The sequence below is a fragment of the Pleurodeles waltl genome, chromosome 1_1 (genome assembly GCF_031143425.1).
Source record: "Pleurodeles waltl isolate 20211129_DDA chromosome 1_1, aPleWal1.hap1.20221129, whole genome shotgun sequence".
Classification (NCBI taxonomy): Eukaryota; Metazoa; Chordata; class Amphibia; order Caudata; family Salamandridae; genus Pleurodeles; species Pleurodeles waltl.
The window spans coordinates 175737773-176026130 of record NC_090436.1 but is presented as its reverse complement, the minus strand read 5'-3'; the positions used below and the strand labels follow the sequence as shown (position 1 = coordinate 176026130).

The 288358-nt window shown below is 47.0% G+C and overlaps 1 long non-coding RNA gene across 1 annotated transcript; it reads left to right on the top strand.

Annotated features, from left to right (window-relative positions):
- Positions 1-65314: 65314 nt before the first annotated feature.
- LOC138300695 (uncharacterized) lies at positions 65315-205603 on the top strand. Its single transcript, XR_011205040.1, has 6 exons — positions 65315-65456; positions 75258-75331; positions 169516-169590; positions 198009-198095; positions 203251-203281; positions 204707-205603. It is a non-coding gene; the product is annotated as an uncharacterized lncRNA (long non-coding RNA).
- Positions 205604-288358: the final 82755 nt, after the last annotated feature.

Genomic DNA, 288358 nt, shown 5'->3' with positions numbered 1-288358 from the left:
ACTCCTGCAGAGTACATAGGGGCCCATTGTATTCAACGGCATGCCCCCATTTAACACCTTAAAAGTGCCCAAAAAATGGCACAATTTTTTTGGCCCCCCTAACAGGGGAACGCCCCCTTTGCATACATTATGCCTAACGCAGGCATAATGTAGCGCAAAGGATTACAGAGTGGTGCAATGCGTGCATTGTGGCACTTTGTAATTATGGTTATATCGATTTTGGGCTTCCAACTCCACATTAGAGTAAACAATTACAGGAATGTGGAGTTAGAATGGTGCTAGGGGCTCTCAAATTTGCCACAACGTTTTTCTCCTCATTATGCCTCCCATAGGGAGGCATAAGCTTTCGACACATTCCTAGGTTTTCACATCCTTGTACATTTGGGAATGTGTCAAAATCCGTGGGTGTTGCGTGGGAACACCCACCGCAATGCCCATAATTGCCTCTTTGACACAGAGTAAGGCAACACAGCGACTTGGACTGCGTTGCCTTTTTCCATTTCTACAAGGAAATAAAAAGCCATGCAAAGCAGCTTTGCGTGGCCTTGTAGATATGGGTCTGCAGCTTGTGCCGCCTGTGCGTCACAAAAAGTGATTACCAGAGTCAGTGATTAGGTAAAGTGATGGGTGTGAGTGTAAATAAGTGCAAGAGAGTGTGAGTAGACGTGTGAGCAAATGCTTGCGTACAATTGTGTGAAAAAGAAAGTGGAAGTGATTAGGTGAAATGGTGAGCATGTCAGATAGTGGGCATGATGGAGCTAGAAAGAGTGAGCAACAAGCAAAGAATCTCAGGGAGTCATTAAGAAAATATCTGAGCTACTAAACAAGTGAGCATGGGAGTCAGGATTTTTGAGACAGTGTGCAAGGGACTGGGCTATATTGCAAAAATAAGTGAGCGAGAGACAGTGGCAGATAGAAGGGGTTAACAGCATGAAAGAGTTAACATCTGAAGACAGAGAGAGAGTGTAAGGAAGGTCATTAAGTTAAGGGAGCCACATTAGTATTTAAAGAGAGACAGACTGTAAGAGACTTATAGAATTAGAAAGGTAGAAAGATAAAGACAAGTATTGTATACACAGTAAGTGATAGGAGCTCTGTCGGACAGGTACTGATGGGGTAGGCATATGACTGACATCTGTTATGTAAAGATCACCTTACAGCTTTGCCACCTGCAGGTTCAGTAAATGGATGTCATACATTATACGCTGCACTGTTGGGCAGGCATTCTACTGCACCATGATGGAATGACCACCAAAAGAACCAGAAGCATGTTCTGTAAGAACATTAAATGATCTACGTAGCAGCCTCACAGAAATTCAGATTGACATATTCTGTGGCCTTTAATGTTGATTGGTGTTGGACTTGGCCCTTTCTGCAGGGTCATCTCCAGACTTTTTGCATTCACCCTTCTGTCTTCTGAACCAGTTTTTGTTGGCTTTTAGGACTATGCTCACTTTACCACAGCTAACCAGTGCTAACGTGCTTGTGCTCTCCTCTGAAAACATGGTAAGATTGACTTATACCCAATTGGCACAATTAATTTACTTATAAGCGCCTAGTACAGTGGAACCGCAGGTACTAAGGGCCTGTAAAATAAATGCTACCAGTGGGCCTGCGGCACCGCTTGTGCCAACCACTTAAGTAGCCATTTAAACATTACTCAGGCATGCCATTGCAGACCTGAGTAAACAAACTTTTTGCCAGACCCAAACCTCACTTTTTAACACTTATAAGTCACACATAGGGTAGGCTCTGGACAGCCCAGAGAGCAGGCTCCAGTATATTTAAAATGTTGGACATATACCTTTTTTAGTTTTACATGTCTTGCTAGTGAAAAACGCCTAAATTTGTTTTTCACTACTGCAAGGCCTGCCTCTACCATAGGTTAACATTGGAGTTACTGTACTACATTTAATAAGCTGTAACTTCCAATTAAGAGCAGGTTGACAGGTTGAGTTTGGTGTTTAATGTCTAGTGAATTGCAATTAAAAGCCCTCTTTAATGGTAAAGTAGGATTTTGATCACAATTCTGAAAATGCCACTTTTGAAATGTTGACATTTTCTTGTCCTAACCGTGTTGTGTCTGCAGCCTGTTTTTGGGTCCATGACCAGGTGTTGCTGCCAGTTAGTCTTTATGTATTGCTCCCAGACACTGGGAAGATAGGTGTCGGCAGAATGGGCCACTCTGATTTAACGAGGGGGAGGAGCGACACCTACCACACTTGCACATCACAAAGGCTCTGCCTGAGCACTTTCATAAAGGACTTGCCACTGGTCTATTATGACCCCAGACAGGCTGGGGCCAGGACAGGGAGGCAAAGGATGCCTGATGACACCTCCGGGGGGTGGAAACCTCTAGAAGCTTCCTCCACTTCAAAGTGGGCACCAGGTATGAATATTGGACCTCAGACCCCAGCTCTTCAGTACACTTCTGGACCTGTGGACTCTGCCACGAAGATGGACTGCTGGACTGCTGAAATGACCGCCACTCTGTTAGACTACTGCTTCGAGGGACTGCATCCCTGCTGTGCTGTCCTGCTGCCCTATTGGCTGGGTGAGAAGGAATAGACCAGCATTTGTGTACACAGGCCCCCAGAGTTTCTCCAAGTGCTAATTCGCTGGCCTTCTGATCAGAAGCCTCAGGGACATAACAGGCTTCCAACAACCTTGAACCCAGCACCTGGACTCTGCCATCTGGAAGTCCTGCCCTCCTAAGTAGCGCCAACCCAACCCTGGACCCCTGGAAGTGGTCCAAAAGATGTTCTGCCAAGCTCAGCTGTGGTCTCCATCGTAACCTATGCAAAGCCATGCCACACAGCTGCCAGCCACTTCGGAATCAACGACGAGCAATGAAAAGCCCCGCAAAGCCTTGATGGTCAGCTGCCAGCTCCATCAAAATTGGTGCAAAGTGACTCAAAGCCCCACCAGCTACTCTACATAGCTCTCTGGGAACCGACGCAAAGCCTCGTTGCAGAGCTTCATGGGAAGTAAAGCTGGACGACGTGAAGTTCTGCAAAGCAACTTTGCGCAGATCGCACATCAGTATTTGAGGTACTGCGTTCAGCAGGCCTAAGTAGGTCCCTGTATCCAGCCCATGCTCCATCATGGTCGGCCTGAACTTGTGACTTTTTCCCAGTCTGGCCGAACGAGATAACCAGAGTTGGCACTTTTGTGCTTTTTGGCGCTATTTTCACTGAAATCTTTAAACTTCCATATCTCTGATTCTACTGTTTGGATTTTTGTCATTTTGGTCTTGATTTATTTATTAAAATGTGCTATATTTTCCTATGTTGGTGATAGATTCTTCTTTTTGTTGTGTTTTCACTTTATTACCATTTGAAGTGATGCATACTTTACACACTGCTTTTAGGTAAACCTGACTGCTTCTGTGCCAAGCTGCCAGAGTGTGCCTCACCCTGACAAGCATTGTGGTTCCTGCTTGAGTAGGGCTCCCCAACCCCCACAACCAGTAATCCAATTTCTCACAATTGGCATATTTTCCTAACACATACTATGGTGGAAATATCTCCATAGTCATGTATGTAAGTGTAGGGAATTATATTATTAGTTGTGCAACATGTGAGGCCTGCGCAAGTAGTAGTTCCACAATTTCCCCTTACTGGGAACTAAGGGGCATATTTATACTCCGTTTGCGCCGAATTTGCGTCGTTTTTTTCGACGCAAATTCGACGCAAAACTAACTCCATATTTATACTTTGGCGTTAGACGCGTCTAGCGCCAAAGTATGAGGAATGAGCGTAATTTTTTTGCGTGAACGCCTTCCTTGCGTTAATGAGATGCAAGGTAGGCGTTCCCGTCTAAAAAAATGACTGCGACGCAAATGCGTCGTATTTATACTCCCGGGCAAAAATCACGCCCGGGAGTGGGCGGGGCAAAAAACCCCGCATTTGCGCCTCTTTTTAACGCCTGGGTCAGGGCAGGCGTTAAGGGACCTGTGGGCTCAAAATGAGCCCACAGCTGCCCTCCCATGCCCCCAGGGACCACCCCTGCCACCCTTGCCCACCCCAGGAGGACACCCAAGGATGGAGGGACCCATCCCAGGGACATTCAGGTAAGTTCAGGTAAGTATAATTTTTTTTATTTTTTTTATTTTTTTTTGGCATAGGGGGGCCTGATTTGTGCCCCCCTACATGCCACAATTCCCAATGACCATGCCCAGGGGACATAAGTCCCCTGGGCATGGCCATTGGGCAAGGGGGCATGACTCCTGTCTTTACTAAGACAGGAGTCATGTAAATGGCGTCTGGGCGTCGTTAAAAATGGCGCAAATCGGGTGGAGGCGATTTTTTTGCCTCTACCTGACTTGCCCCATTTTAAGACGCCCTAACGCCATTTTCCCCAACGCCGGCGCTGCCTGGTGTACGTGTTTTTTTCCACGCACACCAGGCAGCGCCGGTCTGCTAGCGCCGGCTAACGGCATTCAATAAATACGGCGCCCGCATGGCGCTTCAGAATGGCGTTAGCCGGCGCTAATCTTTTTGGCGCAAAACTGCGATAACGCAGTTTTGCGTCAAAAAGTATAAATATGGCCCTAAGAAACTCATTGTAGTGCTTCGCTCTATCAGGATAGCTAAGTCCAAGGCCTACTCAGGAGAGGTGGTGTGAAATAGTAATGACTATTCGCAGGCACTCAATAATAACACTCAGTGAATGATTGTCCAGTCAGTTCTTTTTCTTTAGAAAAAGGAAAAGCGCATTTATTACACACACACTACTAAATACTACGCATTCATTTATAAATATATACAGTCCATCCACGCGCTGCCATCTTCCTTCTTCCTTCCATCTTCCTTCTTTGTTGCTGCTGCCCACAAGATGAGTACTGTCCATTTGACTCTTTTGTGAATACTTTTGGGCCTCATTACCCCCACCTCCGTCCTCTTCTCCCCTTCCCCTCTCTTTCTAGGTAGATTTATTTAGATGTCTCTTTCTATTTTCCCCTTATATTTTGTGTAGCCATTTTAGCTGTAGCTCCATGCACATTATTTTAACACACTAGGCCGCTGTGCACCCTAACCTAGATATATTTTATTTGGTTTTATTTTATTGTTACAAGAGACACATTTACGGTCTTGTTTTATTTTCTGTTTATCTGACTGTTTTTTGCCTAGGCCTGCACTCTGTCCTCAAACAAGACATTCTTGCTCACTCTGTGCTTCGTCCAAGGCTACAGCACGGTACATTGCCGGTTAACGTGGTAGAAGTTTAGTGTCCAACATTCTTAGAAAATACACATCCTTAGGTAGAGACATTTTCTCAGAACATCAACTGTTTTATTATAAAAACACATCCCTGTACCCTACACGTTAGAGGGAGATTCCAGCCAGAGAACCACGACTGTATGCTGATTGCCGAATGCTTCGCTACAGATGCTAACGCAGACCGCAGGCCTTTGCTCAGGTATGGGGGATGATGTCTTCCCAAAGGAACCTGAAGGGCAGAATTAGAGCTTAACGTGCTGTGCTCTATCATAGCCTAGGTAGGAGTTAGTCTATCAACCATAGTGACAATATGATAGCGTTATTTCTATGCTCCACTCTCCTCGTCACAATTTTAATACTGTCATGCTGTGTCTTCCTGGTAAATGCAGCACATGCTTTGCTATCTAAGATGCAGTTGTTTTATTAAAATCATTATTGAAACATATACTGCCTCTGTTTGTCATTTTATATATGAGACTAAGGTAACTGAGAGAAACGGATGAGACATGAGTGACCACTACTTCCCTGAGAAACCAATTATGTCATGCGCTCGGCTGCCCAGTCATCCCTGCCCTTGGGTGGAGATGAGGCACTTCTAGTTGGCCGGAGCAAGCCCCGGATTGGAGCGACAGGTGTCACCTGCAGTGGGTCAGACTTAGGCCCTCATTACAACCCTGGCAGTCGATGTTAAAGCAGCGGTAATACCGCCAACAGGCTGGCGGAAAAAAAAAATGGAATCACGACCATGGCGGAAACCGCCAACATAGACAGCCACTTTAACACTCCGACCGCCACGGTGGTAGAAACAAACACCCCGGCGGTCACCGCCAACAGATAAGTGGAACACAAGGTTCCGCCCACTGTATTACAACACGCCTATCCACCACCTTTTCCGGGCCGGTACCAACGACATCAAAAGCACGGTGGAAACAGGACTTGGAAGGGAAACCACTCACCTTTCAACACTTTACGAACAACCAGGACACCATGGAGCCCGAACTACAGGTGCTGCCCATGGTGGTCTACCTACTCTTGTATCAGGAGCAGCAAAGACGCCGGCGACGACCACGGTGAGTACTGCACCTAGCACACGGGAGCGGGGGAGTGAAAATAGAGTGACACACATACACGCAACACCCCCACCCCCACCCTCACCCACAACACCATACACACAAATACATGCAGCAACATTACATATACACCCCGTCACCCCCTGGAAGAACGCAAGGACAAAAGGAAATGATTGTAACAAGTGTAATCAATTAAATATCAGATAGGCCAAACTCAAAAATCAGTATATACAAATATGTACACCAACTACACAATTTCGGATATTAATTAAATCATTGTCCGTGGATCAGTGTCCCAAAATGCATGGGTGAAGCCCACACAAGATACCTGACTCGAAACGGAGAGAACACTGCAGGTGCATCAGATGGAAAATAAACAGGCACCTCAGGGGTAGGGGGAGGGGGCACCTCAACTGGATGAACGGACGATGCCACTGCTCCACGAGGGGGCTCCATGCCCAATGAATGGTCCTGGGGAGTGCAAAGCCCCAATCTCTCAAGTCTCTCCAGTGGGTGGTTTGCCCACTGCTTTATCCTGGGGAGTGCAAAGCCACAGTCTCTCAAGTCTCTCCAGTTGGTAGTTTGCCCGCTGCTTTATCCTGGGGAGTGCAAAGCCACGGTCTCTCAAGTCTCTCCAGTGGGTGGTTTGCCCACTGCTTTATCCTGGGGAGTGCAAAGCCACAGTCTCTCAAGTGGATGCCTTTCTCCACTGGTTCTGGAGGGGGCTTTGTGCCCAGAGTGCTTCATCCTGCCAAGGACTGAGGTAGTGGATGCCTTTCTCCACTGGTTCTGGAGGGGGCTTTGTGCCCAGAGTGCTTCATCCTGCCAGGTACTGAGGTAGTGGATGTGAATCTCCACTGGTTCTGGAGGGGGCTTGGTGCCCAGAGTGCTTTACATGCAGTGTGGCAGGTCCCATTCCCTCACCTGGGTGTATGTGCCACGAGATTGCCTGGGAACAGGTAGAATGATACTCCATGGAGGCAGAGACACACTCCACCCTGCTGCGACTTCGCCTGCCACCTGCTGGTACAAACAGTGCTGGGAGTCATGCCTCATGTACGCTGGGCAGGGTCCAGGATGCCTCCTGCAGCCTCGGACGGCTGCCCACTGGGGATGATTGTCATGTCAGCTGTGGTGGCACTGTCTGAGCACTTTGTGGGGCTGGTGGCGGTGGTTGCGGTGGTGTCTGTGGCGGAGGTGCTGGCGGTGGTGCATGTGTCTGCACCTGTTGAGGGACACACCAGGACGTCTCCTGCAGCCTCGGACGGCTGCCCACTGGGGATGATGCTGGGGACTATTGGTGAGGCAGCAGACGTGCAGGTGTCGGTGCTGGTGGCGGTGCAGGTGGCGGTGTCCACCGCTGTACAGGTTGGTGTTGTGGTTGACAGAAGGGGTGACTCTGGTCCCTCAGCCGGAGCCTCTGTGCCCTGTCCTGACCTGCTCTTCGACTTGTGTCCCTTCCCTACATTTGAAGTCACTGCTGGTGCCTTGCCACTGTCCCCTTTTGGCTTGGAGGAGCCCTTGCTTGCTGGTAGGTGCGGCTTCTCCCTCTGGCATGTGGGCACCTTCTTCATCTTGGCAGGTGGTGGAATGGCCTGCTCCTTGGCCTCACTAGGTTGCACACTGGCAGCCTGATGGGTGGCGCCCGCGATGTGACCGGACATGCTGAGACCACTGTGCTGGAGGATTTGGTGGCTGAGGTGCTGGGCTAGGACCTGGACAGCCTGGCCCTAGGGGAAGGACGGGGGGAAGGTGTAGGGAAGAGGTCAATGTTAGCCAGGAAACGTTTCTTAGACACACTGGGACGGGAAGATGGAGGGGGTTTGGGAGTGGAGGAAGAGGTAGTGGTTGTAGTAGGTGTACGTTTGCTGAATTTGGGTGAGGACACAGGGGATGTGTGAATGGTAGTGGGGGTGGTGAGTGCAAGTGAGCGTTGTGTGGTGATGGGCGTGCTGGTGATGGAGGTAGTGGGTGAGGATGTAGTGCATGCAGGTGTGAGTGGAGACGAGACAGGGAGGGAGGAGGAGGACGTGGAGGGGGGGACATAGTGGAGGCAGTGGATGTTGGTGCGTCTGCATGGGGATGGTGCTTGTGTGAGTGCCTGTGGGATGTGTGGTGCTTATGTTTTCCATGTCCACTCTTGTGTGTTGATGAGTGTGCATGCTGGTCAGATGGTGTGCTTGGGATAGGCTGAGGTACAGGGGATTGGGTCTGGGTGGAGGAAGTTGAAGGGTTGAGGCTGGACACAGGGACAATGGCTGCCATCAGTGCTGAGGCAAGAGCCTGAAATGCTCTCTGGTGGGCCACCTGGCCAGAATGAATGCCCTCCAGGTATGCATTTGTTTGCTGCAAATGCCTCTCAACACCCTGATTGGCATTCAAAATGGTAGATTGCCCAACAGTGAGGGATCTCAGGAGGTCAATAGCCTCCTCACTGAGGGCAGCAGGGCTGACTGGGGCAGGGGCTGAGGTGCCTGGGGCAAAGGAGATACCCACCCTCCTGAGAGAGCGGGCACGGGAAACTCGATGAGGGGCTGCTGGGGGGGCGGTGCTGGTAGGGGGGGTTGCGGCTGTACCTGTTGATGGGGTGGGCACAGAGGTGCCTGCCACCGCAAGGGAGCTCCCATCAGAAGAGGAGTCGCTGTCGCTGGTGTCTGCTCCTGCCCCCGTCGCGGAGTTCCCCTCGCCCTCCGTCCCACTGGTGCCTTCTGACTCCGTTACTGCCCCCTCCAGGGCCATGTGGGATGCAGCTCCCTCCTGCTCCGGTGCCACTGCTCCTCCACCAGATGATGCTAATGCACGCAAGGACAGGGTGACAAAACAAAATGGAGGGGAAGACAGAAGAGACCCATGGTCAATGCATGCAACACCACTACCGTTGGCGGACACAACACACAGGGAGCAGCCCTATGCACTAAGCCATGCACTGACAGGGCAGGGGAAAAGCCCATGCCCATGGGAGACTCTGCCTATACCCATTTGATGCACATCTGGAAGCCATAGGAGCCTGACTAGGTGTAAAGGGCAAATACCACCTTTGGGGTTGGACAGGGAATGAGGCTGCAAATCAATGGATCTACCTTTGCGCGTCTGCCCTGGCCTAGGGGAACCCACAGCCCACCTCCTCCACCCAGACACCTTGTAATGCGCGCAGAGTCAGCTGAATGAGAGTGTACTCACCCCCTTGTCGCTGCTGTGATGCCCTCAAGCGCCCATCCAACTCCGGATATGCCACCGCCAGGATCCGGTACATCAGCGGGGTCATGGTGTGACGAGCACCCCTTCCGCGTTGGGAGGCCATCCCCAGCTGGGCCTCCACCGTCTTCTTGGTCCAGCGGCGCAGGTCCTCAAATCTTTTCCGGCAGTGGGTGCTCCGTCTATGGTAGACCCCCAGGGTCCGCACTTCCTTGGCGATTGCACGCCAAATCCCCTTCTTCTGGTGGGCGCTGACCTAGAGGAAAAGTGAAGTTATAATGGATGTTACTCTCCTGTACAGTTCTTCTCACACATTGCCCAAAAACCTCCCACCCTGCCCCAGACATACATACACACACCATCCTCACATGCTGGCCTGTCCCCCCTGTCTCCTCCATCCACGACACTCCATACAATCATGTGCCATCCACCATGCACACAGTTTACTCACCTGTTTGTCTGGAGGACTGTACAGTTGCGTGTACTGGGGGAGGACCCCATGCACCAGTTTCGCCAACTCCTCCACAGTGAAGGCAGGGGCCCTTTCCCCAGACACTGTAGCCATTGTCGCTTCCAGACACAGGACACAGCAGCATTTGCAGTGTAGGTCTTCTCCTGTTGAAGGTCAGGTATCAAGTGAGGGAACAGATCTAAAATGGCGGTCACGCATGTGGCGGTGCGTACCGTCACTGCCGGCGTACATCATCATTGGCTCCTCGAACCCATAGGGCCCAATGATAACCAATGCTGGATTACGCCGTGGTCTTCGACCGCCTACCGCGACGGTGTACAACGACAGCGCAGTTACATAATTTCCCCTTGTCCCACCTTACAGGTCAGGCAGCTACCATTTCAGGGGGGCACATGGCAGGCCAAATAACTGCGTCACACCTATTTAGGCCAGGAATACCGACAAAGGCACATAGAGAAATGTTAACGTTAGTGCTAAACAGCCTTGTGAAACCTATGTGTTGTATGACCCTCTGCTCACCGTTCTCCTCCATAGGGCATGTCTGCTGGGGCAGGTAATGAGATGGCGGCATCCTCCGGTGTACACTTACAGACTTGATCGTGCAACAATCCAGGAACTGTGTGCCCAGTTGGAGCCTGACCTGATGTCAGCTATCCGCCATCCCACAGGAATCCCCCCTCTAGTGCAGCTCCTGTCAGTACTCTATTTCCTGGCCAGTGGGTCTTTTCAAACAACAGTATCCATGGCATCAGGGATGTCCCAGACAATGTTCTCTAACGTGTTGTCCAGAGTGTTATCTGCCCTGCTGAAACATATGCGCAGTTACATTGTTTTCCCTCAGGTGGATGATTTGCCCACAGTGAAAGGTGACTTCTATGCCCTGGGACATATCCCCAACATCATTGGTGCCATTGATGGGACACATGTGGCATTTGTCCCCCCCGCAGGAATGAACAGGTGTACCGAAACCGGAAAAGCTACCATTCGATGAATGTGCAGATGGTGTGTTTGGCAGACCAGTACATCTCCCATGTGAATGCCAAGTATCCTGGCTCAGCGCATGACGCTTACATTTTGAGGAATAGCAGCATCCCTTATGTGATGGGGCAACTCCAGAGGCACCGTGTGTGGCTAATAGGTGAGCCTAAAGTCCCCATGCAGTTTCATTAGCTGTCTGGGTATGGGAGATTCCCTAATGTTTGGAGGATGTCTAACTGTTGTCCCTCGATATTTGCAGGTGACTCTGGTTACCCCAACCTGTCATGGCTACTGACCCCAGTGAGGAATCCCAGAACAATGGCAGGGGAACGCTACAATGAAGCACATTGGCGAACTAGGAGGATAATAGAGCACACCTTCGGCCTCCTGAAGGGCAGATTCCGGTGCCTTCATCTGACAGGTGGCTCCCTATACTACTCACCGAAGAAAGTGTGCCAGATCATTGTGGCCTTCTATATGTTGCACAACCTGGCTTTGAGACGCCAGGTGCCTTTTCTGCAGGAGGATGGGCCTGATGGTGGTCTTGTGGCAGCTGTGGAGCCTGTGGACAGTGAAGAAGAGGAGGCAGAAGAAGATGTACACAACCAAAACAACATCATCATGCAATACTTCCAGTGAGACACAGGTAAGAGGATGGAACTGCTTCCCACATCTCATACTATTGAAGGACCTAGCATTAGTCTGCCTTTTTCACTCTGTGTATGGACCCTGACTTGTCACTTTGGCTTTCCATTTCACAGATCTGGGTCCCAATGTGTGCCCTCTGCTATGTTTACTCCTGGCCTACAGCTGAGTAACATTGGTATGTGAACAAGTACATTGACATTTCTATATTTCAGAGATGTTGCAATTACACATTTGTGAAAGCACAGACTGACTCCAGATTGTTTGGTGATTCAAGGGTGTTTATTTCAGTGCTAATAAGTGGAGGGGGGTGTTCAGTGGGCTGGGGTGATGGTGGAGGAATGTCCATGGTAGAGTCCAGTCTCTTGGTCTCACAGGTGCATTGTCCAATGGGGTATAGGAAGGGGAGTAATGGCAGTTTAAGGTGGACAGGGTGACAAAGTGGGACAGAAGGGTGACATTCAGGAGGGTTTTATTTCCTGGCAGGGGTCTTGGCAATGTTCTCTGTCTTGTTCCTGGATCGAAGGGACTGTTTGCAGGGTGTTCTCCTTCCCTTCTGCAGGGGGTGGGGTGCTGGTGGCCTGTTGGTCCTGTGGCGGTGCCTCCTGTCCACTTGTGCTGGCGGAGGTGGAGGGCTGTTCATCGTCCAGGCTAGTGTCAGGGGCCCGTTTGTGTCCCACTGTGTCCCTCATGGTGTTGACAAGGTCTGCCAGCACCCCTGCAATGGTGACCAGGGTGGTCTTAATGGACTTCAAGTCCTCCCTGATCCCCAGGTAGTGTTCCTCCTGCAGCTGCTGGGTCTCCTGAAACTTGGCCAGTACCGCGCCCATGGTCTCCTGGGAATGGTGGTATGCTCCCATGATGTTTGAGAGTGCCTTGTGGAGAGTGGGTTCCCTGGGCCTGTCCTCCCCCTGTCGCACACCAGTACTCCCACCTTCCCTGTTATCCTGTGCCTCTGTCCCCTGAACCATGTGCCCACTGCCACTGACCCCAGGTCCCTGATTGTCTTGGGTTGGTGGGTTTGCCTGGGTTCCCTGTAGTGGTGGACACACTGCTGATTGACGTGTCCTGGGGACAGAGGGATGGGCTCGCTGGGTGGGTGCTGTGCTGGTGTTTCCTGAGTGGGGAGGGTCTGTGGTGGCTAGTGACAGTGGCAGGGCAACCGACTGTCCACAGGTCCCTGATGGGCCGGGCTGGTCATCTTGATCCAGGTGTGCAGAGCTGCTGTCATCACTGTGGGCCTCTTCTGTGGGGGGACTGGATATGTCTGGCACCTCCTGTCCGGTGACGTTGGGTATGGGTCCTGTTGGGGTGTAAATGCATAGTTTTAGTATCTGTGTGTGCCATCTTGTGCATTGGGTGAGGTACCCTCTACTCCTGTGCTTGCATAATTGTGTTTGCCCTTTTGTGATAGTTGGTTTGGGGTCTGTGTGGGTATCTCTACTGAACATGCTGTGGTGACGGTGGTCCATGCATAGGTGTTGCATACAGGGCCTTGGTGTTGAGATGTGTGGGTTGTGATAGTGGGACATATGTGAGATGATGGAGTGATGGGAGTGAGGGTAAGGGTGGGGGTATATGATGGCATGCAGGTGGGGTGTGGGGGATATGGTAATAAAGATATGACTTACCAGAGTCCAGTCCTCCTGCTACTCCTGCGAGACCCTAAGGATGCAGCATTGCCAAGACTTGCACCTCCCATGTTGTTAGTTGTGGGGGAGGAGATGGGTGTCCACCGCCAGTCCTCTGTACAGCAATCTGGTGTCTTGAAACCACGGAATGCACCTTCCCCCGTAGGTCGTTCCACCTCTTCCTGATGTCATCCTGTGTTCTTGGAAGCTGTCGCACTGCGTTGACCCTGTCGACGATTCTCTGCCATAGCTCCATCTTCCTACCAATGGAGGTGTGCTGCATCTGTGATCCGAAAAGCTGTGGCTCTACCCGGATGATTTCCTCCACCATGACCCTGAGCTCCTCCTCTGAAAACCTGGGGTGTCTTTGAGGTGCCATGATGTGGGTGATGTGTGAGGTGCTGTCTGTTGTGATGTGTGGGGGGATGTGTTGGTGTGTGTTGTTTGAGGTGCGTGGATGTTGTATGGGTGATGGTGTTGTGTGCCAGTGGATGCTGGTGTTGTGTTTGCTAATCTCTCTCTCTGTGCTTCTCCAAAATATTCGTTGTAAGGGTTTGTGGGTAATGTGGGTGTGTGTTTTATAGTGTTGTGGCTGTGTGGGTGTGGTGTGTGTGTATGTGTATCAGGTGTGTGTATTTTGAATTGTCCAATGTATTTGTGTTTTTTAAATGTGTGTGTATTTTGAGCGCGGCATGTGTACCATCAATGGATTACTGCGGTTGTAATAGTGTGGGCGTATTCTTGTTGGCGTGACGATGTAGGTTTTGGTATCGCCAGTTTATCACTGACCTTTGGTGTGGCGGACTTGTGTGGGTGTCTGTATTGTGGCGGATTCCGAGATGTGGGTCGTAATACCTGTAGTGGAATTCCGCCGCTGCAACGGTATGTTGGCGGTCTTCAGCACGGCAGAAAGCGGGATTTACTGCCAGGGTTGTAATGAGGGCCTTAGTCTCCCACACCGTGGGCGATTCTGCCGCTCAAAATCCAGTAGTCTCAGTAGAATAATGAGAGCCTACGCGACAATATTAATAGCCTTTCTCTGTTCATCCCATATTTTCTTGCGCCTAATTTTTAATAATTCTTGTGCATGCTTTGTATTGTTGTGATGCCAGTTTTCCAATCATTCCTCTGTGCGACTTAGAATCACAACTTGTACATGATTTTAATCATACTTTTACCAATCTGACGGTTGAGATTTTCCACTTGATTTAAATCGTGGCCCGAGCCCAGTGCTCTCACTGTAGCACGGGGCGCGCTGTCTCTTCTATGACCACACACCTCGCTGACTTCGGCGGCTTAAGCTCTCTTGCGCTGAAGGCTACTTTGTTCAGATCCCAGCCTGAGAGCAGCGTTTTCTCTAAAATGTGGGGCGCACTGTTTCTCCCATGACTGCGCGCCCTCTGACTCAAATTCCCCTATGCTGAAGGCCGGGCCAACATGCACCACAGCGGGTGCCCTCCCGACCCTCTCACATCTCAACTCGGGCTCCCGACCAGCTCTTGTACTAGCATAAAATTTAAGAAAAGTACCTTGACGAGCACAATGTTTACGTTGAACGCCATTTTTGGATGTTAGGATGCTTCCTATACTTTTCAGTGAGGCAGGTATTGTATTCAGTTGGCACAGTCCCATTTAAACTGCTACAGTATTCTGGCATTTGTAGTTAATTTCAACCCCAACTGACTCACTCATAACATTATACGGCTGGCTCTTTTCTCCCCTTGCTTGACCTGGCGGACTCATAACATTACATTGCTGGCCTTCCCTTGTTTGACCTTTACTTAGCATTACCTTCCTATTATTTTCCGTTTTGAGAACATACCTGAGGCACAGAGAAAGGATGCAATTGAGGAGCAATTAGAGGGCATGATGAATAAGGTGCTTGAAAGGCTAATGGGATTGCTTGATGACACTATTGATAATAAATTGGAAGAAATTGGAAAGATAATGTTTTAAAAAAATTGAGCAACCTGAGGGCTGCGAGTGGGTAGTTAAGACCAAATGAAAAAGAGCCTCTGTTGATACACCAGCTATAAAGGCAAAAACGTCAAAAGCTACAGGCCATGATACTGCACACAAAACTGGCGCTGACAGGACTAGTGCCTCGGGCACTACAGTCGGGCAGAAAAAAGGCCCATAGTTTCCCATTTCAAATGATAGTAGTGTGGCTTCTGAGCCTGCGATTGATCTCTCTTACTCTTCTGATTTTGAGTCTGATCACAAGGTTATAGAAGTCACCAGAAAGGGAACGTCATACGAGGCATCTGTGGCCTGGGGATCAAAAATAGGCATTGCCGATCCGCTGGGTGATGATACGTTTAATCCACTCCTCATTAAGCTCACAAGAGAGATTCCCAGAGAGATCGTTTCAGATCTGAGTGCCCCCACCTTTGCCTCCCAGATAAAGTTGCAATGACCCCGAAATTGGATGCTAAAATGGCATTTATTAGCAAAAACAGCAAGGGTCCTAGAAAAGGACTTGACAAATGCCTGAAATCTTGCCAAGATAGGCTATTGAACCTTATTGGCCCCTTGGCTAAAATGTTCAAGAGGGCCAAGGAGGCCTAACTCAATGAGACATCAGTGGTTCCCAAGGAATTGCGTCAGTGGATCCAAAGGGCTGTCTGGCCCTCATTTGGGTGGAGGGCAACGGAAGCACCGCCAACAGGCTGGCGGTGCTTCCAGGGCTATTCTGACCGCGGCGGTAAAGCCGCGGTCAGAAAAGGGGAACCGGCGGTTTGCGCCGCCATGGGGATTCCGACCCCCTTCCCGCCAGCCTGTTCCTGGCTGTAAAACCCGCCAGGAACAGGATGGCGGGAACGGGTGTTGTGGGGCTCCTGGGGGCCCCTGCACTGCCCATGCCACTGGCATGGGCAGTGCAGGGGCCCCCTAACAGGGCCCCACCATGATTTTCACTGTCTGCTATGCAGACAGTGAAAATCGCGACGGGTGCTACTGCACCCGTCGCACCCCTGCAACTCCGCCGGCTCCATTCGGAGCCGGCTTCCTCGTTGCAGGGGCTTTCCCGCTGGGCCGGCGGGTGATCTTCTGGAGATCGCCCGCCGGCCCAGCGGGAAAGTCAAAATGACCCCCGCGGTCTTTGGGCGGTTTCCGCCCGGTGGGCGGGGCCCGCCGCCCGCCGGACTCGGAATGAGCCCCTCTGTCTCTTAGGAAATGCAAACACTGTGCTCTCTAATGAGAGAAGGAAAAACATCCTCCTCAGGATCAATCCCAAATTAATAGATCTAGCTAGCAAGGAAGGAGGCCCTTCTGCACAGGGATATCTCTTTGGAGATTACTTGATTAAAGATATGGTCAAGTATGTAAGCGTCTTCAGCTCCATTCAAAAGTCACATAGGGACATTAAAAAGGTATTCGAGGATAGGGTTTTTGGCTGGGCCGCGAGAATGAGGGGGCGGTTCCTCAGCCGAGGCCAAGCTTCATCCAGACCCTTCCTGGGATGTGGCAACCAGTTCGCCCAGACAAGCTTTGGGTTCCACCAGGGCTTCTATCCCCAGAGACAAAGGGGGTCATTACAACATTGGCGGTAAAAGCCGCTTACCGCCGTGCAGAAGACCGCCAATACACCGCCGCGGCAGTGGAATTCTGCCACAGCTATTATGACCCACATCTCGGAATCCGCCGAAATTCAGACACCCACACAACTCCGACACACTAAAGGTCAGTGGAAAACTGGCGAAAACAAAACCTCCACCTCCACGCCAACAGAAACACGCCAATGCTATGACCCACGAATCCATGCGGCGGTCTTTCAATCGCGGTATTCCATTGGCGGTACACACCGCCGCGGTCAAAATACACACACATCTCCAAAACACCACCACATTGGACAATTCAAAATACACACACCTGATACACATACAAAAAACACTCTCACAAACCCAACACAATATAAAACACACACCCACATCACCCACAAACCCCTACGACCAAAAATTTGAGACGAAGGCCAGAGAGACAGAGAGCACAGCAACTGAGAACCCCACCACACAGAGGCACACAACACCATCACCCATACAACAATACACGCACAATACACCACACACCACTACACATTACCACACACATCAACACTGACACCACCCCACACATCACCCAAACCACCCCATGTCACGCCAAAGACACCCCCGGTTTTCCGAGGAGGAGCTCAGGGTCATGGTGGAGGAAATCCTACGGGTAGAGCCACAGCTATTTGGCTCACAGGTGCAGCACACATCCATAGCCAGGAAGATGGAGCTATGGCGCAGAATAGTCAACAGGGTCAACGCAGTGGGACAGCATCCAAGAAATCGGGAGGACATCAGGAAGAGGTGGAATGACCTATGGGGGAAGGTGCGTTCAGTGGTCTCCAGGCACAACATCGCGGTACAGCGGACTGGCGGCGGACCCCCACCTCCTCCCCCACAACTAACAACATGGGAGGAGCAAGTCTTGACCATCATGCATCCAGAGGGCCTCGGAGGAGTCGGTAGAGGAATGGACACTGGTAAGTCAAATCTTAACTATCGTATCCCCCACCCTACCTGCATGCTATCACACACCCCCACCCTCACCCCCTCCCATATCACTCCAACTTCTCACTAGTGTACTAATAAGACAAACCACACATCCCAACACCAAGCCCTGCATGACACAACTAAGCATGGTCACCCATCACCAAAGCATGCTCACTGCACATACCCAGAACAACCCCCTAACCATCATCACACAAACCCACACACAGGAATGCTTGCACGGGGGTACACAAACACCCACCCATAGCACACCATTACACACACAGATGCAATAATCATGCTCTTATATCCCTGCAGGACCACTAAGGAATGTCACCACACAGGAGGGTCCAGACATCTCCACTCCACCCACAGAAGAGGCCCACAGTGACGACAGCAGCTCTGCCCTACTGGATCCTCATGACCAGCCCGGACCATTGTGGGCCTCGGGACAGTCGGTTCCCCTTGCACAGGCACAGCCCAACACTGACCTTCCACCCTCTGGTAACACCAGCACAGCACCCACCCAGCGGGCCCATACCTCCGTACCCAGGACACGTCAATCAGCAGTGTGTCCACCACTACAGGGAACCCAGGATAACCCACCACCCCAACAACAACAGGGACCTTGGGGCAGTGGTAGTGGGCACACAGTCCAGGGGACGAAGGCACAGGAACACAGGGGAACTGGGAGGGCTGCTGTGCGACAGGGGGCGGACAGGCCAAGGGAACCCACTCTCCACGAGGCCCTCTCCTCCATCATGGGAGCATACCACCACTCCCAGGAGACAAAGGCGACGGTCCTTGCCAAGTTTCAGGAGACCCAGCGCCTGCAGGAGGAGCAGTATTTGGGGTTCAGGGAGGAGCTCAGGATCATCAGCTCTGCCCTGGGCACCATCGTAGGGGTGCTGAAGGACATACAGCAGACCATGAGGGACACCGTGGCACTCCAAGGGGCCCCTGACACTAGCCTGGACAATGAACTGCCCACCACCTCCACCGGCGATAGTGGACAGGACGCCCCGCCACAGGACCACAACAGCAGAACCCCACCCCCTGCAGATGGACAACCACCACGCAAGAGGGCCCTGAGATCCAGGAACAGGACAGAGCAAGATGGCAAGACCCCCGCCAGGAAATGAGACCACCCTGATTGTCCCCCCACTGTCCCACTTTGTTACCCTGTCCATACTTAAACTGCCCCAGCTCCACTTCCTATGCCCAGATGGGCAGTGCACCTGTGTGACCAATGGACTGGACTCTGCCATGGACATTCCTCTACCGTCCCCCATCACCATTTTCCAACCCCCCTCCATTTTTGAGAATTTAAATAAACACCCTTGAACCACAAAACAATCTGGAGTCAGTCTGTGATTTGGTAAATTTGTATTATCAATGACAGTGTCAAAATGCGTTCTCTATTGTTAAGCCAACATACCTATGTCACACATCACAAGTCCTTGAAGGATGCAAGCAGATGACACACGTTGGTAACCACACCTGTGAAACCGTAATGGAAAGGTACAACTCAGTGACCAAATACTGCTATTAAATGACAGACAGGATAGAGGTAGAAGTGTGAAAGTGAATGTCATGGTAAAAAAAATGATCTCACCTGTGTGTCACTGGAAATATTGCTGTACGACTGACTCCCTGTTGTCTATGTCTTCTTCCTCAGCTTCCTCCTCATCACTGTCCACAGGCTCCACAGCTGCCACAACACCGCCATCTGGACCATCCTCCTGCAGAAAAGGCACCTGGCGTCGCAAAGCAAGATTGTGAAGCATCGAGCAGGCGATGATGATCTGGCACACCTTCTTCGGTGAGTAGAATAGGGAACCACCTGTCATATGGAGGCACCTGAACCTGGCCTTCAGTAGGCCGAAGGTGCGTTCGATCACCCTCCTAGTCCGCCCATGGGCCTCATTGTAGCGTTCCTCTGCCCTGGTCCTGGGATTCCTCACTGGGGTCAATAGCCAGGACAGGTTGGGGTAACCAGAGTCCCCTAATAGCAACACACGGTGCCTCTGGAGTTTACCCATCATATAAGGGATGCTGCTATTCCGCAGGATGTAGGCATCATGCACAGAGCCAGGGAACATAGCATTTACCTGGGAGATGTACTGGTCTGCCAAACAGACAATCTGTACATTCATCGAATGATAACTCTTCCGGTTCCTGTACACCTGTTCACTCCTGTGGGGGGGGACCAGAGCTACATGGGTCCCATCAATAGCACCTATGATGTTGGGGATATGTCCAAGGGCATAGAAGTCACCTTTCACTGTGGGCAAATCCTCCACCTCAGGGAAAACGATGTAGCTCCTTACGTATTTCAGCAGGGCAGACAACACTCTGGACAACACGTTGGAAAATGTAGGCTGGGACATCACTGATGCCATGGTCACTGTTGTCTGAAAAGACCCACTAGCAAGGAAATGGAGCACTGACAGCACCTGCACATCAGGGGGGATTCCTGTGGGATGGCGGATTAGTGACATCAGGTCTGTCGCCCACTGGGTACATAGTTCCTGGATAGTGGCACGGTCAAACCTGTAGGTGACGATTAAATGTCGCTCCTCCATTGTCAACAGGTCCACCAGCGGTCGGTACACCGGAGGATTCCACCATCTTCTCAAACGTCCCAGCTGACGGTGCCTAGGAAGGACAACAGCGACCACAGAGTCAACAAATTCCCAGGTATGTACCCAAAGATACACAGAACACGACACCAAATACAAAACCGTTCCTGTATGTGTGTTGAGTGTAGGCCTAGCTATGTGTGACGCAGTAGTAAATGAAGCCATGTAGGCCCCTGAAATTGCGGCTGCCGGACCTCTAAACTGGGACAATGGGAATGTGAGGTCACTGCGCTGGCGTTGTACCCCGTCACGGTAGGTGGTGGTAGACCGCGGCGCAATGCTGCATTGGTTAACATTGGACCCTATGGGTCCCAGGAGCCAATGACGAAGTGCGCCGGTGGTGATGATACGCACCGCCACGGACATCACCGCTGCGGACGTGACCACCATTTTCTATCTGTTCAATCACTCGATACCTGATCTTCGACAGGAGAGGACCTACACTGCAAGTGCTGCTGTGACCTCGGTCTGGAAGAGACAATGGCTGCTGCGTGTGGGGAAAGGGCCCCTGCCTTCACTGCTCAGGAGTTGGAGAAGCTAGTAGACGGGGTCCCCCCCCAGTACATGCTACTCTACGGTCCTCCAGACCAACAGGTAAGTACACAGGGAGCACGTTGTTTGGGCTATGCCTGGGTGGAGAGTGCTGGATGTCAGTAGGAAGGGGGCAGAGTTCAGGGAAGATGAATGCATGTGCCACAATGCAAGGGTAGAGATAGGGGCCACTCACATCGGCGGTGCAGATGGTAATGACTTCTCTTCTTCCCTTGTGCATGTCATGTAGGTCAGCGCCCACCAGAAGAAGGACATTTGGCGTGCCATCGCCATGGACGTCCGGACCCTGGGGGTCCACCAGAGACGGGGCACCCACTGCCGGAAAAGATCGGAGGACATTCGCCTCTGGAGCAAGAAGATGGCGGAAGCTCAGCTGGGGATGGCCTCCCAACGTGGGAGGGGTGCCCGTCGCACCATGACCCCCCTGATGTTCAGGATCCTGGCGGTGGCCTACCCGGAGTTGGATGGGCGCTTGATGGCATCACAGCAGACACAAGGGGGTGAGTACACTCTCATTCTGCGGACTTTGTGCACAGTGGAGGGGTCTGGGTGGGGGAGGAGGGCTGTGGGTTTCCCTAGGCCAGGGCGAGTTCCGTAGGCTAGGCACCTCCGTAATGCAGGCCATGTGGCACTCCACCCCACCTCTGTAGAGTGCCAAGTACAGTTATAGATGCCCCTGTGGCATCTATGTGTGCAGATGTCCACCATAGCCATGTAGGCCATATCCCAGCAATTGCATCTGTAGAGGCCAAGAGCACGGCATAGTGCAGGGGGCTGCTGTGTCTGTATTGTCCGCCAACGGTAGCGGTAAGCCATGCACTCAACCTGTTTTTCTTCTGTCGTCCCCCCCCTTTTTGTGCTTTCCCTGTTCTTGTGTGCATCAGCATCATCAGGCGGAGGTACAGTGGCACCGGGGCACGAGGGAGCTGCATCCCACATGGCCATGGAGGGCCACACCATGGACTCAGAATGCACCAGTGGGACGGAGGGCGAGGGGAGCTACACGTCGGTCACCGGATCACCAACCAGCGACACGGACTCGTCCGCCGATGGGAGCTCCCTTGTGGTGGCGGCACCATCTGTGCCCCTCACTTCTACAGGTACAGCCGCCACCTCCCCTACCAGCACCGCCCTCCCAGCAGCCCCTCAGCGTTCGCCCGTGCCCGCTCACCCAGGAGAGTGGTCATCACCTTCGCCCCAGGCACCTCAGGCCCTGCCCCTGTCACCCCTGCTGCCCTCAGTGAGGAGGCCATTGACCTCCTCAGGTCACTCACTGTTGGGCAGCCTACCATTGTGAATGCCATCCAGGATGTAGAAAGGGAGTTGCAACACAGTAATGCATTCCTGGAGGGCATTCATTCTGGTCAGGCTGCCCTTCATCAAACCCTGCAATCTCTGGCCTCAGCACTGATGGCAGCCATTGTCCCTGTCTCTAGCCTCCCCCTTCCAACTTCCTCCACCCAGACCCAATCCCCTGTACCCCAGCCTGTCCCAAGCACACCATCAGACAAGCATGCATACACCTCAACACCCAAAAGTAGCTCAGGCAAACATAGGCACCACACAACCCACAGGCACTCACACAAGCATCACCCACATGCAGACACAACAACACCCACTGCCTCCACTGTGTCCCCCTCCCAGTATCGTCTATACTCTCACCTGCATGCACTACATCTACAGGCACTAGGACTCGCACCAGAACACCCAGCACCACACCCCGCTCACCTGCACTCACCACCCCCACTCCCATTTACACGTCCCCTGAGTCCTCTCCCACTGTGTCTGTGATGCCCCCTCCCAAAGTACACAAACGCGGGCACCCACACACCCAACATCCATCCACCTCACGACAGCCTCCAGTACCTGCACCTGCACCCAAAACACCTAAAGTGACACCTCCTACAACCACCTCCTCTTCCTCCACTCCCAGACCCCCTCCAGCTACCCATCCCAGTGTTCGTCAGAAACTGTCCCACTGCAACGTTGACCTCTTTGCCCCCGCCCCCACCCTTCCAATTCATCAGTCCCGTCGTAGCGCCTCAGCCAAAAAGACTCCAGTACCAGTGGTGCGTGTTACAAGTGTGTGGAGTGCACCGGCCACCAGGGCAGGCAGTGTGACAGGGAGCCAAGGCACTGCCAGCCCACCCCCTGTAAAGCATCTCAAGTTGGAAAGTGGGCGACGGGACAGAGTGAAGACTCCTGGAGGCAAAACTACTCACAAGGGTCCCAGGGGGATTGCAGGGTCAGCTGTGACTCCTCCAAAGGTGGGGAAGTGCCAGAAGAAGTCTGCACAGGCTGGTGTGCGCAGCACGGCAGAGAAGGGCGGCATCCTTCCCGGCGGCCGGGACACCATCGCCAGCACCGTCGTCACTGGTCAGGAGACCACCGCCACCGCCGGAGTCATTGCCCAGGAGGGCACAAGTATCGTCACTGGTCAGGAGACCACCGCCACCGCCGGAGTCATTGCCCAGGAGGGCACAAGTATCGTCACTGGTCAGGAGACCACCGCCGGAGTCATTACCCAGGAGGGCACAAGTATCGTCACTGGTCAGGAGACCACCGCCGGAGTCATTGCCCAGGAGGGCCCCGGCTGCCACAGCCCCGCTGGGCAATGAGGGACCGTCATGCCACACACCAATGCACAGCCCAGAGACCGCCATGGCAAAGCACCGCTGAACAGGGCAGAGCACCGCTGAACAGCCCAGAGACCGCCATGGCAAAGCACCGCTGATCAGGGCAGAGCACCGCTGAACAGGCCAGAGACCGCCATGGCAAAGCACCGCTGAACAGGGCAGAGCACCGCTGAACAGGCCAGAGACCTCCATGGCAAAGCACTGCTGAACAGGCCAGAGACCGCCATGGCAAAGCACCGCTGAACAGGCCAGAGACCGCCATGGCAAAGCACCTCTGAACAGGGCAGAGACCGCCATGGCAAAGCACCGCTGAACAGGGCAGAGCACCGCTGCAGAAGGAAAAGACCGCCACATCAAGCATCGTTATCCCATGTACAGCTGGGACAGTGACGGGACAGGAACTGTCACGGGAGCCTAATCCAGTCTAGGCACCATTCCCCCTCCAGAACCAGTGGAGAGATCCATCCACTACCTCTGTCCTGCAAACAGGATGAAGCACTCTGGGCTTCATCCTGTCCCCCTGTCCTCCTCCAGAACCAGTGGAGGCTGTTATCCACTTGAGAGACTGTGGCTTTGCACTCCCCAGGATGGAACAGTGGGCAAGCCACCCACTGTAGAGACTTGAGAGACTGTGGCTTTGCACTCCCCAGGATTGAACAGTGGGCAAGCCACCCACTGTAGAGACTTGAGAGACTGTGGCTTTGCACTCCCCAGGATTGAACAGTGGGCAAGCCACCCACTGTAGAGACTTGAGAGACTGTGGCTTTGCACTCCCCAGGATTGAACAGTGGGCAAGCCACCCACTGTAGAGACTTGAGAGACTACATCAATGGGCATGGAGCCCCGTCGTGGATGTGGCGTGGTGCTGTAATCCGGCTGAGGTGCCCCCCCTTCCCCCTGAGGTGCCTGTTGTATTTCGATCTGATGCCCCGGCAGTGTTCTCTCCGTTTGTGGAGACGTATCTTGTGTGGGCCTCGCCCATGCATTTTTGGACCAGTGGTGCACGGACATTGATATGTGCATATCTGCACTACTTCTCGTAATGTATATACTTTTGAATGTGTTTATATCTATCTGTATAAATTTGGTACATGTATTTTGATACATTACAATGTTTGAACTGATTTTGTTTTGTCTTAGCATTCTTCCGTTTGGAAATGCTTTGGTGTGTGTGTTATAATGTGCAAGGGTGGGGGTGGGGGTGTTGTGTGTGTGTCCCCCTGACTTTTGCCTCCCCTATGTCGTAGGTGCAGTACTCACCGTTGTCTTCGCCGCCGCAGGCGCTTGTGTTCGTAGATGAGTAGGAAGACAAGGGCAGGTAGGATTTGTAATTCCGGCTCCATGGTGTCCTCCTTCCTCATGGGATGTGTTCAGGTGAGCGTTTTCCCATTGCAAAAGCAGTTTCCGCCGTGTTTTTATCCACGGTGAATCCACCCCGGAAAAGGTGGTGGATTGGCGGGTTGTAATACTGTGGGCGGTACATTGTCTTCCGCCTGTCTGTTGGCGGTGACCGCCGTGCTGCTTGTCTGTACCACCGTGGCGGGCGGTGTGCTAAAGTGGCTGTCTTTGTTGGCGGTTTCCGCCATGGTCATAATTCCCTTTTTTTGTCCGCCGGCCTGTTTGCGGTATTACCGCAGCTTTAACACCGACCGCCAGGGTTGTAATGACCACCAAAGTCTTTTCAGAGGAGATTGAAAGCAAAGAGGTTTTTACGCATGTAAGAGCTTCCACAGACCTTTTACATACCCCTCCAAAGGTTGGAGGCTATTTGGCCCAATTTTGTGGAAATTGGAAACTGCTGACACAGGACACCTGGGTTTTAGATACCGTCAAGGGATACAAGCTGGAGTTTATAGCTTTCCCAGTCCAGTTGAAGACACCTCAAAAGATAGATTTTTCGGAACAAGACTTGAAGTTGGTCACAAAGGAGGTAGAGGATTTACTGGCCAAAGGGGCTGTTCTGGAGGTATCAAACACAGGATTCATCAGCAATATTTTCTTGGTCGAAAAGAAGGACAAAGTTACGCAGCCAGTAATAAATTTGAGAGAGCTTAACAAGTAGGTGGCCTATCACACTTCAAAATGGAGGGGATTTACCTATTGAGGGACGTTTGGAGGAAAGGGGGCTGGTTAACAAGATTAGATCTCAAAGACACATATTTAACAATTCCAATTTGGCCTCTTCATCCAAACTTTCTTCAGTTCACCTGGAAGGGCAAACTTTGGGAATTTTGCAGTTTACTGTTCGGCCTCTTCTCAGCACCTTGGTGCTTCACAAAATAATAGGTCAGTCCAGAGACGTAGTCCATCCATCTACTAGAGGATCTGGGGTTGGTTATAAACCAAAATAAATTTTGCCTGATCCCATCTCAGAAGGTGCAGTTTCTAGGCTTTGTGGTAGACACCGTTCAGGTAGAACTCAAGCTTCTTAGAGAGAAGTTAAGGAAACTCAGCTGGGAGTAAAGGAGGGTATTAGCAAGGAAGGAAATTCCATTAAGGTTTTTTGCAATGGATCCTGGGTCTGTTATCTTCCACAATTCAGGCAATATTTCTGGGTCCTTTATACTACCAGGCTCTTCAAAGACTCAAAATGAAATGTTTAGGAACCAATCGGTCGTACTCCCAAATGTTGTCCGTAGACCAGGTATCAAGGGAAGAGCTATTGAGGTGGCTCAAGAATGCAGAAGCATGGAATGGCAGGGCCATTTTTGGACACCAACCAGAATTAATAATGGAGTCAGATGCCAGTTTAGAAGGATGGGTAGCGAGATGTGTGAACTCATCTTCCGGGGGACATTGGTCAGATCAAGAGAGAAACTTACACATCAACTGCTTAGAATTGTTGGCAGGTTGTTTTACAATTTGTTGCTTTACCAAAGACATGATGAGACATTTTGTGATGTTGTATATGGACAATTTAGCAGCAGTTAGATACGTCAACAGGATGGGTGACTCTTGTTCAAAGGGTCTTGCAGATTTAGCGAAACATTTTTGGAGGTACTGTTTGAGCAAGGGAATTTCTGTTGTAGCGGAACATATTCCTGGGCTAAACAATGGTGTAGCAGACTGGTTTTCCCAAAACTTTAAAGATTCTAGAAGTTGGAGGCTGAACAGGAAGGTATTCTTGAGTGTTCAAGAGAGATGGGGTCCCTTCAGGGTGGACCTCTTTGTGGACAGACTGAACACACAACTGATGAGGTTCTTCAGTTGGAGGCCAGACCCTCAGGCTTCCGGGGTGGATGCCTTCCTCCAGGATAGGAAGCACTTGGCACCCTAAGCTTTCCTTTAATTTTCCATGCTTCCAAGAACCCTATTGCATGTTTGCATATCCAGGGAAATTAATGTAGTGATAACACCCATCTGGAGGGCAGAGGCCTGGTTTCCAGTCAACTTGGAGATGACTGTGTACTTCCCTATCCTAATACCGACATCCAGGGATGTAATCTTGGGTCCAGGAGGGGAATTTCATCCTCTCGTAGAACAGCGCCTTCTGGTTCTGATGGCCTGGAGGATTTCTGTAGACAATGGGAAATCCCGGGGCTTTCGGCAGATGCTTTCCGACTCATATCAGAGTTGTGGGTACCTGGGACGAGGGAAGCTTATCAATTGGCCTAGAAGAAATGGGTATATTGGTGTGTTTGATGGAATTACAGTTTGTTTCAAGTGATCTAGTGCATGTGATTAACTATCTATGAGAATTGTTTGCCTCAGGTCTGTCTTACAGGACAGTCAATGTTTACAGATTGGCTATAGCGGATGGTCATTGTTTGGCGGATGGCGTATCTGTTGGCATGAATTTACTGACTAGAAAAATCATGCAGAGTATGTGTCTCTTGAACCTGCCTACTGCAAAATACACTTCCTTATGGGATGTTAGGGATGTCTTACAAGTCCTGACAGGATGAGGTGGGAACTCTAACTTATCATTAAAACGTATTTCTTACAAACTAACAGTTTTACTTTGCCTGGTGTCATTTAGACAGACCTTGGATGTAAGGGCTTTGATGTCACTAGCAAGGTCTACCAGCCTCAGGGAGTCTGTTTGTATGTTAAAAGAAGAACACAAACTCTATCAACCTCAATTTTCTACCTTTACTTTGATTCAAATTAAAGACTTTGCATTGTGCAATGCTTCAAAGAGTATGAGAGAAGAACTGCTTGTTTGAGACATAATGTGGTGCAGTTGTTGATTTCAAATATGTGGCTGTTTCTTGGGAGGTCCTTTGCAGGATATCCTTAGAGCTGCGGATTGGACTAACAAAAGTATGTTTAAAAGTTGTTTAGACCTGTTGCAAATGCAATTGATAACGTGTTAACAACACTTTAAACTTGCATAATGTTCATCTCCGTGTCATGACATGAAATGGAGATTTTTCTCAGCCAGGTGGGCAGAAAATCTGGATTTTATTATTGACACGGAGACTAAGATTATCCCACCTCTTTAATACCCTACCTAATGAACTAGGGTAATGGAATGGAATTTTGTCTGAGTTTTAACTTCTTCTTGTAGATTAAGGACGTCTCTGTTTCGGGATTTCGGTAGGGAAGCCTTCGTTGTTGAAGATTAGTTATCTGTTGAAGTTATCTTGTTTGCAGTGCTGAAGAAGGAAGATGGCAGTTCATGGATGGACTTTATACCTTACTTGAATGTTATTAAAGTTCTAAATTCCTTCAATTGTTGCTGCTGTGAGCGGGCAATAAAGGGGTTTTGCATAATTATAGCCTCTGTGTCATTAATAAAATCCAAATGTTATGCCTCCCAGGTTGTGAAAAATCTACATTATTGTCAATAAACAGTCACTGTCAGCAGAAATGACTAACAAAGTATTAAATTTAAACATAACATGTGTCCATGTCTTTTTTTATATATTTTCAGGCCACACAAAATGCAGCCATGGACCCCGCCCCTAGAGAGAGTTGCACTCTAGGTGTGTTCTTTATGGGAAACGCCATTACAACACAGACATTACCTCACAATGCCTTTATCACGCATCATTTACCATGCATTGCCTTTACAACACAATACCCTTAACATGCATGCCTTTATCACGCATATACCTTACACATGCATGCCTTTACAATGCAAGGTATGTATACTTAAGGTAAGTATGTGTGTATGTATGTGTGTGTATATGTGTGTATACATTTATATATATGAGTGTGTGTGGATGTATAAATAAGGTTTGGGTCGGTAAGGCTATTGGATGGTTAGGGTGTAGGTATGCACATAAGGTGGTAAGGTTGTTTTTAGGGTTTAGGGAGGTGTAAGGGTATAATGCGGTAAGGGTATTTTTAGGGCTGGGTAAGAGCACAGGGGGATAAGGGTGTTTTTAGGGTTTAGGGGTGGGTAAGGATATAGGGTAGTAAGGGCAGTTTAGGGTTTACGGGTGGATAGAGGTAAAGAGTGGTAATGGTATTTTTAGGATTGAGAATAGGTAAAGGGTGGTAAGGGTGTTTTTAGGGTTTAGGGGTGGGTAAGGATATAGGGCCAGATGTAGGAAGCCAAAAAATTGAGAGTCGGAAATTGCAAGTCATCGCGACTCGCAATTTACGACTCACAAAATGGTATCCAACAAGAAAAAGCGACTTCATTTTGCGACTCGCAAATGAAGTCGCACCGCAGATTGCGAGTCTGCTGTTAGCGAGGTCGCTTTTTGTGACCTCGCTAAAAACGGACTCGCAAATTGCGAGTGGGTGTCGCAAATTGCGACTGTGCCGCAAATTGCATGCAGGTGCAGCAAAACAGTTTGAAAAACACTTCCTGGCTCTTGCTGATGACATCAGAGCCAGGATGTCATTAGGTACACCTGGGAGGAGGGAGGACCACACCCTTTTCCAACTGCTGAGCAACCACCTGGAGGAACAGCAGCAACAATGGAAGACTCAGGCAGTGCAGGCAGGAAGAGAAAATGTAAGTTCTCTGAAAAGGAACTTGAGGTGCTGACAGAGGAATGCTGCCAGCACCATGACCAGCTGTTTGGAAGGGCTGCCCTGAGTGTTCCAGACACGGAGAAGAGGAGAATCTGGCAAGACATCCAGGAGAGGGTCAACGCCATAGGGGTGAGCCACCGAAGTATAGATGAAATAAAAAAACAGTGGTATGACCTGCGCTCCAGGACAAAGGAGAGGGTGGCAGAGCGCCTCAGGGAGATGAGGGGCACAGGAGGAGGCCCATCCACTGTCCCACCACCCACAGTCATGGAGGAACTGGTGGAACAGACCCTTGAGCCTGAGGCACTTGCAGGAATGGGAGTACTGGACACGTCAGCGCCAGGACCATCTAAAAGTGAGTACCATGAAACATGCATGTACACCCATAAATGCTATACCCCCACCCACTCAGTACACAGCAGCATGCACAACCAAACTAGCTCCATTCCATCTTGCAACCACCAGAATGGTGCATTATGGGCAATGTAGTACAGTAGTCAGCTTATAGGCAAATGTTTATTAGGAGGCATACAACAGATGTTAGATACTGACAGTGTGTTCCCTATGTCCCACAGGTCTCCCACAAGACACCCCCACCAGCCACACCGTCCAGGGTGCAGAAAGCAGCCAACAGGCAGCGCAGGAGTCTGAAGCAGGCACTACAGGGCCCAGCACCAAACCACCACAGTTCCCTCCAGCTGAACAAATGGACATGGTGGAAATAGTCACAGCACCTGGTCCCAGCCACAGTGTCAGACAGCAGGACCCTGAAGCACCACCCCGTCGCAGACTCCATGTCCAAGCAGTGTCCCAGGAGGATGTAGTTGACTCATCCATATCTGCAGCTGAGGCAGCCCTCATATCTGGTCAGCGCCTGCAAACAAGGCAGATGAGAATCATTTCTGGGGCAATGCAACGGATGGAACATAATTTCACCAATGGGCTGGCACAAGTGAACACACAGTTCACACGTTTGAGCGATAATGTCAGTGACCTTGCCCTCTCCATACGCCAACTGGTGACAGAACTAGTGTCAGAGAGACAGAGTGCAAGGCGCCGCGAGCGGCAACTGGTACACAGATTGGACTGCATGGCTGCATCCATCGTCCGTCTCGCAGTCAACACCACAAGGCTGTCACGCCGTACTGTGAGCTTGCAGGTGGACTTGGGCCACTTTGTAGGGTATGTGGCTCGGGGACTGGGTCACATTAGCCACGCTGTGGACATGCTGGAGGCTCGACAGGTGGCTAGGGGCATGGCACAGACACCTCAGGATAGTGAGAAGGGGTCCACCATCAGCAGCGCATCTGCCACAGACACACGTGTCTTGAGGAGTGGCAGTGCACGTCAGGGGGTCTGCTGACACACCTAGCACTAGCCATGCTGGGCGTCCCAGGCGGAGGTGTTAGGCCCATGCACTGCAGGACACATGAGGCACATGAAGTGAATGTGCCCTCATTGCAGGTGGACATTTACAGCCCCTTAACAAACGTTCAGTTCTTCACTTATTAGAGTCTCGTATTAAAAAGTATTGTTTGATCCACTTCACTACTGGGTTATTCAAGATGGCTGAAATATACTGTCTATCCAAATCCAGCTGTTGCTTTTTAAGCTTCAGTCTGGTTTGTTCCACCCTCAACTTATTGAGTTCCCTCTCTAACATTCTGTCATCAGGGTTGGTGGGAGGGACATTCTTAGATACAGAGGTATGATGGGAATGAACAGAAGGAGACCTGTCCCTTACAGAAGCCACCCTAACAGCTTGGTTAACAGAAACATTACTACCAGTATGGTGAGAATAAATGCTTTTGCTATGATGTGAGACAACACTATTTGTATGGTGTGGCTCATCATCATTACCAACTATGCTAGACTGTCTAGTAATGGGCAGGCTAGGAAGTTTCTTTCCTGAATCTTTTCCTGGGGGAGTCCCTGAATCAGATTGAGAACTATTAGGTACTTTTTCAACAGATGAGGCACCTATGGCCTTATCCTGTTCTCTAAGCATGTTAAGTAACAGTTCCAAGGAAGGATTCTTCCCTACACTCAAACCTCTCTCTATACAGAGACTCCTTGCTCTTTTCCAGCTAAGGTTGTCATATGCAAGTTTGGACAGATCAACATTTTGGCCTGTGCCAGACATTTTTAGAGAGAGTTAAAGTGATAGTAAAAGAAAAAAAAGTTTGTCAGAGCTTTTAGAAAGACAGAGAAAAAAACTTTTAAAACTTTTTAGAACTTTTTAGAAAGTTAGAAGTACTTTTCAGCACTTAGAAAAGAGTGAAAAGAGGAAATGCAAAACTTTTTGGCTATGTGTATATACACTGACCTTGTTTTGTATATTTTTCTCTTATGAAAAGTACAATGACAAGAGTGGTAAGTAGTCTCAAAGCACTTATCCCACCACTGCACAACCAATGTAGGAGGCTGGACTGGCTTGTAGTGAGTACCAAGGGGTACTTGCACCTTGCACCAGGCCCAGTTATCCCTTATTAGTGTATAGGGTGTCTAGCAGCTTAGGCTGATAGATAATGGTAGCTTAGCAGAGCAGCTTAGGCTGAACTAGGAGACGTGTGAAGCTACTACAGTACCACTCAGTGTCATATGCACAATATCATAATAAAACACAATACACAGTTATACTAAAAATAAAGGTACTTTATTTTTATGACAATATGCCAAAGTATCTTAGAGTGTACCCTCAGTGAGAGGATAGGAAATATACACAAGATATATATACACAATAGCAAAAATATGCAGTATAGTCTTAGAAAACAGTGCAAACAATGTATAGTTACAATAGGATGCAATGGGGAAACATAGGGATAGGGGCAACACAAACCATATACTCCAAAAGTGGAATGCGGACCACGAATGGACCCCAAACCTATGTGACCTTGTAGAGGGTCGCTGGGACTATTAGAAAATAGTGAGAGTTAGAAAAATAACCCTCCCCAAGACCCTGAAAAGTGAGTGCAAAGTGCACTAAAGTTCCCCTAAGGACAAAGTAGTCGTGTTAGAGGAATAATGCAGGAAAGACACAAACCAGCAGTGCAGCAACTGTGGATTTCCAATCTAGGGTACCTGTGGAACAAGGGGACCAAGTCCAAAAGTCACAAGCAAGTCGGAGATGGGCAGATGCCCAGGAAATGCCAGCTGCGGGTGCAAAGAAGCTTCTACTGGACAGAAGAAGCTGAGGTTTCTGCAGGAACGAAAAGGGCTAGAGACTTCCCCTTTGGTGGATGGATCCCTCTCGCCTTGGAGAGTCGTGCAGAAGTGTTTTCCCGCCGAAAGGACGCCAACAAGCTTTGCTAGTTGCAAATCGTGCGTTTGGTGTTTTTGGACGCTGCTGGGGCCCAGGAGGGACCAGGAGGTCGCAAATTGGACCTGAAGAGAGAGGGGACGTCGAGCAAGACAAAGAGCCCTCACTGAAGCAGGTAGCACCCGGAGAAGTGCCAGAAACAGGCACTACGAGGATGCGTGAAACGGTGCTCGCCGAAGTTGCACAAAGGAGTCCCACGTCGCCGGAGACCAACTTAGAAAGTCGTGCAATGCAAGTTAGAGTGCCGTGGACCCAGGCTTGGCTGTGCACAAAGGATTTCCGCCGGAAGTGCACAGGGGCCGGAGTAGCTGCAAAGTCGCGGTTCCCAGCAATGCAGCCCAGCGAGGTGAGGCAAGGACTTACCTCCACCAAACTTGGACTGAAGAGTCACTGGACTGTGGGGGTCACTTGGACAGAGTCGCTGGATTCGAGGGACCTCGCTCGTCGTGCTGAGAGGAGACCCAAGGGACCGGTAATGCAGCTTTTTGGTGCCTGCGGTTGCAGGGGGAAGATTCCGTCGACCCACGGGAGATTTCTTCGGAGCTTCTGGTGCAGAGAGGAGGCAGGCTACCCCCACAGCATGCACAAGCAGGAAAACAGTCGAGAAGGCGGCAGGATCAGCGTTACAGAGTTGCAGTAGTCGTCTTTGCTACTATGTTGCAGGTTTGCAGGCTTCCAGCGCGGTCAGCAGTCGATTCCTTATCAGAAGGTGAAGAGAGAGATGCAGAGGAACTCGGATGAGCTCTTGCATTCGTTATCTGAAGTTTCCCCAGAGACAGAGACCCTAAATAGCCAGAAAAGAGGGTTTGGCTACCTAGGAGAGAGGATAGGCTACTAACACCTGAAGGAGCCTATCAGCAGGAGTCTCTGATGTCACCTGGTGGCACTGGCCACTCAGAGCAGTCCAGTGTGCCAGCAGCACCTCTGTTTCCAAGATGGCAGAGGTCTGGAGCACACTGGAGGAGCTCTGGGCACCTCCCAGGGGAGTGGTCACTCCCCTTTCCTTTGTCCAGTTTCGCGCCAGAGCAGGGCTAAGGGGTCCCCTGAACCGGTGTAGACTGGCTTATGCAGAATTGGGCACCTCTGTGCCCAACAAAGCATTTCCAGAGGCTGGGGGAGGCTACTCCTCCCCTGCCTTCACACCATTTTCCAAAGGGAGAGGGTGTCACACCCTCTCTCAGAGGAAGTTCTTTGTTCTGCCATCCTGGGCCAGGCCTGGCTGGACCCCAGGAGGGCAGATGCCTGTCTGAGGGGTTGGCAGCAGCAGCAGCTGCAGTGAAACCCCAGGAAGGGCAGTTTGGCAGTACCAGGGTCTGTGCTACAGACCACTGGGATCATGGGATTGTGCCAACTATGCCAGGATGGCATAGGGGGGCAATTCCATGATCATAGACATGTTACATGGCCATATTCGGAGTTACCATTGTGAAGCTACATATAGGTAGTGACCTATATGTAGTGCACGCGTGTAATGGTGTCCCCGCACTCACAAAGTTCAGGAAATTGGCTCTGAACAATGTGGGGGCACCTTGGCTAGTGCCAGGGTGCCCTCACACTAAGTAACTTTGCACCTAACCTTTACCAGGTAAAGGTTAGACATATAGGTGACTTATAAATTACTTAAGTGCAGTGTAAAATGGCTGTGAAATAACGTGGACGTTATTTCACTCAGGCTGCAGTGGCAGGCCTGTGTAAGAATTGTCAGAGCTCCCTATGGGTGGCAAAAGAAATGCTGCAGCCCATAGGGATCTCCTGGAACCCCAATACCCTGGGTACCTCAGTACCATATACTAGGGAATTATAAGGGTGTTCCAGTAAGCCAATGTAAATTGGTAAAATTGGTCACTAGCCTGTCAGTGACAATTTGAAATAAATGAGAGAGCATAACCACTGAGGTTCTGGTTAGCAGAGCCTCAGTGAGACAGTTAGGCACCACACAGGGAACACATACATATAGGCCACAAACTTATGAGCACTGGGGTCCTGACTAGCAGGGTCCCAGTGACACATAACAAACATACTGAAAACATAGGGTTTTCACTATGAGCACTGGGCCCTGGCTAGCAGGATCCCAGTGAGACAGTGAAAACACCCTGACATACACTCACAAACAGGCCAAAAGTGGGGGTAACAAGGCTAGAAAGAGACTACTTTCTCACAGTGACATAAGTGTGTGTGGTGACAGTTACCACGTACCTTCCAAAGTATTGGTTTGCAATGTGGTCCGGTCTCTGTCTGCCTTGATTTGCAATGCTTCTATCCCCAGGATGGCGATGTGGTAGCTCTTGCTCGTCATCCTCCGAATCTGGGTCTTCAGGGGTGAGATGTAGCCCATGTCTGGTGGCAATGTTGTGCAGTATAGCGCATGCGCCAACTATCTTGAATGCTGTTATTGGGGCATACTGGAGCGCACCTCCACTTCTGTGGAGGCATCGGAATCTCGCCTTTAACAGTCCAAAGGTCCTCTCCATGACATTTCTGGTGCTCCTATGTGCACTGTTATATCACCTCTCATTTTCATTGCTGGGTGTTAGGTACGGGGTAAGTATCCATGGTCTTAGCGCATATGCACTGTCACCTGTTTGGCAAAAATGAACAATGTTAGCAGGGCATGGATGGTTTCTACAGTGACCTGTGTGTATGTCTTCAGGGTGTCTGCAGCAATACCTAATAGATATCCATCTCCAAACTCCCCACGTTCTAGGCGTTGGTGTATCCCACTGTGCCTGAAAATGTAGGAGTCATGTGTACTCCCTGGAAATTTGGCTACCATGTCAGTGATGACATAATGTGCGTCACATACCACCTGGATGTTCAGTGAGTGGGTACACTTCCGATTGCGGAACAGATATTCCAGATTTGCAGGAGGGAATATTTGTATATGTGTCCCGTCTACACACCCTATTACATGGGGGAAGTTGGCAATTCTGTAGAATTCCAACTTGGTGCTGTTGATTTCTGCCTCATTCCTGGGTAGGTATATGTATCTGGACATGTGTGTGAGTATGGCATCTAAGAAACATCTGAAGAACCGTGAGAGTGCACTTTGAGATACCCGACCTGCCACTGCAATGACCCCCTGATAGCTACCCGAGGCCAAGAGGTGCAGTGAGCATAGCACTTGCACATGTGTGGGGATGGCGCTGCCGCGCACAGTCTGTTGTTGAAGCTGCAGATTGAGTAGATCTATTAATTCTAATATTGCTGCACTGCTGAGTCTGTATTTATCATATATCTCCTCCTCAGTTTGTTGGAAAAGTGTCTGCCTGGTTCTGTATATCCTCTCCTGTCTCTGGCTCCTCCTCCTCCTCTGCTGGGCGGGGTGGACTCTCCTCCTCCTTGCTATCAAATATATTTCAGCCATCTTGAATAACCCAGATGCCTTCTGGGTCTCCTTTTATACTTTGGTTATGGTTACCACCTGCTCTGAGTTAGTAGTCTAGTCGCAATTTGCGAGTGCCTTTTTAATATGGTTTGCGACTCGCAAATTGCGTCTTCTTATTTGTGAGTCGCACAATGGGGTCGCAGAATTTGCGAGTCGTTAATGGCTCACGTCGCAATTTGCGATTCGGAAATGGGGTTTTGGCATCCCATTTCCGATTTTGCGGGGTCGCAAATTGCGATTTGGGCCATTTGCGACTCGCAAATCTTTGCTACATCTGGCCCATAGAGTGGTAAGGTTAAAAAAGGGGAAATAAAAATATTTTTTTTAAAACATAACTATATATATATATATATATATGTGTGTGTGTGTGTGTGTATACTTATATATAGATAGATATATTCACTAGGGACATTATAGTGAGGTTCAGATTTTACACACAAAAACATAGAAATGTAGCAGTTAAGTCAAGAAACTATAACTCGTATCCTAAGGTAACTATAATTCGCACCCTTGGCGAGGGCGACCTATAGTTACCTTAGGACACGAGTTATAGTTTCTTGAGATAACTATAACTGCTAATGGTTTTGTGTGTGCAAAATCTGACCTAACTATAACGTCCCTGTAACCTTTGGTTTTTAGTGAATTTTTAAGGTTTTTTTAATTCTACTTCCAAACTATAACATCCCTGCACCCTTTGTTTTTTCAGTCAATTTCTTCTTTTTTAATGCTGTTTCCAAACAAAAACGTCCTGATGGGATAGTCTCACCCCAGTGAGACCACCTGTACACGAGGGAAGTGAGAGTAGAGACCATTAGATATTTAAGCGCCTCCTTCACTGCGCTAGCCTCGCTGGCCCCAAAGCTGCGCAGCTCTTGTATATACAGTTCGGCGCCGTGATGTATAAACATATATATTTTCCTCGAGCAAGTTATTTTGCTGATTAAATGCAATTTTTACAATGAGGCTGGTTAGTTCTATTTTCCCCACAGCGACCATATTTATCAAAATGTGAACGGCTGTGTAAGACCTAGGCCAGCACAGTTCAAGCAGTCAGTGGTTTGAGGGGACGTCTGACGTGACTCTGTCGCAGGTTTTGTTGTTAAATTGAGATGATGTGTTTATGCCACGGGCCTGACGACTCCTGTGATTGAGACCGTGGTTCTGGTGCGGAAGCCACCAATTTTGGTTTTGAAGCATAACATTTTGATGACTTCAATGGAACATTGTACCACCTGGAAGGATGCTATGAGGGGAATGAGAAAGGGGATTAATGTGCAGTGTTAAAACTGAAACAAATCTGTTTGTGACAAGTTTCATGAAATCCATTTACATTATAAAAAGAGAGAATTGTTAAGACTGTACGCTGTGGTTTGAAATGGCCTCTGATTGAGAGAGTGCTAGTATGAGACCTCAGATCAGAGGGATGGTATGGCACCCAGTGGCTGATTTGTAAATAAAAACGTGCCTGTGCTCAGAGCTTTCCTCTGAAACTCGCAGCCGCTGCAATTTTATGTGAAAGCACAAAATCCTAAAGCAGGATAATCCTAAAGCCATCCCTGGCCTCTTCGATCCATTTACAGCCACCCCCTGCCCCTTCAGCTCACTCTTGCAGCTTTCTGCTTTCACCCTTTGAGACAGTTTTCTGTCTTTCTCTTCCTATGTATCTCCCATTAGTGTCTTTTGCTCGCAGTAAATGCCTGCTGCAGAAAATAAAATAAGTGCCTGCCCCCAAAAATAAGTGTCCCCCACCCGGCAACCACTGGCTCAAATTAAGCACTGATGGCACCTCAAGGTCTGAGAGTCAGACCAGTGAGATTGCACTGCAGTGTGTGAGCCTCACAGCATGAGGCCTTGTCCCTCAGTGTTTCACCATCTCTATGAGTGAGTTGTGAGGTTTTTCTCAATCCACTGGCCTCAATCGAATGAGTGTTGTACTGGGAGAGAGAGGCAGCTATATTTGTTCACACAAGGGCATATAAATCTTGAGGTTCTATTTTTAAATGATTTGCACTCACAAGTGTATCAATGTATAAATGCCCCAATTGACAGAAACTAGATTGATTTGCTGGGTGTGTTGTAAGCATGAAATGAGCTTTAACGTCCCTTGTGATTTGTTAGGGTGATTGTCGAGGAGATGTTTGAGACAGACACTGTGGTTTGCTGTCAAATTCACCACTTTTTGCCTTTTTAGAAGTACCATTCAGAGGATTTCCATCAACAATTGTACCACCTGGAGATGTCAAGGACCAAAAAGGCCAGCTGCACTGCTATGGAGGGTCCCGCGGAGAGCAGACATGGTCTAGTCTCTCCACAGGATCATTCAGAACAGGAGATGACGTACGGGGACAGGAATGGGCATAGGGTGCGTGGGGGAGGGAGTACAGGGTTGGTTTAAATAGGGGGTGGAAAAGGGAGATCAGCCTCTTCCGTGCCAGCCTGAACGCATGGAGGGAAGTCTTTGGCCGGTCCCCGGGGAACGTTAGGTAGGTTCTAGTTACTTTGGCTACATAGCCCAAGGACAGGATGCAGCCGTGGTGCAGGCCACGCTTCACCTTATTGGCGAAGCCGGCCACGACGATTTACTCAGGCCTGGCGTCCTGGACCAGGCCTGGGTTTGGATGTCGCGCCCTGTGCACACGGCGTCCGGTGGTGTGGCGGCTGCGATCACAGCCTGTATGTCGCCTGAGCAGGCAAAAAAGCGGTGCTCGGCTGGGGGGAGAGGACGCGGAGCATCCGCCCCCGGCTAATATAAACGTTACGAGCCCTGCGGGGCCTAACGCGGGCCTGGTGGAGGGAGGGGGGGCGGATCTCCTGAAGGAGCCATCGTTATGGCTCCAGATTTGGCAGCCACCCATACCCAGATGATGGTGTAGGGCCCAGTACCCATGCATCTGAGGGGCCAGGTGGGGCCGCTGTTTCTAAGAAAGGGGCGGGCCATGGCAGCAAGGCCCATAAGGTGTTGCAGGTGTCTAGTGTGGGCACAGTGCAGGGGGAAGGTGGCCAGGGCCAGGTGGGGCCCCTGGGGGCCAAGGCAGGGCCCCATACATTAGATGTACAAGGGAGATTTCCAAGCCTGGAAGCACCTCAGGGCTGGTCCTCTGTGGACATTGAGGCCAGGATACGCAAACAACGAAGAGCAGTGGTGGAGACAGAGGAGAGGTGGGCCCAGTTGTGCAGGGACAGGGAAGTGGCTTTGGAGAGGGGGTGGCAGCCAAAAAGGAAGGTGGGGAGTCAGAGGATGGCACATAGCACATCACCACGGGAGGAGATAGGAAGTTGGCTATGGGTCCCCAAGGAGAGAGAGGGCAGGCAAGAGGCTAATGCGGCTGAGGGGTCCCCCGGCGGAGCGGGCATGAGTGGCGCACACGGCCATGAGAGGTGCAGAGAGTACAAGCCAGCAAAGGGGGCTGGCAGTAGGAAGGTGACACCAACAGGGCGCAACACAGCCTCGGGACGTTGGTCTGAAGTACTAGAGGGGTCTTCGGCGGCCTTCTCTACATAGCGGGACCGTGCTTGCAGCAGAGGTGGTAGGCGCCATGCGGGACAGGAACAGGACGAATGGAGTGTGGTAATGGACGAGAGAGGTTGAGGACGAGTGTGCTATGGACGACGAGATGGTTGTGGAATTGGGTTATGAGGAAGAGTCGGATGAATGGGAGGAAAGAGAGATTCGCAAAGGCGAGGTGAGCAAGGTGACAGGGAGGGAAAAGGGGCGCAGGAGCGGCGCAACACCCTCTTCTAATTCTGTTTTACAGGTGACAACGGTGGATGGAGCGTCGCAAGGGGTGGCACACAAGGAAGAGCGAGGGCTTCAGGTCCCGGCAGCGGCACACTGGGCCGTGCCCGAGTTCAAGGTAAAGGCGATTGGTGGTCGGTATATGGTGATGGGCAGGCTACGGCTGTGTTAAAAATGCACAAGTCCTTTGGGGCAGGTGATCATTCTATTCACAATGCACCGGTGTCTAGTGCGACACAGGTAGGGGATGGTAAGATATTCACCATATCGGAATCTGCTGGTATCAGCGAAAGTGCAAGCACAATGCTGCAGGAAAGGATGGGGAAGATAAAGTGAATGGGCATAAGAAGAGGCTTCCATACATGGGTTTGGCAATGCCCTTGGGTTCGCATGTGGTGGATAAGACAAAGGCTCAGATTTGGAACCATGAGTATGTCGATGTTTTCAAACTATTGTACAGGGACATACAAGCGATGGAAGGGTCAAAAGAGGAGGAATGGGAGTTAGCTAGGCGATAATTGGACTTCTGCTTTTCTAATATATGCTAATATATTGTGAGAAGTCCCTGACAGGGTCATCACACTCTTCAAATATATGGACATCATTAGGAAGGCTCAGATGCATTTTGAGGTTTTTGCCTGGCTCAATTATGATGAGAAGTTTTGGGAAAGTGTTAGTGTGAATCCAGACAAGCCTTGGGGGGATGTGGACTCCGAGCTTTGGATGCAGTGGATGGCTTCCTCACAGTCGACGGCCTCAACTCATACTGCAAGTGGTCTTCTGGTAATTTATAAGCCCTTTCAGTCCCGCCTCGGTAGGGGCGGAGATGGGACAGCGACCTCAGGTTCCAACCTTAGGGACATGTTGGAATTTCAATGAAAGCTTCTGTTCCAGACAACCATGCAAATTCAAGCACGAGTGCTCTAAATAAGGGGGGAAGCACCCGGTCACTCAATGTTTTTCCCTCAATAGCTCAGCGGAACAGTGGAGGGTGACTAGGGGTAGAGGGATGCAAAGTGCTCCTGCGCCAAAGGGCGCCTATGCCAATTAAGCTAGCGGTATTGAGGCCCTGGCTTCACATGTACCCTGGGGACATGGCGAACAAGCTGGAATGGGGTTTTCTGGAAGGGTTTCGAATAGGTTACCAAGGTCCGAGACACAGGAGATGGGAAGACAATTTGCGGTCTACCAAGGACATGCCACAGGTGATAGCGGACAAAATGAGAAAGGAAGTCGCTGAAGGTAGAATTGCGGGCCCCTCTTTTGATTGGCCTGTGGATGAGTTGATGATCTCCCCTCTGGGTGTAGTCCCAAAGAAAGCGGCAGGGGAGTTTTGTCTCATTCATCATTTGTCATGGCCAAAGGGAGCGTCAGTGAATGATTTTATTGCTCCCTAAGATACACGGGTGGTTTATGCGACCGTTGACGATGGCATTCGGCTTGTTCGGGGATGTGGGAAAGGGTCCCAGTTAGCAAAATGTGACACCAAGGCAGCTTTCAGGCTTTTGCCCATTTACCCGGAGGATTTTGGGTTGTCGGGTATGCAGATGGATGGGGCGATTTTCGTTGACAGAGTCCTCCCGAGGGGATGCACCATTTCCTGTGCACTTTTTGAGATGTTTAGCACCTTCCTGCTGTGGATTTTTGTGAAAGTGTGCGGACATTGGGAGGTGACTCATTATCTGGATGATTTCTTGTTCGTGGGAAAGTGGGCTTGGATGGTTGTGGACGGGCTTTAGCATGTTTTGAGAGATTGGCGGGGGAAATGGGTGTTCCATTGGCCCCTGAGAAGACTGAAGGGCCAAGTTGTGTATTGACTTTTATAGGAATTGAGCTGGACACGGTTAGCCTGGTAGCTCGTTTGCCAAGTGGGAAGGTTGCGGAGATCTTGGAATTTTTGAGTCAAGTGCGAGCATTGCATAAGATTGAACTACGCAAGGCACAGCAGTTGTTGGGCTACCTTCATTTTTCATGCAGGGTCATAAAAGGAGGCAGGACTTTTTGCAGATGTCTTGGCCTTGCCATGGCAGGTGCTTCCCTTCCTCATCACAGGATTCGAGTGTCGATGGGCTTGAGGGAGGATGTCACAGTGTGGGAAACTTTTTTGATGCAATTCAATGGGCTCTCCATGATGTTTTGGGAAGAGGATACATTGTCTCGGATGCTGCGGGAGCTACTGGTTTTGGTCTCTTTTGAGATGGAAGGTGGTGTGCGGAACAGTGGCCCGCACGTTGGTTGCAACAAGGCAGGAGCATTGCTTTTTTGGATTTTTTTCTGCTGTTAGTGGCCTTGTCGGTGTGGGGGGACGAACTGGCTAACAGGACGGTGGTGTTCCACGTGGACAATATGACAGTGGTGGACCTAGTGAACAGGCAAAGGGCAAAAGATGTGAGAGTGTCGCGCCTCTTGAGATATTTCATGCTCAGATGTTTATCACTGGATGTAGTATTTATAGCTGTGCTCATTCAGGGAGTAAATAATGCTATTGCAGATTCCCTGTCTCGTTCACAGTGGCACAGTTTTCGCAGTTTGGCACCAGCAGCAGAACGACACAAGACGGAGGTCCCGGCCGACATTTGGGAATGGGAGGCGTGAGGATCATAAAACTGGTAGAGATTTCGCTGGCTGAATCCACCTGAAAAAATGATCAGCTGGCATGGTTGGAGTTTCAGAGCTTTGAAAATTTTTAAAGGAATTTTTGGGTGCAGAATGAGTCAGCGCTGCAATCTCGTACGTTTTGTCTTGTTCTTAATCAGTAAGGGTTTGTCGCCTGCAACAATTGGGTGCAAGTTGGCAGGAGTTTCGTTTAAGGGAAGTTGTTTTTTGGTTGGGACGCAGCTAAGGACAATATCCTAGGGAGAATGTTAAAAGGGGGGAGTAGGACCAGGGTGTGTGTAGGGAAAGAGGCAAGAGAACCCATCACATTTGAATTATTGTTGGAGCTGTTGCATATTTTGCCGGTGTGTTGTTCTGATGCACATGAGCTGGCGTTGTTTCGCTTGTGCATGGTGTGGATGTTTTTTTGGGCTTTCTGCGTCTCAGAGCTTTTGGGAATGGGGAATGCAGTAGGAGTGAGAGCAGCTGATGTTTGTTTGAGCGGGGAACGTTTGGGCTTCTGGCTGCGGAAGTCTAAAACTGGCCAGATGGGACGGGGTAAGTGGGTTTGGTTTGAGACAGGGAGGAATTCAGCGGCGTGTCCAGTGAGGGAGTGGTGTTTCTTTCAAGCACAGATGCATAGGGGTATAGATGCAGTCTTTAGGCATGCCAAGGGTGAGAAGGTGACGGCTTTTCAATTGTTGGCGGTGTTGTGGACAGCGCTGCATCGGGTAGGAAGAAGGGCACAGTCCTATTGGACACATTCTTTCTGGATAGACGCAGCTACTGTGGCTGCTCAATTGAGTTGGGACTGGGCTCAGATACAGAGGATCAGCAGGTGGTGGTCTAGATGCTGCGAGCGATATGTGCGACCCTGAGTTCGGGTGGGGGGGGGAAACACAATGATCATTATTGCAAGTGTTTTGTTTGCAAGTCCAGTTGACATTTATTATTCTTGCAGGTTGCGCAGAGTGCCCCAGGAGTGGGAAAATGGTCACTTGGATGGTGGGCCACTCATTTGTACATTGTGCGGTGAAGTATGCCGAGCGGCAGATCTGTGGACGATCTTTGGGACTTCCGAGTTGCCAACATGAAGTGGTATGGTGTGGGAAAAGCGGCATGAGATGAGGTAACCTACTTCCTTTTGTAACATCCATCACACCAAGCTGGGGTTGCCCGGATCTGCAGAAATTGCACCTGAGGGAAAATGATTTGGTAAGGCTTTCTGGGCTCACCTTACTGCAACATATGCAACGGGATTTGGAGCTGATTGGGCAGAAGATGCACGGTACTAGAATAGTATGGGCGGAGTTTGTACCCAGAAGGAAGTGGTCAGGGGCAGTCAAGCATGGGGCTATTGACAGGGCTCTGAGGAAGCTCAAAAGGGCAATGAGGATCTTTTGCTGGACACACAGTATTAAAGTATTGAGACAGGAAGAAATTATAGAAGGGGAACCCGGTCTTTTTTGGGCGATGGTGTACAGCTTTCAGAGCTGGGTAATGCATACTATCTGGTGGAACTGCGCCTGATCATGGTGGATTGTTTGGGGAAAAGATGTGTCTCAAAGAAACAGTATGAGGTTGCAATGTTGCAGTTGGTTTGCGGGTGGGGCAGCATAACGCCTAATGGGTTTGTGCTGTGTGGCAGTAGATGGGGGAGGGTGGAGAGTCAGATGCGGGCCTGGCCACCCTTCCAGGGGGAGAAAGAAGCAGTTGAAGGATGATAGCGTGGGGGATGCCCGAAGCAAGCAGGGGATGAAAGGAAATGGGGAAGGTGTAGGTGAATTAAAGTGGAAGATGAGTGAACAGAGGCATAGTGAAAGAATGAAGGGGAAGAGGAATGGAGAGAAGTTCAAAGAGTTGGGGGTTGTTAAAGTTAACAGTTTGAATTTCAGTATATATAATGTTATGTATGACATGCAATCCTGTCCTAAATAAATGGCCCTTTGCACTAAGTAACCAGTGTGTCAGTGAATGTGTCCCAAAACACATCTACGATTCACGCCGGTATCCACGCTTGACCGAAAAAAACTGTGTGATCTTGGTTATATCACCGTTCACATATGTGATTCATTTGTAGGCACTCAGAAACATACAAACTGGTGCAGCCCTGGGTGTGATGTGACATCCGCGTTCGTCCTGCCCATGGGCATAGGGCCAGGGGTGAGGATGCAGAGCCGGAGAGATTATCCTGGGGTAAACAGAGGCACGGATGGGGATACCCACACCCAAGGCTCTTCTCCCTTGTGCCCAGCCCAGACTCAGCTGGTGTAGCAGACCCAGCTTCGCTGTTAATATTCTGGGGTTATGACTGTACTGCTTACAAGATGTCTCCAGTTATTTACACTGCTCAACCAAGCCTTACATTTCAGAATAGCACCATGACACTCCCTATTTGCCTGTGCTCACGTAGATAACTGTCTGTGAGTGTGTGGCATATGGGTTGATGTCCAGAAAAATGGCTACTGTTTAGATATCTCTTTAGATTTGGGATGCCCCCAGGCACCTGGCCCACACACTTGGGGTCTACTAAAAATAAGCATGGGAAACTGTGCTTGTTTTTTTTTTTTAAATGTTCCTTCAGATCCGTGAATCCTCAGTGGATTCCCAGCAAAATTAAAGATAAAAAAGTTTTTGGCCCCCAGTGGGATCCCGTGAGACCTCACCACTATACCCAGGGGTTCGGGGTATTCCAACCCTGCCTCCTTCTGTTTTTGTTTTGCAATGTTTCTTGTGATACAACCAAGTCAACTCCCAAGATGGTTGCCACCACTTCCTTGTTGTGGTGGGAGCCAATCAGATCTAATTTTGAGATTTGTCGGATTCCCGGGCCCACTGCTTCCTTAGTTTTCCATCAATCTTTTTTCTTTAACTCCAAAACTACTGAACCAAGTTACACCAAATCACAAAAGGGATCTTTCTGGACCACGATCCTAGCTTTCTGCCAAATGTGGTGTAATTCTGTTCAGCAGGTGGGGCTGTAGTAGTATCTAAAATCCCTATGGGAAATTGCTTGGGGAAAATGTGGTTTTGGACTCCCCTTCTTTTTCTCGGTCCTTGCTTGATGAATCACCCCAAAACTTTCAAGATAGCAGCTGAAGTGAGTGGCAAACTAGTTTTGAAAAATTTGTGAAGTTTTGTCAAACTGCGCCAAAGTTATTAGCAAAACAAAAAAATGCTTTTCCTATGAAAACTACCAATAGGTATGCTGCTCACTTGAAGAGCCAGTTCTTGAGATCGTTCTTGAACTGCTTCAGCAAACCAGCCGGTCTGAGGTTGAGTTGGGAGCATGTTCCATGTCTGGGCTGCGAGGTAAAAGAAGGATCTGCTTCCAGCTGTGCTCTTCCTGATTCTAGGGATGGCGGCGATGGAGAGCTGCCTGGTGGGGTTGCAGAAGGTCAGGCGGTGGTTCAGATAGGCCGGTCCAATGTTGAGCAGTGCCTTGTAGGTGTGTGTCAGTAGTTTGTAAGTGATGCGTTTGTCGTCCGGGAGCCAGTGCAGGTCTCTGAGGTAGGCGGGGATGTGGCGGGGAACGTCCAGGATGAGTCTGGCTGCTGCGTTCTGGATTCTCTGTAGTCTTGTTTGAAGCTTCTTTGTGATGCCAGCATAGAGTGTGTTCCTGTAGTCCAGTTTGCTACTGACAAGAGCATGGGTGACCGCCCTTCTTGTCTCAGTGGGGATCCACTTGAATATTTTCTGAAGGAGGCACAGGGTGTGGAAGCATGACAATCAGGTGTTGACTTGACAGGTCATTGAAAGCATGGAGTCCAGGATGATGCCCAGGTTGCTTGCGTGGTCAGTGGGGGCATTTCCTAGGGTGGTTGGCAACCAGGAGTCGCCCCAGATGAAGGGGTGGAGCCGAGTAGGAGGATTTCTGCTCTCATTCCGTTGTGGAAATGTCTTGGCTGTTGATGGGTCGTCAGTCAATGAGAGGATCAGTTGGGTATCTTCGGCATAGGAGACGATGTTCAGTCTGTGCTGTCTGATGATTTTAGTGAGCGGGGCCATGTAGATGTTAAAGAGGGTCGGGCTTAGTGAGGATCCTTGTTGTACTCTGCAGCATGTTTCTTTGGGTGCCGAGGTGAATGATGGGAGTCTGACACTCTGAGTTCTCCCGGTGAGGAAGGATTGAATCCATGCCAGTGCTTTACTGTGGATACCGGTGTTGTGGAGTCTTGTGAAGAGGGTGGAGTGGCAGACTGTTTCGAATACAGCAGGGAGGTCGAGGAGGATGAGGGAGGCTGTGTCTTCGTAGTCCAGTATAGCACAGATGTCATCGGTGGCTTAGAGGAGGGCTGTTTCGGTGCTGTGGTTGCTCCTGAATTCAGACTGGGAGGGGTCTAGGATCTGGTTTGCTTCGAGGAACTCCATGAGTTGCATGTTGATGGCCTTTTCAGTTACCTTGGGTGGGAGGGGGAGCAGAGGTATGGATCTGTAATTCTTTAACTCCCTTGGGTCGGTGGAGGGTTTCTTAGGAATGGGTTGGTCTCTATGTGCTTCCAGTCGGATGGGAAGATGGCGGTCTTGATGGAACGGTTGATAGTCCGGAAGATCTCTGGTGCGATGGTGGTGCTGGCCAGGTTGAAAATGTGATGTGGACATGGGCCTGAGGGTGCCTCTGAGGGATGGAGTTCATGAGTTTCCAGGTGTCTTCTGCAGGGATAAGGACCCAATGGTCTGGTGCGCGAGAGGTCTGTGGTTGTGCTGGTGGGCAGTGGGGGTGGGCTTTGGTTCTTGAATCCTTCATATATGTGCTGGATTTTCCGTTGAAAATAGGTAGCAAGGTTGTTGCATAGGTCTTGAGAGGGGGCGGGATGTCTGAGGTGTCTGTTTCGGGGTTCGTGAATTCCTTTACATTCAAGCTAAAGATGTTGCTGGGAAAAAGACTTCAATGTTCCATCAGGAGATATGTTTAACATTCAAACCACTAGTAAATAAACTGACACACTACCCTGAGGTAGGAGGATTTGAACCTTTAACCTACTGACAGTTCAAGAGCTTTACCAGTAGGCCATAAGTGACTGTGTTGTACTATGCATCACAACATAATTAGAACATTCAAACCAAACAACTTGCTAGTGTGACACTTTGAACTCTTTGTATGGAGAGACAGCTACAATAACAATGTCTCTCTCTCTCTCTCTCTCTCTCTCTCTTGCTTCCTTCCCATTACGGGATGGAAGAGAGAGCGAGAGATAAAGTGACAGTAAAGTGGGGAGAGCCTCAAGGCCCCTGCTGTCCTAGCTGGCTCCCGGCATCCTGCAAGAGCCACAATTGCTCCCACAAGCAGGGAGTTGCTTTAAATAGGGGCTCCCTGCTTGTGGGGGCAATGTTTTCATCTCTTTCCCTGCAAGCATATTTGTGTGTAGTGAAAGAGATGAAAACTCCACTTTCAGCAAGCGGGATCTGTTTGACAGCTTCTGAGGGAACAGAGAAAAATACAATAAACATCACATTTGTTCACATTTGTCCAACATGCACATGAAGCTCCTCATCCTCATTGAGGCCCCCCGGCGTCTTAGATCCAAGAAGAATAATATATTCCGATTCCCTAATCCTAAGGAGCCTCTCCCTGTCCCCTCCACGTGGGTTCCTCTCAATTCTATCAATACCAAAGTATACCAGACAATCGGCATCCCTATTATGCATACTTGACCAGTGTCTCGCCACAGGATATGAAGTTTCATAATTCTTAATGGCCCTGTAATGTTCCAAAATCCTCTTTTTAACAGGGCCAATCATACTGCCGACATACTGTAAACCGCAAGGGCATTGTAATACGTAAATGCAATAGTCCGAGAGACGTAAAATAGCTTTGTTAATAATTTTAGTCTCACCAAAAAGTGTTTTATACATTTTAACATTTTTACTATTCCTACATGCCTTGCATCTACCGCACTTATAAAAACCCCTCTGCTGGTTAAACCAACTAATGGTTCTAATCTCTTGTTGCTGTGGATAGCTGTGAACCAAAATATCTTGCAAAGATTTTGCCTTATGATAGGTAAATTGAGGACAGGGAGATAAAGTTTTCCCAGTAATGGGATCTTTTCTCACCAAATGCCAATGCCTCATCACCATCCTCCTGACCATTGGACTAGCCATGTTATAAGTCGTGATCATCCTTATTTCTGGGATAGAATTACATTTCTTTTCAGTCTTAACCAATAAAGCTTCCTTATTAATGTTGGTTACTTTCTCACAAGCCATTCGTAATACCTTTTCAGGATAACCCCTCGCTTTTAATCTGAGATAACTTCCTGGTTGAATTGTTGGCAGCCAATCAGAGCTGTGAATTTCCCTGCACAAGCTTATCATTATTTGCGAAGTCATCGGGCCAGAGATATACAAATTTGGATTTCTTTAAATTTCTCAAAAACTTCTGAAAAACTACTGAATGGATTTACACAGTAGTAGTTGAAAAGCACAATCTGCATATCAAAAGCTAGCTTTCTGTCAAATTTGGTGTAATTCCCGCCAGTGGTTCACGCTGTAGCCGTGTTCAAAGGTCCTATGGGAATTAACATGGGAAACGCTATTTTTTGCCCCCCATTTTTCTCAGCACCCGCTTGACGGATCACCCAGAAACTTTCTGTGCAGAACAAAAAACACCAGGACACTTTTTGGGGAAAATGTTGTGAAGATTTGTCAAACTGTGCCAAAGATATAGGAAAGTTAAAAAAATGCTTTTTCTATGGAAACATGGTCCTAACTATAACTACTTAGTGGCGACCGCCATAAGATGATATATATATATATATATATATATATATATATATATATATAGAGAGAGAGAGAGAGAGAGAGAGAGAGAGAGATATAGAGAGGGATTGAAAAATCAAAGGTTAAAGATTTGGGTTATACATTATAATTTATCTTTAATAGACAATTGCATGGTTTTATATTGTGGGTGGTTTTGTATAAAACAATTAAGAGAATGTAGGATTTATTTTCATTAAAAAAATTAATTAATTATGTAAATATTTTTCATTTTTTCACATTCTATTTTCATTTAAAAATTAATTAATTATGTAAATATTTTTCATTTTTTTCACATTCTTTTTTTTCAAAGGTATTCTTTTAAATTATAAATGTGCATACATATATGTATTTTTTGTATAGAAAGTTACACTATATTAAACTTTCAAAAATAATTCAACTTTTATTTTGTGTTTAGCTATAGATACTACTATTTATTTTTGTTGTTGATATGTTTGTACTTTACATTACATATGTGTAAAGTTGATATTTTTGATGTTGAAAATATTTAGATATCCATGTTTTTGTAGCACAATATTCTGTTGTCTATATTCAAACATATACTCTGGTACACACCTTTTAGACTTGTCAGCTCTTGGTGTGGTTTTTCCAGTCTTTTTGGCTTCTGACCGATTGTTTTTGATTCTGTGCTGATTTTTGTTTTTCTGGCTTTAGGACTGCTAACCAGTGCTAAAGTTTAAGTGATCGCTGTCTAAATTGTATTGGCGATTGGTTTATCCATGATTGACATATTTGATTTACTAGTAAGTCCCTGGTATAGTGTACCATGTGTGCCCAGGGCCTGTAAATCAAATGCTACTAGTGGCCATGCAGCACTGAATGTGCCAGCCACAGAAGTAGCCCTGTAAACATGTCTCAGACCTGCCCCAACAGTGTCTGTGTGTGCAGTTTTGAACTACCAGTTCGACTTGGCAAGTACTCCCACTTGCCAGATCTAAACCTTCCCTTTTAATACATGTAAGTCACCCCTAAGGTAGGCCCAAAGCAGTCCCATGGGCAGGGTCTGGTGTATTTAAAATGTAGGACATGTACTGGTGTGTTTTACATGTCCTGATAGTAAAATACTGCTTTTCACTACTTCAAGGCCTATCTCTCCCATAGGGTAACAAGGGGATTGCCTGGAACTATCTTTCAAGTGTAATTTCTGATTGGGAGCAGATAGAGAAATGGAGTTTGGGGTCTCTGAACTCACAATTTAAAAATACATCTTTTGTTGAAGTTGTTTTTTAAATTGTAAGTTTGAAAACACCACTTTTACAAAATGGGCATTTCTTGCATAACCATTCTGTGCCTCTTCTTTGTCTGTGGAATAGAAGTCTACGTCAGGATGACACCTGGGCTGTTGTGTGTTTGTGAATTGACTCTAAACAGTCATACAAAAGGAGCTGATGTGTGCCTTGCATATCCTGATGGGTCTTCCTGGGCTAGAGTTGTGGGAGGAACTGACACTTGCACCTGAATAGGACTGTGCCTATCCTTACACAAAGCTGTCTCCAACCCCTTGGAGTGTGTCTGGGGCCAGGGCAGGAGAGGCAGGGTCATGTGCACTTCAAAGGCCTTCCTTTGAAGTTTGCCTACTTCAAGGGCAGAAATGGCTATAAGTACTGAACCTTTGACCCCACAAAATTAGGAATACTTCTGGACTGAGAACCTTCTGCCAGGAAGAAAGCTGGATGCTGTCGGGGAGACTGCCACTGTGCCTGGTGCTTTGTTGTGATGGCCTGCTGCTTGCTGGTTCTGTTCTGGGAGTAAAAGGACTAGACTTTGCTTTCGGCATCCTGCTTCCAAAGGTTCGCCAAGGGCTCAGACTGAGCTTGCCTCTTGTTAGAAGTCTCAGGGACATCAAAGACTTCATTTGCCAGAACTTGGGTTCTTTGCTGACAGCCCTGACTTGTAATGTGGTGCCAAATCCAGTTCCTGGGCCCTTGGGAATGAGTTCTGTTGTAACCAAGAAGAAACAGGCACATTGACTCCAGAGTGACTTCAGAACTGGCGCTGCTGTCTGACTGTGCGCTGCTGCCTGCCCCAGGGGCAGTGGCCCCCGCTGAGTGGAACGATCACGACTGATGCCACGGGCCTGATGCCGCCACTGTGCCTCTGAAGTCCTGCCACAGCATGAGATCTGAGTGCTGTGTCACTGATGTCTGCGACACCCAACTCTGCCATAGCACCTGTGGCCCCAGGTTGTGATCCCGACACTGCGAAGTTGACGTTTCGCTTCTTGATCTGTTTGATTCATCGACCCAGTCGGATCGTAAGGAGCTGACGCCTTGCCACTACACAGCATCACCTCCCCTGCAGCTGTAACAAACCGATGCCTAACCTCCCCTGCCTAGCAGTAAGGAACCAACGCCTCACCTACCCGGTAGCAGTAAGAAACTGATGCCGCACTGGCTCCAGCGACGACTCCTTGCAAAGTTTTTGTTTCCTCGTTTACCAAGGTACTGTACCTGGGGTCCGTGCGTCTCCCGGACTGGCCCGCACTCCCTCACAAGTGGCATTGGACTGTTGGGAATGACTACGTCAAGACGTCGTGATAGTCCCAGTTGGAGCTATTGTGTTTCTAAACGATATACTAAGATTTAGGCCCTCATTATGACATTGGTGGTAAATCACACTTACCGTCATGCTGACTGCTGCCAACAAACCACCGTGGCGGATATCCGCTAACCATATTATGACACACACACCAATCCGTCACTATTCCGACACACACACAAATCAGCCAGCCAAAAGATAAAGATAAAGAGGCGGTAGCAAAACCCACACCATTACGCCAACAGAACAGCGCCCACAACATTATGACCCACGAATCACCACGGCAGACATTCAATGGCAGTAAACTATTGGCGGTACATACCGCTGCACTCAAAACACACACACACTAACAAAACAGCACCACATTGGACAATTCAAACTACACACACCTGGCACCCATACACATAACACACCCACACACCCACACACCTATAAAACACACACCCACATTACCCACAACCCTTTATGAATACTAATCATTGCCACCAGAGAGAGACAGCAAGAGCACACACACAACCAGAGCCACATTCCACCACCACCTATACACCACCCACGCACCTTGCATCACACACCCCAACACATCACCCTACACATTCTCACCCACACCACTCACACTACACCCATGGCACAACAACGACACCCCAGATTCTGAGGAGGAGCTAAGGGTCATAGTGGAGGAAATTATCTTGGTGGAGCCACAGCTATTTGGATCACAGGTGCAGCAGTTATCCATTGCTAGGAAGATGGAGCTATGGCGGAGAATCGTGGTCAGGGTCAACGCCGTGGGACATCAGGAAGAGGTGGAACGACCTACGGGGGAAGGTGTATTCCATTGCAGCAAGACACCAGCTCGCAGTACAGAGGGGTGGACCCTCACCTCCTCCCCCACAACTAACAACATGAGAGGAGCAAGTCTTCATCCTGAGGGCCTGGCAGGAGTAGAAGGTGGACTGGACTCTGGTAATTCAACTCTATACTATTATCACCCCACCTACCTCCATGCCATCACATACCCCACCCTCACCCTCACATCCATCACTCCACCACTTTCCACACACCCCACCATCACAACCCACTCATCCCAATGCCAAGCACTGCATGCACCACCAATGCATGGACACCACGCACAGCCCTGTATGGATACCAATCACTAAAGCATACCCACTAGAGACAATCAGTTAGCCCACCAAATAACAACTCACACAAGGCAAAGTTGCCAGGGCAATAACAACCATAGAGGGAAACACACCCATGCACAATATGTCACTCACAGAAACATTAACACTGCATTTACATCCCTACAGGTATCCCAGCCAATGTCACCGGAGAAGAGGTGCCAGCAACATCCAGCCCCCCCCACAGAAGAGGCCCACAGTGATGACAGCAGCTCTGATCACCTGGATCCTGGATGACCAACCTGGCACATCAGGGACCTTCGGACAGTCGGTCACCCAAGCACAGTCTCACACCACCACAGAGCCTCCCACCTCAGGAAACACCACCACAGCACCCACCCAGCGGGCCCATACGTCTGTCCCCAGGACACGTCAATCAGCAGTGTGTCCACCACTACAGGGCACCCCACAAACCCAAGACAATCAGGGACCTGGGTTCAGTGGCAGTGGGCACACGGTTCAGGGGACAGATGCACAGGACAACAGGGAAGCTGGGAGGACTGCTGTGCGCCAGGGGGAGAACAGGCCCAGGGAACCGACTCTCCAGGAGACACTCACCGCGGTCCTGGGAGCATACCAACATTCCCAGGATACGCTGGGCCAGATCCTGGACACAATGCAGGAGAACATGCAGCTGCAGGAGGGACAGTACCTGGGGATCAGAGAGGGCTTGAAGACCATTAACACCACCCTGGTCTCCATTGCAGGGGTGCTGGCAGACATGGCCAACAGTATGAGGGAGGCAGTGGCACACCAGCAGGCCCCTGACACTAGCCAGACTACTGAACAGCCCTCCACCTCCGCTGCCGCTAGTGGACAGGAGGCCCCGCCACAGGACCAACAGGCCACCAGCACCCCTCCTCCTGCAGAAAGAAAACCACCCCGCAAATGTTCCCTGCGATCCAGGCAGAAGCCAGAGGCTATTGCTAAGACCCCCGCCTGGAAATGAGACTCTCCTGATTGTCACCCTTGTGTCCCACTCTGTCACCCTGTCCACCTTGAACTGCCATTGCTCCCCTTCCTATGCCCCCTTGGGCAATACACCTGTGCCACAAATAGACTGGAACTATACCCTAGACTTTCCTCCATCATCACCCTAACCCAATGCACTTGCTCCCCACTCCTTAGCACTTAAATACATAAATAAACACCCTTTGAAAAATACAAGTATGAAGTATGTCAAATGATTCAAGTGTGTATTTGTTTAACTCGCTTTAAACATTGCAATTCAACTGTACAGTTATGTATACATTGTAAAGACCTGTAGTTGGCTGCAGTGAACACACCAAGAGCAATAGTGGGGCACCAACATCTGCAAAAAGAGATGCCAATGGGTACAGTGAGTGGGCATAGAAGTAGGAATTCACAGCCTGCCAGTGACAATGTCACACATCAAACTGTCGAAGAAATGTGAAATAACACTGTCTTACCTGTGTGTCATTGAAAGTATTGACGAATGACTGCACTTCTGTTGTCCTCATCCTCATCCTCTGCCTCCTCATCGTCACTGTTCACAAGGTCCACTGCTGCCACACGGCCATCTCCAGCATCCTCCTCCTGCAGAAAAGGCAGTCTCAAGGCAAGGTTGTGCAACATGCAGCATGCCACGATTATCTGGCAGACCTTCTTGGGTGAGTAGCACAGGGATCCACCTGTTAGATGGAGGCACCGAAACCTGGCCTTCAGGAGGCCGAAGGTACGTTCAATAATCCTTCTTTTTCACCCATGTGCCTCATTGTAACGTTCCTCAGCCCTTGTCCTGGGATTCCTCACAGGGGTCAGTAGCCATGATAGGTTTGGGAAACCTGAGTCGCCTGCAAATATCGAGGGCCAACTGTTAGCCACACACTAATCCTTATGTCCCACACTATACCCATACACCAACATCCACTGGGTGGGAACCAGGGCTCACCTATTAGCCACACCCTTTGCCTCTAGAGTTGGGCCATCACATTTGGGATGCTTCTATTCCTCAGGATAAAAGCATCATGCACCGAGCTTGGATATTTAGCATTGACATGGGAGATGTACTGGTCCGCCAAGCACACCATCTGCACATTCATAGAGTGATAACTTTTTCGATTTCTGAAGACCTGTTCATTTCGCCAGGGGGGGGGGGGCACAAACGCAATATGGCCATCACATTTGGGATGCTGATATTCCTCAGTATAAAAGCATCATGCACCGAGCTTGGATACTTAGCATTGACATGGGAGATGTACTGGTCTGCCAAGCACACCATCTGCACATTCATAGAGTGATAACTTTTTCATTTCTGAAGACCTTTTCATTTTGCCGGGGGGGGGCACAAACGCAATATGTGTCCCATCAATTGCACTAATGACGTTGGAGATATGTCCCATTGCATAGAAGTCAGCCTTCATTGTGGCCAAATCCTCCACCTGGGGGAAAGCAATGTAGCTGCACATGTGTTTAATCAGGGCACCCAACACTCGGGTCAGCACTATTGAGAACATTAGCTGTGAGATTCCTGCTGCCAAGCCCACTGTCACTTGGAAAGAACCTGTTGCCAAAAAGTGGAGCACTGATAGCACTTTCACAAGAGGGGGGGTCCCAGTGAGGTGATGGATAGCAGATATCAGGTCAGGCTCCAATTGGGCACACAGCTCTGTGATTGTGGCCCTGTCAAGTCTGTAGGTGAGGGTAATGTGCCTGTCCTCCATTGCTGCCTAGTCCACAAGGGGTCTGTACACTCCATCTCCTATTCATCTGCAGCAGTTGCAATCTATGGGTCAAGTGAGTGAGCAGCTGATCATTATCTGAACATTGTAACCACTACAGTACAATCCATATTGTGATTGTTACAATATTTTGGTGGCATATGTACAGAATGTGAAATTGTGAATTGGGACACAGTTAGGATCCATGGCCTGCCCCTCTCCCCATGAAATGGCGTCTACCTGTCCTGTATGGAGGGACAGGCGGAACCGCCGTGCAACTCCTCTACCATTGGGCCCTATGGGGTACAGTGGCCAATTGTGATGTATGCTGGCGGTGACGCTATGCACCGCAGTGGACGTCACTGCCATTTTCTATCTGTTCACTCACTTGCTACCTGCTATGACCTGTCTAGATCCTACCATGGTTCATGTGACTGGAGAAAGGGTTCCTGCCTTCACCTCGGTGGAGTTGGAGAGACTGGTGGATGGGGTCCTACCCCAGTACCGACTGCTGTATGGGCGTCCAGACCAACAGGTGAGTACACTGTGAGTACAATGCATGGGTCATGAATACATGGAGTGCTTTGTGTGAAGGCCTCATGTAGGGGGTAGGTTAGTGGATGGGTCCTGAGTAGGGTGCAGCATGTAGGCTGGGGCATGTCTGTGCTAATGGGGATGGTGAGGGGCATGGTGGGCCATGAGTGTAACAGGCAGGACGGTCTGACTAATACCTTTCCCTGTGTGTATTTCTTCTGCAGGTTAGCGCCCATCAAAAGAAGGGTATATGGCGTGCCATCGCCAAGGACTTGCGGACCCTGGGGGTCTACGTCAGGCGGAGCACCCACCTGAGACACTGGGCATGGAAGATGGTAGAGGCCCAGCTGGGGATGGCCTCCCAATGATGAAGGGGTGGCCCTCGATCCCTGACCCCCACGATGGCCCGCATACTGGCGGTGGCCTATCCAGAGCTGGATGGGCGCTTGGGGGCGTCACAGCATCAGCAAGGGGGTGGGTACAGTGACCTTCATTACTACTTGCGCCTGGTGGGGTGGTATCCGGGTGGGGGATGTGGGCCTTTGGATGCCCCTAGGCCAGGCCTGACATTGCAGAGTAGGTCCCATGTTGGGCAGGGTTCTGATGTGAAAATCCTCCAACCTAGCTAGTAGGCATCCACTACTGGACAGGGGTGTTTGGGTCCCAGGTATGCTGCAGTTGGCGGTATCTGTCCCTACCTATGGCCTGGTGACTAGCATTGTAACTGGTAGTGCATTGCCTAATGCATAGGGCTGTTCCCTGTGTGTGAGTGTGTTGTGTACGCCAACGGTGGTGTTGGTGCCACCATTGACCAAGTGTATCCTTTGTCTCTCCCCCCCTTATTTGTTTTTTCATCCTGTCCTTATGTGTATTAGCGTCATCTGGCGGAGGAGCAGAGGCACCGGAGATGGAGGGAGCTGCATCCCACAGGACCAGGAGGCAGAGTCCAACTACGCACCAGTGGGACGTAGGGCGGGGAGAGCACCACGGCGGAGACAGGAGGGGACAGTTCGGACACGGATACCTCCTCTGACGGAAGATCCCTGGTGGTGGTGGACACCTTTGTGACCACCCCAGCTACAGGTACAGCCGCCACCCCCCATACCAGCACCGCCCTCCCAGCAGCCCCTCAGCAAGTTGCCCATGCCCGCTCACCCAGGAGGGTGGGCATCTCCTTCGTCCCAGGCACCTCGGGCCCTGCCCCAGTTAGTCCTGCTGCCCTTAGTGAGGAGGCTATTGACCTCCTGAGATCCATCTCTGTTGGGCAGTCAACCATTGTGAATGCCATCCAGGGGCTGGCAGCCCAAATGCAACAGTCCAATAAATTTCTGGAGGGTCTAAAAAGAGCAACCAGGGCACTCCAAGATTAGTTATTTTGTGACGGATACTTTAATCCTTAGCGTTGCAGTATGCGAACAAAAATACAAATATACATAGATGTACAAAGTCCATGTAAACAATTGAAAATACGTGAGATCAGTGATAGCCAACACGTGTTTCGTCCTTACGGACTTCTTCAAGGCTTAAAGGTTCTGTAAATTCAGGAAATGCAAAGTTCCAATATGTAGTGAGAGTAGAACCATATCCGGAAGATTGTGATTTATGTGTCCGGATAAGTGAGGGTCCTTCGTGATATCAAGGACCAATAGTACACATCAGGGCATAAGAATACCCCAAAGGGTGAATCCGTAGTATGGGATACACACTCCGTCTGAGGTCTCAGTAGACCAAGTCTGCGAATTGGAGCAGAGATCTCGACAGTCAAAATAATTCACGAGGCCAGTGAGTCGGAGACAGGCCGGGGGAATCCAGGAAACAAGTTGAGACCGAAAATATAGCTGACTTCAGAGCAACTAGAGGGCGTGCCATACTACGGATTCACCCTTTGGGGTATTCTTATGCCCTGATGTGTACTATTGGTCCTTGATATCACGAAGGACCCTCACTTATCCGGACACATAAATCACAATCTTCCGGATATGGTTCTACTCTCACTACATATTGGAACTTTGCATTTCCTGAATTTACAGAACCTTTAAGCCTTGAAGAAGTCCGTAAGGACGAAACACGTGTTGGCTATCACTGATCTCACGTATTTTCAATTGTTTACATGGACTTTGTACATCTATGTATATTTGTATTTTTGTTCGCATACTGCAACGCTAAGGATTAAAGTATCCGTCACAAAATAACTAATCTTGGAGTGCCCTGGTTGCTCTTTTTAGACTCTGCATATTGTTTTATACAGCACTCAACGTAGTCGGTGCTCTGCTACCGCCTATGTGTCTGTGTATTTTCGAAACCCGTGGTGGTTGGGTTTCTGCACCAGGTTGGCACCCAACATATGTTTGTACTCTTGATAATATATTTCTGTATTTACTTTCTGCCAGATGTGCAATGATAAGCATTTAACCACTTCTTCTGAGGAATGTTGACTTATTGCAAATTTCTGGAGGGTATTCACACTGGCTGGGTGGCCCAACAGAGATCAATCCAGGCTCTGGCCTCCTCTCTGATGGCAGCCATTGTCCCTGTTTCCACCCTCCCCCCTCCAACTTCCTCTTCCCAGTCCCATTCCCCTCAACCCCAACCTATCCCAAGCACACAGGCAGACGAGCATGCACACAGGACAACACACAAGAGTGAACATGGCAAACACAAGCACCACACTTCATCCCAGAAGCACTCACACAAACACCATCCAGATGCAGACATACTAACATCCACTGACTCCACTGTGGCCCCCTCCTCCACGTCATCAACCTTCCTCCCAGTTCCATCTACACTCATACTTGCATGTACTACATCCTCATCCACCTCACAACAGCATCCAGCCCATGCACCTGCGCCCAAACACAGCAGACAGACACCTCCCACAACCACTCCCTCTTCCTCCACTCCCAGACCTTCTCCCTCTTCCTGCCCCAATGTCCCTAAGAAGCTTTTTCTCTCCACTGTTGACCTCTTCCCTACCCCTCCTCCCCCATCCTTCACATCAGGCCAGGATGGTCAGAACCCAGGCAAGCACCTCAGCCAACCAGTCCACAGGCACAGTAGTGTCCCCAGCTACTCCAGGTGGGAAAGGATCCCGGCCACCAGCCAGACAGACAGAAAGGGTGCCTGCCCCAAGCGCTTCAAGAAAGGACAAGGAGCCAGCTCCATCTGCAGGAAGGAAGGGCAAGGAGCCAGCTACAGCTGCAGGAAGGAAGGGCAAGGAGCCACCCCTAGCTGCTGCCAAAAGGAGCAAGGAGCCACCCCCAGCTGCTGCCAAAAGGAGCAAGGAACCATCCCCAGCTGCTGCCAAAACGAGCAGGGAGCCATCCCCAGCTGCTGGAAGGAAGGGCAAGGGGCCTGGTGGAGGGAGTCAGTCGGAGCCCCCACCACCAACCATGGAGGTGCAACCGTCCAAGGCTGCAGGGGATGGGCTGGAGCCTCCCCTCACCACCAGCTCTGCCAGCAGCACCCCCACCAGCACCACCACCAGCTCCGCCAGCAGCACTAGTGGGCAGCAGCTGAGGCTGCAGGGGATGGGCTGCAGCCTCCCCCCACTATTACCACCACCAGCTCTGCCAGTAGTACCAGTGGGCAGCCGCCAAGGCTGCAGGGGATGGCTGGAGCCTCCCACCACCACCACTACCACCACCAGCTCCGCCAGCAGCACCAGTGGATAGCACCAGTGGATAGCCGTCCGAGGCTGCAGGGGATGGGCCGGAGCCTCCCCCCACCACTACCAGCGGCAGCACCACTGCCACCACTGAACAGCCATCACCGCTGGCGGACATTCTGTAAAGCTGCCTCCATGGGCTGTTGGGCAGCCTGCCCCTTGTAAATCCTGTGGGTATGACACCCAGCTGAAAGACTGTGAACTTGCACTCCCCAAGATCTGCCTCACAGGGCACGATGCCCCCTCCAGAACCAGTGGAGAAGCCATCCACTCACCCTATCCTCCCCGGGATGAAACTCACTGGGCACGATGCCCCCTCCAGAACCAGTGGAGAAGCCATCCACTTGAGAGACTGTGGCCTTGCACTCCCCAGGTCCAAGCACAGGGCACGATGCCCCCTCCAGAGCCAGTGGGCAAGTCACCCACTTGAGAGACTGTGGCCTTGCACTACCAAGGACAAAGCACAGGGCATGTTGCCCCCTCCAGGACCAGTGGCATTGTTCCATCTGCTGGATGAGGTCCCCCCCCCGTTCCCCTGAGGTGCCTGCCTATTTTCGACCTGATGCCCCTGCAGTGTTCACTCCGTGTTGTTGCAGGAGTGACTTGTGGCCTTGGACTTTGGAATGTGGCCTGTGGCCCACGAACATTGAGGACTGCGTAGTGTCCCTTCATTTGTAAATATGTATATACTTTTTGATTTGGGTGCACATATTTCTACTATATTTATCTTATTACACTCACTTTTATCTATCGGAGTTGTCCTTGCATTATTCCTGAGGGGTACGGGGTAAATATGTTATGTTACCTCATCTGCTTGTGTGTATGATGTTGGGGGTGTTGTGCGTGTGTGTCACTCTCCCCCCGTGTGCTAGGCGGCTGTACTCACCGTGGTCCTCTTCGCCGTTGTTGGTGTTCGTAGTGGAGCAGGACGTAAATCAACATTGGGAATATGTGCAGTTCGGGCTCCATGGCGTCGTAGTTCTTCCCTGAGTCTCCACAGGTGAGTCCTTTAACTTCTGAGCTCAGTTTCTGCCAGGCTTTTGATGTTGTTGGTACCGTCCCGGAAAATGTGGTGGTTTTCTGTGTCTTAATACAGTGGGTGGAACATTGTCTTCCCCCTGGCTGTAGGCGGTTACGGCTGTGGTGCCTGTCGATTCCGCCCTGGGGGGGCGGTGTGTTAAAGTGGCTGTCTGTCTGAGTTGTTTCCGCCATGGTCATAATTTAGCAGTATTTAGCGCCAGACTGTTGGCGGTATTACAGCCACTTTATAACCAACCGCCAGGGCTGCAATGAGGGCCTTAATCTTTGAACATTTGTATCATTACTTGTGTATGTTGGATTTTTATTGTTTTGGTCTTGTTTTACTCAGACAAGCATTGGCTATTTTAATAAACTGGTGTGGAGTACTTTTGTAGTGTTTTCACTGTGTTACTATGTTTGTGTACAAATACTTTACACATTGCCTCTGAGCTAGGCCAGACTGCTTGTGTTAAGCTACCAAGGGGATGATCAGGGGTTATTTTAGCTGCATGACTAGAGTGAGGGTCCCTACTTGGACAGGGTGCAAACCATTGTCACCTAGAGACCCCATTTCTAACAATACCGATAGCCTTTGTAGATAATCACAGATATTTCAAATACTCTTTCATATCCATTTTGCATATGCATTTCTTATGCCAGATAGGGAAGAAGTAGGGGGCATCTTTATAGTTGATTTACACCATTTTAGTGGCATTTATTTTGACACTAAAACGGCGCAAATTTAACTCCATATTTATATTTTTACGCTAGACCTGTCTGGCATCAAAATATAGAAGTTAGCGTCATGTTGTGGATGCGGCAAACTACCTTGCGCTGATTGGATGCAAGGTAGGCGTTCCTGTCCACAATATGACGCTAACCCCCTACCGCCATATTAATACTCCTGTGTAAAAACAATGCGCATGGAGTAGGCGGACCCAAATAATGGCACTAACCCTGCTTAGAACCATTATTTAACATCAGACCAGGCATTAGAGTACCTGTGGACCCATTTCCATGGCCAAACACCATGGAATTGGCCCACAGATGCCCACCCCAAGCCCCAGGAACACCCCCACCCACACCAGAGGGACACCACAGGATGAGGGACCCCACCCTGGGTAAGTATAGGTAAGTACATTATTATTTTCTAATTGATTATACATTTTAAATGTTTTTATTTATTTTACTTTTTATGTGCCACTGGGGGGCCCTTACATGGGGCACCCTGCCTGGCACTGGGTCTTATGGCCTTGACCACGGGACACTGGTCCCCTGTGCCGGCTATTGGGGTGGTGGGCATGACTCCTGTCTTTACTAAGACAGGAGTCTTTGTGGGTGGTAGTGTGTAATTTCTGACCCAGTAGCGCCTTTTTCCCTACCTCCATCCCCCCTGGCTAGCATCTTTTTCTTAGATGCTACCCATTCCTTAGCGCCGTCATGCGTCATACCTTAAATATGGCACACGGATGGCTCGTGCTAAATTAAATGACTCAAAACTGCATTAGCACAGTTTTGCGTCAGTTAGCATAAATATGGGCCTGGGTGTGCAAAATGGCCATAATATCACCAAAGCATGTGCATGTTTCTTGGCTGTGTAAGGAAAGTGGTTTCTTCACAAAGAAAAAAAAATTCCATTAAGAAAAAGGTACTTTTCTACCTTTGAACCAAGGTTATTTTTCACAGGAAGACAATTCAGCTGTTTAGGGTTGGATGTATGCATGGAAATCTATGATTTGATAAGAATTTTTGTGAATTTTCAAATGTATAGCCATAAGGAATGTTAAAGGTGGTACTTCATTTTGCTTTCTAAATAGTTCACTGTGAATAAATCCAGGAGATTTACTGATCTCTCTTAAACACATATTTTTTCTATTCTTCTAGATCTATTTACCTTTTTCCTGAATCAGCCTTCAGTAAATTATCCTGACTATAAAAATGCTTGCATTTATATATCTATAAGCATTTCACTTATATAATGCACGTCACCCACACCTTTGCCAGCAAACTTTGCACTGATCAGCTGTCAGAAGTAACACACTGCAAGAAAAATATAATTTTGCAAAGGTATTTTCTAAGTTTTGTAGATGAGGTACACATGTTTCTTTTAGGTTAGGGAAAAGTCAAGTGGCTGTGTGTAATCCATTCAGGCCTATATTCGTAGAAATTGCGACTACAGAATTCAGTATCCACAAATGTGAAAGTATTTACATGAATTTGGAAGTCAAAGTTATTTGTTACACTGTAAATCTGGTTTGAAGGAACGTTATTACTGAGAATGTTGAACGTTGTTACAGATAATAGTTTTACTACCGCAGGAGTACCATGAACATGGAGCATTGTACATCATGATGTGTGTGGACTGCGTAAAACCAGGTGATAAAAAGAAGGATTTGCAGGGGATGGGGCACACGAACTGCAGAGTGGTCTGAACATGTTTTTAATATATTTTTGCTAAAAAAAAATAAAACCTATGCTCATAGATTTACGTCTACATTTGGGTGTAGATTTATACATTTCTGTAATTCTCAAAGTTTACCCAGATTACTTCTAAGAAACTGCAAAACTCACAGATACTCAGGAGTACTCCTGGCTCACCTTTCGGAATTCCTACTTACAATAACATGAATGGATTTTTGCATGTATAATCTAATTATTCACTTGTAAAATTACCATAGTGTTGCATAATATCACTTTGGTGTGAATCAATTCAGAAGGGTTGTGGGTGGTGCAGGGCGGTATACCCTGGAAATTTTGTGCATGCTTGCAAACTTTTTTTGGCCCAATACAATCCTAAAAAAAGTTTGGAGATTTAATCTAATCGTGGACAAGAGTAAATCCGATTCCCAAATTGGGATGGGAATGGAATTCTACAAACAATTGCTAGGAGTGGAGGTGAAGTTTTTTCTCCGAGAGTAAAAATACTTTATTTTTGGAAAAATAAGACCGAGAAGTTACAAACTGCATTTGCACTCTTATTGGACATTTACGCTTGCTAATTGAATGCAGTGCCCAATATATGTTAAGGGTGTATGCTAATGTAAGTTGAAGTTAAACGTGCAAATGTTTTTATGAGTCACATCACAGGTTTCTAGACTCTGCGGTCATTACCTCAGCTGCACGACAACATCAGTACTAAAAACTGCCATGTGTGAAATTTGGGAAAAAAATTAAATGAAAGGCAAAAAAATATAGATAAAAAGGTGGAGCTTGGTGGTAGGTAGGACCCCCTTTTTTCTTTCAGGTCTGGGAGCAAAATGGATGGCAGAGCAGCCAATCAGTTATTGTAAGAATCCCAATTCAGGCACAGGGGATGGGTGGGTGGGGCGGGGATATAGGTAGCGGGGCATTTAGCAATACTTCTGAGGCTTCACTGATGGAAGAGTGGCTGCTTAGTTGCTGAATGTCCCAGATCCATACATTACTTACTACTCCAGCCCAGGTTTTCTCTTTCCATTCCGATACTTGTAGTCCTGGTTTTATAACAGGTTAAACCAGAAGGCACGTTCCAGAATGCAAAGAAAACAAGCATTTGCAATGCAATGGGTCTCGCGTTTGCTCGAGTTAAAGCTATTAGCGTTGTAAACTCCTAACTGGACTTTTCTTGCCACATAAACTGAAAAGTAAAACAGTTTCACATAAGTGAACCGACTGCCTCCATGAGCGCAAAGTAAAAACACACAAAAGGAAACAGAAGTTTTCTCGCAGTGAAACGTATGGCCAAAAGTGCAATTATTCATGTAAACGGCAAAAGTGCAAATATCAATGTAACAGGGTCGATATCATAGATAGCGCTCGACTAGCACCCAGCGTTATCGTGCTGCCTACGAAATGAAGAGAAAAAGTGGAGCAGAAACCATAGGAAAAACATGGAGCTTTGTATGTTTTCAGAAGTTGGCCTGTGCGCTTGAGGCGGGCTAAACACGGGAAAAGGCATGGCATATGCATGCCTTTCACTAATTAAACGAAGCGAATGTTAAAGGACAATCCCAGAACCAACCAAACTGATAGGCTTGATACGGGCGTGGTTAAAAGACCACAGAGAGATTACACCAGGGACAGAGCGTTTTGCGCTCGACCCTAAAAACACCACCCGAGCAGCTAGTAAAGCATGGCCTCGGAATCATTAGGAGGGGCGGGGGGGCTAAAAGACATATTTTAAAGACACTGCAGTCAAACCAAGCTGAGTGTTTTTTGTCTTTTTCTGGCCTTCAAAACGTCCACATAGGGCTGAACTGAAGCACTGAGCGCATTGTTAAACAATCCGAGCGTCTCCGCGTGCAGCGCGGCCAGCTGTTGCCTTTCTTCACTCCCAGCAGATGTGTGATTTATTTGAAAACCCATGACTGCGCTCTCCATCTCGCGCTCCACGCATCCCTCCCTCCCTCAGGAGGAAACGGATATGCGAATCCCAGAGGCGGCAGGGAGGGAGCGAGCCTCCTCTTCCCAGAAATGTCCCTCGCTCTGATAAATTATAAATTCGGGCAAAAGTGAAAGGCGCGTGCACGAGGAAAACAGCACAGAGCCCCGAAGAAAAATAGGTAATTATAATGCGCTATGAATTATTCCAGGGCCATCGCTCTTTGGAAGGCATAATGGCAGGAAGCCACGAGGTTTTAAATCGGTACATTAAAACAAACAAGGGCGCTTTCCTTCAGATTACACATCACTTTCCTACAGTCCACACAGCAGAAGGGACGGAGGGAAGTAAAAGGCGATCACGGACGATAATGGCCTAATAAGGCTTGGGTAAGAGTGCTTGTGGGAGCAGGCCGCTACCAGCTCAGCACAGCGCTCAGGATACAGAACTGTCTTCAAAGCCCACCGCGCTCTACTCGGAGGCATTACCGCTTAAGTGCTCGTTTAGGACTTCCGCCGAAAATGCAGCCTGCGCTACTCACTTGAGGCATAATTAGGCCTCCGCTGTGGGCGAGATTCACACATTGTGCATCATCCTTAAGGGTGACAAGGAAAAAATGTGTCGTGCCCCGCAGAATGCTTTACGCCGCCATCTCCATTGTGCAAGCGAGAGATCTGGTGCATCCATGGTGGTCACTGCTCTTGCCTATATATTGGTTGGTTGAGCGGTTTGCGCCGTCATCTTCGGAAAAATACATTTGAAAGGATACTCCAATGTCAAATATGTAAGTACTATCTGAGGAATCAAGTGCGTACATCCTAAATATGAAATCATGATTTAAGCATCGCCTTCTAAAAATGTCCATATCTATGTTCTAAATTTGGTCAACAAGTCTTCCCCAAAACAGCTATGGCTACGAAAATGACAGAATTTGCTATAAAAAGGTATTTTATGTATCTTTTGAATTCCAAAAAGCAGGCGGTCATTGTGTGTCACTGCGCATCTTCCAAGGAAGTTGTGCGCACACCATAGGTTCTTCCAGCTCGAGACAACATGGCCACCACTCCACTTTTTATTAATGGACACGTACGCCATGTGTGTGTCACTGGACAGCTCTGTAGGGACATTTTTAGGATTTCGCAGATCCTGGGCAAAATGTGCGGGGCCCCTGTTCATAAGAGCTCTTTAATCCCCTCATTGGCAGGCCATTTACAGTGCATAGGCGCACTGGTCCAAATTCTATATGTGGGTGTATCTTGTATTCCGAGAAAGTGACGTGTGCTTTCTACATTTTAAGACAGCAGCAGCTCATAATTTCTCATATGTGTTGTCCTGTTTTGATCTAAAATAAACTTTTTTATAGATATTGCATGGTGTTGAAGAATATAAACATTTCACTGCAAAATGTCAGACTTCCATACATCACCCACATAAAAAAATAAATTAAAGGCTAGATGGTATTTAAAACAACCCGTTTAAGAATTATTCAAGGTCACCAGTGCAAGATTCCGAAGAGCAGAGTTGACTCTAACAGGAGGACCCCTTAAAGGCTGGGGCCCAGTGTCAGGGCTCACGTTGCCCATGCCTTAAACGTCTCTGCAGCTCTATGGCTGCCTTGTGTAATATCCACACTAACATTTGTATTTCCTTCTTACAAATATTTGAATCAGAGAGGGAGTTAATAAATATTAAGTAGACAAATGTGAATTCGTTTTTTTGCCATGCCAAATAATGTGAATTTCGGTAACGCATTACTGTTTTTTGAACTGTTTATTTTAAAGATAATTTTTCTTATTTTTTTTTTATCAAAGAAACAATAAGGCAGGTCAAATATCACAATTACATCCAGTCCCTGCCGAGAGGGGTAGAAGCGCCAAAAACCACTGCACTACCCCCTTGGTAGTTTAGTGAACTAACTATAACTTGCACCCCAATCATGCTGATCTTTTAACCTTACATATTACGCCATCCAATACATGTCAAACAACGATATCATTATCCTTTTATTTGTATTTACTCCAAAAGACAAGTGAGTTTTGTTTAAAAAAGAGATCATATATGCAATTTCAGTATGTAAATTATATGCATCAATTTTGCCACTTTGCATTTTTTCAGGATATATGGTTTATTTTTGTACTGTTATTTGCGGCGGCTAATTTGCTATGACCTTATAATATTTAATGCCTTGCCTTTAACTACAACTTGGTTCAACTATATGTATATCAGCCTGATTTGAACGAGAGTACAATGTGATGGGTGACTTTTTTAGTCTTTTTACTATGTCCACCATGACGTTTTGTTTATAAGGGAATTGGACAGTCCACAAAAACCGTTTGGTCGAAATGGGTCAGCTAGCTGATTAAAGTTTGCGGAACAAACATTTTGGGAGTGCGGGCTCTTTCTTGTGTTGGATGCAACATAGTTTTCTTTCAAATGTTTAGTGGATCCTGTCCCGCTGCCGAGCACCCCGACTGGTGGACAAGATTGGATGAGCTGAAGGTCATATACAAATATATTACCTACTGGCGATTTCCAGTAGGTAGTTATAGTTAGGACTTACTTTCTATAGAAAAAGCTGTTTTTTGCTTGCCTTTATCTTTGGCGCTGCTTGACAAATCTTCACAAGATTTTCCCCAAAAATTTGATAGTCAAGTGAGCTGCTGTCTAGAACATTTTGGAGTAATCGGTCAAGCGGGGGCCGAGATAAAGGGGGGGGTGAAATTTAGAGCTTTTCCAGTGTTAATTCCAATTAGAAAATTTGAACAGCAGTAGCGCAAAAACCACTGGACGGAATTACACCAAATTTGTCAGAAAAGTAGCTCTTGTTCCAGAAAGAGCCCTTTTTGTTATTTGGTGTAAATCTGTTCAGTAGGTTTTGAGAAATGTAAAGAAATCCTAATTTGTATATGTAGGGATGCAAATGTTTTGCGACCCCTCCTGATCTTTTGCAGAGATCTGATTGGCTGATAACACTTCAACAACAGAAGTGTTTTCAGCTGGCTCCTGCTATGTCCCGGAGGTGCTCACCCCAGAACATAGCAGCTTGCTGTGGCTTGCCTGCACTGCTGCACCCAAGCCACAGGAAACACTCTGCTGTTTGACAGCAGGACTTTTAAAGCAGGTCCGTTGTCAAACAGCAGATCTTTCATCTCTGTCTCCTGCACGCGTGCAGGGGACAGAGATGAAATGGTCCAGTAGGCATGGAGCTGCTGTCAAAGCAGCTCTGTGCTTGCTGAAGCAATGTGTCAGGTAGCCCGTAAGGGCATTTACTTTACATTTTTCAAATAAATATAAATGAATAAATAAAGAAAGAAAGAAAGGAGGGATTGCGGGTTACCCCTTAAGGGCTCCCTCACGGTCCCAGATAGCCTATAAAGCCCATAAAGGCCTTACATTTTTTGCTTAAAAAAACACAACCCCAATATCCCAGTGTGAAAGTTGCTGGACCTTCACACTGAGCTTTGGGGGTTAAAGTCCAGCTGGACTCATTACCATTTTTTTATTTAAAATAATAAATTAATTGTATTTTATTTTAAGTTGAACACAAATATCTAATTCTAACTATATGAGATATTAAAGCCTAAAACAACTCTCTTTCCCTTTCACTTTCTTTCTCTCTTTCTCTCCTTCACTCAATTTCTCCCACACAGACACTTACGCACCCCCTCACACTCACGCACCCACTCACAGACCCACTCACACCCTCATGTACCCACTCACAGACCCCCGCACCCACTCACACCCAGACAGACAGACTGACAGGCACTCTCACCCTAGATAACCCTCTCACATCTGTTCTTACACCCAGAGAGGCCTCAGCCAGATTGCGCTGCGCAGGGCCAAAGGCCCGTGTACAGCATGTGGTTGAGTGGTTAGGGGGAGTCGGCTGCAGGGTCTGGTCTTGGGGACAACCTCCCCTGCGCACGGCTGCAGGCCTGCTTGGGTGCTTTTAGGGGGTTTGCCTCAGGGCCTGGCTGGAGGCCATGCGTGACGCGGTGGTGGTTGGATTAACAATATTTACTATACGATAAAAAGCCATAGAAATTTACTGAAAAAAACAAAGGTTATAGGGACGTTATAGTTAGCAAATAGATTTTAAAAAAACATAGAAATTCACTGAAAAAACAAAGGTTAGAGGGACGTTATAAAAACCAAAGGTTGGAGGGACTGTTGTATTGTTTAAGCATAGCTATTGTAAGGTGTTTCTTTAAGGGTGGATGGAACCCGGCTGTCTCCCAGCAACATGGGGAGTTCTGTAATGTAGGGAGACGGGGAGAAGCGGTTGGTGCGGATGACAGCTGGGCCAGGGTCGCTTTTACGGAATAAACTACCTCTTGTGAAAAGAAGCCCTTACTGTGTGTTCTTCACGATGAAACGTATCACTGGCGACGAGCGGGAGTCAAGTTACGGCAGCCTCCCTTGAACCCATTGGCAATCATTGACTTTTGACCCTGGACCTGGGCAAGGGCGTTGGTCAGCGACATGGCAAACGCAGATGAATATCCGGTGGCAGCAGCGTTGACATTACATTTGATATAGCATTTTGCCACTGTTATTGCAAATACACATTTTCTAAAGGACAGACTGACACCAGATTGTTTTTTAATTTAAGGGTGTTTATTTAAGTGCTCAATAGTGGAGGGTGTTGTAAAATGGTCAGGGGTGATGGTGGAGGAATGTCCATGGCAGAGTCCAGTCTATTAGTCTCACAGGTGCATTGTCCAAAGGGGCATAGGAAGTGGAGCTGGGGCAGTTTAAGTATGGACAGGGTGACAAAGTGGGACAGAAGGATGACAATCAGGATGGTCTCATTTCTTGGAGGGGGTCTTGGCATTGTTCTCTGTCTTTGTCCTGGATCTCAGGGACCGTTTGCGGGGTGGTTCTCCATCTGCAGGGGGTGGGGTGCTGGTGTGGTGGTCCTGTGGCAGTGCCTCCTGTCCACTAGCGCCGGCGGAGGTGGTAGGCAGTTCATCGTCTAGGCTAGTGTCAGGGGCCCCTTGTTGTGCCACAGTGTCCCTCCTGGTGTTGACGAGTTCCTTCAGAACCCCTACAATGGTGCCCAGGGTGGAATTGATGGATTTGAGGTCGTCCCTGAAGCCCAAATACTGTTCCTCCTGCAGCCGCTGGGTCTCCTGAAACTTGGCCAGTACCGTTGCCATCGTCTCCTGGGAATGGTGGTAGGCTCCCATGATGTTGGAGAGGGCCTCGTGGAGAGTGGGTTCCCTGGGCCTGTCCTCCCCCTGTCGCACAGCAGCCCTCCCAATTCCCCTGTGTTCCTGGGCCTCTGTCCCCTGAACCGTGTGCCCACTGCCACTGCCCCCAGGTCCCTGGTGTTGTTGGGGTGGTGGGTTAGCCTGGGTTCCCTGTAGTGGTGGACACACTGCTGATTGACGTGTCCTGGGGACAGAGGTATGGGCCTGCTGGGTGGGTGCTGCGCTGGTGTTTCCAGAGGGGCAAGCTCAATAGCGGCCTGTGCCAGTGTGAGGGGAACCGACTGTCCCGAGGTCCCAGATGGGCCGGGCTGGTCTTCTAGATCCAGTTGGACAGAGCTGCTGTCATCACTGTGGGCCTCTTCTGTGGGTGGAGTGGACATATCTGGACCCTCCTGTCCGGTGATGTTGGGTAGGGGTCCTGCAGGGGTGTAAAGGCATGGTTATTGCATCTGTGTGTGCCATGGTGTGCAATGGGTGGGTGACTGTGTACCCCAGTGCTTGCATTCCTGTGTAGGACATTGTGTGATAATGGTTTAGGGGGGTGTATGGGTATGTGTAGTGGCCATGCATTGGTGATGGGTGTCCATGCTTTGGTGTTACATGCAGGGCTTGAGTTTGGGATGTGTGGTTTGTGATATTGGGACATACGTGAGGAGCTGGAGTGATGGGGGTGCGTGCGAGGGTGGGGGTATGTGATAGCATGCAGGTGGGTGGGGGATGTAATAGTTAAGATTTGACTTACCAGAGTCCACTCCTCCAGCTATGCCTGCGAGGCCCTCAGGATGCAGTATAGCCAAGACCTGCTCCTCCCATGTTGTTAGTTGTGGGGGAGGAGGTGGGGCGCCAGTCCTCTGAACCACGATGTGGTGTCTTGAGACTACGGAACGCACCTTCCCCCGTAGGTCGTTCCACCTCTTCCTGATGTCATCCCTAGTTCTTGGGTGCTGTCCCACTGGGTTGACCCTCTCCACGATTCTTTGCCATAGCGCCATCTTCCTAGCTATGGTGGTGTGCTGCACCTGTGATCCGAATAGCTGTGGTTCTACCAGGATGATTTCCTCCACCATGACCCTGAGCTCCTCCTCAGAGAACCTGGGGTGTCTTTGCGGTGCCATGGGGTGGTGTGGGTGATGTGTGGGGTGGTGTGTGTTGTGATGTGTGGGGTGATATTTAGAGGTGTGTTGTGTGAGGTGCATGGATGTTGTGTGAGTGATGGTGTTGAGTGCCTGTTAGTTTGTAGATGGTGGTGTCTCTCTCTGGCCCTCAGTCGCAATTGTGGTCGTAAGGGTTTGTGGGTGATGTGGGTGTGTGTTTTATATTGTATTGGATGTGTGGGAGTGGTGTGTGTATGTGTATTAGGTGTGTGTATTTGGAATTGTCCAATGTGGTTGTGTTTTGTATATGTGTGTGTATTTTGAGCGCTGCGGTGTGTACGGCCAATGGAATACCGCAGTTGAAAGACCGCCGTGTGGATTCGTGGGTCGTGATGGTGTGGGCGTATTGCTGCTGGCGTGATGGTGGAGGTTTTGTTATCACCAGTTTATCACTGACATTTGGTGTGGTGGACTTGTGTGGGTGTCTGGATTTTGGTGGATTCCGAGCTGTGGGTCATAATGACCGTGGTGGAATTCCGCGGCCGTGGCGGTGTGTTGGTGGTCTTCTGCACGGCGGTAAGCGGCTTTTACCACCAATGTTGTAATGACCCCCTAAGTGTTTTAAATGTAGGAAAATTGGGCATTTTGCAAGTTTGTGCAGGATGGTGGGTAAAAGTAAATTGAAGAAATCTGTAAATACAGTAAAGAGAAATGAAACAAGGGATAGTAGCACAAGTGAAGATGAGCTGGAGGTTTTAGCTGTGGAGGAGGGGGCCACAGTAGTGTGTACTCAACTTGGGATGAAGACTGAAGAATACAACCCCCCTAAGTGTGTCATTGAAATAAATGGGAATCAGACACATATGTGGGCAGACTCGTGTTCACCATTCACATTGATAGACGAACAAGTATGGGGGGGTTTGAAGAATAACAAACTTAAACCTACGGATGTGTTGCCGGAGGGGTATTGTGGAGGTAAACTTCCAATATTAGGTTATTTTGATGCCGAGCTTGCATTTAAGGGCAGGAGAACACAAGGAAAATTATACGTAGTGCGTCAAGGACGATCATTACTCGGATGGAAGAAGCAATGTGCATTGAACGTCGTATTGGATCCTAATCATCCGAAACAAGTGTTATTAACGGAGGGAAGTATGGAAGGAAAGTGGGTGACGACATTTCCCAATTTGTTTAAAGATAAACTGGGTTGCCTCAAAGGCTTTGAACATCAGATCGTTTAAAAAAAGGACGCTGTGCCAAAGGTACACAAAGCACTGGTGGTACCAATGGCACTAAGAAAAAAGTTGAAGGAAGAGCTTCAAAGGTTATGTGCAGAGTGCGTAATTGTCCGAATGGCTGAGTCCAATAATTATAGCAAAGAAACCTGATGGAAGAATTTGCATGTGTGTTGACTTGAGGGATCTAAATGACAATATATTGATAGATCGGTACCCGTTGCCAAGAATAAATGAAATGTTAGCCAGTGTTCGGGAGGGGGAAATATTTCACGACACTTGATTTATCGAATGCTTACCATCAGGTGTGCTTGTCAGAAAAATCCCGACATTTGACGTCTTTCATCACAACAGAGGGGGCGTTCCAATTTGTTAGGATGCCTTTCGGCTTAGCATCCGCCTCTGCAGAGGAAAGCGATTGAAACATTACGCAATGATAAAGACATTATAATAAAGAGATCAGACAGAGGTGGTAATGTAGTGGTACTATCTAGAGAAAAACACATTAAAGAGGGACTAAGACAGTACAGGATAAGAACAATTATGTGACTGCAAGTAGAGATGAAATGAAGGAAGTAAAAAATAAGTTGTTTGAGAAACTGGATGAATGGAAAGACCAGGGACTAATTGAATGGTAAGAATACCAATTCCTTAAGGTCAAATTTCCTAAGATAGCAACAATTTACTTTTTACCAAAAGTACATAAAAACATGAATGATCCTTCGGGTAGACCCATAGTTTCAGCAATAGGGAGTCTCTTTGAAAATATCTCCAAATATGTAGATTTTTTTGCTACGTCCATTTGTGGAAGCATTACCTTCATATATTAAAGATACTAGAGACTTTTTGAGAATTATTGATGGAATTATGTGGGAAGACGACTATCTTTTAATGAGTCTGGATGTTACCAGCTTATATACATGTATACCTCATGACAATGGCATCAAAGCACTAAGACATTTTTTAAGAGCAAGGTCTCTGCCATATCTTTTACATACAGAGATGTTATTGGAAATGGTTTATATGTGTTTAACAAACAATTTCTTTATTTTTGAAAACACCTTGTACCGTCAATGCCAAAGGACTGCGATGGGCACCTGTTTTGCTCCCAGCTCTGCGGGTTTGTACCTGGGCTGGTGGGAAGAACAGGTGGTAAGATATATCAATGGTTTTCAAGAACAGGCAGTTCTCTTGTGAGATATATAGATTATATTTTCTGTATCTTATAAGCAGTAAGGAATCTGCTATCAAATTTGTGACAATTTTGAATGACAATTCTCTAAATTTAAAATTTAGTAGTGAAATACACCACTTGGAGTTAGTATTTTTGGATGTAAAAGTAAGTGTGATAGATGATAAGTTGGAATGCGAGTTATTTAGAAAAGACACGGCTGGTAATAGCCTACTTCACGCTAAGAGCAATCACCCAAGAAACCTGATTCAAAGTATCCCATATGGGGAATTACTAAGGACTCAAAGGAATTGTAGCTTAGATATAACTTTTGAAAAAGAAGCTGATTTTATGATAAAAAGGTTTAGAGAAAGAGGTTATTCGTGCAGCAGTATAGATAAGGCATTGAAGAAAGTTAAGCAAGTTAAAACAGATGATTTATTATTGATCAAACCAAAAATTTACAAATATGATGAATGACAAATGAGATTTATTACAACATATCATAATAAGACATGAGAAATAAAAAGGATGTTTAATAAATTTTGGCCAGTACTGAAAGCGGATGAGAACATAACAATCATAATTAATGATTATCCCACATTTACTTTCAGAAGAATTAGATCTTTACAGGATACATTAAGCCAATGTCTGGTACCAGCGACAGATAAGTCAAAATCTATTCAAGGCTTTTTTATCTGTTGAAAATGCAAGCTTGTAAATATAGGGAGAATTGTAAAGAAATACATTTTCCAGGGACAGGAAGATCGTTCAAAATCAGGAAACATGTAACATGCCATTCAGATTATTGTATATATGCCTTGAAAGGCCCCTGTAATAAATTCTATATAGGGAGCACTATCCATATGACTAAAAAAAAGAGTATTAGAACATATGAGAGCAATAAAAAATGAGGACAAGCCATATCCAATAGCTAGGCAAGAGTATCATGAAAATAATGTAAATAAACTACAATTCATGGTATTGGATAGAATTGTGATGAATATACGAGGTGGAAATAGAACATTAGAGTTAAGAAAACTGGAATCCCGTTTAATTATTGACTGTAATACCATGTTACCTGAAGGATTAAACAAGAATGAATAATTAGCAGTTCATTTGTATTAGAAGGAAAAGCTGTTCTGAGTATAATGCACTTCTTGGAACAGACAATTTAGGATGATGTTCATATTAGATTTTGATGTAGGTTGGTATTGATGTTTTCTAATATGGGGATTTTAATAAATGGTTTTCCTTTTTATTTTATAGAAAGAGATAACAATGGTTGACGCAAAAGCAAAGGAGCTATTATATTATATGAAGGCCATATGGAAGATAAAAAAGTGGGACAGTAATTAATGTTTTCTTTCCATTATTATTTTGTTATTATCTGTATATGCTGTGTATGAATATAAAAAAAGGAGATGTACACGTAATAGGTTTGCTGAAAAACCCACTTGGGTAGTAATTATAGGTATTATTATTATCTTTAGCAATTAGATGGATATTGTAATGAGGATCATATTTTAATTTCAAATGTAAATTGATATTCTAAAGATTATGTGAATATGTTTGTTGTTAAAATTACAAAGCTAAACCATATAAGATAATAGACTGGATAAAAACATGGAAGGATAAAATGGACAGCAAACATAATAGGAAGTGTATATATATATATATATTTATTATAATTTGTATGTACTGAAAATGCAGTCCTCAGGATAAAACAATGGAAGGTAACAGATGGTACATACTCACTGGGTAAATGGGAGAAAAACATGTTTAAAGATGGCCAACGTAAATAATGGTGCTCTGTGTCCATCGTTTATGTTGGTGAAAAGCTTTTGGTGTTAAATAGAAATGGAAATATGGACGTCAGTAACTCGTGAACAAGGGAGCTCTGACTCCCGAAATGCGTCGAGCGGGTGTTTTGTTTTGTTATGTTTTGCCATATTAAATTTTCACAAAGAAGATATTGTGTGACTGAAGCGTTTTCTTGTTGGATCGGGAAATAAAAGGAATATATATATATATATATACATATACTCACTTAAAAAAAATAACAGTTACAAGGACTTTATAGTTAGGTTCTGGTTCGTGCAAAACTATCGAAATTCAGCAGTTATAGTTAGAGTTATGTCAAGTAACTATAACTCGCGGCCTAAGGTAACTGTAACTCGCGCCCTCACCATGCACAGTTTTTTCTTCAATAAGTTAACTTCTAATATTTCATTTGTATTTTTATTGACGTTATAAAAGTTGTCATGAGGGCTGTAATATCTTTGGTAATTAGCAGTGGATGGTGAGCGCGCAAGTTTTAGTTACCTTAGGCCGCATGTTATAGTTACTTCAAATAACTCTAACTATAGCTGCTTAATTTCTATGGTTTTGTATGAGTAAATTCAGAACCTAACTATAACGTCCCTTTAACCTTTGGTTTCTTTAAGTGATTTTTGTAGGGTTTTTTGGAATATATTTCCTAACTATAATGTCCCTATAACCTTTGTTTTTTCAGTGAATTTGTATGTTTTTTTTAAAGTAAAGTCATTTTAATTGCTATATTTTAATCTAACCATCATTGCTCAGGGCCTTGGCCATGCGCGGCCGGGGTTGGTCACAGGGCCTGGCCTGCTGCCAGTCCCTGCAGCCAACCCCCTAACCACCAAACCCCATGCTGTGCATGGCCTTTGGCCATGTGCAGCGGGAGTTGGCAGCAGGGCCTATCTCTCTGGGTGTGAGAATAGGTGTGAGAGGGTGTCTCTGGGTGTGTGAGTGGCTGTGAGAGTGGTTGTTTGGTTGTGATAGTGGTTGTGAGAGGGTCTTTGTGGGTGTGAGAGTGGGCATGAGAGTGTCTCACTGCTTCCAATAGATGAAAGATGCATTCACCTCCACAAAGGATTTCAGATAAATTTCCAATATGGAAATACTTAGTTAGCACACTTGCTTCGCCTTTGCTAAGCCCAGGAGTTAGGATCCTTTGTCCTTTCCAGAAGTGAAGCTTCAACTGGAATAACTGCTGCATTTATTTTTGTAAGTGCTTCCTGTTGAAGTTAATTTATGTGAATGAGCATCATGGCCAGAATGGAAGCATACCTACTCATTTATCCAACAAGAGTCCGCAGTTTTGCACAAAATGTCTAACCAACTGGAACACTTTCTACTGGTTAGGTAGTAGTACTGCATGGTTGGGTTAATGTGCATAGTGCCCCATTCCTCGATTTTGGCCCTGGGGACCTCATTCCCTGGGGTTCAATTCCATGTGGGGGGCCGCCCTGCCCTGCCCCCTCCCCGGCTGATTTCAACTCTGGGGAACTCAACCCCTGGTGTCCGTCCTCAATCCTGGGTGCCCCACAGGGCACCCAGTGTGTGTTGGGGACTGAAGGGGGTGTTTCATGGCCCCACAGTCCCAGCTGGCTCTCTGCCTGCTGCAGGAGCCAGCATTGCTGTCACAGAGAGGGAGCTGCTAAAGATGCAGCTCCCTCTCTGTGAGAGCAATTGTTTCCCATGGGCAGGAAAACAGAGGGAACCTCCGCTTCCAGCAAGCGAGAGCTGTTTGACAGTTCTCGCTTGCTGGAACTGGATTGTTTGCTGTGAGTTGCCAGGAGCTATCAAAGTTCCCGCCAAGTCCAAACAGCTATGCCCCGGGGATGGGCACCTCTGGACATAGCAGGCACTGACCTGGGAGGGGGGGTGGTGACCCCCAGGGCCATTATTGACTCTTTGAGGGGGGCCATGTAGCCCCCTCCAACATTTCACTTAGTCATGGGAAAGTGGTGGTGCCCAGGGCTGGGGGTCCACAACTGACCCTCTTCATTCTTTTTTCTCAAACCCAGGGAGGTGGTGGTCCCCAGGGCTGCGGGTGGGCCACACCCGCATTCTTATTGTGTTTAGCCCCAGGGAGGTGTTGGTCCCCCAGGGCTGATGGGTGGCTGTGTGCACCTCCATTCTTGATCTATTTAGCCCCAGAGAGGTGGGGGGCCCCGGGGCTATAGGGTTGCTGTGTGGCCCCCCACATTTAATTAGACATTTAGTCCAGGGGAAGTGGTGGTCTTCAGGGCTGCGGGGGGCCAGGTGCCCCCCTACGTTCAAAATGTGACATGCCCCCGGGAACTGGTCCACCCGGGAGCTTCACTGAAACAAACGCGGGATCCCGTGCTTATTTTTAAAAAAAATGTTGGCGGATCCACGGATCTGCGGCGTCTTCTGATGAAAATTTTAAAAAATGCTTTTTTGCTCTGGGGTAGGGTATCTCTGGGACCCCAGCACCAGAGCTAATGAGTCAGGGTGTGCCTATCCTGGCCCCCTTTCTTTTTTCCAATCTTTTTTTCTGGGACTCTGCTAAAGCCAAGTCCCAACATGGTTGCCAACACTTCCTTTTTGCAGTGTTGGCAGCCAATCAGATCTCAGTACGAGATCTGAAGGGTTCGCAGAGCCTTCTCGTCCCCATATGTATTGAAATGTGTTTTTTCTTTAATTTCTCAACAACTACTGAATGGATTTACACCAAATAACAAAAAGGGTGCTTCCTGGACCAAGAGCTAATTTTCTGCCAAATTTTGTGTAATTCCGCCCAGTGGTTTGGGATTTATTCCAGTTCAAAATCCCTATTGAAAAATGCATGGGGGAAAAACACCTTTTTGAGACTCCCACTTTTTTCATGGCCCCTGCTTCACGGGTCCAAAGAAAACTTTCCAGACAGCGGATGAAGTCAGCGTTGTAGTTCTTGGGAAAATTTCGGGAAGACTCATCAAACAGCGCCAAAATTATTAGCAAAACAAAAAATGATTTTTTCTATTGAAACTAGGTCCTAACTAAAACTACCTAGTTGCGACCACCACTAGGTAATTAGGTAATATATATATATATATATATATATATATATATATATATATATATATATATATATATGTGTATTTAGAAAGATAGATAGTTTTACTAAAAACACTAAGGTTACATTATAGTTAGATTAGTTGATAAGCCTTTAATTTATCTTAAAAACAGAAATTTGCTGAAAAAGGTGTGCAAAATGAGAGATTGACTTTCTTAACAAAAACAAAAACCACTGAAATGTGTCAGTTATAGTTTAGTGAATTAGCTATAACTTGCAACCCCATCATGCACAGCATATGACCTCACATACAACATCACTCATCACACATTAAATTATATCATTGATGACATCACTCATGACATTTCAGTCATAGCCTCTGACCAGACCCTGGATCCAATCTGCATTAGCACTTGAACTTAGTGCAAGGGCTCCGGCAAGGCTCTGCAACCAACCTTGTGCAAGCGTCCATCCTCCACATAATCTTCTGCCATACATAGAATAATTTTGACATGTGGCTTAGCATGTGGTGAATGTCTGCACCTCTGCACCACCTCTCCACAATCAGCCAAGCCCCCTATGTACAGTCATTGGACGTACACAATGGAGATTTTCTGAAAGACCTTATGTCACACCAAATCCTGCATCCAGCCATGCATCGTGGGGATTTGCAGAGCCTTAACTGTGGCCAGGCTCTGCGCCACCCCTCCATGACCACTTAACACCCTACTTTCTCAGCCTTCAGTCCTTCATAGTAAATGTTGACCAAAGGGTCTATTGTTCAATGATGTTCAGCTGCCAGCTCTCCGCCACCAATCTCCACTGCACCCATCCTTTGGGAGAATACAAGTAAAAGGATAATGATATCCATCAAAAGTGCTCACTTCGGAAATATCTAAATTCTTTGGCACCTTTCAAAAAATATAATCAGTTATTGCATCGACAATGTCATTTGACATGTCAAGGGCAATGTAATATGAAGTTCTAAAGCAGAGCATGATTGGGGTGCAAGTTATAGTTAGCTATCTTTATGCTGAATTTGGTATGATTCCACTCAGTGGTTAGGGTGCTATTCCTGTTCAATATCCCTATGGAAAAATGCATGGGGAAAAGCGTTTTGGGAACCCACTTTTTTTTGGCCACCGCTTGACGGATCACCTCTAAACTTTTCAGACAGATGCTGAAGTGAGCATCATATTTTTTGGGACAATTTCATGAAGATTCATCAAATGGCACCAAAGTTATTAATTATCAAAACAAAAAACTTTTTTTTTAATAGAAACTAGGTCCTAACTATAACTACCTAGCGTCAACCTGAGTTCCCCAGGAATAAGAATGCACTAATGGGCTGTCCCCAGTAAGGCACACCCAGAAAGAAGAATGGCAGTATGGGACATCATACCGGTGGGCCAGTTGCCTACATGCATGACAAGTTTAGACAAGGAGTGCCATCTTCTTTCTGCTCTGAACTGCACTGCACTTGCACCGCTGCACAAACCATCCATCCGAGGCAGCCTCAAGAAGCTGCGCCAGCCTGGATGCAGGCGGCGCAGTAGGTACTAACCTATTCAGAAGATGGGCTATATGTAAAGTTTAAAGAAGTATGAAGACTGCAAGTAGTATGATCTTTAGCACCCCCAGACGTTGGTAAGTTTGGACGAATCGTGTCTATTATGACAAGTCTTGCGTAGAGTGTACACTTCTCTTAGTAGTGGAGTATAACTAATGACAGCTTCACTGTCTGCAATCAGTGAGGTACAGAGGAAACTCTCTCCATAGAGTAAGCACTTTTTACAGTACAATAAAGAGTAATGGCACACATGCGGTATAACAATTCTAAGTAGATCAAAATTAATCTAACACCAGTGAAAGTAATCTACACACTGTATCTATCTGGAAAGGCACCAAAAGTATATGCTTATACAAATTTATTGATCCTATTTAACATTCTGGAATTTACAAAATTATATGCACTGTATATAACCATAAATGTCACTCTATTTCAAAGCCTATATGTGATCATTAGTACATGAGAAAATATACAAAAGAATATACATTTCAATGTCAACTTCATTGTTCATATTCATAATTCCATGATTGATCTAATTAACATAACTGCCTAAACCAAAAACTCCCCACTTGCTCGTTCGTCGTCAACACGTGTTTCATCCGGGGGAGTGCCCCTAGGATTTCCTCAGGACTTTCTTGTCAAATAAAGATCCATCCAATACTTCCTAAAAACAATATTGCCATATGACACAAGTCAGTTACTAATTCTCCTATTCATCCATATCCTAATTGTAAACTTCAAATTGAAAGCCAACCATGTGAGCAGGTGAGAACCATGCAAATATCCGACATCATCATTATAATAAGTGATGTTTCAATGTGTATCTAAAGTGAACACATCATTTTATAAGTGTTACGCCCTCTCATGCTATAAACTATGTAGTGATGCATAGAACAAGTAAGTGCAGCCCCACTCTAATTTAAATTAAGAAGATATTCAATGCCAAAAAGATAGTCCAATTGTAAATAAATAAAATTAATATGAATTGGAATCGAAAACAATTATAAATATGAGTAAGTGCCATGCTCTTCTTTCACTCAGATGGGCCCAATTGTGCTTCATTATAAACCCAACAGAAAGAGGTGTGCCCCCCAGTATATTTAGATTTTACCTTACTAACTCGGTTGTGCCTAATTTCTTTTTTCTTTTAATGCTCCAATGTACCTCTTGATTCTCGAAATAAAATCTGGTAGTATATAGATACGATAAAAGTATACATAAATATTTCAATCGTTAGACATTTCATAACGTATTTGTGATGTCCATGTGATCCCCAAGTAAGCTTACCAATTAACTTGTTAGCTTGAATTAATTCTAGAGCCTGTCTCCGCGTATTTTTTATCGATTCAACCTATTGTGAAAGTTAGCACCAATTAGTTACAAGTCCTGTAAAATTAGATCTATCCATATTGATAGAAAAATCAGAATCCCTATTTACCTGTTGCAGTATCTAGATGTCAGCGAGTACGCTTCCGATTATTTAAACCGAATTTCTATTGTGCGTCCTATTTAAATGCCTCAGACGCTAACGCAAAATAGAAGACGGACTATCGCGAACCTAGCCGTCTCAGCTGTAAACATAAATGATGCACTTCTATCTTGCGACTTCCCCTTCCTAGCTAGTAACAAAAGGATACTAAACATCAAAAACGGACTACATTAACTACAAATAAGTCTAAGAAGGAAAGCAGCCACACGGGTCCAGTCATTATAACCTAATTGGAGCCAGTTCTGATCTCTATAAGCTCTGTGTCTATGTACTTATAATTACCTGTCTCTCATTCTATGTAAATAAAAAAATAAAATCATTTAATTACTTTTATAAATGGTTATCTTATAATAATATACTTATGAAGAATTATGGAACCACATAGGCTGTTTATATCAGACTTTTCTTGAATTAATCAACCCATTAACAATAAATATGTAGTATACACTACAATTATTTAAAAAATGATATTTTACATATCCTTAATCTTATTTGCTTCAATATAGATTCACTCACTGAGACTTTGCTTATTACTTATCACCGAGAAAATACTCAATCTCATGATCTGTATTTAATCCTTGTTCCACCGCTCCTAACTTCATGATCCATAATGATTCCCTTCTTCTTAAGGCCAATTCTCTATTGCCTCCCCGTGGGTTCTTTTCACATTGTTCAAAGCCAAAAAATGTAAAGTCTTTATGTGCCTCTTGCGCTTTACATATCATCATATGCGAGGCTATCGGGTAACGTTCATCTAGTTGCCTAATTGCCCTCCAGTGTTCCGAAATTCTCGTCTTAAGTGGGCGTATCGTACTACCCACATATATTTTCTCACATTTGCAAATAAGCATGTAAACTACGAATTTTGTGTTGCAATCTATGTGTGATTTTATATGTATTTTGCATCCTCTTCTATCAAAAAACTCTTTCTTAGATTGCCATGCCCATTTACATATTGCACATGAACCGCATTTAAAAAAAACACGGTTATGTACATTAAGCCAATTTGCCTTAGTTTCCTCTGGTACATAACTTGGACTTAAAATACTTTGGAGGGTGTTCCCCCTTCTAAACGACACCTCCGGTTTCGTACCTATGTATTTCTTGAGCACCTCATCTTGAGTCAGTATTGGCCAATGTTTTTTCATTATTTTCAATAGTTTCTGAGAAATATCCGTGTAGTCTAAAACAATCCTCACTCTCCGAGCACTGTTCTTCTTGACCTCCTCATTTTTTTGAGTCGTTAGTGACAGTGTCTGTGAACGAGAGGTCTTAAGAGCCTTATTTCGAGATTTAACTATATTGTTATCCGAATAACCTCTAGCTCTAAATCTATGTTCCATGTCCACAATAGTATCATAAAAATCGCAATCCCTACTACAATTTCTTCTCGCTCTGATCATCTCACCCAACGGTACAGCCTCTATTTGGTGTTGAGGGTGTGAGCTTGATGCATGCAATATAGTGTTGCAGGAGGTAATTTTCCGGAAAAGTCTACTTTCTATCCTATTGTTCTCCACAAATAATTCTACATCTAAGAATTCTATTTTGAACTCACTGTATTTATATGTGAATTTGATATTCACATAATTTCCATTAAGATAATGGCAAAAACTCTCCAACGCTACTGCATCCCCTGTCCATAACATAAGACAATCATCAATGTATTGCCCCCAATAGAGGATATATGAGTGCCAATTTGCCGCTTTAGAACCCCACACCCAATTTTCTTCGAACCATCCCATGAACAAATTAGCATACGATGGTGAGAATTTCGAGCCCATCGCTACACCCTGTTTTTGTCTAAACCAGCTTTGTTTAACCAGAAAGTAGTTGTTGTTAAGTATAAGATCAATCATATCCAGCAACATATGTGTATGTTCTAATAGGCTCGCCGATCTCTTGTTTAGAATATATTCTATTTCAATCCCCAATCATGTTGAATGCTAGTGTAAAGAGCTGTCACATCTAGAGTTACCAAAAACATCCCTGGTTCCCATTGGATATCTGACAATAGACTTAGTACATGTTTCGTGTCATTTATGTGTGAAGGTAGATTGTTTACAAATGGTTGTAAAAAACATATCGACAAATTCTGACAACCTCTCAGTAGGTCCTCCTATGCCTGAAACTATCGGTCTCCCCGGTGGAAATTTAGATTGTTTATGAATCTTCGGTAATGTATACAGACACGGATATTTGGGACGAAATACTTGTAGGTACAGAAATTCTTCCTCATTCAGTAAATCCTTATCTTTCCAGTTCCTTAACATTCTATTTATTTTCCCTGTCAGAGCTGATATTGGATTGTACAGAAGCTTTTCATAACAGGCAGTATCATTTAATTGTGTGCTCATTTCCTGCTCATAGTCTGTGCGATTCATTACCACTATATTACCTCCCTTATCCGCTTTTTTAATGGTCAGGTCCACATCTGATTTCAAAGTCTTTAGTGCCTTGTGTTCCTCTTGTCTCAGATTTGATCTCCTCCATTGTCTCATCTTCGTTTCTTCTTTATCCAGATCATCCCAAACTAATCCAAAAAATGTTTCTATATTACTGTCCATGGTTGATTTGGGTACCCAAGTTGATCTTCGTTTCAAACCACTAGCAATATGTTTATCCGGAGAAATACTCAAGTCTTGTAAAATTGAAGACGTGGTTATTGGATCTCCCTCATACAGTAGTCTGTAATTGTCATTAATGTTACAGTGTCATAAACATCCTGAATCGACAATTTGCTCAATGCTCCTGTTCCAATTGAAGCCGTTTCTGTATCTATTACATGTGATTCAAAATGTCTCTTAAGTTTCAATTTTCTTATAAATTTGAATAAATCAATTTTAGATTGACACACATTGCCCTTGACCGATGGACAAAAACCCAGTCCCCTATTCAAAAGTGATAGCATCTCCAAGGAAAGTTGCTTATCAGACAAATTAACCACATTATTCTCAGATTCAATCTTTAAGTCTATGGGCCTGATTCTAACTTTGGAGGACGGTGTTAAACCGTCCCAAAAGTGGCGGATATACCACCTACCGTATTACGAGTCCATTATATCCTATGGAACTCGTAATACGGTAGGTGGTATATCCGCCACTTTTGGGACGGTTTAACACCGTCCTCCAAAGTTAGAATCAGGCCCTATGTCTTTTTGTCCCGTGACCTTGTTTTCATGCCCACATAAGTGTCGCCCTTTACTTCCTCTTTTCCCTCTACGTGTCCTCCTACCCAGTTTCTTTTCTGATTTATCTCCCAATTGCCTTGTTTTATTCTTTTCAATTCTTGTAAAAAACCTACTGCTTGCGAGTCAGATCCTATATGCAAATCTCTAGGTTCAGTATCACTACTGTCTGTCACTAAACTACTTCTAGAGGTGGATGCTGAGTCTGTCAAGTTATTAGATTCTACTGTAGAGGCTGCACTCTTTACCAAGTGGTCATATTTACGCGAAAACGTAAACACTCTCCCATTAAGGTAATCCAGTTCGTCCCTCTTCAATTTCCTGGCTTTTCTTTGCTTAATGTCCTCTTGAAATCTCATTATAACATCATTTAAGATAACTTTTTACAGCGTCCACTTTTCTACTGACATCAACTTCATTTCTAAATGATGGTTTGGTGATTGTGAGGGAGTATCTTGAGGAATGTGCCTTTCTGTGTATACAGATTGAACACTGTGTGCAAGAACGGTTAACCATATATCTGTCTCTGATTGTTAATGTGAACTAGGCTACCCTTGAAGTGTATGGCACGCCCAGATGGAATCATCGTGGCGTGGGACATCATACCAGTGGGCCAGCCACCTATAGGTAAGTGTAGACAAACAGTGCAGTGGCCCGCCATCCTCTTCCTGCTCTGAACTGAACTCGCGTCGGTGTTTATACCACCCACCCAAGGCAGGCTCGAAAAGCTTTGTCAGGCTGGATGCCACCAACGCAGTAGGTAGTAACCTATGTACATGTGCTTGTTTTGCTTCAAACAATGGGGTATCTGTAAAGTTTTCACCACAGTATGGAGGTTGCAGGTTGTATGTGTTAAGTTGAGGACATCACACAGTGAGAGTTGCCTTTATAAGAATAAGTATAGCTTTATTTTATAACGACCCTGGCCTGGCTGTCTCCTACTCCAACCGCCTTTCTTCCAAGCCCCACATTCCAGAATCCCCACTGTTGCTGGGACACTGCCAGAACCCAGATTACACATCACCTTCATAATACAACACATCCCCAATCCTATAATAAATATGTTAACTCTTACTAACAAAACTAAAACCCAAAGCTAAAATATTTTCTTTATACATATTATTCAGATTATACACACAAACTGCACACAAAATCTTTAAGTAACCTCAACGGCTCCTTCACTCTAGCACTGGATCTTCTGTCCACGTTTTTCTCCCTCTCTGAACGTACTCCATCTTCCCTGTCACCTGTCACCTGACCGTACCCCATTCCTTTCCATTCCCTTGAATTCATCCCATTTATTCGCACCTTTTTTCTTTAGCCACTCATTTATTTCCACCTCCGAACACCTCACTATCTTCCTTGCATTCCACCACTTACCATCTGACAACTTGACGCAATTTCCTTTTACGCCTTACACACTCTTCGGTTCCGACAACTTGGATTCCCCTTTCCTTGCCGCGTTACCAACCATCACTCTCACCCATTCGCTCTTCTCATACACCTTTTGTTTTCTTATAATCTTATTGTTGTGTCTTGATACATATTGCTGCTGATACGTCTTTACCCTTTCCCTGACCTGCTCATGATTAACCACTATTTCTTTATGTCTTCCCATCCATGCCGGCACAGCTATAGTGCATGGCCTCCTCCCCTTCAATAGTAAAAATGGAGACTCGCCTGTCACACTATGTGGTGTTGTCCTGTAATTCCACAGCATGTCCCTAATTTGAGACCTCCAAGAGACTTATACAACAAGGCTAGTTGAATATTCTCTCCCAACACTCGATCAAATCTCTTGATCATGCCATTTCCTCTAGGATGGTAAACTGGTATCCTACAATGTTTAATTCCCCACTTCTTGAGGAAACTCATAAATTCACTTGAAGTGAATTGTGGTCCATTGTCACTGACCATTTCTCCTGGACATCCTTCCCTTCTAAATAATTCCTCACAAAATGTAATAACTACTTGCCTTCACCTCCTTCACAAATGCCACTTCAGGCCACTTTGAATAATAGTCCATCATGACTATGGCAAACCTCTCCTGGCAACCCAAATACACAAATGGCCCACATATGTCTATAGCCACCCTTTCCCATGCTCTCGCCGGTATTTCTTGCGAACTAATCGTCGTTTCCGATAACACGTGACTTGTCACTACACGTGCATGCAATGCAATTCTTCACATATCTTTCAACATATTTGTCCATACCTGGCCACCAGAGATCCGCACAAACCTTTTTTTTCATTGCAGACATGCCCCCATGCCCTTCATGCATTAACTTTAACACTCTCTCTCTCAATCTTTCCCGTACCACCAATCTGTCTCCTCTTTTCAGCACTCCATCCATAACTGACAACTCTTCCCATACCTGATTAAAATCAGCATCCATATATTTTTTCTCCATTTTTCCCATCATCTGTAATACTTTTACAATCTTTTTCAGTAACACATCCTCCTGAACAGCAGTTACCCATTCCTCCTGATCTATGGCTCTCCGGGTTTCTGAGATGTCAGCCACCACCCATTCATCCTCAAACAGTTCTTCATCATCATCCACAGGTAGTCTTCACATGCAATCTGCGTTAATGTTCTTTATTCCTGGTACATATTTCATTTTAAATGCATATTCCTGTAGTCTATACATCCATTTTGCTACTCTTGGAGTTGCTTTGCTGGCCCCCTTAGTAGTGAACATGTCTATCAAAGGTTTGTGATCTGTCCTCAATTCAAATTCCGTGCCCCACACATATGTACGAAAATGTTGTACACTCCACCAGCATGCCAATGCCTCCTTTTCTACTGTCAAATATGTTGGCTCCGCTCCCTTCAACGTTCGCAACGCAAACGCCACCACTCTTTCTCTTCCATCATGTCTTTGCAACAATGCCGCTCCCAATCCGTAATTGCTAGCATCTGCTACAATTATCATCTCATCATCTGGATCATATGGTTTTAGTGTGATGGCTTTAACAATAGCTTTCTTAATCACATCAAATGCCTCCTGACACTCCTTGGACCCTTTAAAATGGCATCCCTTCTTCATCAAGTTCCTCAATGCGTGTACCTTTTCTGCAAAATGTTCTACAAACTTCGTGTAATACTCAGCTAAGCCCAAGAATGATCTCAGCTGCTCTTTGTTTTGTGGTGCAGGAGCTTTTGCTATAGCATCTATTAACTTCTGCTTAGGTTTTACACCTTGATGATTCAACGTATGTCCAAGATACTCCACTTCTTCCACGCCGAATTTGCACTTATTTCTGCTAATAGTAAGTCCGGCTTCCTGCAAATTCTTTAATACCTCTGCCAGTATTTCATCATGTGTTTGCTCACTCTTTCCCCATACCAGCACATCATCCTGAAATACCAACGTGTTCCGCACTTTGTTTAGTATTCCTTGCATAACCCTTTGGAATACTGCTGAGGCAGATGCCAAGCCGAAAGGCATCCTCACAAATTGAAATGCTCCCTTCGTTGTGATGAATGACGTCAAATGTTGTGATTCTTCCATCAGGCACACCTGGTGATACGCACTCGATAAATCTAGCGTTGTGAAATACTTCCCTCCTCTCACACTTGCCAACATCTCATGTATTCTTGGCAATGGAAACCGATCAATCAAAATATTGTCATTCATATCCCTCAAGTCCACGCACATGCGGATCCTACCATCAGGTTTCCTTGCTATTACTATTGGACTCAGCCATTCGGACGCTTCTATTGGTTCGATTATACCTTCATCACACAACCTCTGAAGTTCTTCCTTTAATTTACTCCTTAGTGATATTGGTACCACCCGGGCCTTATGTACCTTTGGTACTGCATCCCTTTTCAAAATGATCTGGTGTTCAAAACCCTTGAGACAACCCAGCTTGTCCTTAAACACCTCGGGAAACTTCATCACCCATTTTCTCTCTACACTTTCTTTTGTTAACAACACTTGCTCAGGATGATTCAGATCCAACACCATATTCAATGCATGTTGCTCCCTTCATCCGAGCAATGATCGTCCTTAACTTACTACATATACTTTCGCTCGCGTTTTTCGTTCTTTAAATCCCAGATCTGCTTCAAAATAGACGAAAACAGGTGTTTTACCTCCACCATACCCTTCCGGTGACACGTCAGTGGGTTTAAGTTTGTTGTTTCTCAAATTTCCCCATTCTTGTTCATCAATTAGGGTAAATGGTGAACATGAGTCCGCCCACATGTGTGTCTGTTTCCCGTTCACTTCAATAACACACTTTGGTGGATTGTATTCCTTGGCCCTGTGTCCAAGCTGAGTGCACACCACTGTGGTTCCATCTTCCACAGCCAAAACTTCCAATTCTTCCTCACTAGTACTACTATCCGTTGTTCCATTTCTTTTTACTGTGTTCACCGCCTTTTTGAATTTGTGTTCAACAACCGTCTGGCACACTCTTGCAAAATGCCCAATTTTCCTGCCTTTAAAACACTTATGGGGTCATTACAACATTGGCGGTAAAAGCCGCTTACCGCTGTGCAGAAGACCGCCAACACACCGCCGCGGCCGCGGAATTCTGCCACGGTCATTATGACCCAAAGCCCGGAATCCGCCAAAATCTAGACACCCACACAAGTCCGCCACACCAAAGGTCAGTGATAAACTGGCGATAACAAAACCTCCACCGTCACGCCAACAGGAATATGGCCACACTATCATGACCCACAAATCAACGCGGCGGTCTTTCAACCGCGTTATTCCATTGGCGGTACACACCGCCGCGCTCAAAATACACACACATTTACAAAACACTACTACATTGGACAAATCGAAATACACACACTTGATACACGTACACACACCACTCCCACACACTCAATACAATATAAAACACACACCCACATCACCCACAAACCCCTACTACCACAATTGCGACTGAAGGCCAGAGAGAGACACTACCATCTACAAACTAGCATCCACAGGCACTCAACACCATCACTCACATAACATCCACGCACCTCACACAACACACCTCTAAATATCACCCCACACATCACAACACACACCACTCCACACATCACCCACACCACCCCATGGCACCGCAAAGACACCCCAGGTTCTCTGAGGAGGAGCTCAGGGTCATGGTGGAGGAAATCATCCGGGTAGAGCCACAGCTATTCGGATCACAGGTGCAGCACACCTCCATAGCTAGGAAGATGGAGCTATGGCGAAGAATCGTGGACAGGGTCAACAACCAAGAACTAGGGATGACATCAGGAAGAGGAGGAACGACCTACGCAGGAAGGTGCATTCTGTGGTCTCAAGACACCACATCGCGGTTCAGAGGATTGGCGGCAGACCCTCCCCCACAACTAAAAACATGGGAGGAGCAAGTCTTGGCTATACTGCATCCTGAGGGCCTCGCAGGAGTAGCTGGAGGAATGGACTCTCGTAAATCAAATCTTTACTACTTCATCCCCCACCCAACCTGCATGCCATCACATACCCCCACCCTCGCCCTCACCCCCATCACTCCAACTCCTCACACATGTCCCAATATCACAAACCACACATCCCAAACCCAAGCCCTGCATGCAACACCAAAGCATGGACACCCATCACCAAAGCATGGCCACTGCACATACCCATACACCCCCCTAACCCATCATCACACAAGGTCCTACACAGGAATGCAAGCACTGGGGTACACGGTCACCCACCCATTGCACACCATGGTACACACAGATGCAATAATCATGCTTTTACACCCCTGCAGGACCCCTACCCAATGTCACCGGACAGGAGGGTCCAGATATGTCCACTCCACCCACAGAAGAGGCCCACAGTGATGACAGCAGCTCTGTCCAACTGGATCTAGATGACCAGCCCGGCCTATCTGGGACCTCGGGACAGTCGGTTCCCCTCACAGTGGCACAAGCCAATACAGAGCTTCCCTCCTCCGGAAACACCAGCACAGCACCCACCCAGCGGGCCCATACCTCTGTCCCCAGGACACGTCAAGCAGCAGTGTGTCCACCACTACAGGGAACCCAGGCTAACCCACCACCCCAACAACAACAGGGACCTGGGGGCAGTGGCCGTGGGCACACGGTTCAGGGGACAGAGGCCCCAGAACACAGGGGAACTGGGAGGGCTGCTGTGCAACAGGGGGAGGACAGGCCAAGGGAACCCACTCTCCACGAGGCCCTCTCCAACATCATGGGAGCCTACCACCATTCCCAGGAGACGATGGCAACGGTACTGGCCAAGTTTCAGGAGAGCCAGCGGTTGCAGGAGGGACAGTATTTGGGCTTCAGGCAGGAACTCAAATCCATCAATTCCACCCTGGGCACCATTGTAGGGGTGCTGAAGGAACTCGTGAACACCAGGAGGGACACTGTGGCACAACAAGGGACCACTGACACTAGCCTGGACGATGAACTGCCCACCACCTCCACCAGCGCTAGTGGACAGGAGGCACCGCCACAGGACCACCACACCAGCACCCCACCCCCTGCAGAGGGAGAACCACCCCGCTAATGGTCCCTGAGATCCAGGACAAAGACAGAGAACAATGCCAAGACCCCGCCAAGAAATGAGACCACCCTGATTGTCATCCTTTTGTCCCACCTTGTCACCCTGTCCATCCTTAAACTGCCCCAGCTCCACTTCCTATGCCCCTTTGGACAATGCACCTGTGAGACTAATAGACTGGAATCTGCCATGGACATTCCTCCACCATCACCCCTCACCATTTTACAACCCCCTCCAATATTGAGCCCTTAAATAAACACCCTTAAAGCACAAAACAATCAGGAGTTTGTCTGTGATTTGGAAATAGTGTATTAGCAATTACAGTGGCAAAATGCTCTTTCAAATGTAATGTCAACATACCTATGTCACACAGCTCTAGTCCATGAGGAAACAAAGCAGATGTCACACAGTGGGACCCACATCTGTGAAATCGTAAGGGAAAGTGACAACTCAGTGACCATACACTGGGTGAAAATGACAGACAGTAGAGAGGTAGCAGGCAGTGTTGTCTTCTTACCTGTGTCTCACTGGAAGTATTGCAGGATCACTGTGTTCCTGTTGTCGATGTCCTCTTCTTCTACTTCCTCGTCTTCACTGTCCACAGGGTCCACAGCAGCCACAAGACCTCCATCTGGACCATCCTCCTGCAGAATAGGCACCTGTCGTCGCAAAGCCAAGTTGTGAAGCATACAGAAGGCCACGATGATCTGGCATACCTTCTTAGGTGAGTAGAATAGGGAACCACCTGTCATATGGAGGAACCGGAACCTGGCCTTCAGGAGGCCGAAGGTCCGCTCTATAATCCTCCTAGTTCGCCCATGGGCCTCATTGTAGCATTCCTCTGCTCTTGTCCTGGGAGTCCTCACTGGGGTCAGTAGCCATGACAGGTTGGGGTAACCAGAGTCACCTGCAAATGGCGAGGGACAACTGTTAGACACACACTAACTCATAGGGACATCCACAGACCCAGGCAACTATTCCCACTGTATTTGGTCCATGTCCTCACCTAATAGCCACACCCGGTGCCTCTGGAGTTGCCTCATCACATAAGGGATGCTGCTATTCCGCAGGAGTTAAGCGTCATGCACTGAGCCAGGGAATTTAGCATTAACATGGGAGATGTACTGGTCTGCCAAACACACCATCTGCACATTCATGGAATGGTAACTCTTCCGGTTTCTGTACACCTGTTCACTCCTGCGGGGGTACCAAGGCCACATGTGTCCCATCAATGGCACCTATGATGTTGGGGATATGTCCCAGGGCATAGAAATCACCTTTCACTGTAGGCAAATCCTCCACCTGAGGGAAAACGATGTAGCTCCGCATGTGTTTCAGCAGGGCAGACAACACTCTGGACAACACGTTGGAAAACATAGGCTGGGACATGGGAAAAGACCCACTTGCTAGGAAATGGAGTACTGACAGCACCTGCACTTGAGGGGGGATTCCTGTGGGATGGCGGATAGCTGACATTAGGCCTGGCTCCAACTGGGCACACAGTTCCTGGATTGTGGCACGATCAAGCATGTAGGTGATGATCACATGTCGCTCCTCCATTGTCGACAGGCCCACCAGCGGTCTGTACACCGGAGGATGCCACCATCTCCTCACATGCCCCAGTGGAAGTTGTCTATGGAGGAGAACAGCAAGCAGAGAGTCAACCAACTCTGAGGTACGTAAACACAGCTTACTCTGAAAATATTAGCAAATCGAAATTTGCCTGTATGAGTGTTTAGGCAAGGCTTAGATATGTGTGACGCAGTCCAAAATAATGCCATGTGGGCCCATGAAATGGCGGCTGCCTAACCTGTAAAGTGGGACAGGGGGATATGAGGTAACTGGCGCTGGCGTTGTACACCGTCGCGGTAGGCGGTCGAAGACCGCGGCGCAATCCTGCATTGGTTAACATTGGACCCTATGGGTCCCAGGAGCCAATGACGATGTACACCGGCGGTGACGGTACGCACCGCCGCGGACGTGACCGCCATTTTCTGTCTGTTCAATCACTTGAAACCTGATCTTCGACAGGAGAGGACCTACACTGCAAGTGCTGCTGTGACCTCAGTCTGGAAGAGACAATGGCTCGTGTGTCTGGGGAAAGGGCCCCTGTCTTCAGCACGGAAGAGTTGGAGAAACTCGTGGATGGGGTCCTCCCCCAGTATACACTACTCTACGGTCCTCCAGACAAACAGGTAAGTACACTGTGAGCATGCTGTATGGGCAATGCCTGTGTGGAGTGGGGTGGATGAAAGATGGGGGGGGGTGAGAATGAGGCGTGCATGAAACGATGGTGAGTGCATGTGCGTCATGGCAAGGGTAGGGATGGGAGCCAATGACTGTGACGGTGCAGATGGTAATTACTTCTCTTTTTCCCCTGTACAATTCCTGTCGGTCAGCGCCACCAGAAGAAGGACATTTGGCGTGCCATCGCTAAGGAAGTCCGGACTTTGGGGGTCTACCACAGACGGAGCACCCACTGCCGGAAAAGATGGGAGGACATTCGCCGCTGGAGCAAGAAGACGGCGGAGGCCCAGCTGGGGATGGCCTCCCAACGTGGGAGGGGTGCCCTTCGCACCATGACCTCCCTGATGTTCAGGATCCTGGCGGTGGCATACCCGGAGTTGGATGGGCGCTTGAGGGCATCACAGCAGACACAAGGGGGTGAGTACACTCTCATTCTGCTGATTCAGTGCGCATTGTAGGTGTCTGGGTGGGGGAGGTGGGTTGTGGGTTCCCCTAGGCCAGGGCGAGTTTAGTAGGCAAGGACCCTTCTTAAGGCAGGCCCTGTGGCACCCCACCCCACCTGTGTACAGTGCCAACTACACCTAGTCAAGCTCCTGTGACATCCATATGTGCAGAAATCGGGCATAGCCTTGTAAACCATGTCCCTGGGATTGAATAGTGGACTCCAAGTGCGCGGCGTAGTGCAGGGGGCTTCTGTGTCTGTTGTGTCCGCCAACGGTAGCAGTATTGCATGCACTCAACATGTCTTTCTTCTGTCTTCCCCCACTTTTTGTGGTCTCCCTGTTCTTGTGTGCATTAGCATCATCAGGCGGAGGAGCAGTGGCACCGTAGCAGGAGGGAGCTGCATCTCACATGGCCCTGGAGAGCGACACTACGGAGTCTGAATTCACCAGTGGGACGGAGGGCGAGGGGAGCTCCACGGCGGGGACAGGAGCTGACACCAGCGATACGGACTCCTCCTCTGATGGGAGCTCCCTTGCGGTGGCGGGCCCATCTGTGCCCCCCGCATCTGCAGGATTCAGCCGCCACCCCCCCTGCCAGCACCCCCCTCCCAGCAGCCCCTCAGCGTTTGCCCCGTGCCCGCTCACCCAGGGGGGTGGGCATCACCTTCGCCCCAGTCACCCCTGCTGCCCTCAGTGAGGAGGCCATTGACCTCCTCAGGTCCCTCACTGTTGAGGCAGTTGCAACAAACCAATGCATACCTGGAGGGCATTCACTCTGGTCAGGCAGCCCTTCAGCAAGCTTTTCAGACTCTGGCCTCAGCACTGATGGCAGCCATTGTCCCTGTCTCTAGCCTCCCCCTTCAACTTCCTCCACCCAGACCCACACCCCTGTACCTCAGCCTATCCTAAGCACACCATCAGGCCAGAATGCACACACCTCAACGCACAAGGGAAGCTCTGGCAAACATAAGCACCACACATCTCACAGGCACTCACGCAAGCATCAGACACATACAGACACACCAACATCCACTGCCTTCACTGTGTCCCCCTCCTCCTCGTCTCCCTCCTCCCTCTCTCGTCTCCACTCACACCTGCATGCACTACGTCCATCACCAGCACACCCACCACCACACCCCGCTCACGTGCAGTCACCACCCCCACTACCATTCACACGTCCCTTGTGTCCTCTCCCAGTGTGTCTATAAGGCCACCTCCCAAGGTACACACACGCAGCCACACACCCACCCAACAGCCATCCACCTCACAACAGCCTCCAGCCCATGCACCTTCACCCAAAGTCACCAAACGTCCACCTCCTACAACCACTACCTCTTCCTCCACTCCCAAACCCCCTCCAGCTACCCGTCCCAGTGTTCCTAAGAAACTTTTCCTGTCCAACCTTGACCTCTTTCCCTCACTTCCCCCACCCCTTCAGTCTCCTAGGGCCCGACTCTCCAGGTCCCAACCTAGCACCTCAGCCACAACATCGGCGGGACCAGTGGTGCCAGTAGTGTCCGGATTCTGGAGTGCACCAGGCAGCAGGGCAGCCAGTGTGGCAAGGAACCAGAGCACAGACAGTCCCCCACCTGTCAAGCATAAAAAGTTGGCCAGTGCCCGGCGGGAGAGGGGAAAGAAATCAGCCACCAAAGCCACTCCCAGGGGTACAGTTGGGAGTGTGGAGACAGCTGCGACACCATCCAAGGTGGGGAAGAGGCACAGTAAAACCGGCAAGTCTGGGAAGATCAGCACAGTGGACAAGACCGCTAGCAGCACCGCTGCCCAGGACAAGACCGCCACCAGCCCCGCTGCCAAGGACAAGACTGCCAGCAGCCCCGCTGCCCAGGACCCCGCCGCCAGCAGCACCGCTGCCCAGGACCCTGCTGCCAGCAGCACCGCTGCCCAGGACTCCGCCGCCAGCAGCACCGCTGCCCAGGACAAGACCGACACCAGCCCCGCTGCCCAGGACCCCGCCGCCAGCAGCACCGCTGCCAAGGACAAGACCGCCACCAGCAGCACCGCTGCCCAGGACAAGACCGCCACCAGCCCCACTGCCCAGGACCCCGCCGCCAGCAGCACCGCTGCCCAGGACAAGACCGCCAGCACCACCGCAGGAAAGTGAGTGCCAATGATTACAATGCTACTGAGGCCGCCACGGGCAGGATAAAGCACTCTGGTCACCAAGCCCCCTCCAGAACCAGTGGAGAGTTACATCCACTACCTCTGTCCTTGGCAGGATGAAGCACTGGAGACTGTTATCCACTCGAGAGACTGTGGCTTTGCACTCCCCAGGATTGAACAGTGGGCAACCCACCCACTGTAGAGACTTGAGAGACTGTGGCTTTGCACTCCCCAGGATTGAACAGTGGGCATGGAGCCCCCCGTGGATCTGGTGTCGTGCACTCATCCGGCTGAGGTGCCCCCCTTCCCTTCCCCCTGAGGTGCCTGTTTTATTTCTATCTGATGCCCCAGCAGTGCTCCGTCTTGTTCGGGTATTGAGTGTGGGCCTCGCCCATGCCTTTTGGGCCCAGTGGTCCACGGACTATGATGGTGGAATCCCTTGGACTTGTGTTCTTGGTGTATATAATTGTTTATAGTGTAAATGTATATACTGTATATGTAAATATTTTTTATTTATGTAATTGAATATATTACAATTATTCGACTCATTTCCTTTTGTCCTTGCATTCTTCCAGGGAGGGTTGGGGGGTGTAATGGGTGAGGGTGGGGGTGGGGGTGTTGCGTATTGTGTGTGTGTGTCACTGTTTTTTCCCTCCCCCCTCCTCTGTGTCGTAGGTGCAGTACTCACCGTGGTCTTCGCTGCCGGCGTTCGTGCTCCTGGTAGAGGATCAGGAAGATAAAGGCTGGGAGTATCTGAAGTTCCGGTTCCATGGTGTCCTGGTTCCTCGTGGGGTGTGTAGAGGTGAGCGTTTTCCCTTCCAAGTCCTGTTTCGCCGTGTTTTTGTTCGCGGTGAATCCGCCCTGGAAAAGGTGGCGGATTGGACTGTTGTAATTCTGTGTGCAGTACATTGTCCTCCGCCTGTCTGTTGGCGGTTACCGCCGCGGTGTCGGAGTGTTAAAGTGGCTGTCTATGTTGGCGGTTTCCGCCACGGTCGTAATTCCATTTTTTTTTACCGCCGGCCTGTTGCCGGTTTTACCGCCACTTTTACACCGACCGCCAGGGTTGGAATGACCACCTTAGTGTTTATGGCCGGGCAATTCTTTGCTTCCGCTAAATGTTTATTACTTCCGCACCTAAAGCATTCTTTTCTTTTCCCATGGCTTTCGTCAATTTTATTTGCACTCTTTTTCTTAGGGTACCCCACCTCCCCCACAATATTCTGTTCTTTATTGTCGCTCTGCTTATTGAGTTCTTTGACATATTGAGTTGTGCTTTCCATATGTCTTGCGACTTCTACTGTTCTATCCAAGGTGGGATTTTTTAAACTTAATAACTTCTCCTGTATTTTAGTGTCTTTCAGTCTGTTTATGAACTGGTCCCGGATGATCTCATCATTTAAATCCCTAAATTTGCAAGAAATGGCCAACCTTCGTAGACTATTCACATACTGATCTATTGTCTCATTTGGTTTCTGAGTGCACGAAAAAAACCTGTGTCGCTCCACTACTATGTTTATTTTTTTCCATAATTTTCTTCCAATGCCGTCATGGCACTTTCCGTCATGGCACTTTCATAAACATCCTCCTCTTGATCCGACTCTCCTCCTTGTGTACTTTGTAATGGTAAAGTTTTTAACACTTTCCTTCCTTCTACCCCTAGACAATGTTTTAAAATTGCTAGCTTCCTTTTTTCTACGTACATCTCCCCTCCAATAGCCTCTAAATATGTGACAAAAGCGTCCTTCCAGTCCTCCCAGGTCATGCAGGGTTCTCCTGGAAGTTCTAAAAATGCTGCGGGTGAGAATATAGATCGTACTGCCATTGTCCTCTTTTTAATATAGTTGTACCTCTTTGTTCTGTTTAATTTTGTTTCCAATAGAATTCATTAAGGTCCTGTGTACTTCAATTAAAGTTCACTCGCGTTCAAACTTGGTGAAATGTTTTCCAAATGGTCTTACTGCCAACACAAGTTCGTTCTATGCACCGCTTCTCGTTGCGCTTGAATACCCGGTTGTTTAATTTTGTTGCCGCACACGCGTTGCTAAGCAAACGCGTGCGTCGGCTGATTATTCCTTGTTGCATGCGTGTTGCTAAGCAACCACGGGCGTTGGCCTCTCTTGCGTGTGCCGTCCTCGCGCACACGCGTATTCAATGAAATGCTAATCGCGCTCCAGGCTTCATTCCTCTGTCTCCGTCCTCGCACCGTGGCCACTCCTTTCACGTGCCGCACCACCACCGATGCTGCCTCCACCGGTCCAGGGTCGCTGAACCACTGGCACCACGGCAGGTTGGACTCACCCTCGCCACTGTTAAGTTGAGGACATCACACGTGAGAGTTGCCTTTATAAGAATAAGTATAGCTTTATTGTATAACAACCCTGGCCCGGCTGTCTCCTACTCCAACCGCCTTTCTTCCAAGCCCCACATTCCAGAATCCCCACTGTTGCTGGGAGACTGCCAGAACCCGGATTACACATCACCTTCATCATACAACAGTGTGATCTTTAGCACCTTCAGAACTTGGTTTTTTTAAGCGAATAGTGTCTTTTTGACAATTGTATAGAGTGTACACTACTCTTAGTAGATACTTGTTAATACTCTGTGGTGTATTTCTCATGAGAGGGCATTGATTTTGGAACAGACGTTGAGTATCTTGGGGAACTTGGCTTTCTTTGAACAGTTGTATACAGATTGAAGATCATGTGCAATAAGGGTTTCCCATATATCTGTGGTTAAAAGTTATTGTGAACTAGGCTACCCGTGAAGTGTATGGTACAGGGTAAGTGTTGCACATAATACATGCTTGCTACATCTTGTATCTGTGATGGCATTAATGATGCTTCATATTATTCTGAGCTATTTTGTACTTACTTTCAGGACTTTAATGCCCTACTAGTTTATAGAGTAATGTGTCCAAAAGAAGCTTGGATGATGCCATCAGTGTTGTCATCAATGATGTCATTTGAGATGTCATCAGTGACGTCATAAATGATGTTGTAGAACATGTCATGAGTGATGTAATATGTGAGGTTATGAGCAGTGCATGGCAGGGGCGCAAGTTATAGTTAGGTCTGCTAAGTATAACTGGTGAATTTCTGTGCTTTTTTTAGTTCAAAACGTTAAAGTGGCAAGGGTGCCTGCGTTGGCGTATGGCAGTCCATTGTGCGCCATTGCAGCAGGAAAGGACAGGAATGCGCCATATCTTGTAGATATGATACATTCCTGCCCTTTTCGTTTGACGCATGGCAGCACAGCAAGAAGGCTTGCGGTGCTACACTATATCAAAAGATTGTAAATATGCCCCAAAGAGTTGAATTTCCATCAAGCAAAGGTACTTCCTCTTAATTATATGATGGAAGTGCTCCTTTATTTGGTAGAGATGTCCTCATATTCCTCTGCATCAAGAGTGCCTGCATCAGTGCGGCAGGGAAACAGATCAAAAGTCTACTATCAGCCGCGGGAGCATTTTGAAAGCTACTGCTCACTGGGAGCAGACTGTGTGTTTGCTCCCATTTGGTGGGAGTTTTGAAGATGCTCCCGCTACGTGGGAGCAAACACAAGTTTCACTGCCCGCGCTGGTGCAGGCAGGGAAACTGCTGTGTCAAAGCGTGGGCTCCCTGGGACACAGCATGTGAGCCCGTCCTGGGGGATGGGGTCTCCCGGGCCAGGGAAGGCTCAGGGAGTGCGGCCGCTTCCCCCCTTTTTAAAAATTTAGTGGCCCCAGGGGAAGGGCCCCTCGGGCCCATAGAGTCTCAGGGAGAGCAGTCACACACCCACCTCCCCTTTTTTGGCATTTTGTTCCTCAGGGTGTGCACCCCAGGACCTTGAACAGCCGCCCTCCCCTCAATTATATACAAAGGCCCCAAGGGATGAGTCACCAGAGCCTTTGAAGGTTTGAAGTGGGGGCGGCAGGGCCCTCACCCCTTTTTTTGGAATTTCAGACCCCAAAGTGGCCTTTCTGGAATGTGGTTTTATAATTGGGTTTAAGGGACTCTCGCAAGAGTCTCTCAAACCCAATTATCAATATTTACAAAACGATCTCAACCTAAATTTCTCAAAACCTACTGAAAGGATTTACACCAAATCATAAAAAACACAATCGGCGGACCATGATCTAGCTTCCTGACAAATTTCAGGTAATTATGTTCATCAGTTTTTGGTATGGCCCTGCCTAAAGAAGTCTGTGGAAAATGCATGAGGATTCTGTGTTTTGAGAACCTCCTTTTTTTTGGTTCCCACTCGACTGATCACCCCGAAACTTTACATGCACAAACTAGGCAAAAAACCCTACTTTTTTGGGAAAGTTTTGTGGAGATTTGTCAAACTGTGCCAAAGTTATTAGCATTAAAAAAAATTCCTAAGGATGTATTTGGAGGCACTCCCAGATTGAGTGAACAAGTGATCACTCAGAATCACAACAGTTGGTCCTGTGTAAAGTACATTCAGTGTAAAATGTTCAACTGCACTAATCTCAGCCCAGACTGAATGGCCGCGTCTCTTGGGTATATGCAACCCTCAACTCCTCACCACAGGCACTATCCTTAAGTGTCTTATCATCTCTTTCCCATCTTGCCTTCAATCTGAGAGAGGTTCCAGGGAGTTGTTCATCAGGGATTTATATTTTATGTTTTTCTCATCAGTGGAGTTGACAGAACTCTATATTCCAGAAGGGATTCACCATTGTGTCCCAATGAAACCTCAGAATATTTCGAAAGGGCATTTTAATCTCTAAGTATTTAACAAGTACTTAACAAAATTGAGACTTTGCCTGAGTAAACTCATCACACAGGATTGATGTTCTTTGGTCCCCAGATATTGCAGGGCTTAGCCAACCCTAGAACATCCCATTTGTAGAATTCTGTAAGAATGTATAGATTGCAGAGTATCAGTGCACCGAATCCAAGAGTGGCATATCCAGGCTGAAGGTGAGCACTCCATATCAACCTATTATCTTGGTCAATGTTTTAAGGCTTGTGTCACAGCCTCAAATTATCTGTTCCTCCACTGGATACTCCACCTCTGTAAATGGCCATTAATAGCCTCTAGTTTCCATATTATGTTTGTCTGCTTAAGGGTGAATTCCTGCTGGAGAGCAAAGTCCCAGTTATTCAGAACCACCAACTGAGAGGCCCAGTTATATTTTGTAAGGTAATTCAAAGCTATTTCCCATCATTCACTACTCTACTTATAAAGAGAAAGAGAAATCCCTGCTGCTCCCACAACACATGCTTGTTACCCTCTCCATCTTCTTAAAACATGTGTTGTGTAGCCAGGATGGAGTGTTTTGAAAAATATACAGAAATCTAGGGAAGTCTGCCATCTTACAGAAAGCTGCTCTACCAGGCAGAGAAACTGGAAGTGTCCTCATACATCTGCTATAAACATGGAGTGTTGTCAGATTATTATGTTGTTATGTATGAATGTATTCCTCTCCTTAACAACATATATGCTAAGATAGTGAAAACTTTCCTTGGATACTTGAAGCAGAGAATAAATATCAACGGGTAGTGATCCCTCAAAGTCCAACACTTTCCCCAATGTTGATTAGATTGGTGTGGGAATGGTGCATACAGTACCATGAAAGTACAGCACTTTTTTTATGTGGTTTTGGTTGGAGGGGAATAATAAATGTGTAATTGATATTTATTTTAAATAATCACACATTGGTTTAGTGTCAAAAGGTTTATTTTAGCAATAGTAGCAGATTTCTTGTGTGAATCAATCATTGCATAGTGATACATTTTTCATATATTTTGAATGTATTTTTGAACATTTTTAATAATGTTTTCAAAATAACTTATTGATACAACAAACATTTTCATATGCTTTTTTACATTTGCTATGCATATTTATATTTTGCATCTATTGTCATTTTTTTAGCATATATATTTTTATTTTTGAAATAGCTTAATATTTTTGAAACTTTTATTCAATATTTTTCAAAACCATAGCATATTTTTACCCACAAAACTTCTATCATTTTAACAATGGCATATTTAATTTTCATATGTTAATAAGAGCCATAAATTAATCTGTTTAATCTTCATAGTAATTTTTAATTTGGTGTTTAATACCTACATTTTTCACCCATACAAATTACAATATTGTACATTTTCAACCTAATTTTTAATTTAAGCAAAAGTCAGTATAAGCATTAAGTTATAATTTTCTATTGTTTTCTATTGAGTGTTAGGGCCCGATTGAGGGTCAGATTTACAAGACCCTAGCTCCTCCTTGCACCACACTAGCATCATTTTTTTTTGTATGCTAATGTGGCTCAAGGAGGCAATTTTTGCTGTGCCATATTTACAAAGTGGTACAATGCCTGCATTGCACCACTTTGCGACCCTTGCGCCACATTATGCCTGCATCAGGCATAATGTATGCAAGGGGGTCATTTTGGCATTACGAGGCCCTCAAATATGGCGCTGTGAAATCTACAAGATTTCACTGCACCATTTTTTACGTCATTTTTTATGCCTGCTCAAAACAGGTGTTAAAGTGACGCACCCATTTTAATCAATGGGTCTCCACTTTGCTGCACTAGTGTCAATTTTTTTCATGCTATTGGCCTAACGTGCGCCATGGTGAGCCGTATTGTAAATACGGTGCACCCATGGTGTTGTTAGGTTAGGCAAGGGCGACGCAAGAAAACTGGTGCATCAGCACTGATGCACCAGTTTCTTGTAAATATGCCCCCATGAATTTGGCGGTTGGACCGCCAGACCACCATGTTGGCCATGCTGCGCCTGTGGTCTCTAGCACAGCGTATTATGATGTATCCAGGCAGAACTACCACCCACCAAGCAAAAAAGCAGACCACTGGTGGCACAGCGGTCTTCTATCTAGGCGGTCTGCCCTCCAGTGCCGTCAGCACTGCAGCCAACCACAGAGCGTAATACAAACACACAGTGGTGGCAGGGCAACACCGGCTGGCTCAGTGGCACGAGCTGAGCAATGCAACAGACAAGTGCCCATTGGATGAATTAAAAAACAACACAGCTGACACATTGGCCCAGTGGACACACCTGCAAATCACACTTTAAAACACACCCCTTCCCAGACCACAATCCTGTGCATTTCCACTGGACTACGAAGAAAGCTGACCACCAGTGAATGCTGTAGGCACCACCATGCGCACAAAGGAGGACGTTAGGAAGAGATAGAATGACCTGAGGGGGAAAGTGCATTCCGTGACCTCCAGGCAACAGATGGAGGCCAACAAGACTGGCGGTGGCCCCCCCAGTGTCCCCATTAAGACTCTTTTCCTGGGAGGAGAAGGTCTTGGCCATGAGGGCTTGACAGGAATACCTGGGGGAGTGGAGTCTGGTAAGTTACCACATAACAACTGTTGCAAAACTGCAATGTCCTGCATGCTCACAGCTCAGCATTTTCCACTGTGTTGTTCATGTACTTCACAAACATTCAATGCCCAGAGTATCTGAGATGTAACACTGTCAATGTGCATTGTTGGATCCAACATCACAGCAACCAAGGCCTATCACATGCCATACGTCGAAATGGGGTCTGTAAATCTTTCATTATCAAAAATTCATCCCAAGACTCATAGTATGTCTCAACATGTAAATGTATGCTCAAACCTAAATGCAGTCTGCCTGCAGATATGTAATACTCAATATCTGACTTGTGTGTGAAGTAGAGGGATTGACCTCACTGCAACTCCCAGGAGGCCCTGTGTTTGTAATTCCAACCACCAGCTGAGTGTTCATTTGCCCATATACCCCTGTTTGTTAACTCTCAATTGAAGTGTACTTACCTGGGAGGATACCATTTGTCAAGTGTGGGAAGTAGAGGGAGAGTCCTGACTGCAACTCCCAGGAGGCCCTGTGACTGTAATTCCAGCCACCAGCCCAGTGGTCACTTGCCCAAATCCACCTGTTTGTCAACTTTCAATTGAAGTGTACTCACCTGTGTTTGAGCAATATACAGATTATGCTCAACTCTAAGACGTGCCTGTCTACTTTGTTCCATCTTGACCTGCTATCCCAAGATTAAACTATTGAGGACAGAAATGGCACCTTACCAAGTGTGTACACCAAGTATTCCTAAGGCCTCAAGCTGCATCACCAGATTGGTAGTGGCAACAAACACATTGACACAGCACTGAACACATGATGACTGAAGTTACATATACAACACAGTTCTGTGTTTTCCTGTATCTCACTCAACTAGGCCTCCAAATGGTCAACTACTGGGCCTCTCTCCACTGTGATGGCTTCACTGTTGGTAAGATGTAATTTTCATTCCATCATCCAAAGTGCAGCTGATCTGCACATCTCATGAACCGCTTGAGTCAAATAGTTTAGGGAAGCTTCACACGTCATGTCAGATACTCCAATACCATGGTAACATGGCACAGTAAGGTAGCCTACAACTTGAGAATGTCTAACGTCTCTGCTTACTGTAACACAAAACCCTTGGAGGTAGATGTCACACTTTAACCAGCACCAAATGTACTTCCTTCATTACCAGGTTGAGCTGCCACTGGGCACACGAGGCCACTGAACAGACATCCACTACCCCCCTGGATGAAGCCCTCAGTGATGATGACACTCCTGGACTTGTGGATGTGGAGGATGGTCCTTGCCTATCCGGACACACTGGTCAGATGGCAACAGTGAGTCTCACTCTGCGCACACTTTCCCCTCCTAGCTCTGTTGCATCAACATTCCAGGTAATGATGCGCCCCCCAACCGGTGTACCTCGCACAGTTTCTGCCATCCTGTGCCCCCAGTCCTGGATCCTCTGGTGCAACTTAACACTCCTGACACTGACCGTCCTGGACCCAGTTGGAGAGGGCACCCGGTGCCAAGGGCACAGGCTTGTGGGGGTAGGGTGCATGGGAGGGATGCTCTGGGTCTGCCGAGTGAGGCCACTGGGACTGCTGTTGGCCAGGACACCATAAGCCATGCCTTGGGGGTCTATCAGGAGTCCCAAGGCGTGATGGAGCAGGTTTTGAGTGAACTCTGGGAAATGAAGCAGACTCAGAGAGACATGCACAGGGAGGTGTGAAAAAATGAAGTCCCACTATTCTAACATAGCCTCTCTAACAGGGGTGCTGAGGGACATTCATACAGCCCTGAACAGGACTTTTCCAACCCAATCTTCCCCCTCCTTTGTGTAAAGAACATCAGGCTCATGTACATCAGCACCAGTCACAGGAAGGGAGGCCCTGCCAGAGGCACATCCACCCGCAAGCGGGGACGTCCATGAAAGAATCCAGGAGGTGCGGATGGCAAGACACTCACCACTGCCAGCAATAAACCTCTTCCTTAATGTCCTCCTTTGTTTGTCACACATACAAATGTGGATTGATCCTGAACCACATTCCATTTCCAATGGGAGGAATACTCTGGACTTTGAACTTCCAATGGTGTGGCAGCTACTCCAATGATTTTATTCACCATGACTGACCCCTTCACTTTACATTTTTGTTTATTTCTGTCACAAATATTTTCTGCATGTAGTAGCATTGCAATAAATGTACCCATCACAAACTCATTGTCTGCTGTCTTTTGTCCCACATTTAGCCATGTAGATATGTCAGAGCATGTGAACCATATGATGATGAACCAAGGTACTTGTGCAAGCAGTTCATGTGCACAGTGTCCAGCCCAGGATTACAACCATTCCACACAAACACATAAATACAAGGGCCTTGTCAAATAAGAAATTGTATTACATTGTTCAGCGCATACGCTGTCAATATGTCTGAAACAGCAAAGCATACATGATTGAGTCATACTGGGTAAATGTTCAAATTTACAGCTACAGACCTCCAGACCATGGAAGGAAGGGATTTATCAGACATTGTCCTGTAGAATAGGCAAATATTAAAGTGGTTGATTTCATTAGCTGGAGCCATATCGCCTACCACACAAAAGTAATCAAACATCATATAATGCAAGACTCAGACAGATGACAGTACAACAGTTTCTGATCACAAGGTCATTACAAACCTTCTGCATCTTTGGTATGACACAAAAAAATGTCAGATATGTGCCAGAGGCACTTTGTCCTACAATGATGAAACACATCAACAGCTAAATACAGTTCATACAAAAACAGTGTTTAGCCATGGTCAAGTTAAACTAACATGAATTTGGCTGATGACTATATATTTTCTGACCACAGGATGACACACATTGTTGTACCTGTCCCTTTTGGCAGGTCCATCCCCTGACTTTTGCCTCCTTCCTCCTATTTTACTGACCTCTCGCTGTTGGCTCTAGGTCTCTGAGCACTTTATCACTGCTGATCAGTGCTAAAGTGCGGGTGCTCTCCCTTCTAAAGTTGGAATGATTGGCTTATACCTAATTGGCATATTTAATTCACCTGTAAGTCCCTTGTACTGGTGTTTTGCAGCTTGAGTCCAATCCACGTCTGGGCAGAGTGACATTTGGGCTTTGTGCATACTTTTCAGACAGCCTGTACACAGGGAGGGTGGAGGTGTCACAGAGGTGCATCTGCCTTTTGAATAGCCTTCCTGGGCTGAGAGAAGGCAGAGGCGGGGCACACATGCATCTGTAAACTCTGTGCCCTGGCCTCACACAAAATGGTAGTTTACCCCCAACTGATGTTTGAGCCTATCCTGAAGGAGAAAAGGGCCACTCCCAGAACCAGTAGTAACTGGTTGGAACCCCCTCTCCCCTTCTTTGTAACAACATGGCAAAACTGAGTATAAGTACAGGGGAGTTTTCCTCACAATTTGGAGACACTCTGAACTTACTTGTAACTGGACACAGAAGCCCATATTTATACTCTGTTTGCATCAAATTAGCGTCATGTTTTACGCTAATTCGACGCAAACCTAATTCTATATTTATACTTTAGTGCTAGACTTGTCTAGCGCCAACGTTATGGAGTTAGTGTCATTTCTTTACTGTGAAAACCTACTTTGCGTCAACGCCATGCAAGGTAGGCGTTCCCAGGCAAAAAATGACTCAAAGGCCCTAGCACCTTATTTATACTCCAGTGCAAAAATCACGCACGGGAGGAGGAGGGCCTTAAATAATGGCACTAAGCGTGCTTAGCACCATTATGTAATGCCTGGGTCAGGGCAGGCGTTATGGGACCTGTGGGCTCTTTTCCATGGTCAGAGACTATGGAAACAGCCCACAGGTACCCTTCTCTGCCCCCAGGGACACCCCCACCCACCTGCACCCACACCTGAAGGACACCTAAGGATGGGGGGACCCATCCCAGGTAAGTCCAGGAAAGTATTTTTAATTTTTCTTTAAAGTGCATAGGGGGGACTAACTCGGGCCCTCCCTACATGACACTGTGCCCAATGGCCATGCCCATAAGTCCCCTGGGCATGGAAACTGGGCTGGGGGGCATGACTCCTATCTTTACTAAGACAGGAGTCATGTCCATGGGGGTTTTGAGTCAAAATAATGAAGCTAGTCAGGTTAGAGTCATTTTTTTTTTACTCTAACCTGACTAGCACCATTCTTTCCCACACAACCTCCAGTTTTCCCTACGCCTCCCCTACCTGGTTAGTATGAAAAATGTTGACGCTAACCGGGCCTTAGCGCCGGCTAGCGTCATAGCATAAATATGACACCCAGCTGGCGTCCAGGAATGGCGCTAGCCTGCGCTATACTTTTTGACGCAAACCTGCGCTAATGCAGGTTTGTGTCAAAAAGTATAAATATGGGCCAGAATGCTGCTGGAGGCACTCACCAGGAACTGCCTTGGACTGCTGCTGCTGTGCTGATCTGCCTGGTCACTTGGAGGAACTGCTAACTGCCTGCATCCACCTTGTGCTGGCCTGCTGCTGGACCCTACCACCCTGTGCTCCATTCTGCTTTTGTCCCCCAGGGGCAGGGTGCTGTGGCCCCTGACCTCTGCCATCACCTGTTAAAGCGCCTGGAAAGCGCTTCTGCTTATGCCCCCAGCACTTTGAGAGCGCTCTGTTTATTTACCTTGCAGTGCTGGGAGAGCGATTCTCTTTTGATTTCCCCTGCGCTCTGGAAGCGCATATTGGAGTCCTTCGCACTTTGAAAGCACCTTGCCGATACCAAGAAATCACTGCCGCAGCCCGGGTGGGCTGTTTTCCTTAAGCACAAGTGATTTGCGCTGCCCGTTGCCGCCGGGCACGAAGTCGGGATATTTGGAGCGAGTGCGCTCCTAGCAGTGCCCCTGGAGCGAAGTGCGCTCCGAGGAGCAGCCCCAGGGCACTAGAAGGCCCTCACTTAGGGCCAGTCACCACTGCGGCCGGGTGAATCTGTTGTTTTGATCCGGGCAGGGAAGGAATGCCTCATCGGAGGCTCCCCGCCCTCCGGGCCCCTAGCTCTGTTGGTGGACGGGCAGGGGAGAGGGAAGCCTCATCGGAGGCTCCCTCTGACCCATCGGAGCCCTCATTATGTTCACGGAGACCGTGGGTGGGGCGGAAGCCTCACCGGAGGCCCCCACATCGCCAGGTCCCCCCATGTGGCCCCAGGTGTTGTTTTGGCTTTGGCCCCCATCTGGAGGGCCAGTTGTGGCCCGGGATGCCCCCCAAAGATTTCTGTCCCCAGGAATGGCCCGATATAAAAGCAGGAGGGAGTGCGTACCACTCCCCTCCCCCTAAATTACCACAAGTTCTCCGTTTGGCCCAGAGGAGTGCCGGGGGCTCCCTTTTTGATCTTCGTGGCACTGTGGGTGCCTGGCACACAGAAATACTGGTACTCTTTATGGACCATATATGTTTCTAATGTTCCTGGTATGGACATTGTGGATTCATATGTTTTCCTGGTTCACTGATGAGGTGCCATATATGTTTGCTGATGTTCCTTTTATGGACATTCTATGCTGATATGTTTTATTACTTGCCATATGTTTTCATATAGTTCCTGGTATGGCCATTTATTTTATTTCTATGACAAGTGCATTTCCTTAGTAATGTGATTCCTGACTACTGCTTATGTTGCAGAATAATAAGTAACCTGTGAGTTATGTGGGACTACTGCTGGTTTCCGCAGAGTAACTATTGTGTAACGTTCTGACAACTGCTTGAGTAGCAGGGTATTACTGACATGTGTCTGGTCTAATTGTGTTGTGTACAATACAGTTTATTTATATATAACTTGGTGTTGTTTTTCCTTTGTGGTGGTGATAGTGCGTCAAGTGTGTTGTGTGTGTTTTGCAAACGCTTTACACATTGCCTCTGGGATAGGCCTGACTGCTTGTGCCAAGATACCAAGGGCGTGAGCAGGGGTTATCTCGGAGGTGTAACTCCCTTGCCCTGACTAGAATGGGTGGGTGGGTTCTGCCTGGCTTAGGTGCATACCCAAGCCAACCAGAAACCCCCTTTCTAACATTGGTTGTCAACAGTGAGGATAGGACTTGCGCTTGCACAATACCATTGTGACTCATTATTGCACCACAAAAATTGCGTTCAGACCATCACATGCTTTGTTTCTCCTAACTTTCTCTCATTGGTAATTTTTTCTGTTTTCAACTCTCACGCTTGGGTATTTGGGTTGTCACACTTGTGTTTACTGTACCTTTTCAGAATGGGGTCAACCTTTAATTTAGAGGACCTGCCATTTTACACACAGGAGGAATTAGAGGGATTCTGTATAGAGAGAGGACTGCCAGTGAGCAGAGACCTCAGGAGAGCTCTGATTTTTTTTGAAGGTTTGTGACATATGCCCAGGGGAAGAGTGTTCTTAGGGGCTACCCAGAAGATCCTGAGTGTAATGAGAATTCCCAATGGGGGAGCTCCCAGGCCTCATCACTAGAGAGCATTGGAGAGACTGATCAGGAGGGTGAGAATGACCGGGCAGGGAAGCCAGTTTACAGGGAAGGCCCCAGTGATAGGGAGTCCCTTGCTGGGTCCAGTGTAAGAGGCAGGGCTACCTCTCATTCCTTGACACCTGATGAGCTTAGAGATAGTCGGGAAACAAGGAACCTGAATTTACAGTTAGCGCGCCTAGCTGTGGAGAGAGAAGGTCTGAGTTGGAATGACCTTAGTGCAGGAGAGGATGGAAGAGGCAGAGAGGGCCTTTGCCAGAGAGAGACTTACTGTTGAGCGCAGTCTGAAGGTTCTGGACTCACCAGCACTGCAGGTGGAGTCCAGTGGTGGCAGTAATGTAGAGTGCTGTAGCAAAGATATTTCTCACATACCCACAGATCTGGTACCTAGGTTCCAAGAGGGGGGTTGACATATGTCAGTGGTTGAAGGAATATGAGAGGGCTCTAGTAGAGCGCAGGATCCTTGAGAAGGATTGGGGGACTGGCCTAGGGAGCTACATTCCTGAGGACGGGAGGGATGCCCTACTGGCTCTGAAAGGGAGTGACAGAGAGGGGTATTCCACTATGAAGAGCACACTGATTGAGAAGTATGTTTTTACCCCTGAGGAATACAGAAAGAGTTCCAGGGGCTGAAAGAAACTGTCCCACCTCTCTTGGGAGGAGTTTGTGGAGGATTGCTACATTGCACTAGATGGATGGGTAAAGGGTAGCACAGTAAACAATTTTGAAGGGCTGTTCAATCTGATTATTAGAGGGCACCTGCTTTTTTGTTGTTTTTCAGGGTTACGCCAACACTTGTCAGTGGCTGGTGATAGTGTTCCGCTATTCCTGGTGTCTGATATTCTCACTCCAGAGTGAAGGAGGCAGAACTCCAGGCGTAGGGTTGAGAGGGGGCTGTGGGCTCCATTGGAGAACCTGGAGGGTCAGTGGTCAGTTCTGATGTCAGAGCCCCCCAGGAATTGGTGAGACCATTTCTGGGTTGTGGGGGATCCAGACTCTGCCAGATGGGCAGAGGTCAGGAGACCTGCACCAGCCAGACTCTTGTGTGGCCCTTGGGGAAGGTGTTTCCCTTGTGGGGGGTAGGAGTGCCCCCAGGAAGTCCTGGTGTGCCAGGCAATGTTTCAACCTCTGGGTTGGATGATCAGGTTCGGGGGTAAACTCTGACTTGATGTGGAGTAGGTGTGCTCCTAAGGAAGTCCTGGTGCGCCAGGCAATGGTTCAGCCGCAGGGTGGTGACTCTGGGTTGGATGGTCAGGTTCAGGGGCTAAGCTCTGACCTGGCAGGGGGTAGGTGTGCTCTCCAGGAAGTGCTGGTTCACCGGGCAATAGTCCAGTCTGAGGGTGTTGACTCTGACCTGGTTAGGGGGGCAGTTAGTGTGCTCACCCCGTGTGTGACTTCTGGAGGCACTTCCCATGGCGGGGAGATGCCACACTCTAGAAGTGGTTCAGTGAGGGGCAAACTCACCCCAGACCGCGTTGCAACCCATGGGTGGTGACCATGGGTTGGGTGGCCAGTCGCCGGGTAGTGATCCTGGACTGGTGGTAGAATACCCCTCCTAGGAGAGGAGGGCGGGATCCTAGAAGGAGGTGTAGCGGGAGGAGAACCTCGCCTCTAGCTCCTGTGGACCCTATGGGTGCACACCCTAGGTTGGTGGATCAGTGGCTGGGTAGGTTCCCTGAACTGATTGGAAGTGGAGTGGAGACAGGTTGCTATGCACCTGGGGCTACCACCCCCCACTCATTGTGCTTTCAGAGACCCGAGGCTCCTAGATGACCTAGGGCCTGGTTCTGGACATTGGCAGCTAGGGAGCCCCCTTGGCTTAGCCTAGGTTGCCTGGGAAACTGGGAAGCATTGACAGAGAGACTCAACTGGGATCAGAGTGGCGTAGAACTGGAGCGTGCCCCTGCAGTTGCAGGCCAGTGTCCATGTTCTATTACCCCAACCAGGGAAGCCCATCAAGGTATTGATTGGTCTCCCCTGGCTTTTGGCCGGTCAGAGGTTGTGTTGGACCTGGCCCTTTTGGAAGGTTCATCCCCTGACCTTGGGTACTTACACCTTACACCAGGTCCAGTTATCCCTTATTAGTGAAATGTAGTAGTGTTCTAGCAGCTTAGGCTGATAAAGGTAGCTATAGCAGAGCAGTTTAGGCTGAATTAGGAGACATGCAAAGCTCCTGCAATATCACTTATAGTTATACAGTACTGATACACAAGTAAAGACAATACTCAGTGTTACCAAAAATAAAGGTAGTTTATTTGGGTGACACCGTACCAAAAATATCTTAGAGGCAATACTCCTTCTGGAGGTAGGTATTATTCACAATATAGACTAGACTCCAAAATAAGGTAAGTAATTAGACATGGGATAGTAAAACAATAGGAAATGCTATAGAATGCAATGGGAGAAAATAGGTCTAGGGGCAACACAAAGCATATACTAAGAAAGTGGAATGCAAATCACAGATTCCCCCCTAGACAAGTGTAGTGTGTGCAGAATTGCTGGGAAAGTAAGAATACAGTAAAGGTAAGTAAATTACCCCACCCCAGAACCCAGAAAAGCAGGAGTAATGTACTGCAAGTTTCCTTAGGACACACTACAAGTCGTGATTAGAGTTATTGCAAGAACCAAGCAAGACTGCAAACAACAATTGGTGGATTCCTTGACCTGAAGACCTGCAAAGGAAGGAGACCAAGTCCAGAAGTCGAAAGAAGTTCCAGGAAGGACAGGAGCCCCTGCCAACCCAGAAGAGGGTGCAAAAGAAGAGTCCCTGGTTGGACAAAGACTGCAGAAATGCACCCAAGGAAAATGTCAGCGGGTTCCTGCATGATGCACTGGATGTCCCACGTCGTGAAGTTGGATGCAGGCGAGTTTTGGTGCTGGATTCCTCCAACAAGCCTTGGTTCCCGCAAAGTCTCATTTGTGTTAACTAGGCACTATCTGGACCCAGGAGGGACCTGGGAGCCTCAACTCTGTGTGAGGAGGAAGAGGGGGCTCTCAGCATTTCAAAGAGCCCTCAGGACACCAGATAGCACCCACAGGAGTCCCAGGACACGGGGACAACGGAGGTGCAAAATGCAGTTGGTGCAGCACTACAAAGGAAGGTCCCACGCTGCCGGAGAACAACTCAGCGAGTTGAGCATCGCGGGATAGAATGCTGGGGACCTGGGCTAGGATGTGCACGATGAATTTTGCAAATAGTGCACAGAGGCCTCAGGAGGCGAAGAAGATGCGGTGCACAGGGGTACTGTCATTCTGGGAGAAGGCAAGGTCTTACCTCCTCCAAATTGGGACAGCAGGACCTCAGGAGGCGAAGAAGATGCGGTGCACAGGGGTACTGTCATTCTGGGAGAAGGCAAGGTCTTACCTCCTCCAAATTGGGACAGCAGGACCTCAGGACAGTCTGTGTCGATGGGGTCCACCCTCTGTGTTCCAAGGAGCAAACTCATCGCCAGGAGAGGAGTCCAAGAAAACCGGTCGTCGACTTAGAAGGTGCCTACGTGAGCAGGGTAGTGACTCCGTCACCCCACAGGAGATTTCTTTAGTCCTTCTGGTGCAGGATGAAGACACGGAGTCCTCAGAGCGTGCACACCATGGGAACTATTGCAGTTGCTGGCTGGAGCTGAAGTTGCAGAGGAAAAGTATCCCTTCTGGACACTTTGTTGCTGTTACAGTGGTTCCTGGAGCAGGCTGCGGTTGATCTGAGGTCAGAGGATGAAGCAGTAGTTGCAGAGGATTTCTGCTGGAAACTTGCAAGTAGAATCTGAAGAGAACCCACAGGAGAGACCCTAAATAGCCCTGAAAGGGGATTGGCTACCTTATCAGGTATGGACCTATCAGAGGGGTCTCTGACGTCCCCTGCTGGCACTGGCCACTCAGAGGCCTCCAGAGTGCCCCTACACCTTGAAAAGCAAGATGACTAAAGTCTGGGACACACAGGAGGAGCTCTGGGCACCACCCCTAGGGTGGTGATGGACAGGGGATTAGTCACTCCCCTTTCCTTTGTCCAGTTTCGCGCCAGAGCAGGGACAAGGGGTCCCTGAACTGGTGAAGACTGGCTTATGCAAGGAGGGCACCATCTATGCCCTTCAAAGCATTTCCAGAGGCTGGGCGAGGCTACCCCTCCCCAGCCTCTTACACCTATTTCCAAAGGGAGAGGGTGTAACACCCTCCTCCCAAGGGAAATTCTTTGTTCTGCCTTCCTGGGACTGAGCTGCTCAGACCCTAGGAGGGCAGAACTCTGTCTGTGAGGAGGCAACAGCTGTAGCTGCATTGCAAGCCTCAGAGAGCTGGTTTGGCAGTACGGGGGGTCTGTAGTGGAGCCCCCAGGATGCATGGAATTGGCTCCCCAATAAAATATTTGGAATGGGGGACATTTCCATGATCTTAGACACCTTACATGGCCATATTCGGAGTTACCCTTCTGAAGCTACATATAGGTATTGACCTATATGTAGTGCATGCATGTAATGGCGTCCCCGCACTCACAAAGCACCAGGAAATGGCCCTGAACTATGTGGGGGCACCTTTGCTAGTGTAAGGGTGCCCTCACACTCTTTACTTTGCACCTAACCTTCAGCAAGTGAAGGTTAGACATATATGTGACTTATAAGTTACTTAAGTGCAGTGAAAATGGCTGTGAAATAGTGTGTGCACTATTTCATGCAGGCTGCAGTGGCAGTCCTGAGAAAGGGTTTGTCTGTGCTCCTTATGGTTGGCAAAAGAATGCTGCAGCCCATAAGGATCTCCTGGAACCCCAATGCCATGGTTACCTAGGTACCGTATACTAGCGACTTATAAGGGGGGTCCAGTGTGCCAATTGAAATTGGTAAATTAAGTCACTAACCTATAGTGACAAATTTAAAACCAGAGAGAGCATAAGCACTGAGGTTCTGATTAGCAGAGTGTCAGTGACACAGTTAAGCACTATACAGACACACACATTAGGCCATAAACTATGAGCACTGGGGTCCTGACCAGCAGGATCCCATTGAGACAGGCAAAAACATACAGACATACTGGTAACAATAGAGGTAACATGCCAAGAAAGATGGTACTTTCCTACACTGATTAGTGCTAAAGTGCAGGTGCTCTCCCTTCTAAAGTTGATATTATTGGCTTTTACCTAATTGGCATATTTAATTTACCTGTAAGTCCCTTGTACAGTGGTATCTCTATACACATGGTCTGTAAATTAAATGCTACTATTGGGCCTTCAGTGCTGCTGCGCCACCCACTGAAGTAGCCGTTGAAACCTGTCTCAGGCCTGCTAGCGCAGGCTTGTGTGCACAGTTTTCTGCCACAGGGATCTGGCATCTAAATTTACTTGAAAGGCTCAGAACTCACCTTTTACTAAATCTACGTCACCCCTAAGGTAGGCACTAGCTAGCCCTATGGGCAGGGTGCTAAGTATGTAGAAGTCAGGACATGTGCGTATTAGCGTGGCCTGTCCTGGTAGTGACAAACAGCCTATTTTGTTTCTCACTGCTGTCAGTGCTGCCTTCTCATAGGATTTTATTAGAAATGTCCTGTCTTATGTCTAGGGGGTATTGTCTTATTTATGAGGGGTAGCTTAGGTATGTTTGGTATGGTTGTAGTGGTAGTGAGAAATACTGCTTACTCGTGTAAGTGGATTTTTATTGCTATTACAGAAATGGCACTTCTATAAAGTGAGCATTTCTCTGTGCTTATGACTCTAGTGTTTTGCAGCTTGAGTCCAATCCACGTCTGGGCAGAGTGACAGTTGAGCTTTGTGCATACTTTTCAGACAGCCTGTACACAGGGAGGGTGGAGCTGTCACAGAGGTGCATCTGCATTTTGAATAGTCTTCCTGGGCTGGGAGAAGGGAGAGGCGGGGCACTCCTGCATCTGTAAAGGCTGTGCCCTGGCCTCACACAAAAGGGTAGTTTACCCCCAACTGATGTTTGGAGCCTGTGCTGGAGGAGAGAGGGTCCACTCCCAGAACCAGCTGTAACTGGTTGGAACCTCCTCTCCCCTTCTTTGTTACAACATGGCAAAACTGAGTATAAGTACAGAGGAGTTTTCCCCACAATTTGGAGACACTCTGAACTTACTTGTAACTGGACACAGAATGCTGTTGGAGGGACTCACCAGGAACCGCCTTGGACTGCTGCTGCTGTGCTGACCTGTGACCTTCCTGGTCACTTGGAGGAACTGCTAACTGCCTGCATCCACCTTGTGCTGGCATGCTGCTGGTCCCTACTGCCCTATGCTCCATTCTGCTGTTGTCCCCCAGGGGCTGGGTGCTGTGGCTCCTGACCTCTGCCACAGCTCTTAAAGTGCCTGGAAAGTGCTTCTGCTTTTGCTCCCAGGGCTTTGAGAGTGCCCTGTTTATGTACCTTACAGCGATGGGAGAGCGATTCTCTTTTGATTGCCTCAGCCAGGTGGGGCTGTTTTCCTTAAGCGCAAGTGATTCGTGCTGCCCAGTGCCACCGAGGCACAAAGATGAGATATTTGGAGCCAGTGCACTCCTAGCAGTGCCCCTGGGGCGAATCGCGCTCCAAGGAGTGCCCCTGGGGCACCAGAAGTCCCTCACTTAAGGCCATTCACTACTGCGGCCCGGGGAATCTGTTGTTTGGATCCAGGCAGGGAAGGAATGCCTCATCGGAGGCTCCCCGCCCCACCGGGCCCCTAGCTGTGTTGGTGGACGGGCAGGGGGAATGGAAGCCTCATTGGATGGAAGCCTCATTGGAGGCACCCCGCCCCACCGGAGCCCTCATTACGTTCATGGAGACCGCAGGCGGAGCGGAAGCCTCGTCGGAGTCCCCCCGTACCACCAGGTCCTCCTTGTGGCCCCAAGTATTGTTTTGGCTTTGGACCACATCTGGAGGGCCAGTTGTGGGCCAGGAGGGCCCCCAGAGATAGCAGGCCCGATATAAAAGTAGGAGGGGGTGCGTGCCACCCCTCTCCCCCCAAATTACCGCAGGGACCTTGTTTGGTGCAGAGGATCGCCGAAGGCCCCCTTTTTGATCTTCGTGGCACTGTAGGTGCCTGGCACACAGAAATACAGGTACTCTTTATGGACCATATATGTTTCTAATGTTCCTGGTATGGACATTGTGGATTCATATGTTTTTCTGGTCCTATGATAACGTGCCATATTTGTTTGCTGATGTTCCTTTTATGGGCATTCTATGCTGATATGTTTTATTACTTTCCATATGTTTTTATAATGTTCCTGGTATGGGCATTTATGATATTTCTATGCTGAGTGCATTTCCTTAGTAATGTGATTCCTGACTACTGCTTATGTTGCAAAATAATAATTAACCTGTGTGTTATGTGGGAATACTGCTGTTTTCTGCAGAGTAACTATTGTGTAACGTTCTGACAACTGCTTGAGTAGCAGGGTATTACTGGCATGTTGTGTCTAGTCTAATTATGTTGCATACAATACAGTTTATTTTTATATAATTTGGTGTTGTGTTTCCTTTGTGGTGGAGATAGTGTGTCACGTGTGTTGTGTGTGTTGTGCAAACGCTTTACACATTGCCCCTAGGATAAGCCTGACTGCTGGTGCCAAGCTACCAAGGGGGTGAGCAGGGGTTATCTTGGACATGTAACTCCCTTGCCCTGACTAGAGTGGGTGGGTTCTGCCTGGCTTAGGTGCATACCCTAGCCAACCAGAAACCCCATTTCTAACACACATGATGCATCAGGGCCTCCACACGGCAAAGAACAAGTCCAATGAAGTCTTCTGCACTTCCATCCTATCACTGTGCAAGCTGTCTTGGCAAGGTCTATTACACCCAAGTATAGGTATGAAACAATGCATATAACAGAAGTCACATAGCAAGCATCTGGAGAACAAAGTACATTACAATAAATCTAGCACAAACAAAGCAACATCATCAAGATGTGGATGTGTCAAAAGCTACCTCATCAAACACCCTTTGGCTGATTTTGCCTGAGCATCAACTCCCTAACTATTTCAAAGAATTAACTCCACACATTATCACAACTGCAGTACATTGTACAGTCAAAGTCATGACATCTCATGACATACACTCATGAGAAGAAGGTGTTGATGAGATCTTGTCGCAAGTCAGCTCCTTCCCCTTTAACACTATCATCTTCATTTGGCATTTCAGCATTCTCACCCTGTGGCACTGCAGGTTCCTCCTCCTCTGGGATGTAAGGGATATTCCTCCACAGGGTGATGTTATGAAGCATGCAGCATGCTACAGTGATCTGGGTGTGTAGAGGAGCGTTCCACCAGTCCTGTCCAGACAGCGACATCTGGCCTTCAGGAACCCAAAAGCCCCTTCCATTGCCCACTGTGTTCTTCCATGGGCCTGGTTGAAGCAGACTTCCCCCGGCATAGTTAGATTCCTCAGCGGCGTCAATAACCAAGGATGGTTTGGATATGCTTGAGTCTCCTGTTTAGGAATGAGACATTAGTGCAACAATGAGTCACTTACATCATGATTGTAGCACCTACCATTGCTCCCACCAATACAGGACAGATGTGACTTACCAACTAGCGAGTCCCTCTCTGGTAGCAGTTGTGATATCAGCTGGGGTATGGTGCTGTTCCACATTACAAAGGAATCATAGGCTGAACCAAGGAACTGGGCACAAACGTTTGAGATGTAGAGATCTGACAAGCAGACAACTTGTACATTGATAGAATGGAATTTTTTCCTGTTGTGATAGAGTTGTTCACTGGCCTGCGGTGGCAGCAAGGCCACATGTATGCCATCAATGGCTCCCACCACAATTTGGAGGCGAGCAAAACCATAGACGTCAACCTTCACATTGGCTAAATCCTCACGTCGGGAGAAGCAGATATAGCTGTCAATGTGTTTCATCATTGCTGATAGGACATCTCTTAACACAAGACTGAACATAGATTGGGGCGTACCACCAGATATGGCCATTATATATTGGAAGGACTTTGTGGCCAGGAAGTGTAATACTGCCATGAGTTGAACAATGGGTGGTATGCATGTTGGATTAGTCTTTTCAGTCATCAGATCTGACTCCAACTTTCAACATAAATCCACAATTGTTTGCTTATTCAAATGGTATAGTTTGATGATGTGACATTCTTCCATGGTTTGGAGGTCTGGCAATGGACGGTACACTGGAGATTGTCACCTCCTCCCCCTCCCAGGGTACCTATGTGTGAAAATACATAAGATGGAGCATTAGTCACTGTGTCCACACCAACATACATGATATATAGCAACAAAATCATGTGACAAAGCATTTCTTACTGGATATAAATTACACCCAGTACACATCACAGCTATCAACTATGCAAGGGTCAAATGTGATCCCTATGATTGTCAGCAAGTGTCAACAACATGAATTTGGGAAAAACCCAACTATCTGCTCCTCAAATGTCCCTCAAAATTTAACAGTCTTCCAACCATCCAAAATACCATCAGCGGCGGTAGACAGTCCACCCTGGTCATATGCCATTTGTGCCCAGTAACACACTATACTGGTGATTGTGTTTTATAACCTACACAACAAGGCTGCCTTAGAATGTTTGTGATGTTCCGACACATATATTAGTGTTTTGATGCAGTTATTAGGGCCCAGTACTGTATTTCCAACCATGAAAATTGAGTATACCTGTCTTACTTCACTGGACATAAGCAACCACCCGCGGCTGCCGGCGGAAGTTGACTGCATGATGGGCGGGTCCAACTGTGGCAGACATAGCCATAGGCTAATATTGTTGCTTGTGATGGTCGGGAGCCAATGGATGCGGCCCTCGGCGGTGATGACCGTGTTCGTGGCATACATGTATGCCACATTTTGCAAATTCATTCACTTGACTCCTGACACTGCTGCCATCAATACCTCCACCACTTCAGCTGCTGTGTGCCACCTCTGGGAGCAATAATGCCAGGCCAAGCAGGTGAAAGGGCCCCTGCCTTCTCTCCTGAGGAGCTGGAGAGGCTCATTGATGAGGACCTTCCCCTAAATGGTCAGCTCTATGGCTCACCAGAGGAGCAGGAAAGAACCTCATAGGCATATTTGACTCTGTTCAACACCATCCTTTCCTTCCTCATAGGCTACAATGTGCTTCTGTGTGCCAGTTAGAGTTTTTGGGTGCCTGTTGTCACACTTTGTGTGCCAACCATGGAATGTACATTGTGCAGGTAGTGTAGGCGAGTACCTATGTATTTCAGATTAACATTGTGTTGTGTGATGAGACCTACATCCTCCTTGCGTTGCTTTCATATATCTATGCATGAGACTTCAAAGCCATACAATGACATATCTGTGGACATATCTGTGGAAATGTCAATTGTATACTGTTTGAGTCATTTGAGGATCTTGTTAGCAATGTGTACAGTGCCACAGAACACTCAGCTCACATCTGGCCTTGGCAAACTGTTGTAAGAGAACCGTATGAAAATCACTGTGCCCTTCATAGTGCCACACAAGCCTCAACCCACATGGAGGCTAGGCACATGATGTAGTGTCGTGCATTGAAGTGATGGAAATGTGAGTGTCATGTAGGTTCTGTATGCTCAGCCTGCAGAGACCAGGACCTGTCATATGTATCTCCCAGTATGGTATATAGGCCAGGCTGGTGTAGTTACTGTGGCTATGCTACTGTGGCACCAGGCCCACTCCCTGTTGACTTGCAGATCCTGGCATGTGGCCACAATGAGTCTACAGTGGTAAGACTTGGCCTGAAGGCCTTTGTCCATTGACTACATTAGGGATGGGAACTGAGGTTACTCTATGACCTAGTACATGTGTTCATTTTATCTCATTGTCAATGCTTGTCATTGACTTATGAGAGGTCCCTTACTCCCACCATTCTGCTGCCACCTTTAAATAAGTTATATTTGTCCAATACATGCATATTACACCAGTGCCAAACCAACAGTGCAGACAGTTGTTTGAGTCCGGGGAGGGCATGACATGTGGCTCATTAGCTTGGCTACATGCAACCAATCAGACCAAACTGACCTAAGTATGTTGGATGCTATCTCTTGTCACATTTGGTTAAAAGTGTCCTCTGTGCTACAAGTACATATCACACAAACCCACCCTGAAGTGGTATGAGTTCATATTTGGCAGTCCACATGTCCACATATGCATGGGGAAGAGACTTTTCGTGCCACCCATGGCAGGCCTTACATTGTCACTTAAGTGTTAGGGTAAGATCTGGACTATGGTTGTTGCCTGGAGGGACTGGATGCATTGAGTCAATTCTGCTGGATCTACACGTGTCTCTCCAGTCTGGCCCAAGGGTTTACCCTTCAGAAGGCCTCAATGGTGTGTTGTGTGTCATTGTGTCTCACATCAGAGTGCACGTTGCTTGAGCCTGGGCTAACTGATGTCAGTTAGCTTTCTTAGTCAATGTAGGCCATGAGCAGGGTAGTGTAATAGTTTGCAGATGATTCCATAAGTGTGTAGTCATGTCCCTGTAGTTAGCATGTGTGCTTTACACTTGTGTTCACAATTAAAACATTTTTGTGGCTGGTGTTTCTGAAATGTGTGTGTCACAACCATTTGTGCAAAAATGGATTTGTAACCTTTTGGTTTGTCTCTTCCATCCATACAGGTCAACCCCCATCAGAAGAAGGGGATTTCTAGAGTCATCGCCTGGAATGTGCTGGGGTTCCTTAGCCAGCAGAAAGCCCATTGTCGGAAAAGGTGGGAGGACCTGAGATGCTGGACCTGGAAAATCGCAGATGTCCAACTAGGCCTGTCCTCCCAACATGGCCGGGGCACACGTCAGAGCTTGATCCCCCTAATGGCCTGCATTCTGGCAGTGGCCTACCCGAAGTTTGATGTGCTTTTGAGGGGAGCACCGCAGCTACAAGGGAGTGAGTCCAGGGCATATTCCTGCCTGATACATTGCCAAGTTGATGTGTTATGTTCTGCCACCCCCCCTAAAGACTGTGTATGGGCCATGTGTGACACACAAGATAAGTAATTGTTTGTATAGGTAGGGAAGTTGGTGCATGCTGATTTGCCTTGCATATTATCTCAGTGACCTAGGACACAACCAAGTACAGTCCACAAACAATTAACTCTCCAGGGCCAACACATTGCTGAGTACAGTGATCAATCAGGTCATTTTGTTTGTTAATGTGGGTGTAATTTGTACACAGCAGTCCACTACTCTTCAGAGTGGCAGCCCAAACAGAGGTGTTATCCCTGAGGCTATCTGATTCATTGTGGTGTGGATTTTGTAGACAAGTCTCCCCGACATTTTGCCCAACTTGTCTCCAGTGTACATTTCCGTGCAAGATGTGTTATCTATCTGAGCAACATTAGTACAACCTCCATGAGTCCAGTTAGACAAAGTACATATAGTGAAGTGACCATTGTTGATTTGTTTCCAGTGTGACATGGGTGTTTCTGTGTACCTTCTTCCAGCTACTGTACTTCTGTCAGCTACATGGCTGAATTATTTGGCCATCATTTCCTCATGATGTGTCACTGGGTATATGAAGACTAGCTGGATGCATGACCTTGTGTGGGATTTGTGTAAATGAACTTGGCATTGCCCTACTATTGTATGGCAACAGGTAACTGAGGGATGCTACATGAAGCAAAACATTGAAGGTGATAAGGTTTCCTACTTGTTCAATGGGTACTGTGATTGCACAATGTAACCCATGTAACTGGAGTTGTCTGTGATTCTGAATTTCCTGGAGGCAACTGTTGACACTTCAAATAGCATGCATGCATATGGTGTTGAAAATGTTGACGCCCCTTTGCTGGAGCTTGTGGCTGGGGGCCACTGTACGTAATCACAGCTGTTGTTCAAGTGTGATCAGGAACATGTACTGACCCTAATTGTCTTTGCAACTTCACCATTATCCTAGGCAATCAGAGGAGACAGGGTGGAACCAAGTGGCGAAGCAACTGGCTATGGTACCTCCAGTCATGAGACAACAGAGGGACCCAGTGGCCCGGAGGGTGAGGGGAGTGCCATGGAGGGCACAGGATCAATGTCATCATCATCTTCAGAATGTTCCTCCAGTGGCCACTCTCTAGGGGTGACGGACCCACCAGGGCCAGCTCCTGTTCTATCCTTGTCCACCACCCCAAGTTCCATCTCCACCCTCCCTGCTGTTCCCCACCCAGTTGGCTAGGCCTGCACATCCAAGAGCGTGGGCGTCTCCTTCGCCGCAGGCACCTCACCCCCGTTACCCCTGCTGCCCCGAGTGAGGAGGATATTGACCTACTGAGGACTATCTCTGTGGGTCAGACTGCCATTCTGAATGCCATCCAGGTGCAGGGCAGCCAGCTACAGAAGATGGTTGCGTACCTGGAAGGCATTCATTTGACCATGTCTGGCATACAGGGATCTTTTCAGACTCTGGCCTTCTTATTAATGGTAGCCATCCACCCCCCCACAATCTTCCCACCTACCTACCTCTTCCCCATCCAAATTTCCTATTCCCCTACCTGCCCAGGCACGCAGACACATCCGCACACATCCACCTCAACACACAAGTTATGGTAGATAAACAGAAGTACCACAAGACACACCGGCACACAAGCACTCAATAGTCACTCACACATACCACAACACCCACCATTCCCACAGACAGCACCCGCCCCTGAACCACACACCACAACCACCATACCGACAAACACAAGCCCCAATTCTCTCTGACACATCCACCACACCCACCATACCACCAGACTCCACCTCAACACCCAGAGACCCACACACCTCAGACACCATACCCCCGACACCACCCCAACACCCACAGGCACCACACCCACATACACCCAGACATCACCCCAACACTCACAAACATCGCCACCACATCCACCATATTCCCAGACACCATCCCAACACCTACAAACATAGCCAATACATCCACCATATCTCCAGACACCACCTCAACACTCACAAACATAACCATCACATCCACCATACCACAGACACCTTCCCAACAACCACACGTACAGTCTCCACTCCCACATCACCCAGCACCTCCACCTCACAGCCCCCAGGAAACACAAATGCACACACTTTCACATGCAACAGACACCACTCAAACCCAAGCATACCTCAGACACGCACACACCAACAGCATCAACACTCACAGGCAAGACAAGCATTTCCACAACCTCCCAAACCCCGATCCCTTCTGCATACCCTACCCGTTTTCCTAAGGAAAGTTTCCTTTTTGCCCTTCCTCCTGTGATCACCCCGCCCAAAACCAATAGAACCTGTTAGAAATGGGGTCTTTGGTTGGCAGTCAGGTTACCCTCACTCTAGTCAGGGTAAGTCACACACAATCCAAATTATCCTGTGCCCACCCTCTGGTGGCTTGGCACTGAGCAGTCAGGCTTAACTTAGAAGGCAATGTGTAAGGTATTTGTGCAATAAATCATGCAATAACACAGTAAAACACCACAAAAATACACCACACAGTGTTTAGAAAAATATATATATTTATCTGGTAAGATGCAGGTCAGAAAACGATTAAGATGCAATAAGTATATGTTGAGATATCACTGTAAAATGATATAAAGGGGGTTATTCTAACTTTGGAGGAGTGTTAATCTGTCCCAAAAGTGACGGTAAAATGACGGATATACCACCAGCCGTATTACGAGTTCCATAGGATATAATGGACTCGTAATACGGCTGGTGGTAAATCCGTCACTTTTCCGTCACTTTTGGGACGGATTAACACCTCCTCCAAAGTTAGAATAACCCCCAAAGTGTCTTTAGTCTCTTAAAAGCAACAACTTTCTCTTGCAAGCACAAAGTACTTGGTTTGCGTTCAAATTCTCCGCAAGGGACCGCAGAAGAGGAGGTGCGTGGAAAATGGGGAGGTGTGCGTTGATTTTTTGCCGGCGCACACAGACGATGTGCCGTTGAGTTTTCACGCAGGGCAGGTTTTGAGTCGATTTCCGGCGCACAGACTGGGATCCTCTTTGGATTGCGGGGTTTTGGACGCCCCAGGGACGGTGCTTTGCAATCGGGCACTTGCAGGACGAAGTCACAGGGGCCGAGTTGATCGGTGGGTGTTGTGTGGAAATTTCTACCGCACTGCAGGTGCTGCGTTGATTCCTCTCAGGAAGTCAGGCTGCATCATTCCGGCTCAGCTTTGCGTTGATCCAGTGGGCTATGCGTTGAATTTCCGGTTGCTACGCTGGTGCTGCGTCGATCTTCTCCTTGCGAAGTCGGGCTTGTTGTTCCGGTTCGGCGTGCAGTGATTTTCTCACTGCGATGCAGGCTGTGTGTCATTTTCTGCAGGCTGTGCGTCGATTTCCGCCGCACAGGGAGTTCTTCTTGCAGGAATGAAGTTGTTTTGGTCCTGAGACTTCAGGGCACAGGAGGCAAGCTCTATCCAAGCCCATGGAGAGCACTTCTCAGTACAGCCAGAGAGCAGCAAGGCAGCAGGGCAACAGCAAGGCAGCAGTCCTTTTCAGAAAGCAGTCAGGTGAGTCCTTTGGGCAGCCAGGCAGTTCTTCTTGCAGGTTGCAGGTTCTGGTTCAGGGTTTCTTCTCCAGGAAGTGTCTTGATGAAGTAGAGTGTCTACCTCAGAAGTGTCTAAGTTGGTAGGGTCAGAAACCCTGCTTAAATACCCAAATGTGCCTTTGAAGTGGGGGAGACTTCAAAGAGTGGCTTAGAAGTGCACAAGGTCCCCTTTCAGTTCCATCCTGTCTGCCAGGGTCCCAGTAGGGGGTGTGGCAGTCCTTTGTGTGAGGGCAGGCTACTGTCCTTTGACATGTAAATGTCAGGCCCTCCACCCTCCAAGCCCAGCAAGACCCATTCAATATGCAGAAGTGTGCAAGTGTGACTGAGCATCCTGTGTTTGGGGTTGTATGAGTGAATGCACAAGGGAGCTGTCAACTAAACCTAGCCAGACGTGGATTGGAAGGCACAGAAGGATTTAAGTATAGAGAAATGCTCACTTTCTAAAAGCAGCATTTCTAAAATAGTAATATCAAATCCAACTTCACCATTAAGCCAGATTTTGTATCACCATTCTGGCCATACTAAATATGACCTGGCTACTCTTTTCAGATCAGAATCTACCACTCAAACAGTATAGGAGCATAGCCCTAATGCTATCCTATGAAAGGAGCAGGTCTCACAGCGTGTAAAAACGAATTTAGGAGTTTTACACTACCAGGACATATGGAACACACATGTTCATGTCCTGCCTTTTACCTACATAGCACCCTGCTCTATGGGCTACCTAGGGCCTATCTTAGGGGTGACTTATAAGTAGAAAAAGGGGAGTTTAAGGCTTGGCAAGTACTTTTAAATGCCAAGTCGAAGTGTCAGTGAAACTGCACACAGGCACTGCCGAGGCAGACCTGAGACATGGTTAGGGGGCTACTTATGTGGTTGGCACAACCAGTGCTGCAGCCCACTAGTAGCATTTAATTTACCTGCCCTGGGCACATGTACTGCACTTGACTAGGGACTTACAAGTAAATTAAATAAGCCAATTGGGTATGAGCCAATGTCACCATGTTTTAAGGAGAGAGCATATGCACTTTAGCACTGACTAGCAGTGGTAAAGTGTGCAGAGTCCTAAAGCCAGCAAAAATGAGGTCAGAAAAAGAGGAGGAGGAAGGCAAAATGTTTGGGGTTGACCTTGCAGAAAGGCCATTTCCAACATATCCCCCTTCCAGCCTAAAGCCAGGGTAGGATAATCAATACTCTGATGGACTTCCCTGATTAAGGCGATAGAACATGGACAATGGCCCACTACTGCAGGGGCACTTGCCAGTTCTACCCTGTTCTGAACTCAGTGCTACTCTGTCTATACTCTCTTGGGCTACTGAACTGACCCATGGGGAACCCTTTTCCTCATCTGAGGACCCCATCTGTGAAGCTCCTAACTTTAATTTGCTCACAGATGCAGACAGTACCACCATGGCCAACAAAGTGATGTGGCCTGTTCCACCCCTTGGGTCTGACTTCTATCCTCAACCCAGGGAAAACTCTGTCCATAAGGACAGTAACCAAAAGATGCCACTGACAGCTGTCAGGAAGACCATTTCCAACAGAACCCCACCCACATTCCAACCCATCCCTTCCACATCCAAGTCCTCCCCTTTCACACCTGCCCCCCTGCAAGCACCCATACTCTTCCCACCCGAAGAAGAATCCACTCCTCCAAAGAAGAAGACCACCCCTCCTAAGAAGAAGCCCATCCCTCCCAAACCCAAACCCACCATCCCAAATCCGACCCCACCCACCCAATAATAATCCATGAGGTGCCTGCATGCCCACTTGATGCCCCTTCCTATGGAGGTTCTCCCGCAGTGATTGTAGTCATGCATTATGCATTTTTTATTTTTTTTTTATTTTTTTTATTTTGGTGTTATGATTATAAAAGTTGCTGTTTGTTTTGGTTAGTATTTATTTATTAATATTTATTTCATCAATCTTAACTCTTCACTCTGACTGGAATTTGGTTAAGGATGAGTAAATATTTTGTATGATTAGAGAAAAATGTTTAGTGATATTTAGAAATAAATACATTTCTAAATTTGTATTTGTTGCTTAGGGTTATATTCTTTATTTAGCTTGTTAATTTGTATTTTTAGAGTAATCTTCTGGCTTTGGAGCATAAGTATGGTAAGCCTTGGTTGTTAGCACATATTCAGAATTTGTCTTGATATTTTAGGTTTTGGTAAGGTTATGGATTGTTTTAGTCTTACTCATTGGTAAGTTTGTTTCTCTTTAAATATTTGTTGAAATTAGCAGTCTGTACGATCTATGTCTTAATGTCCCTTGAAGGAGCTCTGCCACCATTCCATTGCACTTTTTGTTTTCACTTGTTCTGCTATGGTTCTGTCATATACTTTACACCATGGTATACAAAACTTGGGTTGGCGTCTGTGACCAGAGCACTGCAGTTTGCCAACCCAAGTATCTTAAGTGTAATGCATTAGGGACCTTAATTTGATCCCAACGGGCAGGTTGCAATCAGCCAGGGCCGGCTGAATGCAGCTACGCCATGCTGATTACAACCTGGTTCTCTGCCAGTCTTTTCATGGCAGTTTCACTTCCAATGAAAGGCTGGCGGGGAACAGGTGCTGGGGGCCACAGGTGGGCCCCTGCACTGCCCATTCCCATGGCACCAACGCCGTATTAAGTGATACACAGCTCAGATGCCAAAAAACAGCCAGTTTCCCGAAACAGCCAGGACACTGGCAGACGGAAAAAGGCAGTTAGACCACCAGCACTATCAGCCCGACAAAAATCAACCGATCTAATCACAATCCACAAATCACTAGAGCGTTTCTTCCATGGTGGAAAACCTTTGGCGGTCTGAACTGTGGCAGTCTGAACTCACATCTGTCAGAACACTACACCACATTGGATAGTTTGAATACCCCACACTTGGCACACATTCACACATCCGACACACCTACACACTGCACTATAAAACATACTCCTACACAACCCACAATCCTTTGCAACCAGAATGCCACTCACAGCCAGACACTAGCAAAGAAATTATAACTAGCTAAACAAACAATTGGCACCCCTACACATTACGCTCAGCACACATCCCACACTTACACACCATACACAACACAAATTAACAAAACCACACAATACACAACTGTCACCCACTCACATCATAGCACCCACACCTCTTCACATACATTTTACATCCTTTTTTCACTACCTCACCATCTTTACCATCACTACCATGTCCCCACAAAGACATCCATGTTTCACTGATGAAGAGTTGAGGGTCATGGTGGATGAAAATGTCAGGGTAGAGCCATATTTATTCAGAGCACAGATCCAGCAAACATCAATAGCCAGGAAAATGGAGTTGTGGCAAAGGATAGTTGATAGAGTGAATGCAGTAGGCAGTTACCCACGCAAAGGAGTCAAATCAAAATCAAATCATTAACATTTATAAAGCGCGCTACTCACCCGTGCGGGTCTCAAGGCGCTAGGGGGGAAAGGGGGGGTTATCGCTGCTCGAACAGCCAAGTCTTTAGGAGTCTCCGGAAAGCGGAGTGGTCCTGGGTGGTCCTGAGGCTGGTGGGGAGGGAGTTCCAGGTCTTGGCCGCCAGGAAGGAGAAAGATCTCCCACCCGCCGTGGAGCGGCGGGTGCGAGGGACGGCAGCAAGTGCGAGGCCAGCGGAGCGGAGGGGGCGGGTGGGGACGTAGAAGCTGAGGCGTCTGTTGAGGTATTCCGGTCCCTTGTTGTGGAGGGCTTTGTGTGCGTGGGTGAGAAGACGGAAGGTGATCCTTTTGCTGACTGGGAGCCAATGCAGGTGTCTCAGGTGTGCGGAGATGTGGCTGTTGCGGGGTACGTCGAGGATGAGGCGGGCCGAGGCGTTTTGGATGCGTTGCAGGCGGTTTTGGAGTTTGGCTGTGGTCCCGGCGTAGAGGGTGTTGCCGTAGTCCAGGCGGCTCGTGACGAGGGCGTGGGTCACGGTTTTTCTGGTGTCGGCGGGGATCCAGCGGAAGATCTTACGGAGCATGCGGAGAGTGAGGAAGCAGGCGGAGGACACGGCGTTGACTTGCTTGGTCATGGTGAGAAGAGGGTCCAAGATGAAGCCGAGGTTGCGGGCGTGGTCTGCGGGGGTCGGTGCGGTGCCGAGGGCCGTGGGCCACCAGGAGTCGTCCCAGGCGGACGGGGTGTTGCCGAGGATGAGGACTTCCGTTTTTTCAGAGTTCAGCTTTAGGCGGCTGAGCCTCATCCAATCTGCGACGTCCTTCATACTCTCTTGTAGGTTGGTCTTGGCGCTGGCGGGGTCCTTGGTGAGGGAGAGTACAAGTTGGGTGTCGTCGGCGTAGGAGGTGATGATGATGTCGTGCTTGCGTACGATGTCGGCGAGGGGGCTCATGTAGACATTGAAGAGTGTCGGGCTGAGCGATGAGCCTTGAGGTACGCCGCAGATGATCTTGGTGGGTTCTGAGCGAAACGGAGGGAGGTAAACTCTTTGGGAGCGGTTAGCGAGGAAGGAGGCGATCCAGTCCAGGGCCTGGCCTTGGATCCCGGTGGAGCGTAGGCGGGTGATTAGGAGGACATCAGGAAGAGGTGGAATGACCTCAGGGGGAAGGTTTGTTCCGTGGCACTCAGGCACCAGCTGGCGGTTCTCAAGACTGGTGGTGGGCCCCCACCTCCTCCCCCACAGTTCACATGATGGGAGGAGAAGGTCTTGGACATCCTCCATCCTGCATCCCGAGGGCCTAACAAGAATACCTGGGGGAATGGAGTCAGGTAAGTAACAACAACATTCATGTCACCAGTAATGTCTTGCATGCTCACCCATCACCGTTCCCCACACCAATAACCAAACCACCCACTACTCCCTGTCCAAATCTCCAAATACCCCTCACTGGCATGCCACATGTCAAGTAAACTCACCTTGGGCCACGGTATTTGGGAAGGGCATGTGAAGTCCTGGGAACTGACAGCACTAAAACTCTCAGAAGGCCCTGTTCCAGCATTAACAAAACCAGAACTGTGCACTAAATTGGTAATGTCTTGCATGTGAAACTAACAATCAAAGTAATCCATCCTGAATAGTCCACCATTTAACAGTTCATGGAAATGACAGCTATGCAGTGGCCCACTACCAGTACTATTACAAGCAAATCACAGCTACAGCTGTGTCCCATACTAAACTGGACTCAAAGAAAACATCCCTAATTATGTCCTATACTTGCCTGGGGTGGGGTGGGGGGACTCCTAAATGGCAAACTGGAGGCACTTGCAGTACATCCAGACAGAGGCCCAGGCCACATTGTGACACCTATTCTGTGTGCTAGCTCTGACACCATTGTGCATTGTCCAGCTTCTAGTTTGCTCAATGATCCCATATACCTTACTAGGAGAAAAATTTACATTGTAATGTCTTTGCTGAGACAAGATTTGAAGGCCTTTGCAGCCATTTAACCACCAACATACTCCAAGAGCTTGCGGCATGCTACATGCAATTGCAAATCTCCGTGTCCACATTGCGCTAACCAAGATTAAGTAATAGCTGTCATTGTCATGTTAGGGGATCATGTAAAGGCAGTGTGTGCATCTCACATACCACGTTTAGTTGTCTAATTTATATATTACTTGTTGCACCACTTACACCAACTGTGTGTCCCACTTCTCCTACAGATAACCTTGCCATCCGGAACAAATCCAAGGACAGTCTCTTCCATCTTGTGCCCCCAGTACAGGTACCTGAGTCTCCTAAAGTCACACATAACAAAGATGGTCCTGACACCAGTGGGAGTGGGCACATTATTCCAGGGGCACAGGTACAAGAGGGTAGGATGCATGGAAGGGATGGTGTGGGCAGAGCATGGGGGCTCCAAAGGACACAACTGACCAAGAGACTCCCACGTCTTGAGAGCCTACCAAAACTCCTAAGGCATGATGGTCCAGATACTGATTATGATGGGGGAGAGCACATAGCTGCAGAGGGACAACCACCAGGAAATGCCCAAAATGACATCCTGGCTTCCATTGCTGGGGTGCTGAGGGACATGAACACTATCCTGAGTAGGTTTGGCACCCAACATCAGGCCTCTTCCACTAGCCATGAGGCCCCTCGACATCTGTGGCTGCTAGTGGGATTGAGGCCCTGCCAGGGTAAGGGAATGCCTCAGACACCCCCCGTTGCAGACGAACCCCCTGCAAATGTGGACGTCCACCCAGACATCCAGGGGGAGCAGATGCCAAGACTAAACCCACTGCCAGGAAGCAAACGTCTCCTGATTGTTTCCCCTTGTGTGTCACTGATACGCCCTGTTGACTGTTCTGATACCTAACACCATTTTCCCATGGTGCAAGGACACTGGACTTGTGTTTCATCCACCATGACTGAACCCTTCACTGTTAACTCCATTTCATTTCTGTTTCAATTCACTCATTTTGTTATGTACTCGCCAATAAATACCACTTAACCACGGGTCCTGTGTAAGTGTGATGTATCAACCAAATACAACTGTCATGTATGACAACTATTGTCCCAAAATGTTCCTCTCCAATGTTACACCTTTGTTATGGTCATCACACATTTACTGGACAACCAGGACACACGGTGCATTGGGATTGTAACAGCCATCACACAAAACACTTGTATTGTACATCTCCACAGATTTATTTGGAGAATGGCAATCAGCACATTGTGAAGTCAAGCTGTGGACTTCAGTGTTTTCGCTAAGGTGTCTTTCAGTACCAACCCACATAATACAGAAGTTAGGGACATGCCAGTCTATCACCATCCCAGGAGGCAGACAAATTGGTTCAATATATCATCAGCTGAAGCCATAGCACATACCCATACCTTATCCTCCCAAATGACCATACCCCATGAAACAGACAGAGGCCAGTACTAATCTCCCCAGTCATAGAACCTTCCACTTACCATGGTCAGGTACCTGTAGGCTTGCCACTCACCTATGTTAGTCTTTAGACACATTCACATTGTTCTACAATGAAGAAACACACCGACAGCTAAGCACAAGTCAGGTCACATTCAACACAACCCATAATGATGGTAAGAGTGAGTGTCTGGATACCACATTATGATGTGTTGGACACAAATGGACACACACATAGTACCATTTGAGCCACCTCCATTACCAAGCAGATCTTCTTTGTGGAAAATGACACTTCCAAATCGCTGTCCTGACATTCTGGGCATAGAACTCACACACCACAAATCTCATGCTGAACAGTACATGGTTGAATACATGTCCACTTCTCATGTCAGCCTGCAAATCCCATCTGCCTGTGACACTGTCTGAGAATTCCAAATTAGGATGAGCCAAACAGACAATCTGCAAAACTGTGATTGACAAAGATAAGATATAGATCAGAGTGGAATACCTACATCACATTGTCTATTCATAACTACAAATGTGACTTTGATTGTGCATTATCTAAACTATAGACTATGTAAATAACAGTTCTGTACACAACTCCAAATAACATTCTGCATGCATATCTGAGTCATGCCCTTTGGAGCCACTTAAGATCCCACTGGTGGTGGTAAAAAGAATTTTACATGGCATGCATAACCTCAACAATGTTGCTTGACTATGTTGCTGTGGATAGGGACTCAGATTCATGTTGGCAACTCAGGTTGTCATGAAATGGTTATGGTGATAGCTCTACTGATATGATGGTATTGTAGATGTGCAAGAGGTGGCTTAGCCAGTGTGTGATATTGTAGTAGTGTAGGGGTGTAAATGGTATCTAGTTGTGACATGATGTTTGCTCTGACCTGGTTCTACCTGGGGGTGTAGTACAAGTGGTTATAATGTGATTGATGTGTATAGTGTTTGGAAAGAATATGATGACCACACCGCTCTTTCTGTTTTCCAGCATCAACATCGGCAGGCAAAGTAGAAGGGGCACAGCCGAGTGGGGAATCTGGTGGCCATGGGACCTCAAGTCATGAAAATCACTGACTCTGAGGTACCCAGTGGTCTGGAGGGCGAGCGGAGTGTCACGGGCAGACAGGATCCAGTTCATCATCTTCAGAATCCTCCTCAAGTGGGCACGGGCACTCCCTGGCGGTGGCGGACCTGTCTGGGACTACCCCAGCACCATCTCTATCCGCCACCCCCCTTTTTACCACCGCCTCCCTGTAACTCCCCCCCAGTTGGCTGTGCCCGCTCACATAAGAGGGTGGGTGTCTTCTTTGCTGCAGGCACCTCTGCCCTAGCCTCTGTTAGCCCTGCTGCCCTCAGTGAGGAGGCTATTGACCTCCTGAGGTTCATCTCTGTGGGTCAGTCATGAATGCCAGCCAGGGACCTGCAACTCAAATCCAACAGAGTAATGCGTCCCTGGAGGGCCTTCACAGTGTGCTGACTGGCTTACAGAGATCCTCTCAGGCTCTGGTATCCACACTGACGGCAGCCAGTCACCCTTTGTCTACTGTCCCTCCTCCCCCTTTCTCTTCCCAATCCCAAACCCATCTTCCCAGACCCAGCCAAAGTACACAAACAGACAGGCATGCATCCATGTCAACATGCAAGGGTAGTTCAGGCAGACATAAGCACCACAAGACACACCACCGGCATGCATACATGGAACATTCAGATGCACACACAGCAACAGTCACAACCTGCCTTGACACCTCCACCACCTCTATTATCACAGTCAGTACACCTGACACACCTGCAGACATGACACCAACATTCACAGATCCAGCCACTACACCTATTCTACCCGCAGACATCACCCCAGCAGACCCTCAGACATCCACCCCAGTCATCACACCCCCAGATACCACAACCACTGACACTCCTACATACAGCACATGTACCATACCTGCAGTCACCACCCCAACAGTCATCCACCCACCAAAGAATCCCCAGCACCTCTACCCCCTCATCCCAAGACACATAAACACCCTCACTCACCCACCCAACAGACACCCACCACCCACAAGCATACCTGCTCCTCTCCCCCGTGAGACACCTAAACATTCTGTTTCCCTCCCCACAAGGCCTCCTCTGGCCCCCTGCAAGTACCCATTTCGCTCACCCTGCCAAGAAGTCTACCCCTCCCAAAAAAAGCCAGTGTGTGTGTTCATTGCCTGTTGGTTGTAGGTTGTGTTGTATGTGTGATGTGTCCCTGGATGGTGTCTATAGTGAGCGCTTGCCAACGTATTGATGATGATATGCTTGTGGTGTTTTTGTGACGTGTTATGGTGGTGTGTGTTATTGTATGTTACTGGGCCTGTGCTGTGCTTCCGTGCATAAGTGTGTGTTTTTGACATGTTTGTGTGGGAGTTGGCTGTAGGTATGTACTGTGTATGTGCGGGTGTATGGCTATATGTGAGTGTGCGTATCAATGTCTAGTAGCTTGTGGTTATTGTGTGAGTGTACATACATTGACATTATAAAACAGGTAAGTGTAGTTACGGTTGCTGTCGGCGGCGGTGGAGAAGATTCTGTAGTCTTTGTGCAAGCAGTAGCAGCGGGATGACATGTAGTTCTGGTTCTATGGCAGCTCCGGACCAGTATGGCTTCCTGAAGATGAGTGTCTCCTTTTATGCAGTTCGTTTCCGCCTAGGTTTCCATGGTGGTTTGACCACAGCGGAAACCTTGGCGATGTGCTGCCTCGTAATCTGTCCGGCGGTAACAGGGTCTCTGCCGGCCTGCAGGTGCCTTCCACAGTCCATTGTGGTCTGACCTCAGTGGCGGTGCCTGGGGCTGTATTCTGTTGGAAATACCAGTATGGTCCTAATTTGACACTCTTCTCTGCCAGCCTGATGGCGGTACGATCGGGACCGCCAACATGGGGGTCCTGAGACTGCCAAACTTGTAATAAAGCCCTTTGTCTATGGGTTTTAGAGTAATAAAGTAGCTATTAAATTTGAGTTTTATTTTTTATCTAACATTACTATTTAAAAATGCATTACGTTATTTATGGGCAACTTACGGGTAAGTTGTAGTTGTATCCATTCAGAGATGTTTGGTGAGGTTTCCAGTTTGATTCAGACATTATTGCCCAGTTGCATGATTTTTTTCTGTTGAATAAGTTACATTTGATATTGTTACATTTTTAATAATTATACATAATATTTTTGCAGCTTATTTTATTTTAAGTTAACTCCCAAGCTATACAGTGGTTTATTTTATATTAAATTAGTCATATTTAAGTACTTTTTTAGTTATGTTTGTCAAACTTGGTGTTTTGGATTCATGTTGTTTTTAATTTGTTTTAGATGTCAAAAGCCAAAGCCAATGCCGCCGCACTGTCTGTGCCAGCCAGTCCGATGGTGAACTCATAATATGGCGGTCGAGAGGCTGCTGGCTTTGTGGTGGCCTCTTGACCGTCGCAGTGGCGGTCCGACAGCCAGACCGCCACAGTTATAATGAGGCCCATAGTAATTATTCTGGGGCTCAATTTAGTCTACCTGGTGACTGGCAGAACTCGGCTCCACACCTACCCCCACAGTCCACGCCAGAAACTTAGGAATTATCCTGGACGATAAGCTTGACTTGACAGCACAGGTATACATGGTGACCTCCACCCGTTTCCACATCTTGTGGATGCTGCAAAAAGTCTTCAAGTGGTTACCATAGAAAACTAGGAAAATGTTCACATATGACCTGATAACTAGCAGATCTAGCAGATCTGCCTATGGCAATGCATTTGTGCAGGAATCACATGTTGCAAACCATTCAAAATGCCATTGTAAGACTCATCCTCAACCTACCTTTCCGCACTCAGGTCACCCCATACCTCAAGGAGCTTCACTTGCTCCCCATGCACAAACGCAATCAGTTCAAACTCCTCATACACACATACAAATAATTACACAAAACAGGCCCCTCCTACCTCAATGGCCAAGTATCATTCTACTAACCTCCCAGGCATCTCTGTACGGCTGGACTCTCACTAGCATATGTACCTCACATATACAAAAATGGAGCAAGAGGTCATATAACATAACATAACTAAACGTAACATAACATTACATATAACATAACGCTGATACTCTGTTGAATACAATGCTTTACTATGTGTCACTGCAAGTCAGAGTTTAAGTGGTAGTCTGTATTAATCCTCCATCTCCTTAAAAACATACAAAATCACTAAGGGCCTGTTTGAGTTGGGTGGTAAATAACTATCCTCCGATTTCTGGAGGAAGTGTGAAAGCCAGAGGGAAATTCACCAATAGAATTTCCTCATCATAGAACTAGTATGATGTATAAAGCTTTGCTGCAGGGTTCGCCTTCATATTAAGCACTTCATCTACAATTTTCCCGCTCTAAATAAGGCTCTTTCTTCCAAATGAAAAGCAGCACAATAGAGAGGGACAGTACACCACACTGCTATGCAGAATCCTACTCTGCTCTGTGAAGTATATTTAAAAACAAAATTAAATAATGTATGAGTTCGATCACGGAATGGATGGAGGGAGCACTAACCCTAGCTTAACAAGAGGAAGATGAAGATTTTTGTTAGCATCCCTACCTGTCTTTCTGTGGGGAATTAATGGTATGTGGAATTTGTCCTTGCCTCCCCTGCGCTTACTCAGCACTTAGACAGTGGTGGCCTTTCTTTAAGGGCAGAAGGGCCTGCCACCCTACCTTTTTCCAAACATGAAGAGAGTCAGTCAGGCTGACCTTTGCTCGTGTTGAGGTCAGGCAGCCAGCTGCTGTACATGCGTTAAACGTTCAGATGCCTGGCTGCTTTAGCTAGACTTTGCCATGCTAGAAATGACATAGCCTTGTGTGTGTGACCTCCTCAGCCTGACAAACCACTTGCTGGTCCTCCCTCTCATGGCGAGGGGAAGAAGCACTGATAGCCTCAAACATGCATGCTTCAGTTTTAAGTCCAGGGCCGAGTGTCATCAGTGATGCTTATCACAGAGTAGCATAGGGTCGGCAGTCTCACTGTCCCTGATGAGGTAGAGTCTGCTGCCTCCTCTCATTGGCTGATCAATGACGAGGTCCCAGTCATCGGGAACCACAGAGGATTCAGTGCCCCCGCCCAAGATCATTGCTGTGACCCAGTAAGTTTTTATCTGATTTAATATTGTTTGTGTGCATGTATGAATGTGTATTTGTGAGTGAATACTGTGAATGGGTATGTATGTGCCTGTATGCGTGTGAATGTATGAGTTGAGTGTGTGTGTGTGTCCCGCTCACCATGTCCTGCCTGCTCAAATTACCACCCGTTGTTGCACCTAGCCTTGGGGTTAAATTACATTTTAATTTTAACCCTCACCTCAAATCTCAGCAGTGGTGTCTATCTTCACTTTCCACCTTCGGCATTTTAAGGAAAATCCTTATTTACTAAAATCACAAACGCAAACAGCAACACAGGTGTCACCACCATCCCCTTAGCCTTTTATTGCCTATTAAAAGTTTTCTTTTTGGAAATCTGTAACATGATCTGTTGTGTACAGTTCTCCCAGGCACCAATAAACCATTAAACAATTGTGGTGTATAAGCACTTTACAAAATTTCGTTAACATAACATAACAAAATAATAACCTGTGTTGGACTCCTCATTAAACAATGCCTGTCTTCTGCTGTGCTACATTAAAAAAGCACTCTGACCTGACCCGTGCATCAAGAAAAAAGAATGCTCTCCATGGGCTGCCTCTTCTCCTCAGGGCTAAGCTTTAGGACAAAAAACACTGCATCAGTAAGGTTTGCTGTCTCTAGTATTTCTTGAACCAAAACAGTGTGGGCTCCAACTTCACTTTTGAGATTTAAAATGGGATATTTACAACTGATGATGATAATGACAGGCCACATGAAATTGCATTTTGAGAATGCACTGACATTTTTCAAGCATGTGAAGGGTATTCTAGGGCATACAATGTACCGCATAAAGACACACATTGGACATACAAAGGCACTTAAGGGACTCAACAGCACTCCATTGGAATCTTGATGGTCAATTTTAGCACATGTAATTGCGTTGATGGGGCATCTTCTTCTTTCATGATACAATAAGTCTTCCCGTTCTAAAACTGCAGCTACAAGAGAATTTATGTACTATATAGCTGAATATTGGGCTTTTTTCAGTAAAGAATTCAAGCCTTAAACTGACTAGTGATTAACTGAGCTTACATATACCCAGTCCACTTTCAATCCATTGTTACCTCAATCAATGTAGTGTGAATTGTTTTCAGGCCGCTTAATTCTTATGTGCGACTTCCTTTCAGTCCGCTATGAAGAAGAGCTGAAATATCTAGTAAGATGTCTTCCCTACTTAGGGCCTCATTATGAGGCTGGTGGTCTTGAGATGACCAGCTTCGTGGTGGGGGTCAGGACCGCTGGTCCTGTGGCGGTCCCACCGCCACATTACGACCCTGGTGGTCAGACCGCCACAGTACTGCAGTCTCCGTCAGGATCAATTATCCAGACGGGATGATGGTGGCAGACGTCGGAATCAGCCAGGGTGGCGCTGCATGCAGCGCCGCCCTGCTGATTGTGATCTGGTTCTCCACCAACCTTTGGCATGGGCAGTGCAGGGGCCCCCCTGCCTAGCACCCTCACAATGCATTGCGAGGGTGCTGGTGCCCCCTGTGGCAGCAGCATTACTGCCGGCTCGATTATGAGCCAGCAGCAATGCTGATGCCACTTTCCTGCTGGGCTGATGAGAGAAAAACCTTGGTTTTCGCCAGTCAGCCCAGTGGGAAAGTCATAATAGGTCTGGCAGGGAGGTAGCCAGTATGGCGGCAACCTTCCCATAAGAAGTTCTGTGGACGGGTCATCCCATCCGCAACTCCTAATCAGACCCAAAGTTGTCAGGTTTCTGCCTTCCCAGCCCCATGAATCGAAATTGGGGTAAATTGCCATGGTGGGGAAAGATTCATCAAAAACAAAGAGGTTCACCCAATATACCCCTACCAAAGCTGGGTAAGAGAGCAAATGTAAGAAAACGTGGATGCAAGGAGGGGACTGATTGTAACTTCTATTACAATTAACAAAGAGTTATTATTACTCTCTCTGAAATCTAATTTCTTTATGTGATTTATTTGAACATTTCAGGGTAGGACGAAGAATCCAAATACTAAGGCACAGAAATACCGTAAAAAATGCATCTCAGTCATACCCAAAACATAACAAATACAAGGGAAACTGGAAAGGGGATGTTACAAAATCGTGACATGAAAATCACAAGCAAATTGTCCCACAAACTTCTCCTCTCTTTGAGGAAGGAGTGGTTACGTTGGCAATTTACAGTTGTAATCCACCGAACTGCGATGGTTGTAGGTTATTCTACACGCAATTGCTGATAGCCTGTCAATTTCTTCTCAGAACTCCTTATATTGCGTAGAATGGCTCTCAATGGTAGAATACGTTTTTCAGGCCCAACCTTGATCCTAAAGTGTTGATGCGTTTCGGCCCCTTCATTATGGGCCTCATCAGGACTAAATGGGGCCAATACTGCCTTTCCTGATTCCTTATTTCTAAACCTGTCAAGGCACTTCTCATCTATTGGAATTCTAAAGCCAAAAGTGTAAACATTGTGTAAATTCGATTTGCGACAGCCGTGTCGCATGTGGCATCTAATCAACACGTGACTGTAGCTGTGAGTCCAAATACGTTAGTGCCGAAATTGCGGGAGCCATTGGATGGTGAATGAATTGGCCATAATGGGGCATCGCCAAAGTAACCACTCCTTCCTCGAAGAGAGGAGAAGTTTGTGGGACAATTTGCTTGTGATGTACATGGTCCCCCTGCCCAGCGCCCTCGCAATGCTCACTATTAGCTGTGAAAGTCGTAATGGGCCCGGCGGGAGGTAGCCAGTATGGCAGCAGCCACCCCGTCGGAAGTTCGGAAACCCGAAATCAGGCCTTTAGACTTTTGGTCTAAGTTTACCTTTGTGAATCAGCCCCTTAGGTGGTCATTATGACCCTGACGGTCTTCTGACCACCAGGGTTAATGTGCTGGTATCACCGCCAACAGGCTGGCAGAAATGACCACCAAATTATGACCATCGCAGTGATCCCTCCCATAGACAGCCAATGTACCACCCCAAAGGCCAGTGCGGTATGGCCACTGACCACGGGGGTAGCCACCTACAGGAAGGTGGAAGTCAAGGATCCACCCACCATATTATGACATAGCAGGCCGCCAGAATTTCCGGGGCGTTAGCACTGCCACCAAAAGCCTGGCGGAAACACATCATATAAAAGGAGACACTAACCTCCAGGGACACAGAGGAGTCCATGGCCGCCATGGAACCCGAACTGGAAGTCTTCCTGATGCTGTACCATGCCATAGCCGTCCAGAAGCACCAACGTTGACGAAGACGACGTACAGCCGCCTAGCACACAAGGGAGGGAGGGATGAGTGACACACACACATGCACACACATGCACAACACACACCTTACACACACACACACACACACACACAGAACAATCTGCAGAGTATATCGACAGCAACAGAACCCAGGAGCATAGAAATCTAGGACACATACCTCTGGTCCAACTACTGTAATCATGTTTGATAATGAGCCCAATTTCAAATGAATAAATATGAACATATTTACAGGCAGGGCCATTGGCCAGTCCAAAGTATGCAAATGGCCACAGAGCAACGTCCAAGGACCAACTTGACTCCTGACAACCTGGGCACTCCACTGGGCAGGTGCATCATGGAGGTGGCAGGCACCTCAGGGGGTAGATGGGGTTGGGCGTGGGGCGGGTTCTCTTGGGAACGGGGTCCTTGGGCTTGGGTTTGGGAGGTGGCGGGTCCTTGCCCTTCTGGGTGGGGGGTAGTGGCCTTGGGACGGGGCTGGAGTACCACTCTTATTCCCCTTAGTGGCTGGGGAACTCTTAGAGGGATGAACAGGAGTGGAACGAGAGGTGGAGGGACTGGGCTGGGGAGAGGGGACTTTCCTCTTAGGGACAGGACGGGGAGGTGGGGGAGGCAAGAGGTCAAGGCGAAAAAGGAAAAGCTTCTTAGGACCAGTGGGGCGGGGTGTGGGAGGATGAATGAGAGTAGAGGCAGAGGAAGTGGTTGTAGGAGGAGGAGGTGTGCCGGAGTTGGGTGCAGGTGCATGGACAGTGTGCGCGTGTGAGGTGGATGGCTGTTGGGTGACTGAGTGGGAGCGTTTATGTGTCTTTGGAGGGGACACAGAAAGGGTGGGGAAGACAAACAGGACATGTGAATGTATGTTGTGGTGGCGTCTGCAAGTGAGGTGGGTATGCTGCATGTTCTGGTGACTGTGGGCAAGGCTATACAAGTGGCACGATCTGGGACTGTTGATGCTGTGCATGCAGGTGTGAGTGTGCAGGGGGGACGGAAGAAACAGGAACACTGCCATCAGAGAGGAGGCCAGAGCCTGAAATGATCTCTGTAGGGCTGACAAGCCACGTGAATGCCCTCCAGGAAGGCTTTGCATTGCTGCATCTGGGATGCCAGACCCTGGATGGCATTCGCTATGGTTGACCGCCCTACAGGGAAGGATCTCAGGAGGTCAATAGCCTCCTCACTGAGGGCTACAGGTCTGACTGGGACTGGGCCTGAGGTGCCTCGGGTGTAGTAGACACCCGCTCACCTGGGTGGGTGGGCATGGGCAACTGGGTGGGGGCCTACTGGGATGGTGGTGCTGGTTTGGCGAGTGGCGGAAGATCTTGTAGCTGGGATGGTCCCAGAGGGGTCCACCATCACCAGGGAGCTTCTATCAGAGGAGTAATCAGAGCCAGTAGTATCAGCTGCAGTCTCCTCGTGGTGCTCCCCTCACTCTCCAACCCTCGGTGTTGGTGGACTCTGCCTCCTGGGTCCCGTGGGCTGCAGCTCCCTCACTCGCCGGTGCACCTACACCTTCGTCAGATTATGCTAATGCACACATGGACAGGATGACAAAAGGAGAGAGGGTGGGGGAGAAAGAAAGGGAGCACAGGGTAAATCACAGCCGCAACAGCACAGATGGCATACACACCACAATCACTCCCTGGGACTTACATTGCGCAGTATGGACCACAGTGACAAACCATTTCCTAGGTACTATAGCAGGACGGAACCCAAACATTACCATCTGCACACCTACTGGGACCAACTAAATCCAGCCTGTGATGGCATGCTAGCTACCTAGCAATACCAATAATGCATACCACCTTACATTGCTAAGCAGGGCCGCACGGGAATAGCTAAACCGGCACATTGGGGCATCCACTGAATAGAATCTTTCACCCAAATCCCATGCCAGGCAACAAAAATACGTATACCACACACTCTGTACTCACCCCCATGTGGGTGCTGTGCTGCTCTCAAGCGCCCATCCAACTCAGGATTGGCCACCACCGTATGCGGGCCATTAGGGGGGTCAGGCTCCGATGGGTACCCCTCCCTTGTTGGGAGACCGTCCCCAGCTGGGCCTCCGAGGTCTTCCGGGCCCAGCGTCTCAGGACCTCCCACCATTTCCTGCAGTGGGTGCTCTACCGGCTATGGACCCCCAAGGTCCACAAGTCCTTGGCGATGGCATGCCACAACCCCTTCTTCTGATGGCCGCTGACCTGCACAGGGAACACAGACAGGAGGACACCATGAAACAAACAATCCAGCCTGTAACACAAATGGCTTACATACTGCATTTGCCCCTCATCAAGCACACACACAACCTGTTCCTCTGCATTCACATTGCCTGCAGTCATACTACCCCAAATGCAACACTGCTAGCACATACAGACATCCACATGCAGCCATGTCTCATGCAACGTACCCATGATGTATTCACCTGTTGGTCTGGACGCCCATACAACTGGCCATACAATGGTAGGACCCCATCCACGAGCCTCTCCAACTCCTCCGATCTGAAGGTTGGTGCCCTTTCCCCTGTGGCATGGGCCATGGCAGGTTCCAGACACAGGTCACAGCAGCACACGCAGTGGAGATGTATCACCGTGGAAAGTCATATTAGCCAATGATGCATGGCACAGCGGTGCAGACCGCTTACCTCCATGATGCCTAACACCGGCGGAGTGAGGTCACTTGCACCTATCCCTGCATTCAGGACAGGCGGTTGCCATTTCCTACTGTTGGTACTCATGTTTTGAATTTATATGTGCATCATTGGAGTTGACTGTACACACCTAGACAAATCTGATGTCCTACATACATACATGTTCTGTGTACTATGATGTTGTATTTCCATAGGTCCTGTAGTCACACCCACTTTACTTTTGGCCCACTTAGATACCAGCCACTAAGGAGGAATAGGAGGAGGAGTCAAGCACCCGTGTACAGACCGCTTGTGGAGTTGGCTACACTGGAGGACTGGCACATCATACTCATCTATCGTCTGGACAGGGCCACAATCACAGAGCTGTGTGCACATTTGAAGCCTAATCTGCTACCTGCTATTCGTAGCACCACAGTAATTCCCCCTCTGGTGCAGGTACTGTCAGTTCTCAATTTCTTGACAACTTGTTCTTTCCAGGTGATTGTGGGCTTGGCTGCAGGAATGTCACAGCCAATGTTCTCAATTGTGTTTGGAAGTGTTTTGGCTGCCTTGCTGAAACACATGAGCAGCTACATCGCATTCCCCCAGGTTGATGATTTGCCCACTGTGAAGGCTGGATTCTACGAATTGGGAGGCATACCACATGTAAGTGGGGCCATTGACGGGACTCATATTGCCTTAGTGCCTCCCAGGGCAAATGAACAGGTGTACATGAATCAGAAGAGTTTCCACTCTCTCAATGTCTAGATGGTGTGCCTTGCTGACCAGTACATCTCCCACGTCACTGCCAAGTATCGTGGATCTGTGCATGATGCCTATGCCTTGAAGAATAGCAGCGTCCCACAAGTGATGGCACAACTACAGAGGCACAGAGCGTAGCTCATAGGTGAGTTTGAGTCCCCACCGAAAGTATGTCAGTGTATGCCCACTGGAGCCATACCCCATGCCATCGTGCATGGCTAATGTGTGTCCCTCACTTCACCCAAACCTGTCCTGGCTGTTGACCCCGTTAGGAATCTGAGAACAGGGGCTGAAAATCGGTACAATGATGCATATGGGCGTACCAAGAGGATTGTGGAACGCAATTTCGGTCTCCTGAAAGCCATGTTCAGGTGCCTCCATTTAACAGGTAGAGCTCTAAGCTGCTCCCCTAAGAAGGGCTGCCAGATTGTGGTGGTCTGCTGCATGCTGCACAATTTGGCCCTCAGACGCTATGTGCCCTATCTGCAGCAGGAGGGGGGTGACAATGCACCTGGGCCAGCAGTGGACACTGAGGACAGTGAAGAGGAGGAAGAGGAGGAGGAGGATGTGGACACATATCATTCAGCAGTACTTCCAATGATACTCAGGTAAGACTGTTGATCTATGCATGTCTCCATTTTAGTGAATTGATGTGTGGCTGTTGTGTTGTGCCAGTCAGCACCTTTACATCCCAATTGACTGTCACCTATGCCTTCTCTTATTGGAGATGTTGGTGTAGTCACAGCAGTGTTCTGATGTGATTTCTACAGACTGCTGGAACAAATTTGTTGGATGGATTAACACATTACAGGACATTTGCACAGGATAATGCAGTTCACTACAGTTCAACACATTGTACATTTCTTACTGAGAAAGCATTATTACTCAAGTTGTGTTCAAGGGTGTTTATTTGACTCACAAAAAAACAATGGAAAGTGCAATAGAGTGGGGTGATGGGTAGGAAAAGTCCAGTGTAGTGGCCCAGTCTGTTTGTAGCACAGGTCCAGTGTGCATGGGGCCATAGGAAGAGGAGCAATGGCAGTCCAAAGTGAATAAAGTGAATCATTGGAACACAAGGAAGACATTTTGGAGTGTCTCATTTCCTGGTGGTGGTCTTGGTCTTGGCAACTGTCTCTGGTGTCTGTCTGGGTTGCAGGGAACGTTTGCTGGGTGGTTCGCCTTCTGCAGGGGGAGGGGTGCTGGTGGCCTGTGAATCCTATGGCAGGGCTTTGTGTCCACTAGCTGCAGCAGATGTGGAGGGCAGGTCAGTGCACTGGCTGGTGGAAGGGGCCCACTAGTGTGTTGTGTAGTCACACATAATGTTCGCCATGTCACTCAGCACCCCTGCAATGGAGGCCATGGTGGTATTCAAGGTCTGCAATTTGTTGCAGGACCTCCTTGTAGTGTTCCCCCTGCAGCCGCTGGTTCTCCTACATTATGTTGAGCACCTGACCTATCCTGTCCTGGGATTGTTGGTATGCCCCCAGGACATTTGTGAGTGCCTCCTGAGCAGTCGGTTCCCTGGGTCTGGCCTCCCCCTGGCGCACAGCTGTCCTCTGACTGTCCTTGGCCCCCTGTGTCCCCTGAACGGAGTGCCCACTCCCACTTACACCAGGGCCTTCATCATCTTGCCTGAGTGGTGTTGACTCAGGGCCCTGTACAGGTGGGCACACTATTGATTGACGTGTCCTGGGGACAGAGGCATATAAACACACATACAGGGAGTGCAGAATTATTAGGCAAATGAGTATTTTGACCACATCATCCTCTTTATGCATGTTGTCTTACTCCAAGCTGTATAGGCTCGAAAGCCTACTACCAATTACGCATATTAGGTGATGTGCATCTCTGTAATGAGAAGGGGTGTGGTCTAATGACATCAACACCCTATATCAGGTGTGCATAATTATTGGGCAACTTCCTTTCCTTTGGCAAAATGGGTCAAAAGAAGGACTTGACAGGCTCAGAAAAGTCAAAAATAGTGAGATATCTTGCAGAGGGATGCAGCACTCTTAAAATTGCAAAGCTTCTGAAGCGTGATCATCGAACAATCAAGCGTTTCATTCAAAATAGTCAACAGGGTCGCAAGAAGCGTGTGGAAAAACCAAGGCGCAAAATAACTGCCCATGAACTGAGAAAAGTCAAGCGTGCAGCTGCCACGATGCCACTTGCCACCAGTTTGGCCATATTTCAGAGCTGCAACGTCACTGGAGTGCCCAAAAGCACAAGGTGTGCAATACTCAGAGACATGGCCAAGGTAAGAAAGGCTGAAAGACGACCACCACTGAACAAGACACACAAGCTGAAACGTCAAGACTGGGCCAAGAAATATCTCAAGACTGATTTTTCTAAGGTTTTATGGACTGATGAAATGAGAGTGAGTCTTGATGGGCCAGATGGATGGGCCCGTGGCTGGATTGGTAAAGGGCAGAGAGCTCCAGTCCGACTCAGACGCCAGCAAGGTGGAGGTGGAGTACTGGTTTGGGCTGGTATCATCAAAGATGAGCTTGTGGGGCCTTTTCGGGTTGAGGATGGAGTCAAGCTCAACTCCCAGTCCTACTGACAGTTCCTGGAAGACACCTTCTTCAAGCAGTGGTACAGGAAGAAGTCTGCATCCTTCAAGAAAAACATGATTTTCATGCAGGACAATGCTCCATCACACGCGTCCAAGTACTCCACAGCGTGGCTGGCAAGAAAGGGTATAAAAGAAGGAAATCTAATGACATGGCCTCCTTGTTCACCTGATCTGAACCCCATTGAGAACCTGTGGTCCATCATCAAATGTGAGATTTACAAGGAGGGAAAACAGTACACCTCTCTGAACAGTGTCTGGGAGGCTGTGGTTGCTGCTGCACGCAATGTTGATGGTGAACAGATCAAAACACTGACAGAATCCATGGATGGCAGGCTTTTGAGTGTCCTTGCAAAGAAAGGTGGCTATATTGGTCACTGATTTGTTTTTGTTTTGTTTTTGAATGTCAGAAATGTATATTTGTGAATGTTGAGATGTTATATTGGTTTCACTGGTAATAATAAATAATTGAAATGGGTATATATTTTTTTTTGTTGAGTTGCCTAATAATTATGCACAGTAATAGTCACCTGCACACACAGATATCCCCCTAACATAGCTAAAACTAAAAACAAACTAAAAACTACTTCCAAAAATATTCAGCTTTGATATTAATGAGTTTTTTGGGTTCATTGAGAACATGGTTGTTGTTCAATAATAAAATTAATCCTCAAAAATACAACTTGCCTAATAATTTTGCACTCCCTGTAGATATATATAGATATATATTTATATATATAAATACCCTAGTGGCGTTTGCCACTAGGTAGTTATAGTTAGGACCATGTTTCCATAGAAAAAAGTTTTTTGACTTGCACCGTGTGAGAAATCTTCACTTAATTTTTTTTTTAAAGTGCCCTGGTGATTCTTGTTTCGCACAGAAAGTTTCAGCGTGATCCGTCAAGTGGAGGCCAAGAAAAGGGGAGGGGGGCAAAAAAGTTGCATTTCCCATGTTAACTCTCATACGACCATTAGATAGCCTGAACCACTGGACAGAATTACACCAAATTCGACAGAAAGCTAGCTTACGGTATGCAGATTACGCTTTCACTTATTTGGTGTAAAAATCCGAATTTGTATATCTTGGGCCGCAACGACAAGCTCAGGAAGTGTTGACAGCCATCTTGGGACTCGACTTCAGCTAAGTCTCTCAAAAAAAGTTTGAAAAAAAGAAAAGGGGTCAGGGTAGAGATACCCTGACCTCTTAGGTCTGGTACTGGGGTCCCAGAGAGGCCCAGCCAGAGCAAAAGAAGCGTTTTGGTAAAAAATGTTTGGCACAAATTTGCGAAATTTGCAAATTCATGGTAAAAAATAGGGATCACCACCTTGTAGGAGGCTGGCCTGGCTTGTAGTGGGTACCAGAGGTACTTACACCTTGTGCCAGGTCCAGTTATCCCTTATTAGTGTAGAAGAGGTGTTTCTATCAGCTTAGGCTGATAGAAGGTAGCTATGGCAAAGCAGCTTAGGTTGAACTAGGAGACATGTAAAGCTCCTACTATACCACTGGTGTCATATGCACAATATCATAAGAAAACACAATACACAGATATACTAAAAATAAAGGTACTTTATTTTTATGACAATATGCCAAAAGTATCTCAGTGAGTACCCTCAGTATGAGGATGAGAAATATACACAAGATATATGTACCCAATACCAAAATTATGCAGTAATAGCAAAAGGAAGTAATGCAAGCATTGTAAAGTTACAGTAGATTGCAATAGGAGCACATAGGTATAGGGGCAACACAAACCATATACTCCAAAAGTGGAATGCGAACCACAAATGGACCCTAAACCTATGTGAGCTTGTAGAGGGTCGCTGGGACTGTAAGAAAACAGTGAGGGTTAGTAAAAATAGCCCACCACAAGACCCTGTAAGGTAGGTGTAAAGTGCACCTACAACCCCCAGAGAGCACAGAAGTCGTGATAGGGGGATTCTGCAAGGAAAACCAACACCAGCAATGCAACAACAGTGGATTTCCAGACCTGAGTACCTGTAAGACAAGGGGACCAAGTCCAAGAGTCGCGACAGTGTCGAGAGTGGATAGGAGCCCAGGAAATGCCAGCTGAGGGTGCAAGGAAGCTGCCACTGTATGGAAGAAGCTTGGTGTTTTGCAAGAACGAAGAGGACTAGGAACTTCCCCTTTGGAGGATGGATGCCCCACGTCGTGAAGAAGCTTTCAGAGGTGTTCCCACTCAGAAAGACTGCAAACAAGCCTTGCTAGCTGCAAGAGTCGCGGTTAGGGTTTTTGGATGCTGCTGTGGCCCAGGAGGGACCAGGATGTCGCCACTTGGATGAGGAGACAGAGGGGGTGCCCAGCAAGTAAGGGAGCCCTCACAGAAGCAGGCAGCACCTGCAGAAGTACTGGATCAGGCACTTAGAAGAGGAGTGAACCAGAGTCCACCCAAAGTCAGAAAAGGGAGTCCCACGACGCCGGAGGACAACTCAGAAGGTTGTGCACTGCAGGTTAGAGTGTCGGGGACCCAGGCTTGGCTGTGCACAAAGGAAATCCTGGAAGAGTGCACAGGAGCCGGAGCAGCTGCAAATCATGCGGTACCCAGCAATGCAGTCTAGCGTGGGGAGGCAAGGACTTACCTCCACCAAACTTGGACTGAAGAGTCACTGGACTGTGAGAGTCACTTGGACAGAGTTGCTGAGTTCCAGGGACCACGCTCATCGTGCTGAGAGGGGACCCAGAGGACCAGTGATGCAGTCTTTTGTTGCCTGTGGTTGCAGGGGGAAGATTCCGTCATCCCACGGGAGAAGGAGGCAGACTACTCCCAGAGCATGCACCACCTGGAAACATTCGAGAAAGCCGGCAGGATGAAGCGATACAAGGTTGCAGTAGTCGTCTTTGCTACTTTGTTGCGGTTTTGCAGGTGTCCTGAGCAGTCAGCGGTCGATCCTTTGGCAGAAGGTGAAAAGGGAGATGCAGAGAAACTCTGGTGAGCTCTTGCATTCGGTATCTGAAGAATTCCCCAAAGCAGAGACCCTAAATAGCCAGAAAAGGAGGTTTGGCTACCTAGGAAGGAGGATTGGCTACTAAGAGAGGTAAGAGCCTATCAGAAGGAGTCTCTGACGTCACCTGCTGGCACTGGCCACTCAGAGCAGTCCAGTGTGCCAGCAACACCTCTGTTTCCAAGATGGCAGAGGTCTGGGGCACACTGGAGGAGCTCTGGGCACCTCCCCTGGGAGGTGCAGGTCAGGGGAGGGGTCACTCCCATTTCCTTTGTCCAGTTTCACGCCAGAGCAGGGCTGGGGGATCCCTAAATGGTGTAGACTGGCTTATGCAGAGATGGGCAGCATCTGTGACCATCAAAGCATTTCCAGAGGCTGGGGGGGGCTACTCCTCCCCAGCCATCACACCTATTTCCAAAGGGAGAGGGTGTCACACCCTCTCTCAGAGGAAATCCTTTGTTCTGCCTTCCTGGGCCAGGGCTGCCTGGACCCCAGGAGGGCAGAAACCTGTCTGAGGGGTTGGCAGCAGCAGCAGCTGCAGTGGAGACCCCGGAAAGGCAGTTTGGCAGTACCCGGGTTCTGTGCTAGAGACCCGGGGGATCATGGAATTGTCTCCCCAATGCCAGTGACAATTCCATGATCTTAGACATGTTACATGGCCATGTTTGGAGTTACCATTGTGACGCTATATATAGGTAGTGACCTATGTATAGTGCACGCGTGTAATGGTGTCCCCGCACTCACAAAGTCCGTGGAATTTGCCCTGAACAATGTGGGGGCACCTTGGCTAGTGCCAGGGTGCCCAAACACTAAGTAACTTTGCACCCAAACTTCACCAGGTGAAGGTTAGACATATAGGTGACTTATAAGTTACTTAAGTGCAGTGGTAAATGGCTGTGAAATAACGTGGACGTTATTTCACTCAAGCTGCACTGGCAGGCCTGTGTAATATTTGTCAGATCTCCCTATGGGTGGCAAAAGAAATGCTGCAGTCCATAGGGATCTCCTGGAACCCCAATACCCTGGGTACCTCAGTACCATATACTAGGGAATTATATGGGTGTTCCAGTATGCCAATGTGAATTGGTGAAATTGGTCACTAGCCTGTTAGTGACAATTTGGAAAGCAGAGAGAGCATAACCACTGAGGCTCTGGTTAGCAGAGCCTCAGTGAGACAGTTAGTCATCACACAGGGAACACATACAGGGCACATACTTATGAGCACTGGGGCCCTGCCTGGCAGGGTCCCAGTGACACATAGACTAAAACAACATATATACAGTGAAATATGGGAGTAACATGCCAGGCAAGATGGTACTTTCCTACACACCTCCCCTGGGCTTATTTTGCATTTTTATGCAGGCCGTGTCGCCCTCCCTGTAGCTACAGGGACTACCACCTCCCCAGGGCTAAATTCACATTTAGAGGGGGCCACAGGGTGCCCTTCAAGGAGCCACAGATGGCCCTGGGGACGGCCACTCCCCAAGGCTGGCTTCTGCTATGTCTCGGGGTGCCCACCCCTGGGACATAACTGTTTGCTTTTACTTGGTGGAAGCGGACTGCTCCCACCAAGCACAAGCAAAAAAACCTCCCCTTTCTGCAAGTGAGAGCTGTCAAATAGAAAGCAGAGTTTTCATATGTCTCCCTGCACGCAGATATGCGTGCGGGGGAAGACTGATGAAAACATTGATCCCCAAGCAGGGAGCTGCGATTAAAAGCAGCTCCCTGCTTGGAAGAGCAATGCCCGCTCCCACAGGATGGTGGGTGCCAGCTAGGACCAAGGGGGTGTTGCGGTTTTGAGGCTCCCCCCACACAGTACTGTCACTCTCTCTCTCTCTTCCATCCCATAATGGGATGTAAGAAAGAGAGAGAGAGAGATTGCCATTGCATGGTCTCTCCATGCAATGACTTCAAAGAGGTAGACTAGCAAGATGTTTGGTACAAAGGTTATAAGTAAGTTTTGATGCAGTCTAGACCAGCATCTCCTCTGGCCTACTGGTAAAGCTCTTGGACAGCTACACAGTAGGTTAAAGGTTCAAGTCCTGGTGTTACATGTTAGCGTCTTAGTTTATTTACTAGTGTTTTGAGTTTTGAATGTTCCATGTGATGGGACATTTATGTCCTTTTGCATTCAGATTCTTTGGGTTGAATGTCAATGTCTGTATTCTGCAAAAAATTGAGTCACCTGTGGCTTAGTGGTCTCGGACCCCGATACCAAAGTTTGAAGCTTCCAGCCTAGGTGTGTCTCTGATCATTTACCTGCTTTAATTTCTTTTCAACTTCAAATATTTAAGGTTCATCCTGAAAGGTGATCTCACTCTTTTTAATGTACAAATATATTTTTATTTTCAGTTTGTCCAGAAATATCTCTTCTAAGTATAGCATTCATCAAAGCCTAAAAAACTCTCTCTCTCTATCTCTCTCTCACTATCTCTTTCAATCTCTTTCTCATACATACACACCCACTCAGACCCTCAAGCAACCACTCCCAGCCACACTCAGCCCCTCACGCACCCACTCACAGACCCACTCAGACTCTCACACATCCACTCGCAGACCCACTGAAACCCTCACACACACACTCACAGACCCACACAGACACTGACGCACCTACTCTCAGACCCAATAAGACACTGATGCACCCACTCTCACACTGAGGCAGACCCCTCCTAGCCACTCTCACACCCAGATACATCCACAGAGGTAGGCTGTGGCCAACTCTTGCCATGCACGGACAAAGGCCATGCACAGCGTTGAGTTGTGTGGTTAGGTGGTTAGGGGGGTTTGCTGCAGCATCTGGCTGCAGATCAGAACGTGCAGCCGCAGCACAGGGTTGGGTGGTTATAGGTTATTCTGCCAGCAGCTGCCATGCAAGGCCAAAGGTCATGTGCGGTGGTGGTTGCATTAAGGTATAGTAATGAAAATTACTTTATGCTAAAATAAACATAAATTCACTGAAAAAAACACAGATTACAGGGACTTTATAGTTACGAAATAGAATTTAAAAAACCATAGAAATTCACACAAAATAAACAAGGGTTACAGGGACGTTATAGTTTGGCTCACATTTTAAACTTTCAAAGCCATAGAAATTCACCTGTTATAGTTAGAGCTACTCAAGTAAGTATAACTCTTGCCCTAAGGTAACTATAACTTACGAAATCAGATTTCTCTTTTCTTTTGTTTAGTAAAGCACGTTATGCTGCACTGAGTCCTGGCTTGTTGCTTTTCATCACGGGGTAAATATCTCGTGGTGTTCAGGCTAACGTTGGATGGATTTATGAGGGGTCGCGGCCCTGCATGTGACTCACCGTAACGAGAGGCTGGAGTGAAGGCGATGACTGTTTTATATATATATATATATATATATATATATATATAAAAACTATTTTTTGTAAATGTGTTTTTGTTTTGTATATTTAATTATTTTGGTGAGTTACCTAACGTATTGTATTTAATTTTGTTGCATTTTTTAGACTTTTCTTGTTTCTATATGTAAATTGGAAAAAAACTAAACAATTAATATAATAATGTAAAAAATATTTTATTGTTTTACAGTTTTATTTATGCAAAAAGAAAAGCAACAAATGAATAACAATCAGAATAGTACCATACACCATAAGAATATAGATAATAATATAACACACCTGTTGGGTCGTGTAGGGTATAGTCTGTGAAGGTGTTGTGGCATCAAATATGCTCTGTGCAATTAGTAAAATTGAATCTGCTTAAATCTAGCATTGCTAGTCCCTTCTTGTCCTAGTGAGCAGGCCATATTCCATTCCCCATCTGTAAGTGGCGTTCCCAGGTCTGTATCTCATATTGCTCTCGTCCCATGTATGTTTATCTGCCTGTCTTTTTTAGGGCCACGTATATTCAGGAAAGGAGACCACGGTCGCAGGCCGGTTCTATAAGAGCCTTCACAAGGTGGGATTCGGTGGGCTCCTCAGGGAAGGAGGTCCAGATCTCCCAAACCGTTCGTGATAGGCTTGCGTATTTTAGGAATGGTCAGTTCCAAATAGGGACCCGGCCTCCTCCCGTGTGACAAATGTGCCATTTTGGTATAAATCACCCACATTATTACATCCGCCTGCTCGCCATTTCGAGAAATCCAATGTGTTAGCGACTCTAGCAAAAGGGTGGATCCACCAGATCGGGAGCAGGCACGCATAGGGTGCTCTCCTCAGTACCTGCATGACCGCTCATTCCCATACCCGCAATAACTGCAATATTAGAAAGGGAGGGCCCTGTTGTAGCTTAGAACCGCCCATAAGTAGACCGGGAAGTCGGGATATATATATATAGAGCCTTCAAGCATTTTTTTTTCCCAGGTGGGGGCATCGTCGCACCACATAGCTGCATACTGCAGCAAGCCCGCCATGTGGTATAGATTGAGATCCGGTATCCCCAGTCCCCCATCTGCCAGGTTTAACTTCAGCACCTCGAGGCGGACTCTACACCTCCTACCTGCCCAGACTAGGGACAGAAACAACTTATCTATCTGTTGAAACAGAGTAGGGGGTAGCTCACAGATAAGTTTTGCATGACATACAGGCAGCGTGGGAGTAAGACCATTTTACTAAGCGCGACCCTGCCCATAACTGATAGTGGGACTGTGGTCCAAAATTGGACATAGGCGACCTTTAAGTCCTCCCATTCTATACCGCGCATTTGGGTCGTGGTCCAGTTCTCACTGAAATATCCATTTAGCGCTGCCTGCATGGCTCCCCTATATCCCTGAGCAGCTCAGGCTACATTCGTCATAAAGGGATGGCTGGCTTAGGTGCGTGAGCCTCACACTCCAGTAACAGAGGGGCATGGTTTGGTAGGAATCTAACCTGGTAAGTCGCTTGTCAAACATCAAGTGTGCTATCATTTGCTAGCAGAAATCTATCCAATCTGCTATGTGGCCCATGTGCGAGTGTGTAGCAGGAGTATATTTTGGACATAGGGTGTAATTCCCTCCATATATCTACAAAGTGCAGGCTAGTCATGACCTCGCGGAGTTTGGCAGTCATGTGGGGCTTAGTGCCCAGTTTCGGTGGGCTCCTGTCATAGGCACCATCTAGGACACAGTTAAAATCCCCTTCCCAGATAATGGGCATCCCAATGTAGGGTAAGAGTTCTTGCTCCAGTTTTTTAACGACCTTGGCATCATCCAAGTTGGGGGCATATATGTTCACGATGCAGAGTTCCTGGCCATCAGATTCCCCATGCAGGAATATATAGCGGCCCTCCATTAGGATCCATTAGTCCTTTTAATTGAAATGGGACCCTAGGGACAACCCAGATCGACACCCCCCTAGCATAGGATGAATATGTTGCTGAATATAACTGTGCCCTCCACTTTTTCTGTATTTTTTGTGTCTTATTGTCCATCAAGTGCGCCTACTGCAGGAGGGCAATGTGTGCACCTATTTGTTTGAGGTAAGCGTGTACTCTATAGCATTTTACAAAGGAGTTCAGTCCCCTCACGTTCCATGTAATAATTCGCATTAGATCACTCATCTTGATCTATTCCAATCAACATAATGTAAAATATAATTGTTAGAAATGGGATCTCTAGTTGGCAAAGATATACACCTTTGTCCATGTAGGGACCCAAATCCTAGGCAGGGTAAATCACACACAATCCAAATTGTCCTGTGCCCACCCTCTGTTAGCTTGGCGCTGAGTAGTCAGTCTTAACTTAGAAGGCAATATGTAAAGTATTTGTGTATTAAATCATACAGTAAGATGGTGAAAACACCACAAAAATACACCACACAGGTTTAGAAAAACAGATAATATTTATCTGAATAGAATAAGGTCAAAACAACAAAGATCCAATAAGCACAAGTTGAAATATCACTTTGAAAAGGTTTAAAAGATTCTTAATCCTTCAAATAAACAGTTGTCTTCTTGTTACACACAGTACCTGGTATGCGTAAAAAATAACGACGCATGGGGACCGCAGATGAGGAGATGCGTGGAAAAATAAGGTGTGTGTTGGATTTTCTGATGCGGCACAGACTGTGTGTTGTTTCTCTCCACTCTGCAAGGGGTTTGCGTTGTTTTTCGGTGCCCAGTCTTGGTTTCTCACTGCGATGCGGGGATCTTTTGATGCCCAGGGACGATGTGGGAAAATCCTTGATGCGCTGGACAAAGGCATGGGCATTGCATCAATCTGGTATGTAATGCATCTAATGTTTCCGTTGCAAGGCAGGCGCTGCGTCGAATTTCCACACAGGAAGTTGGGCTGCGTCTTTCCAGTCAGCTGTGTGGCGATTTCCCTGTCGCAAGGCAGGCTTTGTGTCATTTTCAGCAGGTGTTGCGTTGATTTTTGATGCACAAGGAGTTTCCTGAAGAGATGAAATCTTTTGGGCCCTGAGACTTCAGAAAACAGGAAGCAAGCTCAATCCAAGGCCTTCTCACCAAAGTCAGAGGCCAGCAGGGCAGCAGGGCAACATCAGGGCAACAGTCCTTCTCAGCAGAGCAGTCCAGATGAGTCCTTTGGGCAGCCAGGCAGCTACTCTTGACAGGATGCAGGTGTAGGTTCAGAAGTGTCTGAGTTGGTGGGGTCAGAGACCCAGTTTATATACCCAAAAATCCCTTTGAATTGGGGAAGACGTTAAAGAGTGGTTTTGAAGTGCACAAGTTCCCCTTTCAGTCCAGTCCTGTCTGCCAGGGTCCTATTGGGGATTTGACCAGTCTATTGTGTGAGGGCAGACCACTGGTCTTTGAAATGTAAGTGTAAGGCCCTCCACCCTTCCAGCCAAGGAAGACCCATTCAATATGCAGATGAATGCAGATGAGACTGAATGTCTTGTGTTTGTGGTTGTCTGGGTGAAGTGGACAACAGAGCTGTCAACCAGCACGGACCAGACGTTGATTGGAGACAGGCTGTAAGGCACAGATAGTTTTGAGTGCAGATAAATTCTCATTTTCTAAAAGTGGCATTTCTAAAATATTAATATAAAATCCAATCTCACCAATAGGCAGGATTTTCTATTACCATTCTGGTCATACTAAATATGACCTGGTTACCCCTTTCGGATCAGAATCTACCACTCAAAAAGTATATGAGGGCAGCCCTAATGCTAGTCTATGAAAGGAGCGTGCCTCACAGTAGTGGAAAACAAATGTTCCACTACCAGGACATATAAAACACATATGTACATGTACTTCCTTTTACCTTTATAGCACCCTGCCCTGTGGCTTACCTAGGGTCTACCTTAGGGGCAATGTCTATGTAGAAAAAGGGGAGTTTAAGGCTTGGCAAGTACTTTTAAATGCCAAGTCGAAGTGGCAGTGAAACTGCACACACAGGCCTTGCAATGACAGACCTGAGACATGGTTAAGGGGCTACTTATGCAGGTGGCACAATCAGTGCTGTATGGGTACTAGTAGCATTTAATTTACAGACCCGAGGCACATGTAGTGCACTTTACTAGGGACTTATAAATAAATCAAATATGACAATTGGGGATGAACCAATGTTACCAGGTTTAAGAAAGAGAGTATATGCCCTTTAGCACTGATTAGCAGTGGAAAAGTGTGCAGAGTCCTAAAACCAGCAAAAACAGTGTCAGAAAAGTAGAGGAAGGCAGGCAAAAAGTTGAGGGATGACCATCCTAAGGCTGTCAGGTCTAACAATAATGTTTTAGTAATAGAAGTATATTATATATATGTATATATAAACATACACACACATATGTATATAATTAGTATTAAATGTCACTTAAATTTATTTAATATACATTGCATTAGTTGTGTATTGAAATATTTAAGATTTACTATTGTAAAGTATGTACATTGAAAAAATGATATTTTGTATATATATATTTTTTTTATAAACAAATTTTATTGTTTTAAAAATGCAAATCACCAAACAATTGGCACGGACAGTACGGCAAGTTTCAACTTCAAGTATTGTTGACATTTGAGAGTATAGCATTTCAAGAGGCATGCGTATTTTCATTGCCACACTCAGCATTAAGGGCTACCACTCTGACCTATGACAACAACCCCAGCCATCTACCCCATATCTTCTCATGTTTCCGGGGACAACCCCTCGACTCATACACCAGTTTCTCCTGGTTTGCGCACCAATCCACTCCCCTTCTCCATTTTTTAAAGAATGGAACGGAGGGCAAACTCCAGTTCCGGCAATATCTCTCTTGGCGATCAGCAGGGCCGTTTTATACATTTTTTTGAATTTTTTAAATCAGCAGTTTACTTTAAAATTAACTCTTACCTTCCCCTTTTCTTCGCTTATTTAAAAAATGATATCCAATGGGCTTACTCGTAACTCCTTATTAACATAGTAACCCATGTAGTTCACATTTAAAATACAGATCATAAACAGATGGTGCTTATCAGTCATCAGAGGTCCATCTAGATGCCACTATATTTGTCTGTGAACGCTTTCATTTACTTGAGGTAGAGTACATTTTCATAATTTTGAAGAGGGGATGTTATTGTTCCATGCTGGTATAGTTAGCATGCATAGACCTGCAATGATATGTGACAGTCACAGTTTGGTAGGGCAGTTCACTACTTTGACCGCAAGCTCGATGTGGGTGAAACACTTGTGTTAGTGCGGGGTCTGCTAAAGAGTGGACAATCTGCACCCAGTTTTCAATCTGATACTTTGGAATGAGGAATATTACATTAACCTGCATTTTATCCCACATTTTGTTGTGTAAGGTAGTGCATGAGTGCTATTTTTCCCACAACGAGTCATGTAAAATTGCAAGAGGCAACACCTGCGATGAGGTATTGAAATATCTCACCAATTTTTTTTTTCTCCAAATTTTAGTGCTCCATCATTTCCTTGGAAATCCTAATTTCTTGGACAGCATGATTCAATTAAGACATATAAGTACTTAGGGCCTCATTTATGAGGAAGTGGGGCAGCAAAATTGGCAGCGCTCTGCTGTGTCACTTCAGAAACGCAAGGATGTGCCGTATTCACAACAGTAAGGTGCACCCCTGTGTTTCCCCTAGCACTGGTGCTAAATTTAGCTGCCTAGCCCCAATGCAGGCACCCCTGCACCATAGTGCAAGGGTGCCTGCGTTGCAGGGTCTGATTGTTTATGTTCAGGAAGGTGTCCCTTCCTGCAAGGTGATTTGCTATTTTGATGTATATTGCATTTTGCAGCACACATAGAAGTAGCAAATCATCATTATTTAATGATTGTTTATGTGCAGGAAAGGACACCTTCCCGCACATAAACAATCATTTGTGGCGTTCAATCAAAGTATTTCTCCTGCTTGAGCCATCCTGGGGTGGCGATTCCTCGTAATTCTGGGGCAGCGTCAAAATGCAATGGGTGTTGCAGTGGAACGCCCACAGCAACAATCATTGCATGCCCCTTCCATGCTAAGTGATGCGTGTGAAGGAGCCATATTTACAAGGCAGTGTTAAGCCCCAAAAAGTGATTTAACGCTGCCTTGTAAATATGGCACCAGGCATTGTGCCACAGGAGTGTCACTGAAAGTGATGCTTCTGTGGTGGAAGGGCCTCGTAAATTAGGCCTTTAGGGGCATATTTACAAGAAAGTGGCGCATCAGCTCTGATGCGCCGCTTTTCTTGCATTTCTCTGTACCCCCTAACATCACCATGATAGCTGTGTATTTGCTATACAGTGTACCATGGTGCACATTAGCACAATAGTGTCATAATTTATGACGCTATTGTGGCGCTTTGCTGGCTTAGCGACATAAATTATGGCGCTAGTCCAGCAAAGCACAAGGAGGCCCATAGGTCATTATGGGATCATCACTTTAATGCCTGCCCTGAGCAGGCGTTAAAAATGATGGAAAAAATGGCGTAGTGAAATCTTGTAAATTTCACTGCGCCACTTTTTTGGGCCTCTTTGCATACATTATACCTGGAGCAGGTATAATATGGTGCAAGGGGTTGCAAAGTGGCGCAATGCATGCATTGCACCACTTTGTAAATATGGCGCACAGTGGGCACCTCCTGAATGCCTCCTTAGCATAAAAAAATGACTCTAGGGCAGCGCAAGGGGCTTATAAATATGCCCCTTGGTTCATTATTTGCATCCTAATATAAGGTATTGCAATTTGTTTTAATACATACTGAGATCTTCTTGTGTTTGAAAGCATGCTTTTCTCACAGGAGCAGTGAATTGGTCCCTGAGATGAGCAAAGTGCCCGCTGCTGATATCTGCGTGTGTGTGATCCATGGGTCGATGTTAATATCTTGACTGGGCTGACATATTTAATTGTATAATTCTTTTATTACGTTTTAATCAGAATACAACATTATCATCTAGTTCCAGCGCTGAGAGAGACAAAAAGGAAAAAAAGAATATATGTGATTAGAGTCTGATCTGATATCAAGGGAAATAGGTATGGTAAGGAGAACATGGCAACAGTAAACATGGCACAAAATCATGAAATGGGCACCCGCCCAGATAAGGGAGCAGCGTTCAAGGCGGGGCTCGAGGCCTGCCCCCATCACCATGCTTCTGTAGCATGTATTCCCTGTAGGACCCCATATATCTGCGGGTCTGGTTCTTGGGCCCAGTAGTTATGTAGAGGTTTCAGCACATTGGTTGCTGAATGTAGCATCCCGCAACCAGTCGCAGAGCCTGGGACCGGGGCCCCTCAGCCAAGCCCTGGCAAATGTCCGCTGGACGGCTACCAGAAGCAAGGCTACCAATTACCTCTTGGGGAGGGGTACCACAATATAAACAATAATCAGGGGAAGTGAGGTACATGGAAAGAGAATAGGTGGTATTTTCCCAATCGTGAAAGAAACCTCAGAGAGTCGGGCTGACAGATCTTTTCATCTTTCCATGGCAGTGCATTGGCTCCCACCACACTGAACAACAGAATCACCTGTTGTTAGCTAGAGTATAAAACAAGGAACTTGAGGTAGGAAGTGATGGCCCAAACCCCCGTTGTTCTTTGTGTGAGTATGCAGAATTTGGCTACGTACAAGAGGGTGCAAGGGAGCTTCTGTGGTACAGTGGAGAGCTGAAGGTCTCAATGGAGAAGAGAAACATGTTTTAGGTGGGGTTCGTTTGATCTGAGTGCCAAATCTCTCTTTTCATCCCCTGTGTAGGAGCAGCCAAGGACCAGCCTTCACAATATTTTACTTAGTTGTCACATATGCGTGCAATATCTAGTTTGGGGAAATGCACCTCTGGTTGGAACGCTGAATGAGAAAGGAATATTGAAAAGTGTTTTCTTGTTTCATGCCCATGCATTGAACACAGAGAAACTACTGAGTAGGCCACTATGCTTTCTTTTGAATACCAAGGGCTAGTTTATTAACTTGTCACACCAAGCATTGGCAAAGCCAATAGCTGTGCCAATAATTGCTTTGTGAATGGGTTTTGTATGAAGGCATGCATTGTATGAAAACAAGTATTGTTTACAAGCCAAAATGTATGTATTTTTATGTAAAATCACACATTACAACATTAGTCCCTGTTACTGAAAAGGTCTACTTATTGTGCAGCTGGCACATTATGCAAGAGCTGAATGTTGTCATTCAGGCTGGTAAGCCAATGGCTGAAGTGGGCTGACCCTCTGCCTCTTGCCGTATGCTGTGGTGAATGAAAGCAAAATCTGACACTACAGCAGACCAATTGATGAAAAGGGCTGACTAATCATCGTTTAGGTAAGTATGTATAGTATGCATACTTTTATTAAAAACAAAAGATCTCTAATTCCAGACACCAAAATGAAGTCATCTGTGACTCATAGGTTTCCTCTTGAAGAGTATAGCATTTTAAGGTATTCCTATGAGTACTCATCGAAATATATGCAACTTATACAGATTTCTGTGAATATAGCTAGAGCTCGACGTTTATGTCTGTTGATTGTCCGTTTATGTCTGTGGACTGGATTGGGAAAATGAGTAGGAGAAAGTATTGCAGACGTGCATTTGCCTATGGATTTTTTTTTCCAGTTCTTGAAACCAGTTTTTCAGTTGGCAGAATCTTTTTTGGACACTTAAATAAAATATGGGACGGAGCTCTGAGATTAAAGTGCACAATTTGAGTGATACAAAATTGGAATGGGTTGTGAGTACTCCAAAGCTAGAACTTCTCATTCGTAAATCTCCTGTTCCTCCCATCAGAAAAACGCCTTCCCACATATAACCCAAAACTTATACCTGCACAAAAACTGCAGTGCTATTTTTTTTATCTGTGAGTGTAGATGCCTGTGGATCCTGATTTCTGTGCAAACAGTATCTGACACTTGCACCATTAGATCGAATTTGTGGCTCACTTAAGTTGAATTTAGATTTAAAATATACTGTGACTATGTCACTGATATTTTATTCTGTGTCTATGAAGGCATTGCACAACAAATGCTGTGGTGGTATTTCCTCATCTTACATAAATGATTGTGTTGGTATCTAAAATTAAATTAAAGTTTCAATCTTTTGAAGTCCAGAAAGGCGGTGTTGGTACTTAGGCATAGAATCATAAGCTACACACATTATCCACTCTTTTTCTTTACGAGAGAGCAGCAAGAAATATTGTGCAAACAATATAATTGCAGATTCTTCGCCATTGCTCTTCTTAGAGGCTCTAAATAACATTTGTCTCTTCCTTCAAGGGATGAGATGGCAGCAATGAACACATTAAAGCCTTCCCGGAGTTCACATGAGGTGCAAAACTGAGATAATGAAAGTGCATTATCTGCTCATTAGAAAACTATCTTTAAGAGCCAAGCTTTTTGTGTATTGTAAAATGCACGGTTAAAACAGTTAGTGTAGCGATAATGGAGTTTAATGCAATTCCAAAAAGGTAGCCTAGTCATATATCATCACTTGTCAGAATAGCCAGGATATTCAGCGTAAGTGTAGAATAGCCCTAATTATGGTCACTGACCCCTACTTTATTTATCATATTATGCACAGAGAAAGGATGGTCAAGAAACGCGGTGACCCTTTTCTAAAGGTCAGCGCATCACCCTGGATGAAAGTGTCTATTCAAAAATGTGTTAACGCATTTAAGTGGAAGTTAGGTAGGAAACAAAACATTTGCTCTTCTAAGTTCCAGTCCTGATTCACGGAATTAGTATTAGTGGTCTTTTCGAACTCCATAATGAATTTACATAGGCAAAAAAATACCATTATTGTTGATTTTTCATCTTCGTACGTTTAGCATTAGAGGTAGGAAATGAGGCTGTAGGACTGAAAACTAGAGATCAGTCATTAAACTCGCACAAACTTTTAGGATCGTGGCCTTTCACAAACATTTTGTACCTTCCCGTTTGGAACGGGTTGGCACTACTTTTCAGTGGTCAGTAAAATGTTAAGGTTTTGCAGCACACATGTAAAGAAGAATATGCCTGAAACTGCAAGTACCTTTGCGTCATGGCACAAAGGTGCCTGCGCTGGAACAAGGCAGCCACAAGTGTGCCAGGGCAAGGAGCGAGCAGAAGTGCACCATATCTTAGTAGATAAAGGTGTATTTCCGCTCTCTCCCTTTCATGCAACACAGCACAGCAAATTCCCTTGCAGTAAATATGGACCTTGGTGTTTGCCATCTCACACTATCTATTGGCTGCCTGGATGATAAGACAACAACACATCAAAGCTCAACCACATTCCTATTTTTATCACATTCCCGTTTTTACCTATAATCTTATTTTACCGATGTCTTTCTGATGTTATGTTTTGAAAATAATATCTTTACGATGAGCCTTGTTTTTTAAATCAAACATAGGCCTACATTATGACAATGGTGGTATAAGCCACCTAACGCCACAGTGGCGGCTGCCAAAAGACCGTCACCGCAGCTACCATCCGTTCGCCAGATTATGACCACAGCCGGACTTCCGCCACAAGAAAGGCGGAAATCCGGCTGTGGTCATACTGGCAGATGGTGGTAAGGTGGCACTGCTACCACCAGCAGCTCCATGCCAGTAGACTGCGCCAGCCGTATCATTACACATGATACCGCCTGGCGTTGTTCTGCTGGCGGGCGCTGCAGGTGTTAGCAGCTCCCCGTTCCCTGCCGGAAGACCCACTGGATGCAGGTAAGTTGGGCTTCCGACAGGGGTGGGGGGGTGAGGGGTGTTTTGTGTGTGTGTGTGTGTGTGTGTGTGTGGGGTTGTGTGCATGAATGTGTGAGTGTGTGCGTGAATGCGACTGTGTGTGTAGTGTTGTTTGCATGGGTGTATGCATGTGTGAGAATGCATGTACAAATGGAAATGTGAATGCATGTCTGTATGTTAGTGTGAATGTGTGTTCGGATGTGTGCGAGAATGAATGGATGCATGCGTCAATGAATGCGTGTATGCCAGTGTGAGTGAGTGTGTGCATGCGTGATGTGTGTCTGCGAGTGTGTGCGTGTATGGGGGGTGGGGAATCGGAAGGGGGGCGTGGATGGAGGAGGGAGTGAGGGGCGTCTGGGGAGTGTTTGGGGGGTGGGTGAGCCTCCTACCAGTGACAGGGAATTAATTCCCTGTCACTGGTAGGGCCTACAGCCAACGCCACGAAAACCATGTCGGTAGGCAGGCTCAAAATGCTGTCGGCAGTACAATAGCGGTGGCCGGGCTGGAGATTGTTATCTCCGGCCTGGCTGCTGCTACCGCCATGATGGTAGGAATGGTAAATTGGCCGGTTGGCTGCAGCCAACCCGCCAATGTCATAATGTGGCGGTATGTACCGCCAGCCTGTTGGCGGTACTACCGCCACATTATCACCGTCCGCCGGGGTCATAAGGACCCCCATATACTTTTATTGTATGGATTGTAACTTGAAATAAACTCTTTCTGGCTGACAAACTAAAATAAACATTTCCTATTGCCTTTCCTTATCACTTTCTCTTCTTCTTCACCTTTCTTCTCTCTGTCTCTCATTTTTTCTACTGATTTCTATTGTTTTAGACATGGCATTCTTGGCGTGGTTTCCCCCTGTTTTTGTCTTTGCTTCCTATATTCTTGACTGCATGCTTTACTTAGTTTTTGCTGGTTTTGGTACTCTTGGCACTTTATCACTGCTGACCAGTGCTAAAGTGCAAGTGCTCTCTGTGTAAGTTGTATCGGTGATTGGCTTTTCTATGATCGGCATATGTGGTTTACTAGTAGGTCTCTAGTAAAGTGCACTAGAGGTGCCCACGGCATGTAATCCAAATGCTACTAGTGGGCCTGCAGCACTGATTGTGCCACCCACCTGAGTAGCCCTGTAAACATGGCTCAGACAAGCCACTGCAGTGTCTGTATGTGCCGTTTTAAACTGCCAATTCGACCTGGCAAGTGTACCCACTTTCAAGGCCCAAACCTTCCCTTTTTGTGCATGTAGGGCACCCCTTAGGTAAGCCCTAGGGAGCCCCATGGGCAGGGTGCAGTGTATTTAAAAGGTAGGACATGTACTGGTCAGTTTTACATGTCCTGATAGTGAAATACTGCAAAATTTGTTTTTCACTGTTGCAAAGCCTATATCTCCCATAGGTTAACATGGGGACTTCCTTTAAATATCTTTTAAGTGCAGTTTCTCATTGGGAGCAGATAGAGGTCAGGAGTTTGGGGTCTCTAAACTCGCACTTCAAAAATACATATTTTGGCAAAGTTGTTTTTAGATGGTCAGTTTGAAAATGCCACTTTTAGAAAGTGGGTATTTTCTTACTTAGCCATTCTGTGCCTCTGCCTGCTTGTGGAATCCATGTCTGGGTCAGACTGACAGTTGGGCTGTTTGTGAATTCCCTCTAGACAGTGACACAAAGGGAGCTGGGGAGTGTCCTGCATATCATGATGGGTCTCCTGGGTTAGAGTGGGGATTGAGGAACTGAGACCTGCAAATGAAAGGGCTGTGCATGTCCTCACACAATGCAGTCTCTGACCCTATGATGTGTGTCTGGGGCCAGGTCTGGGCAAGGCAGGATCTTGTAAACAACAGAGACCTTGAGGTTTGCCTGCTTCACAGGCAGAAATGGGTATAAGTAGTGGACCCAAAATCCCAGACTTCAAGAATACTTCTGGATCCAGTTGCTGCTTCTGCCTTAGAGAGGACAAAGACTGGACTTTGCTGTGTATCCTACTTTTGAAGTTTCTCCAAGGGCTTGGACTGAGTTTGCCTTCTGTTAAGAAGTCTCAGGGACAGCAAAGACATCACCTACCAGCCTCTGGGTTCACTTGCTGTGGACCTTAACTTGCCAGGTGGTGCTTATTCCAGTTCCTGGGCCCTTGGGAGTGAAAGCTGGTTGAAAATCAAGAAAAACCTAGCGCAATGATCCCAGACTAATGCCACTGCCTGACCCCGCGATGCCGCCTGCAGCCGAAGCCATGGTCCCTGCTGGAGTGCGACAACCCCGACTGACATTGCAGGCCTGACGCGCTGCAGCCTCGCTGGCGTCCCATGACTTTGTGTGTCCCGAGTGCTGTGTCACCGACGTCCGTGACACCCATCTCTGGTGCGGCGCTTGCAGCCCTGTGATGTGACTGCGACCCCGTGAGGTTGCCCCACTGCATCTTGACCCGCCGCCCTTCACCCCGTTAGAGTGTAAGGAACTAACGCTTCGCACCGATGCTACCTCATCCACTCTTCTGCAGCACTGGAGCTGATGCCACACCGGATCCAGCGACGCCTCGCTTCCCTGACTCCGTTCACCGGCTTGTTTCCTCACTTTCAAAAGGTACTGTACGTCGGGGTCCATGGACTCCGGGACCAGCACCATTGACATCAGATTGCTGGGAACGACTCCGTCACAATGCTGTGATAGCACTAAATTGAAGCATTTGTGTTACTAAGCGGTATATTCAAGTTTAATCTTTGAAAATTCATAACTTAGCTTGTGTGTGTTGGATTTTTGTTGTTTTGGTCTTGTTTAAATCATATCAATATTGGCTATATCTCTAAACTGGTGTTGAGTCCTTTTGTGGTGTTTTCACTGTGTTACTATGTGCAGTTGTACAAATAGTTTGCACATTGCTTTTAAGATAAGCCTGGCTAGAATGAGGGTCTCTGCTTGGAAAGAGTGCAAACTCATTGCCAACCAGAGACCCCATTTCTAACATATCGGTTTTGCAATCTCCTCTTCATTTCCAATGTTTTCCTTCCCTTTGTTTTATCTTCTTTTCCCCCTCCCTCAATGACTTCTGCAAGTTTCCATTTTCTCTCATCTTCTGTCACTTTCTCTTATCTTTTATCTTATTGTCCTTTTCTAACCTCCTCATCTTTGTCTCCTTTTGTCCTTAGAAGTAGAGCGTTTTGAAGGTCACTCCAGGGTAGGTTTCCCTAGATCCCACACAAAAATATGATTTGTTTTTGGGGAGCGGGGGGTGGGAAGATGGGCTGATATTGTTAACCCTTTCATCTGAGTTGTATTTACAAGAGTGCTTAGGTGTTCAGAATTTGGCAACCAGAAAGTGCTATGCTGTTACAGGGGAAACATAACAAATCCCGTTGCAAACCCCTGAATGAGTGTGTACAAAAAATGTGGTTAATTTGTATATAAAGGAGTATTTATTTTGTGCTCTCCTTCTGTAAGAATTACCATCATAATAATGAATATTCAGCAATGTCATATATGTCATTGCGAATAAAAGCTGCATCCCAAATATTGTTGATCAACCTTCCACATGAATTTGAGCAATTCACACCAGTTGCCTTGCCTTTCTAGATTGTTGCCCAGTCATGTAATACCCACTATTGATAAACCAAAATGCCTTCACTTCAGTGTCTCAAGTAACAGCTTTACTCCCAGCAACCAGATTCTATTTGACCTTTCCTAATAACAGCCAGTTTTGAGGCTTTTGCTTGCTGAGAGTATTTCTGTGGAGCACATGGAAGCCTATTTACTCAGAACCTCCTGCAACACCAAGCTAAAATAATTATTTCATTAGAAGTATCACAGAAGTACTAGTTTGTTACTTTGGGCCCATTAGCCATGAATGCTGATGTTATGTTTCAAGGTCATCCTACAGGGCTCAGAGCTCTTTAGCCTCAATGGTGTAGAAGAGAAAATGAGGGGATCTTAAACGATCAATTGTGTTGCATGAAATAGAGCAAAGAATAACAGAATTTACTTCGAGGCCTGAGTTTCTGTTCTAATGCGGTTATTCTTCTCATGTCATTCTTCTGCTTCTCCTAATCTACATCACATTTCTTTTGCTTGTTTTTTTCCTCCTCTTACTCTTCTTTTTTCACCCTCCCTATCCCCACTGTTCCATCAAGTTTGCTTCTCTTCTTGTACACCTCAAATGTTTTTCTCCTCCCCTTATCTTCCTTCTGTTTTCCTCTTCTGTTTTCATTCGTTTCTTCTCCTTTCCTTTTTGATTCTCATTCTACTTTTCTACTGACTCCCACTCCTATTATCTATTCACCTTTTTTCCAGCAGCTGCCTCACCATCCCTTCCAACTCCTTTTTTGCTTCTTGTTGTGTCATCCAAACTCCGCACTTTCTTGTTAACTACATCTCCTTTTTCCTCTTCTCCCCTCATTTTCTTCTCGCTTCAAGAAGCCCACTCCTTACATGCCTAATTCTCAGTCTTCTCTTGTCCTCCCTTCTCTTCTGTCCACCGAGTACTCCTTCTGTTCTCATCTCTTGAACTACTCTTATGCTTATATATTCCTTCTTTGACTCTACCTTTCCTGCTTCTCTCTTTTTATCTTCTCAATCTCGTATCACTTTCCCTTCAGACCTGTCCTCTCTGGCCGCCTGTAACCCCTTCCATGCTAAGCATGGAACGGTTCCATACTCAGCGGCGGTGGGCATGTGCTGAGGACGGTGCACCCACCCACAGGGGAAGCACTAGAGCTCCTCCTGTGGGCCACCCATTTCAAACCCCCCCCACAGGGGATGGCAGCGGAATTGTTTCCTATGCCACTCCCACCACCCTCGTTGGTGATCTGGTGATGTCAAATAATGACATCACTTGCAGCTGGGACGCGCTGGAAGCCATTCGCTTCCAGTGCATCTTCAGGAGAGGACATCATTTCGATAAGTCCTTCTTGGGAGGTTTGGGTGGGGGGGAAACAGACACAGGGGAAAAGGAAAGAGTTTTTCCTTTACTCCTGTGCCTGTTTAGAGTGGATTCCTGCTCCACGATTGCGGTGAGAGCCACGATCGTAGAGCAGGACTCTACCATTGGGCTACAAGTTTTTTTTTTTTTTAAACAAGGGCCACTCACCTAGGGAGACAATAGTGATATCTATGTTTTGGCCCCCTGGGGGTCAGATCAGTTATCTTTTTGAGCCGACCTGCCCCCCCTCCCAGGGCGACTGAAACCCACTACACCACCAGGGATTGTGTTAGGTTTAATTTGTTAGGGGAGAGACCCCTTAGGCAAGGGTCAGTCCCTTGAGGGCCCCCCTGGGAGTAGATCAGCTTTTTTTTGGCCGATCTGCCCTCCCCCCCCCCGGAGTTGAAATCCACTAGACTACCAGGGATTTTTGTCTGCATTATGTTTTTAAGGGGAGTGACCCCTATGGGGCAATATTTATCCATGTTTCACTCTCCCCCCCCCGGGTGTAGATCAGCCATTTTCTTGGTCCAAACCCACTGGACACAAGGGAATTTATTTAATACATTTGTGTGGAGCAACCCCTTGGGCAAGCCCACTAGACACAAGGGATTTTCTTTTTGATATTTTAGGGGGTGGCTCAATAGGGCCCTTTGGTGTGGAATTGGTATGCCTTTGGCTGTTTTTGGCCACCACTAGACACCAGGGAAAGTTTGTGTGTTTTGTACTCTTAACTGTTTTGTTTCTTATCATTGTTTACATTTGTGATTGTAATGTTTTATTTCTCCTTTTCATTCTAGTGCAAAGCTTTAGATTTCCTTTGCTGTGACTCCTGCTTGCGGTTGATCTGCAGTTTGTGTAGTTGAATGTGTTTGGTAAGAAAATGTTTTTTGTACTGTTTATTCTAAATGAGTATAATTTCCCTGCATGAATGTGTTTTTATGTGTTTAGCATCTGTTTTATTGTGTGTGAAATTACCCTTGCATTTCTGCACAATATATATTGTGCCATCTTGTAATTTTTTGGGTTTTTTCTTTCTAGTGAGATATCATTGGTGCTTACTGTGTCTGTGCAGAGTAGGTGTTGGTGAGTCTAGCTGTCTCTGGCAAGTGAGTGGCATTGTTTTTGAGTAATTAGGTCTTTGTGATAAAGCCACACTTTGTTTATTACTTATTTTACATGGTGTTGGTTATTGCTCACTCATTTGTGAAGTTGCTTTTATTAGTAAGGATTATGGCTAGCACAGGATTACCACTCAGCAGGTAGTTAGTATGTTTTTTTAATCTTCCTCTGACCATGATTATGAGACTGACTCTGCACCTGAGGCAGAGGAGGAAGTGTAATGCTCTGGCAGTGAATTTTCTGTCTGGTAGGAATCATTTGATGATTGAGCCACTTTCAGTGGAAGTGCCTCCTTTACAGGAGAAGGGCACTAATGTGCAAATAGTGCAGCAAGAGGCATCTGGGCTGCAAGGCTTCCCACTGGAAGAGCTGAACTATGGGTTGCCCCAAACATGGTGAAGCCGGAGTTGCCTGCCTTTACTGGTGAAGCAGGGTGTAGAGTGAATACTGAAAACTTTTTGTCTATAAATTTCTTTCTGTTTATTGATGATGTATTTTTGGGTGAGATTGTTGAGCAGACTATCTTGTGTGCTAAACAGCATTTGAGGGACAACAGTGCCAGGCTTAAGCCCCACTCTAGAGCTAGCAGGTGGACTCCTGTAAATCTGGCGGTAGCCGTCACTATAGTCATAATGGTCTACTAGTCCCTTGATGGCAACGGCTATATTTCCTGCAACCATGAGTTGTGATTGTTTTTTGCTTCTGCTTTGGATGCTGCATTTTGCTGATAATGCTTCAGCGTTACCACAAGATCACCCTATTATGACCGTCTTTTTAAGATTTGGGCTATCCTTTATCACTTTGTAGATTGGTTTTCAAAGATTTATGTTCCAGGGAAAGAAATAGCTGTGGTTGAGTCTTTGATCTTGTTCAAAGGCCGTTTGGTTTTTAGGCAGTACATTCCTAGCAAGAGGGCACATTATGGAATTAAGATGTATATGCTGTCTGAGAGTAGGACTGGGTATGTCTATAACTTCAGGATGTACACTGGTAGGGATTCCAGTATTGACCTTCCCCCCCAGTTGTCCGTCCACTTTCAGAGTTAGTGAGAAAACTGTGTTGGAACTTGGTAGAGGACTTTTTAACAAAGGTCACCATTTGTATGTAGATAACTTCTACCTTGGTGTGCAATTGTACAGCGAATTGGACAAATTGGACACTGTTGCTTGTGGCACAATCTGCTTTAAACATAAAGGTTACCTAATAGAACTTGTTTATAAAAAAACTTTAGAGGGGACAGTGCTGCACTTTGCGTAGTGATGAAAGTTTAGCTGTGAAATGTGCAGACAGGAGAGATGTCTACATGCTGACTACCATCCATGATGAAAGTACTTCACCTGTGACTGTTTGGGGTGAGGTTGCTGAAGTGTGCAAACCAGTGTGCATTTTACACTATAATAAGCCCATTGGAAGTGTTGATCGAGTAGATGAGAGGTTGAAACCTTACACTACTATTTGTAAAGCTTACATTTGGTATAAGAAGTTGTCTATCAATCTCTTCCACTTAGCAACCTTTAATGCTTTTGGGGCCATATTTATACTTTTTGACGCAAAACTGCGCTAACGCAGTTTAGCGTCAAAAAATTTAGCGCCGTCTAACGCCATTCTGAAGCGCCATGCGGGCGCCGTATTTATGGAATGGCGTTAGCCGGTGCAAGCAGACCGGCGCTGCCTGGTGTGCGTGGAAAAAAACCACGTAGACCAGGCAGCGCCGGCGTTGGGCAAAAATGACGTTAAGGCGTCTTAAAATGGGGCAAGTCAGGTTGAGGCAAAAAAATCGTCTTAACCCGACTTGCGCCATTTTTTAACGACGCCCATCCCCCATCAACATGACTCCTATCATTGTAAAGATAGGAGTCATGCCCCCTTGCCCAATGGCCATGCCCAGGGGACTTATGTCCCCTGGGCATGGTCATTGGGCATAGTGGCATGTAGGGGGGCACAAATCAGGCCCCCCTATGCCCAAAAAAATAATTAAAAAATAAAATAAAAATACTTACCTGAACTTACCTGAATGTCCCTGGGGTGGGTCCCTCCGTCCTTGGGTGTCCTCCTGGGGTGGGCAAGGGTGGCAGGGGGGGTCCCTGGGGGCAGGGGAGGGCACCTGTGGGCTCATTTTGAGCCCACTTGTCCCTTAACGCCATGCCTGACCCAGGCGTTAAAAAGCGGCGCAAATGCGCCGTTTTTGGCCACGCCCACTCCCGGGCGTCATTTTTGCCCGGGAGTATAAATACCACGAAAAGGCCTGGGAGTCATTTTTTAAGACGGGAACGCCTCCCTTGCATATCATTAACGCAAGGAAGGGGTTCACGCTAAAAAATGACGCCCACTCCGGGCACTTTGGCGCCCGAAGCGTCTAACGCCATAGTATAAATATGGCGTTAGTTTGCGTTAGTTTAGCGTCGAATTTGCGTCGAAAAAAACGACGCAAATTCGGCGCAACCAGAGTATAAATACGGCCCTTGATGTATTCAAGGATTGTTCTTAGTCACAGATGACATTTGTTCAGTTCCAGGAGACTTTGGTAGGCAGCCTTTTTTGTAGAGGAACAGGGACGTGTTTCTACAGTTGGAGTGGTAGAGGATGTGGCTAGAATGAAATATCACTACTTTGATGATCACATTCCTGCCATGCCCAAAAAGAATTTCCCAGTAGGAGATGTAAAGTCTGTATGTGAAGAAAAGTGTGGAAGGAGACTCATATGTGCTGCCATGACTGTCCTTCTAAACCTGAGTAGTGTATGCCCACATGCTTTAAACAGTACCACACAATAATGAGTTTTTGGGAGCAACTGTGAGCGTAAAAGTGAACTGCTTGGTATGTATCATTTTCTATTATTTGTTCAGTTCACATTTGGCATTAGTGCGATGTATTTAGTTAGAGCTGTTGTGTTTGTAGTTTTGTATTTACTTACAATTGGTTTGTGTTTTCTTGTTTGTTAAAATAAATGCGATGGTATGCGTGGACTAGTGCTGGGCTGGTGGTGTGCGTGGGCTGGTGGTGTGCGTGGGCTGGCGGTGTATGTGAGCTGGTGATTGGCTGGCCCTATGTGAGTAGTGATTTGCTGCTGGTCACTACACACACTGCTAGCCAAACATCAGTCCACACACACCATCAATCAGAGTGATTACTGTGTCAGGCATATGAAAGTGATGGACCCTTGAATCGCGTGGTTTGGTGATGTGAGTGATGCTGCTGGCAGCGTGAATAGTCTTGTGTGTGTAACGTATGAAAAGTGTGTGAATGAGCTGTAAAGCAGTTGGTGCATTGACATGGCTTTACAGCTCACGAGCTGTGTCATATTGGTTCAGTTTTTTACCCTTTCAGTTATTAACAGTGCGTTTAATTTTTGTGAAATCTCTTGTTAATAAATTTTATATATTGAACCATCACTCACCCCTAGTGCAAAATCTAACAAGTATGTATGTTATAAGTACAGTTGGTAGCAACAAGACCATTTTATGGCACTTCTCCTCTCAGTTGGGAATTCAACTCACAAACAAAAAAAACACTCCACTGTAATTAGGCATCAAAGCATACCCCTGGCATGCTAGGTGTCTCGGGTAGGACCACAATGATGAAGCATGCTACCAACTAGTTTAATGTGTAAGGTATTTTTTTAACAAAATCTAAGGGCGCTTTTTCACAATTTGAATGTTTGGGACATCACAGAAGTTGGAGACTTGGTAGCATGCTTGTTTCTTGTCTACAGAAAACCTACCAACTTTAGATATGTTTGAAAACTAGACACCACAGGAGTACATGGTGGTGTGCCACTCGTGGATCCCAACAAGTTTTCTTTCCCACAATGCCCTGCAAACCTTAAAATGTGACTAAAAACACACATTTTATTGCACTCTGTGTCATATTCTTCCAAAAACATAATGAAACCAGAAATTTTCTACCACCCAGCATTCCCCTTGGTCACCTGATAAAAATGCTACCTCACTTTTGTGGGTGGGCCAAGTGCCCAAAACACAACATGGACACATCAAAAGTATCTATCACAAAACAACCTGTTTTTGCAAGGGGGGCACCTGAGTTTTTGGTCCTGGGCTCGGTGACCATTTAGGGAAACCTACCAAACCCAGACATTTCTGAAAACTAGACACCCCGGGAAGTGCAGAGAGATGTGGCTTGTGTGGATCCCTCAACATTTTCTTACCCAAAATCCTCTGCAAACTTCAAATTTAGCTAAACAAATCCAATTGTCTTCACATTTCTGTGTGGGATCACCACCCAGCTTGTCCTACCACCCATCATTTCCCTTGATATCCCAATAAAAATTATACCTCACTTGTCAAGGTGGGCCTAGTGCCTGTGACAGGGAAGGGCCAAAAACGTGTAGAGATTGAAAGGGCACCATAAGCCCAGTTTTTTCTAAATACGTTTTTAGGCTGACTGTGGTTTCGGCACCCACACAAGTGTGGTATCATTTTAATCAGGAGACTTGGAGAAATGCTCGGTGGAAAGAAGTATGTGGCTCCCCTCCAGATTCCAGAACTTAGCATCACTGAAATGTGAGGAAAATGTGTTTTCTTTGACAAATTGTGAGGTTTGCAAAGGATTATAGGTGACAGGCCCTGGTGAGAGCCCCACAAGGTACCACATCCTGGATTCCCCTTGGTGTGTAGTTTTCAAAAATGTACATGTTTGCAAAGTTTCCCTAGGTGCCGGCTGAGCCAGAGCCCAAAATTCACAACTAGGCACTTTTCAAAAAAACACCTCGGTTTTCAGTGGAAAAATGTGATGTGTTCATGTTGCGTTTTGAGGTGTTTCCTGTCAAGATCACTAGACCTACCCACACTAGTGAGGTGCCATTTTTATCAGGAAACTTGGGGGAATGCTGGGTGGAAGGAAGTTTGTGGCTCCCCTCAGATTCCTGGGTGGAAGGAAGTTTGTGGCTCCCCTCAGATTCCAGAATTTTGCATCACCAAAATGTGAGTGAAATGTGTTTTTTAGACAAATATTGAGGTTTGCAAAGGATTCTGGGTGACAGAAACTGGTGAGAGCCCTACAAGTCACCCCATCCTCTATTCCACTTTGTGTGTAGATTTCAAAAAGGTACATGTTAGACCTGACAGCCTTAGGGTGGTCACCCCCAACTTTTTGCCTGCCTCTCTCCACTTTTTGACCCTGTTTTTGCTGGTTCTAGGACTCTGCACACTTTACCACTGCTAACCAGTGCTAAAGTGCATATGCTCTCTCCCTTAAAACATGATAACATTGGTTCATACCCCATTGGCATATTTGATCTACTGGTCCTGTAGATTGAATGCTACTAGTGGGCCTGCAGCACTGGTTGTGCCACCCACATAAGTAGCCCCTTAACCATGTCTCCGGCCTGCCATTGAAAGGCCTATGTGTGCAGTTTCACTGCCACATTGACTTGGCATTTAAAAGTACTTGCCAAGCCTTAAAATCCCCTTTTACTACATATATGTCACCCCTAAGGTAGGCCCTAGGTAACCTCGAGGGCAGTGCTGTGTAGGTAAAAGGCAGGACATATATCTGTGTGTTTTATATGTCCTGGTAGTAGAAAACTCCTAAATGCGTTTTCCACTGCTGTGAGACCTGCTCCTTTCATAGGCTAACATTAGGGCTACCCTCATAAACTGTTTGAGTGGTAGATTCTGATTAGAAAGGGGTAAACAGGTAATATTTAGTATGGCCAGAATGGTAATACAAAATCCTGCTGACTGGTGAGTTTGAATTTTATATTACTATTTTAGAAATGCTATTTTTTGAAAGTGAGCATTTTTCTGCACTTAAATCCCTCTGTGCCTTAAAGCCTGTCTCCAAGCCACATCTGGGCTAGGCTGGTTAACAGATCCCTGGTGCATTTCACCCAGACACCCACAAACACTGGATGCTCAGTCATACCTGCACACATTTGCATTCTGAATGGGTCTTCCCGGGCTGGAAGGTTGGAGGGCCTGACACTGACATTTCAATAGACAGTGGCCTGCCCTCATACAAAGGACTGCCAAACCCCCTTCTGGGACCCTGGCAGACAGGGTTGTACTGAAAGGGGACCTTGTGCACTTCAAAACCACTCTTTGAAGTCTCCACCACTTTAAAGGCACTTTTGGGTATATAAACTGGGTCCCTGACCCTACCAAACCAGACATTTCTTGGGACAGACACTTTGCACCAGAACCTGCAACCTGCCAAGAGAAGCTGCTTGGCTGCCCAAAGGACTCACCTGGACTGCTTTGCTGTAAAGGACTCCTGCCTTGCTGTTGCCCTGCTGCCTTGCTGACCTTTGGCTCTGCTGAGAAGTGCTCTCCAAGGGCTTGGATTGAGCTTGCCTCCTGTTGCCTGAAGCCTCAGCCAAAAATACTTCATCTCTGCAAAGAAACTCCTTGTATGGCGAAAATCGACGCACAGCCTGCCGGAATCGATGCAGAGCCTGTCCAGTGGTGAGAAAATCACTGCATCGCCGAACCAGAACGATGCAGCCCGGCTCCCTGAGTGGAGTTCGATGCAGCACTAACGTTTTGACCAGAACTTCGACGTACAGCCACCAGATCGACGCATCAACAAGCCGGAGCGACGCAGCCAAACTTCCTGTGAGAGGATTCGACACAGTGCCAGCCGTGCGGCAGAAATTCCGCTGAATCACCCGCCGGATCGACGTAACAGCTGTGACTTCGCCCCACACGCTCAGCTTTCCACACATCGACCCTGGGCATCAAAAGACCCTGCATCGCTAAGAGCATTCAAGCCTGAGCACGGGAAATTGCTGCAAAGCCCTTACCGCGTGAAAAAGAATCAATGCATTGTCTGTGTGCACCCGGAAAACAGACGCACACCTACCTTTTTCCACGCATTTCCTCCTCTGTGCTTGCAAGAGACAATTGTTGCTTTTAAGAACTTAAGTCTCTTCTTATCTTTACAAAAGTGATATTTCAACTTGTGATTATCAGATCTTGATCGTTTTGACCTTCATTTAACCAGATAAATATCCTATATTTTTCTAAACCTGTGTGGTGTCTTTCTGGGGCGTTCTCTCTTTGTTATTGCATGATTTATTGCACAAATCCTTTACACATTACCTTTAAGTTAAGACTGACTGCTCAGTGCCAAGCTACCAGAGGGTGGGAACAGGATAATTCGGACTGTTTGTGTGACTTACCCTCACTAGGATTGTGATCCCTATTTAGACAAGGGTGTATACCTCTGCCAACTAGAGACCCCATTTCTAACAGTACATGTTTGCTAGGTTTCCGTAGGTTCGGCTGAGCTAGAGCCAAAAATCCACAGCTAGGCACTTTGCAAAAAACGCATCAATTTCAATGGAAAAATGTGATGTGTCCACATTGCGCTTTGGGGCATTTCCTGTCACAGGCACTAGGCCTACCCACACAAGTGAGGTACAATTTTTATCAGGAGACTTGGGGGATTGCTGGGTGGAAGAAAGTTAGTGGCTCCCCTCAGATTCCAGAATTTTTGCATCACCAAAATGTGAGGAATATGTGTTTTTTTTTTTTTTTTACAAATTTTGAGGTTTTACAAAGGATTCTGAGTGAAAAAACCTAGTGAGAGCCCCACAAGTCACCCCATCATGGATTCCCCTTGGTATGATTCTTTCAAAAAGGTACAGATTTGCTACGTTTCCCTAGGTGTCAGTTGAGCTAGAGCCCAAAATCCACATCTAGGCACTTTGCAAAAAAATAGCAGTTTTCATGTGATGTGTGCACGTTGCGTTTCGGGGCGTTTCCTGTTGCGGGCACTAGGCCTACTCATACAAGTGAGGTACCATTTTTATCAGGAGACTTGGGGGGAACACAGAATAGGACAACACATGTTATTACAAATTGTCTTTCTCTGCATTTGTGCCTTCCAAATGTAGGACAGTGTGTTAGAAAGAAGTCATTTTGAGAAATGCCCTCTAATTCAGATGCTTTTATGGGTACCCCTAAATTCAGAGATATGCAAATAGGCACTGCTTCTAAACTCCATATCTTGTGCCCATTTTGAAAATACATAGGTTTCCTTGATACCTATTTTTCACTCTTTATATTTTACTGTATGAATTGCTGTATACCCTGTACACAATGAAAACCCATTGCAAAGTGCAGCTCGTTTATTGGCTCTGGATACCTTAGGTTCTTGGTGAACCTATAAGCCCTATATATCCCCACAAGGCACAAGCGGACGTAACAGTATATTGCTTTCGAAAATCTGCCATAGCTGGAAAAAGTTAGCTTTTTTTTCAACTCAATTTCAATATTTTATTTATTTCTATAGGAAAACCTTGAAGGATCTACACAATTGACCCCTTGCTGAATTTAGAATTTTGTCTACTTTTCAGAAATGTATAGCTTTCCAGGGTCCACCATTGGTTTCACACCCATATTTGTCACTAACTGGCAGGAGGTTGAAAGCACAAAAATAGGAAAAATAGGGTATGTCCCAGTAAAATGCCAAACCTGCAGCCGTGGCCTGTCCTTTGGAGCAGTGGGACCATGCACCCCACATTTTGCCCCACAAAAAGAGTGTCTGTCAGGCTGTGCAAAGGTCAGCCTAACAGAGGCTCTTTATTTTCAGGTCAGGCAGCCAGGAGCTGGACATGCGCTGTTTGCGCAGGCTACCGGCTGCCTGACCTGAACTTTGCGGGGCTGAAGAAGGCACAGCCCTGTGGGCGTGACCTCTTCAGCCTAGCAAAGGTGCCTCGAGGCCCCCCCCCCCATGACGAGGGCTAACGTCACTGATTGCTTCAGACCTTGGAGCTTCAGTTTTAAGTCCTGAAGTGCCAAGGGCTGAGTGTCAATCAGTGACACCTCGTCACAGAGAGGGATGGGGTCAGCAGTCTCACTGACCCCATCCCACTCTGTGATGAGTTTGGACTGCTGCCTTCCCTCACTGGCTGACCTTAGGTTAGCCAGTGAGGGAAGGCAGCAGTCCCAACCCTCCTGGGACCTCCGAGGCAGAGCTGAAGGTAAGTGTGTGTGTGTGTTTTTTTTTTTCAAATGAATGGTGTGTGCGTCTATGTTTGAATATTTGATAATGCCCGCATGTGAATGAATGTGAGTATGCACGTGTGCCTGTGTGTCCCGCCCGCGTCCCCCCCTCCTAAAATTACCGGCCGCCACTGCAAAACTGTGTTGAAAAATTTAGTTTTCTGATTCTAGTCTACCTGTTCCTGAAAGCTGGGAAGATGGTGATTTTAGCACCACAAACTCTTTGTGGATACCATTTGCAGGGAAAAAAGCAGATGCTTTCTTCTGCAGCACTTTTTCCCATTTTTCCGAAAAAACTCAAATTTTAGCTGTATTTTGGCTAATATCTCGGTCCCCACCAAGGGAATCCACAATCCCTGGGTGCCTCTAGAATCTCTAGGATGTTGAAAAAAATAACGCAAATTTGGCGTGGATAGCTTATGTCGACAAAAAGTTATGGTGGCCTAAGCGCAAACTACCCCAAATAGCCAAAAAATAGGCTTAGCACAGAAGGGGGAAAAGGCTTAGCATCAAAGGGGTTAAACATTTCCCCATGTCACACCTTCCACATCTCATCGTCATGCCCTCTTTTTTATTCTTTCTGTCATAGTTATCAATTCCTACAGTTCCCCTTTCACTCTTATCTGTTACTCTACTTGCCTCATCTTCTTCGTATATTCTGTTTTATTTTGCTTCTCTCTCATCCCTACTTTTTCACCTCACCATTCTTTACTCTCTTCCTCAATCTGTTTTTCCGTCAGTGCTAATTGTCATTGCTTCACCCCTTCTCCGGTTCTTCTCATCTTTTCTTTCCCCACTGGTGCCCTTCTGTGCACATACTCTTTTGTTTCTGTTTCTTTTCTTCTCATATTCTATACCTTGTTATCCCCTTCTCTGTCTTTTTCTTTTTTCTTCTTTTTATGAATTTCATTTATTTTCCTCAATTCTCCCTTATTTGATCTATTCTTTATTTTCAGTCTGTGCTTTCTATTCTTCTTTTCTAAGCTCTTGCCTTCACTTTTCTGCTTCCCATTCCTCATGATTAATCGTGTCTTATTCTCTTATTGTTCTATTTTTATCCTTTTCCTTTCCTGGTCTCCTCTTTTCCTTTTGAGCTTTGCCTCTCGTTATCTCCTTTTCCAGTTTTTGGTCTTCTCATTGTCTTTTTGTTCTTTCCTACTTTAACTCTTCACCACTTTCTGGTCTCCTTTTTGTCCTTTCTTTTCTTCCCAATCCAACCTCTGCCTCTTCTCATCACTATTCCTCCTTGAGTTCACCTCCTTTTCTTATTCAACCCTTGTGTCACTCGCCTGCAGGAAAAGAATGTGAAAATGTAACATCAATTTTTGTAGCCTTTATGGTATGGGAGACTATTATTGAGAAAAAAAGTTAACCAGGAATGAGGGAGGAGGAAGCTTGACAGAAAAAACATATGTTTGAAATTCATCGCAGTAAATGTTGTACTTCTTTGCTGTGGGGATAGATAGGGGAAATGAAGAATAACTAGAAAGGCGTTACAAATAGTTGTAGATTTTTCTGTAAATATTTAATGCAACCTGGTGCACTCACACAGTTGTCTGTAAGAGCCAGGGGAGGCAGTACAAAATATGGGAGGGCACTGGAGGCCATGAACCATAGGTGTTTATTGAGGAGATCATTAATGGAAATCCCAAAGCTTCTAAACAGTGTATTGTCTCAGTAAGAAGGGGCAGGGCCCAGGAAATGTTGGAGTGCAAAAGAATGGTAAAATAAGCGAACAAAATAAATAGTAAAAATCCATAGCGTAGCTTACCTGTCATCTTATATACTAGACAGTGATGGGTGACCAAGCTTCATCAAGAATATGCAGCCTAATTATGGAACCTAATTATGGGGACAAACTGGTGGAAGGGTATTGCAACAACTTTGCGGGCCACTGGATTCTTGTTGTATATCACACACCCTATGTGGTAGCATGGCAATTAAACTTTGTTAGCCTCTGTGGATCTCTACTGATGGACCTCATTGAAATATTTGTCAGTTATAAATGCTTGTTTGAAAACGTTTAGCTAATTAGCAATAAGAAGTTTCCCGGAAAAGGATCACATTGGTCTCATCTTGAATATCCGCACTGAGACCTTTTCCTTATGTAAGCAATAATATGGACAGGCAAGACCAGGGGATGTGAAAAAACAATGGATAGCAGCTTTATTTCTTACACACATGGCTAAAGAATGCACAAACAGATCAGTAACAGAGGCGTGATTACTAGAGACATGTGCCACACTGACCCTTTCAACATATCATGAGGAGCCGAACCAGACTGTGATTTGCAAAACAATCTACCAAACCATTTGGAAATTGTCCTCACTTTGAAGAAAGTGTTTTGTGCCATACTAGAGACAGACTGTGCCTGATATAAAAGAACACATCCTGACATGGTGCAGCTGGGCATAGTTCTCCCTCAAGGATGGCAGCCACGGACACATGCACAGTTACTTCTCATTCCTTAGCTCCAATCAATTATAAGCTTAAGGCCCATATCTATACTTTTTTAGCGCCACATTTGCGTAATTTTTTTACGCAAAAGCGGCTAAAATGTGGCGCTAAAAAAGAATAAATATGGGCCTAAATTTCCTATCTCTCACTCTGTTTCACTATACAAGGAGCAACTACATAAACCACAATATAATTCTTATTTCAGTCATGTCATATCACACAGAACCACTGATCCACTCAACCAAGCATGTCCAAAGGAGTAGGGTGCTACCCATATATAAATCACTTAGGCACCTCATCGGGATGGAAATGTATATATAAATGAAACTATAGTACAACACAATACCAAAGGTTTCCCTGAGAACAGTCTTACACTGTTGCAGCTCAAAGAGCTAGTAGTTGGGAGACAATGGCAGTGGTTTGGGCATAGGACCATATCGTGGGATCACAGTGCATTTAACAATCCCTAGTACCTCTTGTACTCAGTATGAACTGACGGACATAAAAGCTGGCGTACCGGAACTCCACCGGGACCATTCATGCGATTTCAATCTGCGGTAGGAAAAAAAAGCCCCAACCACATGGTAAAGAGACCACCGCTCATTAGTGCATACTCCAGAGAGCTTCATTAGCATAACTTATGAAGCACTTACTGTTCCTGCTATTCCGTCTTACTTAAGACTGGTGCAAGCCAGCCAATCCTTTCCAGCATTTCTTATTTATTCTTACTGCACAAGTGCCCTATTTGGCTGAATCGTCTTTTTCACTCCAGCCACCCACACTGCAATAGTTGTGATACCATCACATATTGCAGTTTAATATTTAAAGGTCTAAGTGGTAGGTTTTGGTAAAGCACAAGAAGACCAAATATGGTTAATTAAAGCGTTGATTCCATTTTTGCAAAGGATATTTTTCTTTTAATACATGCATTGCAAGGATTTACTAACCAATTGGGATGCAAAGAAAAGCAGCTTAAATTTTACAAAATATTGCTGAAAGTTTCCAATGGAAAAGCAAAAATCGTATGGAAAATAGCACAGGAAATGAGGGGGATTCTGCTGGATCCCGTATCCGGCAGCTGCTGTTGAGCCATCTCTGAACTGGTCCCAGTGAAATATTCTGAATTTGTCCCAGTGTCATTTGCAGATACCGAAATACAGTCAGCAGCTCCCGCAGGAGCGGCAACCTGCAAGCAGCGAGAGGGCTTTCTTATTTTCACCTTTAGCTCAGCCAAAAACAAAGGCCTGAGTATCATCCTCACTGTGAGCTATCTGGAGTCTACCAGCTAGATTCCAATGCAATGGAAGAAACCAAAGGCACACAGCTTATGATCACTTCACTAATACTTACAAGAAACTAAGTGGCATGTTTAGAAGCCCCTTGCACCGCTTAGCACTGCGGTAGAGTCATTTTTTGTTAATGCTACAGCAGCTCTAAACAGTCCACCACCCTGCGCCATATTTACAAAGTGGCACAATGCTAGCATTGTGTCACTTTGTAAACCCTTGTGCCACATTATACCTGCACCAGGTACCATGTATGCAAGGGGGTGTTCCCCTGCAGAGAGGCCCAGAAAAATGGCGCCGTGAAATTTACAAGATTCCACTGCGCCATTTTAGCGTCATTTTTTAATGCCTGCCCAGGGCAGGTGTTAAAGTGACGCTAGTGCTTTATCCTGTGGGACTCCCTGAGCTTTGCTGGATTAGCTCAAAAATTTGTGGCGCTAGTCCAGCAAAGCACCACAATAGCATAAAAAAATGTTGATACTATTGTCCTAAAGAGTGCCATGGTGTGCTGTATTGTAAATACAGTGCTACCATGGTGTCGTAGGGGGTGCAAGGCAACACAAGGAAACTGGTGCATTGGAGCTGATGTGCCAGTTCCCTGTAAATATGCCCCTATGAATGTTCAACTCCTGTATTTAAGAGATATACATGCCCTTTAGAATGCCAGATATATTTACCTGTATGAGTAATTACACAAATATCAATTTAAATAGCACTTACTAATTTATTTTGTATTTCATTCTTTTATAGTGATACTCATCCAAATATAGGGTGATAGAGAGCTTTGTATCACATCCATACATATGTGTACATTGATGTATAAAATACATAACACAATAGGGTTATACGGTGTACGAGACACATATCTCCTTTACTAGTAGACATTATGGCGGTCATTCTGACCCTGGCGGTCTTTGACCGCCAGGGCGGAGGACCGCGGGAGCACCGCCGACAGGCCGGCGGTGCTCCAATGGGGATTCCGACCGCGGCGGTAAAGCCGCGGTCGGACCGGCACCACTGGCGGGCTCCCGCCAGTGTACCGCCGCCCCATTGAATCCTCCACGGCGGCGCAGCTTGCTGCACCGCCGCGGGGATTCCGACCCCCCCTACCGCCATCCAGATCCCGGCGGTCCGACCGCCGGGATCCGGATGGCGGTAGGGGGGGTCGCGGGGCCCCTGGGGGCTCCTGCAGTGCCCATGCCACTGGCATGGGCATTGCAGGGGCCCCCGTAAGAGGGCCCCTACATGTATTTCACTGTCTGCTGCGCAGACAGTGAAATACGCGACGGGTGCAACTGCACCCGTCGCACAGCTTCCACTCCGCCGGCTCGATTCCGAGCCGGCTTCATCGTGGAAGCCTCTTTCCCGCTGGGCTGGCGGGCGGTCTGAAGGCGACCGCCCGCCAGCCCAGCGGGAAAGTCAGAATTACCGCCGCGGTCTTTCGACCGCGGAACGGTAATCTGACGGCGGGACTTTGGCGGGCGGCCTCCGCCGCCCGCCAAGGTCAGAATGAGGGCCTATGTGTTAAGACCGCATAGTAAGGAGAAACAGAAAGTCAGCATTTAAAATGTACAGTGGTTGGGATTGTTTGTACCAAAATGATTTTATTACTACAGAAAGGAACCCTTTTTTATAATCCCTGGAATTGCCACAGATTGAGATAAAACAATTAGGTTTGCAGTTTGCGAGCAGTTCTTTGATGCTGATTTATAGCCCTTTGTGCTATATTGGAAGGATTGCAACTTATGAACTGCAAGTAACAAAAGGAGCTCAATGTCAAAAGCTAACCTACTTGCCTAGCTCCATAAAATACAAAGCTGCAATCCAAGTGTTACACAATGTGCTTCTCAACAGGCACATTAACAATTCTATGCCAGTGTTTTTTAAACGTTTGACTTCTGGAAGCTAAGGACCCCCAAGCCTTTTTCTCCCCATATCATTCTGAAATCCTCCATTTTCAAGTTTCATACATCAACACTTTCTTCTTCTGCACCCACTTTTCACTCTCTCCTTCTGCAAGTACCTACTTGCATCTCACTCACTTCATCCCCCCCACACACATACAACAGAACAGAATACATCCATTTAACTGTAAACACTTTGGCCCTGTCAGAATTAGAGGAGCTGTACACTTCCTTCACACACTTTCACATATAATGACAATTGCCAAATGCCACAATTGCTCTGTGCACTTAGCGGAGAGGCCAAGGAATAGATGTTCAAGAAGTCTGAAACTGGGACCAAAGTGGGGTGGCATGGTGAGCAAAAGAATGGCAAATTTAACCAAGTTGTGTGACTGGGGGTTAGTGTTTGAAAAGTTCCAGCACTCTTTCCATCTTCTTTTTAAGTTGCAACAGTCGCCCTAATGGCCAGGGCATGCCCAGACGTGGGTCCCTTGCTTACTGTGCCACTGGATTCAAGCTAGCCTGGCTGATGAAGGGTGATACCCTGAAACCACTCCCAGGATACTTGTTTCCAGTCCAAGGAGAACCTGTCTTGGCAGTTCGGGCTGGACTGTACCGATGGGAGCAGGGTCAAGATTGATTTGCATATGGCTGGGTCCAAACTGGGGTGGCATGGGGAGCCAAAGAATAATGACTTTAATCCAGATCTGTGACTGGGAGAGAGTGCTTGAAAAATTTCAGCACTCCATCCATCATCTTTTTGTGTTGCTATAGTCGTCCTAAGGGACCAGGGTATGCCCAGACACCTGGTCACTTGCTCACTGTGCACTGTATTCAAGCTAGCCTGGTTAATGAAGGGTGATACCCCAAAACTGGTCCCATGGTGCTTGTTTCCGGTCCATGGATGACCTGGCATTACAGTTGAGGCTGGACTGTTCTCGTAAGGAACAGGGTCAAGACTGATTTGCATATGTCTGGGTCCAACCTGGGGTGGCATGGTGAGCAAAAGAACGATGGATTTATCCCAGATCTGGGACTGAGGGTGAGTATTTGAAAAGTCTTAGCACTCCATCCATCATCTTTTTGTGTTGCAAGAAGTCTGAAAACCTTACTGATCCACTGATAGGCACTGTGAGAAACTCGCACCGCCTTCATTCTCAACTTCACACTTCTCAATTATGGCCTGTAAGAAACACCCACCACCAACCTAACCTCACAGAGACACCTACGAGTGACCCAGACTTTAGCACACATAATATAAGATGAATATGCAGTATGAACAAAATTATAGGAAAACAACATGCTGGAAAAAGCAAATAGTCTTAGTGGGGTAAATTAAGTAAAACGTGAGAAATGTAAAGGTAAGCTTTTCTCACTGATGTGCATTACCTCATTTTGATTAAATATTATTGCTGAGCTTTGGCACCCACTTTCCCCAGATAGCTTGGGCTAGCACTTCACATTCTAGCCTGCGGACCCCCTGAGAATGTGTTAGTCCACAGGGTAAGAACCGCTGTTGTATGTCAATTTACGTGTCAAAACTGCGACTAGGAAAAACACAGATCTCTCCACCAATTGCATTAACACCAGAGTTATCCTACCATTATTATGTTATCCCCTGAAAATTGCTGGGTTCAACAAGAGCTCTCCAGCAGGTGCCTTAACTCCATAAGATATTTTAAGATGCAACATCTTTGTGGCCAACTAAGTAAGAGAGAAAAGATATGGTGTCACCTGTCTCCTTGTTGCCAATTTCTTCAGGGCAGAGTTTTTATATAACCAATGTATAAGTTGACTTTCAGACTCTGCTTTTCATGACTCCGCCCCTTGTGATCCCACCCCACCTCTAGCACTGATGGAAAACCTATAGGCTGTTTTTACGCCAATTTTTCCATCCTGTATTATGGAGTATTATGATAATACTCTCACCTTAATGGCATGTTGCCTGATGATTTCCGTGTGGTTGCTATCAGTTTCTTGCCTTCTGACTGTCAGTCAGTAGGATGCACTTTTCTATAACAATTCGTACAAAAATATTTGAAAGTTTCCTACAAGACATCGAAGTTCTATTTTTCCATTTCCTATTTTTCTGCTAGAAAAGTCCTGGTCTTCCTTTAAAAGCCTCTTAGGAATAAACGAGGAATCAATACTGAATGACTAATAAACACCGTTATAAATGGCGTTGCTAATTTCCTTAGCTCCGTCTGGTCCTTAGTTTTCTCTCCATAAAATGTCCATCACTGCTTTCATCCTTAGCTACTTCTTTCCCACCCCACCGCCGCCTGTCCGCTCTGCCCACCCCGCCTCGACTTATCAGGACTTTGCAACCTCAAGTCGGTCCTCCGGGTGTGAAGTGTGTACTATATCTTGCCCATGTGTCTAAAATAACCCTTCAGACCCTTGAAACATCTTTGTAGCCCGGCTCTCAAACTAAAAGCCTGGCTGACATCTCCTGCGAGCTCCATTTCAACGCAATCTCTTCTCAAAACCATTTCCAGCATGCCTGACCTTTGCCCTCTTCATGACAGTTTGTCTCCATTTCGTGCCAAAGCGGAGCCCTTTATTCGGCAACAGATGCCTCAGAAGCCGCAGAACCCACCGCCGGGGATTATTTTTCAGGGCCTTTTCTTTGCCTTTTAGTGCGTTTGTTTTAGGCGGCGGCATCAGCACAGTTCCACTTGAAAAGAGAATTCTGTTTTAATGGCTCTTTTCCAGACGCGCAGCCACGGGTTTATTTGTAGCTCTGATGCTCTCAGCCTCCGCTCCAGCCTTGCTCCTTTCTGCTGCCGAAAGGCATTTGCTGTGCCACTAGGGAGTGTAAATGTGTCTTCACTTGCCTCGCTGAAAGACCTTAGAAAACACTGTGCAAATCAGTGGGCGCTGCCTCTGGTTTCAAGGCGATTAGAATAATGCATTTTCTGTCAGGAAGGTGAGCTACTGCTCCCGATTTCACATCTAAGTACCCACAAGCGCTGCCACGCTGCCCTCAACAGCTTTTACCTATAAGAGCCACCGTAGTTTGCGTTCAGAAGGCATCCTGAATGGTCATAAATAAAGGTCGATGTCTATAGCAGCTAAGTTTCCTTTTTGGGCGTTGATTTGGTGTTGGCATATTTTCCTTCTTTTTTGAGCTCTGAATTGACGCCAATATATTTTCCCTTACTTTCAGTTGTGCAGATACTTCCACACTGCACCTAAATATTCAGCTTTACACTGCACCAGTGCTTAATTTGAGCCCATGGTTGCCGGTGGGGGGCATTTATTTTGGGGGCTGGCACTTATTTGTCTGCAGCAGGCATTTACTGCGAGCAAAAGACACAAATGGAAGTTACCGAGGAAGGGAAAGACGGAAAACTGTCACAAAGGGAGAAAGCAGAAAGCTGCAAGAGTGAGCTGAAGGGGCAGGGGGTGACTGTAAATGGATTAGAGAGGCCTGAGATGACTTTAGGATTATCCTGCTTTAGTATTTTGTACTCATACATTTAATCGCAGCAGCTGCGAGTTTCAGAGGAAAGGTCAGAGCAGTGCAACGTTTTTATTTACAAATAACCACTGCTCTGTATGTAACTATTCCAGGTTTTTTTTTATCAACTACCTACATTCGTTTCCCTATAATTTCAGTTTTTTTCTTGAACATTTTTTTTAGTCTGAACTGAAAGAAAACTTTGGCAAAACATAATTATGACAGCAGTCCTTCCACAAATGCAGTAGCGGTAACATCAAGCTTACAGGAACAAAGTGCTTTTTCCAAGAACCTCAGGGACATCAGTGGCACATCCCAGAATTGCCTTCTTCTAATGCCTTCCCCAAGGTAAAAACCATCTGCAGAGTGCACCCTCATAGCCTGATGAAAGGAGTACAAATTATTTTCTATGGCATTATTTTTCTAAATTGCACACAGATGCATAATCTTGTTTTATGTTAGCTACACTTTTTTCTCACTGCTGGGATTTGACTTGTCGTTTGTTAAACAAAATTATGTTGTTCAAAGACATAAAAATAATTAGTACAATCAAATTAACTTTAACTGTGAGAAATCACAATAAATAATAAAAGTATGAACATATGAAATGTATCCAAAAAGGTGCAATAAATGCACCAGTTTGGTTTAGGATTTATATTACAAAGCAAGAAAGAGCATATCTAACATGCCTAGTGTGTCACAACACATTAATTACTTTAAAGAAGATCTACTCATTTAATTGACATAGTAACACAATGGGCATTTTTATTTTGAAATTAAATAATTCCTCTAACCTGGACAGTATACTTTGAAATTTACAAAATCAGACTGCATGACTGAGGTTATCAAATTATTAGTGGGAATAAAAATATACATGTACAACCAACCAGCTGAATTTAGGTTTTGAAAAACTCAACGTGCCCAAGTTGATTTTATGAGAATGTCGGTGACAACATATTGTGAATTGATACACCACATCTTAGGGGGAAGGGTATCTCTGTGCACACGTCGTAAAAGATGTTCCCTGTGGCACCACTTGGTTAGACGTAACACGACACCACTGTGCCTGTGTGGCTGTGAGGTATTGATATAGGACTTGGTCTTGGCTCACATAGGCTTGAAAAGTTTTACCCACTAAAGTTTCCATTTCCAGAACTGGAAATACTACTATTGTGAGAGCCCTTCATTGTTTTGCATATACCTGGCATGCCCTCATGTGACAGTTGCCCCACAACCTAATAAAACGTTAATTTTTAAAATCATTTTTTGTTTATTTTGCAAGTAAGTTTGTCAGTCGGTTAAATCTTTCTAGTTCAATTTCTCCTTTTGGAAAACAAAAAAAATATTAATTTGAAGTAATGATGCTAGACTGACAATGCTGTTACAAAATACAATCTGTCATCACTAACGTTTGCACTTATTTTTTCTTTTCTTTCAACGTGTCTAAAACGTAAAGTATTCTTCTTCCACAAAGAGTCTTTTATTAAGTCTGACCTAGACAGTGCATGCACTGTTTCTTGAAGAGCTTTTGTTTTGCAACAATGGGCTAAGATGCTGTTCCTTGCTTAACATTGGTTGGATTCACTGTTACTCTCATTTGCTTACTTCCTATTGGTCAGCTGATGCAGGCTTCCTTCTTCTTTGGGTGTTTGTACTTTCTTTGGACCATGGTCACATTACTTGTGTCCCTCCACTGCTCATTTTTATGTGCTACTTTTTTCTTTGTGTTTAAGCACTCTACCAAGCTGTGTCTTTTTCAGCTGGCTCCCTCATTTAGTTCTCTCCTCTCTGTATTATTCCTGGCACCCTTCCACCTTCCCTCATCCATTGTACTTGCCTCCCAGCCACCATAACAAAAAAACTGGGTTGTGACGGTGACATCTCTGTCAGTGTCAGAGAGCATTTCCCCCAAACCCTCTGTTGTTCCTGTGGACCCCCCACCAGCCCTCCCTGTTGCCTCCCACAATGCTACATATCCCACAGCAATAAAAAAGCGCTATGACATGGCCAGAACTGAAATGCTTTGCATTTGGATATGAATCCTACATGCTTTGAAAAGTAGTGACCACTTAGAACTGTGTCTTAATCAAGTAATTTAAAGTAATGGACATATAATATATATTTTAAATCATTTATGTAGAATATATACTTTTATTCATTTACACATTTGCTTTTTATGTAGCACTTAAAAGCTCAAAGAGGGACAGAGGTAAGACAAACAGACTACTTGATAAAATCACGTATAAAGTGTATCAGCGATAACAACAAATTCACAAATAACTACACATCATTATGTGATAACTATTTAATGTCTGTTTACAGTGGTCCACATATTACATCAAAATCAAGAAGACAGAGCTAAAAAAAAGTCCCAACATAAATGATAGGAAAAATCTGATAGACGTAATTGAGACCCAGAAACCTACAATCTCATGAATAAGGTCAGTAGTGGGTATTTCAATTCTGTCTGCAGAATCTGTCGTCCAAACATGTCTATTAAAAAGCAGAAATATTTTCATTGGCTCTAATCTGTGCATTGAGAACAGATAGTCATCTCTGCATATCTTTACAGTTTGAGCATTAAACTGAATCGTCAAAAGAAAGCCGTATATTTTTAGGGATGATTTTCTTCGTTTTTTCAAAGCGCATACATGCCTACAAAATATACACTGTATATTAATTCCCCTATACTGGAGTTTGCAGGTCTTTTTACAGTTTTATGTACCACGGACTCCACCCAGAGGTATTGCAGCGTTTTACATGAGCACCTGTTACATTACACAAGGGTGCATTCATTTTTTGAGTTTTAAAGGTGGCCCTGTGATGTCTGAATGCGTATGAACTGAAACAACAAACGTGCGTCACATCTCATGAAATACTGTAAGTGCAAAGCTCTGCCCTTTGCACAGTTTGAACTATGGTATTCGATGAGAAAGAAGATAGAGTGAACTTGCATTGAAACTCACTGCTGAAAGTGAATGGAACAAAGCAACGGCCATATTAGGAGTGAGGGTGAGCGAGAGCTGAGGGAGCTAAGTTCATGTAGTGTGCATCGGCCAAACAGGTTCACCAGAAGTAAACAAAAAGAACACTTTTTTTTTAGGGTGTTTTATTTTTCAGAAACAAAACCACAAAGTAGGGTGGGTGGTAGCCTCTGTTCCCACTTAGCAATAAAGGAGGCCCTACATGTGTGCCCCACACCATCCTCCATAAATCTACTAAAGAGTGTTTTCATGCACGTCATAAGTGAATGAAGTATGCATACTAGAATACTATATGCATACATTGTAAGTTGTAGTAAAGTGTATATTTTTTGGCACTGATTGCCATTTTTGGGGGTCAATGTATCATTTGTAAAACAAATCTAGAGATTGGCCATCAGGTTTTTACAAAATGACCAAAGACCTCATTTAGAAGTTAGTGGAAAGCAGTGAGAGGGCCTTCTTATTTTCACTTCTAGCTCAGCCAAAAACAAAGGCCTGAGTATCATCCTCTCCGTGAGCTATCTGGAGTCTGCCAGCTAGATTCCAATGCAGTGGAAGAAAACAAAGGAACACAGCTTATGATTACTTCACTACTACTTACGAGAAACTAGGTGGCATGCTTAGAAGCCCCTTGAACTCCTTGGCACCGCAGTAGAGTCATTTTTTTAATGCAATGGCAGCTCTAAACAGTCCACCACCCTGCACAAACATGGCAGAGAACCCTTTCCCTAAACTGTTTAGAGATGGGTGGACCGTCAAGTTTTCACTGGTGGAGCACCCACTTTTTGCATTGCTCAAAACCTCACACAGACGGATGGTCTTGTCTCCACCTGAGTGAGTACCTCAGACCTTCAACCCTATTTAGGGTGGACGTTCTGATGAACTTTTATTCTGAGCCGGACCACCAGGAAAAGCCTGGATATGCCAGGCATAAACAAGAAAAACTACTCCCACACCTGGGGAGAACACTCCTAGGTTGTCAGGGCTATTAATAGTCGCCCATCATTCAATCAGTGCTTGTATAGCGCAACTACTCACCCGTTAGGGTCTCATGGCACTGATATTCTGTTTTACTCCCACTTTGAGAGTTTGTTTTTAAAAAACATAAAAGTTTGCCGAGTGGCTGCAGGAACTATGGCAGCTGCTGAGCATACTTTCAATGTTTTTAGATAGGTAGCTGTGGCAGTGGCTCCTTTTAAAGCACAGAGATCTCAACAAGAGTGGTGGAGACCCCCTAATATGGAGGGCGGTAATCTACCAGGGTGGCAGATGTTATTACCTCCTCCCCAGGCTGACAGAGTGTCTCTTGCCAGAATTTTGAATAAGGCCAGAAATCTCTAGAAACAAATGAAATGTACACTGTAGTGCTGGCCACTTACATCTTCATGGTAGGCACTGCAGCACTAGGAAGGGAAAGAGAGTCTCGTTAAGTTTGTGAGCCACCTTAAGTTGGTGAAATGCACAGTGGGGTTTCAATCTGGTACAAGGCTTTCCAGTACCACAAACAAGATCTTATATGAATTGAATTGGGTTCAAACCCCCCCCCCCTAGACATTAAAGACAAATAACCCACAAAATACCATAATAATAGGCTTTGTGCTCAAGGTTAGTAACATTTTGGGGTGAATGGGGAGGTGACAGATGTTCGCAAAGTGTATAATATTTATTGTATAGCATTTAGCAATCATGGAACAGGTGAGGAAGGTGTGCTAAAAATTTGCATCTTCCTGACAGCAGCATGAGCATTCAGAGGACAGATTGTGGCAAAACTGAATAAACCTTTTAGGCACTTTAAAAAACATACATATTATCATGAAGTATGGAGTTTGAAAATTAGCCTTTTGGTAGCCAATAAGTATGGAAGAGATAATGGATGCCTACACATAAAATGTATAAGCATCCTTAACATTTATTGTGTACTATTCAAATCTGAACCCTTATATTGTGGATTTTCAACATTTCTTATCCAATTTGGGTGTTACCTGTGTTGGTACCTATTATAAATATTGCCTATACTTTTTTTGTGTTTTATGGTTCTAGGGCTCAGTTTTTTCACTCACACTGTGCCATTACTTGGAGCACCTAATGTTTGTGAACCATCTTATTGACTTACCACTATAAATATACAAAAACATTTTTGATCGCAGATTAATTTGTGGTGATGCTTTTTATTGTATATTCTGATTAGGCCATCAGCCTTATTGAGACATTCTTTAATGAGCAGATAAATAACTCATAGGGTAACATTGCTTTTTTATGTATGAAATACAAGTCATTATTGCTTTTCTGAAGATGACCAGCATGCTTTGGGTGATTGTATCACCCATTGAACCCCACAATACAGCTTGAAGTCTGCTGTTGTACATGGTCCTTTTTTGCAGGGTTACCTCAAACATTTTGCCTTACTCCTCCTATTTTTCTGACCTTTTTGTTGGCTTTAGGGCTCTGGGCACGTTACCACTGCTAATCAGTTCTAAAATGCATGTACTCTCTCCCTTAAGACATGGTATGACTGTCTTACACCTGTTTGGTATATTTAATTTACCTATAAGTCCCTTGTAAAGTGGTATCAAATACCCAGGGCCTGTAAATTAAATGTTACTAGTGGGCCTCCAGCGCTGATTGTGCCACCCACAGAAGTAGCCTGTCAAACCTGTTTCAGAACTGCCACTGCAGTTCCCGTGTGCACAATTTACTGCCACCTCGACATGGCATTTCAAACTACCTGCCAGGGCCTAGTCTCCCCTTTTATTACACCTAAGTCACCCCTAAGGTAGCCCTAGGTAGCCCTATGTGCAGGGTGCTGTATATGTGAAAGGTAGGACATGTACTCTTATGTTTTGCATGTCCTAGTGGGTACAAACCGTCTATTTAATTTTTCACATTTTTAAGTGGTATTTTCTGATCTGAAAGGAGTAGCTTTGGCATGTCTGGTTTGTTTGGAATGGTAGTGAGAAATCCTGCTTTCTAGTGTTGTTGGATTTTACATCACTATTTTAGAAATGCCACTTTTAGAAAGTGGGCATATCTCTGTGCTTAGAATGTTATGTGTTTGTAGCGCCTGACTCCAATCCACATTTAGGACTGAGTGACAGTTACACTTTGTGCATGCTTTCCAGACATCCATAACACAGGAAGGACTGGGTGTCACAGGATATACATCTGCATTCATCTGCATACTGATAGTCTTCCTGGTCTGGGAGAGGTCGTTCACACCTTACATGTCAATGGGTTGTGTCCTGCCCTCACACAAAGGGCTGATTTCCCTGTACTGATGTCTGGAGCGAGGGCTGAGCTGAAAGGGATTCGTTGTAAACTTGGAAGGATTTCTTTGAAATCACCCCCTACATCAGAGGTAGTTATGGGTATAAGAACAGGGACTCTGACCCCATGTTTTCAGAGCACTTTTGGAACTGGGACAGAACGTCTGTCAGAAAGACTTCTGAACTGCTCAAAGGACTCTGGGCTGCTCTTCTGCTGTTGCCTTGCTGCCTGCTACTTGCTCGGGGCCTAAAAGACTCAAGGTTTCTTTTCCATTTGTTGCCCTGCTGTTAGCTGATCCCGGACTCTGTTCAGCCAAGGCAATGTGGTGCTGCCAGGAAGAACCACCATTGGAGTTACTTGCTTTGTTGCGCTAACCTATTACCTGCTAGTTACTAGAAGGATTACCACTTTGCTAAACAGTAATCTTATGTGCTGTCCTGCAGCCCCTTTGTCCCCCTAGTGCTCTCCTGGGGCTGATGGTTGCCCCAGAATTGGCCGTGGAACTCTGCGTACGGACCTCTGAGTTATTTTTAATTAGCGGATGGTAAGAGCCTTATTCTCGTTTAGTGTGGGGTGTGCGCTTTACTACCTTCCAGCACATGGAGTGATTTGTTGCCATCCCCTAGAGCAGTGCTTGCCTCGAGTGCTTTGTACCTCCCCAGTGCCGGTCTCTACGAAGGGGCACGGGGAAGTCTGCTAGCCGATGCGTTGTCTGGGACAATGTGAACTGCACTGTGACACCTGCACGAAGCGCTGAGTGCCTTCCAGCTGTTTACCCCCAGAAGAAGATGGCGTAGTTGCCCTGGAATTGGTGCCCCGAGGGAAACACCTCCCTGTGTAGTCCTTTCTACCTGGCTGGAGGAGGCCCATCGATGTACTCCCAGCAGCCTGATTGCCACCCTAAGGAGTGCTGAGGGTGAGCCGGGTCCCGGAGGAAGATTTGTAGCCATCCTGCTCTACCTTCACGGCAGCCCAACTAGAGGAGAAAAGCCACCCTGGTGGAAACTGCTGCACTGCGCGGGAACCTCGCAGATGCATGGGGTGCCTTTCCTTCTCGTGTTGGTGAACGTACCTCAGGGGCATTGGTCTCTGCTGTATAACGGGGAGAACCCTTAATGGAGGCCTCCTATCGAAGCCTGGTGGGTGAAGGAGCACCGCACTAGGGAACTACCATAAAGAGCCTAAGACGGGCACAGACCCACCTGCGCTAGGCGCCTTAGACTCTGAATATATTCTTTCTACAGGACACAGAAATCTACTGTATTCACATAGAAGGCATGCAGGTGTCTCTAGTGGCCGATAATTGTCTTTGTGTTGTGGTTATTTGTGTACTGTTGCATCCGAGATGCCTTACGTACACCATTGTGATTCATCCAAATCCTGATATTAGCTGAAAGTCTAGAAGTGGCAGACGTTTTGGCTGTAGAGTGCATTCACCTAGGACATCTCCAACAAAGCAGAGTGTTTAGCCACCAGATACAGGTTATTCTCATTTGAGCCATCGGCCATACACATTGAAGCACCTTGAGGTGTTCCATATCTTCTCCATACTAGTGCATTCATTTGCCACCTAGTGAAGAATGTTCTTCATAGGGTCACATGGTATTGGGCTTGGGGAAATTCTAGATTCTACACACATTCGAGCTTGGGGAGGTTTCCATTGCCCATTCCAATGGGCATTCCAATGGGCATGTGGACCTGGATGTGTCTATGGATGAGAGTCACATGCTGACATTTGAATTACTAAATGAATTCAAAGAGCATAAAATCGTATGCATCTTTAATACACGTTGTCAGTTGTCTAGCAAGACGGTTCTAAACCAAAACAATAGTAGGCAACCAAGTCAGCCGGCCCAAAAGGGCGGTCTTGCCACCAGATTGTGCCACCATGACAGAGGGGTGAGGCTTATTCTACAAGACACGAATGGGAAAGGAAAAGCACAAAAACATCCTTGCAGCAACTCCCTCTCGGGTCACATAACAAGGAAGCGAATGCTCTTAATAATCAAAATACATTTTAAAAACAAAAAGCTGTAAATGTTTGTAGCTTCATCAAGATCTTCATCAGTTCTCATTCGGCTGCATAGAGGAATTTGCGACCAAATGCAGATTATTAGTGCGCAAATGTCACACATTTTCCTCACACAAAGTTTAAAAGACAATACTAGCAGAATTTCTCTGGAGTAATAAACACAAAATTCCAAGTTCAGCAGCTCGGAATGGTGAAAAACAGTTGCTATTAGTGTGTTATCATCTTTGCAGACCAAAATCCACATATACTGGTATTTACAGGGCATTTCCTCCGGTAAATTGCGGTAGGTCTCCTCTGCCGAAATTTACCAGAGGAAAATTGCGAGGCACGTGGTAACTGTCACAAAACGTGTAATTCTAATTCATGTGCAAACAGTACTAATGAGGGCCAGAATGGGGTTCATACCACAACCAGTAATTGCCACGTCATGTTTTTATTGGATGTTACATTACCTCCACATTAATGGGCCACTTATGATGCAGCATTTAATCAGGCCCAATACAATCTCTGTGAATCTGCTCTGATTGTGCCCACATTTCTGTTAGCTATCTATCTTGTCTATTAAAACCATCTTTGCAAGGGAGTATTAATTAGGCAATACCTGATTACTAAAAATAAGCCTAATGCACATGAGCTGTATCCCTCTCAGAAAAAAAGCGCACCAGCTTTGTAACGAGCAAGCTCTCTAATGGATTGGCTGAAGCAGAGGACAACATTTTATCACTGTTACATAAAATAATCAATCGGGCTTTTAATTCTAAATGTAAAAAGCAGTCTGCCAAGAGCCTGTTAACAGATAACCACATAAATGACGCTGGAGGTGAGATTTTTCTCCATTTAACATGTTTATGATGCAGAGCCCAAGCTCTTGAAAAGCACAAGATTGACACCGCTGGAAAAGAAGGGCCTTACTTGTAAGCAGACTAGCAGAGGATGTGGTGGTGCTCAGTACATTGAATGTGAATACATTCTACTCCAGCTGTGTCATTTGCTGTCTGTTTTGCCTGTAAACTCTGAGGATGACTGCAAGATGTCAATGTGTAGCCATTCTTCTGACAAAAGGGAGAATCCTGCACACCCAGAGTTACCTTCTATCAATGCCCTGCCTATCTGACTGACTAGCTCGCCATCTCCTTTGGCTATTGGCACACTTGCAGCCAAGGCACCATTAGACTGGAGGTAAAGAAGTATAAAAAAAGAAAACAAAAACACAAGGCACCAGGCCTTTTATAATCATTCGCCTAGATTCTGGACCAACTTCTCTGTATCCAGAATGACCACCTGAACCATACTCCAATTTAGCTATAAGCACGCCTCTTTAGGACCACTACATCATGATGCAATAGCCGAACCAAGATACCTCTTCTATCTTTTGTTGACTGTGAAGCTAGTTTCTGCCCACAATGGATGGTGAAATTTTAAGAATAACTAATAAATTCTATGAAGTAGGATGGAGTAGTATTAATCCCCATTACCGATTTCTTTAAAAAAAACATGTGTATGTATGATGATGATGATGTATGATTCAGACATAGCAGCAAAACAGAATTAGGGGAGAGAAGGTAGAGAATGGGAATGTGGCAACTTTGGCTTGGAAGCACAGACTGGCTAAACAGAAGAACCTATCAGAATCGCTCTCCAAGGCAAAAAAAGTTGGGGCGGGTGCTTCCAGATGACTTTAAAGTAGACACAACAGGAGTTACGTCACAATTTGCTTGTCGTAAGGTTCCTGTTCCACTCACCTCCATTAACACCTCTGCGAAGTTTGACCTACCCTTCATGTACCCACTCTTTACATTTTCAATCTGTCTGCAGAGTATTCCATCTGGAGTTGTCCTGCAGTGTGTCATCCTGCTGCGGTCCATGCTCCTGCCTCAGAAAGCTTCTTCTTGTGCTGTTCAGGTAGGTCACGGTCCATAACGTGGAGCAACCTGCCTCATGAAAGTTTTGGTTGTTGATAACTTAGCAATGTATTTAAATTTGTATTTAGCGTGAATCCAGATGTCAAATCACTTTACAGAGAAACAGAAAATGCTGCACATATTCATTATTCCTATTATTTACGTGGAACATTTGAAGTTTGCAGCATAGGTCTAGCAAAAGAGAAATATATAGAGTAGGTGCAAAGGAGCAGCAACTGAGGCCCAGGAGCAGAGTGGGCACACCCCAGGTACTTAAAATAGGGCAGAGCATTATGTGCTACCAGGTAAGAGATGGCGCTCAAATCTGAGACCTGTTATGTCGAATGCTGTATGAGGAGGAGACACCTGGACTTCATGGGAAGGGAGCACCATATTCTCAGAACGTACCTTGAGAATAATTGTGCTATGGCACTGTTTTTCTTAAAACGAAGTTGTGGTATTCCTCCTCCACATAGGTTCGGCACATAGTATGGTTTTACAAAAGGAATTAATTTCAAGCAGATCTGCTACAGAAAGAGTCGTCTTGCCACCAGTAACCCAGCTCTACTGTTACAATAGATTCAATAATAAACATTCCAGTGTTGACTTCACTACATTCCTTAGAATGCTTGCATTAATATTCTTAAACTAGAACACTACATTATCCTTCTCCTTAAAGGATTAAAATAAAAACTATCCAAACACATAACCAACAAAAACCAAAAAGGAACAAAGTATTAAACATGATACGCATTATGTAGATCTTACATGAACATAATTCTGATAAAAGATTACCTATCTCTAAACATATATAATACGTCACACCACAAGAGCAATAATGTCATATTTACAAAATGTGAAAAGAGAACGTAGAATATGGTCAACCTATCTAAGTATGTAAACCTATCTAAGCTTGAGAGGCAAATGTCTGAGATGACTGCTTCTACGAACACCTCTATTAAAACCATCCTGATAACTAGAACTGGTAGAACTATTAAAATCCCTTTTCTGGGACATGATTCCACCTTGGTCTGCACTATTGTTTCGTCTCACCACTCTTCCCACGTTCCACCAATTTTGTCTATTGACTCAGACAAAGTTTGTGGTAATGGAGTCAATTACAAATGGACCACGGTATTTCTCTCCACCTTTTATAACATGAAGCCTCTTTCTGATGAAAACTACATCACCTACTTCAAATTTAACCTCACACACTTGGTTCCAATTGTCACAAACTTCCTTCTGCTTGGCCTTAGTCTCAGCTACATTCTCCTTGACCTTCACATCACATTTCTCCAGTGACACACCAAATTTTACCCATTTTCCCATCCAACTAGGGGCACTCTTTAGTTAAAGGCTTCAGACCCTCCAGTAACTTGAAAGGAGATAATATATAAAACATTGAGGACTGGCACGATAAAACCATAACATGGAATGTACAGCACTCATGACCACGCGCCTGTTGGCAATGACCCGCTGAATACACTGAACCAAAACTCAGTTCTTGCGCTCCACTTGACCATTGCATTGGGGATGGTACAGTGAAGTTCTCAAATGTTTCAGATACTCAGTTCATAGAAAACTTTAAATTTCCTCATTGACAAACTGAACACCATTATCTCATCCCGAAAATTCTGGAAACCCTTCCTGCATGTAAGCATTTCTCTAAAATACAATCACCACCTTAGCATTGGGCTCTGATATAAATTTCACCTCAGGCCACTTAGAGTAAAAATCAACCAGGACCAATGCATAACGCGACTAACTTGGTAGGGCCTTGAAAGTCCCAACCATGTCAATCCTGATTTTTTCTCTGGATGGACACTCAATAGGCTGTAATGGGGGTTTTCTCACCACAAAACTCTTCTGAGAAATAGCACAAATAGCATATCTACCCACAAACTGCTCAACTTTTTTTCCATAGAAGGCCACCAAAATGTTTGCCTCAGGAGGCATTTGGTAAAAGTGCATCCTAACTGCTCTTCTTGCAGTACTCTAAGAAGTCTATACCTCATTCCAACCAGAGGTACTAACTTCTGTGCCCTTACCAAATGACCCATCTTCTACTGACAATTCATCACAAACCTTTCAGCATAGTTGACACAAATGTTCGGCATACTTTTCCGTGGGCCACTCTTTAGTCACATACTTGATAATTTGTTTGAGGTTCTTATTAGCAAGAACTTCGGACCTCCACTCCAATTTCGAAACCGCACACATGTCCTCCAAGTCCAGTGTCGCAATAAAAAAACTCTCATCACACATTTCATCATCCACATCCTCCTCATAAACTTTTTCTGCTGGAGACCTAGATAGGAAATCTGCCCTTGAATTCTTCACAACCTGAATGTGGACAATTTCAAAATGATACTGTAACAATTTTGTTGATTATATGTTTTTTGATTTTGCCCTTACTCAATATTGTCACCAACGGTTTATGATCAATCTTAGCAGTGAACTTTATTCCCCATGGTTTAAATTTGTGAATGGCCCACAAATAGGCCAACAGTTCTTTCTCAATAGTAGAGCTGCATTCTTCAGCGTTCTAGAGGCATATCCAATATGTTCTCCACACCAGCAATGCACTGTGTGAGAACTGCCCCCCAGATGTGGATAACTAGCTTCAACAGTAATATCGTAAGGCAACCTTGGATTGAAAGGTTTGAGAACCATAAAACTTGCCTACTGCCAAACAAAAGACTCTCTACATTCAGCATCCCAAGAAAAATATACTTTCTTTTTTAACAAGGTTGTCCAGTGTTTTATATGTGATGCGTAATTAGGGATAAACTGGGTATGAAATTCATATAAGCCCATGCATGATGTGAGACCTGTTTTATCTATGGATGCCACAGCATCAGGAGTAGCACTGAACCAGGTCATGATTTGATCCCATCACGTGAAACAACATGATCTAGATATTCCACTTTACTTTTCAACAGCTCACATTTCTGTATTTTCAACACCATCCCTTTCACCTGCAAAACATCCAATAGTTGGTTGACAATGGTGTCATGCTCTTTAGATGTTGCAAAGATCAAATCAGCATCTTGGAATGCAGCTATACCTATCAAACATATAAACAGTTGATACATAATTCTCTGGAACATGCAGCCGCAGTCAACCCAAATGGCATTCTACAATACTGGCATGTGCCAATTGGAAAAACAAATGCCATATAATGTCTGGATTCTGGCTTCAGAACCACCTGATAGTAAGCAGACGCTAAATCAAGTTTGCTAAACTACTGCACTCCAGACACTCCAACAAAACAGATTTTTTTTGTAAAGGATACAAATCAATCCAATGCTTTTGTTAAGGCTCTGAAGACCCACGCCAATTCTCAGCTGTTCATTGCATTTGTTGCCACAATGAGTGGTGATAACCAAAGGGAAGATTCAATGGGTTAAAAGGTACCTTTGTCACACAAATCCATCAACACTTTCTCTAAATCTTCCTGAATGTAAAATGGAACACTGCGAAGTTTATGTTTTACAGGAATAGATCCTTCTATGACTTTTATTCTGTGTCGGAGCCCTTAAATGGTACCCACCTTTTCAGAAAACACCAAAGGGAATTTTGCTTTAAACTCTTCCATGGGACCCGCACACACCACTCATACCTCGTCTTTGGAACTGGGTCTCAAAAACAAATGGAAAAGTCCCTAATGGAACCAACCCAAAATGCACAAGCCCTTAACTGCCACACAACCAAATATTTTTCTACCCCTGAATCCCAAGATGTCTTCGAAGAACCCAGACAATTCAATTCTCCTTCTCTCATATGACACAAGAGCTCGATCTGGAAGTTTCAACACTCCACCTGGCCATTTTTCATTAAAAGGTTCCTCAGCTATCATAGTGGTTCTGGCACCCGAGTCCACCAATAGTCTCAGGGGCTGATTTAAGAGCCCCTATCGCCTTGTTGTGCCACATTAGCATCAATTTTTTAAGCTAATGTGGCCAAACAGCCCAAAATCGCCACGCCAAATTTACAAAGTGGTGCAATGTATGCATAGCACCACTTTGTAACCCTTTGCGCTAGATTATGCCTGCACCAAGCATAATGTATACAAAAGGGGGCGTTCCCTCGTTCATTTATTTCGGCACTTTTAATGTCTGCTCAGAGTAGGCGTTAAAAGGAGACACACTATTGTTGTTAATGGGCCTCAATGGTCTTTGCAGGATTAGCTTCAACATTTTTTACACTAATCCTGCAAAGCTCCGAACTAGCGTCAAACATTCCCCTAAAGTTCCCCTAGCTATTGGTATGGTGCACAGTATCTTAGATACGGCTCACATATGGGGGCGTTAGGTGGGCAGTAAAGGGTGCAAGAAAAGTGACACTGCACTGGGTGCAGCACCACTTTTCTTAAATCAGGGCCTCAGTGTTTTGTCACCAACCAACACCTCAATTGATGGATCAACACACTCAGCAGGATTGCTTGTGGGAACTTCTTCCTTACAGATGACTATAACCATGTCTTTAAGATCATCCTGTAGTTCATCAAATCTGTTGTCATTAACCTCTTCTTCCATATCACTGACCACATTAATCACCCTTCCTGTTTGTTGCTTTTGCTGGGTATAGTTTCCCACCTTTGAAATGAGCAGGGTTTCCACACATAAAGCGATTAAACATTCCTAGTTGACTAAACAGGATTTCTAGTAACTCTAACATCTTGAACATGACTACTTTCCCTTTATCTCAAAGCACTGGCAACATCCATGTTTTTTTATCTTCCAGCTCTTTTACCGAGATCTGAGACATCTCAATAATCTTAGGAAAGCACAGTGTTTCTTCCATTGTCGGATCTCCTAACAACTACAGTTTTTGTTTAATAGTTTTGTTTGAACAAAGACTAATAAATTGGTCATGACCCAATTGGTCTGTAAATTTTTCGAAATGACACTAAGCCGTGAGTATTCAGAGTGCAGATACATTAGTATCAACATTTTCACCTATAAGTTGCTTCCTCAAGAAACAATTATGACGTAAAACAACCATATTGGGTTAAACATCAAATCTCATTTCCAGTTTCTCTTAGGCCTCCATTTGTTTATCCATGATTTCATCTTCCCCTCTTTCTGCATCAGATAAGTGTTTGTAAATCACACAACCAAGAGAATGTAACAATAAATATTTGTGTCTTTCAGGACCGAATCTGGCCACACCAATAGCACCGAGGTAAGTTTGGAAAGCATCAAACCAATTCCTCTAATTTACGGGAGGTTTCCCAGGTGATTATAAAAATGGAGGAGGAGGGTTGACCGGCTGCATCACATTACTACAATAACACCCACCAAAAAACAAATATAAATATCAGAAATATGTGCATCACAGAGTACTGTAAGTTAGTCGATGATGTGCCTTGGACAAGCTGTGCTCATCACTGTTGTCTAAGAAGTACGTTTTAGAAGAGTGTGCACATTACTGGACAAGAATATGCTAATAGTACAGTGTGAGTAACACTGTCTTGATATACCAATAAAAAAGGTTACCAAGCAGTATACCTCTCAGATGAACACATGATTATTCCAGACAGCAACAGTGTATTTTCTTCTGAAAATGCATTAAAATATATGGAATAGGAGCAGACAACACATAGTCAGTACTGGGATTAACGCGAGAGCCCAATCAAAGACAGCGGCCAAGTTCAGCATCTCATTGGAAAAAAATGACAATGGTAAAAACATGTTTGTACTGATGAGCCTCCCAATTTAAAATGGTGGCCAAAACGGCGTGATGCTGCGTTACCTGGAACGCACGGATCGATTGCAGTGGACCGCTTACATCAGTGTTCCCCAACCCCCGGGCCGCGGACCGGTGCCAGTCCGTGGATCAATCGGCACCGGGCCGCCCCACTGTGGCGGGCGGTAAATGTTTGATAATTTTTCCGTGGCCCGCTTGTCACACAATGGGACAAGCGGGCCACGGAAAAATTATCAAACATTTACCGGTCCGCGGCGCTAAAAAGGTTGGACAACACTGGCTTACATGATGCCTCCAAAATGGAACGCAGACGCGCAAGAGTTGAAATACCGACAGGCATCATGTGCAGCGCTACCTCACCCCAAGTTACATGTGTGATGCCCACTAGTACAGACAGAATCTCAGTATGCATATAAATCCCCAAGTAAGAGCAATCTTATCTGTTTTTTCAAAACTAATGACTCACATTAAACGGCTCCTGTTCATCAAACTTCCTGTAACATGTGGGTTGTCGTGGGAGCTCCTGCTCTCCTCGTCACCAACATAAGTTGTGGTATTCCTTCTCCAGGTAGACATGCCACATGGTGTATTTTTATAAAAGGAACTTATTTCATGCGGAGCTGCCACAGAAAGCATTGTCTTACCACCAGTAATCCAGCTCAACTGTCACAACCAATTCAATAATAAACATTCCCGTACTGACTTCACCACATTCCTTAAGATGCTCACATCAATATTTTTTCAGTATAATACTACAAAGATGGCTTTAGGATCAGAGCCTCAGAGCTCCATAAAAAGTGAAGCCCTGCTTTAGTTTCACCCTAGGATAGCACAGAGATACAGTGTGGATTTTTCTAAGCAACAAGCTGATCGTTTTGTTAATGCATCTTTCGTTGACAGGAAACCTTGCAGCCTGATAATGAAGGGAGTGATATGATCAAGATGACAGGGGCCTGAAATAAGATTGGCCACAGCATGTAGGACAGTCTTGAGATGGGAAAAATGCACTTTGTGAGTCAAATAATACATCGCCATGGGACTCCAGCTGGTGGCCAGCCGAACGTGGACCCACTCCCGGCACCATGCCAGAAACCTCAGAATCGTCATATACAGCAAACTAGACATGGCTGCACAATCAATACCATCACTGCATCCTGCTTCCACACCCTGAAAGTGCTGAGGAAGATCTTAACATGGCTCCCAAGCAACACCAGAAAAAGCCATCACTGTCACTCACACCCTAGTTTACCAGCAAGTTGGACTGCAGGCACACCCTCTACGCCGGGATTGCCAAGCAACTCACTTGACTACAAACCATCCAGAACTCAGCAGCTAGACTCATCTTCATCCTTACACATAGAACTCACATCACACATATGGGGGCTCCACTGGCTAGGGATATATAAACATGCTCATTTTAAACACCTCACACATACATTCTGCTTTGCAAGACTCCTACTCACACACATTGCATGCATACACAGAACCAGAACAGGAATACAGGAGTTCTCCTACATTGCTTGCAAAGCATGGAACAGCCTTCCACTCCACATCATAGCCTCCTCCTCTCTTCTTGAATTCCGCTGGCTTTTCAATTAAGGATTTACGCACATAGCTGCTCAGCACCAGGATACCCTTGCTGGTGACGGTGCGCTTTACAAACACACATAGCATAACAACATGGAAAATAACGAGTAATTGGTTATCACAGAACTTACATCTGGCATGCTAGATTTGAAGTTGAACATATTTGGATATATCCATTGTTCCATTTGTGCAATTTTTGAAAAAAATAAATTGGTCTCAAAAACATATGCTTTGTTTCTTTTGATTCTAAAGCAAATGTGTAAACTATGAGTGATTATATGTGCAAAATAACGTAAGTCAGTGTGATTACCAAAAAGGTTTTATGAAAAAGGTGGAAGAACAACATCCTATTTCACTCCTCAAAGTTAAGGCATTTTACCTGCAAATCAGTAAATCTGAAATGCTCATCCACATGTTTCTTTAAAGCATATTTTAATACCAGGAGGTCCATGAATGGCACAGAGTGAGGCTGGAGGGTGCAAATCACTGATGTCCTCTGAAAGCACAGTAAAAAATATGCGTTTTTATCCACCCAGTAAAATTTAATGAGGAAACTTTTCTAGTTACTCTTGTTACATCCCTGAATCGTTTGCAAACTCTAAGTATAAGAATGCATGCCATGTGATCCCAAACTACTAAATATTAAATAGGAAAGCCATACTGTTACAAAAGTAGAAATGTTAGTAAAATTATGTATATTTGCAAACCGGACTAGTTTAACCATAAAAATATTTGGCAAAGTTTGGAACATACTCTTTCAGACTTAAAGACATACAGGCCCGTATTTATACTCCGTTTGCGCCGAATTTGCGTCGTTTTTTTCGACGCAAATTCGGCGCAAAACTAACGCCATATTTATACTTTGGCGTTAGACGCGTCTAGCGCCAAAGTATTGGCAAATAGCGTCATTTTTTTGCGTGAACGCCTTCCTTGCGTTAATGAGATGCAAGGAAGGCGTTCCCGTCTAAAAAAATGACGGCGACGCAAATGCGTCGTATTTATACTCCCGGGCAAAAATCACGCCCGGGAGTTGGCGGGTCAAAAAACCCCGCATTTGCGCCACTATTTAACGCCTGGGTCAGGGTAGGCGTTAAGGGGCCTGTGGGCTCAAAATGAGCCCACAGGTGCCCTCCCCTGCCCCCAGGGACCCCCCCTGCCACCCCTGCCCACCCCAGGAGGACACCCAAGGATGGAGGGACCCACCCCAGGGACATTCAGGTAAGTTCAGGTAAGTATTATTTTTTATATTTTTTTACTTTTTTTTGGGTGGCATAGGGGGGCCTTATTTGTGCCCCCCTACATGCCACTATGCCCAATGACCATGCCCAGGGGACACAAGTCCCCTGGGCATGGCCATTGGGCAAGGGGGCATGACTCCTGTCTTTACTAAGACAGGAGTCATGAAATGGCGTCTGGGCGTCGTAAAAAAATGGCGCAAATCGGGTTGAGGCGATTTTTTTGCCTCAACCTGACTTGCCCCATTTTAAGACGCCCTAACGTTATTTTTTCCCAACGCCGGCGCTGCCTGGTCTACGTGGTTTTTTTCCACGCAAACCAGGCAGCGCCGGTCTGCTTGCGCCGGCTAACGCCATTCCATAAATACGGCGCCCGCATGGCGCTTCAGAATGGCGTTAGACGGCGCTAAATTTTTTGACGCTAAACTGCGTTAGCGCAGTTTAGCGTCAAAAAGTATAAATATGGGCCACAATTTGTTGGTTTAATACATTAATTTAACAAAATTGAGTTATTGGTCAATGGGGGTGACTACCCACTTTGAGTAATAGTCAAAATATTTGTCGGGGCGAACCCTCAAGGTGCCTAAATGATCCTGAGCTCAACCTCGTGGCAGCTACGGCACAGAGCAGACAGGCTTAACTTAGGGAAGTGTTTTAAGTATTTATGCAGTACCAAAGAGTAATAAAGTCAAAACACATCACAATAAAAAAAATCTCAAACTGAATTAGAAAAAGGATACATTTTAATAAATAAATAACAAACGTCCAATAAGGGAACTGGGAATATACTTTTTCTCTGAAAAGTGTTAAACTCCAACTGCGGTTAACTGGCCATGGTAGGGCAAGACCTAGGCATGATTGGAGGCCAAATACAATGGAGAGCGGGTCAGATGCAGGAAACAGATTCAACCCGGTTGGAAGTTTTACCATAGGACTTAGCCTAAAAATAAAAATCCTCAGAGGGGCAAGGCAGCAGGCTGTAGCTGAAGAGGGCGTCACTTGGTCAAATAACTGTTGGAAGTGATCCCAGTGAAGCTGTTCAGATTTGATAAGAAAGTTTTGAGCAGGTGAAATCTTGCCAGTAAAGTCCTTTCACTGGCCAATTACTTTTGGTGTGTTTGCCTGTCATCATTTCTACATTCTCATTTAGTCACCTTTTCAGACCTCGGAATCCTTCAGCGGAGTAAGGATGCAGGCTGTAGCTAAATAGGCCTCCACAAGTCTGGATGCCTGCTGCACGAGGTCCCGCTGAATTGATTTGATGCTGTGGAGTAAATTGGATTTGTTGTGGAGAAGTTCCGAGTGGGAGAAACCTGAATCCTCAGGCCAGAGGCAATGTGATTTTCGGCGCATTGGCTTGGCAGGTTTGTCCCAGTCCTCCGGAGGTCAGGGAGTTGAAAAAGTCTCAGGCTTTTAGGGTTGAGAGGAGAAGACCAGCAAGACACAGCTCAGGCTTCTAGGCCCTCAGAACCAGCACTTGAGGGCCAGGTCTCACTCCAGCAGAGGCCACCATCAGGATCCAGGTCACATTCAGTTAGCATTGGTCAGCTTGGAATCTTCAAGGAAGGCCTCCTTCAAGCTTGTTTTGTACCTGTAGCTTGAACAGGGGGGCACCCTTATAACCATTGGAATCCACACCTTTGTCCTGGCTACAAGAGGGAGCAGTTCCAGTCCTTAGAGTCATCTCAGGTCACAGACAGCAGGCCCACTTCGTTTGGATTCTTCCTCGGGGGGTGCAACATTAATGCCTGGCATTAGCTTGTGGGTCAGGGTGAGTCTTGTACACTTCCTAACCAATAGGTAGGGTAAAAGTTCAGAGGAATAGCAATACCCACATTTGTTGTAGCTCCTGTCTGCCCCTTATTCCTAAAATAGAAAGGGTGAGACGCTGTCTCCTATATACAGAGCCTGCGTGCTCACCCTGAGGCGTGGCCAGGGTAATGAGCAGCTCCTCCTCTGTGGTCACTCCAGACCAGTTCTGGGTACTGCTCTTTCTCCATTGGGTTTAGTGCCTGACTTACTGGAAGGACAAAAGAAAGGCCCTCCTATGGCATCACCTGACATCCACTTGTGGCAGGAGAGGCCCTTTGAAGTTCATGGGAATAGCCCAAATGCTCATCCTGCCAGAAGGACAAGAACACATACCCACACCCAGGCCCTTGCCTCTTCTCTGGGAGCAGTTTTTAACTTTCTTTCAGGGCCCTTCACCAGCTGGGTGACAGTTGGAAGGCTAAGGTAACTTTTTAATAAACAATAAAAAGAGGTGTTGAATCATATTTCTAGCTGTTCCTAACTGGAAATAGCAACATCAGTATTTAATATTGCTTCCAAATGTTTCTCCATTGGCCATCCAGCTTCAGCCAAAATAGCATTTGGGTGCTGCTCACTGTAAGGATATGTTAACACCCATTTCTACATGACCTACTTTTAAATAATATGCACCCTGTGTTTTGGGCTAAAGGTCTACTTAGAGGTGACAATAATATTTCAAAGAAAGGCTTAGACTTGACAAAATGGTAGGCCTGAACCATGTTTGCACTGCCACTTTAGTGGATGGCACAATAGGTGCTGCAGTCCACTAGTGACATTTAACTTCCTGGCCAGAGTACACTTTGAACCATGTGCTAAGGACTTATAGACACATTACAGATGCCAATTACGAGGATGCCAATTCAACCATGTTAAAAGGGGGAGAATAGGCACATCTCTACTGGTTAGCAGTGTTAAAGTACAGAGTTCTACAGCCAGCAAAAAACACATAGGGCAAAGTCCGGGACTGTGTAGTCTCGCCTCAGCAAAAGGTGGGGAGAACTACCAACCCCCATTTAAGTTCTCATTGATAAAGTGGAAAATCCTCAAAAGACCATTGGCATTGGTGTGGTCAGTCCCAGGGTGGTGATGATCCCCTGTAGCGGGATGGACGATCTCAACAGGTTTGGATTCTCTCCCCACATTTGTTTAAGCCATCTGAGAGCAATCAGGAAATGAGTACAAAAGGGGTATGGTCTCAGTTTCTTCAGAGACCAGACCACTGCACATACTTCCTTCTCAATAGTACTCCACATTTGTTCTCTGTGCAGTAGCCCTTCTGCAAATAAACATTACAAGTTGGTCTATGCCCTCATCATTAAGCTGTGAGAAAACTGCCCAAATGTCATTCTCTGAACCATCAGGATGCGAAATGCCTTTTGCTAAGCCTTTGTCCAGATAACATATTTGGGTTACTTATTTTAGATCAGTCAGGGTGGCAACAATGGCCCAATACCATTTCACAAACCTCCTATGGTAACCAGTGAGCCCTAAAAATGCTCTTGAATTTGAGTCTTGTGAAGGTCTCAGGCCAAGATGGTCTGGATGTTGGGTTGGAGGGGCAAAATATGTCCTTTGGCAACTTGGTGGCCCAAGTGCATCACATAGACCAGCCGTATCTGGCAGTTACTGGCCTGTTGAGAGGCCTGAATCACTTCTCTCTGGTGGAAGAGATTATCCTCTAGGCTGGAGCTGAAGACTCAGACCCATATATATACTAGGTTTGTGTCAAAAAGTATAGCGCCGGCTAGCCCCAATCCTGGACGCCTGCTGGGCGTCATATTTATGGATTGTCACTAGCCGGCGCTAAGGCCCGGTTCGCGTCAAAATTCCTGACGCTAGGTGGGGGGGTCGTAGGGGAAAATGGAGATTGTGCGTGATAGAATGGAAAACTGACACTAACCTGATTAGCGCCATTCTATCTACGCACAACCCCCATAGACGTGACTTCTGTCTTAGAAAAGACAGGAGTCATGCCCCACAGCCCAGTGGCCAATGGGCTCAGTGGCATGTAGGGGGCCCAAGTTAGGCCCTCCTATGGCAAATTAAAAATACTTACCTGGACTTACATGGAATGTCTCCCCCCATCCTAAGTTATCCTGCAGGTGTGGGTGCGGGTAGGTGGGGGTGTCCCTGGAGGCAGGAAAGGGCACCTGTGGGCTGTTTCCATGGTCTCTGACCATGAAAAACGGCCCACAGGTCCCCTATTGCCTGCCATTACCCAGGCGTTAAATAATGGCGCTAAGCAGGCTTAGCCTCATTATTTAAGACCCTCCTCCTACCGTGCGTGAATTCAGCACAGGAGGATAAATATGGCGCTTAGGCCATAGCATGGGTTTTTGCCCAGGAAAGCCTACCTTGCATCTCATTGACGCAAGGTAGTTTTCCGCAAGCAAAAACCTACGGAAAATCCATAACATTGGTGCGAGAAGTGTCTAGCGCCAAAGTATAAATATGGAGTAAGGTTTGCGCTGAATTAGCGTTAAAAAAAAATGACGCTAATTCAGCGCAAACAGAGTATAAATATGGGCCTCAGTGTCATCTATGTAGGGGGCACAGAATTCCTCCAACCTAGACAGGACTGGGTTGACTAAACATGCAATGTGGCATGGGCATTCTTTAACCAAAACAGCATTATCCAGAACTGGAAATGTTCCTCAGGAGAGGAGAATGCTGACCTCTTTGCACCTTCAGTTAGGGCAATCTACCAGTAGCCCGACATGTTGACCGAATTGAGTTCCTTGTAGTCCACATAGGGACTTAGGACCATATTTATAATTCTTTCACACAAAGCAACGCAGCAAGACAACTTGCACTGTGTGAAAGGGAGAAGGCAAGATGTGGCACTTTGCTGTCCTCTGCCTGGGCTGGTGCACAATTAGCAGTCTAGCGCCAATGGAGGCACCCTTACACCATTGAGCGAGGGTGCATCTATTACAGGCAGGATTGTTTTGGTGAGGCAAGAGGCACCTTACTGCACAACAACCATAATTAGTAGCATATTCCTCTTTCTAAGTGTGCTGCAGAATGCAGACAAAAGGTATTTCTCCTTGTTATGCCTCTGGTGGGAAGGCGTACAGTTTTGACACATTCACAGGCTTACTAGTGTAGGTAAATCTGTGAATGCCTCAAAATAAATGGGTGGCTGCATGGGAGACCCCTGTTTCACCCATGTAATGTCCCCACCATGTAGAGTAAGGCAAGGCAGCGACTTGCACTGCCCTGCATTACTCCAGATTTACCAAGCCAGGCAGGGCCACTCAAGGTGGACTTGGGTGATTTGGTAAATCTCATCTAGGGTTTGCTTCACCCTTGCTTTGTCTTATGTGGTGCAAGGGTGAGGCAAACTTTCATGAATGTGCCCCTTAATTCTGAGATGCTACGCGGTGGGGCAGCCTTTGGTACCAACACCACTGGGCTGGAACAAGGAATATGGGAAGGCTCAATCATCCCCCAACTCCAGCACTTTGGGCACCTCATCCTTAATGCTGACTCTTCCCTTATCAGAAAATCTATAAATCTTGTTTTTGACAGGCATAATGTTCCCTGTATCAATCTCATGAGCATACCAATTGATGAGCTCTGAGGTTAGTCAGAATAGGGAGGGGTACTGCCCCAGTAACTGGGAACATTCCCTCTGGTGACTTTTTACCTGGGAGATAGAACTCCTCATTTGACCCATCTTGCTAGGTGGGTCAGATGAGCAGTTCTCTCTCCCAGACAAAAAGACAACAGAGGGACAGTTATATATTGCCCTACTGTAGGTACTGGGCCCTCCTCTCCCTACGGGTTGGACTCCTCTCAGACTGTGGGAATCTCAGGGAGGTGGTTTGCCATGCTCCATCCCCCCTCTTTTTGGTGAAAAAGTGGGTCACTGTTTCAGGGTCCAGGCCCTTATGTACAAAAGGGAGAAGTTGGTGTTAAGTTTGATGCAGCCGGAGTCATCAGGCATTCGAAAAATGCATTGTATGCCTTGGGACTACTATAGGTATAGCCAAGTAGTATTCACACAATCCCAATACCTTAGCATGGGACCTGAACTCCTTTCAAATAGTACTCTCTAGGGCATTCCATAGATCAGGAGGCATAGCTGAACACACAACTACCTTCAGATAACCAAAGATCCCACACTACTTTAGGGGAACCATTGCCACAGGATAGTGGCCGACATGGTTGTTAGTGGTCACTTCTTGGATGACTACTTCTGGGATAACCTATTCTGTAGACACCAGATGGCACCTGCCAGTAGTCATACTGGCTGCTGTGTCTTGAGCCGCCACCCTTCTCCCATAGATGGTAGGCCATTGCCTGTATTTCTTAGTGTTATCAGGCACATGAGCCTGGGGTACCATCTATTTGACACCCAAGGACAATAGCGTGATCCCTGCCCATTCTGCAATGTGAAGTGGGGCAACCTTATTCACCAGAACTTCTCTGGCATACCCTGGTGTGGGCCCTACAGTGAGGGGCTTCATCTTGGGACATATTGTGCCCACCCCTTGTGCCCTGACTGGAGACAGTCATAGCACACAGCTGATATGCCCCCATGGGTTTATTTCCACTAGGACCTTACCTCCTATCCTCTGCAGAGGAATTGGACTCCCTTCACTGGAAACACTTGTGGGGGCCTGTTGGAGAAGTCCCTTGTGTTATCTTTGCCTCCCCCTTCCTTCTGCAGGGGGGACCCAAACCACACTTGTTGTAGCTCTCCCAGGTACCTTCTTGGACCCCCCGATACTAAGCCAAAGTTCTTCGTTTTTCTTGAGCTCCCTGAGCACAGTGAGCTTGGAATCTATCAGGCCCTGGCATAAACAAGTTGCCCAGCCCATCACAATCCCTTACTTTACTGTACTTTAACTAACCTTCTGTGGCCTAGTTAGAGATGTCTATAAAGTCTACCCAAGATTGGTGTGCATACTTCTGGCTATCGTTGAACTTCAGGTGATATTTCTTTTTGGTTATACTAAATTTAGTTATGAGGCCCTCTTCATGGGGCCATAGGTAACATGGTCAGCTGCATCTAGAGCCAATAGTGTATCCCTCCCAGCTATGGGCATGTGCTTCCACAGGCTACCACTAACTCTCAGTCTCCCTCTGACACTCTGTTGCATCTGTAAGGCCACCAGATAAGCTGTAAACCACTTGTCAATGCCATTCCTCACCACCAAACTAGACACCGGGTCTTTTGGGATGTGGACCCCGTGTTTACCTCTCCTAGGTTCTTCACTATCTCTGCCACCGTCCACACTGCACTTAGATACTCTATGAAGCCTCAAGTCCATCTTGCACTGGCTCCTCTTATGTGTCAGCAGGGCCTTCTTGTCTTCTTAAACACATATAAAAATAGTACATACTTATTATTTACTATACAAAATTACATGTATTAGTTTTAGAAATATAAATTAATACAAATATATACAGTTTTATTATAAATAATGCATATGTACTATTGTTTTTTTTATATATTTATATATATATATATTTTTTTTTACATTGATTTATATTTATTTGTATGTTTAACTATTTTAAATAATTTAATTCAATATTATTTTCTATGGCAGTTTATATTAAGTCCCTACCTCTATTATTTTCTATGGGAGGGTGTTGCAGTAGCATTGATTGGCCAGGTATACTGCTGGACTTACTACAAAAGCAGAAGCTACTACAAAAATATAAGTCACTACAAAATTGCGCTGTCTGAATACTGAAAAGTAGTAAAAGTAGTAAACTCACTCAAAAGTATAAACACACTCAAAAGTGTAGTTTGTGAATCAAGCTTGCATGTCTGTGAAATGGAAGGATGTTCTTATGAAAGGAACTGTTTAGGATGTAGACTATGGAAAAGAGGCTATCTGCAACACTTTTTTGAGGAGAAGATTATCCGCTGATGAGGTAAATGAGAGTCAAAGTAGTTCTGATCCTTGCCTTTGGTACAGTACATATGAAAAGGAAATTGCCACATACTTGGTATCACAGAATTCCCTGTGGAAGTTTGTACTAAATGTGAATGTACATCATAATAATCACAGTAAACAAAATTGTTATGAGCAGCTAGCAGAGGGGAATCATGTGAATGGTATGGCCAGGTAATGTAATTTTCGGCAGAGGTAACATATTTCTTAAATATTTTGGAAACCATTTTTCATGTTTTTTTTATGAAGTTATGAGCTAATGGTATCACATGCACGGATTTAGTATAAGAAAGTGTTAAAAGTGCTCAGGCAATTGGATTTGTTTGAATGGATATGTATACAAAATGTGCATTCATTTTGACCTGTGGTTAGGTTGTAGACAATGATCTATGAAATGAACCATATGGTAAAGGGTAACCTTAAGAATTCAGCGCAACATACGAGATAGTCTTGATATGTATTGATGAACAGAATGCCAGTAAAAGTAAAAAAAAAATGTCTGGCAACAAGTCATCGACCTGAGCAAAGTGACTAGGACATTGACTTTCTTGTAACAATATAATAAATACCACAGTGACATGAAGGACTTTGTCATTGTATTGATAGCTGGCCAGAAAAAGTGTGTCTTAGACAGAGAAAGTGGTCAGGAAATCTGAAGATTTCTTTGATCACTACACCCAGTCGCGCCTCGTTGGCCGCGGAAGGGGCGGGCGGGGAGGAGGCACGGGGGGACACCTAAAATTAAATTAAATAAAAAATAAAAAAACACGTACCTTTTTCGGCGCGGTACCGCGCCGCCCCGTTCCTCTTCCTTTCTGGCTGCACCGGAACAGGCTCCCAGCCTGCCCTGTGGCCAATCCTGATGCTGCCCAAAGCAGCGTCAGGATTGGCTGGGAGTGCCCTGGCTGGGTGCTCCCAGGCAGACTGGTAGCTTGTGCAGGCCCTCTCAAGCACGGCAACACAGTTGCCGGGCTGGAGACAGCCCACAACGAATATGTGTTTGGCTGGCCCAAGACGGCTGGCCAAACACACATGCGCTCTGAGGGGGAGTGCTGAGCACTCCCCCCAGTGCACATCACCCTGTGGCCCTGCCCCCTTTTAAACAAAACTGTAATAAACATAGTTTATTAACGTTTTGTTTAAAAGGGTTTGAGGCTGTCGCTGCTGGAGGGAGGGAGACGCTCCTCCACCCATACGGAGGAGCCGCCACTGTCTACACCATACTTTCTTTACAATCAACTAATATTAGGGATGATACCACTGAACAATGTCCAATGCAAAAAGGAAAGCAAACACTGAAATAATTGTCTGTATTCTATCTCAACTTAGATGTGGAATTTGACGTGGGACTATTCGGGGTGGAAACTTTAGGGCATGGGGCAATGGTAACTCAAAGGATTCAAGCATTAGACTGCTAACATGACTCCTACCTGCACATTTCAATCACTTCCTGATTCCAAGACACTTCTGGGGCATAAGGTGTTGACCAGTATTTAGGCATCTAGAAAACACAGAGCTGATGCTGGTTAATGTGTCATTAGTTGTGGATCTCTGTGTCGTACTAGTTTGCACTCATTTATGCATCACATTTATTATTTTGTTTCCTTTCCAGCTCCCTCACATTTAGCAGTTCCAAACATATCAAATGTAACAATTAAATATTTGGAAGACAAACGGTTACTACGCAGTTTGGAATGGGGAAAAAGTACTGAATTTAGATAAATTACTTAACTAATGCAAAGTGAAGATGTGAATATAAATGATAGTGGTCTGAAAGAAAAATCAATTTATTCCTTAACTATTAAGTGGCAATGTGATAATTGTATCCTACTATCTTGTAATTAATGATTTGTATAGTTTCAATTGTTGTAAGAACACCGAAATCTCTGCAATAAAGGACTGCAATTTATGACCTACAAAGAGATATCTTCATTATTGCACAAAGGAGGAAAAGTTGTTGCACTAGGCTTAGCTGTAACTGCAAGGATGTATCAAGACAATTCAGCACAGAGACAGATTATGTGATATCCACAATGGATATTTTGAGAAATGCAAAGTTGGAACTACAGAAAATGTTAGCCAATAGTTCATGCTTAATGTACATAGTCAAGTATATCTCGATGGAAGACACCTATTATTCCAGTCATATTTTTACCATTCCCCCTTGCAGCCCCATGATCTCAGGGACTGGCTCACTTACAGAGAGCATAACAGACTACATAGACATCTACTTTGCAGCAGTAGTACTGGAATTACCCTCATATATCAAAGATACGAAGGATGTGATCAACTGATTATATACTGTAGCATGGGAATGTAGCATGGGAAAGCACCTTTATATAGGTGACAATGGATATGAGAAGGCTTCAAAACTTTATAGACCATCATAAAGGTATTTAAACATTGAAAACCATGTCTCTGCTAAATCAGCCAGTCGTTTAAATCATGTTGCAATGATTTTAGAATTGAAAAGTTTTCTTCTGGAAAACTACGTCTTCCTTTATCAGACAAATCTGCAATGGTGGCCAGGTTTGCTTCCTCTTATGCCAACCTCTTCATGTGGGATGGTTTGAGAGGGCACACTCTTGGAATGAGTCTCTATCTGTTGGATTCAAAGTAATTGTATATGGGTGAATATATAGTATTGATTTGGAATTGCCCTCTGTCAGATCTTGTATTATATATCGCACATAAATGCCCCTAGCTGAAGGGTGCAGACAAGGTAGGTAATGTTTAGTCACTAGGAAAAAGGGTCCTTCTTTTCAGGGTGGAAGTCCTTTCTCAACCAGAGGTGGCATGCTTCATCACTGGACACCTCCTCCTGCTGGCATTGAGTAGAATGCCAGCAAAGGATTCAGCCCCCCCTTTAAGAAAAGCTATTTGGAGGATGCAAATAGGGTCCCTATGGTAATAGTATCGGTGTGGTATGATTAATAATTCAGTGAGAAGAGAAATGATGTGGGAGCTGAGATTTAAACTGCGTCTTTGTAGTCTGAAACGATATTATAGATCCCAACATGCTAAGTTAAAAAGACCAGGGGTTTTTATTTCACCCCGAGAGAGTGGTCGACATGTTTCTTCCTCAGTCTAATGCCCTGTAAGAGGCAGAGTGGAACGTGTACTATATCACCTTCTGAATGATAATGCTTACAATGTGGAGCTCTTTTTATAGTAAGGAAAAGATTCACTTTTAGAGATAGAAATTTATATCAGGGATAATGCGACGCAGAGTAAACCTTTTAGAAAACTAGCAGTTAATAATAGTGCCCTTCACTACAGTTCAGGACACCCAAAAAAATCTAAACAAAACTTGTGGTGAGAAGTTGCGATTAAAAAGGAAGTTCAGTGGATGTAAAGTGTGTGGAAATGAGGAACATGATATAATGAATCAGTTCCTCAAAAGATGGTACCCCTTGAGAAAGCAAAGAATAGTACATATAAAATATCAAGGAGGCCTTTTGCAAAGAGAAACCAAACATATATAAACACCATGAAAAAACATTAAAATGACAACTGAATTCAGCATGGAAAACAAGTCAATGTTTACAATTCTACAGACATTGGAATATTTTCAAATCAGATAAGAGAATCAGTAAATTTATTGGAGATTATCCAAACATCACATGTAGGCGCGCTAGAACATTACAGGGCATATTAAGTCCTAGAAAGGCAATTATATTTGCTAACACAACTCCCAATATCACCTGATTACCAGCTTGTCCTTAGGAATCCCATAAGTGTAGTGAATGTATCTTTGTAAATATGTACCCAATGCTACAACTGTGTTTTCACCTAATGAAAACACAGCATGTACATCAAATCCAAAACTTTATTATTGTAAATCCAAATGTTATGCTTTCATTATATAGTACATTTGTGTACAGGCCTACATTGGTTCCTCTATAAGGATTCTCAAGACTTGATGGCAAGAGAGTATAAGAGCTATTAAGAATGATGGACCCGATTCACAAAGGTAGACTTGCATTTTTGGTTTAAGTTTAGACCAACAGTGTAAGTTTATGGCTGCTTGGCAGTCACAAAGGTAAGTTCCAAGTAGTATCTTTACGTCCTTACTTAGAGCGGGTCATCTGCACTTAGGTTGGATCATCCGCACTCGGGTTGGATCATCTGCACTTGGACCTGATCATCCGCACTCAGGCCGGATCAGGCAGAAATGGATGATGACACACCTGTGTGAGTGGCTACCATTCCCCACCCAGCTCCAGTTGAAACTCCTCAGCCCACACCCAATCACAGCCTTGCTGCATACATAAAATCAAAGAGGACACAAACAAACCCTTGCAGACCTTGCAACATGTCACTGAACGTGTTTGTTGGTTTGTCCCTTGCTATGCGAGAAGATAAAGTGAGGAAAAGGAGGAGGAGGAGGATAGTAGAGAGGATCTTTACACGAAGGATAAACCTATTTGGGATGTCCAGTCAAGATGTCCTGGACAAATAACATCTTCCCCCTGATATCATTTTGGAGATGGTTTATGAGTGGGAGCAAGATCTTGACTCAGCGACCTGCCGCTCCCACACCATCCCAGGCTATGTCAATATCCTGGCAGTTCTCCATTTCTTTGCTACAGGGTCATTTCAGATGGTCATAGGTGACCTTGTGGGCATCTCCAGGTAACCTAGTCCAGATGCCTGAATCAGGTACTGAGCTGCAAGAACAGGAGGACCCATTGCCACATATGAATGCCCCATACACTGACCAGAAGACAAAGGGTAGCTAGGGATTTCTTCTTCATTTCCTGCATCCCACGTGTGCTGGGTGCAATTGATTGCACTCATGTGGCTCTCCAGCCACCTCGCCACAATGCACACATCTTTTGCAACAGACACCACTGGCATTCCATCAACATGCATGGTGTCTGTGATGCGAGTGGTAGCTTCATTGATGTGTATGCAGTATTACGAGGCAGTACCCAGGACAGCTTTGTATTCCGCAGGTCACCTCTTCCCTGGCAGATGGCAGCAGGAGAATTTGGCAACATGTGGCTACTGGGTAAGTACCAAGCACCACACATGTATGAGATGTATAATTGTGTCTTTACATGTGTACAAACATCAGACAGAGCTGATCCTCATCCCACGTTCATGCCCCAAACAGACACAGCATGTACCACTTCATACAACATGTACTATACAGAGGCATGAGGGACCTTTTTCAAATGTCACCCGTTTTCCTTCCTTGGGTGATGCTGCAAATGCACTCTCCCCTCATCTCCTCACACTATACAAAAGTGCAATCACTGTGCATCAGCAGAGGTACAATTGGGTACACAGACGTACACAAGCCATCATTGAATGCAGTTTTGGGCCCCTCAAGTCAAGATTCAGATGTCTCAACCGTACGGGGAGTGCTGCTGTACTTCCCTCAGGTTGTGTGCAAGATTGCAGTAGCCTGTTGTGTATTGCACAACATAACATTAAATCTCTGCTAACACATACCTCTGCACCCTCAGCTAGGTCTGAACCCGGGCAACCAACCCATTGTACAAAACAGAGGGCAGGGTATGCAGGTGCATGACCAGCTAGTGGACACTTTTTTCACCTGAGCAACATGTTGTGTCGGTCTCATGTGGTTTGCAGTCGGTTGTCAATGATGATTGGTGGACATTTAACACTCTGGGGGTCATTCTGACCTTGGCGGTCTTTTCGCAAGACCGCCGAGTTACCGCCGCGGTGAAGACCGCCGACCGCGGCGGTATGCCGCTGTGCGCATTCCGACCGCTGGGAGCGTTCCGCCGGAAAACCGCCAGCAGCCACACTGGCGGTCGGCGGGAAAGTGGAGACTGGTCAACCTCCACCGCCACGCCAGCAGAACACCGCCCACAGAATTACGGCCCACATTTCTGTGTGGCGGTCTTCTGTTGGCGGTCACCTCCCCATGGCTCCTGTCGCCTCCCGGAGGACCAACGCACAAGGTAAGTTGATCGTCCGTGAGGGGAGGGGGTGGGGGGGAGTTGTGTGATGTGTGCGTGCATGGGGGTGTGCGTGTGAGTGTGTAGAGGGGGTGTGTGAGTGCGTGCATGCGGGCGGGGAGTGCTGCTGTGCCTATGGGCAATGTGTGTAGTTCGGCGGGTGCGCATGTCGGCATGTATGTGTGCGGGTATGTGTCCCCGTTGTGTATGTGTGTGTGTAGGGGGTGTGTATATGTGCATGTTGGGGGTGTGTGCATGTCGGGGTGCGTGTATGTGCATGTCAGGGTGGGGGTGGGGAGGGGGTTCGTACCACCTCTGGGGGGTGGCAGGGGGGTGGAGGGTGTGGGGGGAGGACTCAGGGGGGCAGTGGGGGGTGGGGGAGACCCCTATCAGTGCCAGGGAAGGAATTCCCTGGCCCCGATAGTGCCTACCGCCATGGTTCGCATGGCGGTTCCCGACCGCCAGAAACAGCGGCGGTAAGCAGGGTCATGATACCGTTGGCGGTCTTGGGTCGACCGCCGGACCGGAGTGCGCAGACTCCAGCCCGTCGGTCATGACCGCCGTGGCTGTCGGAGTGGGGAAGTGGCGGTCGATCGCGGCGGTGACCGCCGCGGTCAGAATGCCATTTTTTGGACCGCCGGTCTGTTCGCGGTCCGACCGCCGCCTCTCCGCCTACCGCCAAGGTCAGAATGAGGGCCTCTGTCTGCATATGCCATACTGAGACTACTTTGTGACTTATACATGATGTCTGTGTACAATAGCTGTTGAGTCAAAAGATTGTCTGTGCATGTTATCATGTGCACGTCATGGACTAGCATGTCTAACATCATTTAGGGCATCATTGGCCCTGGAGATCAAAGCTCAGCATGTGTGAGACCTCCCTTGATTGTGTCACAAGAGGCCTCTGCTTCACAAAGGGGGTTACCCGTTGGGGTGAAGGTGCCACATCAGCAGGTCTGTCCTTGTAACCAAGGTGGATTTTCCTGCCATGAGGTATTGCAGTGTAGTGATTGAAACCCATGTGCAATGATTGAGGGGCCACTGCTAGTTGTGCATAGGTCGTAGACATGTCCTGACTGACCTTTTTCATGGGCACTGGAGGGAAGGGGGCAGGTTTCATTATGGTGTATTGTTACTGAATTTGCATGCCAATATGTGCAACCTGTTAAAAAACGGCAATCTTGCATGATCCACACATTTGAACTACAGTTTCTGTTTTGGGGCTGGTTTGAGAGACTAGTCAGTGCTGAAATGGCTTCCCAGTCTTACACTGTACCTCTGGCCCTTGGTGTACTTCATACTATGGTGGTCATTCTGACCCTGGCGGTCTTTGACCGCCAGGGCGGAGGACCGCGGGAGCACCGCCGACAGGCCGGCGGTGCTCCAATGGGGATTCCGACCGCGGCGGTAAAGCCGCGGTCGGACCGGCACCACTGGCGGGGTCCCGCCAGTGTACCGCGGCCCCATTGAATCCTCCGCGGCGGCGCAGCTTGCTGCACCGCCGCGGGGATTCCGACCCCCCCTACCGCCATCCAGATCCCGGCGGTCGGACCGCCGAGATCCGGATGGCGGTAGGGGGGGTCGCGGGGCCCCTGGGGGCCCCTGCAGTGCCCATGCCACTGGCATGGGCATTGCAGGGGCCCCCGTAAGAGGGCCCCTACATGTATTTCACTGTCTGCTGCGCAGACAGTGAAATACGCGACGGGTGCAACTGCACCCGTCGCACAGCTTCCACTCCGCCGGCTCGATTCCGAGCCGGCTTCATCGTGGAAGCCTCTTTCCCGCTGGGCTGGCTGGCGGTCTGAAGGCGACCGCCCGCCAGCCCAGCGGGAAAGTCAGAATTACCGCCGCGGTCTTTCGACCGCGGAACGGTAACCTGACGGCGGGACTTTGGCGGGCGGCCTCCCAAGGTCAGAATGAGGGCCTATGTGTCCAGGGATTGAAATCACAACTTGAGCATGGATTGGTGATACAGCACACTTTCCCAAGTTGTAAATAAGATATGTGTACCACATGTACCAAAATACAATGCGCAAAACTGTGAGGGAAGTTCTGTAGTGTAAAGTGTAACCACAAAACATTCATTCCTCCCTCAGTATACCTGCCCTTCCTACATGCTTACATATGTCACATTTGATTTCCATTTGTCATTTCTTGTATTTAATTTTTTAAAATGTTCATTCTTATGACAGTGCCATGCGCCGCAAGTGGATGCTATCCTCCGCATGCGGAGCGTACGCTCCGGTTGCAAATGATCTGCACTCAGGGCATAGAATTCGGCAGCGATCCGGACCCCAATGATAATCAATAGAAAGTGACATAGAGGAAATGCAAGGCAGGAAGTTCCAGACAGGAAGTTGCAGGCAGCCATTTTTCTAGTCTTTCTGAGTCATCCTCTGTTGCAGACAGGATCCTCTGCCATCCTGCTGCTCAGTTCATGCTTACTGCCCCCAACATGACTGAGGGAGTTGAGGAGAGGGCACCCCCCTTCAGTGAAAGGGAATTTGACATCTTAGCTGGGAGGGTGCTGTACCACTACCCTCAGCTTTATGGGGGCCCGAGGATCAATTGAGCAATGCAGTGCGCACCTGGATCTAGGAGCAGATCTTGCAGCGCTGCAGTGCAGTGGGCATATACCACTGGTGGGCCAGGACGTGCTGCGAACGCTGAGAGGACATGAAACGTTGGGCCGGTCTGTGGGCCCAAGAACTGCTATGGCAGTCCTCCCAACCCCATGTGCACCACCCCCACCTCACACCACTGTAAAGGAGGGTCCTGAGTACAGCCTGGCCAACCCTTCATGCTCAGCTGGAAGAGTTAAAGCAGCAGAGATCTGGTGAGTGCATTACCTGCATGATGTGTCTGGTAGCATGGTGTGAGTGTTAGCAGAGCTGTACAAACATGTATCACATGTTATCATGTACATAATCTGGGCATTTGCTACAACAGTCATAAGGCCGATGCCCCAGGGGATCACACTGGAAGCATTGACCAAGTGTATTCTGGGACTCGTACTGTGCTGGACACTGCAGAGGAAGTAGCCATCACTCTTGCTTTAATGTGAAGAAATGTAATGCCTCCACCTTGACTGAGGAAGCAAGGGCCTTATCACTGCTGGGTGCAATGCCAAATAGATGGTCCAGACACTGTCCAGTGTGAGGTCAAGTGACCACATTTCTTGTGTCAAATGCTGACATGCATGCTCTTTCTGTGACTCTCATGTCTCTTTGCACAAAATCACAGCTAATGCAGCAGCAGCCATAAGGCCAGTGCCCCATGGGATCACATTAGAAGCACTGACCAAAGTGAATTCTGGGACTTGTAATGTGCTGGACGCTATAGAGGAAATAGCCATTATTCACACGTTCATGTTCAGAAATGCACTGCCTCCACCATGACTTGGGAAGCAAGGGCCTTATCACTGCTGGGTGCAATGCCAAATAGATGGTCCAGACACTGTCCAGTGTGAGGTCAAGTGGTCACGTTTCTTGTGTTGGATGCTGTGACATGCATCCTTGGTTGTGAGTATCAAAAGTGTAAAAAATAATTTCTTGTACCTTGGAGTAATAACTAACTTTGGAACACCTGTCTCACCCAAAATGGTTCTGGAATTCCCAAAGTTGAATGAATACACCTGTCCTTACAACAGTGGCTCGTCTGTCTCATTTCACAGCTAATTAGCTGAGAACAACTTTGCACACGTACCAACTGATGTGCAGCACAAACAGACAATCCTGAACTGCCAAATGTGGCACATGCCATGTAGATTGGCAGATAGTTTCAGGCATCCCCCAATGCATGAACTCACAGCTTAGCAAAGGTCAGGGCCAAGGGCTGGTTTGCACTTGTTCACCCATTCAAGCATTTATGTGGAATCAGACCATGCTACACAGCAGATGATATGCAATATTTTATAGCGATCAAATCTGCACTTGGCAGGGTGATCATTGACACATGGGGTCCAATTCACAAAGGTTAAGTTGGACCGAAAGTCTATATTTTACACCACAAGTCTAAGTTTAGACCTAAGGTCTACCTTTACTCGTTGTAAGCTCAGACTTTAGGTCTAAATTTAGACTTTTGCTCTAAGTTTACCTTTGTGATTCTCATTAGTGTCTCGCTTCGGTCACAAATAGCGAGACGGGTGCGATGCACGGGGGTGGGAGGGATGGGATGTTAGTGGTAAAATTTATTTAAAAATATTTGTTTTAAAATCTAAACTTACCTGCTCCGCTCCCGTGCCGCTCCTTTTGCTCCTGGCGCTGCAGGCTGACAAGGGCTCCCAGCCTGCCCTGCGGCCAATCCTGACGCTGTTCAGAGCAGCGTCAGGATTGGCTGGGCACTCCCAGGCAGACTAGGAGCATGTGCAGGCTCTCTGCAGCTCAGCAACTGTATTGCTGGGCTGGAGAGAGCCTACTGCGCATGCGTATTTGGCCAGCCAAACATGCATTCACACTGTTGGGAGTGCACAGTACACTCCCCTCACTGCTTGTCACCCAGTGGCTCCACCTCTTTAACAAACGAAACGATAATAAACATGGTTTATTATCATTCTTGTTTGTTAAAGGTTTTGCTTCTTCTGCTGCTGGTGGAGGTGTGGGGGGGGGGTGGTGACGCTCCATGGCTTTGGGGCGGACAGCTCCATCCAGACCATGTTCCATCTCCACTTGTAAACTGACTTGTGAATAAGACTAGGTAGTGAGGACAGGAAAGCCTTGTCCCAATATCTTGGGGTAACTTGAACTTTAGTTCAACAATTCACATGTACAGCTTTTATGGCCATTGAGAATCAGGACAAGATTTTTAGGTTTTGCTTAAGGTTAGGCTTTGTCACTACAGTACGTTATACCACCCACAATTGTGACAGATGTCAATGTGTAAGTCACGTCTGGACATATCAGTGATAGTAAACATTCTAAAGGGAAGAAAAGTCCGCTGGAATTGGTCAGTGAGATCAAATGTGGACAAAGTCAGCTTTTGCTTCAGATACTCATGTGCCTTGCCATGATTTGGACACCAACTACATAATGTTCTCACTTCCATTTCAGTGGACCCGGCAGACCAAAAAGACCAAGGATAGGACTGGGGACCAAGGAAAGCTACCTGGGGATGACGGCAGGCACAACCTCTATCATCTACTGAGGAAGAAGAGAAGGAGGAGGGACATGTACCATCTACAGGTAGGGGAAGTGCGCTCACCAGGACGGACTCTGAAAACAATGTCCGAGTGGAGGCTGTGGAGACTGAAGGGGGGGGACCTTGATCTGGACAACTCCCTCCGGGGGGGGGGGGGAAGGGGAGGATGTCGCCTCTCCCCTGGACATTGAAGCCCTTGATCAGCCAGAGGTGTCCCCAGAGCTGCAATCTCCTACATCTGTGCCTGGCTCTGCCGTCTCCCTAGAACATGAAGTCCCCAGTCCAAACGGGACCCTCAGCTGTCACCCCTGCCACAAGTCCCCCTCTATGTGCCTGCCCTAGTTCCACTGGGAGCTCCATTGTCCCTGACACCCCACATGCCTCTTGTGCTACCCAGACACCTCCCTGTGTTGTGACCCCTGTGGCTGCATCCTAGGAAGGGATGGTGGCATCTGAGGGGGAGCGGGTCAACACATCCTTGGGTGCAGCCATGAATTCTGGCCTGTCTCAGCATCACTACACCACTGTCCATGTGTCCCCCTGTCATTCCTCTCACTCTGTTTGCCCCCACCCTTCATACCACCCGTGTGTCTCAGTCCCATGGGGTAGTAGCACAAAATAAAATGATGGACAGAGTGTTGAAACTTTTCAACCACTCGCCCCCAGTCACAGATCTGGGTTTAATCCATCTTTATTTTGCTTGCCACCTCACCCCAGTTCGGACCCAGTTATATGCAAATCAGCCTTGATTCTGCTCCCAGTGCCCCAAGCCAGGTCTTTCGTGGACAGGATTCAAGCATCCTGGGACCTGTTTTAGGGTGGTTGGGTCCAAACTGAGGTGGCGTGGTGAGCAAAAAAACGATGGATTAAACCCAGATCTTTGTGACTGGGGGTGAATGTTTGCATTGTTCAGCATTCCATCCATCATCTGTTCTTTTTGCATTGGTCGCCCCAAAAGGGAAGGGTATGCCCAGACGTGGGCCCCGTGCTCCCTGCGCTACTAGATTCAAGCTAGCCAAGCTGATGAAGGGTAATACTCTGAAACCGGTCTTAGGATGCTTGTTTCCGGTCCATGGAGGACCTGGCTTGGCAGTTCGGGCTGGACTGTTCCTATGGGGAACATGGTCAAGACTGATTTGCCTATGGCTGTGTCCAAACTGGGGTGGTGTGGTGAGCAAAAAAAACGATGGATTAAACCCATATATTTGTGACTGGGAGTGAATGTTTGCATTGTTCAGCATTCCATCCATCATCTGTTATTTTTGCATCAGTCTTGTGGGGTATCAGGTCCTCCTATGGCCAGCCAAGAAGAGGCCACAATGGCAGAGGATCTCATTGTCATAGAGAAGGATGATGACCAGAATGAATGTTGACTGGACATTTCATTTGGACAGGACTTTTCTTTTTCCCCATGTGTATAGACTGTTTTCCGTGATGTTTCCTGACACGTTTTATTAATTGTGCCCAACCCTCTCCATGTCCCGTACTCTGTGAGGAGCAAAATTTATTTTCGTTTCTTCCTTTCCCAATGGACGGTTATGTTTTTTTAACACATTTATCTATATAAAGAAAAAAAGAAAAAGTGTGTCCTGTAGTTCACTGTCTGTGCAGGAACCATAATACGGAATTCTACGTCTTGAGTTGGTTAGCTATACCTTCTACATGACACAACTGTATACAGGTCGTACTAGTGATGAACATGTCTTACCCACATTGTTGACAAATACATGGCCTACAGCTACATTAAGCCTTTTAACATCATCAACTAATGAGCAAGCAAATTCAAATGTGCAAAATTGTATGTATTTACATAGTGCTGTGCACACATATGTCACAGTGCTCCTGGGGGATCTTGGCTGTGTCTTCTCAGTTTTGGCAGTGAGGACCTTTGCAATGTTGTATGTTTCCTGAAGTACTTAGTTGCAGGTGGGTGTGGTACCTGTCCAGTGTGGGGGTCTGTCTGGACAGCGGGTGTCTGAGCCTGTCCAGTGTGAGGGTCTGCTTGGACAGCGGGTGTCTGAGCTTGTCCAGTGTTGGGGTCTGCCTGTACAGGGAGTCTTGGAGCCTGTACAGGGAGAGTATGTGACAGTGCATTAGAGGGAATGTGTAAGGTGAGTGTTCCCATATTGGATTGGGGGACCCGGTGCAGGTTGCCTATCCAGGGGTTGAAGGTGGGATGGTGCAGGTAGAGGTGTTGTCTCCCCTCCATGCATTGAGTGTAAAGGATTTGGTATGATTTTGAGTATCCCCTTCATCATCTTCATAACCAATGAATGGTGTCTTGCACTCTCTTCCCTCTGTATGGCCATGATGTCGTTCAGCCTCTTCCCCATGTCTTGCCAGGATGTATCAATCCTCTTCAACACCTGGGTCATTCTGTGCACCAACTGTGAGAGTTGGCGCATATCCTGCAGTGAGGCAGACATGTCAGACAGTGTATCCCCTATGTCACAAATATCCTGCCTCACATCTCTCACTTTCTGACATATATATCTGCCAGCCCTCTTTACCTGGGATGCCCTTGGAAACCAACAGCAGGTCCACGAGCAGGGCGGGGGTGCCAAGTGGAAGGTTGTGAGGATTAGATTTGTGCCTAGGGACTACCTACTTCTCACCAGGGCTGGCATGACCCTCATATGTTGGAGAGAAGGCCTGGGAGACACTGTCAGAATAGGAATGTGTGGGAAACCAACATGTCTGACCTTGATGTGAGGGCTGTGAAGAGGTGAGCTGGGGGTTGGTGTTTGTGGGGAATAGACAATCCTCTGGGTTGTAGAAGGTGGCACCATGCCAAACACAGCAGCTGTGGGCTTTGTATGTGAGCTGCATGGGCCAAATGGAGTGGTCATGGGATTGGCCTTCACATCACTTGTATGCAGCCCCTGATCTCCCTCCTCCTCTACTTCCTCCTCCTCACCCTTCCCCATCCTGTGCTGTTCAGGAAGTTGACAATGCAACTTGGAAGAGACGTGGACTTGCCAGTCAAATTGCTCGTCACTGGTAGTAGCTCCGTCATCTAGACTCAGATCTTCATCATCACCATCTGTGAGACAGTTTGCAACACGCTAAGGGTATGATATTTTGTAGGTTTATGCCACTTTTGCATAAAAATATGACACAAATGCGGTGCTAAAAAGGTATAAATCAGGCCGTAAGTATGTGGCTCACAACATGATGCGGTGCAACACAGGTATTGGCCAAAACTATCTTCAATTCAACTGATTTTCCACATGTGACCTAGTTTGTGTACCCCTACACATGAAAGCTCACACTGTGGCATTGAGATGTTCAAGGCAGATGTAAAATTCATAAGCAAACTCACCAGTTCCAACCAAAGGTCTGTGTGGTACTGAACCCTCCCTAGATGTCAGCTGCTGGACCGTGCTCCTTGAGTGTATAGAACTGGTCTGTGATCCAGCAGCTTTGGAGAGAAGTGACACAATGGTTACTGTTCTCCATGTATCAAATGTGATTATGCACACGTGACGTAAGCATCACAAATCATTTAGAGTACATTTTCCACACCAACTACAGGAGAGATTAAAAATGGCAATATCTGCTCATCCACTTCCAGAAGGAATTGGTTCTTGTTCAAGGGTGGGGTAGCAATAGTTTACCGCACCATATGGCATACTTACCTGATGGACGGATGGCAGTGGGTTTGACTGCTGCAGCCAGGATGTCTGCTATACCCCTGGATGTTGTCATTCTTATCACTGATGTTGTCCTGGCAGCAGCTGTAACATAACATACATATCCATTACTGATAGCAAAGGATGATGGTGATGATTCCACATGTACATGTTAGTGATGTGGGCTAGTGATCTACAAGTTATACAAAGTCCCAGATCACCCATTTTCCATACTTATAGGCAAACATGTCGCTGAGAGCTAAAGGACAGGAATGACTTGGGTGTCCTGCACTGGCTACCTCTGGACACACCTACATCTTCATTGGCATCATGCGTCCTAAGTATGATGTGGTATGTGCTCATTTGTAAAGGAGTCTTCCCGAACCTGCAGAGCTGGGCTATTTTTGCACATTAGATTGTGTAAGTACATTGACAGGTACATGCTGGATACACACAATTATCAACCAATGTATGGGTGACATTTATTTAACCTCCCCCAACAGGACCACATTGCTAATTATGGACTGTGAGGGCAGCCATCTCTGCTGTGCACGTACCCTTTAGCTTGTGTTTCTAACTTATATGTACAACTTCATGTTCTATGTTACCTGACACAGTATACAGTCATGGTCAGCACACATCCTGTGGTCCTCTATTCAGAGGTTAAATCATATGTGATATTGTTGGTAAAGGGAGAGTGACAGTATTAAAGGAGTCCACATCTTGCTCAAGTGGTAAAGCTGGGCTGTTCCCCAGCTTTACTGTTTTCATGATGCACTGTTGAAGCATTAGAAGTCTAGTCTTTCCCTCCTCTACACCCAACCTGCCACCTCCTCCCACATTTCCAAAATGCAAGCCTGCTGGTATCAGTACACCGCTCACCAACAACATGACTTTAGCAGTTGTTTCCTGGCATCTTATAAGCAAGTATCCATGTCATAAAATTAGGAACAGGCTGTGACTCCACCTCTCCATGATGTATCTGAGGACAAATTAATGAGCCCTCAAGGCCCCAAGGATCACTCTTTTAGCAACTTCAGCTGCACACACCAGTAAACCATGTCTATGAGGCCACAGAAAGCCACTTTGAATGGCTTGAAGTGGATTGCATGGAGGGTGTCAGGGGTGGACCAATCACTGTGTAGCCTCACTCTCCACCTGAATAACATTCCATGAACAATGGAAACATTTGTGACAGGTCCCCAGAGTGACAGAGCCATGTATACCTGGGAGGGCACAAACACCTCACACCCCATGAGGTGAGTTATTGTGACTTGCCCCATGTAGACCTCCAGCATTGACTCACGCAACAATAAACCTACGTGAGGGCCCATATGAACCCTCAGGTAGGTTATATACACATAGATATTTGGTAGGCATATCATTGGCCAACATGACAGGTTAATGTGTGGCATACTTTTATGAGCCATATATGAGCATATGAGGATGAGTGACAACAGTGACATTAGACAGACACCACGTAGTGCTGACATTTACAGAACAGTTTAGGAGCAAAAGCTTTTTTGTGAAGCCATTTTCATGTATCCTTACCAGTGTCTGATATCGGCCCGGGTGTGTGGTGTTGGACCAGAAGTCACACCCATACATATTGTAGAGGTCAGTGCAGATTGTACCTTTCTGGACAATGTCACAGGGCCCTCCAATGATATGTTTGTGTCCAGTTAATATTGTAGTTAGCCTATGACACACAAGTGTACATAGTGCACTTCACAGATTTGACACAGTTCATGCATTCCATGTACATTAACTATGAATTCACTGGTAACAGTGTATGGGAGAATGTGCTCCCCTAGCCATATTTACGTACCAGTTTGTGCTGATGATATGGGTTGTTGGGCTCCATGACATTGCCTCACTGATGGTGCAGGGACCTGTGCTCCAGTGTGTGACTGTTCTCTGGCTGTATGTGGCAACAGAACAGAAAGGCCTTCAGACATGTCCAAGATATTTGGTTATGTGCAACCTGTGACATGCCTACACATTTGCATATACATGCCAATAGAAGTGGTAAATGTATAGGGGACCTTTTCTATTGCCATACACCAGTGTGAACGGTATGGGGCAGCAGCGATGGCTCACTGTTTGGGACTGAGGTATTGTAAATTTCTATTGCCATCACAAAGGATTCTGGTACTTGTAGTGTGATGGACTAGCTGTGACACATGAGGAGCAGAGTTACCATGCAGATAGCACTTATTTGGGACACCATTCATGGACACATTTAATGAGTATCACAAACATTAGTCATTTGGTGTCATTGTTACTTACACTTACTTGCAAAATACCTGGCACCACATTGCGGTCACAGGTCACAGCCAGTCAATCGAGCAGCTGGGGGTCTATGGTGGGGAGGAAATCCCTATCAAGTGGGGTGAGTCAGAGGTGGGCTCCAGTTTGTACAAATCTTATCAACATGCTACTTTTTCTTGATGTTGTTCATGGTCCGGATGTCCTTCCCCAATGCAGTGAGTGCTGTGGCAATTGCTGTCATAAAGCTGCTTTCTGTGAGGAACTGCTGCTGTAGGGTGGGAGACCATCCAGTCTCTTGTAGTTTCTCACAATGAATTTCAAGATCATGGTGGTCTCCTCCTATTTTGGTACTCAGGTACCCAGGGTATGGGGTACTGAGGGTAGGCCTCTGAGAGCAGAAGCACAGATTGTGCCAAACTCTAGGACTATGCATCCAGAAGCACCCGGCACTGTCATTGCAGGCTGAGTGTTCTGATGTAATCCTAAAAGACAAACTTGACATGGCACACAACCTGTATGCCCTGTCCACTGCACAGTACATGCACTATAGGTAAGTCACCCTCTGCCAGGCCTTCCAATCCTAAGGCAGGATGCACTATATTGCATGTATGGACATGGATGCATGAGCAATATGCCCCTACTGTGTCTTTGCCAAACCTTGGACATAGTAAGTGAACAGAGCAGCCAGTTTAATACATGTGCTGGACACTGGTAAGTGAGTTTCACAGTTATATTATGGCTACTCTTTACTCTGGGTTGTTTGGTATCAAACAGCTCAGAATGATAAATTCAAACTGGTACCATTATTGGATTTATTGCCAAATGTACCTAGAGGTCAACTTAGATCTGCCCCTGCAAAAGCTAACTACCCTGGCATTGTTGCTGGCCGGTCACAACCAGCCTGCCACCATCAGACAAGATTTGGGAACTCTGGGGTGAGAGAACCTGCTCTCTGGGTCTCATAACAAAGCCCTTCCTGGGCAAATACCCCCTCCCACAGGAATGTGCACTGCCCTGCTAGTGAGTTTCATAGGGCTTACCACCCTTGAAACTTGTTCCCCAAGCCTGATGCTAGCAGCAGATGGCCACCCCACTGCAAACCCTCACTTTTGGCGGGAGCAACGGAGGGAAACCACACAAAGGGCAGACGGGTTGCTTGAACACTGGACAGACTCTAAAAAAAAAACAGAGGACCTCCACTCTTCCAAAATCACCAAAGATCTCCCTCCAGAGTGAAGGCATCACTCTAACGCAACAAGGAACCAAAGATCCAGTGAAGGCCACTTCACTGACTGGCTGTGACCAAGGAACCGGATGGTGCAGCCAGACAAAGCTTCACCCAATAAACTGTGAGGCCAAACCCTGTAAGTATGCCTAGTTTAGCCAGTTATGCCAGTGGCCATACTGTGCAATAGCCCTAGGTGCTGGTCACCTCACACCGGACACCAAGAAGGATGGTCCATTCCAGACTGTAAAAGGATCAGGAGGAAGCCCCCAGTTGAGGGTCTTAGAAACCACCAGGACCTCCCCTACTGAATATCTCAGTAAGCAGAAGAAAATATGGTAATATCACCACTACATATCTTCAAATTATATCACATAGAATGTACATCAATTCACACTTATCCACAAGCATAGAGAGATGGTATGAAAGTCAACATATGGAACATCTGGCACTATAAGCCTATCTGTATTAGACGACATTGGTCATGGATCACAAAGTACCACATCATAGAAGCAAAACATTTATATATCTAACTAAATTGAGAGCCAGAACTCATTTTCCAAATGTAACCCTCGTCTGACTCCTTCCAGTCATCCAGTCTACCAGGCTTCACATTGCCCCACCCATCATCTAGATATGTGGTCTATGCCCCATATCCGTACATCTTTCAACTAGTCTTTTTTATGTTCCAAATTAAAATGAATTGCTAGCAAGATTTTAGAAACATCGGGCCCAATTCACAAAAGTAAACTTACACTTTTGGTCTAAGTTTAGACTACAAGTGTAAGTTTATGACTACTTGGCATTCACAAAAGTACGTTACGAGTAGTATCTTTACGCCTGCACTCGGGGTGGATGATCCGACCTCGGGGCGGATCATCCGCACTCGGGCCAGATCATCTGGACCACAGCCGTAATCAGTGTAATCACATGTACCTGCACATAATCCAGCCCACCTGCAACCCAGACCCAAAACACAGATAAAAGCAGCAGCACACAAGCAAGGCTTTGGCTTCCCAAGAACCATACTATACCTGCCTGTGCTGCATATCCTGAAGCCATCCTTCCCAATAGGAGGAAAATGTGTATCTACATGCAAACAGCAGTGGTAATGTATAGGGGACCTTTTCTATTGCCATACACCAATGTGAAGTGTATGAGGCAGCAGTGATGGCAACACCTTTAGCTGTCAGGGACTTAAAGTGACAGCTAAAAGTGTTGCCAATTGTTCCAGTGAATCACAACAGTTTCAGGGAAAGAGATCTGGCCCAGGGACCTGGGTTAGCAGGGGTCCTGGGCACTAAAAACTTTGAGACTACATCAAATACTGGGCAAAAAGTTGGGGCTAACCATGACAAAGAGGTATTTTCTCACACTACCCCCAGCGACTACAAGCTGATCCGCATAGACCGTCCATCCAGACCAGGACCAATAACATCCCTCCGTCTCAGGATCTCTGCAACAGACTTGCTGCCTTCTTCCATCAGAAGATCAAAGACATCTATGACTTCTTTGGACCCCAAGACTCGATGACCTCACCAACAACACCCTTGCCTAGACCCTCCAAACCCCCAAGACTCCTACACACCTGGACCCCCCTCACGATGGACAAGACCCAATCAATCATGAGTAGCATCCACTCCAGAGCCCCTACCAACTGCTGCCCCCAATACATCTTCAACAATGCCAGTGCCTCCATCGCACCCGAACTCTGCAAGACCATCAATTGCTCCTTAGAGTCAGCAACCAACCCAGAGGTCTGGAAGCACGCCGCGATCCGCCCACTTCTGAAGAAACCCACAGCTGACCCAACATATCTCAAGAACTACTGCCCCATCTCGCTGCTGCCCTTCCCAGCTAAGGTCGCCAACAAAGCAACCAACACTCAGCTACGCCAACACTTCGAGGACAACGACATACTGGACATCTCCCAATCAGGATTCAGAACTAACCACAGCAATGAAACCGCCCTGCTCGCCACCACAGATGACATCCGCTCCCTCCTCGACTGCAGACATACAGCAGCCCTCATCCTTCTTGATCTTTCAGCCGCCTTTGAGTCAGTATCCCACCATACCCTAAGTGCCAGACTCCACGCAGCAGGCATACACAGCAAGGCCCTTCGATAGATACACTCCTTCCTGACAGGCAGAACACAGAAAGTCAGACTCCTGCCACACTTGTTAGAACCTACAGACATCAGCTGTGGAGTACTCCAAGGATCATCGTTGAGCCCCACGAGGTTCAACATCTACATGACCCCACTCACCGCTATCATCAGGAACTACGGTATGAATATCGACTCCTACGCAGATAACCCCCAGCTGATCATCTCCCTGACCGAGAACCACTCAACAGTCAAGAAGAATTTCAGGGACGGGATGCAAGCAGTCGCCACCTGGATGAGGGAGAGCTGCCTTAAGCTGAACAGCCTGGGATGACTCCTGGTGGACCTCAAGACTCTGCAGGCCCCCCACCCCTACAGACCATGCACAAAACTTTGGCGTCATCCTCGACTCAACACTCACCATAACCAGACAGGTCAACTCTGTTGCCTCCATATGTTTCCACACCCTCCGACTCCTACGGAAGATCTTCAGATCGATGCTAATCGACTGCTGAAAAACTGTGACACATGCACTAATCATGAGCAGAGTTAACTAATGCAACGCCCTCTATGCCTGAGCCTCCAATGAGAACCTGAGCAAGCTGCTACAAATTCAGAATGCCGCCGCCAGACTCATCCTAAACATTCCCCATTGAGAGCACATCACAGGACACCTGAAAAACCTCCACTGGCTCACCGTTGAGAAGAGGATCAACTTCAAACTCCTTGTGCACGCCTACAGAGCCCTCTATGACAGAGGACCCAGCTACCTCAACCATCGCATCACCGGTACTCCTCTTCCAGACATCTCCGCTCGTCCCACCAGTCACTCATCTACGTACTACGCATAAACAAGTCCTCGGCTGGAGGAAGATCTTTCCCATACTTGCCAGCAAAAGGTTGGAACACCTTACCTCTTCATCTCAGACAGTCGCTAACACTGTTCCAGTTCAGGAAGGACCTCAAGACCTGGCTCTTCAACTGATCTCTGGGGACACACCTCAGTGCCTTGAGACCATATGGGTGAGTAGTGCGCTTTGAAAACACCTGATTGATTGATTCTTAGTGAGTCATCATCATCTAAGTGGAAGAACCTGGGAAGGCCATCTGCACTGGCATGGGCAGTCCCAGGTCTGTGTTCTACTTGAAAGTCCACTCCCTGTAGGGAGATGGACCACTAAGCAGTTTGGTGTTTTCACCTTTCATGTGTTGTAGCCATCTGAGTCGGCCTGTGGTCAGTCTGAACTATTAAGTGAGAGCCAAACAGGATTGGCCTCAGCTTCTTCAGGGCCCACAGACCAAGGCTTCCCTCTCCATGGCACTCAATTTTTGTTCCCGAGGGGGTAGTCTTCTGCTTCTGAAAGTAATAGGCTTGTCATGTCCATCATAATTTTTCTGGGCCAGGACTGCTCCTACCCCCAGGTCAGAGGCGTCTGTTTGGACAATCAACTGCCCGGAGTAATCTGTAGCTTGTAGGACTAGAGCAGAGCACATATCATTCTTAAATAGAGTCAAATGCCCTTTGACAACTCACTGTCCAGTTAACCAATTTAAGCATTTTCTTGAACGTTACTTCTGTGAGGGGGCAACTATGATGCCACAATCCTTCACAAATCTCCTATAATACCCAGTCAACCCAAGGGATGCCCTGATCTGTGTCTGGGTTGTGGGAGCTTTCCAAGCCAGAATAGTCTGGATCTTGGGTTGGAGGGGTTGCATTTGGCCTCTACCAACCAGGTTTGCCCAAGTAAACAACTTTACCCTGCCCTATCTGGGACTTACTGACCTTGATAGTGAGGCCAGCCTTTTTTAAAGCCTCAAGAACCTTCCCTAGGTGGATCAGGTGATCCTGCCAGGTGGAGCTATAGACAGCAATGTCATCTAGGTAAGCTGCACTAAAGGATTCCAGCCTAGCAAGAACTTGGTTCACCAACCTTTGGAAGGTGGCAGGTGCATTCTTTAATATAAAAGGCGTAGCAGTGAATTGATAATGCCCACTAGGAGTGGAGAATGCTGCCCTCTCTTTTGTTCCTGGGATCAGGCCAATCTACTGGGAAACATCCTGAACAACTAGGTCTAAACCACTACTTGCCTGAACCACTACGGCTAAACAACTAATAAGTCTCTACAACTAAGTACTGAACAACTACTGTCTAAACAACAATTGTGCCTGAATAACAATTGCCTGAACAACTAATTTTAAGGTAAGGTTTTCTCTTTGGTTTTTATGGTTTATTAGTTGTTTAGAATAGATATATATATATATATATATATATATTAGTTGTTCAGGCAATTGTTATTCAGGCACAATTGTTGTTTAGACAGTAGTTGTTCAGTACTTAGTTGTAGAGACTTTTTAGTTGTTTAGCAGTAGTGGTTTAGGCTATATTTGTTTAGGACCTAGTTGTTGTGTCACATATTCCAATCTACCAGTACCTTGATGTTAAATCAAAAGTACTCAGATATGTGGCTGCCCCTAGTCTGTCAATTAGTTCATCAGCTCTAGGGATTGGGTGTGCATCAGTTTTGGTTACAGATTTGAGGATCCTGTAATCCACACAAAAACTCATCTCCTTTTTCTCTCCTTTTGAGTGGTTTGAGGACTAAAACTACTGGGCTAGCCCAGGGAGTCTCTGAGGGTTCAATGACACCCAAATCCACATCTTTTTGAGTTCAGCTTGTATGCTTTCCACGGCATGATCTGACTGTCTGTACATTTTGCTTTTGACAGGCAAGGACTTGCCTGCAATCAGCCTGCTATTGTTCTGAAAGGGTGTCTGACAAGACCACTCCATCCACAGAACCATCTTGTGGGTTGCTGGAGAGGAGATCAGGGAGACATTCACTCTCTTCTTCCTGTCCCTCATCTGTAACCAAGAGCATGGTCACATCAGCTCTGTCATAATAGGGTTTAGGTGGTTGACATGTATGATTATTTTAGGGTATTTGCAACTGCCTGGGTCCACCAAATAAGTGATATCCCCTTTCTCTAACAGAATGGGATAGGGCCCAGACCATTTGTCCTGGAGAGCCCTTGGATCAACAGGCTCCAACACCCAAAGTTTCTGCCCTGGTTTGAACTCAACCATAACAGCTTTTTTGGTCATACCAGAGGTTTTGCAGCTCCTGGCTGGCCTGAAGATTTTGGCTTGCTTTCTCCATTTACTTTGCCATCCTTGAACGTAGGCCAAGTACATAGTCCACAATGTCTTGCTTGGGCTCTTTGTGAGGTTTCTCCAAGCATTCCCTTACAAGGCTTAGTGGTCCCGTAATAGGATGCCCAAACAAAAGTTCAAATGGAGAGAATCCTACTCTCTTTTGTGGCACTTCCCTGTAGGTAAAAAGCAGACATGGAAGTAAGAGATCCCATCTTCTTCTGTGTTTTTCAGGGAGCCATTCAATCATGCCTTTTAGGGTCTGGCTAAATCTGTCAACCAAACCATTTGTTTGAGGATGGTATGGGATAGTGAACATTCCTTCCACATGCGTTCAAGCATGCAGACATAAATGTATAACCTTTGTCTGATATTACTCTGGTAAAAATGCCCAGGAGGGCTTTTGCAACTGCAGGAGCAGTAATCGTCCTAAGGGGTAAAGCCTCAGGATATCTAGTAGCATGATCCACTTCCACTACGATATATCTGTCTCTTGATGCTGTTTGGGGCCAAGGGGGCCAACAATATCACCCCTACCCTCTCCGAGGGAACCCCAACCTCAGGTAGTTGCATTAAGGGGGCCTTTAAGTGTCCTCCTGCCTTGCTGCTGGTTTGGCAGGTAGTGGAGGACTGACAAAAGTCCTTCACTTTTTGTGATATTCCTGGTCAGTAAAAGTGGTTAATCAACCTTCTCCAAGTTTTGTATTGGCCCAGATGTCCAGATAAAGGAATGTCATGGGCTAGAGTAAGGAGAAACTCTCTGAACTGTTGAGGTACTATCACCTTCCTGGTTGCACCAGGCTTGAGGTTTCTGTCCTCAGTGAACAGGAACCCATCCTCCTAATAAACCCTGTGGGTACCACCAACACTACCCTTTTCTTCCTGTACTGCTTGCTGCCTCAAGCCTTCAAGAGTGGGACAGGTTATCTGTCCCTAGCACAGATCCTCCCTAGAGGGCCCCCCTGGGCCCAAGAGCTCTAGGTAGTAATGCCCAAGCTCTGCAGGCTCAGTTCTGTCTGGCTGGGAATGGCATGTCCTCTTCATGGAAAGAGGGTTTGTGACCTGTGATCTGATTTGAAGCTGGTTCCTCAGTCTTCTAGCCCTTTCTCTTAGGAGACTGGTCCACTATTTCAGGATCCAACTCTCCTTTGTCTCTCTGAGATTTACTCTGTGCCAGGGTTACTCTGTGTCTTGACACGGGCCCATTTTGGGATCCAAGCATGGCTGCATGGGTCTTCAGTTCTACTTCAGCCCAGGGCGAATGCTCCAGGTCACTTCCAAGTAGGCAATCTACTGGGAAGCACGAGGACACAACTACTTCTTTTTGCCCTACTACTCCCCCAATCAAAGGTTAGCATAGCCATGGGATGGAACTTTGTCTCATTGTCAGCATTGGTGACAGGATATGACTTTCTTAACAGGTGATTTTAGTGGAACAAGTGCTGAATTTCCATGGTAACACTAGCTCCTGTGTCCCTCAGTGCTTTCACTTTCTCCCCATTAATCAATGGGTACTGCCTGTATGTTTGCATTTTACTTGGCCAGGCAGCACAGGATAATTCTACCCCTCCCTCAGTGACTAATGTTGCCTCTGTGGGATCACTGACATGGTCAAGCCACACCTCTGATCCCATCTGAAGATTAGCAACTGCATTTACTGCAGGTTGGTTAGAGGCATTCCTTTTGTTTTTACAGCTAGGATTTCCAGTTTGGTGCCCTCTGTTTTTGCAATCATAGCATCAAGCCTTGGGATCAAAGTTCTTTCTTTTGTACCCACTCCTAGACTGTGAGGAGTCTCTCAGCCCACCATCCTATGCAGGTTTTTAGGGACCTTGAGAAGACTCTATTTTTGTTTTGGCTCCTATCTTTCCCTTGGGGGGTGCTTCTTAGCCGCTTTCTTTTGGTCTCCCCCAACAGTGGTAGTTTTGGTTACCCTCATTTTCACCCAGTGGTCTGCCTTCCTCCCCAACTCCTAAGGGGAAATTGTACCTTGGTCTCCAGGTATTGATATAGCTTCTCATTATAACAATTACTCAACAGATGCTCTTTCATGAATAGGTTATACAGCCCATCATAATCTTGGACCTTGTTACCAGCTAACCAACCACCCAGCATTTTTACTGAATAGTCCACAAACTCTACCAGAGTTTGGCTCTTGGTTTTTCGAGCCTGTCTGAACTTTATGCGGTACTCTTCAGTTGTAAATCCAAAGCCCTCAATCAGGGTACCCTTCATGAGGTCATCAGATTTAGAATCTTACTCATTTATTGTCAGAAGCCTATTTCTGCACTTTCCTGAGAATAACTCCCATAACAGTGTGCCCCAGTGTTTTGTTCTCAATTTCCCACCCAATGGTGGATCTTTCAAAGGAAGAAAACCATTTCACTATATCTTCTTCTGTGAAGGGAGGGACAACTCCTTTTGGGAGTTTAATATTGAAAGGTTTCTCTCTCAATACTTGAATGCTGCCACAAGAGATGGGTACTAGGCCCAACTCTTTTCTCCGCTTCTCAATTTCCAAAAGCTGACTCTCTAAGGCCAGTCTTTTGGTCAGCCTGTCTAAGGCCAGGTCTTCTTTTGTGGCTGCACTAATGCTTTGGCTAGAGGTGCTACCCTCATCCCCATTTCCCCCAGGGTCTTCTCCCCCAGATACTTCATTATCCAATTCATCTGTGGGGTTATCTTTTTCATGCTGAGAAACCAGAAGCCTAAGTTTATCTGCACTGGGGATTTTTCCAGTATGAATTTGATACAGTCTGCAGAGCTTCCTTAACTGGTCATAGCTATATGCCTGGTAAGTGGCCAGGTTGAGCTGCTAGCTTAGCTCTCAGTATCTGTCATGTTTACTTTACTAAAGTTAGGACCTTTTTTATAAATTTGGAACCCCTTTTTGAATAAGGCCAAGTAAAGTAAGGACTTTTAAACTTTTGCTATTGTTGTAGGGACCTAACCAGGGCCATAACAATTATTTTTTAAAATTGTAAAAAAATTCTATCCAATTGGAAAACAAAAACAATTAGGCTAAAGATAATTTAGAGAGTTATTTGTGTGCTCACAAAATTGACAAAGTGGTATCAGCAAATGCAAATTCTTCATCCCACCGCTGATACACCAAATGTAGGAGGCTGGCCCTCTCTGTAATGTGAAAAGCTAGACACTGTGCAGGGGGTCTTGGCAACCATACGTTGGTTTACAGAGGTAAAAACTAGACCACCTAATGCTCTACATTTTATGGTAGCTTGGTCAAGCAGTGAAGCTAATCTTTCCGAAGTGCAAAGCATTTTCTTTAGTCCTCGTTCACCTCAGGTGACCCTTTAAGTTATTTCTTATGATGCCGGATCAGCCCTTATCTTAGAGGGGTCGTCATGCCAGGGCACTTATGCTAGTTCTTCTTAAAACCAGGGTGAGCCGCATCTAGTAGTGAAGTACAACAGTGCCAGAGGATGTAATCATAGGACAGGGATGACCATAGGGTACACTTTAACCACAAACCCCTTTATGCCCTTGTCCTTCCAGCCACTTTATCATGGGTGTCCTAAACTTTATCATGGAGGTCCAAACTTTCCCCACCTGTCATGCCCATCTTAAGATTGTACACAATGGACCTCACTGAATCCACACTCATGGAGGGGAGTTGTTTAACCATTTGTTACTTATCTCTCTTCGAGCCAGAAGGATCATATAGAAAATCAACTTCTGATCTTCCTTGCTCAATCTGGCATGCTCCTCCGCAATACCAAAAATTACAAGGGGGATGCTTACCTGGATAATAACAGCAAAAATATCTGTTAAAACCTTACTCACTTCCTCCCAAAATGTTTGTATTGCCGGACATTCTACAAATATGTGGATGTCATCTGCTTGCACTAAGCCACACTTCATGCATTTTGGAGTTCCACCTTTCCCCAGTTTTGCCATCCTGAATGGAGCCCAATAGGCTCTGTGAAGGAAGAAAAGATGATTCCTCCTTAAACTGGCAGGTTGTACAGAGATGCATAGAAGATTCAAAGATACTTGCCATGAATGATGTAACTGGAACTCCAAAAAGCACTCTTTCCACAGCTCCTCTGGTAGCGTAAAATCTCCATCTGCCATATCCATCATGAGCCAGTATCATGTTAAGAATTCCTTTTTCTTGTGGAGCCCTACAGTAAAGACCTCCTCCAAGTCGCTTGAACCACCAATGTCCAAAGCCAAGGCTTGGTGCCAGCACTTAATTTGAAGACATTTAAATCTAGAAACCAAATTGTTTGTCCGTTCACAAAACTTATCCCGGATATAAGTCTTCTCTTGTCAAACAATTAGCCCCACCTCAATACACCCGGCTTTTTCAAAGAGAGAGCCAATCGATCCTAAAGCCAGTCAGGGGCACCTTGTGAATCCCATGTAGGTGCAAACTTACTGTAGTATGTTAGGTTGGCTGCCTTCCTGATGCAATACCATATTTTGGCCATACCCTGTAGAGTCTTAAGCCTGACCTTTTTAGAGAACTTGGGGTCAGCATAAAGCCATAATCACCATCCCTGATATTCTTGAACCTGGCTTTCAATATAACCCCTGTCTCAGAACTATCTGGGGCTTGTAGTAGCATTCTACCCTTTTTTAACATACAAGCCCAGGCATAGAATTGTAAATCCGGGAGAGACAGCCCACCCTTATCCTTCTTTCTCTCAAGTTTCATCAATGCTATCTGCACCCCTTTTGCAGCCCAACTAAAGCTCGAGATCGTGCCATGCAGCTTTACTAGTCCTTCTTTCTTTAAAGGAAGAACTGCATTGAATAAAAAGATACATTTTGGCATGATAAACATCTTGACTAAATTTGTTCTCCCATATATAGAGAGTGGTAAATGCACCCAGCTTGTCATTAAAGTGCATACTTCCATCGTAAGTTTTCGAAAATTCTCTTCTGCCAATAAAATCTTAAATCAGCTACCCACCCCCGGCATGTTCCAAGCTATTACTTCTGTTTTGGAATTGTTGACTGGATAGCCCGCCACCTTACCAAAATCTGAAGTCAAACACTCAATGGCCCATAGTGCCCTCTCAAGATCCAAGGTATAGACCATAAGTTAATCATAATAGAGAGCAACTTTTTTTATCTAACCGTTACAGATGAAGGGAGGTATATTCTGCATATTTCTAATTGTCTGTGCTAACAGTTGAATATAAAGGTTAAAAAGAAGTGGGGATAAAGGGCAACCCTGTCTATGGCAGTGCTTGGTACTTCTGAATGCATTACCCTAGAGGGTGGCACAATCTCTGGTACTGCCCTCAGGGGACTACCCTTAGTATCCCTTGCCCTGGGTACCTAAGTACCACTTACTAGGGACTTATAGTGGCAGCTAGGGACTTATAGTGGCAGCTAAAGGTGTTGCCCATTGTGCCAATGCATCACAATAGTTTTAGGGAAAGGGATCTGGCCCAGGGAACCTGGTTAGGAGGGGCCCTGGGCACTAACAACTTTGAGACTACATCAAATACAAGGCAAACATTGGGGCTAACCATGACAAAAGAGGCCTTTTCTCACAAACCATGTTTGGAAATTATTTAGTTTGTTGCTATAAAGCCTCAGACCTTTTAATCTTTCAGGTTCAATTGTTGGCTTCTGTGTTGATATAAAACCAGGAAACAGCATAGAACAAAGTAATGTGAAGATAAATGTCATTGCTGAACTTGAATACCAGATGATGTTCAACTTGATAAGGTGATCTCTGCCATTGGGGCTTAATATAATTTTTGACCTAACATATTGTCATAATTTTGGGTGTTTATTCAAACGGTATGTTTATTATTTCATAGACAATGTGAATCCGTAGATAATTTGCAAACAGAAAAGGCAGCACACCAAACAAGTATTGTAAATATTTCCATCAGGATTTATTCTAGATACTGTGTATCATAGCGGTTGTGAAATCATGTTATCTACTTATGCTTATTTTTATGTGGGAAAGCCACTTTTATAAATATGTTTCCATTATGTAATTTGCTTACATGAGTGTGGGTTATATTGGTGTTCAGGGTCTGTAAGGTTTTAAATATTTCACATATTGCATACTTTTTTGGGGAGCTGTGTGATATATTGGGCTTTCTCATGTTTCAGGTGCACATATTTAGTGGTCTGTCTGATATTTTTGATAGTTACATATTATGTTTGACTTTGTATTTGTGTTATATTATGATTCACGTGTTTCTTGTTTATGTTGATTTATTGCACTTAGAAGAGTACATTTTGACATTTGATTGGGAGGAAGGATTTATAATAGAAAATCTCTATCCCTGGTTTTTATGCAATTTCCTCATGTCAGCCTGAAGTTAGAATAGTAAGGCAGTGGGCCATTACATTATTTCATGTACTTTACTCAATGTTTGTGGGACTGAAGTTATGATAGCAAATCTGCCGCCCTTGAATTTTTTCACTTTCCCCAATGTTTGCTGGACTGGAGTTAGAATATTAAATTAACTCCCATCAGCCCAAAGTTATGCACTTTTCACAATGTTTGTGTCCGTGGATAAGAATAGTACATTTGCCCACCTGAATTTATGAACTTTCCTCTATGTTTGTGGAGCTTGAGTTATAATAGTTAGTTTATGTGCTTTCACCAATGTTTTGGGGACTGGAATTTGACTCTGCTAATTTATGTACCTTCCCCTATGTTTGTGCGGTTGGAGCTTTGTTTGTGCAGTTGAAGCCATTCTCCCCAAATCCCCCCAAAATATATGCCCTTACCCTGTTTTTTGTGGGGCTCGAGTTGGAATAGAAACCTTCCCCCAATTTATGCACTTTCATCAATGTTTATGGGACTGGAGTTATAAAAGTAAAATAGGCTCTGAAAATGTATATACTTTCTTTCTTTTGTGGTAGTGGAATTAGAATGGTAGATTTGTACATGTAGGTTTATACACTTTCCCCAGGTGTATAGGGCTGGAGTTAGAATAGTAATTTAGCTCCCAAAGTTTATTCTCTTTCCCCAATGTTTGTGGGAATTACGTGAGAATCATAAACCTGCCCACCTCAATTTATGCAGTTTCTTTATGTTTGTGTGAATGTAGTTGAAACAGTAATTTGACCCATATAGGTTTTAACACTTTCCCCTATGTTTGTGGGTCTGGGTTTACAATACTAGCCTCCTAGGACTTAGGTTTTTCCATAATCTTAGTTGGTTTGAAGTATATTTGATAGGACTGCGACTGTCACAGCTTTCCAGGAGTATTCACAGAAATGTTTTTTCATAATTCTAGTAAGGTTGGCTGTTAAGCACAGTAAACACATGATTATGTATAGAGTAGTTGGGGGCCAGAGTACCTCTTTGTCTGTGTTTAATTCCAGTATAGTAATGGCTAGTAAAAAGACGTTTGCAGATTCCTACAGTACAAAATACAAATTGAGGCTGTTGTGTTGTGTCCAAGACACTTTGGCCTTCATTACAACCCTGGCGGTAAATGCCGCCTACCGCCGTGCTGACGGCCGCTAACATACCGTGACCGTGGAGGTAATCCGCCACGGGTATTATGACCCACACATAGAAATCCGACACTATACAGACACCCACACAAGTCTGCCAGACCAAAGATCAGTGATAAACTGGCGATAGCAAAACCCACACCGTTACGCCAACAGGAATACATCCACAGTATCACAACCGATGAATCACTGCGGCGGTCTTTCAATCGCAGTAAACCACTGGCGGTACATACCACCGCTCTCAAAATACACACACCACACCCACACACCCAATCCACTATAAAACACACACCCACATCACCCACAACCCCTTACAGCAAAAAAAAAAAAGATAGCAAGCAGAGAGAGACAAGCAAGGAGCACCCACTCAATCAGAGGCACAGAACACCATCACCCATACACCATTCACGCACATCATAGCATACACCACAACACATCACCGCACACATCACCACACACATCCTCACACATATCACTCGCACCACATCCATGGCACCCCAAAGACACCCCAAGTTTTCTGAGGAGGAGCTAAGGGTAATGGTGGAGGAAACCACAGCTATTCGGATCACAGGTGCAGCAGACGTCCATTGCAAGGAAGATGGAGCTATGGCAGAGAATAGTGGACAGGGTCAACGCTGTGGGACAGCACCCAAGAACCAGGGATGACATCAGGAAGAGGTGGAACGACCTACTGGGGGAAGGTGCGTTCCGTGGTAGCAAGACACGAGATTGCTGTACAGAGGACTGGCGGCGGACCCCCACCTCCTCCCCCACAACTAACAACATGGGAGGAGCAAGTCTTGACGATCATGCATCCTGAGGGCATCGCAGGAGTAGCAGTAGGACTGGACTCTGGTAAGTCCAAACTTTACTACTTCATCCACCCTACCTGCATGCCATCACAAACTCCTACCCCTACCATCACCCCCATCACTCCAACTCCTCACATATAACCCACTATCACAACCCACCCATCCCAATACCAAGCCCTGCATGCCACACCAATGCATGGACCCCCACCACAGACCTGCATGGACACCCATCACCCCAGCATGCGCAGTAGAGAGACTCACCCAGCCCACAAAATCACCACTCACACAAAGGCAAGCCGACAGGGAAATCACAATCATAGATGGAAACACACCCATGCACAATATGGCCCACGCAGATACATTAACAATGCATTTGCATCCCAACAGGACCCCTACTCAACGTCACCGGAGAGGAGGTGCCAGCTACATCCAGTCCCCCCCCCCCGAAGAGGCTCACAGTGACGACAGCAGCTCTGCATGCCTGGATCAGGATGACCAACCTGGCCCAGCATGGGCCTCTGGACAGTCGGTTCCCCTGCCAAAGTCCCAACCCACCACAGAGCCTCTCCCCTCAGGAAACACTAGCACAGTACTCACCCAGTGGGCCCATGCCACTGTCCCCACGACACGTCAATCAGCAGTTTGTCCACCACTACAGGGACCCCAGGCAACCCCGCAAACCCAGGACGATCAGGGACCTGGGGTCAGTGGCAGTGGGCACACGGTTCAGGGGACAGAGGCACAGGACAACAGGGAAGCTGGGAGGACTGCTGTGCAACAGGGGGAGGACAGGCCCAGGGAACCCACTCTCCACGAGGCACTCTCAAACATCCTGGGAGCATACCACCATTCCCAGATACTGGCCAAGTTGTAGGAGACCCAGTGGCTGCAGGAGGGACAGTACCTGGGGATCAGGGATGACCTAACAAAAATATACACCATCCTGGTCACCATTGCAGGGGTGCTGGCTGACATGGGAAAGACCATGAGGGAGGCAGTGGCACAACAAAGGGCGCCTGACACTAGCCAAACCGAGGAACAGCCTTCCACCTCCGCCGGGGCTAGTGGACAGGAAGCCCCACCACAGGACCAACAGGCCACCAGTACCCCACCCCCTGCAGAAGGAGAACCACCATGCAAACGGTCCCTGCGATCCAGGCAGAAGACAGAGAACACTGCCAAGACTCCAGCCAGGAAATAGGACTTTACTGATAGTCACTCTTCTGTCCCACTCTGTTACCCTGTCCACCTTGAACTGCCATTGCTCCCCTTCCTATGCCCCCTTGGACAATTCACCTGTGATACCAAGAGACTGGACTCTACCCTGGACTTTCCTCCACCATCACCCCAGCCCCTTGCACATACACCTATACTTATTAGCACCTAAATAAACACCCTTGAAACAAATACCAATCTGGAGTCAGTCTAATGATTCACAAATGTATTAGTACAACATTATCAAAGCATTGCAACGTATATGTACAGTGAAATATACTACAGGATGACCTTTGGTGGGCAGCAGTACATATAGCAGGAGCCAGAATGGGGCACAGAGATCTGAAAATAGAGAATCCAAAGGGAACAGTCAGTGGCCATAGACATAGGGTAAGAGGCTGCCTTGTACAATGTCCAACAGATTATTCAAATGTTAAGTGGAGTTACAGTGTCTTACCTGTGTGTCACTGGAAGTACTGCTGTATTATATTTGTTCTGTTGTCAACATCTTCTTCCTCTGCCTCCTCTCCCTCACTGTCCTCAGGCTCCACCGCTGCCACAAGACCATCTCCAGGCACATCCTCCTGCAGAAAAGGCACCTGGCATCTCAAGGCCAGGTTGTGCAACATGCAGCATGAAATGATGATCTGGCACACCTTCTTGGGTGAGTAGTACAGGGAGCCACCTGTCAGATGGAGGCACCGGAACCTGGTGTTCAGGAGGCCAAAGGTTCAGTAGCCATGAGAGGTTGGGATAACCAGAGTCACCTGTAAATATAGGGTGACAACTGTTAGACACACAGTAACCCTTAGGGGCGATCCCATACCCAGACATCAACATATACTGGGTGGGGACCTTTGGCTCACCTATTAGCTACACCCGGTGCCTCTGGAGTTGGCCCATCACATATGGGATGTTGCTATTCCTCAAGATAAAGGTGTCATGCACAGAGCCAGGATATTTGGCATTCACATGGGAGATGTACAGGTCCGCCAAACACACCATCTGCACATACATCGAGTCATAGCTTTTTCTATTCCTGTAAACCTGTTCATTTCTCCGGAGGGGGGGGGCAAATGCTACATGTGTACCATCAATGGCACCAATGATGTTGGGGATATGTCCCAGGGCATAAAAGTCAGCCTTCACTGTGGCCAAATTCTCCACCTAGGGGAACATGATGTAGCTGCGCATGTGTTTCAGCAGGGCAGACAAAACTCTGGTCAACACATTGGAGAACATTGGCCGAGACATCCCTGATGCCATGGCCACTGTTGTTTGGAAGGAACCACTTGCCAGGAAATGGAACACTGGCAGGACCTGCACTAGGGGGGGGGGGATTCCTGTGGGCTGGCGGATAGCTGACATCAGGTCTGGCTCCAATTGGGCACACAGTTCTTGGATTGTGGCACGATCAAGTCTGTATGTGATGATAATGTGTCTGTCCTCCATTGTCGAAAGATCCACCAGGGGTCTGTACACCGGAGGATGCCGCCATCTCATATGCTGCCTCAGCGGTTGAAGCCTATGGAAGAGAACGGTGAGCAGAGGGTCATATTTCCACATCTTTTGCACTAATGTTGAATAATTTACTTTACAGAAGCAGTATGTGAACTTGAGAGTCAGTTGCTGTGCCAATGTCTGCTGTGAAGCAGTTAGGTGCCATGCCCTGTGCCCCCCTGAAATGGTGGCTGCCTGACCTGTGAGGAGGGACAAGTGGAAATGAGTTAATTGCGCTGGTGTTGTGCGCTGTCGCGGTAGGCGGTCGATGACCGCTGCGCAACTTCGCATTGGTTATTATTGGGCCCTATGGGTATCAGGAGCAAATGGTGATGTACGCTGGCGGTGACAGTATGCACCTTTTCTAACTGTTCACTCACTTGCTACCTGACCTTCAACAGGAAAGGACCTACACTGCAAGTGCTCCTGTGACCTGTGTCTGGAAGGGACAATGGCTCATGTGTCTGGGGAAAGGGCCCCTGCCTTCTCTGCGGATGAGTTAGAGAAACTGGAGGATGGGGTCCTACCCCAGTACCCATTACTCTACGGTCCTCCAGACAAACAGGTGAGTACACTGTGAGCATGATCCGTGGGCCATGAATGTATGGAGTGCTGTGGATGTAAGCCACATGTTGGGGGGTGCTGAGGCGTCCTGGCCAGAGTGCAGCATGTAAGGTGGTCAGTTTATGTGCATCAGAGCATGGGTGGGAACTGGTGGGCAATGAGTATGACGGTCCGGACGGGTGAGTAAGTTCCTTTTCTGCTCTCTTTTCCCTCCAGGTCAGCGCCCACCAGAAAAAGGGTATTTGGCGTGTCATCGCCAAGGAGGTGGGGACCCTGGGGGTCTTTCACAGGTGGAGCACCCACTGCCGCAAGAGATGGGAGGACCTGCGCCGCTGGTCAAAGAAGACGGCGGAGGCCCAGCTGGGGCTGGCCTCCTAACGTGGAAGGGGTGCCCGTCGCACCATGACCCCCCTAATGTTCTGCATCCTGGCAGTAGCCTATCCGGAGTTGGATGGGTGCTTGAGGGCATCACAGCAGCCACAAGGGGGTGAGTACAGAGTCAGAATCATGACTTTTCACGCGTTAAGGTGGTACCTGGGTGGGGGCTGTGGGCTGCGGGTGCCCCTAGGCCAGGGTGAACATGGCAGGGTAGGTCCCTTGTTGGGCAGGCTCCGGAGCACTCCTACCCCAATAGTGTAAGTGACCATCTACTACTGGGCAGAGTCCTGTGGGTTTCTGGTGTGCAGATGCTGGCGTTAGACATTGTACCCCATGGGCTGGTGACTGTCTTAGTAAATGGTTGGGTATGGCCTAGTGCATAGGGCTGCTCCCTGTGTGTTGTGTACGCCAACGGTGGTGTTGTTGCTGGCACTGACCAAGTGTATCCTCTGTCTTCCCCCCATTTTGTTTTGTCACCCTGTCCTTGTGTGCATTAGCATCATCTGGCGGAGGAGCAGAGGCACTGGCGATGTAGGGAGCTGCATCCCACATGGGCCTGGAGGCCGAATCCACCGAGGGTGAAGGCACCAGTGGGACCGAGGGGAGCACCACAACGGGGACGGAAGGGGAGACCATAGACAGCAACTCCTCCTCCAATGGCAGCTCCCTGGTGGTGGCGGACATCTCTGTGCCCACCCCAACAACAGGTACAGCCGCCACCCCCCCTACCAGCACTGCCCTCCCAGCAGCCCTTCAGCGTGTTTCCCATTCCCACTCACCCAGGAGGGTGGGCATCTCCTTCGCCCCAGGCACCTCAGGCCCTGCCCCAGTCAGCCCTGCTGCCCTCAGTGAGGAGGCTATTGACCTGCTGAGATCCCTCACTGTTGGGCAGTCAACCATTCTGAATGCTATCCAGGGTGTTGAGAGGCATTTGCAACAAACAAATGCATACCTGGAGGGCATTCACTCTGGCGTGGCAGCCCAATAGAGAGTCATTGTCAGCCATTGTCCCTGTGTCTAGCCTCCCCCCTCCAACTTCCTCTACCCAGTCCCAATCCCCTCAACCTTAGCCTATCTCAAGCACACCTTCAGACCAGCATTCACCCAAATCAACACACAAAAGTGGCTCAGGCACACATAAGCACCACACTTCATCTCACAGGCACTGACACAAGCACCATACCCATGCAAACACACAAACATCCACTGCCTCCGCTGTGTCCCCCTCCTCCTCATCGTCCACCTCCCTCCGAGTATCGTCTCCACTCACACCTGCATGCACTACATCCTCATCCACTACCTCCATCACCAGCATGACCACCACAACACACCCTCACTGGCAGTTACCACCCCCACAACCATGCACACGTCCCCTGTGTCTTCTCCCAGTGTGTCTGTCACCCTCCTCCCAAAGTACACAAACGTAAGCACTCACCCACCCAACAGGCATCCACCTCACAACAGCATCCAGCCCATGCACCTTCACCCAAACTCAGCAGACAGACACCTCCTAAAACCACTCCCTCTTCCTCCACTCCCAAACCCTCTCCATCTTCCCGTCCCAGTGTGTCTAAAAAACTTTTCCAGGCTAACGTTGACCTCTTCCCTACCACTCCATCCCCCCCTCCTTCCCCTCGGGCCAGGGTGTCCAGATCCCAGGCCAGCACCTCAGCCACCAAGTTGGCGTCCGCTGTGGTACCTGCAACTCCCAGAGGATCAAAAGGGGCACCCATCAGGCCAGGCAGTGTGCCACCGACCCCTACAAAGGACCAACCCATTCCGCCGCCTGCCAAGGTGAAGAAGGGGCCAGCATGCAGCACGGCCAAGGAGCATGACCCACCCAGCAAGGCCTCCTCCAAAACTCCAGCTGTCAGTGCCAAGGTCCCAGCAGCATCTACCAAGGTGAAGAAGGGGCAGAAAAGCCAAGGCAAGGCACTTCAGGCCTCGGAGGCTCAAGGTGAGGGCCTGCTGCCCACCATCAGAACCGACAGCCCCGCCACCTGCCCCCGACTAGCACCGCCACAAGCACCGCCGCAAGCATCGCCACCTGCACCGCCACCTGCCCCGCCACTGCCACAACAACTGTCAACAGCAGCATCCCCAGTGGGCAGCCTTCTGAGGCTGCAAGAGATGGCCTGGAGCCTCCCACCACCACTGGAAGCACCCCCACCAGCACCGGCACTACCACCAGTTTGCAGCCTTAGTGGCCGCAGGATGGAGTTTGGCCCTGCCTCCATGGAGTATCATGCTACCTGTTCCCTGCAAATCTCGTGCCTCAGACACCCAGGTGAGGGAATGTGAACTGCCACACCCCAAGTGCAGCATCACTGGGCACAAAGCCCCCTCCAAAACCAGTGGAGAAATACATCCACTCCCTCTATCCTTGGCAGGATGAGGCAGACTGGGCACAAAGCCCCCTCCAGAACCAGTGGAGATGCCACCCCCTTGAGAGACTGTGGCCTTGCACTCCCCAGGAGCAAGCAGTGGGCAACCCACCCACTAGAGAGACTGTGGCTTTGCACTCCCCAGGACATCGCTGTGGGCATGGAGCCCCCTTGAGGAGCAGTGGGGTAGTACCATATTCTGTGCTAGGTGCAGTACTCACCGTGGTCATCGCCGCCGCCTCCTTTGATATTCCTCATGTATGAGGAGGTAGACCAGCATCGGCAGGTCCTGCAGTTCGGGCTCCATGGTGTCCTGGTTCTTCATTAATTGTTGGCAGGTGAGTGGTTTCCCTTCCAAAGACTGTTTCTGCCGTGCTTTTGATGGCGTTGGTACCGCCCCAGAAAAGCTGCCGGATCGGCGGGTTATAATAGTGTGGGCGGTACATTGTCTTCAGCCTGTCTGTTGGCGGTGACCGCCGCGGTGTTTGTTGCTACCGCCGTGGCGGTCAGAGTGTTAAAGTGGCTGTCTGTGTTGGCGGTTTACACCGTGGTCATGATCCCACTTTTATTACCACCGGCCTGTTGGCCTGATTGCTCTGTGCCAAGCTACTAGAAGGTTGAACATAGGTTAATTTGAGGTTTGCTTGTGACTTCCCCCTGAAAAGGATTGTGGTTGCTGCTTCTGTTGGGTTTCACCACCCCTCAACCAGTAACCCGATTTCTTACAGGAGCAAATATTTGAAATGTTTGATAGATTGGCCAGACGAGTGTATCCATGTGGTGTGGATCGGCCCATAGTCAAGGATCACTGACAGAAAGTGCTAACTGTGAAAACATAATCTTTTCTTACCTGGTCACCCCCATTTGTTTGACTGATACTAATGCTCACTGAGTTACTGACTCTGACTGTGCCCCGGGCTCTGCTTACCAGAGCCCGAGCCAGTGCTCTGTTTAAAAGGTATATTGTACTTAGGCATAATTATAATTGGCTCTGACAACCTCCCTGCAAGTCCCTAGTATATGATAGGGCATTTAGGTTTAGGGACCCCAGTGGAGTTAATTATTCTTCATAAATAATGCACAAATACAACAGAATGTACAGAAAAAAAGGGGCTTCTCTCTAATTGAGTTGTACAAAATAATTTAATCCAATACATATCCAAAGCCAATTCTGTGTCCAATAGAAAGTGGTCCCACTATTTTGAACCCGTGGCATATAATGACATCCATAAACCAACATATAACACAAAACTAAACAGGTTTCAAACAAAGAGCCATAAACAACTCTACAAAAAACAATAAGCAATGTCCATTTTGGCTCCAAAACATAGGGCAATTAGAGTTCCTTATAGCTCAGTCAACGATGTACCAAGGAGAAGAACCGTTGTGTTTGATGTGGTCAATAGCCCAGGTCCTTTGTTGATAGGGCAGCCTTTGTGGTAACTTCCCAGTGGAGTTAAGGCACTTATGGGTGCACTGCTGTGGTGTCTGCTGTCATTATAAAGGCAGCCATGCCTTAAAGGCTGTTTTTAAAATAGAACTAACCCTAAATAAGACTTTGGAATAATCTAGTACCAAGTCATCTTTAATGTTCACAAGCGCATTCGCAGGCACAGCAGGCACAGCTGGAAATCTCATAGCTCTCTCCATTATAGTCTTATGAGGGGACAAGCCAGTCTTTCTGTTGAGCGTACTTCGCATACTTCATCAGAACAAGAGACTGCCATTTCAAAGTGGTGGATGCACATATTTTTGCCAGTCTGGACTTCAGAGTGCCGGAAACTTGCTCCACCAATCCTGAAGCCTCACGTCTGTAACTGCAATGTAGTCTTTGCTTAACTTGCAATGCTTCGCATAATAATTTTAGGACTTCACTGTTGAAGTGTGTCCCTCGGTCTGACTCTAGAGATGTCTGGACCTAGGAATCAGCTCTCTGAGTAACAGCTTTTCTACTGTGAGACTATCATTTCTCTTGGTCAGGTAAGCTTCATTTCAATGAGACAAAAAACACACAACAATCAAAATATATCTCAGTCCGTTCCATACAGGTAACTTGATGAAGTCTAGCTGCATTCTCTTGCATGGTCCTCCTGATCTGCCTGTGTAACTCAGTGTGACTACTGTGCATTTCTACATTCATCTGCTGGCATGTGACACATCTATGACACAAATCTTCTGCTATCAATCTGAATCTGGGGTTAAACCATGTCTGCCTAAAATGTCTGATCAGTATGTCACAACCTATATGAGCCTGTCCATGATAATATCTTGACATGGGTGGTAACAAACTATTTGACAACACACGTCTTCCATCACTTGAACTCAGAATATAATTTTCATTTCTTTTAACACATACTGCTCTAACCCTTCTCTGCTGTTTTTCTTCTGTCACTTCTCACTGCAATCTCTTAACTTCTTCCCATGTATCAACAGCAGTTAATAGGAGATTTTGACTTGAGTTTTTAATTCATTGACAACAGTGGCCAGCCATTCCTCAGAACATTCTAACTTCTTTCTTAGTGGTAGGGGGATTTATTTTCATAATTGCTAAAATTCTTTGTGCAACACCTTCCTCGCACCTTTCTCAATGTGGTGACCTAGTTACAAAACTTCTTTCTTACAATACTGTAATTTTGTTGCGGAAACTTTGTGTCCATTCTCTCCTGAATGATTTAAAAGGGCAAGTGTGTCTCGCCTACAGGCTTCTTGAATGTTTGATGCCACTAACAGGTCATCAATGTATTGTACCAAGACTGTAGGGTAGGGCATTTTAAGAGACTCCAGATTATTTTCAAGATCTGGTTAAAAATTGATGGCCTCTCGGTGTACCATTGCGGAACCCGGCACAATGCCAAAAAATTATTGGTAAACCGAAACACAAAGAGAAACTAGATTTTGTGGTGCAACGATATGGAGAAAAATACTTGCCAAAGGTCAATCACGGTGAACCATTCTGCTTCACACGAAAGTTAGCATAGAATCACTGCTGGATTTGGTACCAAGGGCGAACATGGGCCAACAATTTCAAATATTTTTTTGAAGGTCTTGGACTACGAAGTATTTTCCATTAGACTTCTGTAGTCCCATAATGAGAGAGTTACCTAGACATTCCATTATCTCTTCAGAATATCCTGTTCAATTAATCAATTTATCAGAGGAGTAATTCCTGCTATTGTCTCGGAAGTCATGTAATATGGGAGAATTTCTGGATACACTGCATTTGGTTTCACTGTTATTTTTACAGGCCCAACTCCTTTAGTGAGTCCTATCTCTTTTCCTGAAAAGTCCGAAACTTCAGGTGACACAGAGGCCCTCATTACAACCCTGGCGGTCGGTGTTAAAGTGGCTGTAAGACCGCCAACAGGCCGGTGGTAAACAAAAATGGAATAACGACCATGGCGGAAACCTCCAACAGAGACAGCCACTTTAACACTCCGACCGCCACGGCGGTAGAAACAAGCAGCTTGGCGGTCACCGCCAACAGACAGGCGGAAGACCGCCCACACTATTATGAGAGACCAATCCGCCACCTTTTCCGGGGCGGAACCAACGCGAACAAAAACACGGCGGAAACAGTACTTTGAAGGGAAAACACTCACCTCTACACATTCCATGAGGAACCAGGACGCCATGGAGCCAGAACTCCAAATACTCCCTGCGATAGTATTCCTGCTCCTCTACCAGGAGCACGAAAGACGGCGGCAACGACCATGGTGAGTACTGCATCTACAACACAGGGGAGGGAAAAGAGAGTGACACACACATGCAACACGCAAAACTCCCACCCTCACCCACAACAACATACACACAAATACATGCTGCAACATTACATTTACACCCCCCCCCACTCCCCACTGGAAGAACGCAAGGACAAAAGGAAATGAGTTGAACGATTGTAATAAATAAAAATCCATTAGTCAAAACTTGAAATACAGTATAAACAATTATGTACACCAACTACACAAGTCCGGATAGTGCACCATTCATAGTCCGTGGACCACTGGGCCCAAAATGCATGGGCGAAGCCCACAGTCGATACCAGACTTCAAACGGAGAGAACACTGCAGGGGCATCAGATCGAAATGAAACAGGCACCTCAGGGGGAAGGGAAGGGGGGGCACCTCAGCTGGATGAGTGCACAACGCCAGCTCCACGAGGGGGTTCCATGCCCATTGATGTATCCTGGGGAGTGCAAAGCCACAGTCTCTCAAGTCTCTCCAGTGGGTGGTTTGCCCACTGCTCTATCCTGGGGAGTGCAAAGCCACAGTCTTTCAAGTCTCTCCAGTGGGTGGTTTGCCCACTGCTCTATCCTGGGGAGTGCAAAGCCATAGTCTCTCAAGTGGATAACAGTCTCCACTGGTTCTGGAGGGGGCTTGGTGCCCAGAGTGCTTCATCTTGCCAAGGACTGAGGTAGTGGATGTGATACTCCACTGGTTCTGGACGGGGCTTGGTGGCCAGAGTGCTTCATCCTGCCAAGGACTGAGGTAGTGGATGCCTTTCTCCACTGGTTCTGGAGAGGGCTTGGTGCCCAGAGTGCTTCATCCTGCCAAGGACTGAGGTAGTGGATGCCTTTCTCCACTGGTTCTGGAGGGGGCTTGGTGCCCAGAGTGCTTCATCCTGCCAAGGACTGAGCTAGTGGATGTGATACTCCACTGGTTCTGGAGGGGGCTTGGTGCCCAGAGTGCTTCATCCTGCAAAGGACTGAGCTAGTGGATGTGATACGCCATTGGTTCTGGAGGGGGCTTGGTGCCCAGAGTGCTTCATCCTTCCGAGGACTGAGCTAGTGGATGTGATACTCCACTGGTTCTAGAGGGGGCTTGGTGCCCAGAGTGCTTCATCCTGCCAAGGACTGAGGTAGTTGATGCCTTTCTCCACTGGTTCTGGAGGGGGCTTTGTGCCCAGAGTGCTTCATCCTGCCAAGGACTGAGGTAGTGGATGTGATACTCCACTGGTTCTGGAGGGGGCTTGGTGCCCAGAGTGCTTCATCCTGCCAAGGACTGAGGTAGTGGAAATGATACTCCACTGGTTCTGGAGGGGGCTTTGCGCCCAGAGTGCTTCATCCTGCCAAGGACTGAGCTAGTGGATGTGATACTCCACTGATGGTGGTGCAACATGCAAGCTGCCCAGGCTCCTGGAACTGACCACCAGCCTCGGACGACTGACCACTGGGGATGGCAGCCATGTCTGCGGTGGTGCCACTGGCTCAGGATGTTGCGGGCCGCTGGCGGCGGTGTCAGTAGCGGCAGTGCTTGCGGCTGCCTCAGTGGCATCGGTGCTGGCGGCGGCGTCAGTAGCAGCTGTGCTTGCGGCGGACTCTGTGGCATCGGTGCTGGTGGCGGGCTCTGTGGCATCAGTGCTGGTGGCAGTCTTTGTGGCGGCGGTTCTGGCGGTGGTCTTTGTGGCGGCGGTGCTGGCAGCGGGCTCTGTGGCATCGGTGCTGGTGGCAGGCTCAGTGACTGCGGTGCTGGTGGCGGGCTCAGTGACTGCGGTGCTGGTGGCGCCAATTTATCACTGACCTTTGGCGTGGCAGACTTGTGTGGGTGTCTGGATTTTGGCAGATTCCGGCCTGTGGGTCGTAATAGCTGTAGCGGAATTCCACCGCCGCAGCGGTGTGTTGGCGGTCTTCTGCACGGCGGTAAGCGGGATTTACCGCCAATGTTGTAATGAGGGCCAGAGTCTTTTAAATCATCTGGCAAATCATTACATGTCAGCATTGGGTGCAATATGACACTTGGGTCTGTTTCTCAATTTTAGAGGGTATTTCTTCATCATTTGTCTGTGTCTGAATCCCACGTGATGTGGAGCTAATGGAACAGTTTAGCTTACACTGAGGTCACGATATAATAAACTCACAGGACTAGACTTGCACACAATGAACTTAAGCTCATCTTCAATAGAACAGATTCTCTTACTGGGTTGGACAATTGTTTATATGTAACACCTACAACCTCAATTCTCCTTCCTGCAAGGGGTAAATTTTGTATGTCTCCTGTTCTGACAGTGGAGCGTGTAGCTCCAGTATCAACCAGAAATGACACATGATGACCCATTACATCAGCGTCTACATAAGGTCCACGTTGATCTACTTCTAAGGAAGCATCTAGCATGCAATCTTCTTCATCAAAGCAATCCATTTGATGAATTTCTGAAAACTTCTCATCACTCAAATCCATTTAGAGAAACTGGGATGTCAACTGATTCACATCTACATTTGTAGCATAATTTAAGTTCTCCTGGGGAACAACTGTCTGCTGTTGAGCCATCAGAGCTTGTGATATCTGCATTTGCTGTCCTTGGGGCATATTTACATTTTCCACTGGAGGTCTTTGAACTCTTTGAATTTGAACCTGATTGTTAACTTGTGACTGCATCACATTTCCATTTTGCAGCTGATTATTATTCACATTAAGAGGACACTCCTGCTTCCAATGTCCCAGATTTCTGCATGCATGACACGGATGAGTTCTCTTCAAAGTCTGGACATCAACAACAATTCCACTTTGATCTACCTGAACACCGCGTCCTCTACCTCTTAGCTAGAAAACATTAACTCTCTGCTGTTGCTCTCCTTCTATACCACCAGTTTTCACCACCATCTGGGGACTTTGACTGGCTTTATGTGCAGCTTTCAATTGTATAACTATGACCTTCTCCTTCAGCTTTTTCTGTTTCAATTCCATTTCATCACTGCAATACTTTGTGTACTGCATGATTTTATCCACTGGTTTGTGCTGCCAACAAATTAAATGTTGCTGAATCATTTCACTTATCACTGGTTTTAATCCTTGCATGAATCTGAACACAACATTAACTCATATCTTTAGCTCCTATGGTTTCTATTCCACTGCAATATTTGAAAGCCTGCAACAATCTCTCATAATAGGAATGAATCAACTCCTATTTTTGAATCGTTCTGTCAATTATAACCCAATCAATATCTTTCAGGGACACTTTGGCCCTCATTATGACATTGGCATAAGTGCTGCTTACCGCCATGCTGACTGCTGCCAACATACTGCGACCGTGGTGGTATACCGCTATGGGTATTATTACCCACAAATAGAAATCTGCCACTATACAGACACACACATAAGTCCGCCAGCCCAAAGGTCAGTGATATACTGGCGGTACCAAAACCCACACCGTTACGGCAACAGAAATACGCCCACAGCATCATGACCCACGAATCACCTCAGAGGTCATTCAACTGCGATAAACCATTTGCGGTACAGACTGCCGCGCTCAAAATACACACACACATACAAAACTACACCACATTGGACAAATCAAACTACACACACCTGACACACATACACACACCACACCCATACACCCACACCAATATAAAACACCCACCCACACTACCCACAACCCTTTACGACCCAAAGAATTAGGCAAGTGAGAGAGAGACAAGCCAGGAGCACCCACTGAATCTGAGCAACAAAACACCATCACCCATACACCACCCACTCACCTCACAGCACACACCCCAACACATCACCCCACACACACACCACTCACACTACACCCATGGCACCACAAAGACACCCCAGATTCTCAGAGGAGGAGCTAAGGGTCATGGTGGAGGAAATCATCCAGGTAGAGCTACAGCTATTCGGATCACAGGTGCAGCAGACGTCCATTGCTAGGAAGATGGAGCTATGGCGGAGAGTCGTGGACAGGGTCAACGCCGTGGGACAGCACCCCAGAACAAGGGATGACATCAGGAAGAGGTGGAACAACCTACGGGGCAAGGTGCGTTCTGTGGTAGCAAGACACCAGATAGCTGTACAGAGAACTGCCGGTGGACTCCCACCTCCTCCCCCACAACTAACAACATGGGAGGAGCAAGTCTTGGCAATCATGCATCCTGAGGGCCTGGGAGGAGTAGCAGGAGGACTGGACTCTGGTAAGTCAAATCTTTACTACTTTATCCCCCCCACCTGCATGCCATTACAAACACCTACCCCTACCCTCACCCCCATCACTCCACCACCACACATATACCCCACCATCACAACCCACCCATCCCAATACCAAGCCCTGCATGCAACACCAATGCATGGACCGCCATCACAGACCTGCATGGACACCCATCACCACAGCATGCACTAGTGACAATCACTTAGCCAACCAAATCACAACTCACACAAGCCAAAGCTGCCTTGGTAAAACAACCATAGAGGGAAACATACCCATGCACAAGATGTCACACGCAGAAACAATAACACTGCATTTATATCCCCACAGGACCCCCACACAACGTCACCAGAGAGGAGGTGCCAGCCACATCCAGCCCCCCCCCCCCAGAAGAGGCCCGTAGTGATAACAGCAGCTCTGCACGCCTGGATCAGGATGACCAACCTGGCCCATCAGGGTCCTCTGGACAGTCGGTGACCTAGCCACATTCCCAAACCACCACAGAGCCTCCCCCCTCAGGAAAGACTAGCACAGCACCCACCCAGCGGGCCCATCCCTCTGTCCCCAGGACACGTCAATCAGCAGTGTGTCCACCACTACAGGGAACCCCACAAACACAGGACGATCAGGGACCTGGGGTCAGTGGCAGTGGGCACACGGTTCAGGGGACAGAGGCACAGGACAACAGGGAAGCTGGGAGGACTGCTGTGCGACAGGGGAGGACAGGCCCAGGGAACCAATTCTCCACGAGACTCTCACCAGCATCCTGGGAGCATACCACCAATCCCAGGAGACCATGGGCCAGATACTGGCAAAGCTGCAGGAGACCCAGCAGCTGCAGGAAGGACAGTACCTGGGGATCAGGGAGGACCTGAGGGACATCCACACCACCCTGGTAACCATTGCAGGGGTGCTGACAGACATGGCCAACACCATGAGGGAGGCAGTGGCACACCAACGGGCTCCTGACACTAGCCACACCGAAGAACAGCCCTCCACCTCCACCGACACTAGTGGACAGGAGGCCAGCCACTGGAAAAACAGGCCACCAGCACCCCACCCCATGCAGAAGGAGAACCACCATGCAAAAGGTCCCTGCGATTCAGGCAGAAGCCAGAGAACATTGCCAAGACCCCCGCCAGGAAATAAGACTCTCCTGATTGTCACCCTTGTGTCCTACTCTGTCACGCTGTCCACCTTGAACTGCCATTGCTCCACTTCCTATGCCCACTTGGACAATGCACCTGTGATACCAATAGACTGGACTCTATCCTGGACATTTCTCCACCATCAACCCAGCACATTGCAATACCCCCTACACATATTATCACAGAAATAAACATCCTTGGAACAAATACAAGTATGGAGTCTGTCAATTGATTGAAATATGTATTTCTTAAACAAGCTGTAAACATTGCAATTCAAATATACAGTTATATTTACATAGGTATGACCTGTGGTGGGCAGCAGTAAACACATCAGGAGCCAGAGTGGGGCACAGAAATCTGAAAATAGAGATGCCAAAGGGTACAGTAAGTGGCCATAGAAATAGGGAAATCAGGCAGCCATGCACAATGTCCAATACAAAACTGCAATGGAAGGTTAAGTTACAGTGTCCTACCTGTGTGTCACTGGCAGTACTGTTGAATTATTGTAGTTCTGTTGTCCACATCCTCTTCCTCTGCCTCCTCTTCGTCACTGTCCACAGGCTCCACCGCTGCCACACGACCATCCTCAGGCTCATCCACCTGCAGAAAAGGCACCTGGCGTCTCAAGGCCAGGTTGTGCAACATGCAACGATGATTTGGCATACCTTCTTGGGTGAGTAGTACAGGGATCCACCTGTCAGATGGAGGCACCGGAATCTGGCCTACAGGAGGCCAAAGGTGCGCTCAATGATCTTCCTTGTTCGCCCATGTGCCTCATTGTAACGTTCCTCTGCCCTTGTCCTGGCATTCCTCACTGTGCCATTAGCCGTGAGAGGTTGGGGTAACCAGAGTCACCTGGAAATATCGAGGGATACCTGTTAGCCACACACTCACCCTTAAGGACAACCCCGCACCCATATACCTACATCAACTCGGTGGGGACCATGGGCTCACCTATTAGCCACACCAGGTGCCTCTGGAGTTGAGCCATCACACATGGGATGCTGCTATTCCTCAACATAAAGGCATCATGCACAGAGCCAGGATACTTTGCATTGACATGGGAGATGTACTGGTCTGCCAAACACACCATCCGCACATTCAGAGAGTGAATGCTCTTTCGATTTCTGAACACCTGTTCATTTCTCTGGGGGGGGGGAACAAAGGCAATAAATGTACCATCAATGGCACCAATGATGTTTGCGATATGTCCCAGTGCATAGAAGTCAGCCTTCACTGTGGCCAAATCATCCACCTGGGGGAATACGATGTAGCTGCGCATAAGTTTCATCAGGGCAGACAAAATTCTGGTCAGCACGTTTGAGAACATAGGCTGTGACATCCCTGATGCCATGGCCACTGTTGCTTGGAAGGAACCACCTGCCAAGAAATGGAGCACTGACAGGACCTGCACTAGAGGGGGGAATACATGTGAGGTGGCGGATAGCTGAGATCAGGTCTGGCTCCAATTGGGCACACAGCTCTTGGATTGTGGCCCTATCAAATCTGTAGGTTAGGATAATGTGCCTGTCCTCCATTGTCGCCAGGTCCACCAGGGGTCTCCATCTCCTATTCATCCTTAGTGGTTGAACTCTAGGTTGAAAAACTGTGAGCAGAAGGCCAGACATATACTCAGATTAATATGCAATTGTTTTTTACAGAAACAGTATATGAACCTATCTCAACCAAGACAGGTGATGTGCCTATGTCTGATGTGATGCAGTTAGGTGCCATGGTCTGTGCCCCCCTGAAATGGTGGCTGCCTGACCTGTGAGGAGGGACAGGTGGAATTGAGGTAATTCCGCTGGTGTGCGCCGTTGCAGTCGGCGGTCGATGACCACAGTGCAACGCCGCATTGATTATCATTGGGGCCTATGGGTTCCAGGAGCCAATGGCGATGTACGCCGGCAGTGACGGTACGCATCACCGCAGACGTGACCGCCATTTTCTATCTGTTCACTCACTTGCTACCTGACCTTCAACAGGAGAGGACCTACACTGCAAGTGCTGCTGTGACCTGTGTTTGGAAGCGACCATGGCTCGAGTGTCTGGGGAAAGGGCCCCTGCCTTCACTTCGGAGGAGTTGGAGGGACTGGTGGATGGGATCCTACCACAGTACCTTTTACTTTATGGTCCTCCAGACCAACAGGTGAGTACACTGTGAGCATGATGCGTGGGCCATCAATGTATGGAGTGCTGAGTGTGTAAGCCTCGTCTAGGGGGGGCTGAGGGGTCCTGGGCAGAGTGCTGCATGTATGGTGGTCAATGTCTGTGCTTAAGGGGATGGGAGGGATATGGTGGGCCATGAGTATGACAGTCCGGATGGTTTGACTAATATCTTTTCTGATGTAATTTTCCTGCAGGTCAGCACCTAATCAGAAAAAGGATATTTGGCCTGCCATCGCCAAGGAGGTGCGGACCATAGGGGTCTTTGACAGGCGGAGCACCCACTGCTGACACGGTGGGAGGACCTGTGCCGCTGGGCAAGGAAGATGGTGGAGGCCCAGCTAGGGTAGGCCTCTCAACGAGGAAGGGGTGCCCGTCGTACCCTGACCCCCCTGATGTTCCGCATCCTGGTGGTGCCTATCGGGAGTTGGATGGGCGCTTAAAGGCATCACAGCAGCCACAAGGGGGTGAGTACAGATTCAGATTCTTGACTTTGTGCGCGTTAATGTGTTACCTGGGTGGCAGGTGTGGGCTGTGGGTGCCCCTAGGCCACGCGAACATGGCAGGGTAGGTTCCATGATGGGCAAGCTCAGATGCACTCCAACCACAATAATGTTGGTGGGCATCTACTACTGGGCAGGGTCCTGTGGGTTTCAGGTGTGCAGCTAATGGTGTTAGGCTTTGTACCCCATGGGCTGGTGACTAGCACTGTAACTGGTAGTGCATGGCCTAGTGCATAGTGCTGCTCCCTGTGAGCTGTGTACGTCAACGGTAGTGTTGTTGCTGGCATTGACCTAGTGTATCCTCTGTCTCTCCCCCCCTTTTTGTTTTGTCACCCTGTTCTTGTGTGCATTAGCATTATCTGACGGAGGAGCAGAGGCACCGGCGATGGAGAGAGCTGCATCCCAGATGGGCCTAGAGGCTGAATCCACCAATGGTGAGGGCACCAGTGGGACGGAGGGTGAGGGGAGCACCACGACAGAGACAGGAGGGGACAGTACCGACAGCGACTCCTCCCCCGATGGAAGCTCCCTGGCAGTGGCGGACACCTCTGTGGCCATCCCAACTACAGGTACAGCCACCACCCCTGTACCAGCACCGCCCTCCCAGCAGCCCCTCAGTGTGTTTCCCGTGCCCGCTCACCCAGGAGCGTGGGCATCTCCTTCGCCCCATGCACCTCAGGCCCTGCCCCAGTCAGCCCTGCTGCCCTCAGTGAGGAGGTTATTGACCTCCTGAGATCCCTCTCTGTTGGGCAGTCAACCATACTGAATGCCATCCAGGGTCTAGCAGGGCATTTACAACAAACAAATGCATACCTGGAGGGCATTCACTCTGGCGTGGCGGCCCAACAGAGAGCATTCCAGGTTCTGGCCAACTCACTGATGGCAGCCATTGTCCCTGTCTCCACCCTCCCCCCTCCAACTTCCTCTACCCAGTCCCAATCCCCTCAACCCCAACCTATCCCAAGCACACCTTCAGACCAGCATTCACCCAAATCAACACACAGAAGTTGCTCAGGCAAATACAAGCACCACACTTCACCCCACAGGCACTCACACAAGCACCCTCCAGATGCAGACACACCAACATCCACTGCCTCCACTTTGTCCCCCTCCTCCTCCTCGTCCACCCCCCTCGCAGTAACATCTCCACTCACACCTGCATGCACTACATCCTCATCCACTACCTCCAACACCAGCACACCTATCACTACACGCCCCTCACTGGCAGTCACCCCACCCACATCCATGCACACGTCCCCTGTGTCCTCTCCCACTGTGTCTGTGACTCCTCCTCCCAAAGTACACAAATGCAAGCACACAGACACCCAACAGCCATCCACCTCACAACAGCATCCAGCCCATGCACCTGCACCCAAACACACCAGACGGACACTTCCTACACCCACTCCCTCTTCCTCCACTCCCAAACCTTCACCCTTTCCCGCCCCTGTGTCCCTAAGAAGCTTTTCCTCCCCACCATTGACCTATTCTCTACCCCCCCGTCCTTCACTTCGGACAAGGGTGGCCAGAACCCAGCCCAGCACCTCAGCCACCCAGTCCACGGCCACTGTGGTTTCTGCAGCTACTGCAGGTGTGAGAGGCTCCAAGGAGGCACCCGTCAGCACAGCCAGTGTGCCAGCACCACCTGCCAAGATCAAGAAGGGGCTGCCACCTAGCAAGGGTAAGAAGGGGACACCAGCCAGCAAGGGGAAGGAGGCACCACCAGCCAGCAAGGGCAGGAAGGGGCACACTTCACCAGCCATGGCACTTTAGCCGTCCGAGGCTGCAGGGGAAGGGCTGGAGCCTCCCCTACCACTGACAGCACCGTCACCTGCACCGCGGGCAGCACCGCCACCTGCACCGCGGCCAGCAGCACCACTGCCAGCAGCAGCAGCAGCCTGAGTGGGCAGCCGTCCGAGGCTGTAGGGGAAGGGCTGGAGCCTCCCCCCACCACAGACAGCACCGCCACCTGCACCGCAGCCAGCAGCACAACTGGCAGCAGCAGCAGCCCCAGTGGGCAGCTGTCCGAGGCTGCAGGGGAAAGGCTGGAGCCTCCCCCCACCACTGACAGCACCGCCACCTGAGCGCAATTGCCATCCACTGAGAAGCTGTCACCGCCGGTGAGCAGTGTGTAGTAGTGACTACATGGGCTGCAGTGCGTCCTGGCCCCTGCAACACCTGTCGGTGTGACACCCAGGTGAGAGACTGTGACCTTGCCCCTTCCAGGATGAAGCACACTGGGCACAAAGCCCCCTACAGAACTAGTGGAAGAAGGCATCCACTCACCCCCTCCTTGGCAGGATGAAGCACACTGGGCACAAAGCCCCCTCCAGAACCAGTGGAAGAAGCCATCCACTCACCCCCTCCTTGGCAGGATGAATCACACTGGGCACAAAGCCCTCTCCAGAACCTGTGGAAGAAGGCATCCACTCACACCCTCCTTGGCAGGATGAAGCACACTGGACACAAAGCCCCCTCCAGAACCAGTGGAGAAACCACCCACTTGAGGGACTGTGGCTTTGCACTCCCCAGGACCAAGCAGTGGGCAGACTACCCACCAGAGAGACTGTGGCTTTGCCCTCCCCAGGACCAAGCAGTGGGCAAACTACCCACTTGAGTGACTGTGGCTTTGCACTCCCCGGGACCAAGCAGTGGGCAAACCACCCACTTGAGAGACTGTGGCCTTGCAATCCCCAGGACCAAGCAGTGGGCAAACCACCCACTAGAGAGACTGTACCCTTGCACTCCCCAGGACCAAGCAGTGGGCAAACCACCCACTAGAGAGACTGTGGCTTTGCACTCCCCAGGACCAAGCAGTGGGCATGGAGCCCCCTCCAGGAAAGTGGCGTTGTACCATCTTCTGGCTGAGGTGCCCCCCCAATCTCCACCCCCCTGAGTTGCTTGTGTTTTTTCGACCTGATGCCCCTGCAGTGTTATCTCCGTATTGAGGCAGGAGTCAAGTGTGGCCTTGGCCTATGTGTTATGCCCCGTGGGCCACGGACGTTTTGGAGTGGGCATTGTCCCTCCTTTTGTATATATTTTACATACTGTTTAATGATTTAAGGACGCATTTATCTAAAACTGTACTATTACACTCATTTTACTCCATTCCTTTTGTTCTTTCGTTATTCCTGAGGGTTACGGGGTGTATATGTAATGTTATTGCATCTGTTTGTGTGTATGGTGTTGGGGGTGCGGGTGGGGGTGTTGCGTGTTGAGTTTGTGTGTCACTCTCTTTCCCCCCCCCCCCTCAATTGTGTGCTAGGTACAGTACTCACCGTGGTCGTCTTCGTCGGCGTTCGTGTTCCTGGTGTATGAGGAGGTACACCAGCATTGGAAAAATGTGCAGTTCAGGCTCCATTGCGTTGTGGTTCTTCCTAGAGTGTCGAGAGGTGAGTTGTTTCCCTTCAGTGTACTCTTTCCGCCGTGCTTTTGATGACGTTGGTACTGCTGTGGAAAAGGTGGCAGATAGGCCTGTTGTAATGCTGTGGGCGGTACATTGTCTTCTGCCTGGCTGTTGGCGGTTACCTCTGCTGTGTTTGTTGCTACCGCCATGGGGGTCGGTGTGTTAAAGTGGCTGTCTGTGTTGGTGGTGTCCGCCGTGGTCATGATTCAATTTTTTTTACCGCAGGCCTGTTGGACGTATTACCACCGCTTTATCACCGACCGCCAGGATTGTAATGAGGGCCTTTATCTTTCAAAAGCTGATTACCTTGTAATACTTTTTCATCACCTCTTCAGATGGTACATCTGTTACTGGATCTTATTGTCATTCACTTTCCTGCCAATCAGCAACAACTTTGCATTCAGTCCACAAGTCACTTGGAACCACAATGTCAAGCAACTTACTAAAATCCTCCCACAGGACTTTTGAAAGTTTCACAAACCTTTCTGTCTGCTTATACCATTCCACTGATTTTTCTCTCAATTTTGAGTAAACATTTGTAAAAGACAAAGGTGGTCATTACAACCCTGGCGGACGGTGTTAAAGGTGCGGTAATACCGGCAACAGGCCGGCGGACAAAAAAAGGGAATTATGACCGTGGCGGAAACCACCAACAAAGACAGCCACTTTAACACTCCGAACGCCACGGCGGTACAGACAAGCAGTGCGGCGGTCACCTCCAACAGACAGGCGGAAGACAATGTACCGCCCATAGTATCACAACCCGCCAATCCGCCACCTTTTCCGGGGCGGATTCACCGTGGATAAAAACACGGTGGAAACAGTTTCTGCAATGGGAAAACGCTCACCTTAACACATCCCACGAGGAAGGAGGACACCATGGAGCCGGAATTACAAATCCTACCTGCCCTTCTCTTCCTACTCACCTACAAAGAGCAGCGGCGGCGAAGACAACAGTGAGTACTGCACCTACGCATAGGGGAGGCAAAAGTCAGGGGGACACACACGCAACACCCCCAGTCCCACCCTCGCATATTACAACACACAAACCAATGCAATTACAAACATCACAGTAACAACCCCCAACCCCCCCCGGAAGAATGCAAAGACCAAACGAAATCAGTTCAAACATTGTAATGTATCAATATACATGTGTCAATTATATACAGATATATATAAACTCACACAAAGGTATATACAGTACGAGAAGTACTGCAGATATGCACATCTCAATGTCCGTGCACCACTAGGCCAAAAATGCATGGGCGAGGCCCACACAAGATACCTGTCCACAAACGGAGAGAACACTGCCGGGGCATCAGAGAGAAAAACAACAGGCACCTCAGGGGGAAGGGAAGGGGGGGGCACCTCAGCCGGATTACAGCACCACGCCACATCCACGACGGGGCTCCATGCCCATTGATGTATCCTGGGGAGTGCAAAGCCACAGTCTCTCAAGTCTCTACAGTGGGTGGTTTGCCTACTGTTACATCCTGGGGAGTGCAAAGCCAAAGTCACTCAAGTCTCACAAGTGGGTGGTTTGCCCACTGTTACATCCTGGGGAGTGCAAAGCCACAATCTCTCAAGTCTCTACAGTGGGTGGTTTGCCCACTGTACCATCCTGGGGAGTGCAAAGCCACAGTCTCACAAGTCTCTACAGTGGGTGGTTTGCCCACTGTACCATCCTGGGGAGTGCAAAGCCACAGTCTCTCAAGTCTCTACAGTGGGTGGTTTGCCCACTGTACCATTCTGGGGAGTGCAAAGCCACAGTCTCTCAAGTCTCTACAGTGGGTGGTTTGCCCACTGTACCATCCTGGGGAGTGCAAAGCCACAGTCTCACAAGTACATAACAGCCTCCACTGGTTCTGGAGGGGGACTGGTGCCCAGAGTGTTTCATCCTGTGAAGGACAGAGGTAGTGGATGGATCTCTCCACTGGTTCTGGAGGGGGACTGGTGCCCAGACTGGATTAGTCTCCGCGTGACAGTTCCTGTCCTGTCACAGTCCCAGCTGCACATGGGATAACGATGCTTGATGTGGCGGTCTTTTCCTTACTCTGCGGTGCATGCCCTGTTCAGCTGTGCTTGCCCTGTTCAGCGGTGCATGCCCTGTTCAGCTGTGCTTTGCCATGGCGGTCTCTGGACTGGGCATTGGTGTGTGGCATGACGGTCCCTCATTGCCCAGCGGGGCTGTGGCTGCCGGGGCCCTCCTGGGCAATGCCTATGGCGGTGGTCTCCTGACCAGTGACGATACTTGGGCCCTCCTGGGCAATGACTCTGGCGGCGGTCTGCTGACCAGTGACGATACTTGTGCCCACCTGGGCAATGACTCTGCCGGTGGTCTCCTGACCAGTGACAATACTTGGGCCCTCCTGGGCAATGACTCTGGCGGTGGTCTCCTGACCAGTGACGATACTTGGGCCCTCCTGGGTAATGACTCTGGCGGTGGTCTCCTGACCAGTGACGATACTTGGGCCCTCCTGGGCAATGACTTTGGCGGTGGTCTCCTGACCAGTGACGATACTTGTGCCCTCCTGGGCAATGCCTATGGCGGTGGTCTCATGACCAGTGACGACGGTGCTGGCGGTGGCGTCCCGGCCGCCGGGAAAGATGCCGCCCTTCTCCGCCGTGATGCTCACACCAGGCTGTGCAGACTTCTTCTGGCCCTTCCCCACCTTTGGAGGAGTCACAGCTGACTCTGCAATCTCCCTGGGACCCCAGTGAGTTGTTTTGCCTCCAGGAGTCTTCAGCCGGTCCCGTCGGCCACTTTCCAACTTCAGAGCCTTTACAGGGGGTGGACTAGCAGTGCCTTGGCTCCGTGTCACACTGCCTGCCCTGGTGGCCGGTGCACTCCACACACCTTGAACACGCACCACTGGTACTGGAGGCTTTTTGGCTGAGGCGCTACGATGGGACTGATGAATTGGAGGGGCGGGGTGGGGGCAAAAAGGTCAACTTTGCAGAGGGACAGTTTCTGACGAACACTGGGATGGGTAGCTGGAGGGGGTCTGGGAGTGGAGGAAGAGGAGGTGGTTGTAGGAGGTGTCACTTTAGGTGTTTTGGGTGCAGGTACTGGAGGCTGTCGTGAGGTGGATGGATGTTGGGTGTGTGGGTGCCCGCGTTTGTGTACTTTTGGAGGGGGCGTCACAGACACACTGGGAGAGGACACAGGGGAGGTGTAAATGGGAGTGGGGGTGGTGAGTGCAGGTGAGCGGGGTGTGGTGCTGGGTGTTCTGGTGCGAGTCCTAGTGCCTGTAGATGTAGTGCATGCAGGTGAGAGTGTAGACGACACTGGGAGGGAGGAGGGAGACGATGAGGAGGGGGACACAGTGGAGGCAGTGGATGTTGCTGTGTCTGTATGTGTGTGATGCTTGTGTGAGTGCCTGTGGGATGTGTGGTGCCTATGTTTGCCTGAGCTACTTTTGTGTGTTGAGGTGTGTGCATGCTGGTCTGATGGTGTGCTTGGGATGGGCTGGGGTACAGGGGATTGGGTCTGGGTGGAGGAAGTTGGAGGGGGGAGGCTAGACACAGGGACAATGGCTGCCATCAGTGCTGAGGCCAGAGATTGCAGGGTTCACTGAAGGGCAGCCTGACCAGAATGAATGCCCTCCAGGAATGCATTACCGTGTTGCAACTCCCTTTCTACACCCTGCATGGCATTCACAATGGTAGACAGCCCAACAGTGAGTGACCTGAGGAGGCCTCCTCACTGAGGGCAGCAGGGGTGACTGGGGCAGGGCCTGAGGTGCCTGGGGCGAAGGTGATGCCCACCCTCCTGGGTGAGCGGGCACGGGGCGAACGCTGAGGGGCTGCTGGGAGGGCGGTGCTGGTAGGGGAGGTGGCGGCTGTACCTGTAGAAGTGGAGGGCACAGATGGTGCTGCCACCCCAAGGGAGCTCCCATCGGCGGACGAGTCTGTGTCGCTGGTTGGTGATCCGGTGCCTGACGTGAAGCTCCCCTCGCCCTCCGTCCCACTGGTGCATTCTGAGTCCGTGGTGTGGCCCTCCATGGCCATGTGGGATGCAGCTCCCTCGTGCTCCGGTACCACTGTACCTCCACCTGATGATGCTGATGCACAAAAGAACAGGGAGAGCAGAAAAAGGGGGGGGGAACGACAGAAGAAAGACAGGTTGAGTGCATGGCATACCACTACCGTTGGCGGACAATACAGACACAGCAGCCCCCTGCACTACGCCGTGCTCCTGGCCTCTACAGATGCAATTCCTGGGATCTGGACTACATGGCTATGGTGGACATCTGCACCCATGGATGCCACAGGGGCATGTATACCTGTACTTGGCACTCCACTGCAGTGGGGTGGAGTGCCACATGGCCTGCATTACAGAGGGGCCTAGCCTATGGAAGTCGCCATGGCCTAGGGAAACCCACAGCCCTCCTCCCACACCTAGACCCCAAACTGCGCGCAAAGTCCCCAGAATGATAGTGTACTCACCCCCTTGTGTCTGCTGTGATGCCCTCAAGCGCCCATCCAACTCAGGGTAGGCCACCGCCAGGATCCGCAACATCAGGGGGGTCATGGTGCGACGGGCACCCCTCCCACGTTGGGAGGCCATCCCCAGCTGAGCCTCCGCCGTCTTCTTGCTACAGCGGCGAATGTCCTCCCATCTTTTCCGGCAGTGGGTGCCCCGTCTCTGGTGGGCCCCCAGGGTCCGGGCTTCCTTGGCGATGGCACGCCAAATGTTCTTCTTCTGGTGGGCGCTGACCTACATGACATGCACAAGGGAAGAAGAGAAGTCATTACCAACTGCACCGTCGATGTAAGTGTCCCCCCTCCCTACCCTTGCCATGTGGCACATGCATTCACATGCATTCATGTTCCCTGAACTCTGCCCCCTTCCCTCTTACAACCAGCCCTTTCCACCCAGGCCTAGCCCATACAACGTGCTCCCTGTGTACTTACCTGTTGGTCTGGAGGACCGTAGAGTAGCGTGTACTGGGGGAGGACCCCGTCTACTAGTTTCTCCAACTCCTGAGCAGTGAAGGCAGGGGCCCTTTCCCCAGACGCAGCAGCCATCGTCGCTTCCAGACCAAGGTCACAGCAGCACTTGCAGTGTAGGTCCTCTCCTGTCGAAGGTCAGGTATCGAGTGATTGAATAGATGGAAAATGGCGGTGACGTCCGCGGCGGAGAGTATCATCAACGCCGGCGCACTTGTTCATTGGCTCCTGGGACCCATAGGGTCCAATGTTAACCAATGCTGCATTGCACCGCGGTCTACCACCGCCTACCGCGACGGTGTGCAACGCCAACGCAGTTACCTCACAATACCATTGTCCCAGTTTAGAGGTCAGGCAGCTGCCATTTCAGGGGCCCACATGGCTTCATTTACTTCTGCGTCACACATAGCTAGGCCTACACTCAACACACATACAGGAAGGTTTTGTGTTTGGTGTCGTGTTCTGTGTATCTGTGGGTACATACCTGGAAATTTGATGACTATGTGGTCGCTGTTGTCCTTCCTAGGCACCGTCAGCTGGGACAATTGAGAAGATGGCGGAATCCTCCGATGTACTGACCGCTGGTGGACTTGTTGACAATGGAGGAGCGACATTTAATCATCACCTACAGGTTTGACCGTGCCACTATCCAGGAACTATGTAGTTGGAGCCTGACCTGAAGTCACCAATCCGCCATCCCACTGGAATCCCCCCTGACGTTCAAGTGCTGTCAGTGCTCCATTTCCTTGCAAGTGGGTCTTTTCAGACAACAGTGGCCATGGCATCAGGGATGTCCCAGCCTATGTTTTCCAATGTGTTGTCCAGAGTGTTGGGTGCCCTGCTGAAACACGTGAGGAGCTACATCATTTTCCCTAAGGTGGAGGATTTGGCTACAGTAAAAGGTGACTTCTATGCCCTTGGACACATCCCCAACATCATAGGTGCTATTGATGGGACCCATGTAGCTCTGGTCCCCCCCCCCCACAGGAGTGAACAGGTGTACAGGAACCGGAAGAGTTATCATTCCATGAATGTACAGATGGTATGTTTTGCAGACCAGTACATCTCCCAGGTAAATGCTATGTTCCCTGGCTCAGTGCATGACGCATACATCTTGCGCAATAGCAGCATCCCTTATATGATGGGTCAACTCCAGAGGCACCGTGTGTGGCTATTAGGGGACTCTGGTTACCCCAACCTGTCCTGGCTACTGACCCCAGTGAGGAATCCCAGGACCAGGGCAGAGGAACGCCACAATGAGGCCCATGGGCGGACTAGGAGGGTGATCGAATGCACCTTCGGCCTCCTGAAGGCCAGGTTCAGGTGCCTCCATATGACAGGTGGTTCCCTATTCTACTCACCGAAGAAGGTGTGCCAGATCATCATCGCCTGCTCGATGCTTCACAATCGTGCTTTGCGACGCCAGGTGCCTTTTCTGCAGGAGGATGGTCCAGATGACGGTGTTGCGGCAGCTGTGGAGCCTGTGGACAGTGATGAGGAGGAAGCTGAGGAAGAAGACAACGACAACAGGGAGTCAGTCATACAGCAATATTTCCAGTGACACACAGGTGAGAACATTTTCATTTTTACCATTACATTCACTGTCACACGTCTTCCTCTATCCTGTGTGTAATTTCATAGCATTATTTGGTAACTGAGTTGTACCTTTCCATTACGGTTTCACAGGTGTGGTTACCAACGTGTGTTATCTGCTTGCATCCTTCAAGGACTTGTGATGTGTGACATAGGTATGTTGGCTTTACAACTAGAAACGCATTTTGACACTGTCATTGATAATACATTTTACCAAATCACAGACTGACTCCAGATTTTTTGGTGGTTAAAGGGTGTTTATTGAAGTGCTCAAAAATGGAGGAGGGTTGTACTATGGTGATGGGGGACGGTGGAGGAATGTCCATGGCAGAGTCCAGTCCATTGGTCACACAGGTACACTGGCCATATGGGCAAAGGAAGTGGAGCTGGGGCAGTTAAAGTTTGGACAGGGTAACAAAGTGGGACAGTGGGAGGACAATCAGGGTGGTCTCATTTCCTGGCGGGGGTCTTGCCATCTTGCTCTGTCCTGTTCCTGGATCTCAGGGACCGCTTGCGTGGTGGTTGTCCGTCTGCAGGGGGTGGGGTGCTGGTGTGGTGGTCCTGTCCACTAGCGCCGGCGGAGGTGGTGGGCAGTTCATCGTCCATGCTAGTGTCAGGGGCCCCTTGGAGTTCCACGGTGTCCCTCAAGGTCTGCTGTATGTCCTTCAGCACCCCTACGATGGTGCCCAGGACGGAGCTGATGGTTCTGAGCTCCTCCCTGAACCCCAAATACTGTTCCTCCTGCATGTGCTGGGTGTCCTGAAACTTGGCCAGGACCTTCGCCATCGTCTCCTGGGAGTGGTGGTATGCTCCCATGATGGAGGATAGGGCCTCGTGGAGAGTGGGTTCCCTTGGCCTGTCCGCCCCCTGTCGCACAGCAGCCCTCCCAGTTCCCCTGTGTTCCTGTGCCTCCGTCCCTGGACCGTGTGCCCACTACCACTGCCACTGCCCCCAGGTCCCTGTTGTTGTTGGGGTGGTGCGTTATCCTGGGTTCCCTGTAGTGGTGGACACACCGCTGATTGACGTGTCCTGGGTAGGGAGATATGGGCCCGCTGGGTGGGTGCTGTGCTGGTGTTACCAGAGGGTGGAAGGTCAGTGTTGGGCTGTGCCTGTGCAAAGGGAACCGACTGTCCCGAGGCCCACGATGGTCCGGGCTGGTCATCAGGATCCAGTAGGGCAGAGCTGCTATCGTCACTGTGGGCCTCTTCTGTGGGTGGAGTGGAGTTGTCTGTACCCTCCGGTGTGGTGACGGTCCTTCGTGATCCTGCAGGGGCATAAGTGCATGATTATTGCATGTGTGTGTGTGTCATGGTGTGCAATGGGTGGCTCACCGTGTACACCAGTGCAAGTATTCCTGTGGGGGGGGCTTGTGTGATGATGGTTGGGGGGGTGTTCTGGGTATGTGCAGTCAGCATGCTTTGGTGAGGTGTGACCATGCTTAGTTGTGTCATTGAGGGCTTGGTATTGGGATGTGTGGTTTGTGTTATTGGTACATTAGTGAGGAGTTGGAGTGATAGGGGAGGGTGTGAGGGTGGGGGTGTGTGATAGCATGCAGGTAGGGTGGGGGATATGATAGTTAAGATTTGACTTACCAGTGTCCATTCCTCCACCGACTCCTCCGAGGCCCTCTGGATGCATAATGGTCAAGACTTGCTCCTCCCATGTTAGTTGTGGGGGAGGAGGTGGGGGTCCGCCGCCAGTCCGCTGAACCGCGATGTTGTGCCTGGAGACCGCTGAACGCACCTTCCCCCGTAGGTCGTTCCACCTCTTCCTGATGTCCTCCCGATTTCTTGGATGCTGTCCCACAGCGTTGACCCTGTCCACGATTCTGCGCCATAGCTCCATCTTCCTGGCTATGGATGTGTGCTGCACCTGTGAGCCAAATAGCTGTGGCTCTACCCGTAGGATTTCCTCCACCATGACCCTGAGCTCCTCCTCGGAAAACCGGGGGTGTCTTTGGCGTGACATGGGGTGGTGTAGGTGATGTGTGGGGTGGTGTATGTGTTGATGAGTGTAGTGATGTGTAGTGGTGTGTGGTGTTTTGTGCGTGGATGTTGTGTGGGTGATGGTGTTGTGTGCCTCTGTGTGGTGGGGTTGTCTATTCTGTGCTCTCTCTCTGGCCTTCGTCTCTATTTTTTTGTCGTAGGGGTTTGTGGGTGATGTGGGTGTGTGTTTTATTTTGTGTTGGGTGTGTGGGAGTGTTGTTTGTATGTGTATCAGGTGTGTGTATTTGGAATTGTCCAATGTGGCGGTGTTTTGGAGATGTGTGTGTATTTTGAGCGCGGCGGTGTGTACTGCCAATGGAATACCGCGGCTGAAAGACCGCTGCGTGGATTCGTGGGTCGTAATAGCATGGGCGTGTTTCTGTTGGCGTGGAGGTGGAGGTTTTGTTTTCGCCAGTTTAACACTGACCTTTGTTGTGGCAGACTTGTGTGGGTGTCTGAATTTCGGCGGATTCCGAGATGTGGGTCATAATAGCTGTGGCGGGATTCCACGGTTGCGGCGGTGTATTGGCGGTCTTCTGCACGGCGGTAAGCGCCTTTTACTGCCAATGTTGTAATGACCCCCAAAATGTCACTTCAACTCCAAGGTACATGAACATAATCACCTGGTATCTCTCTCATGGGAAGCATTTTCACCTTAGCCTCAGCTTTATTTGGTTCTGCCAGCGGCACATCTGGTTTTGCTTTCACCTGATCTCACTTCATTGCCCATCTACCTTCCTACTTATCTATCACTCCCCATTTATGAATGTATGTGATTAATGCTTTAATTTACAATCTCATTCCAGGAGATATCATATTTAATATCTCCTTGTTACTAAATTCCATTCTGTAACTTCTCTTTAGGGGCTTTGATTTCTCCAAATTCATATCATATTTCTCGGCCACTTCAGCTAACCTTTCATAAGCCTGTCTTGCACGTTGGGTAATGTCTTTGTATATGAATCACAGTTCATCCTCTGTGTAAGTCTCTAATTGGGCTGTGTCTAAAATTCCTAATATAATTTCATTTCATTCTAATTTCAATCTGGATACATTCAGTAATCTGTCTCTCTCTAGTGTATCTTCTGTCCCTGCATTGCAGTTTGTTACAGCTGTTGCACCTGCAGGACTCAAATATTTAGCCAATCATTTAACTGCTGTGCATTGAAAACTCTCACATTTACGGGATTATTCTGCAACACTTCTGCTCTTGATGGTCCTGCATTTACTTGATAAGGGGTATTTACAATAGACATGTTCTCTGGTGTGTTAAAAGGTATTCGTCCTTGTGGGGTACTGCAATTAGCAATTGGCATCTGATCTGGGCACATAATAGAGTGAGTATCTTTGAGGATACCTCTCACCAGGAGTAAATCCTGTCTGACTTGTCATTAATGTTGGATCTGGAATCCTCTTGGTAGCGGTTAATGGTCTCAGAAGAGAACTTGGTCTATCCATCTCTGTATCATTTGAATATGCTTATCTCTGCATGCTGTTTGGTGTCATCTTATGGGATGTAACTGGAATATTGGGAACAGTCGGGACATTTAATGAGTGCATATTACTATCAGACATACCTGTAAAAAACAAAGGAACAACTGGACCTCTAGTTACAGGAACTATTAAAGCATCTGGACAAATATAATTTGTCTGGTTCTGCGGAACTGTCATTCCTACGCTTTGCCCTGACAAGGTAGTACTGAAACTGTGACCTGTTTGAGTCAGAGAAAAATTTGGTATGGGCTGATTTGGACTAAACATCTGCACAGGTTGACTTGGAATAAAATTCTGCGCAGACTGATTTGAGTCAGAATTATGTGCAGGCTGATTCACATAAGGTATCGGTACTGACTGGTTCATGTTAGCATTCAGTATAATCTGATTCACATTATGACTCTGTACAAGCTGAATTGCACCAGAGCTCTGAATTGGTTGATGCACATTAGAAATCTGGATCACTGAATTTGCAGATGCATCTGGCACTGTCTGATTTGGGTGTGTGCAACTGGAGTAGTCGGCATATTAGAGGTTACATATTGTGCAAATTTACTTGACGTTCTGACTTTTAAAGGATGATATGGAACCGGACGATTTAACAATATCTGATTTATAAATTCATCATCCAAATCTGTCTCATAAGCCTCAGTCTTTTTCAGTATTTGTTGTCTGTTCTGTTTTCTCTGTCTTTCTCATACTCTTTGGTTTAGTGTTTTCTCATTCCTCACTAGAAATAGCTGGATACATTATCGTTGCCTCAATAATTTCTACTCTCAAAGCTTTCTGTCCATTATTCCATCTTATTTCAGCAATTGTCTTTACTGCTCTCTGTCTTCTATTCTCATATTTGTATTTCAGTTTCTGTTGTGCTATGTGTTTTGAAGCATTAGGTGTTTCAAATTGAGCAGGTCTCCGAGATGATTTCATCTCATAATGTACACGCCTCTGTTTCTCAAGAATTCTTATATTAAAAGTTCCATAACAAGGGAATGCTAATGCACCTTCTTTTTTGCACCATTGTTCAAGCCATAAATATGCATGAAGACTGTTTTTGGATACAACATAATGACCTGGAGTACCTGCGGGTGGGGTTTTATACCCTCTATTACTGGAATAAATACATCTCCTCTCAATGCACATTTCAGTGCCTTAAAGAACTTTGGGGGTCATTCTGACCCTGGCGGTCATTGACCGCCAGGGTCAACGACCGCGGGAGCACCGCCAACAGGCTGGCGGTGCTCCCAAGGGCATTCTGACCGCGGCGGTATGGCCGAGGTCAGAAACGGAAAACCGGCGGTCTCCCGCCGGTTTTCCGCTGCCCTGAGGAATCCTCGCCATGGGGATTCCGACCCCCCACCGCCATCCTGTTCCTGGCGGTTTTGACCGCCAGGAACAGGATGGCGGTGAGGGGTGTCGTGGGGCCCCTGGGGGCCCCTGCAGTGCCCATGCATGGGCACTGCAGGGGCCCCCGTAAGAGGGCCCCTAAAAGATTTTCAGTGTCTGCCATGCAGACACTGAAAATCGCGACGGGTGTTACTGCACCCGTTGCACCCTTCCCACTCCGCCGGCTCCATTCGGAGCCGGCTTCCTCGTGGGAAGGGGTTGCCCGCCAGCCCAGCGGGAAACACAGAATAACCGCGGCGGTCTTCTGACCGCGTAGCGGTATTCTGTTGGGGGAACTTTGGCGGGCGGCCTCCGCCGCCCGCCAAAGTTAGAATCACCCCCTTTATTTTCAATCAAATTCAATAAATCACAATGACTATTCATTTGAATAAGGAAGTAATTTAAATCCCCCAATCCTCTCTTTCGATGTTCTCAACCAATAGCAATGTAGCTCTGACCACCATTGCCAGCGCAGCTTCACACCAACCAACTTATATCAGCACGCACATGATGACGCCAAACTCACTCTTTGCAGCAACTCACCCTCCTTTACATTTTCTCTCACACAATCACCTTTCATGCAAAACTTATGCTAAATACTGCGAGCAAAAACCGACAACCAGTTTGTTTACTACAGGATAGGGTAACCAAACACCTCAATGCAGTAAGGAGATACACTTTCCAACTATAACTTTCACAGTTACACAGTGAATGAAACTTGACCAGCAAATCTCACTCTGGTTCATACAGATCCTGCATGTGCACTGAGGATTCACTTAATACCAACCAAACCCACACTCACCCAAGGAAGATTATTGGCAGTATCGATGACGTCTCACAACAAGCACCTCACTGCAGACAATAAATTAACCAAGTGTCTTCTACACTTGTGCATTATCCCAGGGTCTTCGGTCACAACAGACCCGTCAACAACAACTGCTGACATTTTTTTGCAACAAGCGCCAAAACCATACAATAGCGAAGACTCCGTAAAATACTTCACATCACACTTTACGGCAATCTTCAGGCCAAAAGCAATGCAAACACAAACCCTATTAATACTCACACATCCAGTTCTGCGAGGAATGATGCTGGAACTTCATCAATCTTCAGAACAAGCGATGGGGCAGAATTTAGGTGGGCGAATCTCTAGTGACCAAACCACATGACACTAATCCTAGCTCACCAACACTATCCTTAACTTTTTTCTCCTCACTTGTGGGTCAATCCAGACATCTGCTACCTGATTTTCTGGAGCACATTCCCACGCAGGACTATGCTTTAAACTATGCTTTAAACGGCAATGTATCTTTTGGCCTAGCATAAGGGTGTGGAGAAAACGGCATCAGAGCTACACAACAATCAATTGAGTTAACAGTATGGCTTAATTAGCTACACAATGAAAACTCCATTCTAAAATAAACTTAAGAGGTTTTATTGCAAGCTCAGACTCAAAGTCATGTAGGCTATTCTCAAGATAACACTATAAAGTTACAGTATCACCAAGGGTTGACCAAAGCGAAGGAAAAGATTCAAACAAACTAAGATTAACAAAACGAAAATATTCAACCCAAACTATACAAAACATAAGAAGAATCACCTGATGTAGAGAAAACAAGTGTTGTTAAGTTCTTATAAGCATTAAGGTAATTTAAAGCCATCTAAGTTTAGCTAGCTAGGGCAAAGGGAAGCCCTACAGGTTAGCCAATCAAGTAATAACATGTGGGCAAAAAGGCAAAAAGCATGAAAAGGACAAAAAGAATTTGGAAAAAGGAAATCTGGGGTACCGTAACTAACTAAGATTGACAAAAAGGAAGTATAAAAAGGAAAGGCATCTGCATTTCCGACTCTCGGTCAAGAGTCTTCTTCTCTGGGTCAGGGGAAAATCTCTAAGTCTCAGCACGGCATTTCAAAGGGGCAAGGGGCAGGGAGGGCTACCCCTCTCAAATTCCAAGGGGGGCAGCATCTAAAGGGTAGGCATGAAGATCTGTTGCAAATACATTTGGGGAACAGTATATTAAAGTTCGTAGGACAAAATGATTCATCCATCCATCACTCCATATGACGCAAAAGATAAAACTGTTCAATGGCAAGCAGCCATTCGATTCAGACTGCAACATCAGTAAAAGGTTCTTCATGTGAAAGACCTTCCATCTTAGCTCATCCATGCAAATTGAAACATTTGTACTCATATATTGATACCACAGTTCCTGAATGTAAGCTGTTCAAGTATTGGTTCTCTAGTCTACTATGCATAAAACAACAGGATATCTAGTTCCAAGCCAGCATTCTCAAGAGAACGATGTCTGAAAGGAAAATACACGTTAGCAAGAATGACTAAACATTTTCTGCACAGTCATGAAGCAGGGTCTTGCACGCCTCACTTAGGCTAAACCCAGTAAATTAAAGCAGCACATTAATTTATGCAGTTAATATACATTTAGCATTCTAAACCAACCACTCAATATTAACAAACTCTGTCAGTGTTCATGTTACAGTAAATTCAAACATAAACTCTATTTACCCCTTTCATGTAATTATAATACATAACTGCATTCTCTACATTAGCATGTCCCTTTTAAAATATTTCTTACATGAAATGTATTGTTTTAATGCATATTTTAATTTACATCATGACATACTATAAAAGCAAATGAATTCTTAAAACATGAAGTTAAAACGCTATACCACATCACTTTCAAATATTGTCTTAGAGAGAATGCACATTAATATGGCTTTTTAGTCACCAATTTACAACATAACTATTAGTACTTTTGTTATCATAATACATAAATTGTCTCATATAAATGATCATTATATGTTCCATGAGGGATAGTACTACATTTTCTGCTACATCACACCTTTATCTGCTTCCTTGATGACTAGTCAGCTTGATGGCAAGCCAGGTTGACTACTAATTTGGGTTTTTTACAAAGTTCTTGGATGTACAGCGTGCTACATTTTAAATAGCCTTGCATGTGAAACTAACAATCAATGTAACCCATCCAGAATGCTTCACTATTTAACAGTTTATGGTAATGACAGCAATGCCATGGCCAACTACCAGTACTATTACAAGCAAAACACAGGCCTTTGAGATAACCTTCCAAAGTCATATGCTCACCTGAGGGGGAGGGGGTGGCTATCTGTGAAACTGGATGTACTTGTAGTACACCCATACAGAGGCCCAGGTCAAATGGTAACTCCCATACTCTTGGCCAGCTTTGTCACCATTGTGCATTTTGCAGCTGTTAGTTTAATCAATGATGCCATACACCTTACTAGGAGATAAATGTACATTGTCATGTCTTTATACAGACAAGATATTAGGGCAGCAGCAGTCATCTAACTATCAACATACTCCAAGGGCTTGGAGTATGGTGTATGCAATTGTCATTGTCTTATCAGATACAGATTTTGAAATACCTAGGAATAAAGAATTGGTGAAGTCCAGTCTGAAATTTTCTGGAGCACAAACAGGGACAGCTGGTCAGTCAACAACTTTGTGCCTCACCCTGCCCACATCAACTTCTAGCTTTGTTGCATCCACATCACAGGCAACCATTTGCCCCTAAACCTGTGTCCCAAGGACAGTGTCTTCCATCGTGTGTTCCCAGTGAGGGTAACTCAGTCTCCTGCTGTCACCCCTGACAATGATGGACCTGCCACTAGTGGGAGTGGGGACACTGTGCCAGAGGCACAGGCATGTGGGGGGATGGTATGGGCCAGAGGATGGGGGCTCCAAAGGACAACTTGTCAGGACACTATCTCCCAGGTCTTGGAAGCCTATCAACATTCCCAAGGCATGATGGGTCAGGTAATGACCATGATAGGGGAGATCAGACAGCTACAGAGGAACAACCACCAGGAATCTATGCAGCAGTGGCAGGCACAAAATGCCATCCTGGCTTCCATTGCTGTGGTGCTGAGAAACATGAATACCACTCTGAGTAGGTTGTCTACTCAACATCAGCACTCTTCCACCAGCAATGAAACATGAGGCCCTTTTAAATCTGTGGCAGCTAGTGGAATGGAGGAACTGTGAGGGGAAGGGAATGCCTCAGACACCCCACCCTCTGTAGCTGAAGAACCATCCCCGCAAACTTGGATGTCCACCCAGACATCCTGGAGGAGCAGATGACAAGACCAAAACCACTGCCTGGATGTGAACCTCTGCTGATTGGTTCCCCTTGTGTGCCACAGATACACCCTGTTGACTGTTCTGAAACTCATCTCCATTTCCCTATGGTACAAGGACACTGGACTTGTGTTTCCAAGAGGTGTAGCAGATATCCAGATGATTTCATCCACCATGACTGAACTCTTTACTGTTTACTTTGTGTTTTTGGTTTCTAATCATTCTTTTTGCCACCTAAGCACATATCATGTGTCATGTGATTTATCAACCAATTACAATTGTCTTGTATAACAACTCTTGTACTAAAATGTTTCTCTCTAATGTAAAACCTTTGTCATGGTCATCATACATGTACTGTATAATCAGGCTACATACTCCATTGACAAAGTATAATTTATATTACACAAATCACTTGTATTGTACTTTCCCATGTATTGATTTGGAGAATGCTAATGACCACATAGTGAAGTACTTCTGCTAACTTATGAGTTTCAGCATAGGTGTTATACACTATAAACACACACACTTCTGAAGTTAGGGACAGGTCAGTGTTTCACTATGCCAGGAGGCATAATGAAACAATGGTTCAATGCATCATCAGCTAACGCCTTATTACATACCCATACAATAGCTCCTAAATAACCATGCCCCATGTAACACGGGTCCGTACTAATGTCCCCAGTCATGGAACCTTCCACTTACCATTGTCATGTATCTGCAGGCTTGCCATTCACCTATGTCAGTCTTCAGACACATACACATTGGTCTGCAACGTGGAAACACACCGACAGCTATCTACAAGTTAGTTCTCATCCAACAAAAACCATTATGAACTCTGAGGGTCTGTATACCACATTATGACATGTGTCAGAGACAAACGAACACACATATGGCACTATTGGCCCCACCTCCAATACCAAACAGGTCTTTAGTGTGGAAAAGGAGACTATCATCCCACTGTCCTGACAGTCTGGGTATAGAACTCACACACCACAAAGCTCATGCCAGACAGTACCTGGTTTAATCCATGTTCACTTCACATGTCAGCCTGCAAATCCCATCTGCCTCTGTCTGATATTGCCAAATGAGGATTAGCCAAAAAGTCAATCTGCAATCTGTAATTGACAAACATAAGGTATAGGTTGCATTGATACATCAACATTACACCGCCAAATCATATGTACAAATGTGACTTTGTGCATTGTGAAAACATCAGACTGTAGACATAACATGTCTGTGCACAACTCCAAGTAACAATCTGCATGCATATCTGAGTCATAGGCTTTGGAGCCCCTTATGGCCTATCTGATGGTCATTATAAGAACCTAATCTGGCATTCCTAACCTCACCAATACCACACAAAATCACTTTAATTACATCACATACCTTAAGTCAGATGAAGTACTGATTGTTAAGATCAGCCCTGATGTCTCCAGCTTCATCCTGATCATGCTCATCCTCACTTGGCTAGTCTGCATTTCCACCCACAGGATCTGCTGGCTCCCCCTCATCTGGTATGAATGGTATCTGACGTCTCAGGGTGAGGTTGTTGGGCATGCAGCAGCCACCAATAATTTGACAAACTTTTTTGGGTGAGTAGAGGAGGGCTCCTTCAGATTTATCAGTGCTGCAAAATCTTACCTTCAGGAGCCCAAAAGTCTGCTCCACGACATGCCTTGTCCTTCCGTGGTCCTCATTGAATCAGACCTCCCCTGGTGCGGTTGGGTAACTCACTGGTGTCAACAACCAAGGACCGTTTGGTTAGTTGGAATCCCCTGTAAGGAATAGTTACAACAAGCCAAACATTAATCTTGGGCATCCACATATCTGGTAGCAGATAAAAGGTACAGACACACAGTACATGTATGACTTACCAACCAGCCAGGCCCTCTGTGTGTATTGTCCTGTCATTAGCAGTGAGATATTGCTGTTCCGCTTGATGAAGTAATGATGGACTGACCCAAGATACTTTGCACAAACTTGTGATATGTAGAGGTCAGCCAAACAGAGCACTTGGACTTTGATGGAGTGGAAGTTTTTTCTGTTCCTAAGTACTTGTTCATTGGCATTTGGGGGGACCAAGGCTACATGGGTGCCATCTATTGCTCCAACCACATGTGGAATGTGTTCCAAAGCATAACATTCAACCATCATATGGGCCAAATCTTCACGTTGTGGAAATCTGATGTAGCTGTCCAGGTGTTTCAACAATGAAGACAGTACAACCTTTAAAACCAGACTGAATATGGGCTGAGGCACTCCTGCAATTAGGGCCACTGTATTTTGAAAGGACCCAGTGGCCAGGAAGTGTTGCACTGACATGATTTTTATTTGAATCACATGTTGCTCCTCCATGGTCTGCAGGTCTGCTAGTGGATGGTACTTGCTCTTCTCATGCCAGGGTAACTATGTGGGATAACATCAGAATGTATGTGTATGACTCAATCTATGCATCATAGGTATGATCACACCACCTTCACTTATGAAGCTACATTTTGTCACATGAAATAGTGAAAATGTTGTACACAGCACATAACTAGGCAAGATTTGGCTAATAACTGCATTCAGATCCCCTAACCTCTAGCTTGTTCTTTAAATGGAGAAACATGTCACTGACATCAACAAACTTAACATGTTGGACATATTTGGTAATGTTATACTATTTCCTGAGTATCATTACTCTGCTGACAATAATATTTCATGTACATAACTCAGGATACACCAATTTAACATCCTCTACATAATACATGCACATTTATACATGTTTGCATAACGCCAGCAGTTATACAATGTCATAAATGTATTTCATAGTTGATGACGCACCTTTCATAACCATAACGTACATATATAAGCCTCAAAATGGCAGCTGCCTGACCTACTGTACTGAACATCAGAAAGTGACCTAACTCTGCTGGCGGATGTCGCCATGGCCGTAGGTGGACACAACTGCGGTGGACATTGCCATTGAAACACATTGCTGCCTTTGGCAGACTTGGGCCAATGGTGATGTCTGCTGGCAGTGACGGTCCTGTACCTGGTGAATGTGACCACCATCTCATACTTCATCCCACACTTGACTCCTGACACTGCTGCCAGCAAGACCTCCACGACTTGAGCTGCTGTGTACTGCCTCTGGGAGAAATCATGCCACGTCCTACTGGTGATAGGGCCCCTGCCTTCTCAGCTGACAAACTGGACAAGCTTGTGGAGGAGGTCATATCCCTGTATGGACAGCTCTATGGTGCACCAGAGGAGCAGGTAAGTGCAATGCAATACCAATGTTTAAAGTGTTGAGTGTATGATGATGTTCAGGAAATGTAGTTGAATGAAGGTTTGGGATAATATGTGTGGGTAAATGGACATGGACTGTGCTGAATATGCATTTTGTATTCTTCACTCGACTTCACACATGGCTTGACTGCAGATTGCCATTCCACATAGAAAGGGAAGTTGGAGGAAATGTGTGTATGGCTATTTGCACTAACATTTGTTTCACCCTTCATGTTTTGGTATGGTCCATGTAGACATGACTTCCTCCTCTTGTTTGTGTCATCCATGCAGGTCAATGGTCAGCAGAAAAAGGGAATTTGGCTTGCCATTGGCAAGAACAAGAAAGTGCGGACCCTCAGGGTCCAAAGCTGGCGGAACACCCACTGTAGGTAGCGGTTGGAGGACCTGGGACGCTGGACCCGCAAGACTAGAGAGGCCCAGCTGGGGATGTTCTCCCAAGGAGGAAGGGGTGCCCATCGGACATTGACCCCTCTAATGGAGTGCATATTGGCAGATGCCTACCCTGAGTTGGATGGGCATTTGAGGGCAGCACAGCAGCCACAAGGGTGTAAGTATCTACTTAAGGCAATTTCATCCCTCTGCCAGGTCAGTGTATGAAGTGATAGAATCTAAGCTGTGAAAATGTGGTAAGTGCACAGGGTCAAAGGTCTCCAAGGAACACATTGTACAATCGTCAACATTGGTACATAGGTGTGCACATTCTATTTTGTATAGGGACATTTTACTCTCCTATGTTATTCCCTCTGTACAGAAGCATACAGTATGATGATGCACATGTGAGTGTGTCATATGCGTACCATTATACAACATTTCATACCCAGCTGGTTGTTCCTTCCCACCTACAGATCCCTACTCCCAATATTATGATGGTAAGTTGTCCAGGTCTTTGCCATCTGTCCACTCCAGTGTCCCTTGAGCCATGTCTAAGTGCAACATTGAGTCTCACAATTTAAAGTCATTCCTACTTTTCTAAAGGTTTCTGATGAGTGACAGCTTCATGTGAGGCTCTGATGTCCATCTGACATTTCACATGCCATTCTTGCTAAACTTACTCAGAGTTGCTAGGAGGTGAACCCCTTTAGTAAGTGATGGCTGTACATTGGCCTCTGTTATGTGTCATCTGAGAGGACATCCTACATGTAGGTAATCATGGAGGTACTGCCTGACTCCTATTGGATCACATACATTGATGTCAGAGCTAAGAATGTTAGTACCATATTCATGTTCTGTAGGTGGCAAGTGGCCAGACAGCTATTTCCTTAGCCGTTGTGTGGTATTTATGATAGGTAGGCCAAGACATCTTCTGAAAAGTTACAATCTTAACTGGTGTTTGCCAACATCATGTGTACATTGTAAGGTTTTGTCATAAATCTACATTGTTGCTATCTTGGATATGTTTTGAATGCTTTTCATATGGAAACCTATTGTTTGCACTGACTACATTGTGGTGCAGGTGTGGTAGTTCACATGCACATGTGAGTGGAATGGTATGTGTAGTCAGTCAATTGGCTTGCATCAAGGTGTATGTTCCTGTCATGGTAGCCTCAGGTGTGCTAAGCAGAAGTAAGACTATTCATGTCTGATTTGTGGATAGTGATGTTGCCAATCATCATAATACGTTGAACTGTATGTGGCCTTCATGCACATTACAGGTGTCCATTGTATTGAAAGAGCAGGTCTGCTCTGGAAGTGGATTGATACACAAAGTGAGGAAACCATCTCAGAACGGTTCCAGAACAGCATGTGCTATGTTTGTTTAGCCATGTCTGAGAAATGAGCATAAAAAAAGGACTGAGGGCCATATTTATACTTTTTGACGCAAAACTGCGCCAACGCAGTTTTGCGCCAAAAAAATTAGCGCCGGCTAACGCCATTCTGAAGCGCCATGCGGGCGCTGTATTTATTCAATGACGTTAGCCGGCGTTAGCCGGCGGCGCTGTCTGGTGTGCGTTAAAAAAAACGACGTACACCAGGCAGCGCCGGCGTAGGGGGAAAATGGAGTATGGGCGTCCACAAATGGTGCAAGTCAGGCTGAGGCAAAAAAATCGCCTCAACCCGATTTGCGCCATTTTTTTACGACGCCCAACCCCCATTGAAATGACTCCTGTCTTAGCAAAGACAGGAGTCATGCCCCCTTGCCCAATGGCCATGCCCAGGGGACTTTTGTCCCCTGGGCATGGTCATTGGGCATAGTGGCATGTAGGGGGGCACAAATCAGGCCCCCCTATGCCACAATTTTTTTTAAAAACA